Below are 254572 nucleotides of genomic sequence, written 5' to 3'. Positions count from 1 at the left end.
GCTCCCTTCTAACTATTCTTTCAATTTGAGCCCGGTGAATCCTAACATTGTCATCTTGGAATATGGCCATGATGTGTCTTTAAGAAATGAAAACCTACACACTCCATCGAGGTCTGAAAACATGGCATCTTTTTTTTGTTGTTGCCATTTTGATCCCTTGTCATTTTCTGAAAATAAATGCTCTAAATGACAATTTCCTTTTAACTTGAAATGTTGTCACAAGTTTATAGAATAAACCAAACATCTTAATTTTACTAAAACACATACATCTAAATAGCAAATACAGAGAAACTGCTAATTTTGCATGATTTTATTTTAATTTTTTTATTATTATTTTATTATTTCCAGTGCTGTAAATTACAGCACATGAAAATAAATAGCTGCCTTTATATTTTGGGAAGTCGTGTCTAACAAGGGGATTTTCCTATTTGGTGGTCCTTGGCATCAAAAAGTTGGTTCTTTTAACCAAAAACGAATGTAATTTCAGAGACAAGGCAATTTAATAGCATTTAATGAAAGATTATGACAAATTATAAAAGATTTTTAGAGATTTTTTTTCTTTAAAAAAAATGCATGCACCCTGATGTAGGCTACAATATATGACCAACGAAGTAGTAAATTAAAGTAAACACTATCATTTTTGGTTTCATGTTGACTTTATAAACATTTAAACTCGCTGTTTTCAAAGACAGAGACTGCCACCACAGCACAGATCTGGCTCTATTAAATCAGAGAATCAAAGTGGTAAACTGCTTTCATTATAGGCTCTTCCAGGGCTCAGAGACTCTGCCTACACACTGCCTTAACCATCTAAGCAGAGCTGGTTTTCCCCTCCCCTCAGCCCAGCCCTTCTCTGTGTCGAGCAGAGCTCCAGGGCCAGGGCATTTCGCTGGGCTGCTCCAGACCGCAGTTAAGCAGCTCCGTCTGGAGTACGTGACGGCATGCAGAGCCGCCCAAGTCCCTGCTCTCACTTAACAGTTCATCACAGAAATCATAAACACGCTTCATTCAGGGGAGAGAGAGAGCAAAGAAATCAACACACCTAAGTTGCAAAACTTCATTGCAATGACAACAGGGCTAATTGTCCTTTCTACCCTCAGCAGTCTTTTAGCTGGACATTTGCCCCTGAACGCTGCCCGAAACGTAGCTACTATACGCTAGACTAGTTCACTTTGCATTCTTAGTGTCACCAAAAGTGACCGCATTTCTAAAACTGGGGACATTTCCTCCTAGCACTGAAACCTCATTTGTTTTTATCTATGACTATGAATTTAAAAAACGGGGACAATAGTAATATGTAATAGTCACTATACATTTATAATATAAATAGTCACACTCAAATCATACTTATCTGACTGTTATCAGTTTGTTGCAGTAAACGAAGAGGTGCCATATCGATCACAAGTTCAGTATGGTGTACCGCAAGGCTTAGTACGAGGACTGTTGCTTTTCACCCTGTACATGCTACCCTTGGGAGATATCATTAGGAAGCATATGGCATTAGTTTTCATTGATATGCTGATGATACTCAGCTCTATATTTCTTTGCGTCCCGATGAAAACATACCAATTCACAAAATTAACGGAATGCTGTTATAAAAAATTGGACGACTAGTAATTTCCCTTCTACTTAATTCTGAAAAAAACGAGATTCTAATTATTGGACCAAAACCTCTGTACTTAATAACCTAGAATACTGTCAACACTTGATGGATGTTCTGTCAAGTCTTCGTTGTCAGTTAGGAACCTGGGTTTGCTCTTTGATACCAATCTTGCATTTGAAAGCCACCTTTCTAGCATCTGTAAAACCACATTCTTCCATCTTATAAATATATCTAAACTACAACATATGCTCTCAATGACAAATGCTGAGCAGTATGTTCATGCGTTCATGACCTCAAGGCTAGATTATTGTAATGCCCTACTGGCTGGTTGCCCTGTACGCTTAATAAAAAAATTCCAGAGGGTCCAAAACGCAGCAGTTAGAGTTCTTACTAGAACCAGGAAGCATATTAGCCCGGTTCTGTCAACACTGCATTGGCATCCTATTAAACATGGTACACATTTTAAAATCTTGCTAATTACTTATAAAGCAATGGTTCCGATTTTAAAATTATGGCCAGTTGATAATACTTAACGTTACAATTTCAAAATCAACTGCTGCCGCTTTTCCGATATAACGTTAGCACCTAAATCCTGGAACAGTCTTCCTAGCATTGTTCGGGAAGCAAACACACTCTGTCAATTTAAATCTAGACTAAAAACACATCTCTTTAAAACGGAATACACATAACAAATTTTCAATTTCTATTGTTCAAATCAAATAAAATGATTGTTAGCAGGGCTTTCAAGTGTCACGGATTGAGCGTGACAGTCACTCATTTCGGTCTTTTGTCACGCACCCCCGCCACACATTGTATTTCTCACGCGGAAAAAACTATTTATAATACAGGTCCTTCTCAAAAAATTGGCATATTGTGATAAAGTTCATTATTTTCCATAATGTAATGATAAAAATTAAAATTTCATATATTTTAGATTCATTGCACACCAACTGAAATATTTCAGGTCTTTTATTGTTTTAATACTGATGATTTTGGCATACAGCTCATGAAAACCCAAAATTCCTATCTCAAAAAATTAGCATATTTCATCCGACCAATAAAAGAAGTGTTTTTAATACAAAAAAAGTCAACCTTCAAATAATTATGTTCAGTTATGCACTCAATACTTGGTCGGGAATCCTTTTGCAGAAATGACTGCTTCAATGCGGCGTGGCATGGAGACAATCAACTGTGGCACTGCTGAGGTGTTATGGAGGCCCAGGATGCTTCGATAGCGGCCTTAAGCTCATCCAGAGTGTTGGGTCTTGCGTCTCTCAACTTTCTCTTCACAATATCCCATAGATTCTTTATGGGGTTCAGGTCAGGAGAGTTGGCAGGCCAATTGAGCACAGTAATACCATGGTCAGTAAACCATTTACCAGTGGTTTTGTCACTGTGAGCAGGTGCCAGGTCGTGCTGAAAAATGAAATCTTCATCTCCATAAAGCTTTTCAGCAGATGGAAGCATGAAGTGCTCCAAAATCTCCTGATAGCTAGCTGCATTGACCCTGCCCTTGATAAAACACAGTGGACCAACACCAGCAGCTGACATGGCACCCCAGACCATCACTGACTGTGGGTACTTGACACTGGACTTCAGGCATTTTGGCATTTCCTTCTCCCCAGTCTACCTCCAGACTCTGGCACCTTGATTTCCGAATGACATGCAAAATTTGCTTTCATCCGAAAAAAGTACTTTGGACTACTGAGCAACAGTCCAGTGCTGCTTCTCTGTAGCCCAGGTCAGGCGCTTCTGCCACTGTTTCTGGTTCAAAAGTGGCTTGACCTGGGGAATGCGGCACCTGTAGCCCATTTCCTGCACACGCCTGTGCACGGTGGCTCTGGATGTTTCTACTCCAGACTCAGTCCACTGCTTCCGCTGGTCCGCCAAGGTCTGGAATCGGTCCTTCTCCACAATCTTCCTCAGGGTTCGGTCACCTGTTCTCGTTGTGCAGCGTTTTTTGCCACACTTTTTCCTTCCCACAGACTTCCCACTGAGGTGCCTTGATACAGCACTCTGGGAACAGCCTATTTGTTCAGAAATTTCTTTCTGTGTCTTACTCTCTTGCTTGAGGGTGTCAATGATGGTCTTCTGGACAGCAGTCAGGTCGGCAGTCTTACCCATGATTGCGGTTTTGAGTAATGAAACAGGCTGGGAGTTTTTAAAAGACTCAGGAATCTTTTGCAGGTGTTTAGAGTTAATTAGTTGATTCAGATGATTAGGTTAATAGCTCGTTTAGAGACCCTTTTCATGATATGCAAATTTTTTGAGAAGGACCTGTATATTTAATATGCCGCAGAGCCCAAAATGTCTCTGGCCACGCCACTCTCACTATGGAACCGGCAGGAATCGCGTCTCCCCTGGAGTTCTTACTCGAGCCCGCCACTTATCAGCCAATCAAAAAAAGAAAGGGGCTACACAATAGCCAATCAGAAAATAGCACTATTGTATCTGGGTAAGATTTAACGTACGTAACAACCAATGAAAAAAAGCACATCCTGGAATTGTTCACGTGATTCTGCTACAACATCTTCCGAAAGTTTCGTTGAAATTTGTTCACCCACAGAGGAAACCACTGGACCTCCAAACATCACTTTGAGCACAGAGTAACTCATGATCTCCTGTTTTTATGTTACAACAAATTCAAAACTTGTTTGACACAATGACAACTTGACTGCTGTTAGAGAATGTTTCCAAGATAATTAGCACCCCCACACACACACCTCGTCCCCGTCCCCCCGTCGGGGGTGACACTCTTGCCTGTCTTCATAACTTGAGAGCCCTGTTGTTAGGCTGCATTAGATCAGCCGGAACTGGGGACAATTCCCACAACACCTGATGTACTTGTTACATCATAAGAAGAATGGCATCTATGCTAATTGGGCTCTCTGTTTTTCCCAAGTGGTACTCGATGCAGAGCCAAATGGGAGGAGCTGGAGCTCTATCTTCACCTCACTTGATCTAGTGGGCGGGGCCGCGCAGGCGCAGGTTAACTTTCGCGCAGCAGCATCGACTACGGATTTCAAAAGCAACATATTTCAGCGCCAGCTTGATTTTTATTTAACACAAATGAACAAAATAAATAGGTTGATAAATTGACTACTCTGTTAGTCAACAAGAGTTTCATTTGTTATAGATATATCTGTACCGCAAACTGCTATAAAAAGACACAGTTTTAATGACGTACGTACGACTGTCTGCTTACACGGCAGGTCCAAAATGCACATACAATTCATATCAGATTTATTTCCATATATAAATGACGCCTGAAACCTCAAGTATGACTGAGCTATCGCAGTTTACAAGTTTGTTGGTTTGCAAGTCTTGCACCCAGCCGCATCAGAAATTTTCATAAGCTTCTAATGACTTAAAGCTTCTAAACTCTTGCATTGTGTAGGCACCGATACCGTAAACCGGGTAATTGATTATGTCAGGGTGTGTGAAAGGTAATAACCTTAGTGCTTCTGGGTCTTTCATCCATTCTGTAACGTTAACGTGAGCTGCAGTTCGTACGGGTCCATGTTGTTGATACCAAGCAGTTTCTCTAAATAACGCTGGCTGGCGTTATTTTGTCTCTCCTGATAGAGCCCCTTTCCTTCTTTCACTTCCTATTTCTCCATTTATTCAACCTTATAGCAAAAAAAGCAAACGCATATCTGCTCTTTCTCTCTCTGTCGCTATTTCTCTAGGCCTCATTTAGCGAGGTGGAGCTGGAGCTCCAGAAAACGGGGAGCTCGAGCTCTACCTCCTCCCATTTGGCTCTGCATCGAGCATCTCGTTTTTCGCAAGGTTTACTGTAGTCAACCGTATCCGGGCCGCATCCAGATCAGATGAACAACCTGCGTCTAGACAAGACCACAGCGCAGCCCTGAAGTGTGGTACGCAGGCTCCCTCTAGTGATATGTAGAGGAATCAGTACGATCAAACCGGTGTGATCAATCTTGGAATAGACTAAATACATAAATGTATTTATACATAAATGTATTTATTATGTCTATGAGTCTTGGCTGGTCCCTGGAGTTCACCGGCCACTTTCATGTATTTCGGGAGAAGTGGACGAATTCACGTGTTGTAAATCCAACTGATTCAATTCTCTGAACTGCGTCTGCGGCACAAACTAACATGGCGCCGCCCATTGCGCATATAGCTCAACTAATGCGATCGTTATAAAGTGTTTAAACAACAAAACACTTCCACTTGCACATATTTGACAATCGGAATATCAGATCTATCAAGCTATAGATTGCAGACAATGCATATCATGCAGACAATCATGCTATATATTGTCAAATATTGTGAATATTTTGAATAAAAAAGGAAATAAAAGCAGAGTCACCATGGAAACAATAAAGTGATAAGTTCTAAATAACGGTCGCCTTGAAAAACTCACAGGGGTCAGCCAGAATATTTTTAATGTAGGCCTACGTGTAAAAAGTTTAAATATGAATACACATCCTGTGTTAATTTTTCTTTTTTAAATTACAGTACTGTTTTTACTTAAAAGTTAAATAAAACTGTACTGTACTAAAAATATTAAGTACAATACATTTTCACAATATAATCTTTAAGAAGGTGCTTCACTTTTAGGTGCAATACATTTTAATTAAATCATTAAGTTTTTTTTTATTTACCTGTATGTAAGCAGCACAGTAAAGTGTTAATATTCAAACTGTTTTTACAATGTTTAAAGTGGCTGGGAATAATATATATTCTTATTAGAAATAAAACGGCCTCATTTTTGAGCTGTGCATAACTAGCTAAATAGTTAAGCCTGCTACACTACTGTATTTTCACATTGGTCATTATGGTGGTACTTGGAGAGCCACATATTTTCTGAGGGGGTACTGGTGTAAAAAGTTTAAGAACCACTGATGTAAACAAAGCACTCTATTGTGAACGCTTGTCATTTCATGAGAAATTCTGACTGCCAAGAAACTGCTGTTTTTGGTTGGGTGTCGAGTTGGCATTAACACAACAAACTTTTTTTTGGCTCTCAAAGAGATTTACATTATATGCAGCTCCCTCTTTTCCCCAATTTGAGCAATTAGCTAAAAAAAAGAAAAAGAAAAAAGAAACAGCTTCACATTCTTCTATGGTTTTAAAGCGAAAAACTATTATTCAGAGCATGTCATTTAAATGTACAGGAAGGGCAAAGAGATGTGTGTATTATGATTAAATCGACAAGAGGATAATCAGACCGACGGCTCCAGATTTGACTGTTTGGGTTAATGGTGCAGAAAAATATATTTTCTATAATTCCAGGTTCAAATCTTGATTTCACTGTAACACTGCACCATTATACATAATTAGTGTCATAAAATACTACTTCTTTGTTCACACAATGTACTATTTATTTTCTTTAAAAATACAAAGATACTTTTTAACATCAATATTTCATTATTAAAAAAGGACAAACATAAGTGATAGATACATAACTTGGATGTTATTAATATGAAAAGCCTCCAGCACGGAAACCAAGTCTCACCCAGAACTCAGCACTAACATACAGAAATGACCCTAAAATACATACATGGTAGAGAAAACCAGCAAAGCACAAACCTGAGCGTTCAAAGTAAAGGCACCAGAGAGTTTTTCTCTCACATACAACACGAAACATAACTTTGCTTTTAGGTTGCATTGTTGATTAAAGTGCAAACCAGGCACTATTGTGAATGAGACATCTTTTGTCTTTATCAAAGAGGATCACTCGCTAAGGCACCTCCACCGTATATCTATTCATTTCCGAATATACAACTCCTTTGTGCAGCCAATTTAGTGGTTTTCCTCTTTAGAAATCATAAACACCTCACAGTGTAACATTGCCCTTGACAAACCACAGTATAAAAGCTGAATACTTCGGTGTTGATCATTGTTCGAATGACAGAAGCACTGAAATATAAATACAAAAGCACGATTGAATCGTATGCATGATGCTTTCTCTGGCACTATGATGCCATTCCACAAAAATGGAAAACTGTCATTCATGAGGCCGCAGAAATGTTCATGAAATGTCCGTGTTCTTTGATACCAACCACAGCTGAAACCAAAACCACCCAAGACACTGAAAATGTTCTGCATGAATGTGTCTCGGAGAAAACGGAGTTTGTTTTGACACTACAAAGAAGCTCTTAAGCTTAAACTGCCCATGAATCCTGGAGGAAACATCTGTCTCGAGCAGAAAATGTTCTGAGGTGGCGGAACATCTCAGGCGATTGAAACAAAACTCATAAGTGAAGCGTTATGTTTAATAAAACCTCTTATTATGTCCAATCCAGCTCTTCAAAGTCTTAGTGCACGCTGCAAGGCATTCGCCTTCGAAAATGAGTCGGTTGATGCTCTTCCTCTATTATTTTAGTGTCTCTTTCACTTTCACGAAGGCGTAAGGAACATGTTCAAATATTCAGACCACTGACACTCCTTGAGAGGTGGCTGTGAGGGCGGTGATGATGTCCGCCCGCTCGATGCGTGCCAGAGCGGAGCAGAGCAGGCCCAACGTGGACCCTTCCTGTTGGGCCCAATCAGTTAAGAGGGTGTGGATGGGGTCCTGGCCCCGTCCAAAGACGTCCACACGGTCCTGTTCGTAACCGAGCGTGGCGGCCAGCTGCCTCCAGCTCCGACTGCCCCCCTCTGCGAGAAGCCCCTCTACCTCCTCCTGCCTGTGGGGAGGCAGGTTCACATAAAGCCGCGTGTCCTGTTTGCTGTCCCGTTTGCTGCCTGCCGAGAGCATGAGAAAGAGATCAGATAATTACTAATTTGCCATTTAGCAGACACTTTTAGTAAAAGCAACTTAAAGTAGCAACTTACTAAGGCCCTGTTTACACCTGGAATTAAGGTTTTGGTTGATCGGATGACTTACTGACCTAACTCGTAAACTTTATGGGAAGCACGCTAGCCAGACGGGATTTAAAGTTTGTTGGCTGGAGACCCAAGTTTTGTTTGAAGACGAAAATGCACCAAGCACAATGTTCTCTCACCATTCCTGATTTCTAACACGCACTCACAGCGTTCGGTGTGGTCTTGCGGCTGACAGAGCAGAAACGAAAGCTGATGCTCTCCGTGTGTTTTTCAGTTGTCTCCGGGCGCGCTCATATGTAAATTGCGCTAGCTTATTTTGACCACCAGATCAAAAGATCTGAAAACCCCATACATTTACCCAGATATAGCCTCCTCTCGAAGAAATAAGGACAGAAGTGCTTGAAAGTGGACAAAAGAGACGGATTAAAACACCAGGTGAAAACGGGTATGTGTCTCCCTCGTCTGCTTGAGATCAGTTTGACCAAAACACACCTTAATACCAGCTGTAAACAGGGCCTAAGAGTGACAATACATCCAAATACATGCAAAAAAAAACATTCACTATAACCAGTGTAGTCGAATTGACCAACAAATGAATATTTGAAACGATTCTTCGAGTGAATAAAATAAATTATGCAAACAATGTAGCTGGATTCCTGAAATAAATTAGTCTAATGAACCGGTTATTTTTAGAGAGAGAAAAAAAAAAAAACATACCGCACAACCATTATAGTTTGATGATTCCCAAAAAGAAATTAGTCTTTTAAGTTGGTTCTTCTTATAAAGAGATGAATAAATAGAACAAATGACTAAGCAAGTTCTTTTAATGAACAGTTTTTTTTTTTTTATGAATACTAAAAATGACTTATGAGCCAGTTCTTTTAATGAACAGTTTAAATAGACAAATGACTCTTATGAGCTGGTTCCTTTAATCAACAGTTCAAATAAATGAATGAATAGTGCAAATGACTCTGCCCTGTATCTGTGTTTAAGTGGTTCTCTCATACCTTTGCTGGGCTGGCTTTCCTGAAGGCTTTGACAGTCCAGGAACACGCCACTGTCGCTGTGTAATTTCTCTCCTTCCCCGGCATTATTCAACTCGCCAACCCGTGCTTTCACCAGAGCCTGCTTCTGCTGACATGACTTCCAGCTGAACACACCCCCCAAATGACACACTTATTATATACATTAAAAACCAACAATAATAATATTTCATTTAACAGACACATTATGGTATTCTACATCTTACATATCAAAGTAGAATTAATTTGCTAGTAAATCATCTCGTAAAGCATAGTTTTTCTTCTTGAAACCGCTGTATGACCTCACCATTTGTAGGCAACGTAGAGCAGGAGGCCGAGCACCACTGCAGCCAGTACAGACACGTAGACCAGGATGTTGTTGTTGTTGTTGCCCCCTTGATCCTGTGGTGTGAGTCGAGGGGATCCGGACCCTGGTGCTGGGCTGCTCCTGTTCTCGATTTCATCACTCAGAGTCGGCCATCGGGGGAATTCCCGCGGTACATCAGAACCAGATGGCCGGGACAGGATGCTGAGGTCTTTTACTGCAAAAAGAGATTTAACAGAATAAGTCATTTCGAACTGCCTTTATATATACAAAGGAGATATTGAAATACTGGTAACTTTTATATACTACCGTTCAAAAGATACATTTAAAAAAAAAATCCATTTATTCTACAAGGATGCATTAAATTGATAAAAAAAATATAGTAAAGACATTTATAATCTTATAAAATAATTTAATTTAAAATAAAATCTGGAAAAAACTGTTAAGCATATTTAAAAAATATTAAGCATCACAACTGTTTTCAACATTAATGATAAGAAAAGTTTCTTGAGCCGCAAAATCTGCATATTAGAATGATTTCTGAAGGATCATATTACACTGAAGACTGAGTAATGATGCTGAAAATCCAGTCATTATATAAATAAATTACATTTTAAAATATATTAAAGAATAAATATTATTTTAAATCGTAATAATATTTCACTGTTTTTTTTTTTTTGCCTTGATGAGCATAAGAGTCTTTTTTCAAAAACACCTTTCCGACCCCAAACTTTTATATATATAAACTGAATAGATAGAATCTGAAAAATGAAGACATACTCCTCTGGTAGTTGAACTAAATGAGTAGTTGTGCGGTCTTCATAAATCAAGAGAAACTCATTAGACTCACAATAGTTAGACGTCTGAAGCACACTCAAGTACACCCTAGAGCATTCAAACACCTAGATTGCAAAAAAATGCAGATGCTCATTTCAGCCTTCACGTGAAACACACATCTGACACACATCTGCTGTGAGTCTGATTAACACATCATCAGTGTGCACAGGCACAGCTGACAGACTAAATACCAGATCGAAATGTTGAAAAGTGTGGAATGGTCAGGAGGGTTCATGCCTCCCGCCCTCCATCCTGAAATAGATTGTGCAGGCGAGGCCACCCCACACACACTATCACACAGATGCATGCATTGCATTCTTTTATCCTCTCACTCCCTCACACACACACACACCCCACAGGCTGCCTGTGCGGATCAAACACTCGGTGTGGCTGCCCTGACCTCAGCAGGTCAAGTGGTCTAACTGGTCACTCCACCCTGCAGAGAACAGAGGGCAACGTGGGATGCGACCCACTGTATCTGGTTAACCTCCAAACCGATTTAACACACCTCGGGCCAGTCTAACATGCAATCCAATGAGGACATGGCGCTTTTAAATGACAGTTTATATATAAAAAAACAAACACGAAACAATTTAATATTTGATCAAACAAAATCTATGTGATGTGTTTATCTTCTTAATCTGATCATGACTGGATTGTTGCTAAGCTCATTGAAGAATGAGCAGAACGTCTGAAGTCAAAGTGAGAGCTGCATTTTCTCAAAAGCTTCTCTCTGACTGAACACAGGTGTCTGCCACATGTTAACAATCTAACCATACACACACACACACACACACACACATGCATAAATGTTTTTATATATAGCTTGGCACAAACTTTATCCAAGACACACATGCATATCGGGTTACGTTCACACAGTCGGTGTTTGGAATTGACAACCATATTTACTAACAGGTGTGTCAAATCAATGACAAATAAAAGGTCCAAGATACAGGAAAAGGAAACTTCTTTTACAAATCTAGTTTAAAAAGCAGGCCAAGTTCTTAGAAATATACTCATGCTTTATATTCATGTTGGTTTCACATGGTTTTACTTTTAAAAAAACATTTATACCATTTTTGACAAAACAATAAGTACTAGGGATGCACGATATATCGACCACATATCGATATCGGCCGATAAATGGTCTTTTTTGATGTTATCTTTATCGATCCGATAAGAAAATTTGGCCGATATATCAAAGCCGATAGATAATAGATTATTTACTTCAGTTGAGAGATGCCGCTGTTCGCCATGATGGTTCTGAATGATTGGATTCACTTCGAAAAGGAAGATACAGTTCCGTGCAACATGTGCAGCACAAATCTGTCACATAGGCTTCATAACATCATAATAAAAACACGCCTGTAAAAGAATGTTGTGAATTCTTGTTCGCCAGTGTTTCAGCGCGACGAGCGCGCTGTTGTGGAAAGAGCGCATCTATGGAGTTAAGCCTTCATGACAAGCACAGTCGAGTTCTCTTGAGCATTCGCAGCATTCTGTGCCATTGTAAGTTGTAATATGTTTATTTTGTGTATATATATCTGATTAATCTAATATAGGATGCGTTTGGTTGAGTTAATGAACGATGCAGTTGCGCTTCATTGTAGGCTACCGGTGATCATCTTTATAGCCTATTTAGCGTGCGCGCAGCTCAAACAGCAATGCACATTTATAACTATAATTGGGACTGTCATATACATGCCATTATAATGAGAACACTATTGTAATAAAACGTTGTGAATTCTCTGGGTTTAGTTGCCGTTTCAGCGCGTTGTTGTGGGAATAGCGCGTCCAGAACAGGGATTAGCCTACTACAACATTATGACCAGCACAAGTTCGATTAGGCATTCACGTCATTTTTTGCAGATAAGTCGTAATATAAAGTTGATGTAAAATAAATATCTGATTAATCTCACATATTATGCGTTTCGTGGATTTAAACAACCTGCTAGAAAAGTTCTTCAGTTTCCCGGTGCTCGTTCTCTTCAGCATCAGATTAAACAACAATGCAAAACATTAAAAGCTATGATTGGGACTGTCATATAATTATAATTGTATTCACTATTGTAATAAATTTGTAAATTCTTTGGGTTTGCATTCTTCAGCAACCAAAGTTGATTAACCTTCTAGCAAAGCGATTCGGTTTAACGTTCGTTCTCTTCAGCTTCAGCGCGCGCAGCTCACACAGCAATGTCATTTGAAACAGTAATTAAGCTATTAAAGATGTTTAATATCACTGTAATATTAAAAATGTCTATTTTTTTCAACAACATTGTGTTATAATTAATAACTACCATTATTTTGTTCTCGTATTATTTTCATCAATGATATGGTTTGATAAAAATAATTTCCTTATTGTCCGTGCAGAGGCGATTCCATTTTATTGATCCATTTTGTTTCTTTATATGCAGCCCAATGTTATCCAATGACTTGTTTGCATTATTTAGGTATTTTATTTTTTGTTAGGCAATAGATTTTTTGATAACACTTTACAATAAGGTCTCATTTGTTAATGCATTAACTAACAGAGAGCAATAGCCTTTGTTATAGTAGTTAATAAAATGTGTGTGTTCATGTTAGTTCACAGTGCATTGACTAATGTTAACAGGTACAACTTTCTTAAAAATGTCTTATAAAATTGTTGGTTCATGCTAACTAATGCTAACAAAATTAAACCTTATTATAAAGTGTTACCATTTTTTTAATAAAGAAAGTTGCCCATAGGAGTGTAAAATTAATTTTAAAAGTTAAGGAATCTTACACTGGTTCAAACTAGGCTATACTGTATTGCAGGGCTTGACATTAACTTTTTGAGGCACTTGTCCTTCGGACAAGTAAATTTATGTTTCACTTGTCCATGCACAAAAGTCACTTGTCCGGGTAAAGATTTATAATTTTATCTAGGGCTGCACGATTTGGGGAAAATGTCATATTCCTATTATTGAGATCAATATTGCGGTTGTGATATGCGATTGCGATATAATAAACAAATGGTTTCATGAGTCAACTTGTTTGGTTCTAAACCAAATGCACACACAGATTAGTGATAATTCTGAAATTAGCAATAACAACTAAATGATTGATAACACCTATAATGATCAATAAGCCATTGATGTTTGGATAAAAATTAACTGTCTAACAGGTAGGACATATACAGAAATTGAATAAAGTTATCAAACAGTCTGCGCAGCATAAATTATAAATTATATATAGACTACTCCTTATTAAAGCTACACAAGTTCTTTAGTCAAGAGCAGTGAGTAATTTTCTCTGTTCCCTTTGTTCTTTCATTAACTTTACTGACAGAACACTTTATTGGTAGCTGGCCCTTTAAGAGCAGCCGCTGTGGACAGAGACGCGGATCTCACACGCGCCTCATTCTCTCACGAGTCACAACTCTTTATGTCCATCATAAGACTGCTCTTGTGTTATGAAGATACTCGACAAATGACATTTTGGCTTAATTGTGTGTGTTGATGTTCGTTCAAGCGCGAAAGAGAACTGTATTCTGGCGCACGGTCTGTGCATGCGCATCATACTGGTGCGCGTCTTTCTGCGAGTCACATTCAGGACATTCACAGGCCATTCACATTCAGGACATGTCTTCGTTTCAAATCTGTAAAATTAAATCTGTAAAATAGACGTAACGAGTGGCACATAACGTGAAGTAACATGGCATTTTATTTTGTTTGAAATTTAACTTGTCCGGTCGGACAACTAATTTTCTCTTCTACTTGTCCTACAAGCGGACAAGCCTTAATGTCGAGCCCTGTATTGTATATGTTTGATTTATGTTAAAAGTGTTTGAGACAAGGCTTTTAATAGTGAGCCTTTTGTTTATGTATACAGGCTATCAAAGTATATAAAAATTTTAATTTAGATTTATCGGCCAATATATCGGTTATCGGCTTTCAAATGTAAAGAATTATCGGTTATCGGTATCGGCCAAAATGTTCATATCGGTGCATCCCTAATAAGTACTAAGTTGTATTTTCTTTACACCATGAATACATGGGAGGGCACACATGCATCATTATTTAAAAAAAAAATGTAAAAAAAAAAAAAAAATGTTTTAAACTAAACTGTATATTTTACAAATATCATGAATTCTTTATTTATAAATACCATTATGTTATTAGGGCTTTATACCATATTGTAATACATATAGTACATACACGTATATTAATTTGAACTAACCTTGTCATGTTTTAAAAAGGTAAAATAATCTAACATTTTTGCTAATATGATATTGTCTGTAGGGGCCGTCTCTTTGATATATATATATATATATATATATATATATATATATATATATATTTGTTTATGTATATTGATCATATGCCATGACTTTCAGTTTACAGATTTAAAAAAAATATATATTTATAATATTTTAACAAATGTTTTACAGTTTTTTTCCAAAGACATAATAAAATATAAACAGCAAATTACTTAAGGTTATCTTTTCATCCTTTTGTCTTCATTATGATATCAGGACGGTTGAATCACCCTGTTGTATAGGGCTGCACGATTTGGGAAAAAATAGAATTTAATGATCATAACACTCACCCATACAGACGGTGTCAGAATCCGGCTGGCAGGATCTGATCTCTACCTCTTCGTCACTACAGCTCGAACACGGCACGCAGGGTTTCAAGTCGCTCCTCTCCCTTGAGTAAGTCCCTGGTTTACACCGCTCACATACGGTATTTCCCAACGGACCACATTCCCGAGCCACTCCACTTCCATGCCCACACATGCCGCAGGCCGCGCACAGCGAGCTTGTGCTGTTACCATCCCGCCACAGGAAGAAACCTTCACCGCAGTCACACTGGGTATCCTGAGTGGGCGTGCAGCGGGCCAGTTCAGGAATGCCAAAAGGGCAGCGGGTGCACAGTCGACAGGCTGAAAGACTCTCAGAGTCTGAGAACGACACGCCTGGGAGACATTTAAAGTGATTTTTATCAAGAATATGAATGTAAACATTTGCAAAAAACAACAATACTCACATTTAGGCATTTATTCCAAGTTTGTTTTAAAAACACTCACCATCTTTACAAGGCTTACACTTGGTGTCTTCCTGGCCGCAGTTGGTTGCCAAGCCAGAGCCCGCAGCACACATGCTGCAACATTCGCCTGTTTTAGTGAACCGCTCACTGATACAGACCTTGCCAAAAGCCACCTGCAAAACAGAGCACATGTCAAATTCAAATTAGCAAGAATAATTCAATGGGGATTTGTAGCATTATTTTGCTCTCAGTGACATAAAGACAATCCTAGAACACAGAATGACTGTCATTTTTTGGAACACTCAGTCTCTCTACTGAGGAGGTCACCAGAGCAGAACCAAGAAGATATACTGATCTTCAGCCAGACAATTATGTTCAAAGAATGTGTGGAATAAATACAAAACTGTAAAAACAATAAATGGTGATTATAAATATTATAAAGTTCTAAACAATATAAGCCTGGTGGAGTACATATTGATTAAGAGACTGACACTGGCATATGTGAAAGTGACGCTATGTTTTCTAACACACACATTTCCCTGTGATTTTGCATTATAGATATAAGAACAGTAATATTAAGTAATAATAATATTTCACAATATTAAATATTTTTTGATCAAATAAATGCAGCCTTGGTGAGCATAAGAGATTTTGCATTACACAAAATAAAAAAGTCATTTAAATTATACATTTTAACAATACTTCACAATAATACTGATTTTACTGTATTTTTAAACAAATAAATACAGCAATGGTGAGCATTAAGAGACTTAAAAAAAAAAAAAGGATTGGTAAGAGGGGTGCCCTATGAAAATGATACAAAATTCAGTTCCCTAATATGGTGTTTAATTCTCACCAAACATAGTGAGCTGACGGGGAACTAAATATATCCAAAAATTAGGTCTAGGAATTTAAATTGCACAGGGGGTTCCCTTGATAGCCAGAAGTGATTTTAGTGGACTTTAACGGTTATCAACAACAGATCGTTTAGCTAGATAAGACCCTTATTCCTCGCCTGGGATCGTGTAGTAGACCCCTTTAAAGCTGCAATTTGGACCCTCAACCCATTGATAACCGTTAAAGTCCACTATATGAAGAAAAATCCTGGAATAATTTCTTTTTGACTGAAGAAAGAAAAAGACATGAACATCTTGGATGATGTGGGGGGTGAGTAAATTATCGGGAAATTTTTATTCTGAACTTAGTGAACTTATCCTTTAAGGAGTCTGTGTGACTTTCCCACTCCACTTTGGGTATAAAACAGTGACTGAGTGTAACACACCCTTTCAAACAACTATAAAATACCTTATTAAGAATGAGGAGGATGTTTAAAAAGACTCCTCGTTCACGGGAACGGAACATTGTGTATTTGCACCCAGTTCAAACAGAGGCATCAGCAGTGAGGACAGCGGTGCAGCTATAGACCTCAGGGGAGGGTGTGTTGTGTGTGTGAGTGCGCCTGTTCGGGTAAGAGGAAAGACTTTGATGTTTCCCGCAGCTCTGCAGGTGTGATAGAGGAGGTCAGTTCTGCGGCATCTTAAACATGCATATGTTTAGGAAAATTACCCCTCACACACCCCCTCTGCTTCCCAACTGCCCCCTGGGGCTCTGACAAGAGCCAACAGATGCCTAACATGTAAAGCTCCTCCAAAGAAGGAAAGCCAAAACCCACACAGCCTCTCTGATGTCTCGCTCTTCTTCTCTCTGATCTCTGTTGGGACAAGAGAGCGTGTGTAAACCTGTTGAATGAGCGCACAAGCTCATAATCTCATTCAAACACTAATACACATTTGTACACAGCAGCCCACAGGGCAACAACCTTCACTTTGTGAGTAAAAAGAGCACCTTCATTCTGCATTTTAGCCACACTTGCCTATTGTTGAAACACCAGGATCTTTGCACCTTTTAAAAAGCGATTAACCAAATATCCAATACATTGAAAGGGACTGAATTTAAATGTTTAAGACTGTGCCATGTAAAAAATCCCATATTGTTGAACCACGAATTTTAATATTAAGGAAATGCCTCCTCGATGTTCATGGTAGTTAAAGTAATACATTTAAAAAATAAAAAAATTATATATATATATATATATATATATATATATAAAATTCAGCTTTGCCATCACAGGAATAAACGACATTTTAATATATACATTTAATATATATTTAATGTATTTTTAATCAAATAAATGCAGCCTTGGTAAACATAAGAGACTTCTTTTAAAAATATTAAAAACCATATCGATCCCAAACTTTTGAACGGTAGTGTATATTCAAATAAAATAGTTATTTTTAATCGTAATAATATTTCACAATATTATAATATCAAACAAAAAAGTCTTGGCAAGCATAAGAGACTGAATTTTTGAAAAATCTTGCAAACCCAAAACTTTTGAACAGTACTTATACCTGTCCAAAGTTGGGAAAAATTAAACTTTTTAATGTTTTTAAAATATGTCTCTTATGCTCACCAAGGCCGCATTTATATCTTCAAAAAATACAGTAATATATCGCTTTTAAAATATATTCAAAAAGAAAACAGTTATTTTAATTTGTAATAATATTATTGATGTTTTTACTGTATTTTGATTAAACAAATGCAGCCTTGGTGAACATAAGAGACTACTTTCAAAAACATATATATATATATATATATATATATATTTTTTTTTTAAGTTTCCTAAGTAAACTTTGACAGGTACTGTTTGAATTAAAAATAATTGGAAAAAATCTTTTGGGGGAGGGGTCCTATAAATAAGTACCGGTACATTATTTCTTGGAAAGATGGGAATAGAGAGAGATTTCTGAGCAGTACTATTGGAATGTACAGTTTTCCTAATGTGGTGTTTATTACTAACCAAACAAAGTAAGCTGAGGGGAACTTAACATCCTCAATGAAAATATCTCACCATATAATTTGTACCTAAGTCTAGCTAAATAGAATGTACAAAGTGGGGACAAATGATATATGACCTACACCAATAAACATTTGGGCAGAGCAGGAATGTAGTGCTCTGAGGAAGGACGGTGGTGGGCATGAATACAGACACGTCAGTGCTGATTCCACATAATGCAGAGAGATAATGCATATCAATGAAGCGACTTCACACAAAACATCTTTGATCTACTCAAACATTTCGTTCCCTTCACTGAGAGACACTGTCAGTCTGGATGCCACACTTGATAATGTAGGTCAAACATGTCCCACACACTGAATGATGGGGTCTTTCGTAAAGGAATAGTCCACCCAAAAATTAAAATTCAATCATCATTTAATAGTCCTTCCAAACCTGTATGACCTGCGGGTCACAAAAAGAAGATGTTTTAAAGAACTATTTTTGCCCATTCAATGAAAGTCAGTGGGGTCAAAGACAACATCGTACCCCATTAACCTTTAATTGTATGGAGCCACGGAGACATTTTTCAAAACATCTTCTTTACAGAAAAAAAGAAAGTCATACTGGTTTGGAATGACATGAAGGTGAGGTAAATAATACTTTTTTGGGTTAACTAGCCTATGCCTTTAAGTCCAATGCTGTGTATGATATAATAAGCACATCTGTGCTGCCATGAGCGAGTTTGGAAAGAGCAGTCTGAATTATGAGAACATGAAAGGAGCTATGAGCCCCTAAAGGCAACAGGGATTGACCCCTCACTCCTACCGGCCAAACATACAACCACAGACATCCACTGAGACTGAGCTAGAGACTGACCGCTATCTTATCTCCTGCAGCCAACAGTAGCAGAAGATCCGGCCTCGGGCCTGTACAACATCAAGATCATTTACAAAAGTGTCAGTTTGACAAAAAGTTAACAAAGACTTCTCTATCAAAACGAGCGTGGAACAAGAGATAGGGAAGGGAAAAAAAGAGGTTGTGAGTTCAAGAGGAAACCGCAATTCTGGCCACCACTGAAAGAAGTAAAGTGATGTGGCTAAATGGAAAGTCAAATTACTGAGCTGCGATTAATACCCCCTCGCTTTCCACAGACCAAGAGAAAATGATGATAATTACAATGCTCCGGATATCCCGGGCCCCTGCAGTTCTTAAGCTGTGGTTGCCTATCAACCAACTGCTGATATTCCAGTTACTTTCCTGTTCCTGTCTTTGCTTTTGTGCCAGGACATACCCAGGATTTATTATTTAAAAAAATCATGAAAAGAAATATGCTCCACACACTTGCCAAAAAAAATAAAAAAAATAATAACATTCTGCATAATACTATAAAACTGCAACTCTCTGACAGACTAACATGCTAGTTCAGGGAGAACAGGGAGTGTTGGAATCCAGTTGAGTTGTAACACCTTTAGTTTAACCAATTCGAATTTAGCCAAGATTTCTTTCTTAACCTGCTGGTTTCATATAAGAAAGTAAAACTGGATGCCTGACTTGTTGTGAAAATTTTAATGAATGATAAATAAAGTGTCATCTGAATCAATGTCTCTTGTTTAATGTGATATATCACATGAACTGTAACACTTTCCGAAGTATTTCTATATGCTGCACTGACAAAAAGTCAATCAATATGTTTTTAATTGTTGTTAGCTCCTTTTAAAAATAGTTTTTATTCCTATTTGTTAAAGATTCTTTTTTCTAGGTTTAAATGTAAAATTTTACAATGAAACGAGGGTGGGTGTTTAAGTAGTTTGAAGAAGTACCATAAATTTGTTACAACTTAACCGGGTAAAGTTAGAGGTTGTAACAACAGGCACTTTTTGTACTTTAAATTAATTGACACAGTTTAGGAATAAGTTGTGGATTTATAAACTACTTTAATGTGTAGCTTAAAAACATGGGCATACTAAATCAAGTATTAGATAACTTATATGACGCAAAAACATTGAGTTACAGACCTTATAGCAAACAGTGTTACAACCCTACCCGGGCTCCCCTAATTAAAAAAGTATCTGGAAAGACAATAACGTCGGAAAATATGAAAAGTGAAAACTATTTAACGTTACAGCCATGCACCAGAATTTAAATAAAAACGAAACGAACTGTTACGAGTCATAAATAGTGCAGAATAACTCACCTTTACGGCCAAAATAAACAAACAGAGTTGAAGTGCTGCCATCGCTCCCTTCATCATCTTCAGGACTTTCCCTCAGTGTTTGGGAAATAAATAATGCGACTAGTCTCTTGCGCTCAAAACACACTAATGTTCATAACGACAAAGTATAAACATAATAAGACATATAGAGCAGCCGTTGAAAGTATCTGGTATTCTCTTTCATATATGAACAGTCTTTTTTCTTCTTCGAGACTTCCACTGAACAGCGCTGTAACAGTAACTTAAATACGGATAATCCTCGTAGGAAGTTTTAAAAGTTCACAACATCATCTTTCTTCTGTCTCCACAGTCAAATCTGCTTGTTAGTGCCGATCCTTCACTCGACTGCTGTTGTGGTCGAATGCAGCTGTTGACTAAATAGCTTTTTCTGAAGGGGGTGAACATAAAACCCCCATATATGCGCGCGTACAAAGCCTCACACGCACGAGCTCTGTGATTGGACAGACTGGCGCGTGATGGAGAAAAGTTGATAGGTGAAACTCTTCAGCCTGCTATTCTTGTGGGAAAATAATGTCCCATAGTGATCATATATTACACGGTCATATTAGATATAAAAATGTTGCACAGATATTTTGAAATACTGTTTTTGCATTTTTAAAAATGTGTTGATATTTTCTGTTCAAATCTGTGTAGCCTATTGTAATAACTGTATATTTTGAGAGTTTGAAGGTGGTTATCAAGGTGAATTACTGGAGTTCAGATACGGGCACAGATGAAACCCCATTTTGTCCAGTAGATGCTTCAGTTAAGAGATAAGAAGAGACACAACAAACCTTTCAGGTCAGAGGGGGTTTTAAGTAGGGGAGACCGGGTATGGTTGTAACACGGGGAGAGTTGTAACATCAGCATTTCCGCCAATTGGGGATAAGATAGGAGTCATGTGATCATTTCAATGTTTACCTACTGTCTCCCTGACAACGCATGGTGGTTGTCAAGTCTGAAAACTGATTCAATCTGAACTTATCGAGAAAAAACTGATTTTGAGGTAAGAAAGTAATTTTTTTGACCAAGACTATTTTTTGTCTAGTATCTAAAGTATTGCAGATAAATAAGATTGACTTATATTAGATTAAAATGTAGTTTCTTAGGCAAAATGTGATGCAGTTTGCCCCTGCTAATTTCAAACTAGTATGCTAATACAGCTAGCTAAACAGTGACTGACAGGGGTGGGGTGGGTTGTAACACTTCTTGAAAAAGTGTTACAACCATCCCCTATCATACAACTGATTGATTTTAATATTTTTATAGAATGCCTAGGCAGTGGAAAAGAAAGACAAACAGAGGTGTGACTGCCAGTCTTTTAAAAAAAGAGGAAAGAAAAGACAGAGCATCGTTGGTAAGAATAAAGGCAAGAAACAGAAAAAGGAGAGAAAGCCCACCAAGAAAATGTTGAACTTTGAGGATTCTGACATCTCAGATGAGGAAAACTTTTGTGTTGTGTGCATGGAGCCATATGGCAACTCAAAGCCGAAGGAGGTCTGGGGAAAATGCGCCCTATGCAGTCTCTGGGCCCACAAAGCCTGCACTCCTGGGTTACCAGCATTCATTTGTCAGCACTGTGACTCTGATTAAGAACACACACACACACACACACACACACACACACACACACACACACACACACACACACACACAGATAGATATGTTTTTTTTGTTAGAAATTGTAGTTTGTTTATACTGTATACTGTTAAGTATTACTGTTAAGTAAGTTTGTTCAAGTAGACACATTTACATACACACACACGCACACACACACACACACACATGCACACACAAGTTCTGACACACAAAATCAGACAGTCTGTTCCAGTTCCAGATTGAGAAATTGTTCTTTTATGTCAATAAACATGTTTTTGAAGCATATCTTATAGTGTGGCATCCATTTTTGCTTCTTTTGTGTAATTGTTACAACTTACCCCAGCATGTGTTACAACCTACCCCAGTATTGGGGTAGGTTGTAACGAAGGTACTTCATGTATTTGACACCACCTCACAAGGTCTGTGATATTCTTGTAGAGGATTGCATTGGATTGATTTGTAGTGAACACGTGTGGGTACTTTGTATAAAAGTTTGAGAACTCTAGCTACAAAATTCAGTGAGTTATAGTTACTGAAGCAAAAAGTGTTACAACCATACCCGGTCTCCCCTAGGCTAATGTCGTAAAACTCAGTATGGGGTCTCTAAACTTCAGAGAGCAACAAATGGAGACTTCCCTCGCATACAATGATCATAGCGCTTCAAAGAATGACCGAGAAGAAGCGGGGGGAAAGTAGAATTCTTCGCCCGTTTCGCCTTTTTCTTTCGTTCCTGGTAGGTCTTAATGACTGAAGTTAACTGAGGCTATAGGGAACTAATGCCCTGTCAGCTTACAGAGAATATCATTCTTGATTTTTTTTATACTGACAATTTGTTAAAAATAACGTCAGTTTTAAGATTTAGATATTAAACCTCAAATATAAATATTAGGCTACCATGGCAGTTCCATAAAAACTTACTGCAGTTAAAACTGTAGTAGCCAAGGGCTAACTGGAATATTCTATAAATAGGTTAAATCCATTTGATCTTTAATAAACATTATAGACTAATTATCTAACATAATTAACATAGCTTTAGAAGTAGCTAGGGTTAAACATAAAAGGGTGATTTTGTCCAACAAAGTGACAGCTTCACTGAGGCCCCATTTTACAATTACTGGTGTCTTAAATAATGGATTATCCGTTTGTCAGATTATGACAGTAAGTACACAGTACTCGGAGGACCTACCTGCTTCCAGTGAGATTCTGATGTGCATATGATGGGCTGCGTCTCAACCAGCTCCCTAGCTCCCTAGGTTGTGAATCAGTATATTGCGTAATTCGGGCACACTGGTAAGGACCCTGACTCACTCACTACACATTGGGACAGTGAAGGCTCTATTTCCGGCGACGTCCTCAATGTACAACTTCACTACTGGTGTTTATGAACTACAGCCGCACAGAAATCTTGCTGACATTAATTGTTTATTTAAAAGTACATTACTTTGATTATTACATATCCCTATACATTTCAGCCATAAATGTTAGCTACATTATATTCACTATACCTGTCTAGCGATGTATGTCTATGCCGAAATATAACGACGTTATGTGAAGTGTTGGCTCACATGGTTTATATTTCACTCTTCAGAATTTCCAGTAAGAGAACATGCGAGCATTGATGCTCCCTGGTTTTCATGGTGCACTGTGGGACTTTTTAGGGAGCGAAGGTTTCAGTGCACTGGAAGGATTTTGCGATTGAGACAGCTCTTGAAATGGCCGACTGTCTGATCAGTGCCCTGACTACTGAACTAGGGAGCTGATTGAGACGCACACATGGAAACTATCCCATGAGGCCACAGGAGAGAAGTCGTGAATGGCAGTGAAGCAATGCAACTGACTCCGTAAGTCAAGTGTCAATGGCAACATGGGGAATATAGTACGTCCTGATTGCATTCAGACTACACACATTCACACTATACAACATAAGTTTTTAACAGTTGCGAAGTATGTTCCTCATCAAATGTAGTAGCTACTTTTAGTAGCAATATTGGATGCAGCTTCTGAAAAATTAGGAATAAATCAGATTATTGTATTACGAACTGCTGTGATCTCATATTTTAGCGGAAAATATGGTTTGGCTATATTGTAATATGCCTTCAAATGGTTCAATGATTGAGTGACAAAACGTAAACAGTTCAGATGTTCATTTTTGTCCCAAAAAAACAACCCAAAAATTGTCTTTCTTAAAGGGTTAGTTCACCCCAAAATTATTCCGAAATATACTCACCCTCAAGCCAGATGTATATGATTTTCTTCTTTCAGCCAAACACAATCAGAGTTATATTAAAAAATATCCTGGCTCTTCCAAGCTTTATAATGGGAGTGAATGGTACCTTAGATTTTGAAGCACAAAAAAGCTCATCCATCCATGATAAAAGTAATCCATACGGCTCAAGGCTGTTAATAAAGGCCTTCTGAAGCAAAGCGATGCATTTTTGTAAGAAAAATATCCATATTTATAACTTTATAAACTCACTGGCTTCCAGTAACAGTTGTCTGTGAGACGAGACCTCTGACCCTTTAAGAGTGAACTAACCCTTTAAGGCACGTTCACACCAAGGAAAACAACTATAATGGTAACAATAGTGTTTTAATAATGAGAATAGGGAAAGTCCACATCACAGCTAACAGATAAAGGTACAATTACATGTATTCATTTAGCTGACGCTTTTATCCAAAGCGACTTACAATTGCTATATTTAAGAGGTCGCACGCCTCTGGAGCAACTGGGGGTTAAGTGTCTTGCTCAGGGACACATTGGTGTCTCACAGTGGATTCGAACCCAGGTCTCTCACACCAAAGGCATGTGTCTTATCCACTGCGCCATCACCACCCCGCTTTCAGAACGATTTGTTTGGCTTATGAATGATAAAAACATGTGGCGACATAACTGCAGCCCATGCTTAAAATAAAAACGATGTTATGGTCCTCGGTGTGGGCGCTAATATGGTTATTATTATAGTTATCGGGCCAACACCCATGTCAGTAAATCCTGAGTCACTAAGTAGTTTTAAGTCTCTGGATCATGGTCAGCAGACGCTGAGAAGCAGAGAACTGTAAATTACAAGACTATAAACCCTCCAAAGATGCAAAGACTTTGGCAGCCTGTTACCAGAATGTGAATTTACAGATCACAGCAAAGAAATAATAATACTTGAAAGATGGAAGATGATCATGGTTTGACAACACAGAGACAGGATAAGGTGGTGGGGGGACTGGGAGGCTTTGTGGTTGTTTGCAGGTTGTTGTGGTTCAGGAACTACCCAGACAACAAGTGATTGTCAAGACATTTTAACCTACACCCCTTCCCCCACCTCTTGTTTTAGGGGTGGAGGGAAGATGCCTGGTTCTACTAAGAGCAAGGTGTCAAGCCCTCCTCCCATTGTTATCCACCCAGATCAGAGCAGAATTGCCACCATAACCAGGACATCCCATCTCCTCTCTGCCCCGCTGCATGTAGTGACTGGAAGAGGTGCATTCCATCCCTCCATGCCAGAATCCCCCCCTCCCCCGTCGTCCACTCAAACGTACCCCTTGGGGTGTTTATGGGTCAGCCAACAGGATGCTCGGCCCATTGAGAGATCAAAGGATTCCCGGCTCAGATAAATGTGGTGTAACTGTGACCTCTTCAACTCTAATAGGGTTTAACACGTCAGGACAGGAGGACGGAATAAAAAGCTGAGACGTCAGGGAAAAACTGAGACTTGATTTGAAAAAAGAAAAGAAAATAACCTTTTTTTATCTTAAAGGAGTCAAACTTGGGAGGGGGAAAAATCAATGTAAGATCAATTATGATACATATGTTTTTATATTTCCTTTTTATAAAGTAAAAAAATATGCAAATGAAAATAAATCACATTATTTAAACAGATTATTTGGGTTATTAGAGTTAACTAAAACTAAAAGTATAAACAATACTAGAAAAATAAACATTAATTTGAATTGAAATGAAAATAAATTAAAAACAGTAATAATAAAAATAATAATAATTAAAAAGGCAAAAAATACCACAAAATTACTAAAACTAATGGAAATTAAAATGAAAACAGAAAATATAACAATAAAAACGAATTCCTAATACTAAAACAACTCTGATAAGTCACAACTCAAGTGAATTTATTTGGACTAATATATTTAATTAAAAGAAACAATATACATTTACACAAACACATCACTCACTCAAGCAGAAATGGGCATGTGTTCAACAGAAAATGTTTGTTTACATCTCTTTTGAAGCAATAATTTGTTCAAACAGACATGGACCTTAACGTAATTCAATCAGTTTGACAACATCATAGTCTTTACATAAAAAGAATCATGGCGTGATTTAGTTGTAAGCATTTCATAAAAACGGGACTTAAACTCTTATGGCTTCAGTTTCTCATCACAAATCAAATTCGATCATTCAATCTTTAAGACTAAACTCAAACAAGACAGACTCTTAAGGCTCTGTGTGTGTGTAGCTGGGAAATGCAGTGAAAAATAATACCCATTTTATATATACCCAAGAAGTTACACAATCTTACAGTAATTGTTTCCGTGTCAGTGTTTAAACTACAATAGTGATAGTGATATATTGTATTTAAGGATTCATTCACTGATGAAAATAAAAATTCTGTCATCATTTATTCCTTCTGATGAAGTACCAAACCTGTATGACTTTCTTTCTTTTGTCAAACACAAAAAGAGGATTTTGAAGAGTCGCTCTAGTCACTCGTTCATGCAGTTAAAATGAATTCTGACTGAAGCATAAAAAAAGAGCCATATAAAAAAATATATACAGCAGCTTTGAATGTGGAATTTTAAGTCATTATTCAGTACACTCTTCACAATAAAGGCTCCAAAAGGGGATTTTCACAGCAATGCCATAGAGAAATCATTTTTGGTTTCCCAAAGATCCTTTCAGTTGAGAGTTCTTAAAAGAACATTTTTTCTTCTTGCAAAGAACATTTTAAACATCAATGACCTATTTGGAATTGAAAGGTCCATGGATGTTAAAGATTCTTCATAAAAATCTCAATGCTTTTGAGTGTAACATGAACAAATTGTTCTTTTTAGTTTGAACTTTTCAGTGAATGATCCAGTTCACAAAGCCTGAAAGATTCGTTTGTAAATCAAACTCACTCATGTGTTGCAGTCACAGTTAACAGCTCACCACGGGGGAAGATTTTCAGTGATTAACATCTTAAATATTAGTTTTTTTTTTAACACAACGCATATTGTACAACTTAATATATATAGTGTGGAAGTTGTATGGACAACTTTTATGGTGCTTTTGTATCTTATTTGAAGCTTGAAAGACTCAGTCCTCAGTCATTGTCGTTCTAAAAGAGCAATCCGTACATTTTATTCCACTGAAGAAAGAAATTCATGAGTTTAGAACAATACAAATGTGAGTAAATACCAGAAAAAAAAACCCTTTAAACAGTGTGTATAACTGCTGGCCGTTGTGCTCGGTGCTTTCCTTTGTCTCTGCTGACTTTGCTATCAAGCACAGAGCAAAAGATTGAACGCAACCATCCCAGAGAAGCCAGCAAGATGTGTCCGAATACCCATGTGTCTCACAGACACCACTCACACAGCACAGCCATCAAAGTATTCAGTGCGTCAAGAGAAAAAAACAACAACCCCAAAACATCTAGACAAAAAAAATTCCAATGGTAACATAGACAGAATTGTGGCCCCAGCCAACAGACACATTCACAGGGCAATTAAGACTAGCTGGCATATGTTTCACATATTACAAATAGTTTAATAATTACAGTGAAGAACACAGTCGAGGCACTTTGCAAAGTTCAAAAGTGGATACCATTTCTATTAAGATTTAGATTTTGTGTAGGCTACATGAGATTGGAAATGCCATAAAAACCATATCGTAAATATGAAAAGAAACCAAAAGCTTTTCATATCAAGTGCAATTTATCCCTACAGTGGAAGAACAAACAAGTGCATTCATCGACTTTAACATTTAAGAGGATATTTGTGATGGCTGTGCGAATCCCTCAGTGCACTGACAGGAAGGCACAATAACAGAATTAGGAATAACACATTACAGGATGTGAAAGATTTACCCAGTGCAAATTTTTATCAGCAGGACCTAATGAAATAAAGTGATAGTTCACCCCTAAATTAAAACCATGTGATCATTTACTCACTGTCATGTTGTTCCCAACTCTTTTATTGACCATACAATGTTGTTTTGGACCCCATTGACTTTGGAACAAAAGACGATTCTTCAATATATGTAATTAGTTCTTTTTTTTCTGACTCTTTACTTGTCTTCAAAATTTTTGAACTTTTAAGTATGTTAGGCTAACAGTTTTTGTAAGAAGTTGTAGTAAAAAATTATGACACTTCACTGTTTATGTAAAATGCTGGTGTCAAACTTATTTATTAAAACAAGGTTACATAATCCAAAAACAACTAAAATAACTTGTTTCTGTGGCGAACATTTATTAAAATGGGTTCATGTAAATATTCTTTTAAGATCACTTAAATTAAAAGTTGCTTTTTTAAAAGCCTATTAAATGTTAAAATGATAGATTTTAATTATACTCAGTATATATATATATATATATATATACACACACACACACATGTATAAATATATCTCTCTTCGTTTGTGTTCTGCAGGAGAAAGAAAGTCATACATGTTTGGAACGACATGAGGGTGACTCAGATGACAAATTTAAATTTTAGGGTGAACTATCCCTTTAATATATAAAATGTCACAATCAATCATAATTATGAACATTTATATTGTTTACCTGTTTGAAGGCACAGGTGGTACTGGATCAAGTCTCAGACTTAGTAGGGCTCAAAGCGCTTCACATCGTCGGACAAGAGTGAAAGGATCTTGTTCCAATTTAGGCGTCACATAATTATTGCCTTATACAAAGCATCTGCAAGGAACCGTGCAGAGCAATACAAACACCCACACCTACATATAAACAAAGCTAAAATATCTCTGTTGGTGCCCGTCCCATGGAAAAATCTGGATTCATAGATTACATTGCTCAATATAAGAAGGTTTTCAAGTGTCAGATGGAGTACAAGTGTTGCTGTGCTGACCGTGATCAGCAAAGCAGAAGCAAAAATCAGCATAGGAAGATCTACTATACTATTAAATGGCTCAGGTGAATACGGATTGTCACTCAGTGACAGAGACTAAGTCCATCACGCTGAGCTACAGTGCCTCGGTCTCCAGACCAGTCTGTGATTCACAGGACAGAACATACTGCTTTTAAAGTTAAAGTTCATTCTCAGCCGCCAACGCTCAAGAAGTTTGCCGCCTGATTCGCCTGATCAAAAATCTTTGGAATGTTTGTTTGTTAAAAGCAGTATAAATCATTGCATTGTCAAGAAGAATGTTCCCTTTTAATAAAAAAAGTGCATGTTTTGGATGTTCACAACTGTTCCCATTATGCTCTCTTCTTCCCAATCTCTGTTTTGGAACTGCAGGAAACCAGACGAGTGCTGAAGGAACGGTGGAGGCAAAGGTTTTGCCGAGGGCACGAGGAGCTCATTTACCAGGAGGTTCAACAGGGTTGTATTCGGTCTCTCCCGAGGACACCTGGGAGATTCTGCGTGTGGAGCCCCACAGTCGCCGGGAAAACTGTCCTGATCGCACCTGAATTAAGACAAAGGTTTAAATATTCTTGAGAAAAGAATGTGCCGATTCAGTTTCTACATTTGCAGTAAAACATTTTAACAGAACATATTATGAACTAACATGACCTAATAATTAATAATTTTACATTTTAGGTATGTCATTTTGAATAATAGTACACCATAAAAACGAATTGTAATATATATATATATATATGTATATTTATTGTTTTAAAGTTAATATTTTAAAGTTGTTTTGCACTGTTTACACAATTTCTACTATATTTTACTAACCGTTTCACTTAAAATGTACACTACCATTTCGGGTCAATACGATTTTTTGTTGTTGTTGAAGAAATTAGTACTTTTATTTAGCAAGAACGTATTAAATTGATCAAAAATGACAGTAAAGACACTTACAATATTATTTCAAATAAATGCTGTTCTTTTGACCTTTCTATTCAAGAAAGAATGCTGAAAAAATGTATCACTGTTTCCACAAAAATATTAAGTATTAAGTAAATATTAAGCATAAGTGCACAACACATTAAAAAAAATTTGTACCAGTTCCAAACATTTGAATTGTAGTGCAACAGTAAACTGTGACTGTCAACTTTATGTTGAAGTACTAACACTATAACCTCGCAGAATATAGGTGACCGTTTCATTGCTCACTGCTTTAATGAGTAGCATGCATTCTACTTCAAACAGTAAAAACTTCATGGCCTAAAAACCCTTCCACATACAGACTCTTTCAAACTCACTCACCTCTTCTGGTTTTCCTGCTCCCACCACAATGAGTTTGCCATCCTCTAGGCCCACCAGGATATGACTGCTCTCTTTCGTAACAGACACACAGCGCACTGGGACCTTCAGGGCCAAGGGCGCTACAGCCAGATTTAAGCTACACACACACAGAAAGAGAGACTTGGGAATGAGAAATAAACATGGACCCAGCTGCTGAAGATTTAATGTGATGACACAAAGGATTTAGATAAATAAATAAATAAAAATGATCAAACAGATTGTGCCGGGCCGCTGTACGCCTACACTACCGTTAAAAGGTTTGGGCTTAGTAGGATTTTTAATTTTTTTTTAAGTCTCTTATGCTCACACAGGCCTGCAAATAAAAGATCACAAATAAAATCTACTAAGATCTTTAGATCACAAATAAAATAAAACAGTCATATTCTTACAATTAAAAAAAAAAAGTTCTTTAATTTTAATATTTTTCAATTAAAATGTATTCCTGTGATGGCACCGCTGAATTTCCAGCATAATTACTCCAGTGTCACATGATCCTTCAGAAATGATTCTAATATGCTGATTTGCTGCTCAAGAAACATTTCTTGTTGAAAACAGCTTAATATCGTGTGGAAACTGTGTATTTATTTGAAACAAATTGATTTGTAACAATGTAAAAGTCTTTATTGTAATTCCTGGTCAATTGAATGTGTCCTAGCTGAATAAAATTATTAATTTCTATTAAAAAAAACACTGACCCCAAACCTTTGAACGATAGTCTACAATAACCGTTAGAGGTGTGTTTACCTGTACAAGTCTCGAATGTGAAGGTTCCCCTGTTGTGTTCCCACGATGAGGTAGTCAGGCACCAGGTGCAGAGCTGAAATCTTCTCATCCAAGGTCTCAGATGCTAAGAGAGATCCATTTACAGAATACACATGCAGTGCATACTTCTCCTACAGGCAGAAAAGAAGAAGAATAAAAAACAATCAATCAATGTAACAGTTAAAAAACAGGTCCCAAGTCAAGGGTTGAGAAGCACTGCACTAATGGACCTACATATAAAAACAATATATATATTTTATTATTATTTATATATTTTTGAGCATTTTTATAATGTGTTAATTTCCATTCTTATAATAACTATTTTAGGGGCTTTCACACAGGGTAGTTCTAGGAACTTAGTTCTGGGAACTAGCCACGTTCCCAGAGAACTAATGGTTCCCCTAGGAACGTTTTCCTGGTTGCATTCGCACCGCCAGTAGGAAGTGAGTTAAGTCGCGCTTATTGTGACCTTTATTTTTTCGGCGCTGAGAACGCCAGCCAGAGCCACACAGTGCTCGCAACCTCCGTGTTCATTAGTTTACGGTCTGTGTCTAACAGTCCTGTCTAATATGTTATTAGATAGAACTGTTATAAATAGAAAGTAGACAGTATATGAAAAGGTATTAGCGTATGCCGTGTGGTTGATGTCCAGTGTTGCTAGCTGAGCAGAAATACATAATCATGTTTGCTTGGTCCCCTCAAAGTTGCGTTGGATTTTCTCCTCAGCGTAAAGGTTAAGACGCCCATCTATCACTGTTTTCCATGTTCGTAGAGTTAGTTTGTAGAGGAAATATATAGGCTATAATCTGTGTGTTTTTAAAAATGGCGGGTGCTGGTGTTTCGCGTGCGTTTGGCCAATCAGCGTACACTAACGTCACGGATAGTTCCTATGTTTTATGTATTTGAGGAGTGGAGAATTTATATATATATATATATATATGTAGATAGTGTTTCTTGAGTAAAGAGAAAGCTGTACTTATTCAAAGAACCAGTTCTTAATTTACCCTTGCATTGCAAACAAGCAGAGATGGTCCAAACATTCACAATAGAGGTGGGCGGAGTTATGAGATTTGTCTTACAGTTTGAGAAACCAATGGAGTTACAAGCTTTGGTCACAAGCTCTTTTTAATAATTTTCATTGGTTAGATTTGCAACACCCACAGACAGACATAAAGAGTAGTGATTTATGGGAAAAAATAAAAATGACGAAAAATTAAGATACAAGGTTTCCGCCCGACCAACAGCAACGACTTTCTTCTTTTGACAAACAGTGTTAACCAGCACCTTTCCAGCCGTGCGGCCCTCCATAACAGTCTGTGCCACTATGTGCCCCTCCATGCCGACCTCCAAGTGTGCCACAGGGGCAGGAACGCAGCTCTCACACGGTGGTCTCAGGGTCCGCAGGTACTGTCCACGACGCACACTGTGCATGATTACTGTGCCATCCTGAACGAGAGACAAAGACAGGAAACTCATCAACCCTGATGGCAATGCAATAAAGCTGAACTCCTTAAGGGACGTTTTAGAAATGGCTTAATTTAAACTGACCTTTGACCCTGAGATCGCCATATCCAACTCAGTGCTGAGGGCGACACAAGTGACCTCTTGATCATGTCCACAGAGGACCTGCACGGGCCGTGGAGACAGACCGCTAGAGAAACCACCCTACAGGTAATCCAAAAATATAATCACTTACATAATCAGTTATATTATATAATCATGCTGTAGGTCGGACTATTATTATATACACTACCGTTCAAAAGTTTTTGTTTTTGAGTCTATTACACTCAACTAAGGCTGCATTTATTTGATCAAAAATAAAAACAGAAATATTGCGAAATATTATTATAATTTAAAACCCCGGTTTCTATTTTAATATATTTTAAAATGTAATTTATTCCTGTGATGGCAAAGCTGAATTTTAGCAGTCATTACTCTAGTCTTCAGTGTCATCATCTGATACTTTCATAAATCATTCTAATATGCTGATTTGGTATTCAAGAAGCATTTCTTACAATTATCACAGTTGAAAACAGTTGTGGTGCTTAATATTTTTGTGGTAACCATGATACATTATTTTCAGAATTCTTTGATGAACAGAAAGTTTAAAAAACCCCAGCATTTATTTGGAATAGAAATATTTTGTAATAATATTAAATTAAATGTCTTTACTGTCCCTTTTGATCAATTTAATGCATCCTTGCTGTATTATCGTATTTAATACATTAATTAATTTAATAATTAAACAAATCTGACTGACCCCAAACTTCTGAACAGTAATGTTTCACATATCAGTGATAGAAAGTGAAGAAATTCAGCATATCAGTAAATCTCGATAACAGCAACAATAAATATGCTACTAAACATACTTTATTTTAAAAAGTTAAATTAAAATAAATATTAACAAAATTAAAATAAAACAAAGGAATATAGTCTTCAATTGTCAATTAAGCAAATACTGCTTCAAATAATCTTTCAAGTAAATAATTAGTAATAAAAAATAAAAAAACAACAAACACAGATATCATGTAAACCATACTTGAATTTTTTAGGTTACATTATAAATGTCTTTACCGTCACTTTTGATCAATTTAATGTGTCCTTGTTGAATAAAAGTATTAATATATTGACTTTTAAACAATAGTGTATATTTAGTTAAAATGAACCTATGGACATTTTGATGAAGTCAAAAAAAGATATGAAGCAGTACGGACGCCCTTCACATGGGAACACAAGCGTTCAAAAGCAGTGAGACTGAGAAATGGGTATCGAATTGAGTCGGTACATGTTACTACGTGCGTCTGATACTAGAAATACTAGTATAATTTTATTTTTTGTACTAACTTGGCACTAAAGTACAGGTATTTTGTGTTAGCAAACCTGCTGTATGACCTGCCACACCATGCATGTGTTGTCCCGTGAGCCAGAGATGAGGTAGATACCACAGAGATCCAAAGCCAGGCATGTGACCACATCTATATCCCACAGAAATACACATTAATTAGTCATCATGACATGCATTCATAATCAAATGCATTATGTAATCAGCAATTTGCAGCATACATATTATTAATGGTTTAAATCAAGAGGGAGCTGATAGTTATTACTTGTTCAGTTTCAGCAACAAAAGATTCAATGAACAGCTCTGCTGTATCTGACAGCAGCTCATTTCATTTAGGATTTAGCTGAACAACGCCTACAGCTGCGTCTTGGCTCGGTACTATTTGGGTACGTCGATGTCGGACAGACGGCTCTCACCTATGTGACGGCAGATCCTGCCCACCAGCTTGGCCTTGCCTAACATAGTGACCCGTAGGCTGCAGTCCCAGTGCCCCCCGCTGAACAGCAGACGCCCGTCACTGGACACCACCAGCACCTGGGAGCCCATTTCCACCCCTGGGGAGAACGGCCCGCTGAGGAACCGCTGGGTCCTAAAAACAGATCAAACAAAAGGTTAGTACCAACAAACGGGACTAAACTTGTCAGCAGGAACAGTGGGAGAACATTTTGAAATAGATCAATGTTGTGTTTAAGCATCAGATTCGACACATGTTAGCAAACCACTCATAAATAACAAGAAAGGCTTGGCAAAACAAATGAGATTTTACTACAAAGGACTCAATTTGACTAAAGAACATTATAGAGATGAAAGCAGCCAAACCACCAGAGTTTGATGTCAAATAGCTGCTGTTTATATGCTTCTATAAAGCTTTTGATCATTTGTCCAAGGACCAGTTTTGTCACCAAAAAATTACTTTCTGGCTAAACAAAACCTCGTCTTTAAAACTGTATGACATCACTGATCAAAAGCCTCTGCACTTGATTATATAATGTGTTTCTAAGTGAATATTTGTGCTTGTTCAAACTTACTTTGGGTTGCTCACAGAGGGGTCTCTGGTGAAGGTGAAGTAATTGGCTATGTTCTTGTCGTAGGGCAGCCAGCTATGAGTGCCTATCATTCCATTAGCACTCACTGTCACCTTACAAACAGGACAAAAGCCATTCAAAACTCATTCGGATACAGGTGTCTGTTCTGTAACAAACTTACTAATTTCAGGGACCCCCAAACTTGATGAATCATTTGTGAGGGACCACCTTACCAAAATATAAAGGCAGATATACTACTGTTCAGATATTTGGTGTCAGTAAGATTGGAAGAAATTCATACTTTTATTTAGCAAGGTTGCATTAAGTTGATCAAAAGTGACAGTGAAACATTTATAATCTTACAAATAAATAAAATATATTTCTATTAATCAAAGAATTTTCAACACAGATGATAATAGTTAATGTTTCTTGAGCAGCAAATACGCATATTCGAATGATTTCTGAAGGATCATGTGACACTGAAGACTGGAGTAATGATGCTGCAAATTCAGCAGTGCCATCACAGGAATTAATTACATTTTAACATTATATTTAAATAGAAAACAGTTATTCTAAATAGTATTAATATTTCTCAATATTATAGTTTTTTATGGTATTTTTAATCAAATAAATGCTTCTTTCAAAAACATTAAAGAATATTACCAACACCAAATTTTAAACGGTAGTGTATATTTTTGTTTTTGTTTACAGAACACTGATCTATAATAAATAAATACATATGATATATAGAGATAATTGAAAAAGATCCGTGTACACAAAGTGAAAACAATATTAAGAGTGAGATAGACAGATTGTTTCCAAAATTCTCTGGAAAATATGTATTTTGTGTTAAGACATCTGTTAGAGTAATGTTTGTATTGTAACATATCTAATTCATTTCAAATTTATTTGTACAATGCTTTTCCAATAAATATCATTCTAAAGCAGTTTTACCGAGAATTTTGATCCCCTGCGAACAGACAACTCCATAGAAACAACACAAATATAAACTATTCGAACTAAATGCAAATGTTTTTATTTTATTTCATACTGTAAAAAAATTGCTGATCAATATTTAGAAAGTAGATTGAAAAATAGTGCATTATTGTAAAATTATGAAAAAAATCTTGCATATTTAATATTCACTGAGCACTTGATTTTTTTGCACGTAATGATACAAGAAGATTGCTAGTATGACAGCGTGTAATCTTTTTTTGGATATGCAGCAAATGAATTTCAAGTATTAAGTTAACTTTTTTTGAAGGAACATATTTAACAATAGCCACAAAATCTTTTTTTTTCCTTCTCAAATATTCCTCAGACAACAAAAGTGGTTCTCAACATTTTTTAAATCATTGTCCACAATAATATTCAAAAGCTTAAGTTGTTTCTGATTAACTGCATTAGGATTTTTAAAAATATTTTTACTTACAATTTCTACCCCATAAAATATTTTAGAGCTGGCATAACAAGACTATTTATATTCATTATAAATTTATATTAATGTTTGTTTTGTCTCATTTTACATCATTTTTAAGTCATCTTGAGGGCCCTTTGGAAGTTTGCTGAGGCCCCCTAATGGACTAATCTTACCAGTATGTCAGAACCTGGGATGATAATGGAGCGGGTTTGATTTCTGGGCACCATGGCTTGGACTAACGGAAGACCATCACTCACCACCTCCACGAAAACAACATCAAAAACAATCACAACACAAATCACAGTTTCACAAAAGAATCTCCTTAAATCAAACTCAAATTTGCAATTTCAGCACATTATTCAGTTGAAATAAAAAACTGATAAATTTGGACTTACCTCCTTGAAAGATCGGAGTTTACTGAGCTGATCGAAAAGGTTGGGGGGTAGTAAGTCCAGACGGGCCTGCCGCCTGAATGCGTTCTCTGCTGACATACGGGGAGGATGAGGCTCCTGAATAACACAGAGAGGGTTCACTTGTGCAATATTACCCACAATACATTACACAAATGCCTTTAGACCCAAGGTTTTTAATCGCAAACTAAAACTGTTAAAAGCATTTTTGTTAACTGAAATAATGCTGAAGTAAAATACAATATAAATATTAGGGTAACACTTAACAATAAGGTCTCGTCATTTAACGTTAGTTAAAGCATTACCTAACATTAACTAACTATGAGCAATAAACTTGTTACAGTATTTATTAATCTTTGTTAACATTGGGTATTATAAAAATTGCAAAAATTATAAAAATATGTTAAAATTAACATTAAGATTAACACATGCGTTAGAATTATTTTTCATTGTTAGTTCATGTTAACTAATGCAGTTAACTAAAGTTAATAAATGGAACCTTGTTGTAAAGTCTTACCAATTATTGGACGGAAAACTAACTGAAATAAGTTAAAGCACTGAAATTACTAAATGGAAATACATAACTAAAACTGAAATTAAAATGAATTAAATAGTAATATTAAAAAAATCTGAAATTAAAATTACAAAAGTACATTACAAAATTACTAAGAATGAATGAAAACTGAAAATATAAAAAAGGCAATTCAAAATATTTCAAAAAAATTAGTATATAAAAAAATAAGACTGTTCAGACCAGGAAGCTCAAGTATAATTAAGCTTATAATATATATATATATATATATATATATATATATATATATATATCCCACCTTGAGAAGCTGACAGGGCGTTTGGCCAAAGTTGCTGATGATGCCTTCCAGGGCCTTGCGCTCGGTCTCATTAGCTATTGCGTCCAGATCCACTGCACCTGAAAGCCAAAACACACACCGATCAGTCATATTTTCCATGCAGGAACATGTTCAAACTAATAAGAACTCATAAGAGGCCTCTTACCCTCATAAGTGCAATAGTAGAAGACATTAAGAGCCTCCACTGCTTCAGGTCCTCGCTGCTTATACCCAAATATGAGATCTATCCACTCATGCAGGTGAGCAGACACATACTCGCACTCCTTTAAACACACAAATACACAAGGAGAATGTGTGTCAGATGAAGAACAAAAGAGTGTGCATGTTTTAAAAGCATTTTTTTCCAATGAGCCATTCAACCTGCTACATGCAGAAAACAAAAAAGCATAAATATTGTCTGATTCATAAGAAAATGACTCCTATGAGTTGATTCTTTTAATGAATCTATCAAAAAGACCATCAAACTTAATATCAGTTTGAATCAGTCTAACGAATCACTTACTGAGTTTGTCAGAGCAGTTACTGAAATATCTGACTCAATCACTGGATATTCATAAGACAACACATTTAGTTATAGTAAATTATATATATATATATATATATATATATATATATATGTGTGTGTGTGTGTGTGTGTGTGTGTTGCACATAGTGTCAGTGCCACACCAAAGCTTTTCTGTGTTTCCTGATGAAGTCTTCACGTGAAGACGCCCAGGGGGGAAGCAACACATCATTGACCATGTCCTGATTCATTTGCAAGCATCCCAGATCAAAATCTGCACACAAGACGTAATCAAATTTAAAGTCCATTTAACATTTTTCTGTGGCAGTGTGCTTTTCATCATTGACTCACTTACTGTTCAAGTTCTGCAGGAACTCTGGGAAATAGAAGAACTCTGGAATGAGCTCCTTCACATCCGCTGGACTCTCCATTCGCGCCTGCCACGCTGCTGCTACTGAATGAAACTGCCTATCAGCACAATCAAACCTAAACACACACAATAATATAATATGCATATATGAGAGCAGCCCATATATATATGACAATTTACATGATTACTTAAAAACCATCAGGTAAACAACACTGCAACCTAGTGATCATTACAAGGGAGTGCAAACAAACATGATATTTTATTTTCAATATTAATAATATTATAAATATTTATAACATTTACAATTTCATGTTGGTGATCTACATTCCTGTATGGATACATAGTTTTATAGTTTTGGAGTGTCAAACCCTTCAAACTAATCTAAATGATCAATTATATTTAAAGAGGACATATTATGCTTTTTTTAAATAGATTTTCAACTTTCTTTAGCTCTGCAAAGTTACACTCCAAAAGGAGTTACTCTCTATATCAGTAAGCACCTTTTCTGAACTCCCTGAAATGCCACAATTGTCTTGAGTTTTCTTCCGGGAACTTACATGTCACAATATTCCTCATGTAAATGATTCCCTCCTTAGGTATATGCACTCAAAAGGTGCAAGGCCTGGTTTAATTTGCATTAGTATTGTGTTGAAACTCGTTGTTATGGTAAGGGGCGTGACATATCCGAAACACGCTCTACGTGGTTGACCAATTACAACACACTCCAGCCGACCAATCAGAGCATATTGCACTTTTCAGAAGGAGGGGCGTCATAGAGACCAGAACTAAACAGGGGTGCGTTTCCCAAAAGCATCGTTGGCCAACTATGATCGCAATTTCCATTGAACTCTATTGGTAACGACGGAACTTGCGACCATAGTTGGCTTTGAGACATACTAAAAGGAGAAATACATATGTGAAAAATTATTATTATTATTTTTTTTACATTCAAGCATGAATTCCATCAGATCCCAAAAACAAAACAAAGACTTTGTAATAGGGCATAATATGGCCTCTTTAATGATATTATTAAGATTTTAGTTCAATTTGTACCTCAGGTAACAATACTTGGAATGAATAAATGCACACATTTGAGTGCAAATGTCTTCAGCTATACAAAAAAATTATAATTTGAATGTGACCCAAAGCAAAATTAAGCACACCCTTGAGCAGGGGTGTCCAATGCTGCTTGAAGGGCCAACGTCCTGAAGAGTTTAGCTCCAGCCTGCCCCAACACGCCTTCCTGGAAGTCTCTAGTAATCCTGAAGACCTTGATTATTTGGTTCAGGTGTGTGTGAACTAAACTCTGTAGGATGTTGGTCATCCAGGAGCAGGACTGGACTCCTCTGCCCTTAACTTTTAGCATTTACCCAGTAGTATGACTGCACTGGTATGTGAGTGTGTGTGTGAGAGAGAGAGTGTGTGTCTTACTTGCCGCTCTGGAGCTGTATATGTAATGAGGTGAAGGGCTCTGTGCGGATCATGTAGTGCATGACGCCGGCAGCATTAGAGTAGTGTGTGCCATAATGGAACTTATCGATAGTGCCTGTTGGGTCCTCAAAACTCTCATACCTATGCAAACAACAACAACAACAACAACAACAACAAGAACAAGACACTTAGCAAGTCAGCTGAAAGACATTCTACATTACAGTGCTTTACCTTATGAAAGATCAAACTATTATAATTTCCTAATTTAAATCTATTTATAAATCATGTTATAGCTATAGTTATAGCTATCGGCTTGTGGTATTTTTATCCATCCTTCTGGTTTTGTGACACACATTCTTTGATAATAAGAATTCTGCAATAAGGACTGCAAGACTGTCTCACTTCTCCCTGACGTTCTGTGCATGGCGAGAGTTGACAACACCAATGGGTTTGGACAGATCTCTGAAAATCGCTGGGTCTTCCAGATCCAATTCAGCAGATGTGTAGTCACACAACACCCAGGGGAACTGAGAATACACACATGCACATGAAGAAAAGCGATGACTTGTGTAACCAGTATAATATCCAGTAACAACACCAGAATCATGCACATTTAGATTTTTCAGCAAAAGGGATTTTAAATGCATATTTACCACCCATTTAAATGGATTAAATTAAATCTAGGGTTATTAAATGTAAACATTTGTCAACTTTAAAGTTAAATAAACATTTGAAAAACTAAATAAAATATTTAAAAAATTAAAATGCATAAATAAAATTAAGCTTGAGAAGCTGGGTAAGCTCCAACTTACCCATGACACTACATAGGACAAGCGGTTTGGAAACCAAAAAAAAACAAAAATTGAAACGAAAACAACAAAACAAAAGATATAGACACTAAACAAAACAAAAATTTTAACGAAGAGAGAACAACAAAACAAGACATTAAAAAGAAAGTGAATTTTTTTTTAAAGGAAACGAAAACAAAAAAAAACACAAAAATTAACAAAACTAAATGAAAATGGTCCGTGTTCATTTGTTTTTTCGATTTAAAGGGATAGTTCACCCAAAAATGAAAATTCTGTCAGTATTTACTCACCCTCATGTTGTTCCAACCCCGTAAGACCTTTGTTCATCTTCGGAACACGAATTAAGATATTTTTGATGAAATCTGAGAGCTGGCTCACTCCTCCATACTAGTCCATAGGCTTCTTGAGGGATTGAACTTGCCGGCCTCGAAAAGTTATTAAAGATTTCGTTAAAATAGTCCAAGTGACTACAGTGGCTCAATCTTAAGTTTATCAAGCGATGAGAATACTTTTTGTGCCCAAAAACAAACATAAATAACGAATTTATTTCAACTATTCATTTCCTTCTCTTTGGGCCTCTAGTCAGTTAAACTAGTGTAATTGCGTAGAGCTACGTCAACAACAGATAATACCCTGTTAAACTAGTAACCTGACTCGAGGCCCAGAGAGAAGGAAATGAATAGTTGAAATAAAGTCGTTATTTTTGTTTTTTTTGCGCACAAAAAGTGTTCTCGTCGTTTGATAAACTTAAGATTGAGCCACTGTAGTCACTTGGACTATTTTAATGATGTCTTTAATAACTTTTCGAGGCCGGCAAGTTCAATCCCTCAAGAAGCCTATGGACTAGTATGGAGGAGTGATCCAGCTCTCAGATTTCATCAGAAATATCTTAATTCGTGTTCCGAAGATGAACGAAGGTCTTACGGGGTTGGAACAACATGAGGGTGAGTAAATACTGACAGAATTTTCATTTTTGGGTGAACTATCCTTTTAATATTGAAAGTAGAAAAATGATAAAATGGCTCATTTATTAATTTTTCTTTTTTTTTTAAAAATGAAAAGAAGAGAATTCGGCTTGATTTTTTTAATATTTTTATGTTCAGGGATAGAAAATGGATAAATGGCTTGAGTATTCGATTTCCACGTGTGGGCGGGCATGAAACGCCCCTTTCCGCTGACTGGTTCAACTAAAGATCAACCCGTACCGCTTTCGTGCAGAATAACAGTCCTCCGCTGATGCACAAATCGCGCTGGGCAGGGACTAGAAAGGATTTTCTTCTCTACGTGCCAGAGAAATATTAACTGATCATTTAAGAAATATTAATGTAGGCTGTACCTCGCATCTACACCCACATTACCCATCAGCCTACTACTTTGGCACACACACAAAATCTGTGTGGCAAAGCTACATGACTTACTGAACAGTGCGCAGATGCAGTTACATTGTAGCGAAGCGCATCAGTATCGAGTGTAAGTGTAAATATAAAGCAGTCATAAGTGGCATGAAGACCTATTACTATTAACTGTTTAATGCTGCTCAAAGGATTTACACAGTAATTACGATTACATAGTAATCATAGTACATAGTAACATTTTAGACAGCACGCTGAGTTTTGAAAAAGGGATGAAACTAAAAATCTAATTAATGCTATTGCAAAATAAAGCCGCAGAACCTTTGCATGGCTGACTCACTTCAAATCGATTCTTTGAATGAAACGGTTGAGTGAATGATTCAATGTCCCATATACAGCCAATTGGTTCATTCCTGAATGAATCAGCATTTTGAACGAATCGGTTGAATGAATGACTCACTGACTAAATATTGAGACTGTTACGTTCTACCACCTACTGGGGGTCTTACTCTCATAATCTAAGTATTGTTTCATTTTGTCATTAATTTAATATTTCAAAAGGCTATTCAAAATATTATATTTAAAACTTTAATCTCATAATACTATGTAATCGTAATTACTGTGTAAATCCTTTGAGCAGCATTAAACAGTTAATAGTAATAGGTCTTCATGCCACTTCAGAATTCAGATGCAGCTTCTTTGGTTGATACTAATTTAATTTGATTTGTAACAGTTTATTGTCTTATTATTCTAATTGAATTAGTCAATTCAGTTTCAGAATTTTTCATAAAAGATGACAAAAATATATTTAAAAAAGGTAAGAATAATTGCCCTTATAAAGGTAACAAATCATAAGCTATTTGCTATGAAAGCTATAAGCTATGAAAAACAAACAAACAAACAACAACAAGAAAACTAATAGAATAACCAAAATAGATGCGCTGTGATAGTAAATAATAGATGCGCTGTGACATTGTGTCCAGTGGGTCATCCAGCTTTGAAGTAGGCTAATGATGGGTCATGTGGGTGCAGACGCGAAATAATCTACATAATATTTCTGAAATAACAGCTAATATTTCTCTAGTGTAGGTTGTGTTTTCCATGAAGAAAACCCTTTCTAGGCCTTGCCCAGAGCGATTTGTGTCAAAGCATTAGGCCGGTTGTTGGATGAGAGAGTTTATTTGTAATAAACACTTTAATAATCCGTCCAGCAGCGGAGGACTGTTATTCTGCACGGAACTGTGGAAGATCCGAAAGCGGCACGGGTTGATCTTTGGTTGACCAATCAGCGGAAAGGGGAGTTTCATGCCCGCCCACACGTGGAAATCGAGTATTCAAGGCTTTTATCCATTTCTATCCCTGAACATAAAAATTGAGCCGAATTCTCTTTTTTTTGGCTGGTGGGGAACTAAAAACGAATAAATGAGCCGTTTTCTAATTTTTCAACTTTCAATATTAAATCGAAAAAAGAATGAACGGACTGAAAACAACAAAACAAAACAGAAATTTAAACGAAAAACAAAACAAAAATAGAAACTAAACGAAAAAGACAAAATAAAAACAAAACAAATTGAAATGAAACTAAACGAAAAACAAAAAATAAATTGACAAAATGAAAACAAACAAAAACAAATATTTTAAAAAAATGAAAACAACAAAACAAAGGCTAGGCTCTGTAAGGACTCACCACTGGATACTGGGATAAATCATTGTATGTGCGACCAGCAATGGTATTGAGCTGCATCAGATATTCAAAATTGGAGATCTCTCTGTAAATCCATCTCTGCAAAAGGAACAAAAATGAAAATAAACAGTTTGATTTAGGTTTTTTTTTTGTCCTTTAAACAGGTTTTTATTAGCAGATACAATACCTAGGGAATAGGAAATTACAGTCGTGATAAGAATTAATGGCACCCCTGGTAAATATGATCAAAACTGGCAGTAAAAAATAAATCTGCATTGTTTAACCTTTTGAACTTTCATTCAAAAAATTGCCAAAAATCTAACCTTAAGTAAAAGAAGTAAAAGAATTGAAAGTGTGTGTGTGTGTGTGTGGGGGGGGGGGGGGGGGGTGGGGGGGGGGGTGGGGGGTGCTTCCATGTTGGTGCTTCTTCTCTTCAGTTCACTCAACTCACCAGGGGCCTCATTTATAAACGTTGCGTACGCACAAAAGAAGGCGTACGCCGCTCTCTACGCAATAATTGGTATTTATAAAAATCAAACTTGACTGTAAAATGTGCGGTCCTTCACGCAAGTTCTGACCCAGGCGTACGCACAAAAACGGGTGAAATGAGAAATGGCGACACCGTCGGCAGATGGAAGAAACACGTGAAAGTGTGTGAAACTGTTGACCGTTGTGTAAAATAAATGGCAATACTGCCTCTCATAAATAAAACGAAGACTTCACAAAGCAAGTCTAATAATTTACAGCCTACATAACACCCGTTTAATCGATCTGCAACAGAAATGCAAATTAACACATAGGGCCTATTTGCAAAAAGAAAAGTGAAATATGTTCTGCAATAATATTGGCATGTTATACAATTCATCCTCATAAATAAGATGGTAAACAGAACGAAATAATGTACAAAACTGATATTCTCGCTAATGTGTCCGTCTGGCGGAGCAGATTAGATAGTCAGATAGATAGATAGATAGATAGATAGATAGATAGATAGATAGATAGATAGATAGATAGATACCCAGCAAACACAAAAACGTTGCAAAAACGTTTTATTTTGGTCACATTCTTTTTTTATATTTAGGTGTGGTTTCTTAAACGTTTTTAAAACGTTGCACTGCAACATTACCTAATTGCAACCAAAAAACAACGTTGTGAAACGTTGTAAAAACGTTACATGTTTGCTGGGTAGATAGATCGATAGATCGATAGATCGATAGATAGATAGATAGATAGATAGATAGATAGATAGATAGATTATTTGTCCACTGGGGAAAGTTGTTTTAGTAAAAATGTCTTCATCAGCTACGGAATCATGGTATTCATGCATATGCCATCAGTTTGTTTTATTTTAGATAAAATGACGTATGACGTATGTCTCAACCACTCAGAAAGCTGCTAGAAATTACATTTGCGCTGAACTATTTCCCATTTCCTAGTAGATTATAACCGACATCTGTAGCTTGTCAGATGCAATTAAATGGATGGAAATAAAATGGAATAATCACAATCCGTAATGACGCACAATGGCTGATCTTGCGCTCTTAGAAGATGTGGAAAATGGAAGGATTCGGAGTGAACGCATCTTCAGACAGCAAAAGACTTAATGGCAAATGAGGCAAATGTCCGACCATTTCTTTTTTATTTCGGCCACAGTCCGATGTTCTGAGGCTGCCTACAGCATTTACGGCGTCTGCAACCTTTTGCCACTCAAGTGCCTTTTTGGCATTAGTAATGCCCACACTGTGCCCTCCAAACAACATTTTTCTCCTCTTTTCCACTTCGCCACGATAACTTCTACTTCACATTGAGTGAAGTTACGTTTTTTTGATTTCCTCTCAGTGTTCACCATGCTTTCGCAATCGATGAATATTAACTTGTGGGCGTTTCACGGACTATTTATGGGCAACTATGGGCGTGACATGAAGCCGTAAAAGCTGCGCTACATTTAGAATTGGTTGTGATTTATTAAGGGAAAAATGCGTAGGATGTGCGTGCGCACGGTTTTATAAATCCGAATATTTCTGTGCACGTCCTATGTTTCATTCGTACGCCACTTCTGACGCAAATCCTACGCAAAGTTTTATAAATGAGGCCCCAGGTCAGGGAACTGGGACGGTCATGGCAGAAGCTTAATTTTGTGCTCCATAACAAATTTTTGTGTTGAATTTAATGCTTGTTTAGGACCGTTGTCCTGATGGAAGAGGGTTGTTGGATTTTTTTTTTTTAATAGGCATTCTGACCCCAAGACTCAACTAATTTCTGCAATTCTCCATCTGTGATCCTTGAAGAGTCTTTGGCCACTCAAACTTTCATCCTCATCGTCCATTAAGGCAATATAGAAACACGTCCTCTTCCTGGCAGATTCGTAACATCTTTAGATTGGAACTGCTTAATTATTGCCCTGATGGTCAAAATGGGGATTTTCAATTCTTTAGCTATTTTCTTACAGCCACTTCTTTTTTGTGATGCTCAACAATCTTTTGATGCACATCAGAACTATATTCTTTGGTTTAACTCATTGAGATGGATGATTAAGGGAATTTGCCCTTTGTGTTTCATCATTTTTAAACTCCTGTAAAACAAGAAGTCATGGCTGGACAATTTCATGTTCCTAGTCACCCTGGTGTGCTAAAAAAGGTAAACATTAATGGGAATATTAATGGGAATAATACAATTAATTCTGAGCACGACTGTATGGGGAGAGAGGGGGGAATGGGATTGGGACACAATGCAGAACAGTTTCCAATCAGAATCTCCCATATAAGAACCAAGGCTCAATGTGTCTGGAGTTTGTGTCAATCACTATGATTAACACTATGATAATCAGTATGTTTTTAATTCCCCACATAAATGGAAAAAAAAATTCATATAAGACGTACGTGAGTCAGGTTGGAGGCTTTCAGGAGCTCCTGAGGAGAGCGAGAACCAAAGTAGAAGAGATTTGGCGGCCTGAGACCCAGGATCCTGGAGTAGACTTTGTTCCGCACCTGTGGGAAACACCAAACAAACCTCAAATACCACCAATTCTTACTGCCATCTACTATGTGTCCTTTTCCATTGTCTCTCCTACAGTACCACAGTTTGTGTCTAACTCACCCCCTTCCTGAAGTTGATGAAGTAGTGTGCCTGGTCAATGAAGAACAGCTCTAGTGCTGATCTCCGCAGGTTGTATCGCCTCAGGTGGACCTCCCTGAGCTGTGACAACGACCTCTTGAAATCAAACCCAATACCTGGATTGACAGTCAAAAGCATACACATTATAATCATGAATCATATGTTATCCAATTCACTACTGATCAAAAGTTTGAAATAATAAATATCCATTTATGTTTTGGTAAGAAGTCTTTTATGCTCACAAAGACTGGTGAACAATTTTAACTGTTACATAATACTATAACTGTTTTCAAATTAAATATATTTTAAAATGTAATTTATTCTTGTGGTGACAAAGCTGGATTTTTAACATCAATACTCCTCTTTTTGGATATCATTCTAATATGCTGATTTGGTGCTCAAGAAACATGTCTTCTAATTATCAATTCTTCTTATTATCAATATAATATTACAGTTTATGATTAACCGTGATACCCCGAACTTTTGAATGATAGTGTAAGAAAAAGACATTTATAAAGACAGTTCCAAAAGATTCTATTTTAAATAAATGCTGTTCTTTTGAACTTTATATTCATCAAAGAATCCTGAACATTTTTTTATGTTTAATAAAATTTTACATCAAGTTTAACATTGATAATGATAAGATCCATTAATAATAATCAATACACATAAATTATCAATATCAATTGATAATAAGTGAGCACCAAATCATCATATTAGAATGATTTCTGAATGATCATGTGACACTGAAGTAATGAGGCTGAAAATTCAGCTTTGCCATCACAGGAATAAATTACTTTTTAAATAGATTAAAACAGAAAACAACTACTTTAAATTGTAATAATGTTTCACAATATTACTGTTTTTACATTAATTTTGATCAAATAAATGCAGCATAAGAAACTTATCTTACTACATCCGTAATTAAATGAACAATGAACGGTGGCTTATCAACGAGACAAACAAAAAAGGTTGGGCAATATGACGGCATATGCGGTCCGATACAAGCTGCAACTCACCTTCCTCTGTCTCCTCTTTCTCACTGCTGCCGTCGTAGAAGTACAGGTGGTGTGTTGTGACCTCCAGACGACCTGGTACCACGGCAACAATAGTGATGAGCTCACAATCCTCTGAGAGCACCAGCTTTTCTTTCTGGCTCTCCTCCTCGCCCTCCTCCGCCCTGAGGAACCACACACACACTGCTTAACGTACGCTCGGTCACAAAAAACCCAGCTGTTTGCAGGTACCAGGAAGGCTGAATCATTACTTGATTGATTCGTTCAAAGACGCTAATTCGTTTAGGAACAAAACACAACTACGGTGTGTTACATGAAGACATATAACAGTTGATTCTGCGAAAATCAGAAACTAAAATAAGCAGTAGTAATACAGTTGATGTACAAAAATGACTAAAAAAACAACAACTAATAAACATAACAAAAAGCACATAGCAAAATTATAAAAACGTGAACTAAAATATATAAAAATAAAGTATATATTAATAAATACTATAATAATATATAAATACTAAAAAGCACTGGTAAGTGCTGATATTCAGAACAACCAGTTTAGTGATTCTGAAACCTGATTTGATGATTTAATTTGCAGATAAGTACACATAATATGGATGCACTTATTTGTCATGATCCCAGCCTGTGTTTTCCACAGCTCTTGTGTGGACATTTATGTTATTTCCTGTTCTGTGCCATGTTTTGTAATTTTTCTTTTAGATTCGTTCTTTGATCCCAGGAGTGTCTTGTTTGCAAATTACCCCTTGTGTATTTAAAACCCCAGTGTTTCTTGTGTTCCTTGTCGAGTCTTGGCCTACATGGATGTTATGTTTGCTGCACTCATTCTGTTCCCTGGTACTCTGTTCTCCATGTTGGATTTGTTGTGTTTATTCTATTAAACTCACTGCATTTGGATCCAAGTCTCCTTTGTTTTTGAGTTCACCCTATGTAACACTATAACTCGGTGGAAGAAATGTTTATTCTCATTAAAATTATGAATAAACTATATTTTGAAAACTGGGTGTCAACTGTTGCTGCTGACGGAATATTTGATTTTTAAAAATGTATTTTATATATGATATTAATTCTATTACTAAAATATAATTTTTATTCTATTGCTATTGGATTGTATTCACATACCAATTATTCAATACATAAAAATACGTTCCTTAAATATTATAAGAGAATTCCTTGCAAGGTATTCCTTCAACATATTTGTTGGTTCTTGGCATCAACCAGTTTAATTTAGATCTCTTGGTTTAGATAACTTACTTAAAGCAAATGAGTGCTCAGAATTACAGTAGGACACTCACTCTTCAAGGAAGACAAAATCCTCATCTTCTAGTTTGTCATCCTCCATGTCACTAACTTTGGCTTCCTTGGCAACAGCAAGAGGGAGGGGCTCGGTCGAGCTGCGAGGGCTGTCGGCTCCTGCAGAAAAAGAACTCCAACATATAAACATTAACATTGAAATAACAAAGAGTTCAAGTGGAGAGAGATGATTAAAAAAAAAAAAAAAAATTCACAATGGCCATTTACCAACAGTCATTCTGAGATCTATTACTCCCTATTGATTTATTAAGTATAATTTATTAATACTTATTTAGCAGATTACAGGGATACTAACCCATGTTATCTCTCAGTGCACTGGCATCACAGTGAGAATCAAAGTTGTAGTTTGGCACCAGCTTCAAACGCATCTTAGAGTACGTCTCGGCACTCGACAGTTTCCATCTCACCTCTGGCTGAACCCTGAAACACAAACACTTCCACTCAGTCCATCATTGCACATACCACAATATAATACTTAAATATACAGTATCAGTGTATACAATTGTACCTCACTTCAACTCAATTTACGGTGACATGTGAAGGCCAAGTATATATACACTTCCCGACCCAAAAAAAAAAGAAAAGTCTTAAGAGTCTATGATTGGATCATTATTGCAGTGATTATTATGTTTCTAGCATGATATATGTTTGGCTACAGTTCTTCTAACCCTAATTAATGGAGTGTGTAGGTTTTCATTTTTTAAACAACCATTTAGGAAGACACATCATGGGCATATTCCAGGATGACAATGTCAAGGTGCATCAAGGCTCAAATTGTGAAAGAATAGTCTTAAATGAATTGAAAGTCTTTGGGGGTGTGCTGGAGGAGACTTTACAGAGTGCTGGACTCTTGCATAGTCAACACAAGATCTTGACCAAAAATGTGTGCACCTCTTGATGGAAATCACAACATTTATTTTCATCAAGAAGTGCATACATTTTCTATATATTTTGGCAGACTAGATCTGCTACACTGCTGCTGCTGTTGATTACTGCTGTTGCTGCAGAGCAAGTACGTACTTGCGGCCATTAGATAAGATATGCTGCTGATGTAAGCAATAAGGTACGAGAGGCTGTGCTGTCTCGTGAATAAGTCACAGCTGAAGGGCGTTGTTAGGCATGACGCGTAGCAGAGTAAACCCCATCAGCCGTAACTTATTCACAATACAGCACTAGCCCCGAGTACCATATTGCTTTTACAAAACGGTTACCACACAATACAAATATTAAAGCCAAAAAATAGATGTATGAATGCAACTTTCATGAAGTAAAATCACTAAAAGCCTGCCTTCCTTCCACTGGAAAAAATAGTCTCTGACCGTGAACAGCAACAGAAGTTACATTATTTCGTCATTAGATGGCGGCAAAGACTGTCTTTATGAGTGAGTGAGTGAGTCAGTCAGTAGAGAAGAGTTTTAAATCGAAAGGATTTAAACTTGTTGTGAACACGGACAAGCAAGACTGATAAATGACTAGCGTGTCAGGGCACGGGAAACCCCCTAAACTGTTAAAAGGACAAGATATCGACCGATCAGCCTGTGCCATCTATGGTTTCACGTTTCATGACTGAACTGCTGTGTGTGTGTGTATACTAAATATATGCATAAATATCTATAAATGAGAAATAAAATAAGAAAACACTTCAATGCATCATATTCACTAAGCATCAGAAAGGTTTAACGCATGCAGACCTGAGAGCCCATGCTCCTCTCTCACTGCTCAGTAATCTACGCAGTGACTTCCAGTGCCTCCACACCACACCCTGCTGGCCATTAGTCATCTTCTGCACAACGTGGTAGCGGCTGTTCTCTGTGCGCACTCGTTTTAGGTACGGGTCAATGATGAGCTCCTGCAAAGAGAAGAGCACAACCAGTCCATGTTATTAACTCATCTGTCATAAACACTTATGTTTTGGGGGTTTGGGATGTTCAATTCAATTCAATTCAAATTTATTTGTATAGCGCTTTGCACAATACATGTGAAAAGGGATGTGTAATAAATAATCCCAGTATTCCCAAGCAGTAAGCACTCAAGGTTCTCTCCCTGTATGGATCAAACCAGCAATACTCTCTTTACCAGCCTAACATATTCCCTCTGTAATGGAATAACTGGGGTTAGCAGCCAGACACCTGAAACTTGGCTTTGCAGTCAGAACGGTCCTTGTCTCTTCTCTGCGCAGAGCTCATGAGGTCATCAAAGCAGGAATTCCAAAAGTTGGACATCAGGTCGTGACTCTTTCCAAAAGTGTCTAGCTCATACTGCTGCATTGTGGGCCCCACCTACAGGCATACATTATGAAAAACATTACACGTGGTTTAAAGTGGATATTTCCTGCACTAAAATAAATGCATACAATTTATTTAAAATTGCAAAAATAATATAATATAATAAATTAATGCATACAATAAGTTAAAAAACAATAAGATCAAAATACTTGATCATTTAAAATAAATAAAAATTACTAATATAATAAAAATAATAACAATTACTGATGTCTTTTATCAAATTACTGTTGTTGACATTTTGCTTATTTCATTCATACTGAAAATGTTTTGTACTGTATCAACCTTTAAAATACAAAGTTAATGAACATGACGCATTTTAATGCTGAACAATCAAAACACACAAACTTTACACTCTCTCTCTTCACCTCCCCTCACCTAGATATATATATTTGGGAATAGTGTAAAACCTGGTTTACGTCCCGATTTAAGGCATGGTAATATACCGTGTGATTTGTATACACGAAAAGTCCAAACAGGGTAGATTTATAAGCACACAGTCACACTCTAGCCTTCATAAATCTTCTCTAGGTCACTCTGCCGTGATGTCTGTTTCATTTAAACGCATGGTTTGATTTGGATTTGTGAGATGAGGCGAATAAATCAGAATTTTTCAATCTTGTTTTGGCACTGGATGAACAAAAGGGTCTAAATAAAGAGTTCATCACTACAATGGAATCGGATTAACCGTCAAAGTGCCCTCGTGCTAAAACAAACACACGTCCACTGAGTAAGTTATTCATGGTTTTAGGCAGAGGGGTTTGCATCTCTGAAACCAGTCCAACAGCTTTAGGTGAACTTAAATGAATCCAAGGTGATTATATAATATGCAACAGATGTGAATGATGGTATGGGTTATTTCAACGGAAAAAAGCGATTCAATCCTTCAGGACTGAGCTTATCTCATGTTTGACATGGAATGAGTGCCTAGAGACTTATTCTTGTCGTTCAGCATCCAAAAAAGGTAAAACAAAAAAGGTTTGTGGTAACATATGCTGACACGGAGAAGCTGCCAGCGTATCGTAAGGTAAACAGTCTAACTGGGTGTCTGTTAGGCTGTGTGTGTGCGTGTGAGGAGGATGGGGCTGTACTGACGTGGTTCTGGAAGAACTGCTGCCACTCAGCCGTGCTGCAGTAGTTCTGGAGGTCCTGGGTGAAGGAGGGGCTGCCGTTGGTGGCGGGGAGGTTGGGGAGCAGATTCTGAAGGGTGGTGCGTTCCGCATGCTGGTCCAAAAGCGTTCGGACAATGGGCACCAGCGGGCTCAGCAAAACCTCGGCGCCTGGGTCTGAACCAGAGTTTGCTGGCCAAAGTGGTGCAACAAGACGACCCAGCAAAAAACACACCTCCTCCCAGGACAGACATAGCACAGTTTGCAGCAAGCTATGAAGCTTTAAACATGCCATCTCACACACCTAAGAAGACAAAAAATAGCAGATATTACATGTTACTGTCATGATTTTGGTGTTTATTGTCTTTTTTCCTGTCAATATTAGGCTTATATGTTGATATGTGTATTGTGAAAGTATTTTGAATATGATCAGAATGGCATTCTATGTATATTGTACGTATATGGCATATTACGTATTATTCCTGCAACAGAATATAATTTGTTAATGTTATGCTCTGTATACTATTCTATATACTATAATATATTATATGCTATATACATAGGGTGACCATACGTCCTGTTTTTCCTGGACGTGTCCTCTTTTTGGACCTAAAAAAATGCATCAGGCCGGGATTTCTAGATCGCCCAAAATGTCCGGGATTCGGCTTTTGCTTTCTACAGTCCCCATTCATTGAGTGCGTTTTTGCACGCGTTCATTGGTCTGTCAGTCATGTACGTAACGCAAACATTGGTCAAACTGCATCTCAATCATTACCCTCAGCCCCACGGCAACAGCCTTGCTTGTCAACAGTGGCACATGGCTCCTGAACAGTGTAAAAACTGCCCAAATGTAAATTCACAGATGATTTACAGAGAAAATGTCCATGTTTTCATCTCGTCGGGATCCCTGTGAAGCAGAATGCATGACCTGCAAAGCTAGCCCAGATATGGAAAGTATACCAAAGATCATCAGGAGGACTGAAAATACTGAAATAGTGTTTTTTGTATGGCAACTGATTTGTTTTTAATTATTTTAACCAATGGATATGAAAAGAAACTGTGTCATGTAAAAGTGGTTAAAAGCCAAACTATTTTATTATTTGTTTGTTTTAAATTTTTTAAAACGCAGTGCAGCTGCACAGCAAGCACCGAGCAGAGCGTCTAGCTCGCTCATTGGCTGTGCTGCAGCAACTGCACGAACCTATGGCGAGGCGGCTGAGACGCAGGAAACCAATCGGGTCGATTCGCGCACAGGGCGCGTCAGAACCCACCAGAATGGGTGTGGCTTATGCCTATATAAGCAGACCACTTCGCCATAGAATCAGGTTAAATCGACTGACGCAACAGCACCTGAGCCAAGCGTAATAGCATGGCAGTCTACATAATACTCGTTCCCTACTCTCAGGGAACCGAGGTTACATTAGTAACCGAGTACGTTCCCTTTCGAGAACATTCTCTTCGTATTATTTTGCTATACGAAGAGGGAACCCATTTTAAAACGCTGTGCTATTAGCTAACGACTTTGAACCATTAGCTAAGTAGCCCGAGGTCAACAGTAAAGTTTGAAAGTCACAATTCACCCTAGGACCAGATAAAGTTCGGGCCCTTTATTAAGGTATAATGTTGCAAAAGCTCGGGGGCCCTCGGGGCCGAGGCTTTTAGATAGAAAGTACCCGTGCCTGCAGAGCAGGGACCTCTAGGTTATACAATCTCACAAATGTGGACGGTGTGGAGCAGCCTGCCGCCGTACAGACGTCTTCGATTGGTACACCACTGGACCAAGCCCATGAGGAGGCCGTGCCTCTAGTGGCATGAGCTCTAACACCTATGGGGCATTGAAGCCCAATGGAGGTATAGGCTAGAGAGATAGCGTCGACAATCCATCTATCCATACTATCCATGCACAACATCTAAAATTATGTTTTAACTGCACGAATCTCCAAATGATTGTGCACAGCTGTGTCATCCCTTGTTAGTCTTGTTTATCTACTCATGTTTGCCTTTTGTCTTTGTCTATAGGGTTATTTCTGAAATACGGCTTTCACGGTGAGTGGCACTTGATTTTCTATACTTATAGAGTTCCTGTGAGCACAGCAGCTCTTTATATGAGCTCATATGCTGAGCCATTTTCATTTTACAGTTTTAGGGATGCATCTATGCTAATTCATTTATTCTTTGATACAATTATTGATTTCTATGAATATTCACACATGCCTTATGGTCAAAATTAAAGTGCCCCTATTATGCTCTTTTTTGGGATATTACCTTTCATGCAGTGTGTAATATAGCTGCTTTTATTTAGTTTTTATAATTATAGCTGAAACATGTTGTTTCAGAATCCGTGAGAAAAGAGTTCATGCTGCAACATATGTTATACAAAAATTAAAAGTTAAACTTTTTTCACAAACAACCAATTTTCTGAATTAAGGCACATTATACTAAAAGGAAATATTTATAAGCTTAGTGCTGTATAAACAGACAACTTGATAGGATCAAACAGCTGACTGAAAGAAGCCATGAGGCAGGCACATGTTTTCCTGAACTACTCAACAGTAAATCAGTTCCTCAGTCAGTTGATATGATCTAATTTGAGTGTGGGATGGGTTTGAGTGAGTCTGGAGAAGAACGATAAAAAACCCCACACATCTCCATATACGGACATCTGCTCTCCATTGGAATGAACTAAACCTACTTACAAAAAAAAAAAAAGCTCTTTAAAGCCCAAAAGCATTTCTAATAATTCTGAACATGACCATGGAAAATGTGTGTGAGTTTTTAACACTCCACCTGAGGAAGGGAGAATAACAACTGTGCAATTTCAACACCATAGTTTATTTTATTTAGTTTTGGACTATCATAATAATCATTCAGTTCATCCCACATAATCAGCAAATAAAAACACATTGGTAAATGTCAAAGAACAAGAATTTCAAAAAAACAACCCTGGAATCCCTGGTTTATCTAGTAAGACGGGTGTATATGTGTGTACCTGTGGGTTCTGCTGCTGCTGAATGTATCCAGTGATGATACGCAAGCCAATCAGAGACATCTCTTTGAGCTCAGCAGACCCGGCTGACCCGGGGGTCGTGTGCCACGCTTGCAGCCTGTCCAGCAGATTTACCACCCCTTCAAAGATCTGCCACGAATATAGACACACTCTTATAGTCATTTAAAAATTAACACATTGTTTACAGTAAAAAAGCAACACCTGAAGAAAGTTTCCTTAAAATGAATTATTTATATTACATATATGATTAGACAGTACATATGAGATTCTATGTGAGTGGGATAGTGTGCTCATATTGTCTTACTACCCAGATCCAGATCCTTAGAAGTTGTGTGTTATACGCTTAAAAGTTTGGGGTCAAAGATTAAGATTGTGATGAGATTTTTTTTAAATAAGCAATTAATACTTTTATTCAGCACTGATGACGCACTGAATTGATTGAAAATGACAGCAATGTTTTTATTTATGTATTATATTTATTTAATATATTTATATTTCAAGTAAATGCTGTTCTTTTGAACTTTCTATTCATTAAAAAAAAAATCACAGTTTCCATAAAAATATTAAACAGCACAACTATTTTTAACATTGATAATAATAATAAATGTTTCTTGAGCTCCAAATCTGCATATTAGAATGATTTCTGAAGGATCATGTAACACAGAAGAGTGGATTAATGATGCTGAAAATTTAGATTAGCCATCACAGGAATAAATTACATTTTAACATATATAAAAAAGTTACAATAAATTGTAATAATATTTCACAATAATATTGTTTTTACTATATTTAAAAAAAATACCTTTTAAAAAAGCCTTGGTGAGTCTTTCGAAGACTTTCAAAAAAAAATTACTGATCCCAAATGATTAAAAAGCAGTGTTATGTTATGCAGATCTGAATTTTTGCAGTATTGACAAGTCAGAATTATGTAGTTTAGTCTGAACAGCAAAAAAAATACACAAAAAAACAAAAAAAAAACAACACAACTGAAATCTGATGTTTACAAACTCAACCTGTGATTTAAAATCTTAACATCAGATCTTTTTGGTTATGTGGATCAATGATCTTTATGATCTGTTTCCAAATACAATTATTTTTCCTAACAGATTTAAAAGCCAAATTGGATTTGTGTGTAGTGTGAACATCCTCATTCTGAGTATCCTCCAACTTCTTGTTTCAAACTCTTCTGGCTTTGGAATAAGAGTCTGTGAGTTATAAAATCAATTCTCAGAGTAAGAATACATCAATCCAATCCTAACCTTCTCACTCCATAGTGTTTGATTGGCAGTGCCCTCAGCGAATAGGAAGTCCTGGAGCAGTCTGAGGAGGCGAAGCAAAGAAGGCAGATGGTGCAGAGACACACCCTGAGAGTCCCTCAAATCTGACAGAGACGACTCCAGCATCATCTCCAACAGACTACAACACACATAAGACACATGAGGCATCTCTACCACCCCCACCAGCTTATAATGTTTTTTCACAGCCACAAAACATAGACAATACAATTTGTCTTGAACAAGTCATCAGACAGGCACACCCTAAGACTTAAAGTAAAAACAAGCTCTATGCTGATGCAATGCTGAAGCCACACCAAAAAAAGCAACAGCTTAGTAGCGCAAAGAACTTCTGCCCTCCAGAGATCCCCACCCTGATCTGAACCAAAGGAATCCAGAAACCGCTTTAATGTACGGTACCTCCCTTCAGCCTCTGATCTCTACTGAATTTCAAATGCAGTAGCTGTTCTCATAATAGGGCCCATTTGCAACCTAAAGAGGCCATATTATGCCTTGATTTTGGTTTTGAGGTCTGCTAGAACAGGTTTTCATGCTTGAATGTTCAAAAAATTATAAAAAAAGTTTCCAAATATTTTACATTATCGCAGCACCTCTCTTCCCAGTCTGTCAGTAACGTGTCTCTACCCAGTTTAGTTCTTGTGTCTATGAAACCCTTCTTTCAAAAAAAGGAGAAATGTGTTCTGCTTGGCCGGCTAGACCAGTGTGTTGTGATTGGTCAACCGCTTTGAGCGTGTTTCAGAAATGCCAATGAGTTTTAACACACTACTAACGCAACTCAACCTCATCTCCTTTTTTTTGCGTGTACCTTGGATGGGAATAATTATAAAGAGGAATATTGTGACATGTACGTTCCCAAAAGACTACAATCGAGCTCAGAAACAGTGCTTTCTGCTATAGAGAACAACTCCCTTTGGATTTTAAAACAGCAACATTACACACCAAAGAAAGATGAAAATGTAAAAAAAAGCATAATAGGTCCTCTTTAAAACAAGCTTTACAATATATAAAAAAGAAAATCTTCTCAGTTCTCGCGCATGCGTCGTGTGTCGCTTTCGTGAGCTCACTTCAGAGGCCCACACAGAAGAAAATTAATAGTAAAATGAAGTCGTTATTTAGTTTTTTTTGCGTACAAAAAGTATTCTTGTCGCTTGATAAACTTAAGGTTGAGGCACTGTAGTCACTTGGACTATTTTAACGATGTCTTTACTAACTGTTCTGGGCCGGCAGATGCAATTACCTAGCAGCCTATGAAGGAGTGAGCCAGCTCTCAGATTTAATCAAAAATATCTTCATTTGTGTTCCGAAGATGAACGAAAGTCTTATGGGGTTGGAACAAAATGAGGGCGAGTAATTACTGACAGAATTTTCATTGGGTGTAATAACCCTTTAAGTCCTCGGCCTTCTTTTTTTCTGGTAATCTGTTTTACTTAGTGACAGATCATTTCCTCTGTATTGTGATGTACATCTATTTCTGTTTCATCGCAACTTTTAAGTCTTTAGCGCATCTCTCTTCATCAAGCCGCACTACTTGAGGTATAAGATGCAAAATATAAATAGTTAGTGATAGGGTTTGGTTCAAAGTTCATTCAGTTTCAAAAGGTTAAATCTTCAAAGTTCAATCAGTCTGAAAAAAAATAACCCGTCAGTCTTCATTTTAGCTCTCTGGGACAGAGGAATTGTTAAAGATGCAGTCGGCAAGTCAGGCAGATTGAGGGGATTTTTTACAACTCTCATGCCCCTCCCCCACTACCACTGAGCACCCTCCCATCGAGTTTGTGCTTGTCAGTGCGTGTACTTTCTGAGAACGCGCCCATCTCTTCAGCATCGATCAACACCATGGAGTACTCGAACGTAGGCTGCCCTGGCTAATTTACCCATATATAGCAACTGATAGATTTTCTCTCCGCCATCATGCTTCGTACAATCCAAAACACCTGCGAACTTCAGGCGTGTGCATGTGATATTGTAACGTGCGAGAGGCGGGAGGGGGGATCTGTGGCGTGTGCACGAACTGTGATTGACAGTCAGATCTCTCACGGCCCTGCGCTGATTGGACCAGAAGAACCGGGAGCAGTGGATTTTTGCTCAACAAATAACAGGCTCTGGGTGGAGGTAGAAGCGCATTTTTTTTCTAAAACCGGCTGATTTATGTTGTTCTGTCGGAGCATAGTGTCAGTTTCAGTGAATATGATCAAAAAAATCTTGTCGACTGCAGCTTTAATGCAACATTAACATTAACCATTAAAGTTCTACGTTTCTGACCTGCGTTTGATGTCGTCAGGTGGCCGCACCAGTTGGCAGGACGAGCCAAGCTTGGTAAGGACAGAGAACACCTGACCCCTTTCTCTCCATATCACATCCTCAGACCCCTCAGTGCCACTCCAAAGCACAGAGAATACGATGTTTGTCAGCAAATTGCACAACTCCTCCTCTGGAGCCTAATGGGGGACAAAGAGGCACGTTTTTATCTATCAGAGTTATCAAAGTATCACAAAGTTTGACTAGTGTGTTCTGAATGGATATTAGCACATTATTATGTGGTTGCTGGAGGGGTTCTGGGTGGATACAAGATAGTTACCTATTAGCCCTTTGTCAAAAGAGCTGCAAAAAAACAGGTTAAACCAGCCAAGGTTGTTTGCTAGTCTTAGCTTCTTTAAGTTGATCTTGCAGCTTGGCCAATCTTGTCTAGCTAGTGTTTTTTCCAGGATGGTCAAGTGTCCATAATATCCTACTCCCTACACTCTGGTACATCCTTTAATTATTGGGTTTCAATCCAACTATTTTATTCTATTTTTTGCAAATGAACAAGTAACTTGGATTACTTTTATCATGCTTTTTACTTTGCTTTTCATTTGGTCTATAATTACACCCTGCTATATTGTCTGTTATCCTGTTTCAGCGTCTAAATCCCAAATCTACCCGTCAACCTTTATTCACTATTCCCTACATTATTTTACTAATATAGTCCACTGAATGAACAATTCAGACAACTTGTGTGCCGGAAGTGCTGTAGATGGCATATTCATTCAGTGTCAAGCTCACAGTGCATGGGTCTAGAGGCTAGGCGTTGAGTGTACATCTGTTGTACACTTAATTTTGAATAGAGTGCAACTGGGATTGAATGAGTGTACTCAATAATGTCCACTATGGTTTTGGACTCCAGCACAAATGGCTGTCCCCTTAAATAGAGTATGGGGGTGATTCTGGACACCGCCAGGGTGTTCAGCATGTACCTGTGGGTTGGATGTGTTGGAGATGGTGTCAGTAGGTGGTTCAGTGGTATAGCTTGTGTCATCCAGAACGTTGGACAGACTGGAGCTCTTGCGTGGTCTCATGCCTGGGAAGGTCTTAGGGAATGTGTTCTCCAGAGGAGAAGGGGTCTCTGACTGGCTACCCACAGGGGTCTGAGGTCCCTTTTGGAGTTCCAACTCAAAGGGTGAACTGAAAGGTGAGAGAGGCTGATACACACTTTCCTCTTCCTCTAGCAGGCGGGACGATGATGGAATGTCCACGGTGTTGGACAGGGAGGACGAATGACTGCTTTGTTCTCCAGAGTCAAATGGCTTGAAGTGGAGGGAACCGTTCCTGAGTTGTTCGGTTGACGGGGGAGACTGGGAGAGGTCAGAGTAGCCCTCGGACACATCCTGAGTTTCTCCTTCTTCCTCCTCATACTCCTCTTCATGGCGGGCAGTGAGGGAGATGTAGACGTTCTGCCGAGTGTCCTCCATTACGCTGTCCTCGCGATGGAAGACGGGTCTGGAAAGAACAGGGTCCAGCGAGGTGGTGGGGCTGGATAAAGAATTGGATTGGCTGCGAACGCGAGACTCGTACGATTCTTTGACGTAGAGTTTGGTGAGAACATCCTGCCAGCCGGATTGACGAGCAAGCTGCTTCACATACTCTTCATTAGAGTAGATCAAGTGGAAGAGCTACAGGAATGAAAGATGAAGACAGAAATGTTCATTAATTCATATAATAATTAGTCATTTAGATGAGTATGTATGTGTATATTTAGAAATAGGCTTGGTTTTGCAGTTTTAAATATGCACTGTCACTATGCTGTATTTTGCAAGGGAATCTATATTGTCAGATGTAAGGTATCTTCTATTAAAACCTTTGAAATACTTGAGAGAATCGTTTTGTTCGGCGGTGTGAACTTGATAAGATGATTTGCAGAGTGAGTCAAATTTTGAAACAGTAACTATGCTTTTTTTCTTTTTATTGTGATATACAGTATTGTTCTAGCTAATCAAAAGAACCTGTCTTAACCAATTAAGGTAAGGTAACAAAAAAAAAACTGTTAGTAAGCTAGTTAACCACACAGGCTAACTGAAAGCACAATCATATCCCAGTTTGGTTTGTAATGCATGATCATGAATGTACTTATTATTATGTAGCGACTGAGACCAATCAGACACAGTTATTTGTCATGGTTAACAAATAATCTTTAAGGCTCACTCTGGGACCTGTGGCCCCATCCCCTTAGCGCAGGGGTCGGCAACACAAAATGTAGAAAGAGCCATATTGGCCCCCCCCAAAAAAAAAAAATCTGTCTGAAGCCGCAAAAAATGAAAAGCCTTATATAAGCCTTATAATGAAGCCAACACATGCTGTAAGTGTTATATTAGCCCCCTAGTGTCAAAATGATAAGTAGGCTACACATACATAATGAGCATTCATGATTAAATGTTTATCTTCCCTGCAGCGCATCCTGGAGAGAATGACGCACCACGTGACTACTCTGCTGTACGATGGTGCTTTAAGTTTAACTTCCATTATAGTTTTAATGTATTATGTTTCGTTGCATTGATGAAATTAAAGAAATACAATAAAGAAATCAGATTTTTGATGTCATTTTTACTTTAGGATTCGAAAAAACAACAAAATGTGCAACGTGCATGGCCTCCTGTAATTTCAGACCTCCCCATGGAAATAAAATGCAGTCCTCTTCAATCCTCAATAATACAATACGATACTCTTCTCTTTCCCCCCTTATCTGGGCAACAGACAGAGTGCAATAAAACAGCAGCCTTTTGAAACGAACTGAAAAGTATTTGAAACATGCATAAAACATTCATTAAAACTAAAAACATAAAAGCATCCCAGTAATGCCCGCAGACATCCCAAGTTTCCCGGAAGTTCCAGGAGTCTCCCGCATATTGATAGTGGCTCCCTGATGCCCGCAAATTAGTTCAAATCTCCCGGATTCTACAGCTCGCGAGCTCCAAACCTTGTAGCGCACGTACGGCAGAGAGGGAGAGACCTTACGTGTGTGTGCAAATGTGCATGTGTGCCTCATGAAGCGCATGTAATTCTTCGTTGACAGAAATGTTGAAATTAAATATTTATTATACACATTTTTACAAAAAAACACTTCGAAAAACTTTAACAATGTTTGTCATGTTTTTTCTCCAACAGAAATTATATTAAAACAAAAAATATTTTTCCATTTTCATATTTTTGAAAAAGCTCCAGGGAGCCACTAGGGCGGCGCTTAAGAGCCGCATGCGGCTCTGGAGCCGCGGGTTGCCGACCTCTGCCCTAGCGGGTGCAAGAGGGGCCTTTTCTACCCCTTTTCTTAGAATAAATGAATAATCAAAAGAGTTTGTTGGACGAACTGATTAATTGATTGTAATATTAAGTTAGCTACATCAAGTTAAGCTTTAATACTTTCATTTCACTAAAAGAGAAAATAATTTTCCATGATCCTGCTGGGAAAAAAACAAACAAAACAAACAAACAGATTATTAAGCTGATCAAGCTGGTCTCCAAGCCCTGCCAAGTTAATTGTTTTGGCAGCTGATCTTCCAGGCTGACAAGCTAAGACCAAACGGACCAAATAAAGAAGTGGTCAAAACCCCTATAAAACCAGCCTACTAAACCAGCTATGACCAGGGTGAAAAGACCAGCCAACCAGCTGAGAGTGGTTTTAGCTATTTTTTCAGCATTGACTCACCTTACGACAAATTTCTAGTCGAACACTAAGGTCGGCGCGATGGGACAGATACGCCACTGCCAACAGGTCTCTAAAATTAGGAGTGGGATCTGCACAAAACAGACAAGAAACCAGACCAATCAACACCTGAAGCCTGAGTTGAAAACTACTGCCCACCTTTTCTTCAGTTTACCTGTGGCGAGCACCTGCTCATACAGACAGCGCACAGTTGCCATGGTGATGGGGACGTCTCCAAAGGAGCAGACCAGCCCAAGGTAACTGGAGTCCTTAAGTTTGATGCGCAGTTTATTGCGCTCAGGTACACGCTCACTCTTCAGGACTTTATACATGACCTGCAGAAGAGTAGAAGAGATGTGTTAATATCACACTGAAAGAAACTGATCTCATCTTGATGATTTCAATAACTTCGTGCATCTCAAAACATGCCTTACTGCAATGATTTCTGCACCATTTAAAGTTTTTCTCACCCGGAATAATCTCTCACGAGCCTCGTCGCCATAGTTGTGTTTGAGCAGCAGACAGTAGAGCTGTTCCACCCCTCGATCCAGAAGAACCGTCACAGCCTGTTCACGTGGATGAGGGGAACTCCTCAACACAGTGTATAACACATCCAGAATACTGATCAACTACAGAGAGAGAGAGAGAGAGAGAGAGAGAGAGAGAGAGAGAGAGAGAGAGAGAGATTCAGTCACGACTCTGCAAGCTCTAGTCCTACTAGAATATTCCCATAATAATAAATGAAAAAAAAATTAAAGAAAAGAGTTTCTGTTTTAATCTTTATTTTTCACTGTAATAAAATAAGAATTTGTCTTAAAATGTTCATTAATGATATTAAATTGACATTGACAAACCTGAATTTTGTGTCAGTGTTATTTTAGTATAGTTTTTCTCAATATATTTAATTAGATTTTATTTTTTATTTTTAATATTGTAATTTTAATTAAAGTTTTTAATTAAAGTTTAAGTTTTAGTCATTTTGTAATAATATGTAATAATATTTATTTTTAATTTAATAATATTCAATAATATTTTAATAATATTTAATAATATTTTAATATTTAATAATAATTGTTAACATTTTTATTAGTTTTTGTTTTTAAAATAGATATAGTTTTTGTTAAGTTTCAGTTTTTAGTTTGTTTAGTTTTAGTTATTAATTTTAGTACTTTAAGTTTAAATGAAAATGAGAAATATTGCCTTGGCAACTAGCTAAAATAAAATATGTTTTTTTCCATATTTAATTTAATTTAATTTAATTTGGGCAAATATAGTCCCGCCCCAAAAATAGCACCATTGGTTGATCTAATGTGTCAGGCTGATTGAGAAACTCAAATAAACAATGGTCCGACAAAAACAGACACCGTTTACTCTTTTCAGGAAGTCAACCTACCAGTGTCTGACTACTAACAGTCTCTTATGAGTTTCCATGGGAGTGAGTATACTGCTTTTGAAGGCAGCAACAGATCACTACACTTTAAAACAGAGCTAGTGTGGTTCACCTGTTGCTCATCCTGCACTATAGCAGTGTAGGCTAGTACACTATGCAGCTCCTCAGCAGTGGGAGATTTCAGAAGGTCCTTCAGCAGAGAGAAAAGAGAGATCTGCACCGTCCGCCTCTCTTCAGACAGAGGACTGCCGTCCTTCTCCGCACTGTCGACCCAAAAAAGAGTATAAACATCTTACATCAGCATTACATGTTTAATTTTTTCTTGGATCTATCACTTAAATCATAATAGTACAATTTAAATCTGAACGCACCTGTAGTGTGATCGAATCGAGTCCAGGATGTATTGAACACCGTACCTCTTGCGCGTTTTCAGCTTGCCTTCATTGATGACAGTAGTTAGGTACTGCACATGACCTACAAAGCAACATAAATTCAGAGAAAGGGGTTTGGAATGATATAATCAGGTAAATAATAACCAACTTATCCTTTTTAAGTAAACTATTCCTTTAGGACCTGATTGCTGTTGTTGCATTTAGTGCCAAACAGTTAAAAAACAGTGGCTTATGCTACTGTGATGTGTCGTGGTTGTTGATGTTTTTTTTTACCCAGACAGACAGCAAAGTGGCTGCGGCTCCAGATCCTGAAGTCAAAGAGCAGGTACTGGTACAGTTGTGATAGGAGGGCGTTGTTGCCCTCGTTGGACACCTGCTTGAACAGGAACTGACAGGCCATCAGAACGCTCATGTCCATCATACTGCTGGGGACCTGGAAAGATCAGAAAGTGTTTGTAGTTATTATAGCCATCCATCAATTTGTAATCAAATTAACTAAAGCGATTTCTGGGAAATTTAAATCAACACCTAAACAAACAATTTTGTGAATATTTGCTAGATGTGTGTTCAGTGTTGTGTCGTTTCTACATAGTCCTGGCTGTGTAAATGGGGGGAAAAACCATTGTGGATTGGACCGATCCGCAGAGCACAAAAACATTATTGTCGCCAATTATCAATAGTATACGCTCATGATGGGAGAGGAGGGAGAATGAGCAAGGGGGACATTTGTAGAAAGACTGTAGAAAGAGAGATGGCTGAGAGACATTACAAAAGAGGGGAAGGTCAGAGGAATAAAATTGGAAGAAGAAGGGTTACAATCAGGCAAGAGCTTTAGGACCCGAGCTAATATTGGAAAAGCTTTCCAACGCTGAACAGACATTAGAGAGTGGGAAGGCCTGAAAACGAACACAGAAGTTGCATTGTTTCTGCCCGAAAAGAGAGTAACATTGTTTTTTTTGCTGTTTCATGGAACCAATATATGCTGTTGTTTAATCACAGCTGATTCATCCATACTTGCGCCAGCTGTTAGTTGTTGCATGTGTTGCAAAGGATGTTCATTATTTTGAGGGCTGAGCAATGAAGGGAGAGGTGTGCTTGTTTTGGCGTCTATTTCAAATATCAACATTGTTTCTCAGAAATCGCTTGCTGCACCTTTAAATGATATGATGATTTATGACATTATTTGCATATTTCAAAATATGCTGTGAAAAGCATCCAAATATTTAGAAATGTCTAATTTATGATTAAATTAAACATTGTTGCATAGTGCCTCAATTCAATCTTGAGTTATTCTGATGGTAGGAAAACTCTTTTTTACTTAATTTACATATGTATCAGGAGGCTTGCTTGGATGTCTTTGTTTTGCATTATATATATATTTTTTTTTTACTAATAAATATAAATAAAAAGCAAAATTAAATAAAATGAGTTATTTTTCATCCACCAATTTTTATGCACATTTTGGGATATAGCATAAAAAAAGCTGGATGGAAACACCAAGATGCTTATAAATTATAAAAATGTGCATAAAAAAAGGTTTACGCTAAATTGACAAAAAGGTCAACAGTTGATGTGATTGGATAACTGGATTAACCAGTGGACCGATCTCGTTGCACAGCATCTCAAAAGTTGGTTTGATCATTCTAAAATGTCTGAACCAAAGTCTGTCATCAGAATGATTTGGTATAACGGCCTCCCAGAACTGCCTCACATTATTGTGTTCCCAAACACCAGGCATCCGAACGCAAGATAACTTGACAGCATTTATTGCATTTCGCCTGTGCACTCTAAGTCATTTATGATGTAGGAAAAAAAGAGTCTCAGTGGCTTCCTCGATTGCAGCAATTTCCACTTTTATTACAGATATTTTTAACCAATTTCCAATCCCAGGAATTTACAATTTTTTTCTCTTAAACACATGCGATGGAAACGGTGCTTTATTCACAAATGTTTTATGCGATAATCCAATTTTGCGCACAAGAACTTATTCAGAGCTTTGGATGGAAACATAGCTATTGATAATGGTAATACATTTTCCTTAAACACCATATCAGCATATTAGAATGATTTCTTAAGGATCATGTGACACTGAAGACTACAGTAATGATGCTGAAAGTTAAGCACAGCTACCACAGGAATAAATAAGCATTTTAAATATATTAATAAAAAGTAGTTTTTTGTAATAATATTGTAATGATATTTTACAATACTTTACTGTTAACTGTATTTTTGACAAATAAATGCAGCCTTGGTGAGCAGAAAAAACTCTTTTTACAACATTAAAAAACACAAACGTTTTTTTAAAAAACATGAATTGTTTTTTAATATTAATAAAAAATATGATCAAAAATGGTATTTATATAAATTTTTAATTTAATTTAAATAATGTTTGTCCTACATTAATGTATATAATTGACAGCCTGAATATTTATGCCTGAGGATGGCATACTTACGTAACTGTGTGTGTGTGTGTGTGTGTGTGTGTGTGTGTGTGTGTACTTTCACACAACTCTCAAACTCAATAAACTCTCTTCAAAGGACAGACCTGTCAAGTCACAGCACATCAGAGGCAGATAAGATATGACTTTTAATTCTGTGAAACAATATAAGCCATTGCTGAGCCTAATGTTCCGCAGCAGATCAGCATCTGTTTCTATCAACTTCAGCTGCTGTTTAATTACATGCTGTATCATTTTCACTTATCAACTTCTAATCAAACTACCTTATTAATATCATGTGCCTAGTAACTGATCTTTGTAAAGACAACTATGCAGCTTTTCTTTATATTGATTACGTTAAATAACACACAGAAGTTGGATTGTGCTGTCTTGCTACATATGTGAACTCTTGATTTGAATGCATTTATGCCAGACGCTCAAACACTGCTTGTTCATTTCTTGAAAGATTCCTGGCACCGGATAAAACCTTAAAGCATGTGAAACTGTGGTTGTGTGTGTATTGTGCAATATCATGAGATTGTTAGCACAAGTGTTTCCTAGCAGGATGCTACGCCTTGAAGACACTGTTAGACCTCCAGACGCCCTCTCTATTGACCAGCGTGCGTGTGTGCGTACCTTGCCGAGCATGGCTCCGATGATGGGCGGCCCGTGGCACTGGAGCAGACTCTCCTGATTGGCCGGGTGGTTGCGCAGCATGTTCTTAATCATCAGCAAAAACGCTGCCACACTGTTCTTCTCTAAACGGCCCTCTAACACACAAACACCAGCAATTGGTTTTATATCAGTGAAGTGCAACATTGACAAATAACTGCAACAGCAGCATTACATGAGAAATCAACAGCCAAAGGAAATATAAAGTTTAATAACAGAACACGAAAAACACAATCTTGACTTCAGCCTCTTGCGCAGGCATATATACACACTTACGCAAACACTTAAACACAACTACATGAATCACTAACTAACACTAAGCAAAAACAGCATGCTCAGAAAATATCAATGGTGACTCATACTGCAAATACAGAAAATTTACATCATCAATCTGCTAAGCAGCTCAAAGAGCCACATAACAAGCTGTTAATGGTTCATTCTGTAATGCTGCAGACTTCCATTAAGTTAGATTATTTAAGGACCCTTCATATATTTTGAATCAAAAGCTTTTCCCTCAGATTTTTCACTTTAATGGGTCAACATGTTTTACTTCGAAGTCTGTTTGTAATTCTAAATGGTGATTCTCATCTAGGTTCTAAGTCCTGTAATAAAATGTAATTTTTATATGCAAAATGTATTTATCTCTACAATTACTGTAAAACAATGATTTGATTATTTACCAAAAAATACTACCGAGTTCTATATATATATATATATATATATACGCACACACACATGTATGTATGTGTGTATGTATATATAAAGACTTCAGATGCAAAAAACCTCTGAAGTCCGTCTAAAATTTTCTTTTCAATGAGCATTTTTGTTTTTAATTTTACACTTAGTGACAGACAGACAGACAGACAGACAGACAGACAGTCAGACAGATAGATAGTACTGACCAGATGACTTCCCCAGTGGCAGCAGCATGCCGGCTGGACCCCTGGAGGACGTGAGCTCTGGCCCGAGTAGATCTGAAGTCTCCTGACCTACAGTCTCACTCTGATCCAGTAAACACACCTGCTCCAACAGGGGCAAGAGAGCCCCCATCCCACCTACTGAGCTCAGCACATCCTACACATTACACAAGACAATAAAACTTAATTAGCGTTTACTTCTCCTGCAGGGATGTGTGAGCATAAGCTTTGTTCCAGAAGAATGTGTTGAATACACACATTTCCAAACACTGGTACACACAAAAGGCCGTACTGGTGTCAGGAATAGATAAATCATTCTGATCTTAAAAGACAATAAAGCTCAGTGACAGACACATACTTTGACGTCCCAGTTCACCACTCTGTGACCAGTCAACCTGCCATCGTACAGATGATTCGGGGACAGATCCAAGCAGATCTGACTCTTAAAGGCCTACAAGACAAAAGAATGTGGGCAATCCTTCGATATAAGGCCAGTAGATATCATTGTCATAATATGTACAGTGGGGTCACAACTGAAAATCAACTGGAATTCAAAATATTCGATAAACTTGGAAATAAAGTTTTAGGATTTAGATTTTTTTTACACAAAAAACATATACATATACATATATATATATATATCAGTGGTGGGCCGTCAGGGCCAGCAAGGCCTTCTCTGCTGGCCTAAACACTATCAGAATCACTGACTTGCACTTTTATATGTTTTTTTTCCATGAATAAGTATTAAATTATTCCCAATAGTCCATTCTCTTAATTTCATAGCTTTTCTCTTGGTTGGGCTGCTTCCAGTAGTGAATGTTTATGTTAGAGCTTTTATCCAATCATATTTCTGTCATCATGTTTAGCCATGGCCAATGAAATCTGCCTTGAGGCCTTCAGAATCAATAGTGCGGGCGCTGTAGCTTAAAATGAATGGCAATGGAACTGTTGCTTTAACCAATCAGATAATCAGTCAGATTTAATCAGCCAATCAGATTTCGCTTTGACTGCACTGTGGCCATCTAGCAGGCATACAATAACTTCGGCATTTTCTCATGCTTTGATTGGATGGTCAGAGCGCAGTACGCGCCGCGTATTCAAAGCTAGCTAACCGCATCTCTAGCGAACTGCAAAACCTAAAATATATTCCTGTAGATTTAATAGTTTTTCAACCCACAAATGAATGTTTTTTTCCCTCCTCGACCCCCAGCAGGTTCAAACCTACTGGAAATAAATCTGTTATTCAGCCTTATCCAGCTTAACGCAGAGTCACGGCACACTGTTCGATCTGTCCGGGTAATAACAGAACTGACTGACTGTCATGTATGCTAGGTCTGATTTGAAGGCAAAAGTCCCGCTGATCTCATTGATTTCGTTCAAAAATCTGTGAGAGCATGGGACAGCTGTACACGTCGTCATGTGTTGCGAAACTGCATTTTTTTTTTCAAACATTAATACTATTGTAACGTCTGACAAGGGACTATTGTAACCCTTGAAGGACAAGACAGGGGAGGCTCTGCTTCTGAACTTATAACCGGGGCGCAAGAACAACTGAACACCAATGCACAAGCCGAACCCACTCACTCGTTTCTCTCTACCGGCCTTTTCCCAACTCACCGCATAAACCCAATAACTGCTGGTGTAAAATAAAAACAGCAATTCCACAACAATTATAGAGAGTCTATGCGCTGCTACACTATTAAAAGTTATTAATTCAGGTTGGACACTACTGAAGGCCTCGGTGTGAAATGCACGGCCCGCAACTGTATATACATGTGTATGGATCAATGAGAAGATAATTACCTGTGGGGTATAATATAGCACTAGTTTACTGTTGACTTCTGACGGCTCACCATCAGCTTTGAAAAGAGATACGTTATTGGGACCTGAAGAGCAGAATGAGAGAAACAGAGAGAAACATATTTAATGCTTGTTTCTTTGTGGTTGGAGCCGTGAATTAATGTAGGAATGTCTCATTCATACCTGCAGTGAACAAGGCTCGTGCCTGAGCTGGCTGCAGAGCTTCATGGCAGATGAACGCCGTGCCTAAAAGACCACCTAGTGATGTAGGAGAACCCCATGTCGTGTCCTGAAGCCCTGCCGGGATGGTTTGGACGGGACTCAAACCTGGCCTCCCCCCTGCAGGTGCTGCAAAGGATGCTGGGAAGGACTGGGAGCGTGCAAGGGTAGGCGGACCAGTGTGAGCTGCAAATGCCATTTCGGAGGGCGAGTGGGATGGGTTGGTCAAGGTTGGAGAGGTAGTCATAGTGGTAGTAGTCCGGTGTCCAGCTGATCCAATGCAGCAGGAAGTGAAAGGCTGAAACGTTGAAAGTCAAAAAGACCAATAAAACAAAACATATTGATTAAAAACAAAAAACTACTGCAAACAATAAAACTTACTTACCTCATTCAGAGATGGAAAGCGCAAAGGTGCTGTTTTACACTGCTCTCCATCCACATAAACAGTGACCACATTCTGTCCAAAAGGTCGACGGCCAGGAACGTGAACTATGGCGACTGAGTGCTAGAGTGAAGAAAAGAAGGGTAAGAATGAGACTTTGCATATAGACAGTGGAATTGTGCAGATCCAACTTTACAGTACCAGTGTTGTTATTGTTAACTAAAACTATGAAAAATAATTTTCAGTAATTTAAATAAATGTTGCCTTGGCAAATGACTGAAATAAAATAATTTTAAGTTTAAATACTAAAATCACTAAAACTGCTAAAAAGTAACTAAAAAGTCCAATCTCCTATCTACTTAAATTAGGAAAAATTGTTTTTCAACATTATATTTCAATATTATGTCAATTCAGCAATAAAATCTGATATTGCTATCAAAATTTAGCTAAAGCTAATTCTGCAGCAACAATACAAGTGATGGCTCTATTAAATAGGTGACAGACATTTTTTTTTAATACAACTCAAACAGATTTTCTTTCTGCTGCCTTTTTGAGCAATATTTTTATAGTTTAATACAAGTTCTCAGTCTTCTCTTCATATATTGTTAATGTGTGTGTGAGTTATCTGCAATATTACTTACCCAGGAACAGTCATTGAATGGGTGTTCTGGCAAGGAAACGGCCATGTATTCTTTTTTGGTACATACTGCAACCACCAAAACTTCTTCTGTGGTGAAAAAAGCTTCAAAGCCAGTTCCGCTTGCTGTGAAGAAACTACACACAGGACACAATACAGCTGTACAATGTATAAATACACACACACACTAGTATAGAATCTTGTATTTTTATGCTATAGAGTGTACAAATGTACTAGACTCAAAAAACATTTTGTGGGAAATATATTGAATATTCACTGATTACTCGCTATGATTTTGTTTGCAACATATAATTGTAAACAAATTACGGTCATGAGAGTGCTAAGACAGATATTTCAATGTCATCTCTGATTCAAACCTCAGAATTCAAAACTTCAAAATTGTTGTTATAGTTAAATACCTAAGTTGTAACTAATTGATTCAGACAAATGAAAATGATCAAATACTGCAAATGCACGATATACATTTTTACACACACATTGACAAAAGTAATATGTAATGTTGTACATAATAATGTTGTGATGCCTAAACTCACCTGTGACAAAGTTTTTAGTGTTTTTTATTTGTTTAGAAAAAAACTGAATTTATTTTAATATAATTTATTATAATTAGCAATTAAATAAATGTTTAGTATTTGCTTAATTGTATTAGCATAACCATTTTCAACTGATTATAAGAAATGCTTCTTGAGCAGCAAATCAGCATATTAGAATGATTTCTGAAGGATCATGCGACTGAAGACTGGAGTAAGGATACTGCAAATTCTATATATAAATTGTAATAATATTACACAGTTTTTCACATACTTATCTGATCAAAAATACAGTAAAAAACGCAAATATTGTGAAATATTATTACAATTTGAAAAAAGTGTTTGCACACACACACACACACACACACACACACACACACACACACACACACACACACACACACACACACACACACACACACACACACACACACACACACACACACACACACGCACACACGCACACACACACACACACACACACCAAAAAAGACAAAAAAAAGATGTAATTTAAACCTGTAAAGCTGTTTCCTGCGTGCTCCCTTGGCCATGCGAACTGCATTATCCGGGTTTGTCAGGTGGGATTCTGAGTAGTAGTGCTGGGGTGGAGGAAAGTCCGTATTGAGGCACAGCCAGGCATGGAAAGCAAATGCACTCCCTGACCAGCGTTGTATAGCTGGCACCATAATACCCGCCATAGGGGGCATAAGGTCAAAATACTGCAAGGCGCTGCACCCACCCTCCCCACGGGCTGCCATGGCGGAGAGCACCCTTACAACGCGCCCGCAGTACGGGTGAGGGGGTGCACCGGGCTCAGTCCGCAAGAGCTTAAGCAGACTCTTCAGTTCACAGGGCCGTAAAGAAAGAGATCCCAAGTCTTTCAGCAAGCCCAGGAGGGCGTCCGCACACTGCCGGTCAAGCCGCTCCGGGGGTTCGGAAAGCACCTCCTGCAGGGCGACCACTAAGCCCGCCTCCACGGCTACAGTGCGGCAGGACAGAGTTCCTCGACACACAGCCGCCAGCCACTGGGACACCAGCAGCTGCAAAGAGCGAGAGCCCAGATCAGGCAACCACTGTAGAAGCAGGAGCAAAGGCTGTTCGTTACTGATGCCCAACTGCATGGCCTGGGAATACTCTCCTTCAACAGCCTGAGAGAAAGAAGAAGGAAAAAGCAAAAATTATGCAATGATACAAGTTTTTTGATAGCACAGTGACTCTCAGTCATGATTCTTGAATAATCCAAAAACTGCATTTAATGAAGAACTTGTTCGACATTTTATAAGTATGCATGTGTGTAGAATGAATTCAGTGTTATTTTACAGAGTATTATAGTATTTATTTTAAAAATAAACAACATAGTATAGCTTTAACGATTGGTGACCTTCAATATCCATCATGTTCACCACAATTTCCGAATACTAACTAAGACTGTTCTCCTGTGGCCTAGTGGGATAGTAAAGAGTCCACCGGATGCAGACTTCAGAATCTTGGTGGAAACATTAGATTTTCCATCTACTATTTTTTGAATACTTTGTATGCGAACATGCTACTCATTTGACATTGCTTTTCGCATATTATATAGGATGGAAGCAGTTATATTTGAATGTGAAGCATTTTTTGAAATGTGAGTCAAAGCCATCCAAAATGTGCAGTGTTGAGAGTCCTCTAGGACTCGGATTGAGAATCCCAACTATAGAACATTTAACAACAACAGAAGTTGACCAATGTGCTTTACAGGTAAAATATAGGTAAAATAACAAGAAGCCTAAACACTAACACACATCATACATCAAATTACCTTGTAACATCAGAGCAGATCAGGCTTAATTTACCCCCACCCGACACAACTCTAGTGCATGATATTGAAGTTAATTTGACATTCAACCACATAATACTTGTAGCTACCTTAAGCTGACTGTTACAGTTTAGTGTACTGTTATTTTCGTTTGTGTAATTTTTTATATTTTCAAAAAAATATATAAAATAGCCCAAGCATACACACAGGCCTATAGAAATGAGCTTAAAACATATTCATAATGTAAATATTAATTGCGGATTCCAAATGAACAAGGGCTTAGGGTGTTTCATTTGAACATATTGCAAGGGCTCCGCCAGTAGTGGGCAATTGTGCAACGTAAGCAATGACATAACTCGTAATGAATGAGATGGAGGGAAGTTAGTGAGGGAAGGGTATAAAATAACAGCCTTAGTGTCTTCTCACTTACCATGTTCATCAGCTCCTGCAGGAGTCTTTTGGTGGGCTGTCCTTGACTTTTCAACACATCGAATAACTGTGAGTAGCCAATTCGCTCCTTAAATACCTCCTGGGAAGACAAACCATAAAAAAACAGTTACATTACAATTGAACACGCACAGAATAATAATAATAAATAAATTTTATTTATAAAGCACTTGTCATAAATTAATCCCAAAGTGCTACAGAAACCACAATAAAACAATCTAAAACAAATAAAATACATAAGAGGAAAGGAAAAATGAACAAAGTCTAAGAATACAATTTTTTCCCACCCAGTTACCCAAAATAAACCAAAACACAAAAGGTATTATATAAAGTAGAAATGTTTTCCAAGTGGGAATATCATAAAAACAACAACAGAATTTTACTTTAAATTTAAGTTAAATAAAAAAGTCCAGTCCACTGTGTAAATTGCTTTCACAACGCAAGGCCACCAAGATTATTTATTTTTAAACTATGCTGCAAAAACTGAGAAAACAAAAAGTTATAAATCTTCATTGTGCTGCAGTATAATGTTTGTATTGCAAAGGTGGTGTTGTAGAAGAACAGGGCGGCACAACCCAACATTTGACCCAACACCAAAGAGTTTAGCTAATAATAATAATAATAGAGGGCATTTACATAAAGTAGCAGCAGTTTAATTCTGAAAATTAGTCACGAAAAACTACTTTATTTTAAACTTTGAAATTATAAATACACTTCAAGAGAAAAAATTAACAAAAAATAGGACATGGGTGACCTGGTTCTGCACCACAACATCAAATGTGCTGATAAGATTAACCACACCATAAGGGGCAAATTTATCACACGCAAGCACTTTGACCTATCATGCTGATAAGATGAGCGACGTCTCTAAAATGACCTTTCAGAGACTTTAGGAGAAACATACATAAGGAACGAGAGGAGAGGAGGTGTGAGAAATGAGTCGATGGTGACATGTCATACCTTGGCAGAGGGCGAGTTGCTCATAATGGCGGTGAGGACTCGAATGGCGTGTACTGTGATGCAGTCAGAGCCCTTTTCCCAGACCTACACACACACACACGTAAAATACATACTAAAGGTTAAAAATCATTTAGTTCACAATCTTCATATAATCTCCTATGTTTAGTTAGTTTAGTTCGATTAGTTCACCCAAGAATAAATATTCTGTCATTATTTACGCATACTAATGTATTTCCAACCCAAAAGAAACCAAGGCCGTGACATTTGTGAATGTAACACGGAAACAAAAGAGAATTTAAAGCTTCGGTAAATTTTCGATGATTAATGACTTATGTTTTGGTCTGTTATGGCTTTTGAAAACTTTAGAAGAATGGAGTGCATTCTTCATATGAACCATTTTTATTGCAAAGATACTTCAGAATTTCTCCTTTTGTTTCCATGGACAAAAACAACAGAATATGGGTTTGGAATGACATTTAAGTTAGTAAATAATGATATACACTACAGTTCAAAAATGAGTTAGTATGATTATAAAAGAAAAAAAGAAATTAATACTTTTATTCAGCAAGGATGCATTAAATTGATCAAAAATTGCAGACTTTTATATTGTTACATTTCTTTCCAGTTTCCAAAAATATATTAAGCAGCAGCTGTTTTGCACATTGATAATAATAATAATAAATGTTTCTTGAGCTCCAAATCAGCATATTATAATTATTTCTGAAGGATCATGTGACACTGAAGACTGAAGTAATCACAGGAATAAATTACATTTTAAAATAGTTTAAAATAAAAAAATATTTTTATTTTAAATTAATAAATATGTCACACTTTTACTGTTTTAACTGTATTTCCGATCAAATAAATGCAGTCTTGGTGAGCATGACATTTTGTGCGAAATCTTTCTTTTAATTGAAGAGTTTCAGAGAGAAGCACGCAAGGTTGATAAATTCATAAATTCTGAAAACATGGAACAGTAAAGCAGTTTTCTCACTTTAACATTGCAATATTTACCACCACTAAACCACAAATATCCCTCCAAAGACCACCAAATGAAACACACACCAAATGTTACACCCACAGCACCACAGCCAGACTAGACATACTAAAATCTAGAAACACTCTGCAAACTGCAAGACAACATGCAAGGTGACACGGCCTTGCAATAATACATCCAAGAACTTCACACATACACACACACACACACACACTCTCTCTCTCTCTCTCTCTCTCTCTCTCTCTCAAACACACACACACACACACACACACACACACACACACACACACACACACACACACACACACACACACACACACACACACACACACACACACACACACACACACACACACACACACACACACACACACACACACACACACACACAAAACCACCATCAGCAGGATCCTCACCCTCTGTGTACTGACACAGCACTAACCTTTAAACTATGCAAAGGTGAAAAATATGTGAAAAAAACTGTAATGAGTTTAAGTTCAAGGAATACTATTACTAACTGAAATAAACTAAACTAAAACTGAAATAGAAACTAATTGATAAATAAATGACAACAAAAGCACTCAATGTACTAAAATCTAAACTAAAAATGAAAATAATATAAAATATAAATATAAAACGTAGTCCAATAGTATAATAGCATATAAATAATATTAAAATAACAGTTTTATCCTAAAATATTGATGTTTTGCATCAAATACCATTAGAACACGAGTGATTACCATCAATCTCACATCCAAATTCCAAATATCATGGGATGTACTACTATGAATGAGAACCGCATAATGTTGTAATTTCCCACTTTTCTTTTGTTGCATTTAAGTCAATTGTGAACTAACTGACACATGCAAAGACATGTACATGCATACAGGTGTTTTTCTACTGTTTATTCACCTAGACAACATTGCATGTTTGTGGAGTAGGTTACGCAGAATCTAATGTTGCTCAATCAGCAGTTGTCTGTCTGTGTATTTGTGTGTTTGTCTGCGTTTGTGTCAGTCGAGTGAAGGGTGGGTTTCCTGCTGACGAACGCCACACTGATCAGCGGTGAAGGGAAAGTACCTGCTCCACTTCAGCCTCTGTGAGCAAACGTGTAGTGAGGTCACACTGGCCCTCACACTCCACCATAAACCTGTTACTCTGATAGAGCTGCAGGACGGACGCACATTCACACACGCACCGTCACAAACAAACACATGAACAGTGAGTCAGAGATAAAATAAGCAAGCAGAAATTAAACTTACTGATATATAAAGCAAAAAGAACTGAAAAGGTAATAGATGAAAAAGAGAAGCTCTTCGCAATCCTCATTACACAACATAATGCCTAGTTACAACACACTCCCAAACCACCCAGCTTAGCCAAACCAACTGTGATCACATACGAACCAGTGACCCAGCAACCATATTTCATCACCTGACGGAAACAGAGGCTGCACTACAAATAATTTTTATTCGTCACTTTGATGCACTGTCTGTAAAATATTGTAAAGCTTGATGAGTCAATGACAAATCTAGCTTAAATGCATGTGCCAAGTTCCTAGAATTGCAACATTTGTATTAATATTGGTTTGAAAAATGTATACCATTTTCTTATATCCATTTATATAATAGTCAAGAAAAGTATCGATTTTATGACTTAAAATTATAATGGGGTTTAACCATCAAGTAAAAAGTAGAAACATATTTTAAGTGTACACATCTTAATCATTATTGCAAAAACATTTTTATATATAGTTTATGGTAAAAACTTACTATTTACTTTTTGTGCGAATATCATGATTTTGTTTTTTAAAAATATCATTATATTTTAGTGAGTTGTACCACATGACTGTTAAAACCACTTCAGCTGAACTAACCTTGCCTTGTCAAAGTTCAAATTGTCTAATATTTTAAGATACTTATTGACCTTGACACACAGTCATTAGGGTTTGCAGGGATCCACTCTATGATATAATTTCCTCTTTATATTATGTTTGCATAATAATTGCATCACCTGACTTGATTTGACAGACATATTTTTCAAATATTTATTTATTAAAAGAATTAAAAACGTGAGACTTTTAATATTGGGACAGTTTGACATTATTTAGTAACACTTTATTTATTAACCGTTTAATAACCGTGAATTTTAATTCAGAAACGAAAGCATGTTCCAATGTTCTAACTAATGTACGCATAAATTAAACCTTTGTTGTAATTTTGAATAAATTAATAGATTATTATTACTATTATCATTGACTATTGCAGTTTCTATTCTGCTCACAAAATGAGAAAGAACAGCTTCAAATCCCTACTGACATCCTTTAGTGGGAAACTTCTAAAGCAGGGAAAAACATACCTTAGAAATACCTTATGTAAAAATGATAGAAAGCATATAAACCTTTTCTAAAATTTAATAAATGATGAAAACCTTTCAGTTAAAGCAACCACTGGATGGAACTATAGCAAATCTGTGGTTCAGATTAGTTTATTCAAGGACAGGTGTCTGCTAGTTATCTTTCAGAAAAAACACCAGCAGATTGCCACATTTCCATTGTCAGCCATGAGAATGGTTTGAATCCTCAGGGCGGGTACTGTGAAACGCTGCTGCAGATATCTCAGAGGGTTTAAGAAGGTAGCGTTCTGACCTTGCTGTTTTGGATGAGGCGGAGGATGTGCTCAAAACAGTTGTTAGTTAGAAAGATGGCCTGCAACACCGGCCGGTCTGAACACTGCAGGATCTCCGGGATAGCATCTGCAGGGCAAAAACACAAGAACATTCAGTCTTCTTGACCTGTGCCCTCTGGACAGATAAAACTATGCCAGTTCTAGCACTGGGACGTCGGCATTATACATGGAGAAGAGACTAAATGCAACCAAACAGCCTTTTTGTTTGGTTCAACTTCTCTAAATGGTAAATGGACTGCATTTTATATAGCGCTTTCAACAGACCCATGGCCACCAAAGCACTTTTACATATTGCCTCACATTCACCCATTCATTCACTCATTCATACACAGACGGCGGTGTCAGCCATGCAAGGCGCAATCCAGCTCGTCGGGAGCAGCTGGGGTTTGGTGTCTTGCTCATAGACACCTCGACACTTGGTCAGGTGGAACCGGGGATGGAACCACCAACCTTCCGGTTTGTACACAACCTACATGAACCACTGAGCCACTGCCAACCCATTCTCTATTCAAATTGTTTCCAGAGAGCAGTCTATAATTACTCTAAACTTCTCTAAAAGAGAAGGAAGTTCACTACAAACATAATATAAAGGTTTAAACAACATCAAACATATCAGACACGTGATCTGGGTTAAATATTTAGAATCAGAAACACTACAATTTGCCATGTATGATACAGTTTTGTTGAGTTGACATACAATCTCAATGATTTTTTTTCCTGACGATTTTTTTTTCTTTTTTCTGTTGGCATTAGTTTCATCATGACGTAATATCACATTACATGCCGTATACTATATACATATACATACTATACTCCACATAAAACTGTTCTAAAAGGCATTTTACAATTTGTTTCAAAAATGCATGCAGTTTCATGACCATATATTAATTGAACATTTGTGTTTTAAAAATGTATGTTAATTATAATTGAACTAGTGAAGACAGAAAATGTGTTTAAAAAGCAGAAAAGATATTAAAAGGAAATGATGAGAAGCTAGAGGACATAAGATATGCACTTTCCCTCACATTTTATTAATAATAATATACATTTAACCCACAATTTCATCAGAAACCTAGAGGATATAAAGTTCTAGAGGCATCATGAAAGCCACGCTGAATAAACTAAACTAAAAATACAAACAGACCTTGAGAACCTAATAAATGCAAACAAAACAGACAGTGCAAATACAACACAACTCATTAAAAAAGCAAACCACCATATAATGATTTGTTTAATGAAAGGGGTGTGTTCAAATATCTGTAATCCTGGTAGGCCGTACATGAGGGTGAGGTAAAAGATGACAGAAATAATGTTTAGGTGAATTATACCTTTAAAATGATTTGTCATGAAATGGGAGTCTCCCACCATAGAAAAACACTGGATGCTTTAAATGAACACATGAAACACAAAGACTAAGCAGAACTAACCAATTAATGACTGACCTAAGGTTACTGTGTCTTCACTTAAAGAAACTACAAGAAAGAAAAACTAAACAACCTCAAGTTAACATTTGAAACACAAAGACTAGTGTCATAATTTACTCACCCTTGCAAACATGTATGAAGTTCTTTATTCAGTGGAAGGGCTGCTCGATTGTGGAAAAAATCCCGATCATGATTATTTTAGTAATAATAATATTGAAATCAAAGATTTGCACACAATTATTGGTGGGCGATATGATCAAAGTCTTATTTCAGATATCAGATATATAGGTATCAGTGAAATTTCACAATAACAGACATTTCAGCATAAACTAATACTAGGTTAATTAATGTAAAGTTCCTCAAAACAATTATAGAAGACAAGTAAACAGTCAGGAACACAATAAGAACAAAATAATAAATAGTGCTTTAAGTTTTCCACGAAGATCAATGGTATTCAGTTAAGTAATAGCTAATATAAATTGAATATAATCAAATTTAAAATAACTGCACAGTCTGCACTGTACATTAAATAGAGATTAATCCTTAATAAAGCTACTTAAGTTATTCAATCAAGAGCAGTGGGTGATTTTCTCTGTCTTTTGTTGTTTGATTATAATTAACAACACAAACAGCAGCAGGTTTATTAGGCTGCTGTCACTTTAAGAGCTGCATGGAATCAATATATTGATACACATCATATTTTCTTCCAACTGTTTACATTCACTGTTGATGTTAACGACTGAGTTTAGGTGAATACTCGGTAAAATGGCATTTTTTTGTGTGTATTTGACTGTTTAGGCCCACACCTACAGATCAAAGTATACTTTGCTTATCTGACACAGAAAAGTGTCTCTTTTGCAGCTTAATGCACTTTTAATAACACTGTTTAATATCAAGCACGTCTCGCAGTTTAGCAACAGTAAACTGCATTTTACAACACTTGCTTATTTGGCTAATTTGTATGTTAAGTTTTTGGGCTTTTAGGGAGGAGTGAAAGCGCACCCATGTGAAGGAAAGAAAGGTGCACTGGACGGAATGCGGCAGCAGCACGATAATCGATTTATCTTGATTATCTTATTTTCATAATCGTTGGAAGCCAAAATCGAAAATTTTTGGAATCAATTATGATTAATCGCACAGACCTACTCTGAAGAACACAAAAGAAGTAGTCAATGGGGTGCAGATTTTTAGCTTTATCTTCCTTTGTGTTCCACAGAAGAAAATCACACAGGTTTGGAACGACATTAGGGTGAGTATATGATGAAAAATATTTAAAGTTAAAGAGTGATGGTTAATATATTCTCTTACTCAGCATATGTTCAAGAAGGATAATGAGGTTATCCTCCCAGGCCAGGATATCTCCCTGCTGGGTCTCTGGTGGCCGGTTCCAGTTGAGCAGCTGGAAGTAATTGTCCAGTACAGTCCGGATCTCCACCTGCCTATCGCATGGGCTGCTGGAGTGCAGAAGGTGGATCATTGTGGTCAGGCACCGCAGGGACATTCTAAGCAGCCGAGGGTCCCTGGGCTCTTGCGGGGATGAGGCAGGACAGAGGCACCAGGAACGCAGCACAGACATGAGGTCCTTCACGGCCTGGGGGGTGATGGAGAGAAGGCCGTTCCTCTGAAACACACACACACCACACAAATGACAGCACGTATCAGACTCATGTAGTAAGGTATGTGGTCGCAAAATCAGGGGCCCCTATGAAACCCCTCAGAAGATAATTCATGTAAACAGGGCCAAAGAGTCGAATTTACCTTGCACCCACTGATTACGGCTCCCTGTAGGTGCACCAGCCTCACCACGAGGGGCTCTGGGATTAGTTCACTCTCTTGTAGGTAGTCTGTGGGTGTAACCAGTCATTTAGTGACAAGAATCTTAAAGAGGTCATTACATGAGGAACATCTTGGTTACTGATGTAACTATTGTTACATAGACATGTCATGTCAAAAAGACTGACAAATGAGGTCTCACTTGGGAGACCCAATCACCTCTGAGTTTTAGAAATACGGCCAATGTAAATGGCGAGTGGAATTTGCATGCCGAGCCACTCCCCGTGCATATGGATATATGAGATGGCGGCACACATCAACTCATTCAGGTTTATGCTGAGGAGCCGAGACGAGGGCCCCGGCCATTCAGCTGTGATTCAGGGTTGTGGCAGAGGTGATTTCGGCTCCCAAGCGAGACCCATACATACATAACATCAAATGTGACTGACAGAACCCTTTAAAACTGAGCATCTTTTGTGCAATTGTCATTATTTTAATGCATGGCACAAAAACATATTTTGTTGAGGAGAAAGTTAATTAAAAAGTAAAAATTTTGTCATCATTTATGACTTATGATTTATGTCTTTCCAAACCTGTATTCATTTATTTTTTCGCTGGAACACAAAATATATTTTGAAAAATGTCTGTACATTTTGTCCATATGATTAAAGTCAATATTGTTTGACAGAATTTTCATTCTTTAGTAAACTATCCCTTCAAAAAAGAATTTTCATATAATGGGAACCGCCTACCAACAGTGGTTGGCAAAAAAAGAAATAATAAACACCAAAACAAAACGAAAAACAAAGCAAAGAAAAGACAAAAAGCAAAAAAACAAAAACAAACGAAAAGCTAAAAACTAAACAAAACACCAAATTGTGAACCGGGAGTATTTTTTGTTTTAAGTTTTAAGTGAATTGTACCACAGTGCGGACCAAAAAACCTGATATGTCAGTTCATATGGCCAGCCTTCCTCTGGATTTATGACATGCAGAGTAGAAAATCTAACAAACCTCATATAATCAGTTACACCAATACATTATAAACACAATGCTGATAAACCTTTTGGTGAAAAACACCTTTTCAGCACAAGAAGCTAGTTTACCTCACCTCATGACCACAGGCCACTTGGACACACTGTCGCTTGCCTACTAAACCAATATAGGTGTGGAAGTTGCTTCACAGAGCTTCTAATAACTTGGACAAAGCTTGTAACACTGTCAGGATCATGTTATTTGTTTTGGCCATTGCCTGTAGGCTGCAACACAGTCCTCCTTCTCATATGTGTTGATTTGTGCTGATGAGGAGACCGGTTGGAATCTAGCCTCAAATCTAACGTCTTGATCCCATTCCTCTCTCTCTTTCCTGTCTCATCTGTCATGTACATTACACCAACAGTCTTTACAAGACTTAATTACTCAATAGTTCTTTACAAACAGCAAGCCATTTTGTCTCCTTTGAGGCAGGATGTGTGACATCTCCCAGGATGTGATGAAGCGAGTAAATGGGGGTAAAGATTGTGTCAGAAGGCAGGAGTGGGTGACATACCGTGGAAGAGCAAAGGAAGCTCCTCTGGCAGAACAAGAGGGGAGAATTTATACTTGCTTCTCTCCAGCATACTGACCTCCTCCCTGAAAAACACATATCAAAGCTCTTTGTCGGAATACTTGACACATTCTTACTTATTACTCAGCAATAAGCTACAGGAGACTGCAATAAATCATCTTAAACATTAGAAGCATAGAATGTTAAGACTTGTTATTTTTCTTTATTTTCTCAACTTGCTTTTTGTCTAGTTTTAAGCTTAAATCTATCAAAAAGTTATACGTTATTCAATAATAATAATAAATGGCAGTACAATAATGTTATCTTGTAATACTGTGGTATTTTGATATATACATCAAGTTCATTAATCTACTTATACACCATGGAATAGAGATGAATTATGTTTATTTATTTTTTGTTTTAAGCAAAAATAATAATAATAGCAGTACAATTATGTTTTCAGGTTGTAATACCATGGTATTTTATACATTCCATATTCCACGGTACTTTACAGAATGTTATTACCATAATGGCTTTTCCATAAAAATGTGGTAACACTGTAATACTTTACTACAGTACAAGGGACTACACAATTCTTCTGCCAATTACCAAATTATACTGTTTACGGAGGCCAAACCAATGACTGTTTATAGAATTAAATTTATGTTTAGTCACTGTTATACAACAGCTTTTAACATCCAATCCATTTGTAGAGCTGGAACTATGCATTTTATAACACAGACTATTCCATGAACTTCACCTTAGTGGAAGGGTAGAAAAGTGCTGTTTGAAGAGATGCATCGCTGCTGTGAGGAGTTTATGCTTTGTGTAATTCAGACAGTTGAGCATCAGAATGCTTGAGAGCTGAGAGGTGAGGTCTGGGTGTGTTATTAACTGTTACAGCGGAGCTGAAACGGAGCTTGCCGCTCTCAACGGCTCCTACGCATTCCTATTGTGGTTTAATACCCTGCCCAACTCACAGACACACACACACACAGCACACACTCACCCTGCCTGCCGTCTCCTCCACGTCTGATAAGGGTCAAAGAGATTTTCGCACAGCAGCAGGCCGTGTTGTACCACCGACTGTAAAGTGCTCTGATCATCTGGCTGCTTCTTCAGCTGTAACATACATACATACACATGCTTGACTGAGTCTTGTGAATACACAAACCTAGCTTGTTATCACACAAACACTCCTTTGAATAAAGTAGAGGTCTTTCACCCAAAGCTTTCTGATTCAACCTGTTAGTTAGTTAGTTTATAGAAACCTATAAAAGCACGGTAAATACGTGTATAGTAATAACAATAGCTGCGTAATATACAATTAAGTGGACAAAAGTTTCATTGGTATGTTTAGAATAAACAAAAATGCAATACAAATAGCATTACTAATACTAGAGTAACACTAGAAAATCTTGCGGCTTTCTTCTATTGATAAGATAACGGAGAGGTGACAAAAAAAAAGAAGAGTAGGGGAATGGGATTAGGAAATGACGCAAACTAGACTCACATTTCCCGCATGTATCAGCAGTAGTGCAAAGACCACTGTGAAACAGCTTCACAGACTTTTTGACTTCTTACCTGAGACAAACAGAAGTTTAGGAGTTTGATTGTCTCAAACACAAACCCAGGGGTCTTTTCAAAGTCTATATTCTCCATATTCCTGCAGGCAGAGATTTCAAAAGGATTAACATCAGCACTGGTATCACTGTACACTCAAGGAAGATCCACACCAAATTTGCAATTTAGCATAAACCGCTGCCTTGCGTTATCCCTGCTGTTTGATGATAGAAGTTTATTAACAGGGGTTTGAGCCACTGGGACATTGTCACAAAGAGAATGATGGTGTTCACTATGTGCTCCGTGGGAACTGACCTGCAGATGATGATGAAGAACTTGATGAGGAGCAGTGGGTGTGGAGCAGTGCTGTTCTTGTCCTGCCCTGACATGTGGAGGGCGCTGTGCCACAGCTGGGTGCTGAGGAACACCAGTACCTCTTTGGGGAGGAGGGGAACATCGGCGCTCCATTCCTCCAGCCTGCAGACAAAAAAAACGTTTGTTTTGCCTTTTTTGTTTTGTTTTGCTTTTTGTTTGTTTTTGTTTTTCTGTTGCTTTGCTTTTTGTTTTGTTTTGATGAACGATTGATAAATAGAGATCAAATAAGTCAAAGTACTGTTTGTTTTATTTAACTGAAGTCATTCAACATAAGCCTTGGTCATCTTTGTTTCGTCTGCTCTTTTTAAAAAAAAGTAGGCGAATGTCTTAGGCCATTACATCACATTCCATTAACATATTTCCAGACAGCCTCAATTTGTTTTTTTCTTCCAAATTTTTAATTAGTAGCCCTTGCTGAAATACAACACTGGGCTGGAATCGATCTTTCATCTCCAACAGCACAGCTGAATAAACCGTGTGCTAATCTTTAGATCACAGATCTGGTGTGTATAGTTAAGTTTCAAAAGATGGATTTTTTTTAACTCAGCAAATAAGCAATTAAACAAGTATAGACCGCTAAATACCATCATAGTCAGAGTTCCATATGGATCTGACCAGCTACAGATCAACTTCCTGTGCCTGTGACATTTTGATAGGTCAGCATGTAACTGACTCACCGTCGAGGCTCTGTCGACTGCACATCAATGATCTTCTCAAAAGACGCCACAAATGCCTCCAACCACTGCTGCAGGTAAACAACATCTTTCTGAAAGACAGAGAAAGAAAAAGGGAAAGAGTAAGAGTCGGTAAAACATCTTTTAACAGGACAGCCCCATTGTCTGAGGAATGGGTTACGAAGAAACGCACACTTTTGGTAATCCAAACTGAAACGTTCCACTTTTAAAACCACTTCTCCAGTCCATTGTGCTCAGTCCAGTTGATTTTGAACACATACCTTGTGAAAACTTCCATAAGAAATGCATCTAATCAGGATCAGGTGAACCCGAAACCAGCTTTTTTTGGTGTTTCCTTAAGGCCAATATCAACTAGTACAATCAATAGTCTCTCACGCAACCCACCAAATAGTCAAAATTATGTAGTTTTGCACATGTGTAATAAGTCTTTGCACCACAAGGTTTCATGACTGGGTGCTATCTCCAAAATCAGAGCATGCACACCCTTGTGTTAACACAACAGGAAACTACAAAGTATGCAAACTTGTGCAATGTAACAGTGGATACTGTGAATTCTTAATACAATCAATGCAGTGACACCCATGCCTTTGTCAATAGGACAAAAACAAGTAGTGTTTCCTAGTGGCATTTTAGTCAGATGAAGAGCTGTGTTTGCTCAAAACGTCACATTTATAGTATTCTGGTGAGCTATTCTTTAGAGTGTTCTGGATATGTATATATATTTTATTTTTTATCATAGCAACACTGCTGAGTTTTTGTATTTTTTTTAAATCCATTTTTACCTGTATTTCGGATGTTTTTTTTTTTTTTTTTTTTACAAAAATAAGTAGCACTTGCAATGTCTCCCATAAGGCTGTTTGTGCAAATATAAAAGAGCAAATCTGATTAAATATGGTTTGATAAAAAAGATGGAAGTCTTTACACTCTCAATGGGACATCTTTGTACCTTATTTATCCATGAAAGGTTCATAGTAGTACATTAAACATACACATTAAAACTTTAAAGTAGTATGTATGCACCTTTAAAGGGGTAGATGGTACAGCGTTGTCCCGAAGTTGTACTGCCACATCTCATGAATCAATTATAACTAAAACAGGAGGCCTAGTTAAACAAATTGCATGCCCTGTCTTGGCAATTTAATGTGAGTCTTTGTAGAACACTTCTCTAGCATGGCACTAGCAATGGGTTCAATTCCAAGGGAATGCATGAACTGATGACCTTGAATGCAATATAGGCAGAATGCAGTAGAATCGTAACTCTGGCATTAAGTATTTCCAGTCATCATCAATGAATCAAAATAACTGCTGATATAATTCAGCTTTTGATGGAGAGATCATAATAACCTTTACTGTAAAGTTCTGTTGAAAATGAGTCACAAGCAAGAACATGTGTATCAAGACAAACAAACCTTTGCATGTGACTGTCACTTGAAAGCGGCTGGTGGAAAACATTTCAAAGAGCGAAGAGCTATGCTTAGCTTAAATGATGCGGCTTGATCCGCCCACTCATATAGGGGAAGTTGGGCTGTCAGCAGCTTCATAAAAAACTCTCTGAAATGTACACACTCTGATAACAAAATACCAGGGGGCTTCTGGTATACTAAAGCAATGTGCACAACAGCAGAATGCAACTGTAAAATAACATTAAACCTGCTCAAGGTGGAAAAAAATTAACTTTACCAATTGCTGTTCATTTAGGGGCCAGTCCATGTCTCATGGCAGGTGATGTGCGGTGGAGGGGCTCTTGTTACCCCGGTCTCTGCTGAGCCCCCACCAAGTTGGTTCTAAAATGTCCAGAATGTGTCCACTTGTAAGCCTCAGTATCAATCAGAATCCATTGTGACGCCTCAGTTTAGACACGCTGGCTTACTTCTCTGCTGTTTTCTGCTCTCTTGCTGTCTGTACTTCTGTCAAGCAACCAGGAAATGGCAAGTCACTTTAACTGAGCCACATTTCCTGTCTTCTCTCAGCTGAGCTTATCGTCACCATGTTCGCTTCCTTCTTTGCCTCTACCACAGCTTTATTGGAAGAGTGTGTGTCCCCTTGCCATGAACGACAACCGGTAAGCTACAGTGTACCTGATACAACCTTTCACAACATTTTTAATGACAATTCTGTATTCTCTTTTTTATTCTCTTTCATGTTGTTCAAAACCTCTTTCATTAGAAAAACACAGTGAGAAATAATGGATGGGAAATGGAGCTTTTTAAGTAAAAAAAAAAAAAAAGAAAAAAAAAAAAAGATTCAGCATAAAAGTCTCATAATAGTGATGTATACAACTAATGCACCAAAGTTCAAGTCTTCTATAAACATACGACAGTTTTGTGTTACAAACAGGTTTAAATGTACGTTGTTATTCACTGATAATCTTCCTCTCCAGTGAGGTGTTAGTTGCTACGACCAAACTGCTATGAGAGTTGAACTTGAGAAAAATATCATTCTGATTCTTGAGCAAATCATTCATATTTGAGTTACTGAAAGACCTCTGATTCAGACCGAAATTTCATCATCAAATTAATCAAATGACTTCAGAGGATTTGGTATACAGTGTAGAAGTTATAATGTCATTTTGGAGCTACCTGTTCTCATTCACTTTTATTAAAATAATAATAATAAATCACATTTTTTATTTACAGCAACAAATTCATTGTAAATAATCATGCTACCTACCGAAGGTTAATTGACAAAAACGTTCTGACCTTGACAGAGTTGAAAGCCCAGTTGTGCAACAGAGAATTCTCTCATTTCAGGCAAAGTCTCACACAGACTCTGGTTGAGTGCTGTAATAGCATGCATTCATCCCACAAAAGTCAAAAAGATTAAGTGTGGCTTTCAAGTAATAGCTGAAGGGAAACCTGAAGATTGAGCGACGATATATCACTGATTCTATCATTGGTATGAATCAATAGTCAGGTGGAAATGGCATGCCTTGACTTGATCAGATGCATAAACCAACACATTGACAACTGCATGGGAAGGGAACCCTAAAATTAAACTCTTAAAAGCAATGACACGGAACTGCAGTTGAGCTGGTATTGACTCACTCTGCCGATTGATCACTTGATCCTAACTAAGTGCAGAGCTTAACAGGGGGAAATGCCAACCGTCTCTGTGGACCCAGTGCTGCCTACGGTTTATATCATCACCCTTAATGAGTTTTCCATTTTAAGCTTTGGCACAATTGAATCCAGTAAATTAGTTTGTGAAGTTAGTTCTTGACACAGATTTCATTTATTGAGAATACCAGATTTACAAGACCATTTTGGACACTTTTCTGTGAAAAACATATATTTTATTGAGTTATATATATGAATATGAACATATATATATGTGTGTGTGTGTGTGTGTGTGTGTGTGTGTGTGTGTGTGTGTGTGTGTGTGTGTGTGTGTGTGTGTGTGTGTGTGTGTGTGTATGCCCCTTGATTACCATCAGAGGGTACTCTGATGAGACTACATTACTCATAACCCACTGCCCAAACCATCAGCCATGATTGTATTCAGCTGTTGTTTGTTAGTTTCTGCCTATATAAACCTGGTTAATTCAGTCACTCTTCACTAGGTCTTTTTAGTCTGTAAGTACAGCATTTCTGAGCCTTGTTCCCTGGATATCCTCGGTTTTGCCTTAGCCCTGGACATTGTCTTTATTTGGACTGCTCATCTGTGTTTCGACCTTTGCCAGGCCTTTATATGTCTGTGGATTAACCCATTAAACTGCGTTTGGATCCTCAAACCTCGAGTCTCTGAGCATTTAAGATACATATAATATGTGTGTATGCATGTATGATCAATAAGTCATGGCAATGTATGTTTTTCCATTACTTTAACTCAAAATAATTAACCAATTTCAACATAAGTTGTAAAAAATAAAAAAAACGTTCTTCAGTGTTCTTAATATTATTTGCCACTGGCAGAAAAAATATGTGATAATAACTATATTTATGTACAGAGGTTGGGTGGTCTTATAACGACTGTTACTCGACAAGATAATCCATCAGGGTTGCTTCATTTCAACAGAATTAAAATTGCACTTCCTCAAACTAACCATCAAAAATAACAACGAAAGCCAACATGCTAAATCTTTTTAATTGATAATGGGAAATGAAAATGTTTCATGCAGATCTCAGAACTGAAACCATTGTGAAACCATTGTAAATTCATATTCACATCCATATGTGGAAAACACTCTTACTACACAAGGCAACAAACAAAATTTGACAACAAAAATTAGTTACACTACTTTCTAAATAAAACTTTAACTACTTCTGACGTTTCATTAATAAGGTACAAAACTTGAATAAATCAGCAAAGTCAGCATATGGAAACTAAAATTTGGTCGAAATAAATTCTAGATAAAGTGTGATTAATATTTTTGGGACTTAATAGTAAATAAAAACAATTTTCATTTAAAATTTTAAAAATTATGTTTGTAAGTTATAGAACTTGCATTAAAAATATGTGTTTGATAAAATTTCTTACAATAATTCTTACATGTTATAGCCTATGCCAGTGGGAGTTAAATATTAGGAACAAAAAAAAATGTTTATTTGTTTACAGAATGGAAATCATTAAAAATTAACGAAATCGAATGAGATTATTTGTCTTCCAGTCTAGTCCTGGGTGTCATAATTTTAGTCAATGATCCATTTTTTTTCTTACTGGGGTGAAATCATACAGTTTTCGGTAATAAAAACACATTTGATGTTGAAACTTTGACGTTGTGTGATTTTCATTTTTTTTATATAGTCAAGAAAGTCAAAACCACTGAGGTGGAACAGACCAAAATCCCCATTTCAAGGGGGAGACAGAGACATTTGCGTTTAAAATTAAATGCCTTTCATGTGAGATTAATTCAATGTTAAGACAATAATGAGTACCCTATTCATGGAAACTAATTGCTATTCATTTCCCTTTTCCATAAATATGATAATTGTCTTGAGATTATTTAAGGATAGTTAGTTACATTTAGGTCAGTTCTTGGTATATTTGAGTTCAGTGGTATTCTCTGAAGATGGCAAATCACAGATGAGCCATTTTGTTTGAGATTCCTTGCGGCACTCAGCGCCTGCAGCTGCTCAGCGGACACAAAGAGAGTTTTTCACCGGGTTTCTATTAATTATTCTCAATGTCAGTATACACAGGCCCCAGGACACATGTGAAAAAAGACTTTTCACAAGGCAAAACATTAAATATACTTTAACATTCAAACGGTTTCATGATTATTTAAGACAAATTAACTCTATGCACACCTAGACCAACTAAAAAGGCTCAACCAGTCGCTCAACTGTGTGGCTTCCATTCAAACAGCCCATACCGCCACCAACTGCCACAAGCCTCACCCACTATAGCAAGAGGATAATGTTCTTTAAACATAACCCTAAAAGAAGGAAACAATCACTTCCTCTTAATTAGGGGGATCAAAATTAGTGAATAAATAGTAGCTTCAAGACATACCATTGAACAAAGTAGTGTAGCTGAATTACTGTTCCTGGTTAGCCTTCTTCCAGATGATTGAAGCTGTTAAATGAGTCAAAGAGGGTTAAATATAGTTGAACAGTCCCACGGGGAAGTCTCGGAAAGTACTGGAGCTCCTTGACAGCAGCAGCCTGGACTTATCCCTCCACCTGGGGTTTTTTGAAGTCTTTCTCTAAAAAACAGTGTGGATTGCCCTGTAGCATTGAAAATGTTACTGTAACTCTATTGAACTATTTTTTACCAGGCCTGCCAATTTTGGTTTTGTGGAAAAACAAAAATAAGATAAGAGAAAATAAGAAGTCAACTTTTAGCTAAATGTTACATTGTCTCAACATTTAGTTACGATACTATATGCATCAAGGCCAGAATTTAAATGCAACAAATTCACTCAGCTCTCAATTCCCTGCTACATCTCTTTAACCACTTAGAGATCCTGGGTTTAGTTTGGTATAATTGAATAATTGTAGTATCACTTCTAAAACCAGTCATATTAAAAATGTGTCTTCTGCATACAGTATAATAAGTATGTTTAATCAAACGTGTGTGGTGATCAAGTATGTGTTTAAGGTTGTAAATTGTGTCAATTGTTTTTAACACATTGCTAACATGTATTATCACATTGCTATATTTCTAGCATGTTTTAGAATATAGCATGTATTAACATTACTATCATGTTTTAGCCATAGATGTACAGTATATATACACACGTAGATTCCTCATCATTAGCGGCTGTTTCTAAGAGCCACTATACGCAAGTCTGTAAACACTTGAGACGAGAGGAAGTGTTTGTCTTCAACCATAGTTATTCACAAGTATGCATATCTACTATATTCAGTAGCTGTAATAGTCTTTAGCAGATATACTACCGATTTCTTGTCATCATGATTGGCCGATACCGATCCTGATCATTCAAACATTATATAAGTGATATGTAACCTCTCTGTTGACTGTCACTGTTAACCCTTTAACCCCTGAAGGCATTTTTAATGTTTTTTTTAATGATAAGTGGCATACTTACATGTAATGGCTTCTCTACTCTACAACCAATCAATCAATCAATCAATCAATAAAACAAGGCATCATCAAGTACATGGTTCATTTGAGAGAAAACCTTTCAAATTTGAAAGAAAATAGAATTTGATCACGTTTGGAGGTTCTTATGTTACTGCTGAGAAAACCCCAGAAAAGTTATGCAATTTATTGATTTATTTTGTTATTATTCATGCTTGACATGATTAGAATGTATATATGACAGGTCATAAAATCAAGTTTGGGCTTGTTCACAATAATGTCAACTGCTTCTGGGCCAAATTTTGTGTTGATATCTCAAAGCAATTAAAAGTTATGACATTTGGAACCATCATAACCTTTTTATCAAAAGTCCAAAAACCTCTCCAAACAAATGATCAAATGTTTTAGTGAACATAAAAACTACAAGTGTAAATGACACACAGCATAAAACATATTTATAATTAGGGCTGCAACTAACGATTATTTTGATAATCGATTAATCGGACGATTATTTTTTCGATTAATCGATTAATCGGATAGAAATTAAATTAGATTTTTTATTTTATTATAACTAAATAAAACCGTAAATCAGGGTATTTATGTGTAAAAGTGTACTTTAAAAAGTGCAAAAGCCACACATTGAGTTTTACTAATATCAATATTTGCATTGTTTTTAATGATAATTGCTGATGGCAAGTTGACAAACATGATTTTTGTTAAAAAAATGATATCCAACATATTATGTTTTAACACAATTTTTTTTAAAACAAATTTACACAGACATGTTGTTCAGATGTGAATATCTGAACTAAAAACAAACTAAAAACATCTAAAATATATAATTCATTTAATTTTTATTTAAAATTAATTATATATAAGGAATATAAGGATAAAGAATATAATATATATTATATATATAATATATAAAAGAATATAATATAAGGATAAATTGATTAAATAAATATAGAAAGACTGAAAACAATTGTGTGAATGTAGAGCCGCAGTAGATCGCGTTTGAAAAACAATTAAAACTTAGTAGACAAATGCTATAAAAAGAGAACGGAATGGAGGTAACGTTACCCAGCAAGCTAACAGGCTTGAGTAAAGGACAGGAGAAATTATGCATTAGTGCACAAGCATTCGCTGAAAACCACTGAGTACAGTGACTAAAAAACAATATTTTACTGCTGCTGTTATTAACTGCCTTTGTATTTAATGCTTCACTTTGTAAACACCGTTTTAATTTAACCTATTTCTGCGGTAGCGCTATTTTAATCCATCACTTACGTTGCGAGCGAACTGATTGCACAACCTGATGCTCGAGACAAAATACAGACATCCCGGAAGTCCCGGGAGTCTCCCGCATATTGATTGCGGCTCCCTGATGCCCGCGAATTAGTTCAAACTCCCGAAATCTAGAGCGCGCAAGCAAGAGCGCGCATGCGAGACAGAAGAGACTGCTCCAAACCGTGTAGCGCGCGCGCTCGGCAGAGCGCCTGAGGGAGAGAGACCTTGCGTGTGTGTGCGTACCAGTAAACGCTCCCCGTGACGTAAGCAGACCAACTAATCGATAATGACATTCGTTGACAACGATTTTCATAATCGATTATAATCGATTTTATCGATTAGTTGTTGCAGCCCTATTTATAATAACATATAAAAAGTAACAAATAATAAGATCCTGATTGATGAGTGATGATCTTCCAACGCTGTTTTAGCTTTGCGCTTCTATTCTATGGCGGACGCACGGTAAATCAAGACCTTTCAATCGGAGCGATCGATCCAGTGATAGTCCAATCTTTACACATCGTCCCTACCCTACCGACCATACCTGAGATCCAGATTCCATTAGTATAACTTTAAATGACGTTAGAAAACAATGCATCATGATCGCAATGAGTTTGGATCCCGGAAGTCCTAGCTTTAGCAAAGCACCATGCCATGATGTCACTCCGTGAGAATTTTCTCAAGATCTGCGCATCATGTTATGTTGTGTGTGGACTCGTTTAAATCGATACAACCTTCTTTTTTAAATAAAGATGTGCGATTTACTATGGTTTACTAATGTTTCGCAAAGTTACAAAGCAGAACGTGGCACAAAAGCCTCATCTGTATACTATTTACATATGCGTTGGCGCCGACATTTTAAGGTTTTATGGTTTTATATCATTAAAGCTGTAGTCTGTAACTTTTGGCGCCCTAGCGGTTAATAAACAGAACTGTATGAGCTCCTTCTCTCCGTTAATGTCTATGACAAGTCACACAGGTACTGGGCTAATCCGCAGTGGTACGACCCGAACCAGTCTAAAATAGTCTGAATAGACAATTCATTATGTACCCGCTTATTATCTAATTTTTTAAAACAAAAAAAAGTTACGGACTACAGCCTTAAATTGTGAAAGGTTTGTGAGATTGGCCAAATTTTGTGACCACCGATCGAGTCATAAAATGTAATTATCAGCCGATCTGTTGGCTGCACAATGTTGTGGCCTTTTTGATGAAAATAAATTGATTAGTTAGTGTGAGTGATGAACTACATCATGTTGGCCGTTCCAAGATGGCAGACGCATTGACATGTCTGGAGCATATTGCTACCATGTTTCTAGCATGTTTTAACATGCTGCTAGTGCTAGCATGTTCCCAGCGAGTCTTTTGGAACGAGCTAATAATACAATAAAGAACAAATCAGCTTAATAATAAAAAAACACATTTGCACACAAAAATATATTCTAAAATATAATTTTTATTATTTCGATTTTTTGATCATGCTGTAAAGTGTAACAACAATCACCAGGCCGTTGGCCCTCTGCAGGCATTTGTTAATACATAGCCTAATGTACATAAGTTGATTATGTTATATTATGTAGATTACATAATATATTTTAACTGTGTTGTTCAATAAAACCATATGATTACTTGCTTTTAAAACTTTATTTGAACCTATTATAATTATATATTTATTTTTAAAGGCTATTGTTCACATGGGTCTATTTTTATTACCCCAAAAAAGTAAACGATTACTCAATTAATCGTCAAAATAATCAACCGATTATAATACCATACATTAAACTACTATTGGAACAGAACTACAAATCCTGCTCTCCTGTTTCATATTTTCTGGTCACAGGAAAAGCCTATAATTACTGTATGGAGCAAACAAGCCGATACATATAGACTCATAGATTTACATAAAAAAGAATGATTAGATCTCCCAATAAAACACCATACAGCTGAGTAATGAAGAACTTCTAGCAACATAAAAACAATAACATTGACACATCAATGCAAAAGCCTGAAGTCAAGGCTTAGCTAGATCACAGCTTTCTGGTTCATCCAGACAGTCTGCTTGTGTGCACATCCTCTGCCACTTTAAGCAGGTGACGAAGTCAGTGGCTGCATCAATGACTCAAACAAAATATGTGGAAGGTCATAAAACGCATTACAAAATCAGGAAGTAGCTAACCTTTTTTAAGTATCTTTTTGATAAATCTTCTGTTCAAAGTACAGGTTGTGAAATTGGGTTTGGGTTTGACAGCGCAGTCATTCTCATGTCTGCTTAAAACGTTACATACTCAGACGTCAGACCCTGATGGAAATCATTTAGGTGCTATAGTGCATTTTCTAGAAAGATCTTGTTTCTGTTGATAAAAACATTAGTGAGCAAGAGAGGACATTGGCAGTTTTACTCTGCCTCTAAACATGTAAATAATATGAACGTAGCTGTAGAAAGATCCAGTATGCACAACTACAGCACGCGTGCTCTACTTATAAAGTATTTTTTTATTCTTAAAAACTGGGCAGTGAGTGACCTTAGGCCTAAACAAAGTAATAAGTATGCACTTTGTAAACGCTCAAACCATTTCAACTGTTTGGAAGCTTAGTCAAGTGACGATAAAAAAAAATATTTTAAAGGTTTGAAATATTTAAAAAGGTTCTAATATGTACAATGTTGGTACCAATGTACCTTTGATGTATTATGCATTCTTTAGGTACAAAGGTGTACCAAAGGGTACTGCCCCAGAGACAGCTTTTCTGCCTTTTTTGCTGAGATTGTATGAAAAAAAAAACTGCCAATCCAATATATCAGTTAAACTCTTCAAAGTTATTTCATTGAATGGTACTAAGAACTGCACAGCACTCGTTAAAAACAGGTTAGGGTTAGGGATTTGGAACCATAAATGCCAATAAAGAACCTTTATTTTTAAGAGTGAATGTTAAATTAGTTCTCTGGGCATTTTGCTCTGGAAAGGAAAAGCCCTGCTGAATAACTTTAAGTATCTATTAAAGTATCGAACTATCCAGCACAAAGTCTTTTTAGATTTACTTTTAAGAAGTTGCTCTTTGTTGGCTCCACCACACTGGGGAATCTGAGCGCCGTTTCTCATTGCTTGCTGGAATGTGAGGGAATAGATAAAATGAGAGCTGAAAATGCTCTTTAGTGCCTCACATCCACAACGCTGGCATTAACACCAGATTAAGATCAGATAATGGCACCTATACACAAACATTTGTCTTAAACGTGACGTAAATCTCAAAAAACTTGACTTACTGGTACATGACAATGGTACACAATGGCAGTTGAACGAATTGAGGTGGGTGATGTCTTTTCACCGCTGCCTACACAAGGACTCTCAGCCTATTGTGACAATATACTAAAATCTATTCAGATTACCAAGCAGGTAGAACAAGTCTGTAAAAACATAGACACCAGTTAAGTCAGCCTCCTCCTAGAAGGAACATGTGTAAGGAGCAACCAACAAATGAAAAAATGTTGTAATATAATGTAATATGCATATGACTGATGTTAGGGAGTCCAGAAGGTCTGTACTTCATGTTGATGGTAACATAGAATTGGTGAAAGATTATTTGATGTTCTGTCAGTGGTCATCATTTACTCATCCTCATCTCAACCCTGTATTATTTTTTTCTTCTGTGAAAAACAACATGAGATTTTTTTTTTTGACGCTTCTGTTTTTCACACAAAAATGGTGATTTAAACTGTTAATCTCTGATAATCTACTCTTCTGAAATTTCTTTTGCACTTGTTTATACAAGTTTATACTCTGGTTCTTTCCTATTTGTTATTATTTTTAGTTTTTTATAAGCTCCAGAATCTCCTTTTGTTCACACACACACACACACACACACACACACACACACACACACACACACACACACACACACACACACACACACACACACACACAAAGTTAGACATCGGAAGATATAAATGACAATATGTTTGTTATTTTTGTGGGACTGTTTCTTCCATTGTAGAAATTAGAAAACTATTTCTAATCCAGACAACTGGCTCAGGCTTATTTGTACATCATCCTCCATGAAGGTCTTCCACATATCAGTATTCCAACCCTCAAAAATCACATCAAACAAACAGAAGCGTGTTATTTTCCAAAACCTCTTCCTCAATTGGGCTTCAGCTGAACTGAACTGGTGTGATGATGTGTACCATGTGTTTGTCAACTCAAAAACAGGTTGTTTTGGGAGGTTACAAATGGTAGCAACCATGACGGGAAGTGGTTTTTATCACATCAGTGTTGTCCTCTGAACAGCTCACTCAAGAGGAAGTGGTCTGACAGAGAGGCAGCATTGCTCTAACAGCAAAATTAAAAAAGGCTGGCACCATATTACAATACAGCAAGATCATCAGAATGACATGACATTAAACATAGCTGTTCTTCACAGATTGTGTACTGCTACCTCGGATGGTGAAGGAGTATTCAGTTCTAAAGTCAGGCAGCCACATGCATTCGTATTATGAAATCACAGACTCACATGTGATGAAGACTCCTATCATAACAGCCTATAAAAGCTGTTTGATTCTACATGGAGTGGGTCACCTCATGGGGGCAGCCATCTTTAGATCACATGACTCACTCTATCTTGGTAGCCTTTCTGTAATTCTGTACTTCCTCACTAAATGCATTCATGTATGACTGCAAATGGCACATATCTATAGCAGCAAACATTTGATTTCACGTAATGCTACATCCACACCACTAGGTGTCAGTAAGTCCAAAATGAGTGCCTTATTGATCAGAGCAAGAATGAAAATAATACTAAATACACAAGGGGGTAATCCATCAGCCGGAAACTGAAGACTCGCGGGAGCCCGCATTGTAGCAGAACTTCACCTGCTGTCAGCATTCCATTGACTCCCATTCATTTTGGAGTCACTTTGACAGCGAATAAATTTACATCTGAGGCGTCTAAAGACTTCATTTGTCCATTTATTTCTAAAGAAACACGACAATGTATAACTTTGTATCTTACGTTATGGCCCCGTAGAAGCCGGTTTTGTAAAAATAGGCTAACGATTGCGTCATAACCACGCGACTTTCTGTAGCACAATTACCGTATAGACAGGAGGAGAAGCTCGTAAAAAGTAATCTTTTACTGTCTATGAGGCAATCGGGGGGACATGGAGACATAAAGTCAAGGGAGAAGCCCATCGATAGAGAGTCCATAAAAGCAACGGGACAAAATATTTCAACAACGGTTTTGAGGAATTAGGTGATTCAGATTAGTTTGGCACAGCTACTAGAAGATTTACAACTGTCAGACTGTCGTCAAGCTCAGTTTGAGCCTGTGCAGTTGCTCAGACAGGAAGTGCAATAATTGGGCTTCAGTCTTCTCCGGTGAAATCAATGGGGTCGCTGTGTCCATTTCTTTTACTGTCTATGTAAATACATCAGTTACAATAAACAAAAATTACAGTAGATCTTTTATTTCATATTTTGATGTACATCTGAAAGTAATAAATTATTGGGGAAAAAGTAGGATGGGGGCTTGGTTCTACACATCAATTATTGATTGGCTCTTGAGATGTGCGTGTTGTACTCAATAAAGCCAGAAGAAAGCAGGCTTGCTGGGATGGGGTTATCACCAGAAGATCCAGGTATGATATTCTGATAAATAATTACGAGGCCAAAACTTTTTTTGAAACATTTTTTTACATGGATGAATTGTTTTAGAAAAAAAGATTGGGTGAATATTAATTCCATGCCGATTTTAAACTAACAACCAGACTTTGATATAACATGTAATTGCAAATTAAAAAGAAATAAAAAAGCTTAAAGAAGGCGAAAATTGTGTCAGTCCAAATTGACTAGCATCCCATGAGACCTCATTGCATTGGAAGTACAGGATTCTATGGTCAAATGATTTGCATAATAGGTGAGGAGAGGTTTAAATGGTTTTAAAATAGAGTACAGCCTCATGAGCCCAGAGAAAAACAAGTCCATTTTCAACTATCCAGTCTCAGCAGACAGTTGCAAGCAGTGCCATTAAAATGGGTGTTTCAAACAGAGTTTGAATCATGCGGGAGAAACCAACCCATAAACATGAGTGTACAAAAATCACATACACTTCACCTTTTATCATTGTGTAATGGAAAACCACATTTATGTCATTTACTTTACATGTCTGGTATGGGTGGATTTCTGTAAGCTGTATGTGCGCAGTTATTAATAAATGGGAATGGAATGGCAAAGGGTTCCTTTTTTGGATTATACCATGAATGAGATCTAGAGAAACATTCCAAGCTATCTGGACAACTTTGTGCCAATGGCAAGACCAGACTAGAGCACTACTGCATAATTCATACAGCTGCTATTCCATGCAATCTGCTAACTATACAATATTTTAGAGTGCGAGCACCAAATTAAAACAGTGATCTGCTAGTCAACATTTCTCTATGGTGACCCCTTGTGCTTCTTGTATCCTGCACCTGCTGTTTTGGTTACCATGGTAGCCATTCATAACTTCAAATAGTGAGCCATTACAGCTGACTTCAGCTGCTGACCCTAAAAAGTGGTCATGACAGAGTTTCAGATTGAATACATGGATGTCTAACTTTACATTTTGTTTTAACAATATAAAATAATCTCTCTCAAAAATATGCAGAAGTGCAATTTGGTCTTTGTATACACCACCAGAGGGTGTTGTCAACAACCATTCTTATTAGGGCATGTCCATTTCTTATTCATAGCGAAGAGAAGGGTTCTTCCAGAATAGTTCAATGAACCAATTAAAAAATGATTCAGCGATTCTTTATGTCACAGCATAATCAAGTTTCCCCTGATATCTTGGTGTGTATTATTGCATATTCTAAAAATCTCAGAAAAAAAGTCATGGGTGCACATATTTATATAAACATTTTTATGGTAGGACATTATCTGTCGATAATCTATTTTTTGTTGATTAAAGCTGCATTCCGTAACTTTTTTGGGTTAAAAATTATCCAAAATAAATTTAAGAGCAAGTATATAACCAGCCAGTGTTCAAAACTATCTGCTTGCCTTAGCTCGATTCAAAACGGTAAGCTTGTAATAATGTTTTTAAACGCGGGAAATTCGAGCATGTCTTTGCGTCATTATGTCACATCTGTACACATAACAAAGGTGTCTCGGCGAGTAGGCTATATTGCGTGAGGATGTTGGAGGTGGAGATTTATAGCCTTTTTCACAGCACTTCATATAATTAAACGTATCAGTTTGATGGCGGATCCATAAAAGTTTAAATGACTATCACCAGTGACAACTGGAGATTCAACCGTTGTAAAGTGAAAAAGACTTCGGAGTGGCTACAGAAAAAAAAGAGACTGCAACCGGGCCCATGCGAAACAAAGAAAAATATCGGAAGGACATTAAATGTAGTCACTCAATGCTGATGTTGTTAACATTAACAATTTGAGAACAAAGTATAAATTGCACGGTTTGACATGATATGATAAGCTATCGTAAATGATAAAGCTACTCCTTAATCAGCGCGATTTACTGCAGCTTTTTTTCTCTAAAGCCTGGTTCACACGGCAGGATAATTAGGCCGATTTTAGCCCCGATTTACCCCTTCCGACAATCTTAAGGATGCTCCGATTATCGTAAAATAATCTGATCAGATATTCCTGCCGTGTGTGGTGTGTTAAGACTGCTTTCGTCTGCTCGGAAGGACGTCGGGACCGCTCCGATCTCAAATCAGGGATATCCAACATGTTGGATTTTTTTGGCCCGATTTCTCCTCGAGTGTGGTGTCCCCCGGGGACAAACGAGCATGCAGCCTGTGGACTGTGGCGTGTAGCCAATAGGGCTGTCACTTTTTATTCGATATTCGAATATGCATTCGAACATGACGTGAAATATCCGTATTCGAATTGTAAATAAAGTTTTTAAAGTGCCATGTTTAGCCCATTTTTTACAGTCTATGATTAGACCGTTTTTAGTTTTTTATTATTGTTTGCCATCTCACCCAGGAGCGGGCGCTCTAAACATATTGTAGCGTAAGCCCATGACCAAATCAAGCGAATAATAGCCTCCCTGATTTGAAAATGGAAGATAACGCACAGAACGACAGCCCGAGCGGAGAATTCCGACCTCAACTAATCGTCTAACTCATCTAAAAAGTCGAGTCTGGAAATATTTTGGGTTCTACAGCTACACCGTTTACCAGTTCTCTCAACATTGACACACAAATCTGTGTGTGCCAGGGACGTGTGCGCGCACTGAGCGCGTGTTCTCCAACGCGGGGAACATCGCCAATAAAAAGAGAGTCGCACTTGACCCAGATCAAGTTGATAAATTGGTGTTTCTAGCAAACAATATTAAGAAATGAATTGAAATAAGAAATGAGGCTAGGCTATAGGCCTTACTCCTGCTGTTTAAGCCGTCACGTTATTGTTTGGGCCGTGCTGTTCCGATGCAGTTTTTTTCCATGTAGCTTAGTGGCACTTTATATAGATTAAATTGATAACCTGCTGTTTAAAACATTAAGTCAAAAAAAATGTTTTCAGACAGGCCTGAGTCCTGTTTATGACTGTCAGACTGTTAATACATTTGTGATTGAATCTCCGTTACAGTGATTTTTTTTGGGGGGGGGGGTCTCGTAAAAAATCGAATATATTCGAATACATTACTTGATATTCGATAACCGTTCGAATTTGATTTTTCAGAGGAAGCACCAGGAAACAAAATCAAAACAGCCGGCGGCATGGCGCACCAGAAAGTCCGGTGGACGTCGGAGATGATTCGGTTAAAAACAAACTACAAACTATCGCCACTGCATCCTCTTCGTCCGCAATGATTGTTTACTCTGAAGTCACGTTTGATCACGAGGGATTTTGCGAGATTTTCCGTCTGACCTGGGAATGCTCGGGAGTCAAATCGGTTTGTGTGTGATGTGTTGATTTTGCCGTGTGGCTGCGCACCACAGGGCTGGGTATTTAAACAAATTTCACAATTCGATTCGATTCCGATTTACAAGCTTGCAATTCGATTCGATTTCAATTCAATATTGATTATTTTGGATATCAGGTACAATACATAGCAAATTTTCTCAAGGAAAACAAATCTCTTAACCAATGCTGTAAACTATGGGAGTCAGTTACAGTATCATTAAAATTGTTTCATTAGACTACTATAGCCTAATATTGAAGGTAAAGATTTACTGATTTGTATACAAACACTTAAATTACACTTTTATTTATTTTTATAATATTAAAGTTATATGAAAAATAAACATTTCAATGGTGGCTGTCATAAAAACTTGCCCGATTTATTCAAACATGCATTAAATATTGAAGAACATAAAAAATTATAATGAATATGTAATATGGTGCATATATTTAGCTAAATGCTCCTCTTAAGTTAATTTTTCTATCTGACTAACGAGTTCATGTATAGGCTACAAGCTGTTTCACTGACGTCTTTCCATGGTTGAAACACTGATTGAGCGATTCCATGTGACAATAAGGATTTCGATAAGTTGTACTCTATCTTTTAACACACTTTCAGATGCTCATTCTTGTTTATTTCACGCTGTAACTGGTAATATTAAGGCGGAAGAGAAGATCATGTGTACTTGGTGCTGCTGCTTCTCTTGAGCTGAGCTGTGCCAGAGTGATCTCACGCCACAGCGGCAAATCGGTTATGTTTTTGAATTTCGTAAGAAAATGGACATAATTTGAGATCTGAGACTTTGTTTCATATCAATAGTAACAAAGCACAAAGATTTTTGCGTTTATTGGATGGGATGCGAGCTACAATGTTCCATTAATTCATCAACTGAAAACAGGATGACTAATCGATTCTAGGGATTTAAGAATCGATATCGGTTGGTAAAAATGAGAATCGATTGAAATCGAGGAATCTATATTTTTTACCCAGCCCTACCACACACTGTACGACCAAAACTGTTAGACCCGTGATTTTTTATCGCCATGTGTGGGGTCTCTCAGGTTTGGAAAATCGGCCCGACAATTTTAAAATCGTCCCGTGTGAACCAGGCTTTAGTTGGTCAGAATAAAAGTGGATGTTACTTACTTAAAGAAAACTTGTGAACTTGATGACATCAGTGAAAATTCTTATTTTGGTCATACTTCCAAAAAGTAGAATCTGTGATTCCGAATGACAGTATCCACAGCGGCGCGGTGACTGACAGCCGCACATTCTCCTCAAAACATTGGATTCATATGTGCACAACCCACGATAAAGTTGATAATTCTGCAAATAACTGCAATTGCAGATTTCAAACAGAGATGGCGACAAAGAGGAAAAACTACAGACTGCAGCTTTAAGTTTTATTATTATAGTTTGCATAGTAATTTAATTGGCCCCAGTTCAGTTTGTTGCAACCATGATTTAGCTCATAAAAACAGAGTCATAAAACTGCTGATTAAACTGTCAACTCTCAAATCCATAAACATAAAATTCTAGATTCAACAAATCTGTGAACTGTTGACAAGTATACTGCTCGGACCATAGACTGTAAAAAAGATGAAAGTCATAATATCCATGAAATAACAGTTGACATCTTGCACCGGTTACGTCATTTGGCACCAGAGACACAGTAGTGATCCTGAGGTGGAGTCAGTCGTGACTATACACTAGAACATCCTTTTTTGAGCGTTTTGAAGTAATTACTTATTCAAAATAAGTACCTACTCAAGAAAGTAAGCGATTTCGTACGCAGCCTATGGCTTCATTTTTCAGAATGTGGGCAGCAGACTTAATGGCTCAAACCGATTTGTGAACTATTGTTTAGACCGAATTGTTTGCAAACAAATCGTTAGAATCGACTCGGTTACTAACGTAACCTCGGTTCCCTGAGAGGAGGGAACAAGTATTGCGTAAGTAGCTTACGCTATGGGAAAACTCCTTTTCTCGAGAATATTGAAGTCTTTATTACGCATTGCAGCTGCACAGCTGACAGCAATGAACGAAGGAAGCTCGGTCATTGGCTGTGCTGCGGCAACTTGCTCGAACCAATGACGTCAGCGTCAGAGCCCGCCAAGATGGGCGTGGCCAAGAGCTATTTATTGGGCGCCCCGTCATGAGAGTTCTTTAGGTTAAAACGACTGAAGCGAACTAACCAAGCACAAGCACGGCAGCTTACGCAATACTCGTTCCCTCCTCTCAGGGAACCGAGGTTACGTTAGTAACCGAGTCGTTCCCTTTCGAGAGGTCTCTCCTATTGCGTAAGTAGCTTACGCTATGGGAACATCATGCAAAACGCCGTGCGTGCTGAACTTCGCCTTATGATAGCCAGAGGCAGGTGCCTGAGCTGAAAAGCAAAGTTATCATCCAACTAGCCGGCAGAGGCGAGCTTTATATGTGGGAAAAATACTGAGCGGCTTGAAGGCGCTCAGTGTGACACAAGCACATACATAATCTAGATACGAACTCGTAGTTCAACTAGTATCATGCTGATAGTACATTGGAATGCAATGTCGGGACCTGTAGGTTGTAGAACCTGATAAATGTGGACGGTGAGGCCCAGCCTGCCGCCGCACAAATATCCTCGATCGGTATCCCGCTCGACCATGCCCAGGAAGAAGCCACACTCCTGGTGGAGTGTGCTTTGACTCCCCAGGGGCATTGAAGTCCCTTAGCTTCATAAGCCAGCGCTATAGCCTCAACTATCCAGTGAGAGATTCTCTGCTTTGAAACGGCGGAACCTTTCGTACGGCCGCCAAAGCATACACACAGTTGTTCTGTCTGTCTGAATAGGGCAGAACGCTCCAAATACACTCTGAGAGCCCTAACGGGGCAGAGTAGATTAGCGTCGTGTTCGTCTGCTGGAGACGATAGCGCAGTTAGGGAGATAACCTGTGCTCTGAAGGGAGTGGTGAGCACTTTAGGAATATACCCATGTTTCGGTCTAAGGACGACCCTGCAGTCGTTAGGTCCGAATTCTAGGCAGGCAGCGCTTGTCGAAAGCGCATGCAGGTCGCCCACTCTCTTGACCGAGGCGAGTGCCAGCAAGAGCGCAGTCTTGAGCGAGAGCTGTTTAAGGTGCACGGTTCGGAGTGGTTCGAACGGGGGCCCTTTAAGAGCGTCTAGGACAGTAGCTAGGTCCCAGATCGGCAATGAGGGGGGGCGTGAAGGGTTCATCCTCCTAGCGCCCCTTAGGAAACAAATAATTAGGTCGTTTCTTCCCAATGGACGTTCCATTACAGGGTTGTGTGACGCTGTGATGGCCGCCACATATACTTTGAGCGTGGAGGGGGTGCGGCCCGCCTCCAGAAGCCCTTGTAGAAAAGCGAGTACGTTCGTAATCTCGCATGTCTCAGGGTTCAGGCCCTTGGCATTACACCAGTCACTGAACACTTTCCATTTCTGGGCATAAAAGCGTCTCGTGGAGGGCGCCCGCGCCTCAGCGATGGTTTTTAGCGCTCCGCTCGTGAGGTTCCTGGGAACCCGTTGAGGGGCCATGCATGAAGGGCCCACAGATCGGGGCGGGGATGAAATATCATCCCGCTGGCCTGACTGAGGAGGTCTGGCCTCAGTGGAATCGGCCGTGGTGCAGATTGCATTTGCATCAGATCTGGAAACCATGTTTGGTTCTTCCAGAGTGGGGCTATCAGAAGCACTGCGTTTTTCTCCTCTCTGACCCGACTGATGACCTGTGGCAGCATCGCGATCGGGGGAAAGGCATATAAGAGGCGCCTCGGCCAGCTCTGGGTGAGCGCGTCCGTGCTCTTCGTGAAGAAAAGAGAGCAGTGCGCGTTCTCCTTGGAGGCGAAGAGGTCCATCTCCGCTTTGCCAAAGGTTTTCCATAACCATTGAATCGTCAGCGGGTTGAGAGCCCATTCTCCTGGGAGAATCTTGTCTCTGGATAGCATGTCTGCCCCCTGGTTCAGGGCGCCTGGCACATGCGCTGCTCTCAGCGAGCGCAAGTTGTGCTGGGACCATAAAATGAGTCTCCTGGCCATTGAATTCATGGAGCTCGACCTGAGTCCACCCTGGCGATTTATGTACGACACTACCGTCATGTTGTCCGTTCGGACCAGGACGTGTTCGTTTTTTAAGATGTGGAAGCAGGGCTCTGAGAGCCAAAGCGACCGCTTTCATCTCCAGACAGTTTATGTGTAGGCGCTTCTCCGGGTTTGACCAAAAGCCGGAGACAGGCCTGCCCTCGTAAAGGGCCCCCCAACCTATTTTGGAGGCATCTGTCGTTATCATCTTTCTCCTTGTGTTCACACCCAGACTCACGCCTGACTGGTACCAGTCGGCGGCTTTCCAGTGCGTTAGGGCTTTTATACAGCCATGGTTCGCTCTGATTAAAAAGTGGCCCGAACGCCACGCGTGAGTAGGGACGCGGCTCTTGAGCCAGCGTTGGAGAGGGCGCATATGCAACAATCCCAGCTGGAGAACGGCCGATGCTGAGGCCATGAGACCGAGCATCCTCTGAAACCGCTTGACGGGGGCGCGCGCGCCCGCCCTGAATGATGTTGCAAGGCGCCGGATGGTGAGCGCGCGCTCTGATGAGAGACGCGCTGCCATTTGCATCGAGTCTAGAACTATTCCTAGGAAAGAAATCCTCTGGCTGGGAGATAGTATGCTTTTTGCAAAATTGATTCTTAGACCCAGGCATTCTAAATGGCTGATAATCCAAGATCTGTGTGTTATTAACTGACTCTCTGATTGTGCTAGGACCAGCCAATCGTCGAGATAATTCAGTATTCGCACTCCCCTTCGTCTCAAGGGGGAAAGTGCTGCGTCCATACATTTCGTGAATGTACGGGGAGCCAGGGACAGGCCGAACGGAAGTACTGTGTACTGGTAAGACTGTCCCTCGAAAGCGAATCTCAGAAACGGCCTGTGATGAGGCGCTATTGGAATGGTGAAAGTAAGCATCTTTCAGATCCACTGAGAGAAACCAATCTCCTGGGCGTACTTGCGCGAGGATATGCTTGGTTGTTAACATTCTGAACGAGCGAATCATTAGTGCTTTGTTCAGGTGTCTGAGATCTAGGATGGGGCGGAGACCACCATCCTTTTTCGGGACGAGAAAATAGCGGCTGTAAAAACCTGCCTCGCTCATAGAGGGGGGAACAGTTTCCACAGCGCCCTTTTCTATTAGTTTGCGCACCTCGGTGCGTAGAACCTGTGAACACTCCTTTCTCACTTTCTTCTCGACCACAGTGGTAAAACGTGGTGGTCTGCGAGTGAACTGGAGCGAGTATCCGTGCTTTACTATATTCAATACCCATTTCGGCATATCTGGAATGTTTTCCCATGCCGCTGCGTGTACAGATATGGGCTGAATACAGGCTAGGGGCGGGCCGCTGTGACGTAGGGACCCGGCCAGCGAATCGCCTGAGCTCGTAGCTCTCAGAGGCGCGGGCGCGCGCTGAGCAGCTGAGTGAATGGGCGCGTGTGTGCTTACAACAGCGCGCGCTATGTCTGTAAAACTCGCAGCCTGAGCTGGGGTTGTGTTTGACACTGTAAGGACAGTGTTTATAAGTGGGGGTGCATAAACAGTGTTAGGCACACGCGTCACTTTTATAATGTTTCCCGCTTTTACTGGGGATGAATTCATAACTGTGTGAACAGTGCTTGTGTGTAGTGGTGCGTACATGACCGTAGGCACGTGATCTACATTCATGGGGCGCGCAGCCTGAGCTGCGAATGAATTTGGCACTGTTTTGACAGTATCTGGGAATGCACACTTTGTGGACATGTGAACCCTTAGTGACACAGGCAGAAAAATACTCTTTTTGTGTTTTCTGTGCGTCGCCGTAAAAACGGCGTTTGTTTGCAGGTGAGCAAGCTCTGTGACTTGCCCATTGATTGCTGTATGGACATTTCCAGCCGCCTGTAAGGGGACTGGGTAATGTTTGAGCTTTTGCAGAGAGAGTGGTCCGGCTTTTGCGAGACACGCACTCTCTCTTCTCATTCCTGTGGCTAGGACGGCTTTCGAGGCTCAGGGTTCAGCACAATCTTGGGCCGAGGACCCCGTCGCTCAGGAGGCGGCTTGCGGTTGTGGGAGCGCGAGCGGCGTCGAGCGTCAGCATGAGGCGCGGGCTGAGAGGCGGTGGGAGCTGTTCTAGCCCGCTGCGGCTGTGGTGGTCTCTGTCTGCTCTGCGATGAGCTGGAGCGCTTGGGCAGGAAATGGCGCATAGCTTGTGAAGCGTTCTGGGCCTCAGTGAAGCGTTCGGCGAAACCTTTAACCGCCGGTCCAAACAGCCCGCTGGTGGAGATAGGCGCGTCGAGAAACGGCGCCTTATCCGCGTCCTTCATTTCCGTCAGAGTCAGCCACAGATGGCGCTCGAGAACAGTCAAATTAGCCATGGCGCGGCCAATAGACTGGGCGGTGGCCTTCGTGGCTCGCAGAGCTATATCAGTTGCGCTGCGTAGGTCCTTAAAGGCTTCGGGTTCGGGGCCAGACTCGTCCATAGAGCGGAGAAGCTTAGCTTGGAACACTTGAAGTACCGCCATTGAGTGAAGCGCTGATGCAGCTTGGCCGGCGGCGGCGTAGGCGCGACCGGCGAGAGCAGAAGTAGTGCGGCAGGGCTTCGAGGGGTGGGAAGCTTTGGCTTTCCATCCGGTGGTGGAGGGCGGGCAGAGATGATTGGCCACGGCCTCCTCGAGGGGCGGCGTTCCCTCGTAGCCTCTTTCCTTCGCGCCGTCCACAGAGGAGAGCGACGAAGAAAAAGAAGGCTTCAGACGCGCAGAGTGGGGGGCTTTCCATGACTTGGTGAGTTCGTCATGAACCTCCGGGAAGAAGGGAGAAGGCCTTTGCCGAGGGGCCTGCTGGCGCCCCTGCAGAAACCACTCATCCAGTCGGCTTCGGGTTGGTTCTTCGGGAGAAGACCAATCGAGCCCGAGGTCCTCTACGGCCTTCGAGAGGACGCGGATAATCTCCGTATCCATGGTGGAGCCCCCGCTCGTGCTAGCTAGCGTCGACGGGGCGGGGTCGAGAGTGGAGCCCGGCCAGTCGTCCGATGCAGCGTCGATGGACAAGCTGTCATCCATTCCCCCATCGTCCTCGGACGCGCCGAAAGTCACAATGCCCACTGCTCTGCTAGAGGGGAGTGGGTCCGGCTGGGTGAACTGAACCGGCGGTGGGGAAGGCAAGAGCGGCGGTGAAGCAGGCGGAGACTGGCTCGGCGTGACGTCACTGAGCTCCGGTTCAGGAAGCCTCTGTGAGCGGCGCTTTTTCTTAGTGCGCGGCTCAAACAGAGGGGTGGCGGCGATGGGCTCGCTCACGGCGAAAGCGGCGAGGCGAGCCCGCAGTGCGGAGAGACCCAGGTCATCACATTCCGGGCATCCGCCCTTGGTCAAAGCAGCTTCTGCGTGGTCCCGGCCCAGGCAGCGAGCGCAGATGATGTGACGATCCCCGTCCGGGAGAAGGTCTCTGCACGACGCGCAGGAAGGCATTTGAAACAACGCCTCAGAAAATTGCTCTTTTACAAGTGTCGCGGGGCGAACAGATGTAAAGATACTTGCGTGTGTGGCACGCCGGATGGCTCAGTAGGATGGCGTTCGAAGGCGGCTGAAGGTGCCGACGTCCTCGTAGTAATCCCGCTGGTATGCTTTTCGACGGCGGCGAAGGCTTCAATAATCCGGAGGATCCAGCAAAGAAGGTGTTCGCTGAAGGAGATTAAATCTAAAGAACTCTCATGACGGGGCGCCCAATAAATAGCTCTTGGCCACGCCCATCTTGGCGGGCTCTGACGCGCGCGGTCGCGAAGCGTGCTCATTGGTCGCGCATTCAGAGTCGCCCCGTCATTGGTTCGAGCAAGTTGCCGCAGCACAGCCAATGACCGAGCTTCCTTCGTTTATTGCTGTCAGCTGTGCAGCTGCAATGCGTTTTACATAAAGACTTCAATATTCTCGAGAAAAGGAGTTTTCCCATAGCGTAAGCTACTTACGCAATAGGAGAGACCTCTCGAAAGGGAACCGGTTTAACTGATTCACTGAAAAGATTTGACTTGATCTGTTCGCGAATCGGACATATAAATAAATCTAAAACATCCCAGCAATAACATTGAAAATTAATTATTTAAATAATCTATAAACAATAAATAAACAATTCAAGTTTAGTTGAAGTATAGGCTACCAACGGCAATGTATAATTAAAATTAAAACATGAATTACTACACTGCAGTTTTATTACTGCCGTTGATTTTGGTCAAATAAACAAACCACAGAATTCGCAAGTCATGTTGCATATGAACAAGACTATTAGCCTACACGACATTTCAACTAAAAAAGAAAACTTTTTATGCGTTTTTGGCTGATCATTAGGCTACACGACAACAGCATGTTTGGTGCCTGCAACTGCAAACTTTTGAAAACGGGTTTCAAAGTGCAAGTTTTTGAAAACGATACAGCTATTATCACCGTAAAAAACACGAATTTGTATTTTTTTTAAAAAATTAAAAAAGTGACTTCACGCGCATGCGTATTACGTGTTTAACAGAGGCGCGTAATTTTTGTTAACAAAGTGACCTCGCCAACTACTGGCCTGGCATGAATAATACAGCGATTTAAATCGTTTCTGCGGATCCGTGTGAACGCAATAGTATCCAGCTGCAGACCCGCAGCACCACCAGTTTCAGAACCCCAGCGCCAGAACCGGAAGTAAGGGGCGGAGCTTACGTTCTAACACCAGCGCCAGGACCGGAAGTGAGGGGCGGAGCTTACGTTCTAAACCGAGTAACGCCACCTAACGTTTTGGAGCGTAATTTGCTTAGACACGAAACGTCATTATTACACACGAAATGTCATACTTTATACCTATTATAATGATACATTAAGGTATAGTACAATAAGCATTTAAAACATTGATTTTGTGTAATATAATTCTATATAGTTATCCGTTTTATTGTATTATGAGAGTTACTTCCTGATCGTGAAAATAATGCTTGAAACTTATGGTCATTTTATATAAAATATACTTTATTTCACAAGAAAATGTGCAGCATGCATTTTTCTTTATGTAAAATAATGTCAAAAATCTAAAAATAGAGAGAAAATCCGGCATTGTTTTAAAAGAAACCATAAAAATGTACCGTACTTCAAATAATAGCCGAGTCCCAAATAGACGATTGTCTCTTTACACGCCTGGTGTGGCTGCAGGTCTGGTTAAATATAAGTCCGGTCTCAAATAGAGGTCGGGTCTGTTTTTTTGTTTCAGGTTGTATTAAATCTTCTAAAACCCGTCAGATCGTCCGCTTTTTGGCGGAATAGAATGACTGCTGCGCATGACAGGGCGCTTAACGAGCAGAGAGAGAGAGAGCCCCGGCCGCGCGCGCGCACTCTCACGTCTTCAAACAACAGCACTGTCTTGCTCTTTATTTGTCACATACCAGTTATAGTTCATACAACGAGCAGTGACTCACTGTGTAATAAAAACATACCCTAAATATTATTTAAAAGGTGCAACAATTTTTAATATTTTTAAATACTTGCAAAAATAACCATGCTTGTGTCATTGTAAATAATTCCGCCCCTCCCTCACTTCCGGTTCTGGCGCTGGGGTTCTGGCACTGGGGTTCTGAAACTGGTGGTGCTGCGGGTCTGCAGCTGGATATATCTCTGTGAACGGGATCGTTTTTACAACGCTATCGTCTGTCCGTTTTTAGTAGACTACATCGTTGTCAGTAAACGTAACGTTACCTAAGAGACGCGAGGAGAAGGAAGCACGACATTACCTGGCTAACACAGGTAAACACTACAACTGTAAACATCAATCTGATCTGTGATGAACTTTCACCAGTCTTCGTCATTACAACTGTCAATCGCTTTATAACAACATACTAATTAAATATTAAGTGAGCGTCAAATGTTTTCACTGTGTACGTGCACGCGCAACCTTCCCAAAAAATAACCACAGGCGCACTTCCTGAAACTGTTCCAACACAAACGGGAAAGGAATTAACGTTATGGCGAATATGTTTGCCACATAACTATATGCAGGATGCGACACGATATTAAATGACATTGGCAAGTTTGCGACAACATTAAACTCGGAAGGCAACAGGTGTCGAGCGGCTCGCACGTTCGCCTGCTCATGACTCACCTTAGTGTAATATAACATCCACAGCTCGTACAGTCGCTCTTTCGAAGCCATTCTCTCTCGCCTTTCTGTGTATTCCTTTCACTTATGCGTCAATCAAACCATCTGCATATACATCCACAAACGAAGTATCCGTGGATTGACTCAGCGAAGATCCACGGTATTTGGTTTGCTAGAAACAGCATGCTGATGTATAGCTGTCCACTACCTGGTTGCCAACCTCTCCCAAAGTTGCATGTCTTTTAGACCGAGGGTAGGTCAAAATGACAATTCCGAGCTGAGAAACTAGAGAATGTAGAGTGCAACATTTGAGAAATGTCGCCGAATAGGCTCTGGATAAACGTGCATCTGCTAGAGGAATTGTAAGAGAGTTAAACGCACTTGTCAGTGCACGCAGAACCCTGTTCAGACTGCCCTCCTCTCGAGCATTACAGTGGCAGTAGAGAGCAAACCGAGGAATAGCCGGGAGGAGTTCTGCCTGCCTCAAAGCTGCACACAGATGAAGGAAAACCGGTAAGCAATGAAGCATCACAGTGTCGCAGCTTATTGTGAAAGTTAGCAGGGATGGAATGGCACTGCACTGGAGCGCACCTACTTTTCCTGGTGGGATTGGTTTGTGGAAACAAATTTTAAATTAAGAAGTATAAAAGATCCGGATGTGATATCACATTCTGATCTTTTATACTTCTTAATTTAAATTTTGTTTAAATTAATTAAAATTTTGTGTGTTTTATAAAACACATGTCTGGTTTACTATCTTTGTAGGGACTCTCCATGTAATGGTTTTTATACTGTACAAACTGTATACTATATCCCCTTACACTAACCCTACCCTTAAACCATCACAGAAGACTTTCTGCATTTTTACACTTTCAAATAATAATAATTCTGTATGATTTATAAAGTTGGTTCCTCATGGGGACCTTAATGTAGATCCCGACGGTGACACGAGTCCCCATGAGTCTGCCTGCATTCAGGTTGAAGTCCCCACCGGGATAGAAAAACATGAACACACACACACACACACACACACACACACACACACACACACACACACACACACACACACACACACAAACACAAACACAAACACACACACACACACACACACACACACACACACACACACACACACGTGTCCTGGTTTACATGTTTTATAGGGACTTTCCATAATGATTTTTATACTGTACAAACTGTATATTCTATTCCCTGACCCTAAACATACCACACAGGAAACTTATGCATTTTTACATTTTCAAAAAACATCACTTAGTTTAATTCATAAGCTGTTTCTAAGTATGATTTTTAAGGATGGGGACCAAATGTCCAGACAAGGATTTTGGAGATTGCCATCTTTGTGGGCACATTTTTACCTATATAAATTATTGTGTACATACATTTTTTTATCTATCTATCATGTCTATATATATATATAGACTATACAGTCAAACCAAAAATTATTCAGACACCAGATTTTTTTAACAGTGGGTGCAGGACACTATAGTTAATTTATGTAAGTGAAGATTGCAAAAAAGTAAACTGTGACATATTATACCCACAAATTCTTCATACAGTGGACTACCAGTAAAATTTATACAAATTTGGGATCAAAAATTATTCAGACACTTTGACCTGACCATGTTTTGCTTAAGTGTTTTTTCTTTAATTGCTAATGCGACCCTTTTCCACCACAGACTGAACAAAATTAAGGATTGCTTGGTAATTGGTTGACCTATATACATAATTGTTTTTATACAATAAATTGGAAAATAAACAATGTAACTCTAAACTCGATTGTGTATTTCAGATTGTCACGTATCATAACCTCATCATCTGCAGTGAGGTTGGGATTGTGAAGGGATTGTGAAGATATTTCACTGGAGCTTGGTCTTCATTACGTCTATATCGTGTTTAATGTCAATGTTATTTACTAATTGTGGCAAGCAGGACGAGGCAGAGGGCCGTGAGAGAATGGCGCATTTGGCCTGTCATGGCTTATGAAGTATTAATATTCCTTCTTGTTGCTGCCTTTATTGCAAAACAAAGATTTTTTTTTCACAGCCCAATCTTTTAAAAGTAAAATAACACTATTTTACAGTCAAAATCATTTGAGATTTTATTCCATACTATGGCCATTGGATCACTTGAGAACCAATGCAAACTCAATGCAAATAAACTGGTGAGAGCCTGAATGATCTCATTTAGTGTCTTTCCTAAATGTATGTGCAGTGACACCACCATATTTAACATAATTATTGAGTTCTGAAGGCTCTCCTGTGATTGCTGCTGTACTGGAGCGACAATATTCTTTTGATGGTGCTTTGACATAAGAGATACCACAACTTAAACAATACATCCATTCTAAATCAAAGCAAATATTTACCACACTACCACACTGTTAGCCCATTACCCTTAAACAATAAATAAAATATTTAACATTCGACTCATTTTAGTAATCCATCAAATACAAATTACAGTCTAAGGTTCATAATGCACTGTTTGTATTTATCTTATTACTAAGTGCATCTTTGTGACTGTTTGGCCAACATGGTGACTGGGAAGAGGATGGACCTTGAGGTAGCTGTATTGCCATGGCAATGCCCTACATTCCACACCATGTCATGTTCGGTGTGTTTGTTTGCCTGTTTGGAGGACTTGTACACGCCATTTTCTATTTAGAATCTTTTTTTATTTTATGAATAGATCTGTGTGATCATGTAGCCTATTACAATGTGTTGGTCAATCTTTCTTGAAATTACTTTATCTTATTACTTTATATCTTATTTGAACGGACCTAGCATATAGCATACAGCATATTAGTTGTCCATCTTACAAAAGTACTGAATGTTTTGAAGTCTATATGTAGTTTTTCTAGCATTCAAAACTATTAGTTTTATTTTCTGGATTTTTTAAAAACAGCTATTTATCAGTTATCAGCATTAATTATTGGCTTATTAATGTTAGCTAAAATGTTCTGTGCATCTCTACTAACTTCTAATAATTATTTGATCAAATAATGTAAATACAGCCATTTGTTTTATTTATTTATTACTATTTTTAAACATTTAATAAACATCATATTATCATTAGGTTATCACTTTAGTCAATGTATTATAGACTAGTTATTTACATATTATTGACTGATAGTTTACACAAAATCGCTGTTTTCGGTAATCCTCTAGCAGCCTCGCTCGGAAAGACCTTATGATCGATTGCAGATTCATCGATCCTGCTACCCATGCTTTAATTTCACCATGGAGAAGCCTGTGGGGTCTTTACAAGAGCAAGCTTTGAAAAGGAAAGAACGATTAAAAGCTCTACGAGACCGACAGTTTCAAGTGAGTTGCGTTATATAATTCATTTTCTTTAAGACATCGGGTAAATAAAGCGCGTTCACTGGCCAACTTGCTGTAGTTAGCATGTTAGCAAAACAATTAGGCATTTCAGATTGTTTTATGAGAAATTTTGCATCAGTTGCCATCAAAATGATTGAGTAATTTTAATTCTTACTTTTAATGAATTTATTTTCCCCAGTCTATTATCCAAAGAAGTTAGCATTAGTTAATGCTATTAGTTAAATATTAGCATTTCCGACTTTTTTATTTTTATTTTTTAATGTTTGAATGATCATTGAACAAACACTTAAATTAATGGTAGAAAAGCTTGATAAGCAAACATGTTTTAGGATGCAAATCGACCAGCTGTGCTGGTAACTCATAACTGAAATAATCATAATTAACGTTGCATGGAATGAAGATTTGTCTTCTCTATACAATAACACAGGGCTGAATTCGGATTGAGACACTTTTTGCAACTCCTCTCAATGGCAAAAAGTGTCCCAATCACTCTGAATTCACCCTATAACTAGATTCAGTGCTTCCTTAAAATTCATGCCTTAAAAAATTAGGAACAAGCCTGTTATTATCTGTGGTAATCGACATGCCACAAATGTCGTTAGAGTTTAACTAACCTGTTTCCTTAAATGCGCACAGTCATGCTTTTGCTCGGATTCATTGTGCATCGTAGTTTTCATGTGTGTTATTGTCAGTGTTCATCGGAGTTTAATAGTTTTAGATCAACATTTGTATTTTTCCTTTTTGTTCACGTTAACTAGTAGTTGTTTTTTAAACTACAGGGACAGGCAACCGAGGATGGAGAGCCTGTGAGCAAAAGAGCACTGGAGGACTCTGAGACAGAGGACAGACACAGGTAAACACACAGATATAAACTCTGGTGTCACTTCTACCGAAGAATACTGCAAATAACTAAACTAAATTCTCAGTTCCACCATTTAGAAACAAACAGGAGTTAATTGACGACTGCCTGTTGTAAATGGGCAATAAATAATGCTGTACTCTGTTTACATGATCTTAAGAAGGGCTGCGAGGTAAAGGTCTCTTTTGCTCTCAGCTCTATTTTAGGCTCAAGCCAAGGCCTGGAGCTGTCTGCTTTTTTCCGTTGTTTACTTTCAGATTCACAGAACCCTTGTTCTCCCCTCCTCCCTGAGCTCAAGAGGTGTTTGGAATTAACAGTTTGCAAAGGTTCCTAAACACTCATCACCTAATATCTGGACTATGTCAACCTTAGTTCATAGTTCACATGAAAAAAGAAAATTCTGTCCTCATTTACTTGCTGATTTCGAACCTGCATGACTTTCTTCTGTGAAACACAAAAGAAGATATTTTGAAGAATGTTGGTAACCAAACAGTTTTGACTCATGTTGTATGAGACATTTTGTAAAATATCTTCTTTTATGTTCCTTAGAAGAAAATCATACGTTTTGGAACGACATGAGGGCGAGTAAATGATGATATAATCAACCTATATTACTTAATTGATCTACAGTTTTGTGGTTATACAGCTTTTAATTTGTTTGGTGGAGGTTTTGGAAATTGAGCTGATATAGGAAAGTGTTTGGGAGAGAATGTTTTAAGGCGTGTCTCCTTAAACATTCATTATTAAAATAGCGACACAGCTTGGAAACAATGAGGTGTAATTCACCACCCAGCACACTTGTTATTGTGACACTTCCAATGCTGCAATACCTGACAAAGAATCTACATGTCTTAACAAAAACAAAATGACAGTTTGAACTGTCTTTCAGGTTTTTTTTTTTTTTAAATCGGAAAACAAAAATTTAACTGGTTATAGAGGGACATATTTTATGATCTGTTTTTATGGAGACAACTGGAAAAAAGCCAAAATGAATCAAAATTAACTTTTTTAATACTTAAAAAAAAATTTATTCAGCAAGTACACATTAAATTGATCAAAAGAGACAGTAAAGACAAACTATTTCTATTTCAAATATATGCTGTGCTATTGAACTATATATGATTAATAAAATCCTCACTCTTTTTTATCTCAGTTTCCACAAAAATACTAAGCAGCACAACTGTTTGATAATAACAACATTGATAATAATAAGCATAAAATCAGCATAATAGAATGATTTATGAAGGATCATCATGTGACACTGAAGACTGGCATAATGATGCTTAAAAATTCAGCTTTGCCATCAGAGGAATACATTACATTTTAAAATATATATATAAATAGAAAAAAATTATTTTGTATTGTAATAATATTTCACAATTTCTACTGTATTTTTGATCTAATAAATGCTGCTGTAAGTTGGCATAAGATACTTATTTCAGAAACATTAAAAATCTTACTGACCCCAAACCTTTGAATGGTAGTGTAAGTGTTCTTTATCAAGCTTGAAAGTGTTTGCTGCTTATTTATTTCCAGGCTGAATAAGAGGAAACATCCTCTTTTGTTGGGCTTTTTGTTTAAGCTGTCAAAAATCTGAAGTAAGGTGAGTACGATAATGAATATCAGCTCAGGTTTTGAATGGACCTCAACCTTTCACCAGACAGTATTTTGTCAGCTTAAGCAGTAAGACAAATATCAAAATTCCAACTTGACTTTGAATTTTCCCAAGCAAAGCACATCACATTTGTTATTTCTGCACTTTGTAAATTACTTTTGTCAGCAGCCAGGATTTATTGTTCCACTGCTGCCTATTTTAGAGTGAAGGAAGCCCAACGTGGGTCCCCTCGGTTGTTTTGCTGGCTCTGAGAGACGAGAGACCTTCCACCAAACTGTCAAGGCCCTCAATTCAGCTCCGTCCCTTGAGCATTAGTCCCATCTTTCTGTATGTGATTAAATTAGAAAGCAGGATACTGTTTTAGGCAATGCGTCCAAACCCTTGGCCATGAGTTATTCAGGACCTCAGGATGTTCTAAATGCTCACTTAGGGTTGACAAACGGCTGTTGACATTCTGAAAATGTTGGATTGTTTGGCTGTTCTACTGTAGATGAGGAAAGCCAGTGGTCCTGTATTGTTCCAGCAGGTGGTCAGGAAGTCTTTTCAGGAAAGTTGAGGACAGGGAGGCGTTCCCAGTTCTTTGTTTCAGTCGGTTGCTTTGAGTGTTTCTTCCAACGTGCTTCAAAACTCTTGTTTGGGGTCATAATATTTTGTGCTGCTTTCCAGGGCCTTGATGGAGTTTGGCTATGAAATTTGAGTATTATTAAGGTAGCGGTCACAATGCTTTGTGTTGGGTGACGTTGTTTCCATTTCATTACGCTTTATTTTGACAATCCTACACCCTAGACCAGTGGTTCCCAACCTTTTTTTGTCTGAGACCCCCTTTTTCCCAAGAAAATATTTTAGGGCCCCCCTTCACATTTAAAGATATTGTCGCTCTTGTAAGCTTGCAGCAAGGATGACAAAATGTTTTGTTTTTAAACAAACAGTATGTTTATTACTATAACCAGATATGTTTATGCACATATAATAGCGTATAATATTGAAAATACTAACAAAACCATCAGTAGGCCATTTGTAATTTAAAAACGTAAGCCTAGGAGTAGCCTATTAATTGGCCCTATTTGAAATGCAATAACAAAAATATAAGTATTCAAACTGGTGTGTAGGAAAAAAAGAATTAATATAAGCCATTACAAAATGACTGATGTCTGGGACCTCAATATTTGCATGTTATTTGTGAGGCTTTATCAATCAGTGTGCGGATTGGATCATTATGTGTATGACGAGTCACGCAGGCACTGGGTTACACAGCAGCGGCACGACCCGAACCAGTGTAAAATAGTCCCAATATAAACACTTATTATAGGTGTACCATAGTGACTCAGGAAAAGACAAAAACACGGTTTGGAAAATGGATTCACGATGTACTCGCTCATTATATAAATTTAGTAAATTTTGAACACAAAAAAAGTTACGGACTGCTGCTTTAATGCTCACTGTTCAACACTTTTCAAAATATGGTGCAACCCCCCAAAGAGCTCGCTGAGGCCCCCTTGTGGGCCGAGACCCCCCTGTTGGGAACCGATGCCTTAGACTATTGAAAAGGAGTGGTGACAGCTGACATTAACAATCTGTTTGTTCCCAGCCCATTTAATTAGATGGTTTGACTCTACTGAAATTAATTTAGATCAAGCGGTGATGAATGTGGGCCACAATAAGTGTCCACAATAAACAAGAGAAATCATCTTTTAAAACTCTTTTTTAAAAACTTGTAATTTTTTATTCATGTTGTTTTCATATGGTTTTGAGAAACTTTAATACCGATTTCTAAATGTTGGTCGCACCACATGACTTTGATTTGGAGGACAAACATTTTACAAATAAGCAGTGAAACACTTTAAAATATTGTTTTTTTTCTAAGAAATAATATTAAGTTTACGGCAGGTTTTCCCTTCAAGATTTAGATTTTTTTATTTAGGTTCTTTTACATTACCACCCTGACATGTTTGAGGTCCTGTCCCCCCCAAAAATATTTAAATATTTTTTTTAGTTCTATGCTCATTATAGAAGAACAATTTATTGATAGAACAAACAAAATAAACATCACATTGTTGACACTTGACTAAATGCTGGCTCTGATTTAGATAAGATGGTGATGAATGTGGACCTTCTGTAGTAAATGGCTATGATTCCATCCACCTGTTTTTATGTGAATTTTGAGAGATCGCATAAAAAAAACTCTGGATGGAAACTCCAAAATGCGCATCAATTCTTAAAATGCGCATAAAAAAACATACGTTTCGTTTGCTTTGCAAGGCGCAAGCAATTTATGATGTACCAAAAAGAGCCACAGTGGCTTCCCCAATTGTAGAAACTTCAATTTTTTTATTAGTGATATTTTGCTTTAGTTTTCAGGGAAGCGATGATTTTGTTGTCTTGAACACATGGAATGGAAACTGTTTTATGTGATATTTAAATTTAAAATTTGCAACTTTGGATGGTAACATTGCTGATGACAAATAAGAGTGTTCACGATTAAGAGGAAACATCTTTTTAAAAATCTAGTTTAAAAGCACATTGTGCCAGGTTCTTAGAAATGTACTTTTTGTATTAATGTTGGTTTTATGTGCTTTTGAAATTTGTATTCCGTTTTCAAGAAAGGTTTCAGTGTAATGACTAAAAATGTAATGTGAAACCTTTTTAATAATTAATTTAAACTTCTCAAAGTAAACGCATATATTTTTTACAAATATCGTGAATTATTAAAAAAATCATAAGTCGGTGATGAGTGTGGGCCTGCTGTTGCCACTTTGTTGAGAACAAAATTGGCACACATCTCGAGAGACCAACTAGTGAGCAATTTGATGAAAATTAATTCTCTGTCTCCTATAGGACAGTTTGAAACAAACTTTCATCTTCTGTTGATCATGCTGTGAAGAACCCTATGTGCTTCCCTGAAGATCCAGCAGCACATTTTGCTGTAACTTTCAAGGATGTTAATAGACCTGCTGGCTGAGTGATGGCATAATTAGGCTTGTTTCAACCCCTCTCAGCTGCGGTCTCTAGACACGGTCAGGTGCTACATGCTAATTAGCTAGTTCTTTAAAGATGAAGAGAGGCTTTGTGCAATAGCATGGTGAGTGAATGTACTCTCTGGATGCCGCCACAGAATAGACTCAGCACTCGTATAGCACCAGCTGCCCACTGTCCAAACTAAACGTTTATCTGCACTGCCACCTGCTGGTTACTGGGGCTTCCTGTGGTTCCCTTTCTATTATCTTCTTGAATTAATAATAGGTTATAATGGAGGCAGTGACTAAACACTTGTTCATAACTGCGAGTGAATTGCATAGTTTTGCAATTATGTTTGCAGAGAGCTGAAGCTGAGGAATTACACACCAGAGGACGAGGAGCTGAAGGAGAGACAGGTGCCCAAAGCAAAACCTGCATCAGGTGAGAACGCTTCTGGCTTACCTGCACAACAAATATTACTGGCTTTACCTTTAAATTATATTTTCAAATGTTTATACCTGTAAATTATGCTGACCTTTCATGCTGGGTGATAATGTTACATCAGGTAATCAGAGCTGTAAGGTAAAATCAGGAAAAAATTCTGTCATGTACTCACCCTTTAAGTAGTTTCAAACCTGTATGAATTTTTCTTCTGCTGAACAATATTGAAGATATTTTGAAGAATGTCGGTAACCAGGCAGTTTATGGACCCCATTTACTTTCATAGTATTTTTTTTTTCCTACTATAGAAGTCAGTCGGGTCCATCCACTGTTTAGTTACCAACATTCTTCAAAATAGCTTTTGTATTCAACAAAAGAAAGAAATTCATACAGGTTTGAAACAACCTGAGGGTGAGTAAGTGATGACAGAATTTTCATTTTTAAGTGAACTATTCCTTTAATGGTCTTGTTTCATATTCCTGTAGTGGAGGACAAGGTCAAGGAACAACTGGAAGCTGCAAACCCAGAGCCTGTGATTGAGGAAGTGGTAAGTGGATTTTTACCTCAATCCAAAGTCTCAGTTTTCAAACATGATGCCATATGGACAGCATCAGTTTCCTTACACTCAGTTACACTACCGGTCAAAAGTTTGGAATAAATATTTTTTCTCTTGACTTGTGTTCTCAGGATCTGGCCAATCTTGCCCCCAGAAAACCAGACTGGTACAAACCTTCAATTTTTATTTATAAAACACAATCATACATCATATTCACTGTGATTTGATTTTAGTTAAATTTTCATTCATTTAATGCTGTTAATAAAGAAAAAATACTTTTTTGTGTTTTTAATAGGGATCTAAAGAGGGACGTTGCCAAGAAGCTTGAGAAGCTAGAGAGGCGAACACAGAAAGCCATTGCTGAACTTATACGTGAGTATGACACTAACTGAGACAGGATTTCTTAAAGTGCCCCTATTATGCTATCCTTAAGATTCCTAATTTTGTTTAGGAGGCCTCCGACAATAGGTTATTGCAGCATCCAAGTTCAAAAAACAAATTTCTCATAATTCTCTTTGCAGCATCACCTCTTTTTCACGTAGTGTCAGAAATGTCTCTCTCTCTAAAACCCCCCCTTTCCAAGAGCCTGCTCTGCTCTGTTTGGTCAAATGGCCCAGTCTGTTGTGATTGGTGTACAACTTACAATGCGTGTCATATCTGAATTTCAGCTCTGGAGGCTTCCTCAGCACGGATATTTAACTGTGCGCTGCACATTTTATGGAGAACAGCTTGTTTTCTGTTGCTTTTGTAAGACAGTTTACTGCTCCTTAGGAAAATTAACCATGGTTTTGTGTTTCGATTACTGTTTCTATTATCTTAGTTTTCTGACAAATATCACGATTAAATGGTGGATAACACCGTCTCTATAATGTATAAGAATATTACAACAACATACCACTCTGAAACGTCCTGGGAAAGCCTCGCCTGCAAAGTCTGTGCATGAAATCTGTTCTGGACAATCCTCTTGTTTGTTAACATTGTCAGGGTCTGAATCGGCCTCATATTGGTTTGAAATAACCTTAATATTTACACTAGAGAAGAGCTTGCAGTTATGGAGGGGCTGGACATTTCCTGAACGCATATTAAGCTGTGCCAATCACAACACACTGGGCCAGGTAACCAATCACAGCGCTTTTCGTATTTCGGAAGAAGGGGCATTATTGAAATCGGTGTGTTCGGGCCAGACTGAGGAGAGAGGTGCTGTAATAATGTAATTTAAGAAAAACATTATTTTTCACATATCAAGCATGAAAACATATTCTTGTACACCCCGATAACATATTCTAATACACCCCAAAAACAAAATCAAGACTTTGTAAAAGGGCATATTAGGACCCCTTTAAGGCGTGTTCACACAGAGTACGATAACTATAACAATAGTATTAAGTAATATTAAAATTCTGAGATTTTTCACACCAGAGCTATTATGATAGTGACAAAGGAACTATATTGTTGGAATCGCATTCAGAAACAGCTGATGAATGATAAAAAAGAAAACATTGACTTTAAAGAGCTTAAAGATTTAAAGTGGCAAATTACAGAACTGAGGCACTTAAACAGAATGGTGTTGTCCATTGGTGTGGATGCTAATTTAGTTATCATTATTGTTCTAGGTGTGAATGGCTTTTGACTGGTGTAAAAAAAAAAACAATGTAGCACTGAGCATTATCTATCTCTATATCACTTTTATCAGTAATATAGTTGTAAAGCCTTTTTGTAATGAGCTCCGCCAGTGCTTCATGTAAGGCTAATTGCTGTGAGGATTTAAAAAGCCCTGGAGATCTAATGTCTCTTAATGACATTATATATGGATTTCCTGTCTTTATGTGCTCCTCTGGCACACACATTACTACTACACTCTAGTTTTATCTCTCAAACCCACAATAAAAATGAAAGTGTATTATCTCGAAAAAGAAATCTTCTGTAGATCACCAATCAGAGCTAGAGCTCACATGTGTTTTTGAGTCATAGCTTATGTCTGGGCATGTGTGATTTCACAGGGGAACGGCTCAAGGGCAGTGAGGCAGAGCTGGCGGGAGCGGTCGGAGCAGTTGGCATGGAAGAGGGAGACTCCGACTGAATGATGGTCCCACACAACAGATTTTCTAGAACTTTCCGGCCTATTCCCTATTACATAGCAGTGTGTGGTTAAAATGTATTTCTTATGCTGAGCTCAGAATGAGTTTACACACAACCAGATCAGGTGATTATAAGTGAGTGTTTGTGTGAGAGAGAATGATATAGAAAGAAAGAATGAGTTTCATGTGTTTTCATGTGGAGTAAAGAACATCATATCCTTATTTTTTTATTATTTTGTTGTGGTCTATTAGTAAACAATTCTTTCTTTTCTAAATCGACTGTCTTTTTCCTTTCTGGGCTTTATGATAAAACATTATCCAATATCAGTAGGCTTCATTTAAAACTGAACCTGAATCCTGACAAAGAAGGGGTAAATTGACATTTTCATGTTGTTTTTCTCTCCTATCTCATTAATATACATTACATGGGAAGTTCCAAAATCAGACTCATTACAGAGGCGAATACAAAATACCATAATTCAAGAGAATGTCACATCTAAAACTGCAGTACTTTATTACCTTAATATATTTTTTGTTAATAACTTAATTTGGGTACTTGAGCCAATTTCTTAATAAAATACAAAGTCTCAAATATTTGTTTTTCCCCAGAATTCTTCTGCCAATTTTCTCAAACAAAATGATAGACCTACTGTACACTTTTTTGTGGTTAAAAGACAAGTTGTATGAACAGCACAAGTCTTTGACAATAAAGTGCATTCATTATCCTCTCACTGTAACATGGCTAAAATTAAAAGACCGAAGAACTATGACATATCACCTCAAACGTAAACTTATCCTAAACATCCCAGAAAGTTAATACTTCTATATCATTCATTTAAATATATATTATATTGTATGGTTGTATATTTATTACAAATTAATAATGAAAATATACAATATATAATAATGTTTAAGAGGAACATTTTATTCAGTGTGGTTTACTCTGACCGAAACCGAAAAATGAGATGTTCACCACTAAGAAATGCTATTGCACATTTTGTTGTCAAGTGTAGTTACATTCGTTCTTATTTTTAACCGTTCTATATTTTTTTGCTTTCTTATCCAAAGGCTGGCTTCATTTTCTTGCTGTCAAATAACTCAAGAACTATCCGGTTTATGTATCACCCCCTCAGATTGTGGAAAATATGACCTTTTGGTTATTAGCCCGGATCTAAAATGCTAAGCTACCATCTTTGCAGGGAAATAAAGTCAGCAAATGCTGATTTTGTGCAATTCGGCTGAACTCGCATCCTTTGTACCTAATAAAATACAGATCGACTGGTTCTATACACAACATAATCATGGACGTCCACACCAACCGTACACAAAAAAAACATATTTTGGCCATTACTTTCTAAATATACCAAATAATTTTTATGTTTTTGAGTAAATATCAGTATAAACTTCAAGCGATTAAGATACAGTGGTCTTTTGTGTTGTGAATCCTCACCAATTTTTCCTGTGGAGAATTTGAGTGATATTTTGAACTTACGTTGATGGAGAGCTTGTCTTTATACTGGTGGTGGTGGGCGTTGGTGAGACTTTGACATGCAGATCAGCTAATGGAGAAAAGCCATTGCTAAATATGTGGCATCAGAAGTTTCCAGAACTGTAGCCCTTGAGTAGGATTGGAAGCCTCAGCCACAGGCTGAAAAGTGCAAGGCTTATCCATCTACACTTAATGCCATTTCTGGTCCTGTGGTTACTTGTGAGGGTTGATGGTATCCATTAACTTTTGTTTTCATTATGTCCTCCCGTCTCAATTTTTCTTGCAGCAGGGCCCAGCTCCACCTTGCAAACTCGCTGGGCAAACTTTAGCGAGCACAAGGTCTCTCCGACATTGCCCTCAAGAGATGAAACCTAAAGAAGACAAATTATTTTTACACAAGTATTTTAGTTCATTAGATTTATTTAAAAATTGACATTACGGTGTAGGAGGTTGTTTAACTCCGTGATCCATCAAATGGCATTTCCATGGACTACCTATAGACCATTCAAGAACTTTGAGGGATATTTTACAAAACATAGAACAAGCTGGTTAAAATTGCTTTAGTACATATAATTGTTTAATTACAAGGTTTTGTTTAGAATATGAGTGCTGCCAGGATAACTAATTGCTAGATTAACTACAATTAAAAAGGTTCATGGTAAGGTGGGAGTTTTGAGGCATTTAGTAACATGAAAAATAAGCTATCCATGTACCCAACTGTATATCCTTGTTATTCAGTATTCAGTACTCACTACTTTTGGATGGACAGAAACTCTTATCACAAAGTCTACGCATTGTCTGCTTCTGATATTGTTAAACTCTACATTCCTTTAGCGGTGGTTTGTTGTGTGAGTGCTACCTCCCTGAAATTAGTTTTTGCATGGCAAAATGTCTGAACCTCATTGGCATCATATGAAAAAGAATGAACTGTTGTTAGATATATATTTCGGACAGCTACCTTGGCCCTGTCCCTTTCCTGTCTAATTTGGTGTCACAGTATAGACCAGACTTTGTCCTGATAGTGAAAAAATTTGTTTTTTCACTCTCCTCTTAACCCTGGGTTATTATCGCTTTTTTAACCCTGGGCTAACCCAGGGTTTCACATTTGTCATTTTGTAAGGGGCTTAGCACAGCTAAGCTAATAGAGTTAACTTGTGAGTCTTGGTAAATCCTTTTACCTGAACAACCATGGCGGTTTTGTTGCCCTTTCCTAGTGAGTCCTGCAGCAGGTAGGTGAGTCGTGAGTTCCTGAAGGGTATATGAGTCTGGTGGGCCTTAAGAGCTTGGATCACATCTCCTAGAGCGAGCAGTGAGCGGTTGATATTCTGGGCTTCCTTAAGTCTTTCCCCCTCTGCTCCAGACTTCCACACCCTTTCAGAACCAGCCAGATCCACAAGATTCAGCTTCCCTGCAAAGGAGAGGTCAGGGATTTGGATACAGGGGACTGTTTGAGTGGAACTCAAGACATTTGAGAACTCACAACTCCAATGTATATAGACACAACAACCAATATAAAGTTCCAGAGTTGTTGGGACTGACCGCTGGTTTTGGTTCCGCTGGCGAGGTCTGTGCCCAGCACAGTCACAGTGAGCAAGGCATGTGATCGAGAGCTATGCTCATTCATCTGCGTTCCAAATGTAATCCTGTTCTTTCGAGCTATGGCCAAAATCTACAAAAAAAAAACAACAGATTATAAGAAGTTTTTTTGTATAGTCAGCATTATCTTGACAGATGACACCCTGGGACTCACTTTTTTGATATGCTGGAAGCTTTTGACCTCATTGACCCTGAGTCCTGGCACATGGAGCTGTCCTGTACCATCAGGGTTGATCTTGATGTCAAGCTTCTCTCCATCCTTACTGAGTAGATCTCTGTTGTTAACAACCAAAATAAAATTAACAATTAAATTGTATTAAATCAGGGTTTGTCAAACTCGGTCCTGGAGGGCCACTGTCCTGCAGAGTTTAGCTCCAAACCTGATCAAACACACCTGAGCAAGCTAATCAAGGTCTTCAGGCTCACTACAAACTCACAGGTAAGTGTGTTTGATCAGGGTTGGAGCTAAACTCTGCAGGACAGCGGCCCTCCAGGACCGAGTTTGAGAAACCCTGTATTAAAGGGTTAGTTCACCCAAAAATGAAAACTGTCATTATTTACTCAACCCTCCTGTCATTCTTAGACTTTCGTTCAACTTCAAACAACCTCCCTCCCCCCCCCCCCCCCCCCCCCCTTCAAACAACCACCCCGCACTGCACTGAACGATGTAAACTTTCTGAATTTGAACGATGTAAACTTTCTGCTTTGTATTACTTGCACTTCTTGTGTTTATTGCATCTTTAGGATGAATCACTTGTTGTATTCCTTATTTGTAAGTCGCTTTGGATAAAAGTGTCTGTTAAATGAATGTAAATTTAAGTGCAGTTGAGCTTCCGTTTACCATATTTAAATGTGTTCTATGCATGTGAGTTGATCAATGTTTATATGTAAAATTAAATTTTTAATCTGTACATATAATATAAAACACGACAGAAATCTCACAGGTTTCGAATTTGTGTAGATTAATGAAGGTCTTGAGGATTTAGAAGTTTACGACATAAGGGTGAGTAACTGATGATAGAATTAAAATTTTTGGGCGATCTAACACTTCAATATTCCTCATAAACATCAATTGAACGACAGGTTGTTGCATTGATTTGAATGGGCAACAATTTATTTTAAGTTCAAAAGAGTTGTAGATGGAGACCACCAAATAATTTTTCATGATAAAGAGGTAAAATACAATACCTCAGGACCTCGTTGTAAATTTCCACTGAACTGACACTGACGGCATACGTCCACATGTCTTTTCTTTCCTCAATCTCATTGAACAGGTGCTTAAGGGCTCGTTGGTTGATACCAGGGTTCTCAACAGTACCCTGAGCAGACACGGATGGTTAATGAGACCTGACAGTCTTATTGAATAATTAATGGAAACAGATTATCATGGTCAAAAGTATGAAATCGGAACCATATGTTATGACAGGTATATAGTTACAGATCCCTATATATTACCTCCATAGTATAGGTCTTGCCAGATCCTGTCTGGCCATAAGCAAAGATGCAAACATGATACCCATCTATACAGGATGTGATGAGCGGCTCAATTTCCTGGAACACCTGAAAGATAAAGAATGGTATAAAAATACATTTCAAAAACTACTAAAAAATGCTTTCTTGATCAATTAAAGGGATAGTTTACAGATAAATAAAAGTTATGTCATCATTTACTCAAACTCAAGTTGTTCCAAACCTGTATGAGTTTTTTTTAAGAATATGTATCCAAACAGCTGATGGACTTCCATAGTTTGGGGAAAAAAATACTATGGAAGTCAATAGGGTCCATCAATTGTTTGGTTACCGGCATTCTTCAAAATATCTTCTTTTGTGTTTAGCAGAAGAAAACCATTGATACAGGTTTGAAAAAACTTGAGGGTGAGTAAATTATGACAGAATTTTCATTTTAGGGTGAACTATCCCTTTAAGCCATTTAAGCAACCTATACTGTAGGCATGCGCTATGTATGATACCATAACAGTTATTGGCTGGTTTTAGAGATTTATTGTTACACTTTAGTGTTGGATATCTACTTGTGTGCATGCTTTACCCGAATTTCATCTAATGCTCACTTAATCTTAGCAAATAACTTAATTACACTTCAGTGTAATCTTTATCTAATCTCAAAATGAATACAGAATACATTTTTAATAATGTTGTGATGCTTAAATTCACTTGTAGCATGGAAGAAAGATGGATTTTAGTGTTTAATTTATTTTATTTATTTAGACAAAATAGAATATAATTTTAATATCAGCCATGAAAATAATGACAAACTTAGCGATTGCAACCAGACATTAAATATCAGTGTATTTTTACTATATAGGCTACCGATGTTTATAGGCCTATAAGTCTTTTAGAATTTCATGTGAAATTACCTCATCTTGAGTGGCCTGAGGGTGAAATACTTTGTCAAGCTCAAAGTTTTTGGCCTTTCCCTTGCTTAAAACTGTGAGTGCAGATTCATTATTGGGGTCTGTTGTCACAACTACCGCTTGGCCTTCCTCATGTTGATCTTCCTTCAGTACTGGCTTTACACGGCACAGAACACGAATATTACCTGGTGGGAGAAAAAAAACACAAAAAAACTTTACATATATTTCGCTATGGACAGAAATGGTAAAAATGGTCATTAGTGCCAACCTTTAAGCTCAACCAGCTGCTCATGGTACTTCCTGCGGAGCGCTACCTCCCTTTTGTATTTTTCCAAAAGGTCTTTGTTGGCCTCTGACATCTCATTTATAGCTGCCATTATCTAGGGAATAATGTTGTAATATTAGAAAACTATTTAGAAATTAAAGCAACAAATAAAATGTGACAATAACAAACTCTTTGATCTTAGAAGTTGTACATTTAGTACAGGTTTATGCAGCAGTAGATATTTGCTTACCTGTTTCTTGGCTTCTTTGATAGCTGTTCCATAGAAGTCAGAAAAGTTGCGGACCTGACTGCGCAGGCTGGCATAATCGGTCTTCATGGAGCGTAACGTGGGAGGGAGAGCACTCAGACGCTTCTGGAGGGCTGGATATTACATATAAACATGCAGTGAGCCATACACATTTCCACACATTTAACAATGTCAACAATAGGGGTGCTCATGAGCACACCTAAATCATATGTCTTGTGGAGGGAAGACTATAGACCAGGGACGTCAACATCGGTCCTAGTGTGCTGCTGTCCTGCAGAATTTTAGCTGGAACCCTGATAAAAAACCTTTCCTGTCTGTGGCTTTAGCAGAGATGGGCTTATTATTGGGGGATAAGAGCGTCCGTGGCTCTACCATTGGAAAAAGCATAGTGGTTAATCACGTGTGCCTTGATAACCAATCACATTACAGCCTTGACATCATTGAAAATCGTTCAGAGTTGTACGGCAGTCAATCACTGTTTGCGGATACCATAGAAATGAATGAGAAGTGCCATAAACTGAACCCTACCTGTTACACAATTGTCTGTGACTTCTCTTATGAGAATTTTATTTTGGTGGAAACTTTAAAAATAGATCAATCGAAAACAAATGTGCTAACATGCTAAAGATTAGCTGATGGGCTGTCGATCATTACATGATAAGCTATTTCCTCACAAAAGTGGTTATATTCAGCGTAGTGAAGCCTCTCCTCCATCGACAAACATAAAACAAATGGCCTCATTCATTCATTCATTTTATTTTATTGTCCACAATGTGGAAATTTGCCTTTGGTCTCATAAGAACAACAATCAAACCAACAACAACAAAAACAACAAGAACAACAGGACTAACACACAGACATCTTCGGGGCAAAATGCAGCACAGCAAATAGCAAGAACGTTACAATAAATCAACGGGGCGTGTTATTCAGCGTCCGAATTGCATTAGGAATAAAATAATTTTTAAAAATGTTACGATTTGCCCTAGGTACTTTGTAACGTCTGGCAGAGGGAAGGAGTTCAAACTCCCCATTGAGTGGATGAGAGGGATCGTTTGCTATTCCAAAAGCTTCTTTCCTGAGAGCTTCCTCGTACATGGAACTTAATTGTTTCTGACTTGTCCCTATGATTTTTGAGGCGAGGTTTATTATTCTCTGCAACTTGTTTCTCCCTTTTACGTTTAAATTACCATACCACATCCCCATTTTAAAGGTTAGAATACTCTCTATCAGATTCTTATAGACTATTTCCATAATGTGCTTGCTCACTCTGAAGGAGTTGAGCTTGCGCAGTAGATGGAGACGTTGGTTACAGGTTTTAAAAATATAATCTGTATTTTCACCGAAATTTAGATTAGAATCAATATATCTACCGAGGTATTTGAACTTTTCTACTACCTCTACTATTTGTCCCCTAATTATAAGGGGCTGCACAGTGTCCTTTTCATGAAAGACAAGTTCCTTTGTCTTTGCTACATTTATCTCTAAGGAACTTTCATCGCACCATTTCTGGAGTGATGACACATGTGCTCTATATACTTCCTCTCCAACTATGTCCCCCCTCTTTAATAAAGCAACCAGGGCCATATCATCTGCATACTTAAACAAACGAAAATTTTCCCGATCTAATTGGAATTCGTTTGTATAAATGGAAAAGAGTCATGGGGAAAGAATAGTCCCTTGAGGTAATAATACTTGGCAGGCTGAGTATTTTTAACCAGAACCTGTTGAGGGCGATCAGAGAGGAAATCTCTTACAAGGTAGATAATACCACCATTTACTCCTATATCGATAAGTCTCTGCAGCAGGGTGTGGAGCTGCATGCTGTTAAAGGCAGATGTAAAATCAATAAACAGGGCCCTAGCTAGGTGGGAGGGGGCTTGAAGGTGCTTTGCCATGGTGTGAAACATAGTAACAGTTGCATCATCGGTTCCCCTCATACTTTTGTAAGCAAACTGGAGATGATCTAAACTATTGGAAACTGATGCTGTAATATGTTTGCTTCTAGCTCTCTCAAAACAACCCTTTTCCTAAGAAAATGTGGGAGTTCCCAGCTCTTGTATCCTTCCCTGCGTACCGCACCATTATCTGGCATTACGCTTTTTCGGCTAAGATTGCAGGCTTGCCTTCAAATGGATTTGGCAGAAATAATCCTTAAGACATTGATTTGCTTGTTCAGGTGTGTTTGATTAGGGTTGGAGGAGCTAAACTCTGCAGGACAGCCACACTCCAGGACCGACGTTGCCCGTCCCTGCTATAGACAATACCAAGTGTGCCAGGAAGATTATAGGGATTAGAAAACATGAAATCACCAAAACAATTTTTAAAGAACAGGTATGAACCATCTTTTAGGATTTGTAGTACTATACTATGTGTTCTGACATAAGATCTTTAGCTTCAAGTTATACAGTATGTACAGTAAACTCACTCATGAACTGGTTCTGCAGGCTCTGGAGATGCTCCTCAGAGCAGTTGGCTGCCGCTTTTACAGCTGCCTCTTTCTTTTCCTCAAGATGTCCAATCTCCTTCAGCAGCTCCTCCCTCAGGGTCCCAATCTCCCTCTCATATGCAGCAATCTGTGGAGCCATTGCTTTTTTAGAAGAGCTGAGGTTTTCTAGTTGTGTTCTGACATAAGATCTTTAGCTTCAAGTTATACAGTATGTACAATCATAAAAAACAAATGGATAAAGCTTAGAAACCTTGTGTTGCAAATTGCAGCTGACTTCATCTGAATGTCTGATGTTCTCCTCCAATTGTCTGCATCGTTCGCTCTGGTTGCTTAGCTTCCCAGAAAGCTGTGCATTCTGTTGTCTGGCTTCAGATAGTTGACGCAGAGTTGAAGGCGACTCCACCTCAACGGTTTGGGTAACATACTAGAAGACAGGAAAAAAATATGAATTATTACTAGTGATTCTCATTCTAAAGAGTATGTCATTGGACAAAATACTATACCCCAGAGTACAAGACAAATCATCAATATTTATGGTCCGTTTTCTCGTAATACACAAAATACTTACCTATATGTCTTTCGTGTATGTGTGTGTGTGTATCTGATAAAAATCAATTTGATCAAGTTTGTTGTGGCTTTTTTTAGGTTTTAAGTTCATATTCTTGCATTTTTCTTACTTTAACCACAGGCTCCTTGTTGCGTTCTTTGTCTAGTTCAAGCTGCAAATCTCTCACACTCTCCTCTCGCCTCCTGAGCTCTTCTGCCTTCCTCCATTCGCTCTGCTCTTTCTGGTGCTCCAGAGTTGACAGCTGCTCTGCCCGCTGCTGCAGTGAACTTTCCAGCTGCAGAACACGACTGCGCAAGTTCTCATTTTCCTATAGGATACAATAGTATACTAATAATTCATATAATTCATACAATCGGTGCATATACACATAATGACGTCCAAGCTATGACCATATACAACCGCACCACACAGGCTGGATTTTGTATTTTATTTAAAATAGAAAGTAATGATAGAAAAAAATTATACTTTTGTAGAATCACTTTGTTATTTCACTCTTTACACTGTAAAGAAAGCTACATATTTTCTAGTTATGGGATCTTTTGAAAATGTGGATTACTTGAAACTACATAAAACCCATGTTACCAACAAAATTCCCCCAAATGTTGTCCCTCCAAGTCAAACACAGTCGTCTGAACATTGTATTAAAAATGTTATGGGAGTTCCCAGCATGCATTGCACCATTGTTTTGCTGTTTGATGAATTTGGCTGTCTTGTCATTATTGTTAGTTATGTGTGACATTCTGATGTTAAGAGCTCGTATTTTTACATTTATTGATTGTCACCGTTCTTAAGGATTTGTGTGTCAAGTGTTGAGTTCTATGTACATTCTCAACAACAAGCGCCCTATAGAACTATATGTGGTTACCATAATTACTGCTTTAAAATTTGTTGGACAGTAAATCTTGTTTATGTATTGAATGCATGTTAAAGAACATGCACTCAAAAAAATAAATATGAACGTATGTTGAAAATATCTGAATGCATGTTGAATTGAATTTTTCAAGTTTTTTTCAAAAGATCCATTTTTACAGTGTATAATGAAGGCTATTTTCATTTTTTTTTGCTTTTTTGTGGTTTCAGTTGTTTCAAAATTTAAATGTAGAAAATTTGCTTGCAGATTTTACAAATATGTACGTGCATAACAATAATATAATAATATGAATATAATGAATAATAATATAATAATATAATGAAATCATGGTTAGTGAATGAGAGCATATGTCTATGGGCCACAGAGGTGAGTCGTACTGAAAATGTCACAAGGGAGGAAGTAAAGACAACAGTCAGGAGTGTCATATGAGTTTTGTTGTCATCAGTTACTGTACCCAATGCATTAAAATACATTCTCACCTTGATGAGCACAGAGCTGGACTGGGATGGGATGACCGACAGCTGCTGCAGAAGACCCTGCGTCACTGTGAGGCTGTGTTTCAAACTCTCATTCTCTGCTGATAAGCAAAGCACTCGTTTTTCAGAGTCTGTTACTCCCTGGTGAAAGAAAAAAACACAGAAAAAAGTCACAGCTGACCTGGAAAAAAAGTGTCTGATGGAACAACCTAGATAAGCTCTTGGTCACGAATCATTTTGAGGCTGTCTGGTCTGGTTTTAATGAACTCAGTTTCAAATGGAGAGCACTGGAACAGATTCTTCCAAAAGCTTACTGATGTAACTCTGAGTTTGGACAGCTCCTCTTCTCTTTCCTCAATACAGCTCTTCAGCTCATCAATCTACAGGGAAAAAAATCAATTGTGTCAGCTTAGCAAGTCTGGAAAGAAAAATGAGTTAAGAGGATGGATGAAACTGAACAAACTGATGGAGAGGTAGCTGAATGGATGAAATATGCAGACTTATATATTACTGTCTGGATAAAGGTAAAAAAGAGATGCTTTCATGATGATTGGTGAGGTAGAGAGAGGAATAAGAGATGTGCTATTAAATACCCTGAATGTGAAAGCATCACTGATTGCATGAATACATGTTGTGGGTTGAATGATAGTATGAATGTATCACCATATACGTGATACATATATGTAATGTATCCATATTACATCACCATATGGAAAGAAGCGTAAATGGATGGAGAAGCATAGGTTACTGTAAAGCTATGTCTTAGTTGGTGCTTATCTTGGCGAAAGCCGAGTACAAATCAGCATGAAGTTTTAACATCTACTCTCGTGTAATGGAAATCTTTATAGAATGAGTGACTGGATGAGTAATGCTCATCACCTGCTGTTGGAAGGCCTGCACTTTTGTGTGGCGATCTCGTTCTCTCTGCTCAAGCTGTGAATGAAGCGATCGCAGCTCTCCTCTCAGTTGACTCCTCTCTCCCTGCAGCCCGCATAGAGATTGAACCAACTTATGCAGCCCAACCGGAGATGATGTAGGTAGCATGTACTCACCTACACACAAACACACACATGGCATGACTGTTTAGAATGGAATTTCAAAAGAAGCTAGTTCATCTGGCATAAGGAGTGGCTTACCAATATACAATCCTACCATTCGGATTGTTCCTAGCTCTGTGACTTTTACATAATGTCTGGATGCGGCCCTCTCCACCGTGAGACAGTTGAGAGTACACATCCTGAACTAGCCTCAATGATTGGTTGCCCTTAGCCCAATCGAAGAAAAAACTATGCACGCACAGATCTTAGCTCCTCAGCCACTTGGAAAGTCTTGGACTCGGCCCAAATGCGGGCCTGGATTCTACTGGAGCGCGCTCTGAAAATTCAGAGGCTAGCGGCATCTTTCAGAATCGGGGATATCCTTCCCCTGAAAATGTTTCAGAAGCTACTGGGCCTCATGGCAGCAGCCGCCTCAGTAGTTCCATTGGGTCTGTTACATATTCGGCCACTAGGCTACAACACTGAAGGCCCACGTCCCATCTCAAGTGTGGCACAAAGGCCACCTCATTCTCAGGGTGAACCATGGTTTTACCAAATCACTGGTCCCCAGGAAATTGCCCCATCTGTATCAGTTGGGGGTAGAGCTGGGTTCAGTATCCAGAAGGAAAGTAGTGTCCTGGATGGAACCGATGGCGAATTGGCACATCAACTGCCTGGGAATGATGGCAGTACTTCTGGCCTTCAATGAGTTCCAGTAAGAATTCAAGGGGCACCATGTCATGGTCCGATCAGACAGCATGTCAGTGGTAGCCTAAATAAATTACCAAGGGGGTCTCAGGTCTCATCTGCTAAACAAGTTGGAATGCCGCCTCCTTCTTTGGCCCTGGTACAATCTTTGCTCAGTGAGAGCAGTTCACGTAACAGGCTCCATAAACACAGGAGCAGATATGCTGTCCCGGAATGGACCATAGGCGGGGAAGAGGGGAATCCTCCCCCAGTTGGTTTACATGATCTCTACAGCATTTTCAGAAGTGCAGAAATGCACAATTGGACCTCTTTGCATAAAAAGAGAACTCCCACTGCCCGATGTTCCTCTCAAAGGAAAAATTATGCAGTATAGGATTGATTTTAAGATTTTATTATTGGTTTTTAAAGCTCTTTACAACATGTCTCCAATTTATATCACTAACCTTTTAGGATTTTACACATTGACTAGGACACTGAGATTGACGGATCAAATGTTTTTGGTACTCCCTTGTTCTAAGAAGTCATTAAAGGGTGATCGAGCTTTCACAGTAGTTGCTCCTAAATCTTCCACATATTCAGCAGGCATGTCTTTTTAACTTAGCTTTTGGAGGAAGGGGATCTTGAGTAATTGTCTCTGTGTCTGTATAGGCACAATAAATGTAATTAGCTGTGTTTCCATCCAAAGTTGCAAATTAAAATTTCGGCTCAAAGTTCAAGATTTTAATAAAAATTCAAACATTTCTCAACTAATTATTTTGCTATTCACATTAATTTTATAGCTGTATCGTATGTTTTGTCAGGTGTTAAAATGGTCATGTGGTACAAGCAGGAGCTCGCAGAAAATTCCCAGCTTACAAGCTGTAGGCTAATAGACCTTTTACGCACTTCCGCATTTTTCGACCGGAAATACGTAAATGAAGTGTATTAGAATTTCCTGTTATCGTAGCAGCAGATACGAGCACTACGAAGATGTGAAGGCTCTTTAAATCACAGTAATTACAACATGGCGTGCAGTGAACACACCTTTACATCCTGGTTTTGTCCCTTACGCTCATATGATCTTGCACTTTGGTTCTTCGACTCATGTGTCATGTATTGATTGGTTCCTTAGTGGATTTGTTTGTGGATTTGCCTCCTAGTGGATTTGTTACAATAGTGCTGTTCTAATTTCTATTTCTTATAAGAAATGTAAGGAACATAACTGAAAACTCTTTTAAGCAGACTCTGAGCCGCACAACTTTCCTCGGATTTAGCTTAAGACTTAAGACCCGAGTTTTGAACTCAAAGACTTGTGCAACATGCGTGGCAGCCTAACCGCTCTGCAACATTTCATTTAGATTCCCGCCATTTATTATTGATATGCCGAGTCAGAGTTGCTGTATTTTCCTTTACTGTACACTAAATTACTGAGGCAGGTGGCGTCAGATATGAGCTTCCAGTCTCGGGTGGAGCAAGTCTATTGGTGGGAAGGATGAATGGAGACACACAGGGACGCCACCGCAAACGTGATGTGGAACAAACATGATGGAGGAACAGGCTTGAACAAAAAGTGCAAATATTACACAACTTTCTGTAATTCCAGACAACATTTCATGGTGGGGTTAATGTAGGCACAATATGGGTATGAGCTATGGGCTAATTCAGATATGGGCAGACATGGAACACATGTAACTTAAGCCCATTTCATGCCTAAATTGGCTCCACTAAGAAATGTTGGCTGGGATATTTGATTCTGAATGATTTTGTGGTCAATATTTCTGTGCAATGAGCCCTGAACAGTATAATTGACCAATACTCCTTAAAACCGATTTCCTTATTGTGTTTTTTTCATCGTTCTCCTCCTCACATAATATAAAACTCAAATCATGAGAGCATGGTCAACTCATTTTATGCTTTCGTTATTTAAAGCTGAATTTCCTCTCGGCTGTACACTGCATTTATATAGTATCTTACAGCAGTGCACGTGAAGTTCAGCTGTGCTAGTTTGTAAGTGCACTTGCATTTGTAAGAGAAGCAGCTCTCACAATGTTTTATTCATCTCTGTGAGCCACAGAGAAACATGCCAAGTGCTGTAGATGTACCAGCCGGACAAATGGGTATTTTTACTACATGCTAATAATAAAAGACATAGACGTCTCATGAGTAACAATGTATTCCCATGTATTCCCATGTCAATTAGCCATCTGATTAATATGATTCATACTGTATCTGTATTTCATGTGGCTAATGGATTAATTGAAAATGTCTGCAGACATGTGGGTGTCATGATTGTGTTCAACACAAAATTGTGTTGTTTTTGTTCGTTTGTTCTGCGTTTAGTCATTCTTTTCCTATCAGTTTCACCATAGACGAACTACTGGACATTAGGAAACACACACCAGGAACCTTTTCTACAGTTTTTGATTATTCGGACATTTTGCTGGACATTCTCGTCTGAGGGCCAGCGGTGTTGTTCAAACGCGCGTTCAGACGCAAACGCGGGAAAGCGTGCCGGCGCGCTGGTTAACGCGCACTCCCCAGTATTCATCATGCGAATCTCCGATCCCTTCCTAACAAAACGGATGAACTTCTTCTCCTCACCCACACTAACAAGGATTTTTTAAACTCTGCTGCTTTGTGCTTCACTGAAACCTGGCTGAGTGAAGCCATACCGGACAACGCAATAGATCTGCCGGGCTTCCAGCTGTTCCGAGCGGATCGCATCGCGGAGCTAATGGGGAAAACGAGAGGTGGTGGATTGTGTTTCTACATTAACGAAAGTTGGTGTTCAGATGTGACAACACTGAAGAAGATGTGCTCTCCTAATTTAGAGGCACATTTCATAAACGGTAAACCCTTTTACTCGCCTCGGGAATTTTCCTCTTTCATTCTCGTGAATGTTTACATCCCTCCAGACGCGTGCGCGAGCGCGGCGCTACAACAGCTGGCTGAACAAATAGCTGAAACAGAACAAAGGGACCCAGACTCTCTTTTAGACATTCTTGGGGATTTTAACAAAGCAAATCTTTCCCGTGAACTACCAAAATACAGACAGCGCGTTACATGTCCCACCAGAGACAGTAATATACTGGACCACTGTTACACCACAATAAGAAATGCGTATCACTCGGCCCCAGGGGCAGCTTTGGGGCTCTCTGATCACTGTTTGGTTCATCTCATACCGACCTACAGGCAGAAACTGAAATCAGCTAAACCTGTAATAAGGACTGTAAAAAGATGGACTAATGAAGCAGAGCAGAATCTACAGACATGCTTTGATTGCACTGATTGGACTGTTTTTGAAGCTGCTACCAACGATCTGGATGAGCTCACAGATACTGTAACATCATATATAAGTTTCTGTGAGGATACATGCATTCCTACCAGGACATTCTTATCATTCACTAATGATAAACCATGGTTTACTGGGAAACTCAAACACCTTCGTCATGCCAAAGAGGATGCTTACAGAAGTGGGGATAAAATCTTGTATAACCAGGCCAGAAACAGATTGACAAAGGAGATCAGAGTTGGTAAAAGGAACTACTGTGATAAACTGAAAAAACAGTTTTCATCCAACGACCCATCATCAGTCTGGAATGGCCTGAGGAACATCACCAACTACAAGTCACCATCCCCTCGATCTGTGGACAATCAACACCTGGCTGACGATTTAAATTCATTTTACTGCCGGTTTGAAAAGCCCTCATTCACACCACACACCCTGTATGATCTGCACTTCACACATTCACCATCACCTCCTGCACTCCCACTCCTCCCCCCCCCCCCCCCCCGCCATTCAACCTGAGCTTCAGGTCTGTGTGGAGGACGTGAGCAGAGTTTCAAAAAACAGAAGACTAGGAAAGCTTCAGGCCCAGACGGCATCTCATCTGCTTGTTTAAAAGCCTGCGCTGACCAACTGGCCCCGGTCTTCACGCAGATCTTCAACAGATCATTGGAGCAGTGTGAAGTTCCCTGCTGCTTCAAACGCTCCACTATCATTCCTGTCCACAAAAACCCAAAATCACTAGACTTAATGACTAGAGACCTGTCGCTCTCACGTCTGTGGTCATGAAGTCGTTTGAAAGACTGGTGCTGGCCCACCTGTAGGACATCACCGGACCCCTGCTGGATCCCTTTCAGTTTGCTTACAGAGCAAACAGGTCTGTGGATGATGCAGTCAACATGGGACTGCATTATATCCTGCAACATCTCGACAGACCAGGGACTTATGCAAGGATCCTCTTTGTGGACTTCAGTTCGGCCTTCAATACCATCATGCCTGGTCTTCTCACAGCCAAACTGACCCAGCTCTCCATGCCATCCTCGATCTGTCAGTGGATCACCAGCTTCCTGACGGACCGGCAGCAGCGAGTGAGACTGGGGAAACACACATCCAAGACACTCACAATCAGCACTGGCGCCCCCCAAGGGTGCGTTCTCTCCCCACTGCTCTTATCCCTGTACACTAATGACTGCACTTCTAAAGACCCCACTGTCAAGCTCCTGAAATTTGCAGACGACATCACTGTCATCGGTCTCATCCAAAACGGTGACGAGTCTGCTTACAGACTGGAGGTTGAACATCTGGCTGTCTGGTGCAGTAATAACAACCTTGAGCTGAACACGCTCAAAACAGTGGAGATGATCGTGGACTTCAGGAGGAACAGCCCAGCACTCCCCCCACTCACCATCATGAACAGCACTGTGGAAGCAGTGGAGTCATTCAGGTTCCTGGGGACTATCATCTCTCAGGACCTGAAGTGGGACAATCACATTGACTCCACTGTGAAAAAGGCCCAGCAGAGACTGTACTTCCTTCGCCAGCTGAGGAAGTTCAACTTGCCACAGGAGCTGCTGATTCAGTTCTACTCAGCCGTCATTGAGTCTGTTTTATGCACTTCCATCACTGTCTGGTTTGGTTCAGCTACAAAATCAAACATTAGGAGACTACAAAGGACAGTTCGGACTGCGGAGAGGATTATTGGTGCCCCCCTGCCATCCGTCCAGGACCTGTACTCTTCCAGAGTGAGGAAGAGAGCAGGTAAAATCAACACAGACTCCACTCACCCTGGACACCACCTGTTTGAACTGTTACCGTCAAGACGGCAACTCAGATCACTGGCCACTAGAACATCTCGGCACAGGAACAGTTTCTTCCCACAGGCCATCTCCCTTCTGAACAGTTAACATATCTCCCAAGGCATATGCCTGTAAGTGCAATACTCCCACTGTTTAGTGCAATATCTTAAAAATTCAGGTGATATTTATATTTATTCATACTATACAAAATACTGTAAATATGTTCATTATCTGTAAATGTTTATTCTGACAAAACCCAACTGTGACCATACATTTTTATAGTATTTTCATATTTTTTATAATTTTATTTGTAGAATTTGTATTACTGTTTGTATTACTATTACTTGTTGTATCTGTATTTGTATATGTGCACTGGAAGCCTCAGTACCAAGGAAAATTCCTTGTGTGTGCAAGCACACTCGGCAATAAAGGTCTTTCTGATTCTGATTCTTATTCTGATGACGAAGGGGTCAAGGTTTGAATGGTTAGCATATCCCAGATAGCTGCTATAACATTTGATGTAAATATATTTTTTGTGCAACAACATTTAAAATCATTTTAGATATATTTCATTAGTAGAAATTTTAACAATGCTGGGGTTTTTTTTTGGGAGGGATGTTTACATTTTCTCAAAATTATGTGTGAATTAGGGATGAAAAGGAATGAATAGCTTTCGCCAGGTAGTATAGACCTCCTTTTTTCAAACACCTTTGGGCTTAATATAGCTCAATATATTCTAGTGTACTGATCATTAAGAGTCATGTGCAAGTACACCACAAAGCTGAGTACATGACATTGAATTAAAAGCGCTTTATAAATTAAGGTGACTTTACTTGACTTGACATGAATGAAATGCATGTTTCCTGAATGAGAATTGTTGCCAGTGTTATGGTGGAACCACTTTATTTTGAGACATATATAAAGTGTTTTATTGGTCTGAGGTGAGATTAACTGTTTGGCCAAGATTCATCTTGGTAATGCAGACTGCATGAAGAGTTTTAAAAATGTGGCTTCAGTATTGACCGATGTTTGTTAGCAATAATACAAAAAACCCTGTAATGTAACTGAAAGAAATTTTTTTCATAACTTTGAAAACCTTGCCGGACATTAGCTAAAGTTCGGAGAAAGTTTCCTATTAGCTGGGTAAAGCTATATAATGTAAAAATAATTTGAATGTGTACCACAGTTTGTAAAAAAAAAGTTATTTTTATATATATATAAAAAAAATGGGTTGACAGACATGTATACAATGTAAGTCTAAATATTCAGAAACATTCTTTTAACGCAGACCAAAGGGGGGTTTGCGTCTTTCAGACAGACCAAACAGCAAAGACAGAAATAGATTCACCTCCTGATATTGCAGAGTTAGACCAGTTCCTAGGTATATAATTTGTTGATTTTGGAACAACATTCCTGTCTGAAAATTTGGTAACCATATCCCTGCCCCGAAACCTAATCCTACCCATATATTACCCCTAAAATCAGAGGGAAATGATAAGTGAATAGCAGTGATATGAAGTACCTAACCCTTGTTGTAAGCCAAAACTTGACATAAACTGTAAACTTTCCCCTAAAATCTGATTGGTTGAATGGAGTGTTGTTCCAGGATCAACAAAAATGTTGATCCAGGAACATGCTGTACTTGATGAAATCAGGTTATGCATAAGGCAAAATGTAGCCTACAAAAAATCAATGAATGTCAAGGTACAGTACATAAAGAGAGGCATCTAATATTAAACACATATTTATCCACAGCTAAAGTCTTCACACTGAGATTCTGTGATTTATTTAGGTTCAAAAGGTCTCACCCTCATTTTCGGGTGATGGGCTCTGCTGCTGAGCAATCACTTCCTCCAGGTTGTTAATCACACTGTTCTTGTCTCTGAGGCGCTGGCGGTAGGACGTACGCAGGGCCTTCATCTTCCGCCGATGCTGGGCACGGTGTCTGCGTAGCTGCAGACGGTACTGATCAGCCTGCTGCTGCAGCTGTTGCAGGTGGGAATATTGCTCCAGGAAGCTCAGGAGGTGGGACATCACAGACAGCAATGGAGACTCTGTCACCTGGAAAATACACATTTCATATTTACTCAACTATTAAAAAATAAATGTGCACTTATAAAAATGCTTTAACATGTTCAATTACATTTCTACACGCTCTTTCAGAAAATGTGACTGGTGCTTCCAGGAAAAAGTTATGTTAAGGTGTTGTGGAGGTAAAACAAAAGCTGAAATAAAATTAATGTAAACTCTAAAGACATATTAAAAAAAACTAAAACTATTATAAAATGACAAAGCACAAAAATACTAAACCTTTAACTAAAATGAAAACAGAAAATAAAAACGAATTCAAATTATCAATAAAAACTATGATAGGAACCCAATTATACTAAAATGTTATATTTATTATATTATATTATGCTATGCTTTAAGGACACAAATAAGGACAGCAAATATTGAATTTTTCACTAATGAAAATGAGGCTGTACAGTACAGTATGTTCAATAGGATGTACTATAATTTAAGTAGCTACAGACTTTACATTTATCCATTACAGCCTCATTTTAATTAATGAAAAATTAAATATAGCATCTACCCTGGCTAAGGTCTAATGAGGTCCTTAAGTTTGACAAGGGGCCAGGCATCAATTTAAGTTTTTTTTTTCTGACATTCTACATTCTAATCAACCACTTATGTCAAGTTCTGTCAGGACCAATCCTCAAAGATGATTGACAATTAGCATACAGTTTGGATCGGCGGTATGGTTCTGTTCTGGGCGAGCAGGGAGATCAGCAATAACCCCCGTTAGTGTAAACAGAATAGAACCAACTTAAATGTATTTCATTGTGGCGAGCAGGACAAGGCCGAGGGACGTGAGAGAACGGCGCGAGGCCGGTGGCGTGAGTGTTAATGAATGACACCTCTGAGACGCACCGGTCTCACATCTCTCACGGAGGAGCGGAAGAATAAAAGGAGCGACGACTGTGAAGATAGGGTGCTTCTCAATATCCCTCCTCGTCTCGTCGCTCCACTGTCCTCCATCCTATGACCCGGAAACCAATCAGGCACAGCCATCTTGAAGGACATCTCAATTCTCTAATTGCACCGCGAGGAGTCGAGGATCGAGGAGTGAGGAGGCTTTCAGAGGAGTCATGAGCGAGGATACACAGGTGTATCCTATGCGGAAGTGTTTTATTGACTAAACGTGACGCACGTATACATTCTCCTCCCCTTTCACATCGGTTATTGTCTCATCGGTCACAATAATTTGAATTTATACGTTACCCTTGCTTTTTATATAAACTACACATCTCACATATTTCAACAGGGTATCTTGCTTTATTATTATTCATTATGCATTTCTTAAATAAACAAACTTCAACAAAATAAGGGCAGATCCTTTGAGCGCTGCTGATGACGCTAAAGTGACGCTCGTGTGATCAAGTATTGCAATGTATAAAAAAAACTTTCATTTGATTCCTCCGTCCTCACTTTCTTTCCTTGCGTCCTTCCCTCACAACCTACAGGGGGAGGAGCTGAGGCGCTAGGAAAGGAAGCGAGGAAAGGAAACGAGGACGCACAAATAAGAAATGAGAAGCACCCATAGAGAGAGGAAGAGGCCTAATTTTATGTTTTATTTCTGTTCTGTGTAGCCAGCACTTGCTGCAGTTACTTTTGTGTTTGTATATGTTTTATTTTGGTAGCCAGCAGTCGTCCGCGAGGGGCTGCTGGCGGTTCCTTTTGTTTATTTCTTTTATTTAAATATTAAAAGTAGGTTGAACGTTCGCCGGTTCCCGCCTCCTTCTTCCCTGAATCTTGAACCCCGTTACAATCATTAATGTCACTATTTTAATATACACCATAATTCTAGAAATTAATCTGATTCTAGAGGAATCAGAATGCCAAATCCTGACTGGATGAGAGGAGCCGCCGGGGATGGAGGAGGGTGATTAGCTCCTGTGAAACGCAATAGCTGCTGATAATACTGAAGGAGCTTATATAGGATGCTGTGATAGGCGTCATATTATAAATTGACGTGGATCAGCTGATGTAGGTATAGGCTTAGGGGTAGGGATATGGTTATGATTACATTTTCAGACAGGAATGTTTTTCTAGGATCAACAAAATATGTTGACATATTATTCTAACTCAGCATAATCAGGACATGCCATACTGTAGTGTAGAGCTAAGGGTCTGCTGAAATACTGACTCCACCAAATCACCACCACTATGAAACATGGTTTGTGATTGTAGTTAGAAGGTCTTCACCTTTTCGCTAGGTTCTGTTGGAGAATTAGTGGCTCTTCTCTTTTCTGCCTCTTGCTTGAAAGACAGGAAAGCTGTTAATGGTGTTTTGGCAGGTAATCCATGACCTTCATCAAACTCATCATCTTCATCACTGAGAGATGCCCCATCACTATCACTGCTGCTGCCTAAAATTTAATAGGCGATTATGGTTGAATGCTGATTATGTGGAGCAGCACTTCATTGTATTTAGAACATCACACAACAAAACAATCTTACTTGAATCACTCAGTCTTGCACACCCTCTTTTGCCCAACCTGGGGGTGTGGCTTCTCTTTCCCTTTCTCTTTGTTTCCATGGAAACATGGCCAGGCTCCTGTCAGTTACAGAGGGAGACAAATGTGATTATTGGAAGGTGTTAAAGCCACCACTGAGGACATAAGATACGTGACTGTGAGTGTGCATGCGTGCATAATCGAATTGAATGAAATTACCTCTAGTTTCTATATTGATTTTAATATTATATATTCAATATATTATATTATAATAAATCATTCTATTTTTCTTGTTTGCATATATGGTACAGAGAACAATAAAGAATGCATATATTAGCATGTCTATCGACGTGTGTCCACTGCGACCACACATACCTCTGGGGATTCTCCATACGCCCCCTCGAGTGCTGCCTCCTCCTCCTTTTTAAAGACGGTGTAGAAGATGTACACCAGCAAAGAATAAAAGGCATACATGTTTCCTGATGTGCGGATGTTACAACGACAGTGGCTGGAAATAAATGCTTTTGCTTCACAGCATCTCTCTGCTCTTCCCACACTGCAATACAATCAGACAAGTGTTACTAAACCGCAGCTCCAGTAGCAAATCCACCACAACAAATCCTGTCTGGATGCGGATGGCATTCCCATGTTGTCAAGCTCCTTAGAATGATGCTATTCCCATTGTTTTGCAGTGTCTTACCATCTGCTGAGGTTGATCCTCTACAACTGCAGTTACTGCATTCCCATTCTTCCGCTCTACATGGTGATTCTGCAGGACTGCTTGTGTTTCGGGGTTTCACCAGTGTTTCAGGGCTTTGGATGGCAACACTAGCTCTTGACTCCGCACATCTGTCCAACCGGCTATTCCTGGCTTCCTTTTCCCCCTCCTTTTTCCCCTCTCTCATTATCCATTCCTCTCCTCCCCCCTCCTCAGCAGTGTTTGAGAACGCTCATCGCAGATGTGTAGTGCACTGCAGTGGTGGGGTGAAGCTGATGGAGATTGGTGAGAGGAAGAACAGAAGTCAGATGCTCAACAAAGCGCTCTGATGTTGCTATATTCAAAGTGACAACTATATATGGATTCTATGATAACGAATCATGCAGAACCATAGGTTTGTTCATTCTATAGCTTCACCACAGCAAGATTTAAGAAGTTTACTGCCTTCTTGAGCGGTGGGACCTTGCGGGTGCTGCTGGATTTTAATCTATTGCGGCATAGTGTTACCAATGGTTTGCTTGGTGACTGTGGTCCCAACTGCCTTGAAATCATTAACAAGCTCCTCCAGTGTAGTCCTGGGCTGATCCCTCACCTTTCTCATTATCATCCGAGCGCGAGACTGGGGGCGATTGATGGTTATTTTGTATGTCTTCCATTTCTGAATAATGGCACCAACAGTTGTCTCTTTCTCACCAAGATTCTTGCTGATGGTCTAGTAGCCCATTCAGGCCTTGTGCGGGTCTACAATCTGGTCCCTGACGTTTGACAGCTCTTTGGTCTTGCACATGATGGTGGAGAGGTTGGAATGGAATATACAGATTCTGTGGACAGGTGTCCACTGACATCAGGAGTACTTTCTTAAAGTGACAGGACTAATCTGTGTTCCACATGGGCACATAACCAATCTGTGGGAGGCAGAATTCTTGCTGGTTGGTAGGGGATCAAATACTAATCATTTTACAACCTTTATATAATGTGTTTTTGTGGATGTTTTGGTTGATATTCTATATCCGTTAAAATAAACCCACCATAAAAATTATAGACCCTTAATTTTCATTTTGAACTTACAAAATCAGCAGGGATCAAATGATTATTCCCCCACTGTATAACCCTTATATTGAAATGGTAGAAGCAATATGTCTTTAGATTTTTTTCTAAGAATCACTCATTAAATCTAGTCAGCGTTACATGTCTGTTCCTTTAACAGTACGATGCAGGTGTGAACCAGTCACCTCCACAAAAAAAGTTGCACTTGACAATCAAAGACAGGGACCAGTTGCTATTTATGAGCATATTCATACATTTTGTACAGTTTTAAATATACATTATATATATATATATATATATATATATATATATACATTGTTTCTTTTTTGTGCTTCATTGTTTGAATTTACATGTCCTCAGTACAAGTAATACTATGTAAATTTAAACCAGTGTTGCTAGATCTTGCTATGAGTTACCAATGAAGCTGCTTTTTTTTTAAATTGCCTTTTACTATAAACCTGTATAAACACACATTAAATAAAGTTGTTGCATTTTTAACATTCAGAAAACATCTTTGCAATAATTATATCATTCTACAAAAAAGTTTTGAACATACAAAAAAACATCTAAATCAATGAGTACATTTACCACACATTTACCAAAGTTTCTTACAATAAGTGGACATGGCAACACTGATTTAAACAGAGTCCCATTCTTTCTTTACAAAGGACTTGTTGATGATGCTAAATTTATTCATCGCTCAGGGATTTTAGAAGCCTTCAATGTCACTGTAATTTAATACGTTATAAGCAAACTCTATTATACGAATAAATGTAAACAAACTCCATTTTCTGTAATATAATACACTATAATGTTAGCTTATAAGACAGAAGGCTTTTACATGCAACAGTAAAACACAGTACATATTGTTGTTTTGTTGTTTTATTTGGATCCCCATTAGCTCCCACCATGGTGGTCGCTAGTCTTCCTGGGGTCCACAGAAATCATTACAAATTACAAAAATACAAAAATTAAATTAATCAATACATCAATATTACTCATCAATTCCACTCTGTATACAATAGTTTTCTTCATAAAATTACACATTGGGCTGGGAGTAATCATTATTCTGTTGCTGACTGAGCGTGTCACATGCTCATGACCATATCCACAAAACAATATTTTTTCTTTTATAAAGTTATATGCTTCATTAGCCATGACCTTGTGCATAAGCAACAAAAGGTTATATTTTACTTTTGCCTCTACTGTTAACTAGGGCTGTCACTTTTGAGAAAAATCAAATTCGAACGGTTATCGAATATCAAGTAATGTATTCGAATATATTCGAATTTCTACGAGACACCCCCCCAAAAAAAAACACCGTAACGGAGATTCAATCACAAATTTATTAACAGTCTGACAGTCATAAACAGGACTCAGGCCTGTCTGAAAACATTTTTTTTTTTACTTAATGTTTTAAACAGCAGGTTATCAATTTAATCTATATAAAGAGCCACTAAGCTACATGGAAAAAAACTGCATCGGAACAGCACGGCACAAACAATAACGTGACGGCTTAAACAGCAGGAGTAAGGCCTATAGCCTAGCCTCATTTCTTATTTCAATTCATTTCTTAATATTGTTTGCTAGAAACACCAATTTATCAACTTGATCTGGGTCAAGTGCGGCTCTCTTTTTATTGGCGATGTTCCCCGCGGTGGAGAACACGCACTCAGTGCGCGCACACGTGCCTGGCACACACAGATTTGCGCGTCAATGTTGAGAAAAGTGGTATACGGTGTAGCTGTAGAACCCAAAATATTTCCAGACTCGACTTTTTAGATGAGTTAGACGATTAGTTGAGGTCGTAATTCTCCGCTCGGGCTGTCGTTCTGTGCGTTATCTTCCACTTTCAAAACAGGGAGGCTATTATTCGCTTGATTTGGTCATGGGCTTACGCTACAATATGTTTAGAGCGCCCGCTCCTGGATGAGATGGCAAACAATAATAAAAAACAAAAAACGGTCTAATCATAGACTGTAAAAAATGCGCTAAACATGGCACTTTAAAAACCGGATAGTTTATTTATAGTTCGAATACGGATATTTCACGTCATGTTCGAATGCATATTCGAATATCGAATAAAAATTGACAGCCCTACTGTTAACCAAGATAATCTAATATGCATCTCACGCACACTAGCGCGAAAAGAACAGTGCAGAACTACTCTGGCTGCTCTATTCTGTGCATACCTGCTAGTAACCTGAGAGTAAGCTAAGTACCATTTTGTGGTTCTCCATTAACTTTGGAAAACATTACTTGCTCCCTAAGTCAGTCCCAGCCTTTCAAATCAAGCAGGTATTTAATAAGGGCCTTCCTGGTGGTCCAGCATCCTAATGCCATGATGACTTTAAAGATCCAGCTGAGGATTCCTTCTGTAGACAACATGAGGGAACCCAAAGATCTAGATCTGTTCCTTGGGGAAACTAATAAAGGGAGACTGAGGGCAACACTCCCTACCGCCCCTGCTGCATTTTCAGCAAACGCACACACTGTCAGCGAACAGGAAAGGGTGGAAAAGGCCAAGCAGCGTGACATAATGACCATCCCATCTGGCGATAGCCAATCAGAGAGCATTACGAAAAAAGTGGAGCCAAGCAGTAGGATACGGGCTGTGATGTGGTCGTCACTAAGCCACAGGAAGTCAAAAGTACAAAGCACAGGTCCGAGTGATTCACCAGCCCATTCTAGATCGTTCTGGAGTGACATGATAATTTGGTTACTGGGAGAAAATAATGAAAGGACAGAGGAGCAGCCAATCAGGAGGAAGCCCAATGATGAAGCTCTGTGATCCTGCAAACAGGGAAAGAAAAGTTGTAACTGTGCAACCACATGCATCTTACTGATAGTATGCATATAATCACTGGATTCAAGACACTGAATGGACATTTACCTTGAATAGCTGATAAGCAGCATGTAGTGATGAGACAGACAAAATCATTAATGTCATAACTGTGGTAAACTCTTTTATAAAGTCCATCAGTGCCCTTTGAACACATAAATCACACATGCATGAAATTAGTGCACTTTTAAGTGTACACAACAAATATGTTAAGTATAAAATACAAAGAATGAAATATAGCATAAGCAAAGTTGCCAGACATACAAACATTAGGCAATGCAACAACCTTACTGGTAAAACACAACTATAATGAAAACGAAAAAATGCTATATGTATATCAATATAAGTTACTAACTAACACATTTACTAAAGACTGGAATCTACTGTATTGTAGCAAATATGACTGTCACGCCATACCTGAGCAGTAAGTGAAACATTTCATTGTTCAGCGTGTAATTACAACAGAAACCAGGCAAATTGCAAAACGTCAAGCTCGCTGTTTATCATCAACAACCCGAGGAGCCGAGTACAGGAAGTGTGTGCAGTACTGCGCTTAGCGGGTAGTGTGTGTTCTTCCCTCTAGTGGACGAGAGAGGAACAGCACCAATGTTGAGATCACTACAAATCCGGGTTACAGCCAAGCGGCTTCTCTCTATTAGAACCAACACGGAAGTGAATTAAACTGCAATTCATCAACTGGCTGCTTGAGGCGAGGCTGGCAGCAAAAAAGTGGTCAAATCTGTATCTCCCCAAAGCTAAAATGCCCAACTTTACAGAAAAAAAATATGTTTACAGCCTGGTGTTTAAAGTGGCTTTGGTCTCTAATTTTGCCCTTCATGACAACTGTGAGGGGGGTGAATTTTTTATTATAACTCATTCGTTTAAATTATATTAAGCCTTAATATGCTGCATAATCAAGGGGGCGTGGCCACTTGAGTGACAGGTGGATTGTCACTGCTGTCACTACTCACTAGCCGTTTGTCTGCTAGCCATCACGTCACCTTAGCTGATTCCAGCTGCTGAACTCGCCATCTCTGCCGTGTTTGTACTTTTTTCGGGATTTTTTCATACAATTTAATACATGTCTTATACCTTCGCCCACACCGTTGGATTCCGTCGTTGTCGAGTATCGAGAGAACAATCAGTTGTTTTCCTCTGTGAACATGCACTCATGGATGTCTGACAATTTCGTTGCTTTTTGGAGTTCAGATTTAAAAACGTCTATAAATATAGGCTACACTCGTTCTGCGGTAACGTTAGGCCTACCGTTGCTCTTACGGAACAGATAGACTATAATATGCTTATTTAACTTTTTAGTGTTCAATAAAAAGTTCCGTCAGATGAAATCATGCAGTTGTTAGTGCTTTCTTTCCGTCCCTTAAATGAGCGCGGATTTCTAGTGCATTTACTTGAACTTCTTAGGTAATATCTATCAGAATTTAAAATGGACTGAATAAAGCTCTCTACGAACCTGACGTGCGGGGCCGCGCTGACTGACATGTATGAGCATGAATCAGTCACACACGCTCAGAGCAAATATTGTAAGTTACTGTATGAGAATAATGCATCAAAATACACATAGTCTCACAGTTAGTTATGTTTTTTAACTATAATAGTATTTCAAAGGGCAAAAACATGTACTTTAACTATTGACTTTAGGCCTACTTCTTCAAGTCAGCTGTCACTTTAGCGCTAGGCTAGTAGGCAAGGCCAGTTTGGCAAGGCAAGTTCATTTATATAACACATTTCATACACGGTGGTAATTCAAAGTGTTTTACATAGAAGAAATTAAAACAATCAAAAGAAATCAGAGTAATTAAAACAGTTTAAAAAAAGAAAAAAAAAAAGAAAATACAGTAGCCTACAAACAGTCAGACGAACAGTGGTACAGTGCTCATTCAGTAAATGCAGAGCTAAACAGATGTGTTTTGAGTTTGGATTTGAATGTGACTACAGTAGGAGCACAGCTGGTCTCTTCTGAAAGCTGGTTCCAGCTACGGCTGGCATAGTAGCTAAAGGCGGCCTTGCCATGCTTAGTGTGAATCCATGGTATTTCAAGCTGATGTGATCCTAATGATCTGAGTGATCTGTTGGGTTTATATTCAATGAGCATGTCTGCAATGTATTGAGGTCCTAGGCCATTTAGTGATTTATATACCAGTAATAATACTTTAAAATCAATCCTATATGTAACTGGCAGCCAGTGTAAAGACCTGAGGACTGGTGTGATATGTTCATATTTTCTGGTTCTCCTCAGAATCCTCGCTGCAGCGTTCTGTATGAGCAGCAACTGTCTTATGGTCTTTTTGGGAAGACCCTTGAGGAATCTTGACTGGAAACAAAGCATCTAATTCTTACAATATTTTTCAGGTGATAGTATGCTGATTTAGTTATTGCTTTGACATGACTACTGAAACTAAGGTCTGACTCTAGAGACAAACCCAGATTCCTGACTTGATTTTTAGTTTTTTGACCCCTAGAGTGAAGATATGCATTCACCTTGAGAACTTCATCTTTGTTTCCGAATGCAATGACTTCAGTTTTGTCTTTGTTTAACTGAAGAAAGTTTTGGCATATCCAACAGTTTACTTCATCAATGCATTGGAACAGGGAGTCAATGGGGCTGTAATCGTTAGGTGATAGGGATAAGTAGAGCTGTGTGTCGTCTGTGTAGGATTGAAAATAATCCAAGACATTTGAAATGAACATTTGCTTTGAAAGACATTTGTTTTTACTGTTATCCACCCCCTCTTTCCCCAATGACCATTTGGAGTTGAGGGCCTGATAGTGATCAAGGCCTGTAGGCCTAGATGTGTGCACTTTGGGGGTCCATGACTTGTCACACCTTTAGAACAATGGGGGGAGTTGTAATTATCTGATTGGTCAGTTTGAATGTCTCACATTTGGTTTTTAGTCACATGGTCAGGGAACGGATAAAAGAAGATTGGAACTGTTGCTCTGTCTCTTTTAATGCTCTGCCCTTTTATGCTCTGGGTCTCTTTCTTGAGGCTCTCTCTCTCCCTTTCTTTACCTCCTCTTTTCTCTCTCTCTCTCTCTCTCTCTCTCTCTCTCTCTCTCTCTCTCTCTCTCTCTCTCTTTCTCTCTCTCTCTCTCTCTCTTTCTCTCAGGTAACATTTTACATAAATGCTGGGTACAATTAATGATATAAGTATTATCATCTCATACATCTATTTTGTAACTATTTTAAGTGTAACCATATTTTGTCATTAAACCTTTTCAATTACAAATAATGTGCTAATTAGTTTTGATTTGGTATTGACTTTGAAGTGCTACCTATTGCAATACAATTACAATATTGTCACTCTATATAGCAACGCTCTCCCACATATTAAGCTATTGTAACTGCGCTTATTTCCGTCGTTGGTATAAGTGGCAGTGGGTGGAATAGACAAGAAATGTACAGTTTTCTACCATCTTGCTGACAACGTTTCTTTAGTCATTCGGCAGTCTTGCAAACTGAACCCCTGCAGGAAATCCACCCTTACAGATGGTGCCGAAACCCGGGACTGACTTTGTAAGCCTGTTTATTGGTCCAATGAGGGTTTCCAATAATACAGGTGAAGGTCTTTGCGTGTTACTGTCTTTTCTCGTGGCAAAGTATTTTTGGTTAAATGCAATACATTTTCTCATATGTATTTACTCGTTACTTCATCTGACTCCATAAATGAAAGGTTTTAATAATATCTGTGCCTCACTAAAAGTGAGCGAATGTTTGACTATTCCGTTTAACTCTTCAATGAAAACAATGTCAGAGTCAGTTAAAATAATCAAATGTAACAATTTATTATGTCAGGTAAATGTATCATGCCAATTTCATAATCAATTCAAAGATAATCGATACAAAACATCAAATGCTCTGGAATAGAGAGAAGATGCAAACCCGACTTTAAGAAATACATGAGGCTGAGAGGTCTTCCTCTCAGCCTCACGGACCGATCTGAAGTACAGAAAAGGCCCTGAGCTCTCGCTGCGTTTCATTATATACCCAGACCTCATTTCAAATCTAAACATCATTCACAGTGGAAATTTACCTGCTAGTAACCATTTGCTAACAGTGAGACATTTGCATTCAGAGGTAGCACCTCTGGGTGTAGGGAGACCCTTTGTCTAGAGGCCAACACCTCCTTGTGTGCTAGTTATCCATAAAATCTCAAAAACCTTATTACCCTTTGTTTTACTTATTTGGAAATAGGACATTTGTACCAGTCGCACTGTGACATTTTAAATAATACTAAACATGAAAATACTCTGTGATAATCATTCACATTAAAACTACATTTTCTTGGGTGCATTCAGGTGGGGGTGAGGGGAGATGCAGATGAAGTTGGTTCGGAGGTGAGACTTTCGTCTCAATGGTGCATGAAGGCCAGTTCAAATGGTAATCTCCAGAGAGGTCCTTTTGTCCTCTCAGTGTCTGGTCACCCCCGAAACAGACTGTCTGGAATTTCCTAATTTATCAATTCTTACATCTGCATAGCTGTGATAAGCGATTTGGTTCTTTCTCATTATTTGGCTCATTGGGAGCATGTACAGGTTGAATAGGAGTGGCGCAAGAATTGAGCCTTGAGGGACTCCGCATGTCATGGATGTCCATTCAGACTTATGGTCTCCTATACTCGCATAATAACCTCTCCCTCCTAAGTATGACCTGAAACATTTTAGGACTATCCCAGAAAGCCCGACCCAGTTTTCCAGCCTGTCAAGAATGATGTTGTGATCAACAGTGTCAAATGCAGCACTGAGGTCGAGTAGTACCAGCACTGATAATTTGCCTGTGTCAGTATTTAGTAGCATTTAGCATTTGCTCCTTAGCCTGAGCAAACTTGATCACGTTGAGCTAGGCGACCGTAGTTTCAGCATACAGGCACCTCAACTCCACCCACGTCCCGCCTCTTTGCCCATTTTCATTAATCCAAGAGTGACGCGCGGTGACATACGCTTCCAAGATGGCGACGGTCGACTCCGCCCACTTTATGCTTCAAAAACGCTCTTCAGAAACCTACGGGTGACGTCATGGACACTACGTCCATATTTTTTTACAGTCTATGGTTACAGCACTGTATTCCGACAATTTATCTTATGGAATGCATAAGATCATGGACGATGGAAAAAAAAATTGTGTTTTGGTGCGATGCTGTGTCTAGATATTTGTGCAACACAAAAATGCTGAGTGTACCTTTAAGAATTCAATATAGGCTAATAATCATGTAATTTCCCCAGTTAAACTGGAACATCTTAAGTTATTAATACTTGAGACTCATCACCATGTTTACAGTCAATCATAAAAATGACAAAAGTATATACACTCCAATTGTAATGTAGCATAGTCAACAATGGACTACCTTGTTAAATACCAAAAATTGTGTGACAAAATACATAGGATGTATATAAAAATACAGTTTATAAAGTAAATGTTAAAATATTTAATAACATCAATTATTTAAATATGTTATTATTTAAACAACTTAAAACTACATGAAAATTAGCCATCCCTTTAAATGTTTAACTTCAGCTTTATTAGAATTTGTTATATTCATAGCAACCAGAATTTGATTTATTCTGACACATAAGTTTCTAGTTTCCCAGCAAGTTGTTGCTCAAATGCAGCCAAATAAGCCCTACATCACATTACTCTGTTTATGACAGGACAAATGTACACAGTAAGCTATAGAGTGCTGCAGAGATGATGCATTTTTGTAGGCCATCCCTGAAGTTAGCATCACCCTGGTTCCCTCGACATTTTTACAATGACTTTTGGATAATAAGCTCTGTGACCAACAAAAGTTTATGATACTTACACGTTTTTTCATCAAGATAATCTTTACAAATGAACACATCTTTTATGAATTTTGAAGCCTAAATGTATTCGCCAAAAGCTTTAGAATATAAACAAACTACACCATGGCCACAAGACTTCAATGTCACCATCACTAAGCTTCCAACAACTCTTTGTTTAAAATCTATAAGTTGGAACATTTGAGTTAGAAAAGTTTAATAAAGATCACAAGTATAGAAGGCTGTAAAAAGCTAACTAGTGACAGACGATTATTCCTGTTTGGCATGATGGTGTTTAATATCTCTGACAACCTCTGTAGTCCCACTTGCTCACTTGTTTTACAAGTCACGTAAAAGCAAAAAAAAAAGAAAAAAAAAATTCACGAGTTGGGTATACTGATGTGTTTTATTATGTTGAATAAACCAGGAAAATATATCGAGCTTGTGCTAACCTATTAAAAAAAAACGTGACATCGGGATGATTACCCTTGTGGGGTTTTAGAACTCATTCCTGCGACACACTATTCATAATCAGTTACTGTTCTCTTGGGTGTGCTATAATTGTGTATGGTTTGACTTTAAGAACCACACTGGCGACGCCTCGCAGGTCAGGCAGAGGCTCTTCTTTACTGGCAGGCAAGAACTGAAAGTCTCGCAGCAGATAAGCCGTGAAGAGAAACATCTCCATTTTAGCTACTGCCTCTCCCAGACACAGTCGAGCTCCCCCTCCAAAAGGAATCAGGGCACGAAGGGACCCATCACCACCTTCCAAAAAGCGTTCTAAAATAAATCATATTCACTGTCACGGTTATTGAGCACTGCATTGTGTGTGTAAACATGCAAATTAGAGAGGTCTGACAACTTGTGTGGTTTTGTACCTGGTTTGAAGCTGTATGGATCATTCCAAACGTCTGGATCATGGTGGGCACCATACAGATTAGGAATGATTATTGTATTCTTGGGGATGAAATGGCCTGCAATACTAGACAGAGGATTGTATGAATTTCTTTCAAGAATCTGATTGAACATTAAAAGGGCTATATGATTATTATATATATATATATATATATATATATATATATACAGTATATATATACAGTATATATATAATAATTCATAAACCATTATTAATAGCGACACTATTGGCAGTTAAGTGAACTGCAGCCAGCGACTTATCACTCATGCTTATCACTCATGGGTGGATGCTCGCACTCATGCACCCATAACATACAATAGACTGAATGTGATTCAAGGGCCCAATATACTCATGGAGAAGTTCTTTTTCATTCTTTGCTTAGAAGTATAAAAACGTTGGAAATAAATTTGCTGCGATGCTTTTACCAAAAATCTCACCAACGCCCAAGCTGCTGAGAGCAACTCTGTCAGCAGTGAGAAAACAGCAGTTAAGAAAGCATCTGATTGATGTGGATATGTTTGCACCAGCTCTGCAGTTCACCGGCATCATGTCAGAAGATGAGGTAATTGCAATTACACTGTTCTGATAGTTTGATTACAAACTATTTTAAAATATAGATTATATAAATCAGAATATTTGAGAACATAGCTAGAATTAATCCCGCATCTTTGCATGACAAAGAATTTATATTGTTTTTATTTTACTTTATACTAAATTTTACTAAGTAATTACTTCATGTAATTTTTTATGAATGGATGGCAATGGAGATGAGGCTTCACTAAACCGAATAAACTGCTTTTGTTACCCTTATCATTTTAAGGGTAACACTAAAACAACTTTTTTTAGTTAATGATCTGTAAGAATGGAGCTTCATAAATGCTGTTCATTGATTCGAGTACACTTTTTGACATTTGGGTTTAAAGGGTAACTAAACCCCTGGTCAGAGCCTGACTCCCCCCACTGGCAATATTTGAAAAATGCTGGAAAAGTGGGCAGAGCCCAGCGGAGGGGGGGAGTGCACCCAAGACGCATCTCTCTGTAGGCAAGGGCGTGGTTAGCTGGTACCCTCTGACGTCAGAGGGTACCATTACCTCCAATAGGGATCTCCCAGTCACGTGACCCCTAGCCATTTTGACGGAATACATCCTTCAGCTACAGCTACATCCTTCAGCCACTTTTGAACCAGAAACAGCGGCAGAAGCGCCTGACCTGGGCTACAGAGAAGCAGCACTGGACTGTTGCTCAGTGGTCCAAAGTACTTTTTTTGGATGAAAGCAAATTTTGCATGTCATTCGGAAATCAAGGTGCCAGAGTCTGGAGGAAGACTGGGGAGAAGGAAATGCCAAAATGCCTGAAGTCCAGTGCTGCTTCTCTGTAGCCCAGGTCAGGCGCTTCTGCCGCTGTTTCTGGTTCAAAAGTGGCTTGACCTGGGGAATGCGGCACCTGTAGCCCATTTCCTGCACACGCCTGTGCACGGTGGCTCTGGATGTTTCTACTCTTGTAAGATGTGTCTTACCCTCTTGCTTGAGGGTGTCAATGATGGCCTTCTGGACAGCAATCAGGTCGGCAGTCTTACCCAGGATTGCGGTTTTGAGTAATGAAACAGGCTGGGAGTTTTTAAAAGCCTCAGGAATCTTTTGCAGGTGTTTAGAGTTAATTAGTTGATTCAGATGATTAGGTTAATAGCTCGTTTAGAGACCCTTTTCATGATATGCTAATTTTTTGAGATAGGAATTTTGGGTTTTCATGAGCTGTATGCAAAAATCATCAGTATTAAAACAATAAAAGACCTGAAATATTTCAGTTGGGGTGCAATGAATCTAAAATATATGAAAGTTTAATTTTTATCATTACATTATGGAAAATAATGAACTTTATCACAATATGCTAATTTTTTGAGAAGCACCTGTATATATATATCGTAAAATTGGGAGCCTGATGTGTCCGGCTAAGACAAAACCTTATATTATGCTGAATGATAGTGCACACAAACATTGCAGATTTCTATGGCAACAGTGGATTTATAATATTTGATTCCGAACTCCAAGAAATCATTCATTAGCCTTCGAGGGGACAACTTACCGGTTCCAAAATGAAGACTGCAAAGCTGTGTTGAGTTGGATTGTGTTGAGTTGGAAGCCAAACAGTAAAACTGCCATCAGCGTTTTGCCGGTTTATTGCCACCAACCACTTGTTTCTCCGTTTTGTTTCTTTTGGGTTACCGTATAAAGATATTCCTTTTGAATGATCACGTATCTGATCGCATCCAACTGCACAGCATCGCTCGGGCATGATAGAAATATTTAGCGACGAGCTGTATTATCACCGGCGGTATAGCATTTTCTATTCCGTCAAGATGGCTGCTCCAAATGGCGTGACGTCCCTATAGGAAAATTCAACTGCTGTAACCACCGTTCAACCTAAAGAGGGGAGCACTCAGATATTTTTACACCATATATTGTAGAATTAAAACACTTTATACCCAAATGTCAAAAAATGTACTCGAATCAATGAACAGCATTTATGAAGCTTCATTCTTACATATCATTAACTAAAACAAGTTGTTTTAGTGTTTAGTTACCCTTTAAAGTGTTTTAATTCTACAATATATGGTGTAAAAACGTCTGAGTGCTGCCCTCTTCAGGTTGAATGGTGGCTACTACAGCTGAATTTGCCTACTGGAAGTTGTGGTACCCTCTGACGTCAGAGGGTACCAGCTAACCACGCCCTTGCCTACAGAGAGATGCGTCTCAGGTGCACGCCGCCCCTCCGCTGGGCTCTCCCCACTTTTCCAGCATTTTTCAAATATTGCCAGTGGGTGGAGTCAGGCTCTGACCAGGGGTTTAGTTACCCTTTAAGTAATCGATAGCCTGTTCACTAATCTTTAACATGTTTTATGCTAAACAATACTTTTGTTGGAATGATATTTAGATTTTACTATGATAAAAAGGTTATTTCATTGACCTTATTCCTCCGCCCCATGACACTTTGCGCAAATTATGGGTGTAACTTCCGTTAAGCTGTAGACAATCAGTGAAAAGACTCGCTCTATGAATGCAATACATTAAAAAAAGTGTCACTATGAGATAACTTTATTCTATGCACCCTTCAACCATCAAACTTTAAAAGGAAATTTTAAAGTGTAAAAGCATCAACAAGGTACTTTCAACAGACCATGAATAACCCCAAAAGCACGATTCTTTCCACAGCAATAACGGATGGGTTAAATATCACTGTAGTAATATATGTATTATGTAACATATGTTGCCTTAATCAAAAATGTTCATTAACTTCAGCATTACGTGATACTATTTCATACTATTTCGTCATTTTGACAGATTATAAATTGTATTTACATGTGAAAACAAACCTGGAAAGAGAAGAGCTGCGTGGCCCGAGGCTCATAGTAGAACTAAAGTGCAGTGCTGGCACCTCTAAGTTATAAAATCTCACAAATGTGGACGGCGAAGACCAGCCAGCCTCCACACAAATGTCTTCGATGGGTATATAACTGGACCAAGCCCATGAAGAAGCCATGCCCCTTGTGGAATGAGCTCTGACGCCTATGGGACATTGCCGGCCCATTGAAGCGTAAGCTAGAAAGATAGTGTCCACTATCCATCTTTATAATCTCTACGGCCACCGGGACTCAGGGTTTTAGCTAGCTCTGAACGGGACGCATATGCAGCAGGCCCAGGTGGAGTACTGACGATGCTGAGTCCATAAGGCCCAGTGGCCTCTGAAACGTTCTTTGAACGAAGCCTCTAGTCGATTACAGTCCCCAGGAAGGTTACTCGCTGGCTGGGGAGCAGCATGCTCTTGGACACATTGATCTTGAGCCCGAGACATTCTAGATGGCCAAGGAGCCAGGACCTGTGGGTTATTAGTTCGGCCTCCGACTGAACTAGAATGAGCCAGTCGTCGAGGTAATTCAAAATGCACATTCCCTGCTGTCTCAGGGGGGAAAGAGCTGCGTCTATGCACTTTGTGAACGTACGAGGAGCCAGGAACAACCCGAATGGCAGGACCGTGTATTGACAAGCCTGCCCCTTGAAGATGAATCTTAAGAATGGCCTGTGATGGGGGGCTATTTGAATGTGAAAGTAAGCATCTTTCAGATCCACTGAGAAAAAACAATCCACTGGGCGAACCTGCGCAAGGATTTGTTTAGTTGTTAGCATTCTGAATGGCCGTCTCATGAGTGCCTCGTTTTATTATGTTTAGTACCCATTTTGACGCATCAGGGATGGCTCCCCAGGCCTTTGGCCGAGTGGTTTGGGGCTGAATGGCATTTGGGGACAGGCCGCCATATAATCACCCTTATTTTGGGGGGGGGGGGGGGGGGGGAAATGCTCTTTTTGTGCTTTATTTGGATCACTGTTAAAACAGCATTTGTGTGCTTGGGTTTGTGAACTGTGTAGGGTATGTACCAATCAGACACACACTAATTATTCATTATATACAAAGGTTTATGAAACTCCAAAACTAACAGCCCAAATGAACGAACACAAGGGCAGAAACAGTGTCATGTTACAGGGCTGACAAGGAGATTTTATGACCTTAGAGGAATGTGGCCACATGCACAAGAGAGAGATACAATGGGAACACCGAAACCCTCTTTAAAACAGACTTTGCTGCATTAATCATAGACTAACTTATCTATTAGGTATATATTATGGTATGTATCCTGGTATACAACCAACTAACGATCAATGTAACCTCACCCTGTATCATGCCTCCTACCTAACTAATCCTCATTTATTGACTCACACTTTGATGTACATCACCTTCTTCTAGAATGCAGTGTGGATGTGTTATAGTTATCTGAGCATTAATGAAGGTATAACCACGCTATGGACAAAAGACTCAACTAAGAGCCACTTTCCCTCTCAGACATGTCACCTTTCTGATTGGTCGAGTTCAACCCTTAGGGGAGGATCTTTTCCAGGCTTTATTAGAGACACTCCACATGTGACCTCCCTCTCTTAGTTCTTTCATCCAGCCGCAACACTGTTCTGGTGATACTAGGGAACCCCCTCCCCCTCCACGGGGGCTCCAGGGCCCAGCAGGCCTCGATCCAACCAGATATGGGCTTAGGCAGGAGAGAGAAGACTCTCTCACAAAGAACCAAGGACAATCTCAGGAGTTTTGGAACAAAGACTCCAACCAACAACGACTCCAATCACCCACTCTTCCGACTTCCTCACTTCTCCTGGGTGCTCGGCGTGGCCTCAACAGGGCCCCAGGCCCTGATCAAACTAGCCATGCGTTCCTGGAGAAAGAGAACTCTCAACCAACTTCCACTTGACACTGCCGGAACCATCAACGACTTAAATTTTCAGCAACTTCAAGAATTGTTCCCACTACAAATGCAAGTATTCAATTCAATGAAATGTGAAAATGAAATTCTGATGGTTCTTCTCATAGTCCCTTTTTCCGGTTTCCAATTTAATCCTATCACTAACCTATTTCTGTATGTGTGTTTAGTTTATTTATGTGTATGATTTAGTTAATAAAACGTATGCACTTTATGTATTTGGTTCTGTTTTGTTTGCAATACAAAGTCACTTTTACGATCGCGGTTTTTGCTACTTGCTCAAAGTGCTGTACATGCTAAGAAATAATTCTTCTTCTGTGGCCATGGAAGATACCCTTTTCTTAGAATAAATCAATAATCAAAAGGGTTCGTTGGACGAACTGATTACTTGATTCTAATATTAATTCAGCCACATCAAGTTAATCCAATTGACTGACCCAAATATTCATAATTAATAATAACAAGTTATTATTGATTATTAATATTTCATATAGCTAGGTTCCTTACAACTGTTACGGCCCTATTGGCTACACTTTGAACATCTCCAGCCGCCTGAACTGAAGAGGGGGCTGGGAGAAGCGCACAAGCTTTCTTCGGGGTTGGTCCGGCCGTGGCAGGACTTAAGGGATAGTTCGGCCAAAAATTATATTTAACCCATGCATTACTCACCCTCAAGCCGTTCGAGATGCATATATCAATCTTGTTTCAGACGAACACATTTTCAGTTATTTTAGAAAATGTCTTAGACCCTTCAGTGGATATAATGTGAAGCAATGGGGTCCACCTCCTTCAAGTCCCAAATTGTGCATACATCCTTCAAAAAAGTAATCCTACGGCTCCAGGGGGATAAACGAAGGCCTTCTGAGGGTAATCCGTGCGGTTTTGTCGTAAAATTATACATATTTAAAACTTTATAAATGAAAATATCTGACTTCCGGCAACGATCGACGCGCGTTCACGGGTGATGGAAGTCGGCGTACGAGGTATGACGTAGCGTAGGAAAACGACAAAACGACAAAACGACAAAACCGCACGGATTACCCTCAGAAGGTCTTCGTTTATCCCCCTGGAGCCGGATGGATTACTTTTGTCAAGGATGTATGCACATTTTGGGACTTGAAGGAGGTGGACCCCATTGCTTCACATTATATCCACTGAAGGGTCTAAGACATTTCCTAAAATAACTGAAAATGTGTTCGTCTGAAACAAGATTGACATATGCATCTCGAACGGCTTGAGGGTGAGTAATGCATGGGTTAAATATCATTTTTTGGCCGAACTATCCCTTTAGCACCCTCCTTTTCCCTCCTGTCTTTTGACTAGCAAGGTTTCCGAAGCTCAGGGTCTTGGCAGACTGTGCGCTTGGAAGTGCTTGGCAGACTGTAAGAGCCGGTGAGTTTCAGCCACGGGGCGGGGCTGAGACGCTGGTGGCACTGCTTTAGCTGGCTGTTGGTCAACACTTTCTTGGGGCGACCCGATGTTGAGCTTGATCTCTTTGGCAGGAAGTGCCGCATAGCCTTCAATGACTTCTGAGCCTCTGTGAAGCGCTTGGAGAATCCCTTTACCACAGGGCCGAAGAGACCAGCGCTCAAGATCTGCAAGTCCATGAAGGCTGCCTTGTCCGCATCTTTGATATCTGTCAAGTTGAGCCAAAGATGACGCTCTAGCACGACTAAGCTGGCCATGCTTCTTCCAATTACCTTGGCAGTGGTCTTTGTAGCACACAGGGCTAGATCGGTGGTGCTGTGCAGGTCCCTGAAGTCTGCGGGGTCCGGTCCAGACTCGTCCATGGAGCGGAGGAGTTTGGCTTGGAACACCTGGAGGACTGCCATGGTGTGCAAGGCAGAAGCAGCTTGACTGGCGGAGGTATAGGCCCGGCCGGCAAGAGCTGAGGTGGTCCTAGAGGGCTTTGAAGGGTGAAACGTCTTGGCTCTCCATCCAATGGAGGTGGGCGGGCAAAGGTGCATGGCCACCGCGTCCTCCAGAGGGGGCAGTTTCTCGTACCCTCTCTCTTCAGCGCTGTCGAGTGAGTTTAGCATGGCTGAAGTTGATGAGCGCAGGCTTGCAGAGTATTGGGCACGCCATGACTTAGTTAGCTCATCGTGCACCTCTGGGAAAAACGGGGCTGGACGCTGTCCAGGGGCCTGCTGGCTCCCCGGCAGAAACCATTCATCAAGGCGGCTTCTGGTGGGCTCCTCGGGGGAAGACCACTCGAGGCAGAGGTCCGCAACGCTTTGGCGTGGACGTGGAGGAGTTCGACGTCCAAACTAGTCCTGGCGCTGTTGCCGCTTGACTGAGACGGGGGGCGGGATCTGTGACAGAGCCCGGCCATTCCTCGCTTTCTGACGCAGCCAACGACAGGCTGTCGTCGTGTTCCTCTTCCGACCCGCCGAACCAGACGAGGCGGGCCGCTTCGAGGGAGGGGCGCTGGTCCGTCTTTGTGAACAGGATGGGCGAGGTATCTCTCTCTGGAGAGAGAGCGAGGCATGCGGGGACAGGGGCCGGCATGGGCTCGCTCAGCTCTATCCGCTCAGGCATCCTCTGACCCTGCTGTTTCTTCCTCCGCAGCTCGAGGAGTGAAGGAAACGGGAGAGTGCGAGGGGCTGTGTCGCTCTCTGACGTAAGGAGAGCTAGCCGCGAGTGCAGAGAGGCGAGTGGCATGCTCTCACAGTGAGAACAGCCGCCTCGTTTGAGTGCCGCTTCTGCGTGTCAGTTAATGTTGTCGTTTTTCATACTTTTACAGTGGATTGCAAAGGGAAAAAAGAAAATAATAATGAGGAAAAATAAGCAGCGACTAAAAATAACTCTTGCCATAGATATTCTTGTTATAACATGTCACGTTAAAATACCAAGTGTAACGTTATTCTCATGATGTCTGAAAATAAATCATGAAGGAAAATTGACAGCTCATCCAGTCAAACTGACGAATAAGCTTTATTTGTAGGGCAACCTTATGATTTGAAATGATTCATTTCAGCCTTTTTGAATGGAAGTTCCCCAAACCGCATGTGCCACGCATAATTCAGAACGAATTCAGATAAGCTCATCAGGAATAAGGTGGATAAGGGAAGGCAGAGTAGGGAATATTGCGGCAGGCAAGACTCATTTACTGCATTACCATAGTATTTTAACAGTAATATTGAGTGATATTGTATATTGTCTAAAGAAAGTAAAAAATACAGATGTTTTCTTTCTTTTGCTTTCAGGTTTTACCAGTTATAATAAGACTTGAATTGTAATGATTATTATTACTGCATGTCTGCATATGATATGACACTGATATTATGCGCTTTAATGAATAAAGACAAAATTATTAATTTAATTTTAAATATTGTGTTGTATTGCTTAAGGCGAGACACTACAGGTGAATAGGGTATTTTTTTTTAACTAGCATATATCACCATGAAACTTTGCCAGTTGATTACCTACATTAAGATGAGAAAAAAATGTATTACAATTTTTCTGTAATTTAATGTTTAAATATGCAGATGAGGCATTGTCTAATTAAATATGCGCTATTTTGCATATATTTTAAAAAACGAAATCTGAGTATTGGACAAAGCCAGGTTAAAAATTATTTTTTCATTGTGTTCACATTAGATGGGGAAAAAATTACAGAGGGATTTATGGATATCTACTTTTGTTATCCTGTAAATCAGAATATACTGTCAATAGCCTTAAAAAAATGATTTTCGACATGTTTTTTGGAATAAAATGTTATATAAATCAGGCTAGGAATAATATATTTACAAATCCCTCTGTAAATGTCTTCATAATATAACTAGGTACAAGACTGGAAAGTTTGGTGTATATAGGTGCTAATGAACTGGAGTTCCCTTTCGTTGTCACTCCGAGTTACGTGGGATGACGACGAATGGGGTTTCGCTTAGAAAGCCTATCAACTTCGAGTATTACAAAACGAGCCAATGGCAAGGAAATGCCATGGGTCTGCGGAATTTGCATGGCGTAAGTCCGCCCCACCTCGTGGGTATAAAAGGAGGAAGCCGGCAGCAAGCAGATATGTTTTCGCTTCGGAGCCAAGTGTATTCTTCTCTCCACAAGCCATCTCTGAATTGTCAGCTTTACAAACGAGTACCTTGAGTGTTGGTGTGACGGCGATCTACGGCGAGAGCGTGCTTCCTGCTGATCTGTTGCAGTGGTCTGCCAGTCGGTGCGTTTCTCCCCGGGTGCTTCAACACTTGAGTTTTCTCTCACTAAAAGAGCTTACACGTGGCACGTCTTTTTAAAGATGTCTCGCCCGTGTACTTCTGGTTGCGGCAGATTGGTATCGGACTCTGATGGGCACGAGCGTTGCATAGTATGTTTGGGCATTGATCATGCTAGAGCAGCGCTCGTGGATGACTCATGTTCTCTCTGTGGGAACATGACCATCGCGTCATTACGGTCGAGACTCCGTGAACTCGCAAGAGTGAGAGTCCCCTCATCCACCCCCCGTCCTGCGGCTGGTGGCCAGGGTGACCTGAGGGTTACGGTCTGGAACAAGGCGCCGACTATGTGTCCGCGACCCCAGCCCCCCGCTTCAATGACGGTGCCCACTAGTGAACTGCTGATTCCCGCGGGTCTACCCTCTGGTGGCCCGCGTGTTTCAGTTGAAGCTACAGAGGAAGATGCCATGTCTGTTGAAGCATCACTAGGCGGGTTTGACTCTTCTGGAAGTGAGGGCTCGTCACAGCTGCCACCTTCCGGTGTGAATACGGCTGTGCTCGAGTCTGATCCGGAGATGACGGCCATGCTTTCCCGGGCAGCCGCGAGCATCGGACTTGAGTGGAGGCCTCCACCCTGTCCTGAGCGCTCGCGGCTGGACGATTGGTTTTTGGGTAAGGCCGCCGACCCTCGTCCTCGGCAAACCCCAATACCTTTCTTCCCGGATGTGCATGGTGAGATCTCGAAGTCCTGGAAGACCCCCCTGTCTTCTCGGGACCGCTCGCTGGTCTCATCCGCCTTTCCTCCCCTCGATGAGGCAGCTGCCCGTGGGTACACTGGGCTTCCCCCGGTTGAACGCTCTGTTGCCATGCAACTATGTCCTCAGAGTGCTTCTTCTCGGGGCGAGCCTAAGCACCCATCCAAAGCCTGTAGATTTTCGTCGACCCTGGTGGCGAAGTCTTACAGAGCGGCGGGACAGGCGGCTGCTTCACTGCATGCTATGGCCACTCTGCAGGTCTACCAGGCCCAGATGCTCAGAGACATGCACGAGGGTAGGACAAACCCAGGGCTCTTTGATGAGCTGCGCGCCGCGACCGACCTTGCTCTCCGGGCGACGAAGGTTACCGAGCGCTCCCTGGGTTTGGTGATGTCCACAGCTGTGGTCCAGGAGCGACATCTGTGGCTGAACCTGGCTGACATGCGGGACGCTGAGCGGACCCGTCTGCTTAACGCCCCCTTGTCCCAGGCCGGCCTCTTCGGCGGTGCAGTTGAAGACTTTGCCCAACAGTTTTCAACTGCCCAGAAACAGACCGAGACCATCAGACACATTCTGCCCCGCCGGCCCGCTGCTGCCTCCACCTTGCCGGCCGGGCAGACGCCTCGACCTGTTTCCCGCCGAGGGCGCCCTCCTGCGGCTCCCGCCCCTCCCGCCCGGACCACGCAGCAGCCTCCACCCAGGGCCGGTCGCGGAGGAAGCCGTAAGAAGGCGCCACAGCCCTCTCCTGCCCCGCCCCCCGCTAAACGCCGGGCCAAGCGGCGCTCCTGAGACGGGCTGCTCAGGGATGATGGTTGTTTCTCAGGAGGTGGTAGCAGGACCACTCCTTCCCCCGGTGGAGGGCCGGGGGAGAATCTTTTGTTCTCCACTCCCCGCTGCTCACCCACGGGTGGGCAGCACCCTAATGTGGTTAAAGTCAGAAACAATCCCCTCTTCCCTGAGCTCACAGAGTTCTCGGGCGACACAGAGCGCCGCCCACAAGCCGTGCTCTCCTCGCCCCCCTCTGTCCCAGAGGCGGTTGACACGGCGTGCCGTCCACGGACCGCTTCGCCCCTGTCCCCCTCTGTCGCCAGACCCCTGGCAGAGCAGGCCCCCGCGGGACGACCAGCCTGGTCCTCCCCTGGCCCCCTCTGCCAGGGCGCGGTTGCTAACTGTGCCCCCTCTCCGGGCCGCTATGCCGTCCACATCTGGGCCAGTTACTCCGCTTCGCTGCCCCTCCGGGGGGACGCCTGTGGCTCGCATGATCCCGTTGGTTCAGTTCCTGGGAGCCTGGCTAGAGCTTCCCCGTCTGTCCCACTGGATCGCGCGTACCGTCAGGCTCGGCTATGCGATTCAGTTCGCACGGTCTCCTCCCCGCTTCAGGGGAGTCCGCTCCACTTTGGTCGGTGGCAATGCCCCTATCATGAGAGCAGCGATTGCCACCCTGCTGGCGAAGGGTGCAATCGAGACTGTCCCTCCAGCCGAGATGAGGTCCGGCTTCTACAGCCCCTACTTCATTGTCCCCAAGAAAACCGGTGGGTTACGGCCAATCCTGGACTTGCGCGTGCTGAACCGCTCCCTTCACAGGATGCCGTTCAAGATACTCACCGCCAAACGCGTTTTCGAATGCATACGGCCCCAGGATTGGTTTGCAGCGATCGACCTGAAGGACGCCTACTTTCATGTCTCCATTCTTCCTCGACACAGACCGTTCCTCCGGTTTGCTTTCGAGGGGCAGGCAGTACGCGGTTCTCCCTTTCGGGCTAGCCCTGTCTCCTCGCATCTTCACGAAGGTCGTCGAGGCGGCCCTTGTTCCCCTTCGAGAACAAGGGGTTCGCATCCTGAGTTATATCGACGACTGGCTGATCCTAGCTCACTCTCGAGATCAGGTTTGCGAACACAGGGACCTAGTGCTTCGGCACCTAGCCCGTCTGGGCCTTCGGGTCAACTGGGAGAAGAGCAAACTTTGCCCCGTGCAGAGGATCTCTTTTCTCGGTATGGACATCGACTCGGTCGCCATGTCCGCGCAGCTTACGAGCGAGCGCGCGCAGTCACTGCTGACTTGCCCTAGACAATTCGAGGGCAAGAGTGCGGTTCCACTGAAACTTTTTCAGAGGCTCCTGGGGCATATGGCATCTGCAGCCGCGGTCACGCCGCTCGGATTGCTTCATATGAGACCGCTTCAGCTTTGGCTTCGCGACCGAGTCCCGAGGTGGGCATGGCAACACGGCACGTTCCGAGTACCAGTTACTCCGACCTGCCGTCAGTTCTTCACCCCGTGGGCGAGCCTCGGTTTTCTCAGGGCCGGTGTCCCCCTGGCACGAGCTTCCCGGCATGTTGTTGTCTCAACAGATGCCTCCACCACGGGCTGGGGCGCCATGTGCAATGGACATGCTGCTGCGGGCTCCTGGACAGGACCCCAGCGGCTGTGGCATGTCAATTGCCTCGAGTTGTTGGCAGTACGCCTTGCCCTGCACCGCTTCCGGGCGTTGCTCAGGGGTCAACACGTACTAGTCCGTTCAGACAATACCGCCACTGTAGCGTACATCAACCATCAAGGTGGTCTACGCTCCCGCCGTATGTCACAACTCGCTCGCCACCTCCTCCTATGGAGTCAGAAGCATCTGAGGTCGCTTCGAGCCATCTTCATTCCCGGAGCGCTGAACTGTGCAGCCGACGAGCTCTCACGGCTTCAGCCCCTCCCTGGAGAATGGCGACTCCATCCCCAGTCGGTTCAGCTGATTTGGGACCAGTTCGGGGACGCGCAGATAGATCTGTTTGCCTCTCACGACTCGACCCATTGCGCCCAGTTCTATTCCCTGACCGAGGGCACGCTCGGCACGGATGCTCTGGCGCACAGCTGGCCGCAGGGCCGCAAGTATGCGTTTCCCCCAGTGAGCCTTCTTGCGCACACTTTGCGCAAGGTCAGGGAGGACGAGGAGCAGGTCATTCTGGTTGCCCCTTACTGGCCCAACCGGACCTGGTTCCCCGAACTAGTACTCCTCGCGACAGCACCTCCCTGGCCGATCCCTCTGAGGAAGAACCTTCTTTCTCAGGGACGGGGCACCCTATGGCACCCTCGTCCCGATCTTTGGAACCTCCACGTGTGGCTCCTGGATGGGACGAGGCAGGTTTGAGTACCCTACCACCAGCGGTGGTGGCTACCATCACTTCCGCTAGAGCGTCGTCCACGAGACACGTCTATGCGTTGAAGTGGAACCTCTTCGTCAACTGGTGCTCTTCTCACCGAGAAGACCCCCGGAGATGCTCGATCAGTGTTGTGCTTTCCTTCCTTCAACAGGGGCTGGAGCGAAGGCTGTCTCCCTCCACCCTGAAGGTCTATGTTGCCGCCATTGCCGCACATCATGACCTCATCGAAGGTAAGTCGGTGGGGAAGCACGACCTGGTCATCAGGTTCCTGAGAGGAGCGAGGAGACTAAATCCTCCTCGTCCTCCTCTCGTTCCCTCTTGGGACCTCTCAGTGGTTCTAACTGCCCTGAAGAGTGCTCCCTTTGAGCCCCTGCAATCAGTCGAGCTTAAGTTCCTGTCTATGAAGACAGCGCTCCTGGTTGCACTGGCCTCCATCAAGAGGGTTGGGGACCTGCACGCATTCTCCGTTGACGAAGCGTGCCTGGAATTTGGGCCGGCTTCCTCTCACGTGATCCTGAGACCCCGGCCTGGATACGTGCCCAAGGTTCCTACCACTCCCTTTCGGGACCAGGTGGTGAACCTGCAAGCGCTGCCCTTGGAGGAGGCAGACCCAGCCTTGGCACTGCTCTGTCCAGTACGCGCTCTCCGCGCCTATGTAGACAGAACGCAGTGTTTCAGGGCCTCAGACCAGCTCTTTGTCTGTTATGGTGGGAAGCTGAAGGGAAAGGCTCTCTCCAAGCAAAGGTTGTCTCACTGGATAGTGGACACCATTGCTTTGGCTTACCAGCAGCAAGGTCGACCATGCCCCCTTGGTGTGACTGCCCACTCCACCCGGAGTGTGGCGTCCTCTTGGGCTCTAGCGCATGGCGCCTCGCTAACAGACATCTGCAGAGCTGCAGGCTGGGCGACACCTAACACATTCGCCAGATTCTATAATCTCCGAGTGGAGCCTGTGTCCTCTCGTGTACTCGCTTCAACCAGCTAGTACCGGACCCGCTCAGGTGTCTTCGCTTGCTCGCCATTCCACTCCACGGACTGGATACGTGCGATATTTTCCTCAGGTGAGCTTCTCCGAAAGCCCTGAGCTCCTCCAGCACTCCTGACGTCGGCGCCAGTGTCTATTGCCTGCGCGTCGGCTAGGTGCCTCCCGTGTGCATGGTCCCTCCTCTGAGCGACCCCCACATGTGTATTTCCACTGTAAGCCTCTCTGAGCGTGTGTCTTTCCCTTGGCAAGCCACCTTGCCACCCCTGGGGTTGAAATATTCCACCTGCGGCTGGACACCCCAGTGTTTTCCATATGCTTCCTTCGGGTCATATGTGTATTCTCTAAGTCCCCCCCCTCCGGGCTGGCATTAATTGCATACTTCCCCTAAGCTTGGGATATGCTTCCCAGTGTACCTTGGTATTCCTGTGATAAAATGAGTCCTTTGTCCAGGCTGACAGGGATCTCGATTTACGCAGGGCACTGGAAGACAGCTGAGAAGGTGGCGTGATTAGACTGGTAACCCCATTCGTCGTCATCCGACGTAACTCGGAGTGACAACGAAAGGGAACGTCTACGGTTACGTATGTAACCCTCGTTCCCTGAGTAGGGAACGGAGACGTTACGTCTGCCTGCCACTTTCCGCTGTACCGCGGGGATCGCCTGAGCTCAGTCTTGGCTCCTCAGTGTAGAAACATATCTGCTTGCTGCCGGCTTCCTCCTTTTATACCCACGAGGTGGGGCGGAGTTATGCCATGCAAATTCCGCAGACCCATGGCATTTCCTTGCCATTGGCTCGTTTTGTAATATTCGAAGTTGATAGGCTTTCTAAGCGAAACCCCATTCGTCGTCATCCGACGTAACGTCTCCGTTCCCTACTCAGGGAACGAGGGTTACATACGTAACCGTAGACGATTTCAGACTTGGAGTATGAGAGAACAGTCATTTTGAGAAAACGGGCTTTAAAGATTTAGCATCAGCCAATGAGATTGCGCATTTAGAGTAAAATCCCCCCTTTTATTTTCACGATTGGTTGGTGATAAAAAGGAAATGACCATATTTGGATCCGACAGCATTGTTCAGGAGAGAGAGAACTTTCTAACGGTGTGTGTGATGACAGGGTGCAGATCACGATCGCGGAGCAGCGGGATGATTTATAACGACAACTTTTGACGAATTTATGAGAAATCTACAGACGCAAACAGACAAAGTGTAGTAAAATAAAGACCTAAATGTGTATTTTGGACTTTTTTTCACCACAAGTCTGAAAGAAGACATGTTATTGAAGACAAATATCCCAAAATCTCAAAATTGACCAGTGAAAAAAACGTCTCGGGTTACGTATGTAACCCTTGTTCCCTGAGAAAGGGAACGAGACACTGCGTCGGTGACGACACTAGGGGAACGCCCTTCAGCGTAGCACGTCTGAATTTATGAATGAAACCGAATCCAATCCTATTGGCGTTGCGTGATGACGTAGCGTGTGACGGCATAAGCGGATGTGTTCAAAAGCACGCCGGCACACAGAAAATGTCAGCTTTTGCTATGAAGCAAGTGCTCCAAGCAGGGTGAGGTGTGGCGAACCGACGCAGTGTCTCGTTCCCTTTCTCAGGGAACAAGGGTTACATACGTAACCCGAGACGTTCCCTTTTGAGGGAACTCGAACTGCGTCGGTGACGACACTAGGGGAACGAGATACCCACTGTGCCACAACGAACCCCGCTCATCCTAGTGTGAAGCTGTCTTCAGGCACAACTTAGGAAAAAAGCACTCGTGCACCGGGTGTAGAGGGAAGGTCCAGACTGTAAAACCTCATGAATGTGTGCGGAGTGGCCCAGCCAGCCGCCTCACATATGTCATGTATGGAAACCCCTGAAAGGAGGGCTCTAGAGGACGCCATGCCTCTGGTGGAGTGAGCCCTCACGGCCATAGGTGAAGGCAAATTGCGCACCTGATAGGCCAGGGAAATAGTCTGAACGATCCAGTTGCTGATGGTCTGCTTAGAGGCGGGAAGCCCCTTCTTGGGAGACCCAAAACACACCAGCAACTGGTCCGACTTCCGGCATGAGGAGGACCTCTGGATGTAATACTGAAGTGCTCTGACAGGGCAGAGCAGATGAAGTCTCTCCTCATCCGCCGTCACATGAGGCGGAGGATGAAATGCCTGCAGAACCAAAGGCCGTGCCACATTAGATGGCACCTTGGGCAAATAGCCAGGCCTGGGGTGAAGGATGGCCTTAATGTTGCCGGGAGCAAACTCCAAGCACTCATTGGAAATAGAGAGCGCCTGGAGATCTCCTACCCTCCTCAGAGAAGTAATAGCCAACAAAAAGACCACCTTAAATGAAAGGTTCTTGGCCTCAGCCGACTCCAATGGTTCGAAAGGGGCCTCGGCCAGCCCTTCGAGCACCACTGCCAGGTCCCAAGAGGGAACCCTGGTGCGAGTCGCAGGTCTCATCCTCCAGGCTCCACGGAGGAAACGTACGACCAGGTGATGCCTCCCCAGAGGACCATCACTCAGAGGAGCGTGGAAAGCCGCAATGGCAGCCACATAAACCTTGAGTGTGGACGGGGTAAGCCCGGCAGAAAAGCGGTCTTGGAGAAACTCCAGTACAGAAGCCACTGGGCAGTTAACTGGGTCCAAATCACGCTCTCTGAACCAAATGGAAAATACATTCCACTTAAGGCTGTATAACTTCCTTGTGGAGGGAGCTCTGGAAGTGAGTATAGTTTCAACCACCTCTGCTGACAGGCCGGCTTCTAGGTACTGTGCCCCCTCAGGGGCCAGACCCACAGTTTCCACAGCTCGGGCCGAGGGTGGAGAACTGAGCCCCCCGCCTGAGACAACAGGTCCCTCCTCAGAGGGATCTGCCATGGCGGGCCTGCCAGAAGCAAGATGATGTCCGAGAACCATACTCGGGCCGGCCAAAACGGGGCTACTAATAGTAGGCTGACTCCGTCCTGACGGACCCTCTCCAGAACTGCTGGGAGCAGAGCGATTGGGGGAAAGGCGTACAGACGCAGCCTCGGCCACGTCTGCACAATGGCATCCAACCCCAGCGGGGCTGGATGTGCGAGGGAGAACCACAGTGGACAGTGTGTCGTCTCTCGAGACGCAAATAGGTCCACTTCCACTGGGCCAAACCTCTCGCATATTAACTCCACCACCTCGGGGTGGAGTCTCCAATCCCCGGGCCTCAGCCCCTGCCTCGACAGCATGTCTGCTCCCTGGTTCTGGTCCCCCGGGACATACATCGCCCTGAGAGACGACAGTCTCCGCTGGGACCACAGGAGGATCTGATGCGCCAGTCTGCACAGAGGGCGCGACCTCAGACCCCCCTGATGATTTAAGTAAGATACCACCGACATATTGTCGGATCTTACTAGGACATGGCGACCATGGAGGTCTGGCAAAAAGCTCCTCAGAGCCCGGAACACCGCCAACATTTCTAGGCAATTTATGTGCCAAGAGGAATGTTGGTCCTGCCAGAGACCTCTCGTAAAACGGCCGTCCATGACCGCGCCCCAGCCCGTGAGGGAGGCGTCTGTCGAAATAGATATCCGGTGACACAACGCTCCCAGCCTGGTACCCTGGGACAAGAACCAAGGCTTCTTCCAAATTGATAGGGAACGAAGGCCTCTGCGCGTAACCCTTATCAAGCGGAATGGATTTCCCCTCGAGGAAAACCCCTTGGCTCTTAACCACCACTGCAGGGCTCTCATGTGCAGCAGGCCAGAAGGTATCACGCTGGACGCTGCTGCCATTAGACCCAACACTCTCTGAAAGTGTTTGACAGTGACCGCCTGGCCTAGCTTTATCCTGGACACTGAGGTCAGGATAGACTCGATCCGAGCAGGAGACAATTGTGCCTGCATCGTGACTGAGTCCCACACCACTCCCAGGAACGTGGTCTCTGGGCTGGTGTCAACACGCTCTTCTTCGTGTTGAGTCTCAACCCCAGGCTCTGGATGTGGGCGAGGACGACATCTCGATGCCGAATCGCCAACTCTCTCGACTGTGCCAGTATTAACCAGTCGTCGATGTAATTGAGAACCCTGATGCCCTCGAGCCTCAGGGGTGCTAGAGCTGCATCCATACACTTGGTAAAGGTGCGAGGGGAGAGTGCTAGGCCAAACGGAAGAACCCGATATTGGTAAGCTTCGCCCCCGAAAGCAAACCTTAGGAACCTCCTGTGAGATGGAAGGATGGAGATGTGGAAGTAGGCGTCTTTTAGATCTATCGTGACAAACCAATCCTCGGATTGGATTTGACTCACGATAATGGGAATAGTGAGCATTTTGAACCTGAATCTCCTTAGAGACCGATTCAGATGCCTCAGATCTAAAATTGGACGCAACCCTCCATCCTAGTGGGGGAACACGCTCTATGGCCCCTTTTTCTAGCAGCGAGTTGACTTCCTGTCCCAACACCAGACCCTGCTCTGGGCGCACCAACGTCCAGACCACCCCGTTGAATTTTGGTGGGCGGACCTGGAACTGTAGTCTGTACCCAATTTCCACAGTGCGCAGGACCCATGGAGAAATATTCGTGAGGTTTTGCCATGCCTCTGCGAAATTCACCAAGGGAACCAGCCCCTCGGGGCTGGTGTCCAGTGTTTTGTGTAAGCCCTTGGCGGCACCCTGAAGCGGAAGACCGGCAGGGGAAAACCGACAACGACCCACAGTGTGCGAGCGCGAACGCTGTCTGATTGCAAGCCTTTGGGGCAGAGAAGACAGCGTGTGCTCGCTGGAAGCTGGCGCGTCCCGATGCGTCAGAGACGGCGGGATACTGACGCCAGCTTCCTGAGGGCCCGACGAGAGAGGGGACCTCGGTCGCTCTCTCTCGGGGGGGGGGGGGGGGGCGGCCCTTAGAAGTCCCACAGGAGTTAGGACCTCTTTCCCTTCACCTTCCTGGACTGGATGACGGTCCTCAGATCCGTCCTTCCAGAAGGCTGTGGGTGAGAGCGCTGCCTAGGGTCCCAAGCTGCTTGAGGGGGACCTCTAGAAGCGACACTCCCTCTTTGGCCTTGGCGATAGGAGCTGGATGACGGCTGTGGCTGTTTTGACCCTCTAGCAGCCGACTTCCTAGACCTCGACCGGCGAGGGAGATATTGCCTAAACGCTTCACTCTGCTTCTTAGTGTCCTGAAATCTGTCGACGACAGCATTAACCGCCTCGCCGAACAGACCAGAGGTACAAATGGGTGCATCAAGAAGAAAAGCCCTGTCCTTCTCCTTGATGCCAGAGAGATTAAGCCACAGATGCCTCTCCGTGGTCACCAGAGCTGACATGGAGCGGCCGATGGCGCGGGCCGTCTCCTTGGTAACCCGGAGAGAGAAGTCTGTGGCCTTACGAAGCTCGGCAATATCCTCCATAGTAGGACCCTCGCCCTGGTCCATGTCTTTTAAGAGGTCGGCCTGGTACGCCTGCAGAATGGCCATCGTGTGCAGGCTCGCACCAGCCCGACCTGCCGCCATATAGGCCCTGCCCACCAACGCAGATGTAGTGCAACATGGCTTGGAGGGCAGCGCCGGTGTCTTAAGGGACGATGCAAGATCGGGTGAAAGGTAACTTGCTAGAGCTTCCTCAACCCGAGGCATCGTCCCATAACCGTTCTCTCTAACCCCCATAATGTCACTATAGTTCAACATCGGGCGGTTAGACAGGCGCGCTGAAAAGGGCCTGTTCCAGGATTTACACAACTCGTTGTGTAAATCCGGGAAGAACGGTAGAGACCGGCGTGGAGGATGTGCGCGGTGCTGCAGGAAGCGCTCGTCGAGTTTACTTCTGACTCGCTCTTCCTGCCTCTCCTGTGGCCAACTAATATGCAGTTTAGTCACAGCCCGTGTCACCACCTCCAAAAGCTCATTATAACTGGGCGCAGTTTGTGTGTGTGTGTGTGCTTCATGCAGATCCCCCTCCACGACGCTGAGCACATCTAATTCCTCAGAATCAGACAGCTGCAGCACTGGGTCTGCATCCCGAATGGGAGAAGCCGCGGAGCGGGCTCCCAAACGGGGGATAGGGGAATCTGAGCTTTCAGATGAGGATTGGGAAAGTGCCTCGGCAGTCCCGATCCCCTCTGAAAGCTCCCTTTGCGAACCCCACGATCTAAGCCGCCGCACCGCCTCGGCAGATGCGGGACCTGAACCGCGGGGAGCGCGCATCTGGCCATCCTCAGAAAATAAAGCCAGACGGGAACGCAGCACTCTCATAGAAAGAGAATCACAGTGGCCACAAGCAGCCCCCTCGAGAGCTGCTTGGGCGTGCTGCATTCCTAAACAAGCCACACACATCTCGTGTGTGTCCCCAGCCGTGATAAAGCGAGGGCACGGGAACACACAATTTTTAAACTGCTCACTCATTCTCACAATAAATCAGAACTGAGACAAACAACACCAAATAGGACAAACTGATTTCACCACAACACAGAGCGCTTGCTGAATAGCAAAAAGCTGACATTTTCTGTGTGCCGGCGTGCTTTTGTACACATCCGCTTATGCCGTCACACGCTACGTCATCACGCAACGCCAATAGGATTGGATTCGGTTTCATTCATAAATTCAGACGTGCTACGCTGAAGGGCGTTCCCCTAGTGTCGTCACAGACGCAGTTCGAGTTCCCTCGAAAGGGAACCCAATGTTTTTGCCTGCCGTGTCTTGCCTTAATTCAAATAAAACATGAATCTGTCACAAATCAGAACGACACAAACAGGTAAAGTCAACAAGAGGTTTATTTAAATGCACTCGGGGACAGATACGGCAGGTGAGTAGTAGGTTTGAAGTCAGATGATTATATGGATTGTAGCGTTATGGTTGATAAAGTATCTGATGCAGGGTGTAGAAGATGTGGTCGAAGGCTGATGGAGGACTTGCTGAAGACGGACCGGACTGGAGAGGAAGGCGGGATCGAGGTAGCAGAGTTTCTTGGTGAGAGTCAGGTCGTCGTGTGGAATGATGAGACCAGACAACTGTGAATTTGAACTGATGTGGCTTTTAAGCTGTGGGTGAAGTGAATGCGGATTGCAGACAGGTGGTGATGACAGGTGCGGATGATTAGAATTCAGGTGAGGCTGAACGAGTGGGTGGAGTGAAGAAGTCTGGCGCTTAAACTGGTGTATCCGTGACAGTACCCCCCAACGGCCAGCTCCTGATGGCGGAATGGTCCGACAACGGGGACGACCATGACCTCTTGGCGCTGGACGATTGGGATGTTCAGAGTGGAACTCCTGTAGGAGAGTGGGGTCCAGAATATAGAATATATCAGATATCCACTCGGTGAACCCAGCACCTTTCTTCAGGACCGAATCCCTCCCAATCAACAAAGTTTTCCAGGTGGCCGCCCCGTCGTCGGGAGTCTAGGATGTCGTGGACCCGGTAGATGTTTTCGTCCTCGGGGTCCACAGGAGGAGGAGGTACGTCCTCAGCACCAGACACTGGGGAAGAAGGAGTGAGAGGATAAGTGTACGGTTTGAGTAGGGACACGTGAAATGAAGGTGAGATACGGTAGTGAGCAGGGAATGACAACCGGTAGGTGACCTCGTTGATCTGCCTCTGTATGGCGAACGTACCGATGTACCTGGGACTCAGCTTACGACAGGGCTGTCGGAGACGGATGTCCCTGGTGGAGAGCCAGACCATTTGTCCCGGTTGGTATAGAGGCGTAGCAGATCGTCTTGCGTCGGCCTGGCTCTTGTGTCTCCGAACAGCCCTTTGCAGATGGACATGTGCTGAGTCCCAGACCCTCTCGCTCACCTGGAACCAGTGGTGGACTGCTGGAACATCGGAAGGCTCTCCTGACCAGGGAAACAGGGGCGGCTGAAAGCTGAGTATGCACTGGAAGGGCGTGAGTCCTGTGGTGGATTGCTGGAGAGAGTTTTGTGCATACTCGGCCCAGGGAAGGTAACGCTCCAGCAGTCCTGATGATCGTGGCAATATGACCGCAGGTATCTCCAAATCTCCTGTATTTTCCGCTCAGTCTGGCCGTTGGACTGTGGATGGTAACCAGAGGTTAAAGTGACTGAAACCCCCAAGAGGTTGAAGAAGGCCTTCCAGACACGGGAAATGAACTGAGGTCCACAGTCAGACACAATGTCTTCAGGTATGCCGAAGTGACGGAATATTTGATTGAAGAGTGTTTCAGCGGTTTCGAAGGCAGTGGGTAGACCAGGTAGAGGGATGAGTAGAGGGCCTGGCCAGGAAGATGGCGCCGGTGTATGTGGCATGCCGTCTGACGTGTCTGCTTCTCTGTGCTATATGTGTGTTTTTATCTGTATCAAACTGCTACTCGCTTCTGGTTTATGATCGCCAGTTACTTCTGGATATTCGAGACTCTTTTGTGGCCACATTTAACCCAGAGTCAAAAAGCTCTGTGGCTGGATCACAATCCTGCTCTCCAAACTCTACCTGGGATATTCCAGAATATCTGCACAGTTGGCCTAATGGGGTTCCCCGCAGAAAGCGCCGCAGGAGACGCGGAAAGCTCGGAGGGGTTGCTGTCAAACTGAAACTGACGCTACTCGCCGACCGGTCGTCCAGCTTCGTCTCCATGACGACGTGGAATCTAGGCGTTGGCCGATGTGCTGGTTGGCGTTTGATCGATCCACCCGTTCGCTGGCTTCGGAACATTCTCCCGGATTCTACTTCGACGATCCCCTGCTACCCTCCTGTCCGTGTTCATCGTGGTGGAGCTACTCTAGATAATCTTCATTTTTTGAATAGAGTCCTCTCTCCCGCGATCTCTGACTCGGTATCACCTTCCAGGATGGCTCTGATTAATGCTCGGTCGCTAGTCAATAAGACGTTCATTTTAAATGACTTTTTCACTACCCACGCACTGGATTTTATGTGCATCACAGAAACTTGGATGAAGGTTGGTGATTTAAGTCCTTTTGCTGAGTTGATTCCGGAAGGCTGCACATTCTTTAACTCTCCCCGCTCTTCTAGACGCGGAGGTGGTCTAGCGGTAATTTTAAAAAAACGCTTTAGTAGCTACTGTCACTCTGTCCCGTCTACATTCTACAGTAGCTTTGAAGTACAGCTGTTGCGACTGGAATTTGACGATCCTATTTTGTTAGCGCTGGTGTATCGCTCCCCTCACTTAGTGAAAGATTTTAAAAGTGAATTTACTGCTTTTAAGGGCGAATGTGTAACTAATTACAGCAATATTCTTTTATTAGGGGATTTTAATATTCATGTGTGCTGTCAGTCAAAGCCTCTAACAATGGAGTTTTTAAATCTCATTGACTCATTTAACATGGTTCAGTGGGTGAAAGATCCCACACATATTCATGGACATACTCTGGACCTGGTACTCTCTCATGGCGTTTGCATTACTGATGTTCAGGTTTTTAACACTCTGATCTCTGATCACATGCCTGTACTGTTTTCTATGTCCCTTCCTCCTACAAGATCGCAAATTTCATCTATTGCACAATGGACTCCTTTTCTCCCTGTTTCCAAGAGGAATTCACTAACTCTTTTAATGAGGTGTGTCTGTCTCTGTCCCTGGAGTCACCCTTACCCGACTTGGATGCTGAAGAACATCTTAGTCTGTTTAATACTGTATGCTCTGAGGTTTTAAATACCACTGCTCCTTTAAAAGCTAAGAAGTCAAAACCTAAGACTGAACCATGGCTCAATGATACCATCCACTCTCTGAGACGAACGTGTAGAAGAGCAGAACGTAAATGGAAAAGTGATAAGCTACAAATCTCTTATGAAATATTGAAAAACTCCCTCAGTGCTTTTCAGAAAGCTATGAGATTTGCTAAGTCAAAGTATTTTTCTAATTTAATTTTAAAAAATCATCATATTTCAAAAGCCTTATTTTCTGTGTTAAAGTCTGCTCTCAATCCTCCTATAGTTGTGATTTCAAATCCTTCAGTTTCATTATGTGAAGGTTTCTCAAGGTTTTTCTGTGAGAAGATCACCCCTCTAAGATCTCAGTTGCAATCATCTGCTAATGTCTCTCCTGAACTGAGTTGTTCTTCACCCATATGGAGTGTGTTTGACCCTGTTTCTCTTCTATCTCTCAGAGAAATTGTTGATCATTTGAAACCTTCCTTCTGCTCTCTTGATGTTCCCCCTTCGCGTATCTTGAAACAAACTTTTGATTCGGTTGGAACATGTTTGGTGTCTCTTATGAATAAATTCTTGAGCACAGGGACTATCCCTGATACACTAAAACAAGCTACAGTTACACCTTTGCTCAAGAAACCTTCAATTGATGTTAGGGATTTTAATGATTTTCGACCTATTTCTACCCTTCCTTTTATTACAAAAGCATTGGAGAAAACGGTTCTCAATCAACTCCAATCTCATCTTAGCGCAAATCAAATTCTTGAAACTTTCCAGTCTGGTTTTAAGCCTCTGCACAGCACAGAGTCTGCTCTTTTAAGGGTTTCTAATGATATACTGTTAGCAACCGATGCTGGCGACTCTGTGATCCTAATACTGTTAGACTTAACCTCTGCCTTTGATACAGTTGATCATAAAACTCTATTATCCCGACTAGAATGCTCTGTGGGCATCCAGGGAACTGTCCTCAGCTGGTTTAGATCTTATCTAACAAATAGAAGTTTCTCTGTTAAACTGGGTAATTTTTCTTCCTCGCCAGCTCAACTCTCCTGTGGAGTGCCACAGGGGTCTGTTCTCGCACCCATTCTTTTTTCCATATATTTACTTCCTCTGGGCTCCATTTTCAGAAAGCATGGCGTATCATTTCACTGCTATGCAGATGATACACAAATTCATTTCCCTCTGAAACGCAACAAAGATACTGCTCTAAAATATCTTTTTGCATGCATAGAGGAAGTAAAAATGTGGTTTTCTCAAAACTTCTTATTTATGAATGAATCCAAGACCGAGGTTATAGTCTTTGGCCCCCATGACAACTATAATAGCAGCAACATTGATCTGGACTATGTTGATCCAAAGTCATCTTGCATTAAGAACCTAGGTGTTCTCTGGGATCAAAACCTGAAATTTGAAAAACAAATCAATGCGGTGATTAGTTCTTGCTTTTTTCAGTTACGTCTTCTCTCTAAAATTAAATCCTCCCTTTCTGAGAAAACACTAGAGATTGCAATCCATGCGCTCATTACATCGCGGTTGGACTATTGCAACTCTCTCTACTTTGGCGTACCCAAACAGTCTATTGCGCGTCTCCAATTAGTACAGAATGCTGCTGCAAAGTTCCTCAAAAGAAAACGCAAATTTGATCATGTTTCACCTATCTTAAAATCTCTGCATTGGCTACCTGTGCATTTTAGAATCGAGTTTAAAATTCTTTTATTTGTCTTTAAATCCGTAAATAATCTGGCACCGAGCTATTTGTCTGAGCTACTCTGTCCACACAACCCCACACGAAACCTGAGGTCTGGTGATCAGAGACTTCTGTCTGTCCCCAGATCTCGGTTAAAGAATAGAGGGGACAGAGCCTTTGCTGTTGCTGGCCCTAGGCTGTGGAACAGTCTTCCGGTTTACATCAGAGCTGCTCAATCTGTAACTGTTTTTAAATCCTCTCTTAAAACCTATTTTTTTTCTTTAGCTTTTAATTCATTGTGAGCTTCTGTCATGAATGTGTGGTTTGTCTTTGTTATTTATCTTGTGTATTGTTCAGCACTTTGGTCAGCCCTGTTTGCTGTTTTTAAATGTGCTATATAAATAAATACAAACTTGAAACTTGAAACTTGATGAGTTTACAGGCTTTAGAGAATCGATCAATTACAACCAGGATGCATGTATGGGAATCTGAAGAAGGTAAGTCGGTTATGAAGTCCACGCCGAGAAGACACCAAGGCCTTGTGGGCACTGGAAGTGGTACTAGCTTTCCCTCTGGTAGGCGACGAGGAACCTTGGCCATGGCACAGACTGAGCAGCCCCTCACGTACTGGGAGACATCCTGGGTCATATCGGGCCACCAGTAGCGTTGTTGGATGAGCGAGAGGGTTTGTTGGCTGCCTGGGTGTCCAGAGCCCGGAGATGTATGGACTGAGTCCATGAGGGATAGACGCAGACGAGTGGGAACGTAGGTCCGTCCCTCAGGACCTCCCGGCGGAGCAGGTTCTGATCGTGTGGCATTGGCGATGTGGTCATCTAGGCTCCACTGTATGGGACTGACAACCAAGGCTGGAGGGAGTATGGGTTCCAGGTTGGAGGTGATGGTATCTGGTTGGTATAGACGGGAAAGAGAGTCGGCCTTGATGTTCTTGTCTCCTGGGCGGTAGATAACCTTGAAATTGAATTGGGTGAAGAATAGTGACCAGCGGGCTTGACGGGTGTTGAGTCTCTTTGCATCTCTGAGGTATTCTAGATTGCGGTGATCGGTGATGACGTCGAATGGATGTTTTGCTCCATCCAGCCAGTGTCTACACTCCTCCAGGGTGAGTTTAATAGCCAGCAGTTCTCGGTTGCCGATGTCATAGTTCTGCTCCGCCAGGAACAGCTTTTTGGAGAAGAAGGCACATGGATGGAGTCGGAGTGGTGTACCCCGGTGGTGGAGGCGTCCACCTCGACGAGAAACGGAAGATCAGGATTGGGATGGACTAGGGTAGGAACGGAACTGAAGGAGGCTTTGAGCTTCTCGAAGGCAAGGGTGGCCCAGGACAGAGACTTGGCCCCTTTCTTTAGAAGTGAAGTGATAGGTGCACTGATTTGACTGAATCCTTTGATGAAACGGCGATAAAAGTTTGCGAAGCCCAGGAAACGTTGTAACTCTTTAGTATTGGTGGGTTGTGGCCAGTTGGAGACAGCTTCCAGCTTCCTCTGGTCCATTGTGAAGCCGTGTGGAGTGATCACATAACCAAGGAAGTGGATGGTTTCCTGATGAAACTCACACTTCTCTAACTTCAGATAGAGTTGATGATCTCGTAGACGCTGGAGAACAGATTGGATAGATTGGACTTGGTGCTCGGATAGGTTGGCTGAGTTTATGAGAATATCATCAATGTAGATGATGACGAATTGATGTAGGTAGTCTCGGAATCTCTTGTTCATGAACCCTTGGAAGATCGTGGGAGCGTTGGACAGTCTGAAGGGTATAACCCTATATTCATAGTGGCCTGCTGGGGTAATGAACGCCGTCTTCCATTCATCACCCTTTCTGATTCAAATTAAATTGTAGGCACTGCGAAGGTCAAGTTTTGTGAAGACGCGAGCACCACAGAGTTGTTCCAAAGTTGCTGGGACTAGAGGAAGGGGATAACGGAATTTGACATTGGAGTTGTTGAGAGTCCGGTAGTCAATACAGGGGTGCAAGCCTCCCTCCTTCTTGCCAACGAAGAAGAAGCTGGAAGCGGCAGGGGACGTGGATGGCCGGATGTAATCCTGATGGAGTGCCTCCTCGATGTACTCCTCCATGGCCTTCTGCTCCGGGATGGACAGTGGGTAAATTTTACCACGCGGGAGCACCACCACAGGCAGCAGGTCGATCGCACAGTCCCATGGCCGATGAGGTGGAAGCTTGGTAGCCAGCTGCTTGTCGAAGACATCCTGGAACGCCCGGTAAGGGACTGGTACCTCAGGGAGTTTGTCGGTAGGCGGACTTTCGACAGAAGTGGATCCAATGGAGATATCAGGAACCGAAGTGGATGATGAACGAGGAACCTTCTTGACGGAGTGCAGGAAGCGATTGAAGCAATCATCTCCCCATTGCAATATCTCACCTGAGGACCAGTGGATGTTGGGAGAGTGGAGTTCCAGCCACGGGCATCCCAGGATGATCTCTGAGGTAGAGCCCTCCAGCACCAGAAACGTAATGTCCTCCTCATGAAGACAGCCGATCTTCATGGAAACGATGGGACTGCTATCACCGATCCGCCCACGACCGAGCGGTTTCCCCAGGATGGATTGCTCACGGAGAGTCTGAGGAATGGTTTTTTTACAGGTCTGAAGTCTTTTCAGAGTCGATAGGGAAATGAATTTGCCCGCGGAACCAGAATCAATTAGCGCTTGCGCTGGAAGAGATCGTTGTTGATAAGTGAGGATAACTGGAGTATTTTTCATTGGTGAAATGGGACAATGGAGACGGACTGTACTCAACGCTGGTCGTTCTGTCACAAATCAGAACGACACAAACAGGTAAAGTCAACAAGAGGTTTATTTTTAAGCTGTGGGTGAAGTGAATGCGGATTGCAGACAGGTGGTGATGACAGGAGCGAGTGATTAGAATTCGGGTGAGGCTGAACGAGTGGGCGGAGTGAAGAAGTCTGGCGTTAGGCACACAGAAGTGTTGTGTCAACTACTGTGTGCCTAATGATGATGATATAACGCTTTTAAATGCATGATGATAAAAAATTCATATAATTTTAATGAATTAAATATGTATTAAATTACAATTAGGTTTTTAGTGTAATCTTAAATGCAGTTTTTTTACGACCTGCAGTGTCTAGCACTTTGCTGTTTTCTGCAGTTAAGCACATTTCACAAACAATGCAGTCCTACTGTAACTTTACTAGCGATATAACACCAAATATAGAACATTTATTCACAAGACCAATCCGCTAATAATCCACATGAAACTGATTAACTTAAGCTGTAACTGACTGTCATAAAAACTGCGTGCACTGATGTCACTGCTATTACACGATAGGCTGAGTTGCCTCATGTGATCCAAGTTAGCCGTTATGCTTTCTCCAATGGTAAGAGATACAGACCCTCTCATCTCCCTAATATAAGACCATCTCTGGTGTTGCTTCACTGCCATTCACAAATCCTCCTGTGGCCTCATGGGATACTAAAGTGTCCATTGTATGCACACTTCAGAATCTCCCCGGGAAGTAGTATGTCATCCAGGTACATTTTGCCTACTCTTTTTTGACTACTGTGAATTCAGACATAATTCTTTTGTCACATACTAGTTTTCGCTATTGTATACCTAGCAATGAAGTATGCGATTTTGGATGCAGCCTAATTGTGAGTAATCACAGGACTGATCTCACTTGATGCTCACCTGCTGTTTCGTATGGCTCTGTGAGGCACAGCTAGGGGAGCTGCAGGTCGTAGTCTCAACATCTCATTGATCAGTGCACACAGATATGGCAGTTTGTGACGGTCGCTGTACTGAGGGTACCGCACATCCAGCACACCACACAGCTCCTCGTACACTTTATTCTGAACCTGGACGGCGAGAGAATGAAAATACTTTGTGCTGAATGTTTGTTTATAGACCTGTAGATCAGGGGTTTCCAATCCTGCTCCTGGATGACCACTTCAGAGTTTAGTTGCAACCCAAGTTAAATACACCTGAACCTAGATAATCAAGGTCTTCAGGATAACTGGAAACGTCCAGGCAGGTATGTTAGGGCAAGTTGGAGCTAAACTCTGTAGGCCATTGACCCTCCAGGACCACGATTGCTTGTAGATAGAAGACATTTAAATAGGGTTCAGAAAACAATAGGTACCTCAGGCCTATGTAACAGGAAGGCCACAGTCCAATTGAGCAAGGCAGCAGTAGTTTCTGTCCCTCCAATTAGCAGATCCACTATAGTCATGTGCACATGAGTGTTTGTCAGAGTCTATATAGGAGACAACAATATTTTGGTTAACAATATTGGATTCATTATAGTAAAAAAATTTTTGCCCCCATGCCAAACTCCTGATTGTGCAAATTTCAATTGAAATGACTGGATTTTGTCTGCAAAATTTAAAAATGTGACCGCACCTCTAGATGTCTGTTTGTTTGTTATTCTTTTCAACATTTTATAAGAACAAAAGAAGCTAACAACTCAGTTTGTCTTTTATAGATTAAATAATTATACATTAAACAAATATTTCCCCCCCAGGACATTCAAACATGATGCTATGCCTGTTTGTCATTCAATAGCAAAATATACCATTTATTTTTCAGTATTTTGAGGTCTCCAGTTTGGGAAACTTTGGTCCAGGAATCTCCAAACAAAACATGTTCCATTGCTCACCATTTGATTGACTGCTCCTTGTGGTGGTTCAAGGCACTGCAGAAGTGAAGAAGTCAGTGTGCCACCTTCTTTATGGTCACTTCTCTGCACATGTCACTCGATTAGTACTTGGCACGTTTTAGTTAACTATGTTTGCTCATTTTATTAATCATTTGAGGATTCATTCTTACCTTAAACTCCTCTATGTGTTTCCCTATCAATTCATCACGTCTGGCTACCTCCTTCATGAGACAAGAGAATGGGGGGTTGGGTAATTTCTATGAGGAAAAAAAAGGGTGCAAATGAAATGAATTTAGGGTCAAAACATTTCTAAAATCCAGCAACTTGGGGTTTAAAATCAAATGTGTTACCCTGAGCAGAGGGAAGGAGTCCAGTGCTGAGATCCAGGGTGAACCCCAAAGAGACACAATCTTATTCAGACAGTCCTGCAGCTTCTGCAGCTCTTCTGAACTCTTATCATACTGTCACAATGAGAGGCAGCAGGAGGTTTCAGTGTGAGTGAGACCATGAAGTGAGACTTGTGGGTAATAACTTTTAAACATCATTTACAGTTTTGCCAAAGGTTAGGGTTGTGATGACATTACTCGTGGCCACAGTAAAATCTTCAGATAAATCCACTGCTTTTCCTTTGTAGTCCCGCAACACCTGTTTGAAAATCACAAAATGTTTTCATTTAAGGGATTAATCTGTGTAAGTGTGGTATTTATAATTATTTTAAACGTAAAACAAATCTAACATTCTAAAATGTTACAAATTCAACATTTTCCAATGTTTTTATCTTAGACACCCCCTCCCCCATTCCCCCTCCTTTTTTTGTCTAAAGCATAACAATGTTATTTGATGGTTAAGTAAATGTGTGTGGTCCTGGTGAAACATGACATTTTATGGTCCATACATAATTATTATTATTTTTTTTTAATGTGAAAATGCAGAAAGTTTTCTGTGAGGGTTGTGTTTAGGGTTAGAGCTAGGGGACATAATATACAGTTTGTTCAGTATAAAAATCATTATGTTTATAGAAAGTCCCCATAAAACATACAGTAGTAATCAAACATGTGTGTCAGAGGGTGCTTCTCGTTTCCTGAATTCTGCATTCTCATTTTCTTGCTCCTTTGTTCTTGACCCGTGACCTGGAAACTGATCAAAATCTGTCATGATGAAGTATGTATCAGTATGTAACTGCGTTTAACTCCACTTTTAGACACACTCGCAACTTTCCTAAGCACTTCCCTTTTGGGTGAATTTTCGCCACCATGTTGAAGTGCATTCAACTTCATCAGGTGGGTGAGCGAAGTGTATTTGGACAGACCCTCCTCCACCCCTCGATTTTGACAGAGGGAGTGAGTATTCAATATGTACAATTCAAGCAGATCCATAGACCACAATGCAACACGATTGTGACGTCACATCAGATTGTGCTTTTACCCCCCACCCCACACAGCTCTAGTACATGGTATTGGAGTTATTTTGACATTGAACCGCATGATGCTTGTAGCTACTTTAAGCTGACTGTTATAGTTTATTGTATTGTTATCATTTTCATTTGTGCAATTTTTGTAATTTTCTACAAAAGCCCAAGCATACATAGAAAAACGTAATTAATAAACCAGGGATTCAAGTGATCAAGGGCTTAGTGGGGTCCATTTAAACATATTATAAGGGTTCCACCAGCAGTGGGCACTCATACAAGGTAAGCAATGACGTACAAAAGAGTGAATGAGGCGGAGGGAAGTTAGTGAGGGAAGGGCATATAAAATTAGACTGGAACGCAGCCTGTGTGTATCCGCCTTATACCTCACAGAGATGGTGTGATTGCTTTTCTATGACAGAGTGCAGGGAATCAGCCGTGCAGCGCTGCAGAGCACTATGTGCCACACGCCTATGTGCCTTCCATTCCTCACTGAAATCACCCAAAGAAATGGTTCGCCCTCCACCTGACACTATATCAGCTAAGAGTGAGGTACAAGAACAAACACATAGGGCCTATGAGATATGATATATAGGCAGTCTTTTTGAAAAGATAATCAATTGACTGCTGGTCTTGTTGAACAAAGTAAGTTACCTGTGTATGAATGAGGCCTCCCAGCAAAGTCAGACCATTTTTTAATCAGAGCCTCACGGATGATCTCACTACTGTTTAATATCACCATGGCTGCAAAAAACAATAAAAGGCATAAAAAGAGATTGTTAATGACATAAGGGAGACTAACAGTAGTTGCAACATTTTTTTTTTTACTCCTCTGAATATTTCTTGAGCTATGTTGTTTTTACTACAGAGAATTTACTTTTGTAGCCTTAAAATGTAATATATCCCATATTCCTAACATATTGGGAGAAATGAATGAAATACTGTTATGTAAACATAAACAAAGATAAATAACTATGAATATGTAAACCTTTCCCCTAAGAAACAAAATACATACCCATTGCTCTGTTGTTTATGTTTTTCTTTCTTTTTTTATTGAAAATATAAATATTTAAATGTCTAAAATGATTCAACATTGATGAATGACCAAAGTTTGTGTAATTCTAAATTTGATTAGTTGTGGTTCATAGTTCATGAGTTTTACTCATGATGGAGATCAAATAAAAAGATTAATTACTTGTGCTGCCACAGTTGAGCCGATAGATATTTCCATAGCGTTGTGCCAGTGCAGTCAAGTGGATGGGCAGATGATCTTGAGCGAGATCCAACATATTGCCCAGCAGAGGGAGAGAGAATGGACCAGGTAGAGCAGGAGAAAGAGGAAGGAAGCGCTTAGAGAGGGAATGCAGGAGTTTGGGCACAGCAGCTAGGTCAATGGAAAGACAAGTACATATCAAAATGGAGCAGAGCTGTCGAATTTCACAATCTCATTTAGGGGTGTTATAATCTATATACCGGTAGACATGATTAACCGGAAAAAATTGTCAACCAGAGATTTTGGACTATCGTCTCTATCGTGGTTACGCTCACTTGAAGTTTCTGTGCTACACAGTCACTGAAGCTTGTCGTTTGCAAGCGTTTTTAAGTATTGCGGGTTAAAAACTAGTGATGAAGTAAGCAGCGAAAGACATATCAATATATGTGCGTGATGTCAGGGAGACTGTTTCTCATCACTGTGTGAGAGACGCGCACACATGAAGCCGCTGCTCATAAAGCGCATGAGAACTGAACTGAGTGCTTTTTGCCAACTAAATACACATACTTTTGTGTCAAAGTGACCCTGTCTTTGCAAGTAAACAGTCATTTATGTCTTCAGTGAACGTAAACAGTTGAGAAAGAAAACAAATGAGTATATTGGATCCGTGCAGTCAGTCTTAAAGCGACAGCATCCAAATGTACCTGCTGTTGTCATTAATGTAATCAAACAACAGAAAAGAGAAAATCTCTCACTACTCTTGACTGAATCACTTTTGTAACTTTAATAAGTATAAATGTATTATTTCATTTACACAGTGAAGACTATGCAGTGTTTTTTATACATTTGAGTACGTAATACAAATTCAATTTATGTAGTAGACCTATTTCTTATTTCTAGTGCTTGAAGTTTTTCTGGTAGTTCTATTTCTTTTGTTTATTTGTTTGTTTTCCTATATGCTTGTAATTAGTTTCTTTGTACATTCTTTATCACTGTTTACTTGTCTTGAGTAAGCTTGAGAGTTTTTATTTGTATTTTTTTTACTTGTGATATTGAAAATGTTGACAAGAATTATCAAAATGTCAATGGTATCATAAAAATCCTATGAAATCATAAAAACATTATTTTAAACAAAAACGGTATCGTGAAATAAAATTACTCATATCGTGATATAAGATTTTGGTCATATCGCCCATAATCTCCTTTTTCACTTTTCTGGTATTCAGGTTATCAATGGAAAATTCTTAAATCTACGCCTCCACAGCTCTAATTTGAATTAAACCTCCTACCTTCTGGTTTGTTGCTTGCTTTGGCATCTCTGTCACTTTGCCTGTCAGTCTGTCTACAGAGTTGGACCACAAGCATCCACAATATGAATAGTAACAACAACACACTCACTGCTGAGATACACATGCTGTTGATTCTTTATTGAGTCTAAAAACTTTCTGAAAGCTTTTCTTTTACTCTCCCCCTTTTATTATATTCTTCCTCCAACCCTGCTCCAATCCACATGATTGAGTGTTGTTTCTCAAAGTATCCTCTCATCAAGGACAGATAAATATTATTTTGACCTTTATCTCAATGTTACTCTCAAAGCAAGAAAAATGAACCTCTAACATTACGATTTGATGAATGATATTACATGATATCTATTGGTATAAGTGCCTATTGGCTTTATGACCAACAAAGTTTATATTTAGTAAAAATAAAAAAAAACGAAAGGAAGTACATATAAATAGTGGACTCTAAAACTAAGTGCAACTGTGCATGCTATTGTATATATCCTTTACTGCCGAGCTCCATGCTGATATATTGCCGCAAGGCGTTGGAAGGAAAGGCCCCATTCATTGCAAATAAAGCAGTGATTCAGCAGAAGCTCAGGAATATAGTGAAATACAGTTACCACCCTTAAAAACCAATCAAAGAAGTATAGTGTCAGGTAGGGCGGAATCTAGTCTATAGCCAAACCACAATCTAAGCCTTCAGTCCACACAGGAATTACTGTTAAACCAGTCTGCTTCAACTGGCAGTTTACCAGAACTGAACAAAGACATTTGGAAAAGGATTTGCCTGTAAAGAAAAGTTATGCTGTAATAATTCACTAATGGGTCAATGTGCATTAATGCATAGAATCATTATACATATATGAACATAAGCCTTCTACTTGACACATGCAAATACTGCCATACAGTTATTTGGCTTTGATTCTGCATTACTATATGTATTTTTTTATATTATATTATATTATATTATATTATATTATATGCAGATTTAGTAAGTATACTAAAAAATAATAAATACTATGTAAAGAAATATTAAGAAGTATATACAAAAACTCGTTAGCACTTTGTTTTATTGATTTTGTCTACATATGTTGAACATAAAAAGTAAATAAAAAGTAAAACAAATTCATAGAGAGGAATTCAAAACCAGTCATGTGAAAAGATAAAAACAAAAATAGTACCAATAGAGCAAGACAGTGCAGTTATTCCAGTAGCGGAAATATTAATATCAACGATGGACCACCATTAACACAAGTACATCAACACATGCATACTGTAAGTCTACATAACATTTTGAAAAACTTTATATTAACTTACAAAAGTTGTTTTTGATTGGCTGGAGGTTGTGATATGTTCTTTGCAAAGCTGCCATCAGATTTCTTTACAGTTTTTGTTTTGTGTGTATGTTGGTAAATATACAATACTGAAGTAGCAGTGTTTGTACAGTGCATTTGCACTATGTGCACTCTTCACTCTGCAGTCTTAACCCTGGGTTGTTGGGATCGTTTGACTGAAATAGGAGGGTCGAAGCTTCATCTCAGTAAATGGGAGGGACACATCTTTGCCCTTCCAGTCTATCCACACCACACCCTAAGAGAAAAGAAGAAAAGACTCAGAAATCTGCTCTAATGAGAGACAATTTGAGACTCAAGCCCAATTGGTATCCCTGTAATGGCTATAGTTTGATGCTCTTAACATTGTACTTAAAACCTTAGATTAATGAATACAGAAATGCTATTTGCTGATGTACTACCTTGTTGTCTGAGTAGGAGGCATAGAGACCATTAAGGTTTGCCTTGTAACAATTTTTATACCACCAGCCTCCCATGTAGGCCTTAGCACAATGGATACTCAGGGTGTTTGGGTCTTTGTCTTTCGTGGAGAACGGACGGCCGTTGTGATATTTCATGGAATCACCTGGAAAAAGAACGAATATAGCTATCATATACAGAATATAGTCTTACAAAAACAGCTTTTTTTTTTTTTTTTTTTTTTTTTTTTTACAAAGCATGATCTTTTCTCTTACCAGCAGTACCAGAGTATCCAGATACCTCGATTGCATAATGTTTGGCCTCTGAGTTAACGTTGAAGTTGGCATAATGAGCAAAGGCTGTGTCATTTCCTGAACGGAGGTCAATTCGCAAGCTCATTGGAGCAAGACTGGTGAGAGTGTAAAGGATGTAATTTCCTATGGAGAGTTGGGGCAAAATGTAAATAATATTTACAAAAAAAATACAAGTGCTAATGAAATAAATCCAACAACAACAAAATTTATATTCTAAATTTGATATCCTAAACTGATTTTCTTTCGGTGGAAACCTTGTGTATCGTTTAAATTGAAAATAATTTTTTGTTTCTGAAAAAATAATACAATTACTGTGGAAAATCTCACCCAGCCAGAATTCCCCACTCAGGAGACCAAAGCCTTTGCTGTAATCTCTCCAGCTCCTGAAGAAATCAGTAAATCCATCCATTCTCCTCTGGAATACCTGCATTTGCAAAACAACAAAGTCTTATTCAAGTAAAAAACAAAACAAACAAAAAAAACATAATACTGTTAAATATCGCTTAATTCCATAAAATGGTGATAAGGAACTGTATAGTTCAGCTAAAACTACAAAAGATCCAAACAATAAAAAATCATGGCATAACGCAAGATGAGGAGAATAAAGTAATGTAACATGATTCTACATTCAGAAAAGGGTGGGACTTAAAATCCTTGGATTCAATTCAAAAATAGTTTTATGTTAGCTTTGAGGAAATACTGTATATCATGGTAGTGACAGTCTATGCACTTTTTAAAGGGATAGTCCATACAAAAGTGAAAATTGTCATTATTTACTCATGTCATTCCAAACCTGTATGCATTTTTCACTTCTGCTTAACACGAAAAGAGATATTTTTTTTGTAATCAAACAACATTGGAGCCCATAAACCTCTAAGAATATTTTCTTTTGTTTCACAGATGAAAGAAAGTCATACAGTTTTGGAATGTGAGTAAATGATGACAGAATGTACATTTTTTGAGCTATCCCTTTAATTTAGTGGATAACAAAAAAAAAATGGAAACTAAATTCCATGGACGAAATCCATTCAGGATGCATTTTGTGTACAAAATATTTATACAATAAATATGTTACACATTTTATTCATAAAAGGGGCTGTCTGGATCATAATGAAATTGTGAAGTGCGTTCACCCTTATTGTCACGGCTGGATAGTGGAAAGGATCGAGGACTCAAGTGCAGGAAGAGGATTTAATAAAGTAAATAAAAATACAAAAACTAACAAACAAAAACAGACAAAGAATACATCAGGTCCAAGAGGAAACACGAGGAACATAACAACAAACCATCACAGGACTACAAACACAGGGAGACTAAATATGGGAACAAACAAGGAAGGTAACGAGAAAAACAGGTGAGACAAATTAACCAATAATCAGATAACAAGGAAGGAGGATTCAAGACAGAGACAGGAACACAGAACACCACATGTGCTACATATGACAGGACAGACTTGTGACATTACCCTCTCCTTAAGGAGCGGCTACCAGACGCTCCAAGACGTAACATACAAAACAAGAGTCCAGGCGGGAGGTGGCATGGTGAAGGATCAGGGGGAGGGATGGGGGGCCAGGTCCATGGAAGGGAACAGAAACAGGGGATGATGGTTTAACCGGCGGCCAGGGCGAAGCAGACGACCCCTCGGGCGGTCAGGGCAGAGACGACCCTTCGGGCGGCCCGGGCGGTGAAGACTCTTCGGGCGGCCAGGGCGGGGACGATCCCTCGGGCGGCCAGGGCGGTGAAGACCCCTCGGGCGGCCAGGGCGGAGACGACCCCTCGGGCGGCCAGGGCGGAGACGACCCCTCGGGTGGCCAGGGTGGAGATGACCCCTCGGGCGGCCAGGGCGGAGATGACCCCTCAGGTGGTCAGGGCGGAGACGACCCCTCGGGCAGCCAGGGAGGAGACGACCCCTCGGGCGGACAGGGCGGAGACGACCCCTCGGGCGGACAGGGCGGAGACGACCCCTCGGGTGGCCATGGCGGAGGCTCAGGAACAGCAGACACTGGCTCCGGCTCAGGAACAGCAGACACTGGCTCCGGCTCAGGAACAGCAGACACTGGCTCTGGCTCAGGAACAGCAGACACTGGCTCCGGCTCAGGAACAGCAGACACGGGCTCCGGCTCAGGAACAGCAATGTCACAAGTCTGTCCTGTCATATGTAGCACATGTGGTGTTCCGTGTTCCTGTCTCTGTCTTAACTCCTCCTTCCTTGTTATCTGATTATTGGTTAATTTGTCTCACCTGTTTTTCTCGTTACCTTCCTTGTTTGCTCCCCTATTTAGTCTCCCTGTGTTTGTAGTCCTGTGCTGGTTCGTTCTGTCACGGCTGGATAGTGGACAGGATCGAGGACTCAAGTGCAGGAAGAGGATTATATAAAGTAATTACTTTTGTATTTAAAGTTTTAAAGTACATTTTTAATCTTTATGTTTTAATAATATTTGTATGCGTCTAAAGAAGTACACATGCAAAGTACTTAATTATAATTTTAACTGTAGTATGTTATTCAATACTACTTTTATTACAGTACCTATTTTAAATGCACTAAACTGTAACATAATATATTTAAAATGTATTTAAATGACATACAAGTTTCAATAGAAGTAGACTTAGTTTACAATAAATGCTTGAGTACAGCGTACATTCCACAGTACACTTTAACAGTATTTATAAGACAACAGAAGTAATTATGAAATTACATGTAGAGATAAAAAAGGTACTCTTAACTCAACTAATTGCATCTAATATAAATTTAAACTATAATTAATTTTCAATTAATTGCAATTATCATGCAATTAAGTGTAAAAACATTATGTTCAGTTCACATGTTTCTTTTAAAGTATATTGTAGAGAGGTCAGTGTTCAGGGAATTATTATTATTACTTATTACTTACCTATTACTTATTACTCCATAATAAGTACTCATTTGAAAAAGTGTGATAAAGTGTACTTTTTCAAAGGGTATAACAGCATATAATTTCCCATAATTGTTTTGTCCATGAAATCAGGCAAGTCACGGTTGGCCCTACAGAGGTTCAAGGCTGTGATTTAAATCAAATCTATTGGCTGTTTTAAAAAGAATCTAAATATTAAATATGCCACACTCCAACAACAGTTTCATGGTGAAAGCTGTAAGTGTATTAGAGGTCTCAATCCAGGCTTTTGTTTCTTACTGTCCAGCCTCCTCCTTCAGTCTCCATGTCACAGTAGACCCAGACTGGCTCTCCATCCTTCCCTTCAAGGTAGATCTCAGCCTCTCCTGACTCCTTCATCCCGTTGATCTGTACCTCTGAGCATTCTTTGGGGTATGGGTGTGGGAGCATAGCTACAAATGAAGAAGAAAGAAAATTAAATCTCTTAAAGATAGAACGCAACGAGGGGTGAAAGTTAAGAAACAGATTATTACGCACCGGTGGTAAACTCAGCGGAGACAAAACTGATGTACTGTCCATCTCTTTCTCCCTCTATTTTCACAGTATAGTTTGAGGAGGCTGCCAGCCCAGTCAGCTCATAGTGTGTCACAGATGGATTTAAAATGAGCTCCTGTTCATAAGCAAGGGTCAAAAAAATTGTAGAAAGGCTGCTAAATATGACTGAGAGGTGCCATTAAGTGACTGATATATTCACCTGGACTTCCTCGTTCAGCTGGTATGTGAGCCTATAACTTTTGAAAGCCACATGGGGAGCCCTCCATGAAATCACAGCTGAGTGAAAAGTCACTGCAGGAGTCACTACCTGAAGCTTCACTCCTGGAAATCATACAGGCATGGAAAAAGAGGATAAAACCTAGATATTGCAGATCCTATAGAGGATAATTAGTTACTATGGTGGACAGGAGGACTTTCAGTGATAAATAATCACAGCGCCAATTTACATTTATTTGTATAGTGCTTTTAACAATACATATTGTTTAAACACAGCTTTGGAGAAAATGCATGCTGTTGAAGGGGGTGGATTGGAATCCACTGCTGCTTCAATGTATATGATTAATTATAATTAAGGTATTAATCAATATTTTTCCTTCTAAATATCAAATGAGTTGAATGACTTCTCTGGAGATTTTACTGTTATAAAAGTGTGATATATTTAATGTTATATACCAGTGTGATTACTGTAATGTTCTATTCATGTATTCTTTAATGTCTGTATTTGATATCTGAGTAACAGTGCTTGCTTATTCAGCCCGGATTCCAGAAATAAAATAGGGAGTTGTTTTGTGTTTGAGAAAGGTCTTCAACAAGTTAAAACGTATAGGGATCTATAGTTTAAGAGACCATTTCTCAGTTAAAGCCTATATTTTCCATTTAGACTAAAGTTTAGCTATCCTTGAGAGAAAGAACGCATTATCTTGATGTTTTGATAGAGCACTCTCCTGTTTATAGTTAGAGCCTGCCCAAATCCAACCTTGGAAAAGCTATTTGTCTGTGTGTGTGTGTGTGTGTGTGTGTTAGTCTTTTTAGTTACAGGTTAAGGAACCACTGGCATTATTGGAGATTGACTGAGTTGTTGTTCTGGACATGCTAGCGCCCAGCAACCCAAATCTGCGACCTGGAAGGTCATGACGTGCCTAACTTCAGGGTCCGAGTGTCAGCTGCATAATCCATGGAGATATGCTTCAGTCTACCTGTATATGTGTGGAAAATTACTGTATTTATCTATTTCTTAGCCAATGAGAATCATTCAACCTGTAAGCAATGTAGCTTAGACCTTGGAAATGGTATAACTGCTGTGATCTTTGTAACTGTAAGAGGGGCGGCCTAAGAACTCCTGTGTGAGTATTGAAGCTGACTTCTGCTGTTGACACTGCAAACTATCTTCAGTAAAACTTTTCTTTAATTTATTATAATTCTGACTCTAGGTCTTCATTCTTCATATCTGGTTCTGGGTCTTTGACTGTAAATCCCCTTACACTGTGACTGTATAATGAGTAAAACTAAGGATCTCAGGCGAATTTACAGATTTTTACAATTTAGGGACTGTTATTTTTTTTTATTTAAGGGGCTACCGGAGGAGTTTTGAGATCTATAGTCAAAATAGACTTGACCCTCTTTTCGCCAGCAAAACATTTTTCTATGACCCTCCAAAATGATTGTGAAAAAAGGCATGATCCTCCCCGATAATTAGGGGCCAAGCACCGAAGGTGCGGAGGACCTATTGTAATTGTTCCGGTTCTTCTTCTTATTCTTCTTCCGACTGGGTGTCTATGGCAGCCCATAGAACCATTTGCGGGAAAGTTGTAACGGTTTAACATTCTGATAGAGGACAGTCCCAACTTTAAATACACTAATTTTGGTGTCTCTAACTCATTCCCTCTAGTGCCACCACATGTCTAAAATTTCACTTTTATTATGCTAATAACTTTTGAACCGTAAGGCCTATCAACAAAATTCTTTTTCCTCTGATTCCTGAGCTCATGACATTTCGATTGCACCCTATAACGTAATTTTCTGTCATAAAAACATGGCCGCCATTTTGAATTGTTCAAAAAACCTACTTTTTCTAACTCGTCCTAGATGTTTTGTCCGATTTTCACCAAAATCACCAGATCCACCAGATTATCTTCAGGCAGTGGGGACCAAACGTAACGTTGATTTGTCAAACCGTTTTTGATAAACACACAAACAAATTGTATGTTGTGCTTGCAAAAACAGACGTAAGGCTGTATCTCCGCAACGCTTTATTGTATTAAGACCAAACTTGGTACATGTCATCACAAGCATGACCTGAGGGAGGCAACATGCTGCGTTTTGGCTCAGCGCCACATACTGGTCCGGAGATACATAAAATGGCTATTTCTGCTTATAACTTCTGAACGGTTTGTCCAAAAATCATAAAAGTTGTCTCGTTAGATTCAGGGCGTCATGCCGAGTCGACTGATATCCAATTTTCCCACATCGGCCATTTTGGCTGTCGGCCCTTTTGAATGATGTGCTAAAATGCTATATTTTCTGAACGCATGAACAAAATGTTACGAAACTTGGTATGGGTCATCAGTACAATGCCCTGAAGGAACCTGAGAATTTTCGAAACACCGCCACCTAGTCTTAAAATTTATTTTTCAAATGCTTATAACTCTGGGTGTGGTTCACTTATTTTCACAGAAGTCATCTCGTTAGGTTTCTGAATCCTTGCCAAGTCCAATGATACCACCCATGCTAGGTTTCGCCTTACAATCTGTGTAGCGTTGAGATTTAATTTTCTAATATCTTCGAAACCGCTAGTCCGATCGAGACGAAACCACCGTCAGAAGTTTGAAAACATAGGTCGCTGGTTTAGAATTATTGCCCAAATGTCAAAATATTGATAGTAAGGGGTAATAAAATCCAATCAAAGTCAAGTGTCTGTCATTTTTTACGTGATTTTTCATATAAATGTCTATAACTCCAAAACGTCTTGGGTTACGACTGTAACCCTTGTTCCCTGAGAAAGGGAACGAAAACTGCATCGAATGACACTTTGGGGAACGCCCCTCAGCGTAGCGCCTCTGAAGCATGAATGAAACTACGCCAATCCTGATTGGTGTTGCGTCATGACGTAACGTGTGAAGGCACAAGCGGAAGCTACAAAGGGATGCCGGCACACAACAGAGTTAGCTTCTGTGATGAAGCAAGCGTTCCCAGGCAGGGGAAGGCGTGGCGAAGGGACGCAGTTCTCGTTCCCTTTCTCAGGGAACAAGGGTTACAGTCGTAACCAGAGACGTTCCCTTTCGAGGGAACTCGAACTGCGTCGAATGACACTTTGGGGGAAGGAGTACCCACTATGCCACAACGAGCCCTGCCTGTCCTAGTGTGAAGCTGATCACAGGCACACTTAGGACGAGAGCACAAGAGTGCCAGGTGGATGGAATGTCCAGACTATAAAACCTAATAAAGGTATGAGGGGTGGCCCATCCTGCTGCATCGCAGACTTCCTGGATCGGGGCGCCCGAGAGGAGGGCTCTAGAGGACGCCATGCCTCTGGTTGTATGAGCCCTCACGGCCAAAGGTGAAGGCAAATTGCGCACCTGGTAGGCCATAGAAATAGCTTGGACAATCCAGTTGCTGATGGTCTGCTTGGAAGCGGCAAGCCCTTTCTTGGGTGACCCGACAGGCCTCATCCTCCAAGCCCCACGGAGGAAACGTACGACCATCTGCTGTCTCCCCAGAAGCCCATCACCCAGAGGAGCGTGGAAAGCCGAAATGGCAGCCACGTACACCTTGAGTGTGGACGGGGTAAGACCAGCCGAGAAGCGATCCTGGAGGAACTCCAGCACTGAAGAAACTGGGCAGTTAACTGGGTCCACTTCACGCTCTCTACACCAATTGGTTAAAACATTCCACTTTAAACCATACAATTTCCTCGTGGAGGGAGCTTTAGAGCTAAGTATAGTCTCCACTACTCCTGCTGACAGGCCGGCCTCTCGGTACTGTGCCCCCTCAGGGGCATCTCCCACGGGGGGCCGTCCAGGAGCAATATTATGTCGGAGAACCATACTCTGGCCAGCCACAACGGGGCTACCAGCAGTAGACTGATCCCGTGCGACGGACCCTCTCCAGAACTCCCGGGAGCAAAGCGATCGCGGGAAATGCATACAGACGCAGCCTCGGCCACGTCTGCACCAGCGGGGCTGGATGTGTGAGAGTGAACCACAGTGGACAGTGGGTTGTCTCTCGAGATGCAAATAGATCCAATTCCAATGGACCAAACCTCTGACATATTGACCCCACCACCTCGGGGTGGAGTCTCCATTCCCCGGGCCTCAGCCCCTGTCTCGACAGGATGTCTGCCCCAAGATTCTGATTTCCCGGGATGTATGTTGCTCTGAGAGACAACAGTTTCCCCTGGGACCACAGGAGGATCTGATGCGCCAGTCTGAATAGAGGGCGAGACCTCAGACCCCCTGATGGTTTATATAGGCCATTACCGACATATTGTCTGACCTCACAAGGACACGATGGCCCTTGAGGTCCGGCAGGAAGCTCCTCAGAGCTCGGGACACCGCCAACATTTCCAGGCAATTTATGTGCCAGGAAGAATGATGGTCCTGCCATAGGCCTGTGATAAAGCGGCCGTCCATGACCGCGCACCAGCCCGTGAGGGAGGTATCTGTCGAAACGAAACGATGATGTATCCCTGCAGGGTTTAGTGAGCAGCACCAGGGTTTTCAGGGATGATGCAGATTGCGGAGATAAATACGTTGCAAGTGGTTGTTCAACCGAAGGTATCATCCCATAACCGTTCTCTCGTGCCTCCAAGATGTTACTATAATTTAAAATAGGGGGATTGGACACACAAGAAGAATGTGGCTTGTTCCACGATTTACACAACTCATTGTGTAAATCGGGAAAGAACGGCAAACACCGGTGGCGAGGTTGTTCCCTTTTAACTTTTAACCTGCGCTTCCTGCCTCTCATGTGGCCAACTAAGATTTAAACGGGCCACTGCACGAGAAACAACCTCTACCAGCTCCTCATATGCGGGGACATGGGGTGGCGAGTCATCCCCAAAATCCCCATCCTCGATGCTGAGCACAGACAGCTCGAGCATCGAGTTCTCCCCTCGTGCGGAAGAACATCGGAACTGGCATGGGAATCCTGATAGCGTGCCTCGGCAGTCTCAGGATCCCCTGTCAGATACATTTGCGAGCCCCATGAAGAGGGGCTCGCGAGCCTGACCATCCTCATCAAAAATGGCCAGGCAGGAGCGCAGCACACGGATTGATAGTGACTCACAATCCTCGCAAGCAGCACACGGATTGATAGTGACTCACAATCCTCGCAATCCCCTCGAGAGCTGCCTGCGCGTGCTGCACTCCCAAACAATGCACGCACAAACGGTGTGTGTTCCCACCTGTGATATAACGAGGGCAGGGATGCATCTGAAACTTGTGCTCGCCATCTTATATATATATATATATATATATATATATATATATATATATATATATATACATTAGTTATGCAACTAATGCAACTAAGTGATTTTGTAACTTGACAAACAACACCAAATAAGACGGACAAAGACATAGAGCACTTGCTGAAGAACAGAAAGGTAACTTGTTTGCCGGCGTCCCTTTGTAGCTTCCGCTTGTGTCTCGTCACACGTTACGTCATGATGCAACACCAATTAGGATTGGCTTAGTTTCATTTAGAGATGCGCGGTTGGCGGTTATAGCCACAGACTCCGCGGATAAACCGCGGATCGGGCGGATGACGTGACGAAAAAAAATATTTTAATTAAATTCGGGCGGGTGGCGGATGGTTTCTAGTCTCACGGCTGTCATCAGCAGCGCCTTGTATCGCCCAATCAGCGGATGGCGGTCGGGTGCGGTTTTGAAAATTGGTCAAAAACGTTGGTGCGGATGGATGGCGGACGGATGATGAGTTTTGTGATGAAATAATAGCCCATCCGGACTGTCCAAAAGGACAAAACCGACTGTTAGAAAACCGTTATGGATTTATTAGGCCTACCCCAGGCAATTCCAAATGTGCTGAGTTCAAGTTTGACTGAAACAATTCAATTCAAGATTTTATTTTAGAAAAATACAATATAATTATTTTTAAAAATACATATTTAAAAGAAAATCTAATAGAATATGTAGCATTAGCCATTATGGAAATACAGGCATCTCACAACTCTTTATTATTTACAATCCATAAAAATAGGCCATGTGTTATACGAATATATATAATACGAGAATATATTTACAGTTTTCCCGTGTATTTTTCCTGAGGCATTGTATTGTGTTGTGTTTTAGGGTTAAGGGAAAATTCCGTAAAATTACTGAATAAAGTCTTAAATGACCATTACATTTTCCATCTTTAGCCCCCTTTTTCCACAATGGTCCCCTAAAAATAACGCCAGAAATTCTGATTCTGATTCTACAGAAAATTAATAATTTTGTGTTACAAAAAAAAGTCATATAATCGTTATATTATACGGTCGGACCTTGGAGTCGAACCCCTGTCACTAAGAGCAAAACGACACTGCTTTCCGTGCACGCAGAACAATGCCCTACTGAAGGTAGTAAGTTTGCTGGGTAATCTAATGTATTTCATGAATGTAAACAGAGGCTAAAATCATACTATATACCCACATATGATAAAGAAAAAAGGGGGATAGCCTACATGCGCCCAATGAAGAAATAAAAATATGACACGATAACAGTCCAAACACTAGGCCAAACAACGTTAGAAAAACAGAACCCTTTAAGACGGATCGCCATTCAGATCGACAATCTACTACATATGTCTTTCCATCTACTTCATTAGATGGGCTGAACTTTGAAGAAAAGGGTGAGGCTGATTAAAATATTATACAAAACGTCGCTTTTTACGCTGTCTTTGTCAGACAGAAACGCCTCAGATGACTGCGCACTATGGATGGCCTGTGGTGTCAGAAACAGCGTTTTGAGAATGAAACGCTTTTGGTTAGTGGTGAAATTTGACTCTTTTGGCGTTCCATAGTAGAGTTACACTCACAGGACACTGCACTTATTCGCAATCACAAAAGTTCATTATTTGCTCGTACTTTAAAGCTTTGCTGGGTAAACATCTCATTGGCATTCTGTTCTGACATGATCAGAAGCGGAGCCAGAGGGGGGTCCAGGGTGGCACTGGACACCCCTGACATGCGATTGGCCACCCCGGGTGCCACCCCAAAATTGTATTTGCTACTGGCAGTTGCTGATGCTGATTTAAAAAAAAAAAAAACCTTCGCCGGCAGCGCGCACGTATTTTTCAAACAGACGAGCAGAGGACGAGAGATGGTTGCAAGTCAAGATACTTCAACTTCACAGAAGAAACATCATATTTGAAGTAAGTTTTTAAGTTTTAGCATCAGGGTTGTTTGCTCCGAATACATTAATACAGGCATATACAGTAGGCTACCATGCCGTGTGTTCGTTACAGTATAAACGCAGGCAAAGAAGAGAAGAGCAGAAACAAGCGATATCATAATGCAATCACTATACACTGTGAGGCTAAGATCTAAAGTTACTGTGTTTTGATCATCATTCTGAATCTGATCTAGATGTAATCTTTGATAAAAATGCGATTTTCTCAGCTTTTTGCTCATGTTGCTTTTTATGAAACTTACCAACATTCAAGTGTTGATAAAAAAGGATGCATAAAGCTATAATAAAACAGTTTTTTTGTAAAGCACAGGGTCTGTTCTTTCTTTTGACATGTTCAGATATTGTGAAAATCACCAAAAACGGTGGCTAATGGTGGCTGATTTTTATTTTTAATTTTTATGCTGGCGAGAGAGTTAAGATAAAAATGTTGGTAATTGGATGATGATTAGAATATGAATATTATTGGAATCATATTTTCAATTTGTCATATTTTTAACAGGGTCAATTAAACATGAAAAGAAAGGGAGGGATTACAGAGTTCTTTTTAAAGAAGCACAAACAGACAGATCAGGTGCAAACAGACCCCAGCCCTTGCATCACCACTGGAACCGAGAGCAGCTCCCTACCTGAGGCTAGTCAGAGTCAGTGTGGTCAGACTTCAGGACCAGCAACAGGTCAGAGCATCTAGACACAGGCAGTCAATCACACATCGAATTCAGGAATTTAAGTTGAGATGATTTTGTCAGATTAAAAGTATAGTTCACCCAAAAATGAAAAAAAAAAAAAAAGATATTTTAAAGCATGTTGGTAACCAAATAATTTTATAAATAAAATAACCAAGGAATGTTGACTTCCATTGTTTTTTTTTCTTTCTACAATGGAACAGATGAGGACCTTTAAAATGTTGGTTCATGGGTGTTCTTGTTGTTGATGACGGTGGCATTTATATTGTACCCTTTCAGGGAACTCGAGCTGCGTGAAACGCTGTGGGAACGCCCCTGCGTGAGTGCGTCATGAAGCACGTATGAAATCAGTCCAATGGCGAGACGGAACGTCATAGGCGGGTGACGTCATCGACCAGGAAACTATATCCCCAAAACACCCCAAAACACAAGCGCATCAGCTTCTGAGTCTTCAGCAAGCGCTCTGTGTATGAAAAAGTCTGTGTCCCAAGTGTTTTTGTCTGTCCTTAGAAATTGCTAGGCAGGAGTTTTTCACATATATATATATATATATATATATATATATATATATATATATATTAGAAATATATAATTTTTTTTTTCTTCAACGTGGGCAGGGATGAACACACTTTCTGAACTGCTGTTCGCTCGCCAAGAAATATATTGTCTCTTTTAGAGTTTTATATATATATATAAATTAGAATACTGAATACTTTTATATATATATATATATATATATATATATATATATATATATATATATATATATAAAAACACTCTAAAAGAGACAATATATTTCTTGGCGAGCGAAGGCTCCAGCGAAGGCTTCAATCGTGGGGATCGCAAATGGATCTATCAGCGGGGTTTGAGACGGGCTCTGCCTTTTCTCAGCCCTTACCTGGTAGATCCAGTGCCTCTGATCCGGGTTTGGAAGCACGCACTGCGGTTTCTTCCGCCCGGGCTGAGGCACCTTCATTTCAATTACCCAGTTCTGAGGAGCTGGATGTTGTCAGTATTGAGCCAAGAGCTTATGGAGGTTCTCACTCGAGCTGTGTCAAAATTAAGCATTGAGTGGCCAATGGCTAGGCAGGAGTCTGTTACTGAATCTAAATTAGATGAGAGATTTCTCCCTCAACCTCCACGCCGGTGCTTGCCGTTCTTTCATGATCTCCATACTGAGGTTTCGAGTTCATGGAAGAAGCCGTTTTTTTATAGAATATTTAGCCCTCTAACATCCTCATATTCTAATATAGCGGGGGCAAAATATTATGGTTATGGCGCGATGCCTCGGGTAGAAGAGATGCTTGCGAGCTCTCTCTCTTCCGAGGCTGCTTCATCATTTAAAGCACCGACATTACCCTCCAAGCCTTTAAGAAATACCTCAGCTTTGGTGGGTAAAGCGTATTCGGCGGCAGGTCAGGCTGCGTCATGTCTGTATACTATGTCGATTTTGCAGGCATACCAGGCTGATCTGCTAAGGGACGTGAGCAAGAGTGAGGAGGTCAGTTCTGACGTAGTTCGAGAACTGCGTCAGGCTGCTGATTTATTTCTGCGTGCCACCAAGGAATTGGCCAAATTAATGGGTCGATCTATGGCAGCCTTGGTGGCCCTAGAGAGGCATTTATGGCTTAATTTTCGTCTATGAAAGAGAAAGAAAAAGCTTTTCTTTTAGATGCTCCTCTCTCCCCTGCGGGGTTATTCGGTGACTCAGTTAATTCTGTCATTGATAAATTTCAGGAAGAAAAGAAACAGGCAGTTTCTTCCATTAAAAGTTCACGTCCCCGGGGCTGTTGGGCGGGAGCAGCCCCGGCCGTCTACGAGCTCTTCGCATAGGCAGCACAAGCAGAGTGTCGCGTCTCACGCTCGCCCTGCTAGACAGTGGGACCAGACGCGGCACCCTCAGCCAAAGCCTGCGGGCGGTAGAACTGATCTGAGGACAGTTCGATTGTCTAAGAAGGCTTCGGCCAAGAAAAAGTCCTGACTTCATAAAATTTAGGACACTGAGGGTGGTCCCCACCGAGGGAGAAAGGTGTTCACCTCTTTTTACGGGGCCCGTTCTGCCAACCCCGCCTCTTTGCCGGGGCGTAGACGGTCCCAGCGAGCGCTTTCCCGAGGGACGCTCGCTCCCTCTGAGGAGGGTCTCAGGGCAGTCAAACCAGTTGTTCCCTGCCGGTGCGCCGTTACAAGGCACTGTGTTTGCTGCTCAAGTTATACCAGAGGCCAGTCTCGAGAGACTGGTACCCTTAGTAGTATTTCTGGCAGAGTGGAAAAGCCTTCCAAAAATATCTCAATGGGTCTTGCAGACAGTAGAAAAAGGTTATACAATCTTATTCAGGTGTCTTCCACCAAAATTCAGAGGGGTTCTGCCCACAGTGGTGGGCCCCGAGCAGGCTCTGGTAATGGAACAAGAGGTGAAAACGCTCCTTCAAAAGGAGGCTATAGAACGGGTTCCTCCTCCCAGTTTGGAGCTAGGCTATTATAGCCGATATTTCATCGTTCCTAAGAAGGATGGGGGGTTGCGTCCAACTTTAGATCTGCTCCCATTAAATCGCTCGGTAGGGAAGCTCAAATTCAGGATGCTCACTATCAAGCAGATCGTGTCACAAATCGGGTCCGAGGACTGGTTTGTCACGATAGATCTAAAGGACGCATACTTCCACATTTCCATCCTTCCACAACACAGGAAGTTCCTGAGGTTCGCTTTCGGGGGCGAAGCGTGCCATTATCAGGTTCTTCCGTTCGGCCTAGCACTGTCTCCCCGATCTTTCACGAAATGCATGGATGCAGCTCTGGCTCCGCTGCGACTCCAGGGCATCCGCATTTTAAACTATATCGTCGATTGGTTGATTCTAGCTCAATCGGAGCATCAGGCGATTCGGCATCGAGATGTCGTGTTCGCCCATATCAAAAGTTGGGGTTGAGGCTCAACGCCAAGAAGAGTGTGCTTTCTCCGTTGCAGAGGACCACTTTTCTGGGTGTGGTTTGGGTTTCGAAGACAATGCAGGCACATCTGTCTCCTGCTCGTTTGGCTTCATTTCTCTTAGCCATCAAACAGGCAAAGCTAGGCCAGTCACTTACTGCAAAAGAATATCAGAGAATTCTGGGTCTAATGGCAGCAGCGTCCAACGTTATACCTTGCGGCCCGCTGTACATGATACCGCTGCAGTTATGGCTCAGGGCCAAGGGGTTCTCCCCGAGGGGAAGCCTGCTCCGCATGATCAGGGTCACGCGACGGTGTCTTCGCGCCCTGGCTATTTGGAAAGAACCTTGGTTCCTGTCCCATGGGCCCGTGCTGGGAGCTCCCTGTCGTCGCGTAACGCTAACGACGGATGCCTCCCTCACGGGCTGGGGGGGGGGGGGCGATCATGAGTGGTCGCCCGGTCTGTGGCAGGACCATCATCTCTCGTGGCACATAAATTGTCTAGAAATGTTGGCAGTGTTTCAGGCTCTGAAACACTTCCTCCCAGACCTGAGAGGTCATCATGTTCTTGTCCGGTCAGACAACACATCGGTGGTCTCCTACATAAATCACCAGGGAGGTCTGCGTTCGCGGCCGTTATACAAGCCGGCTCACCAGATCCTTCTATGGTCCCAGGGGAAGCTTCTTTCTTTGAGGGCGATTTATATCCCAGGGTATCTAAATCAGGGGGTAGACATCCTGTCGAGGCAGGGGCCGAGGCCCGGGGAATGGAGACTCCATCCCGAGGTGATGGAGCTCCTATGGAAAGATTTCGGTCGTGCCGAGGAAGACCTGTTTTGCATCCAGGCAGACATCACACTGTCTACTGTGGTTCTCTCTAAGCCTTCCAGCCCCTCTGGGGTTGGACGCTATGGTACAGGCGTGGCCGAGGTCACGCCTTTACGCATTTCCCCCTATTGCTCTGCCCCCAGGAGTTCTGGACGTTGGTTTGCGGACCTAATTTCTCTCCTCGACGGCTCTCCTCCAATCTTCCTCTGAAAATTGATCCTTCACCCCCGCCCAGAACTACGGAGGTTGTGGGCTTGGCCTCTGAGGGGGCCCAGCTCATAGAATCTTGTCTCTCGACTGAGGTCGTGGAGACCATCCTCCACTCCAGAGCTCCGGCCACTAGGAAATTATATGCCTTGAGATGGAAGATGTTCACCTCTTGGTGTGGGGAACACCAGTTGGACCCAGTTAACTGCCCGGTGGGTGCAGTGCTGGAATTCCTTCAGGAGCGTTTCTCCACAGGGTTATCCCACTCCACACTGAAGGTGTACGTGCCGGCCTTATCTGCTTACCACGTCCCTTTAAGTGGAGCATCTCTCGGGAGACACCCACTTATAACTCGTTTCCTTTGTGGCACTTTGAGGCTGGTGGCGGCCTTATCTTCTTACCACGTCCCTTTAAGTGGAGCATCTCTCGGGAGACACCCACTTATAACTCGTTTCCTTCGTGGCACTTTGAGGCTGAGGGCAGCAGTTCGCACGAGGGTGCCGACCTGGGACCTTGCGGTTGTTCTAGAAGGTCTCTCTCTAGCACCGTTCGAGCCCATTGAAGAAGTTTCTGAGAAATTCATTACTCTAAAAACTATCTTTCTTCTTGCTCTCTCTTCATTAAAGAGAATAGGAAATATTCAAGCTCTATCAGTCTCTCCCTCGTGCTTGGAATTTTCAGCCGGCATGGTTAAGGCTTTCCTCATCCCTAGACCGGGGTATGTTCCCAAGGTTCCAACTAATGTTGTCAGGCCTATTGTACTGTAGGCTTTCTGTCCTCCTCCTTTTTTGATGTCGGACCAAGAGAAACTAAATCTGCTCTGCCCAGTTAGGGCTCTAGATGCTTACGTTCACAGAACTGCCTTGTGGAGAAAATGTGAACAATTGTTTGTTTGTTTTGGACCCCCTAGGAAGGGCCGTCCTGCATCTAAGCAGAGGTTGAGCAAGTGGGTGGTCGAGGCCATCTCACTTGCCTACGAGTCTGACGGTCAGCCTTCTCCTTTGGCTGTCCGGGCTCATTCAACCAGGAGTATGGCTGCCTCTAAGGCTATTTGTCAGGAGTATCAATTCAGGACGTTTGCGATGCGGCAGGCTGGTCCTCACCGCACACATTCGTAAAGTTTTACCATCTTGACTTCAGCTCCACTCCAGGGGCGCAGGTGCTTTCGTCCGAATGTGCGCCTTGACTACACACGACGGACACTTGCTCGTATGGCGACGTTGGTATTAGCGTTCCCATAGCGTTTCACGCAGCTTGAGTTCCCTGAAAGGGAACGTCTCTGGTTACATATATGTAACCTTAGTTCCCTGAAGGGAACGAGACACTGCGTGTCTTTGCCATACTCCCAGCATGCCCGTGAGCACTTGCTTCAGTCTTATCAGAAGCTGATGCGCTTGTGTTTTGGGGTGCTTATATAGTTTCCTGGTCGATGACGTCACCCGCCTATGACGTTCCGTCTCGCCATTGGACTGATTTCATACGTGCTTCATGACGCACTCACACAGGGGCGTTCCCACAGCGTTTCACGCAGCGCTCGTTCCCTTCAGGGAACTAAGGTAACATACGTAACCAGAGACGTTATTATACACTAATGGTTCTTGTGTTATAAATAGATGCATCAAGGGAGGACACAGATACCTCTGGTTCTGAGCAAGACAGTGAACCAGAGCTGCCAGGAGATGTCATGGAGCCCCTCCCAACTGCATCTAGCACCAGATTTGCTGTTCCAAAAGGACCCAGTGGTAAGCCAGACCTTTATTTTAAACTACACAGTTTAGTTAGCAGCTGTTAGTATCTAATCTTGTGGATCCCTTAATTATACATTTCCATAGAGATTTGGCACATTATTTAACATTATATTATTATAATATTATTTATTTGGCATTTTAGACATCTCTAGATCCAGAGAAGAGGGTCCAGTACAGCCATGTTTGAAAACATTTCCCAGAACTTAGCGTGGTACTAGAAAAAGGGCTTTGAACAGCTCCTGGTATAAGGACAAATCATGGGTTGAATATTCTGTGAATCAAGATTCAGCTTATTGTTTTGCCTGTAGGCATTTTTCTCTGCCCAATACACCTGAATCTGCCTACACTTCACAGTCAGGATTTTGTAAATTTTCCAAGTACATGTCTGCTTGATGCCTGCTATATCTAATTTAAAAAAAGTTTGTAAATGTGATTTATTTTTGTAAATAAACATAGCAGTTAAAACAGACACATGCTACTGTATCTTATCTCCTTGGTGCTTCAGCTTTGTTTTCTGCAAATATTTTGGATGTTCAACACTTATAGTTACAAACAGAGTGACCCAATTCCTTCCACTGTGTGTGTGTGTGTGTGTGTGTGTGTGTGTGTGTGTGTGTGTGTGTGTGTGTGTGTGTACCCCCGAAAATAGCAGTGGCCACCCCCTGGCCACCCCATGTATAAAACTCTAGTTCCGCCACTGGACATGATGCACTTTTTCTGAGCGCGCACGCACTTTCAAACAGCGCAAAACTGGACTTATCTTTTGCATCTGATTTTTGTTGGGTCAGACCCATCTGCTAGCGATGGGGGGCCGAGGCTGAGAGAGCTACATGGAAAAATATGCGCCAAACAAGCCACTTTGAAATGTTGCTGTTTTCATGAATACAAAAGTTTGGTGACCCTCCCCCTAGACTAAAAAAAAGTTGGATGACCCTCCCCTCAACAAAAAATAAAAAGACATGACCCTCCCCTATTTTCCTCCGGTGGTCCATTCCATGAATACCGAACGGTCCCTTATCAGAATTTATCTGATACTGGACTTTTAATTGAGCTTTTTTTTATTATTTTTTTATTTTAACGTTTAGATGCATTAAAGTTCCCTTGTGAAAAGGTGTTTACTTAATGTTATTGAATGTGCATTTGTAGTGTACTTCAAATATCAAAAGTATACTTTTAAAAAGCAGTACATGCAGATAATACAGTAATGAGATGAAAGACCACTTAAGTGTACTTAAAGAGAGCACACTTTCAAGACTATGTTTCTTAACACACTTAAGAATTGCACTTTGTGATAATGTAAATTAAAAAGTTTGACTTAATTTTCAGTTCATTACTTGATTTTTCCATACCAACTGTGACTGTATAATGAGTAAAACTAAGGATATCATTCGAAATTGTGCATGCTATTTTTACATTTAAATAAATGAACTATAGATGACAGCAAAGGTAATCTTTAAAAGCACTAATACTTTAATAACACTGTTAAATATAATATTTAGAAAATATCAAAATACATATCCAATTTTTATACTGTACATTATATCATTGTGATGCCTAAATTTTCATTGTAGCATTTAAAACAATGTATTTTAATGTTTAAATAGTTTAAAATGTATTTAGTGATTATCGGTCATAACATGAAAATCTTTTTTTTAAATTTCTTTTATGTTACTTATATTTCTTTTGTGCCGTGTGGTTTGCTTGAGGGTGAGTTAACATAATTGTGAAAGTTTACGCACCACTTCCTGTTGTAAAGGTTGTGGAGACTGGGCTACTCTGGAGCCGGTTGACTTGACTTGTGATTTTCACCATGTACAAAGAAGATCTATGGAGTCCTCTGAGCTGATGCTCCACAGTACTGCCAGATAATGTCACTGTAATAGTCACATTTGGAGCTAGAAAGCAAAACAACTTGAGTAAGTCATGATGGTTTAGAGGAGAAACAGCTATTTCATAGGTTTGATTGCACTTACATTTTGTAGTTCCATAACTGAGGACATAGCTGTCCACTTTATTTTGGGACGGTTTCCATACTAGCAGAGCTTTAGTGTCTGTGATGTTCACCACCTTTAGTTCAGTAGGAGAGTCTGGAACTGGGATTTAGAGAAATGTGAAAGTCATCAATGACTGCAAAATCAAGTAGAGATGAGAAGATTGTTCTTGAATCGATACTTTTATCAAGAGAATTAATCCTGATATTAGAAACTTGATCCTTTAAACTTTTTACAATTTATTTAGCATGAAAATGTATGTGTATCATAAGCTTTAGTGGAAAAAAATGTGTTAGTAATAGTTGTGTAGGAACTATTCACACTTCTGCCTATCAAATGACAAGCATGATACATTTTTCATATTTAGTATTTATGGTGCATAAGTTGGGCGGCTTTAACTTTAGACTACCTAATTGCATTAAAGTGCCTGAAGGTTAAAGAATAGTGGGAATAAAGTATCTAACAGTTAGGGTTAGAAATAGGTGTTTGAGTGGGATTTAGGGATAGGGACAAGTAATTCCCTGTATGGTAGCATACATTTATGATTTTAATAAATATAATTATTTACACAGAATATGTTGTTATTATGCATATTGTTTTATAATGTACTACACTATACTGAGGTGCAAATAGTATCTGCCAATATTTGCATTAAGTATAAATAGCATTGAACTACTAATTACAATTACTGCAAAGAAAATATTGCTATATGCTTTTTCTTGCTATTTACAGTAGGTTTAAATAGCAGCTATTGCTATTTGCATTAAGTGCAAAAAAAAAACCTCCCTTAATTTGTTCTCTACCTAGACTATTTGATTTTAAATCACTAAAATCCAGTGTGTTGGTTTTTGGTATTGGATAAAAAATAATAATAATACTGTAAGTGGTATCGTTTAACAATAACTTCCATCCTTCGGATGAGATGTTAAGCTGAGGTCCTGACTCTCTGTGGTCATTAAAAATCCCATGGCACTCGTAAAGAGTAGGAGTTTAACCCCGGTGTCCTGGCCACATTCCCTCCATTGGCCCTTGCCAATCATGGCCTCCTAATAATCCCCATCGACTGAATTGGCTCTATCACTCTCTCTCCTCTCCACCTATAGCTGGTTTGTTGTGAGTGCACTGGCACCGTTGTACTGTGGTTGCCGTCACATCATCAAAGTGGATGCTGCACACTGGTGATGGTTGAGGAGAGACCCCAATATGATTGTAAAGCGCTTTGGGTGTACAGTAGTACATATGAAAAGCGCTATATAAATGCCTCATGCATTCATTCATTCATTCATAACTTCAAGTAAAAAAACAAAACAAAAAAACAAGTAAGCCTTGTGTTCACCTGTAGTGACAGAGGCTGTGATTGGCTCGCTCTTGAGTGTCTCCAGGACTGAGCTCACAGTAATATCATAAGTACAGCCAGTAGAGAGCTTAGACAGGAGAACATGGGACAGTTGAGAGTCAACAGACATGGTGCCACTATCGCCTGCAGCATAAAAGGGTAAAATATTGTAAAATCACATCTCAGACTCAGTTTATTGTGGCATATCAGCAATGGTGCACAAACTTAATCGTTGAAGCAGAAAAGTAGGATAACTCAAAAGCATTTTCAGTACCAGTCACAATGTTGGTGTACGTGACTTTAAATTCTGCTACTCTGCTTTTAGGTTTTCTCCAGGAGACTGAAACAGAAGTATCTGTTATATTGCTGAACATCAGGTCAGTGGGTGGCTCAGGGCCTGGAAAAAAAGATGGTAAGGGGGTGAAATGTCATATAGAAGTTGAACAACGCAGTCAAAAACAAACAAACAGTCAGCGGCAATAGCCTTGCGGACAGCACCGGCATATGGCGCTGTTGCCCTTCGGGCGACCGAGTTCGAATCCTAGCTCAAGGACCCCCCCCCCCCCCAAAACAAATTAAATAATGAAAGTTGTCGCAGTTAAACTATTGCATAAACTGAAGGTAATGACATTAAAAATTTCAGCACAAATGTATATGCCATATTACCCAAGTAATCAATTGTTGAATTCACTCTTAAAATAACTGCATGGTGAACTTCATCATTCACCAATACAGTACACATCATTAATTTTAGCACTGGAAATGACAGCCAATGAAAGTCTAAGGCTGTTTTGTGCTCCTGATGTCACTGAACTTATGCCTGGTATTTATGAATAAAATATAACAAATGGGTCATGCCAATATCAATATTTAAAATGCACAAGGTACTGTATCCCACGTATTCATGGAAGTGCTACTAGCACACCGCAGAAGGGTAAATGCTCTTCACTGGTGTTTATTGCAGTGAACCAAAAAAGAAGGAAATATGGGAAACCTACCAGTTGATAATGTAAGACGATGAATTTTGGATCGTAGACCAAGACCAGAGCCAAACAAGGAAACAGAGTACCACATTTGAGGTTGAAGGCCTTTGAAATGATATGACCGTGCTGTACCAGCGATAACTTGTGAGAACTTTTTCACAGTCCTTCCTTCAAGTTTGTTACCATGGACTTTAGTTGAAGTTCTGTTTGAACCGGGCCTTTGGAAATCTGTTACATTTTCAGCTGCTGCTCCATTCTGAATTTTCTCTAAATCTTCATTTCCTGTTCTGATTTCCCTTCTTGTTACAGTGAAGTTCTTGAATGTGTCTTTAGGAGTTTCCCAAGACAAAATGAACCCAGTAGAAGTGATATTATGAACCTCCACTGATCCAATGACTGATAATCTGCTGATAGTTCTGTTAAAATGCTTCATATGAGTTTTGGATTCAATACTTGTCCCATTTACATGCTTATTAGGATTCCTCTCTGCTTGGAGAATTGTTGTTACATTGCCATGGAATAGCTTCTTGTCTTTTTTAGTAAATGTAACATTAGACTTACTTTCCAGCCCTTGATTACCTGCAGTTCTCGTAGTAACCTTTGTCCTGGATGTAGTTACATTAGATGATCCTTTGGTGCCTTTAACCAAGTTCTCTAGAACTTTGGAGGTTTCATCAACCTTCTTCACAGATCGTTGAGTCACATTCTGATAGACAGGTTCATCTTTAAGATTATTTTTCTTGTCCGTTTGGGATTTCTTGTCTAAAGCCAGATTTATGACTGTTGTTTTGACCTTTGTTGCTTGCTCATGACGTCTTCTACCTTCATGCTTTAGTAGAACTTGGCCAGTAGTCTTAATAATTATGTCACTTTTTGTGGTATTGGACTGGACTTTATCTGTGGACAATGTTGGCTTAGCTGTGGTGTCTTTCCATAGGTCCTTTGTATCTATCTTTTTCACAAATATGGTCTTGTCTGGCTTGGTCTTCACATATTTTGTGTCTGGCTTGACAGTGGACATCTTCATAGTCACAGTTTCAACAGTTACTGGGATCTTTTTGTCAACACCTAGGAAAAGCAAAAGTCATTCAGAGTGAGACTAGATACATAATAAATATCTTAAATATCTCATCCCAAAATGAAAATTCTATAATCATATTTCACCCTCATGTGGTATGATTTTTTTTCTTTTGTGAAACACAAAATGAAATTAGGAATCGTGTTTGTGCTCCACATAATGAAAATGGATTTAGAGCTCTAACATTATAAAAAAACACCATTTAAAATGATAAAAGTAGTTCTGTCATGACAAGTGTTTGGCATGGTAATGTGAATGACAATGTTGATATATTTGGTCTTGGCCAGGGCTGTGGGAAAATGTTTGAAAATGGGGGCATTACAGCACTCTCTGACATATGCAAAAAATAAATAAATAAACGTATTAAACCATTTTTAAAATGCTCCTGGTTGCTATTAACCTAAAAAGTTTATACATGAAGTTTTGAGCAAAACTAAATAATTATTAATTATTAAAATAACGCAAAGCATCATTGTCAACTGACGTCACCTACTGTAGCTTAGCTAGTGTAGACGCTGTGCGCTGTCAGCCTGTGGACCGTTTTAATTATGCGCAGGGCCAGCGAGTCCATATAGGTGAACTAGGCAATTGCCTAGAGCGGCACTTTTGTAAGGGCGGCAAAATGTGTGCCAACAGGGAACACAATAGGCTATGCATAGCTAATCAGGAGAGCTAAGTTATTGTTAGAATACAGCTGGATTTTCTAGATTAGCACACTGGCAATATCAATATCGATGCACGCACACGCACGCGCGCGCGCACACCCGCCCCCCTAACTCCCAGCCACCCAGCAAGCTCATTGGCTACTGACACAACAGGAACCAATCAGCTGTGCCCCATAGAGAATGATGTGATTGGAAGCAGGTTGACTTAAGGATCTATTAGAATGCACCATCAAGAGTTTCATGACAGAACTGTATTTCATCTTACATACAGATGTCCATCTTTTTCTCGCATTAATACAGGGTGTCCACCAAAGCGTTTTTAAGACAGCTGGAAACAAAAGATGCTCTGCTGAAAACGCCTTGAGAGCGTTTTGGCAGAGCAGCGGCTTTGCTTGCTTTGATACAGAATATCAGCGGAAGTGTAACTACCTGCAGTGTCTCATTTGAGAGAAAGTTTGCTTCTGTATTGTTTCTAAATAAAAAAATGTAAGTATTTGCTCTGGTACTTGTTTTAAATGACTTTGTTCCGTTATTATGCTTATTGTTGTCATCTGTTGATGTTGTACAAGCAGAATGTGACAGTTGGTCGGTGTGGTTTTTCCTGCTCCTGCTTCACTGTGATTGGATGTCTAGGTAAAAAGTGACAGTGATGAGCCAGTTTTACCCAAAGTTGAACATTCTTCAAATCTAGGCAACCAAAAAAAAAATGCTATTGGCATTTAAAAAAGAAATGTGGCGGTCCCATTGAAACCAATTGGAAAAATATGCTAGCTGTGGGGAAAAAAACACTTTGGTGGACACGCGCCCCAAGACTTCAAAATTATGAGTATCAAGCGTAGCGTCAGTTCTGGCAGGTCACGTTAGTCAAGCTCGCATCAGCTGACTCTCAGATGATCCACGACTACCTATAGGAATACGACGCCTATCACTGTATACATATAAGCTCCTTCAGTATTATCAGCAGCTATCGCGTTTCTCAGGAGCTAATTACCCTCCTCCATCCCCGGCTCCTCCTCTCACCCAGTCAGGATTTGGATTTCCCCTTGAATCAGAATAAATTCTAAAATTATGTTGTACTTTAAAATCTTGAATTAATGATATCTGCATACATTCATGTTGGTTCTGTTCTGTTTACCCTAAGGGGGTTATTGCTGCTCTCCCTGCTCTTATCCATGCTAGGCTACATGGATGCGCAGTTTTCGCCCAGAACGGAACCATACCGCCAATCCAAACTGTATGCTAATTGTCAATCATATTTGACGATAGTGGTCCTGACAGAAATAATGTATAGGTCAAATGGACTAATTTATGATACTTTTCTGCTACTTTTTTGTAATTTTTGGAGTTTGAAAGCCCCTGGTTGGTGGCTGTAATAATCGCACAACGTATAGTAATATCTACAAGAACAGTTAATCATAATACTTGGGAAACAAAGGAAATATAGCAACAAAAGTCAAATGAGACCAAACCCAAAAGAAAACTAAGGACTTAAATGCACAGGGTAAGATAATTAACTGGAACAGAAACAGGTGCGTAACTAATCAGAAACCATAGAAACAAACAAGCAAAGGGAACAAAGGCAAATAAAAACAGAACATATCCAAACTAAAACACAATCAAACTAAACATATCTGTGACACTGCTCACCATTCATTTTCATTGTATGGAAAGAAGCGTAAACAGTCTGCTAAATGTTTCCTTTAATGTTCTATGGATTAAAGAAAGACATACAGGACTGGAATAACATGAGTGTGAGTAATTTCATTTTTATAGTGAACTATTCCATTAAACATTGAAGTTTAAAATGTGGTTGACTCTTATATACTTACCCTTACTGCAGTCTAGGCCTGTATAACCAGTCTGACACATGCACTTTCCCTTCACACACTTCCCTTTTTTGTTGCAGTTAGAGGGGCATGTTTTTCCACTGCAGTAAGGGCCACTAAAGCCCTGGAAACATACACACTTTCCTCCTTCACACTTGCCCTGGCCACTACAGTTTTTAGGGCACTGCTCTCCAGAGCACTGGACACCTGAAGATAGATGGTACAGTGTGTGACTTTAAACCAGTTCATCCAGTTTCAACTAATAACAATTACTCTACACATTTATTTCTGCCAGAGCCATTAAAGTACCATAGTAATGGTTAACAATTTTTCTTTTTAGGATTTTTGTTAGTACAATTTTACTTACACATTTTTTTAATCACTGACATCTCTTTCTCTAGAAACTCAACTCTGTCCTTCAGTGCGGTCATCTGCGTCTCACATCCTCCTGTGCAGGCTCCTTGTACCAGGTTGATGTGATGAGTCATAACCAGAGGAGATCCTGGATTCAAACTTAGCTCTGTTTCTCGTACTTTGGTAATGTTCCCTGCATTTATGTGAGAGCCCTGTTTAACGCAACCCTCAGTGATGACTACTTGAACTGGTGAACTCTCCGCAGGTTTGTCTTTCGTAGGATTCTGGACACCATCCACTAAAGGTGTGGCAGTGAATGCATCAGTCTGACTGACCTTGCTAATTTTTGAAGAAGTATATTGAGTTTTTTGTTTTGTTTTGGTGTTTAATGATGTAGTTATTGGCTTTGATGAATTAACATTGATAGTTTGGGACATTGACTGAGTCTGATTGATTTTTGAGGAAGTCGAATTAGTCTGATTTTGTAATAATGTAGTTAGCTTGGGAACATTATGATTAATAGTTTGGGTCTTAGACTTTAAAGTGGAATTTTTCTTTTTGTTAAGTGTGCCTTGAGGAGAAGGGCCAGGTTTCTGGACATCTACTGCATATTTTGGTGTGGATGAAAGAGTTTCATTGTTGCTACTAGGTTTTGAGGAAGCAGAAAGAGTTTGGTTTTTCATTTTGGTGAATACTGGCTTTGAAGGATTAACATGGATAGTGTGGCTTACTGACTTGGTAGTAGTATTTTTCTTCTCGCCAAATGTAGCTGGAAGAGAAGACACAGGTTTCTGAACAACATCTACAGCAGGCATCGAATAGGATGGAAGAGTCTGATCAATGCTACTGTTTTTTGCAGAAGTAGATTTAATTTGTTTTTTCATTTTGGTCTTTAGTAATGTAGTTACTGGTTTCTGAGCATTAAGATTAATAGTGTTGATGATTGACTTAGTAGTGACATTTTTCTTCTCACTAATTGGGTTTTGTACACTTTGCACAGGTTTCTGGATGGTGACCACATCAAGCTTGGAAGAGGATGAGAGAGTTTGATTAACTCTACTAGTTGTTGAGGAAGTAGATTTAGTTTGGTCTTTCATTTTGGTCTTTAATAATGTAGTCACTGGTTTCTGAACATTAAGTTTTATAGTGTTGGTTGTTGACTTTACACTTTGCACAGGTTTCTGGATGGTGTCCACATCAGGGTTTTTAAAGGATGGGAGAGTCTGATTCACTTTACTAGACGTTGAGGATATTTTGGTGTTTAATAGCGTAGTCACAACTTTAATAGTTTGGGCCGTTGACTTCACAGTAGAATTTTTCTTCTCACTGAGTGGATCCTGAAGAGAAGGTACATGTTTCTGTGCAATGTATTGAGGCTGACCGACGTTGCTGTTTTTTGAGGAAGTAGATTGAGTCTGGTTTTTCGTTTTGGTGTTTAATACTATAGTCACCGTCTTTGACACATTAATCTTAATAGTTTGATCTGTTGACTTCAAAGTGGAATTTTTCTTCTCGCTAAGTAAGCTTTCATCCACAACAATCTTTGTACTGGATGGAGGAGTCTGATTGATGCTGCTCGTAAATGAGGAAGTAGGATGAGTCTGGTTTTTCGTTTTAGTCTTCAATGCTGTAGTCATTAGCTTTGGAACATTAAAACCACTGGTGTTGGCTTTTGACTTCGCAGTATCATTTTTTTTCTCATTAAGTTTCCCTGGGAGAGCAGGCCCAGATTTCTGGACACTGTCAACAGCAGGTTTTGTAGTGGATGGAAGAGTCTGACTGATGCTGCTAGTTTTTGAGGAAGCAGATTGAGTTTGGTTTTTCATTTTGGAGTTTGATAATGTGGTTACTGTTTTCTGAACATTAAGATTAATAGTGTTCACTCTTGATTTAGTAGAAGAATTTTTCTTCTCGCTAAGTGTGCCTTGAAGAGAAGGCACAGGTTTCTGGAGACCATCCAAAAAAGGCTTCGGGGTGGACATAAGAGTCTGATTGGCGCTGCTACTTTTTGAAGAAGCAGCATGAGCTTTGGTGGTTGATGTAGTTACTAGCTTTGTAACATTACGGCTAATAGAGTGGCCCATAAATTTGGTAGTGTCATTTTTTTTATCATTATGTGTGCCTTGAAGAGAAGACACAGGACTTAGGACGAGGAGAAACACTATTGAGATTAACATTTTATGCTGAAATAAGTTGGCATTGACTTTTATACAAATTAGGACTAATAATATAAAACCTAAATCAAAATTCCAAAGTTTTTATATATATTTTTCTCAACTATCTTACAAGTACTTGGGATATGACAGATCTTTTCCCTGAAAAAGAGAAAAGTTTTCCTTTAGTTTGCCTTTGCATGACGTGTCATGTTTAGTCACACATTCATTCATTTACTGCTCAAACTTTTGTAAATATAAAATACATGTCTTTCAAATATATTTTAGGCTTAGATGAGCTGAACTGGGCTGGCTGAGCTCAAGACTGCATTTTTGGAAAAAGCCCCCAAAACCCTATCAGCATAGGGACTGTACCGCAGCAACAGAGCCACACTGTCTTCTTCTCACAGGGACTGTATGTCTTTGACTAAACTCGTACATAATGTTAGCCAACTGAAAACTGACATTTTAAAAAATTATATTCCAATCTTATTTAAGTGCTCACCACAGAGGCATCCCAAAACAATCTGCAATAATTGGAGATTAAGTTATGATAAAACTTACATAAAGGCTTCTGTTCAGACTGGCCTTTAATACATTTTTTGAAATCGAAAACTGATAAAACCTTTGAGTTAAATAATATATATATTTTAAAAATAATGATTATTGTTATTAATAATAATAAATAAACACTACCATTCAAAGGGTTGGTAAGTAAGTTTTTTAAAAATATTTTTGAAAGTAGTGTCTTAAGCTCACCAAGGCTGCAATTCTTTGATCAAAAATACGGTAAAAACAGAAATATTGTGAAATATTATTACAATTTAAAATAACTGTTGTCTATTTTAATTTTGTTTTTTAATGTATTTTTTTTTTCTGTGATGGCAAAGCTGAATTTACAGCATCATTACTTCAGAATTCAGTGTGACATGATCCTTCAGAAATCATTCTATTCTGATTTGCTGCTCAAGAAACATTTCTTATGGTTATCATCAATGTTTGATACATTTTGGGAAACTGTGATACATTTTTCTTTGATGAATAGGAAGTTCAAAAGAACTGGATTTATTTGAAATACAATTCTTTTTAGAACATTGTACATGTTTTTACTGTCACTTTTGGTCGATATTTTGCTTCCTTGCTGAATAAAAGTAAAAAAATCTTGCTGAACGCAAACTTTTGAACGGTAGTGTACAAATATTGCATAATTTATATTTTTATTATTCAATTCTTATCGAATCATCTGCAGTTTTATGTAATCTTAAACTGACCATTATTTTTGCAATACAAAACATTTAGCCCACTTATAATAACAATAATTCTTACTGCCATTAATTAATTATGGCAATGGATACAATGATTATAGTAATAATATTATTTTAGTACAATAATGTGTAAAATGTCTTACCAGTGTTTTAAGCTGCTTCTGTCCTGATCTGTGTTGTATTAGGCTCCTTCCATCAGCTTTGAGAACCTCCTGTGACTGACTGAGAATAAGAGACAGTGAACAGAAGCTCCACTAGCCAAGAGGACCTGGGTCAATCAAATCTCTTCATACTTAAAGTTTTTTCCATACTCCACCTCTTTGCCAATTTACATTGAGCATATTCCCTGCTCCTGAACGTTTTTGTGAGTTTTTGCAAAACTATCTCTCTTGACATAAAATTATTTTAACCAGACTTACTGAGTTCTAAGCAGTTCCTTTCCTGTGTTACTTCTGTTGATCTGTTATTGTTCTACATGATGTGAATGCTGTCCTCCATAATTGTCTGTTTTAACAATATAATTATGTCAAACATTCATGCATAATATATATATATATATATATATATATATATATATATATATATATATATATATATATATATATATATATATATATATATATATATATATATATAATTATTGTTTCAACCTGTATTAAAAGGACAGTTCACCCAAAAATTCTGCTATTATCTTCAAGGTTGTAATAATTGTACAAATCAAACTATAATTTGATCACTGTTATAAACACAAATGTACCATTCCATTTCATTTTCATTTGATCAAAATGTATCTGCATTTTCTTTCAATCATCCATCCATCAATTAGCATGGTTTCGATCTGAAACATTCTAGCAATGGTATAATATGCACTAACAACTTCACAGTAACATTCTAGCAACCATCCAGAAACCCTAGTAACTGCATAGCAACACCCTTACAAACACCCAAAGTACCCTAGCAACCACATAGTAACACCCTATCAGCCACCTAGAATACCCTCGAAACTGCATGGCTTCACCCCAGCATCCACCTTGAGTACCCAAGCAACACCCAACAACCCAGAGTACTCTAGCAACTGCATAGAAACACCGTAGAAACCTACCTGAGCCCCCTGCAACCGCATAGTAACGCCCTAGCAACCACCCTGATACTCTAGCAATCACATAGCAAAACCCTAGCAAGCACTCTGAGTACCCTACCAACCACATTGCAACACCCTAACAACTAGCATGAGTACCCTAGCAATTGTATACAAACACCCTAGAAACCACTGCTAGTACCCTAGCAACTGCCCTGAGTAACTAAGCAAAAGCATAGCAACACCCTAGCAACAACCCAGAATTCATATCATTACCTATTATATACCTATTTTAACTATTTCACACATTTACAATTATTTCAAACTTTTCACTAATATAATTTTTTTTTCACAAACTTTACTCTAGTTTTTTTAAACTACATATAAACTTCTTTTAACACTTTCCATCTTTCAAGATCTGGCATGTATCTTTCCTTTCTAGCACCTGATGAAAGTTTCAGTGTGAAGGTCCTCTACTGGAATACAGAGAGTGTCTGTCATGTCAGCTGTTGGGACATGATGGGTGGCCTCTGCGTACTAGCGCCCCCTCTTGTGTGATATTTATATCATGACAAAGCAGGCCCACATCAGTGGAACCACGGTTCGGTTGCTGACCTGACCTTACCCTCCTAGTCAAAGCAGTGCCAAGCATTGAGCTGTGTGCACACCTAACAAAACAACGATGTACTGACAAGCACTTCTGGGAATTTATGAGTCAAAAATTACATTAGACGTTATGCCCCCGGTTTCACAGACAAGGATTAAGCTAGTCCTAGACTAAAATGTTTGATCTGTTTTAACTGAAAGCAACATGCAGTGACATATTTTAAAATATCTGTACCATCGTTTTGTCTCAAGATGCACACCAGTAATGTTTTTGTCTAATGCATGTTTATAAAATGTACTTAAATGTCGTAATTGAACTAAGGCAAGCCACGAAATCTCACAATTATGGCAGAGAAAGAGCAGTCAAAAAGGTATTTTATTACCTGTGATTCTGACATGATGTCCCTCAATCGCACTGCGCTCCTCTCCGCTCTGCACTGGTAAACGCGTCCACCAGCTAAGGCCGGTGACACACTGGCTGCGTGGCGTGAGAGCGACGTTTCTGTTGCGTGTCAGCTGCTTGTCGGCTGCGCCGCATTTTCTGTGTATTTGCACACCAGAAACGTGTGTGACTGGCACAGATCACCCTTGTTCGACATATGGGAGAGAGTTGTGGAAGCCCTATACTAGAGGGCTGCATTGGGATTGAGTCCTGCCGGGTCCCGCGGGACCCAACGCAAATCTCGCGGGAGCGGGCGGTTTGAACTTTGCTGCGAGCGGGAATGAGCAGCTAAAAAAAAACTGTGGGATCGGGAAGTAACCTAGCGAGTCGACATGATGGAGAGATGTCAATAAAGGAACCTCAAACAGGTATTTACAGCACAAAACCTAAGCAAGGCTGACATTTGGACTACTATTTATATTCCTGATCAGTGAGTCAGAATACATGCAAGCCAGGGAAACGAAAACAACCCCATGAATCTATTTAATAATATACAAATACGTGTTTTTCCTGCGGGAGGGGAGAAGACACAAAATCAATGCATCTCTATTATTGTGCGGGAATAAATTCTCAAAGTTCTGCGGGTGCGGGCGGGAGTGGACATACATATTGCAGGAGCGGGCGGGAGTGTAACACATATGTTGCTGGAGCGGGCGGTAATGGTCAGAAAAAAATTCGACTGGAGCGGGATGAAGAAAACAGTCCCGCGCAGGACTCTACCCTATACTTCATGTTAAGCATAAATATAAAGCCTACTGATAAAGACACTGTCAGCAGTATTGAAAGCAAAATAGACTACAGAATATTTCGTTCTGTATTGACAGGTGCAATATTTGAAAATTGATAATTATTTATTTATTTGTTTTTAAATTATATTTATATCTGAATTTATGTCAAAACCTAGACTGTCAACCATCAACATGTAATTTATTAATATGTATTTGTGTACAAAATAAAATAAACATCTTTTCCTATTCTATTTTGCCTGGAAACGCTTCCAACACGCTTGCGTGTCGCGTGAAAAATAGGCGTCGGTTCTATTTCTAGCATGCACGTGTCACGGGGTGACAAGCGATTTGATAGAACTTTTCTTTTTGGGATATGTTCCCCTGGGGGACAATGACAGCTGAACACCAGAACGGTTCCGGTTCCCTATGAGAAGATCATGGCGGCGGGTGAGGTTTGATGAGAAAACTCGCGTCAGGTGGCGGCGCGTGGGATTATGATCCGCGATTGGGACACGTATTAGGAGAGAGCGTTATAAAAGCCATTCTGAATGAGAGAACAGCGCGGTGGTGGATTCGGAGGAATACAGGCAGTGGGGCAGAGAATGTGAAGACTCCTATAAATTCAAGTGGGTGAAGAGCTATATATTCTTTGAATAAATAATGAGGATTGTGGAAAACGCGCTGTGAGTTTGGCTGGGCTTCGACTGCTCCTCGGATTGACTTCTGATTATTACCGTGGCAACCTTGGACAGTTAAGTACCACCTTTGTAATTCTAAAGAAAAGATAAAGATTTACAATTTCTACTGTGGAGGCTGAGTCATGTGTCTGAAAGCTTGGAATTAACCAAAATGTCTTTCTGATTTCTTCGATGCCAGTGAACAACAGTGTTAAACTGACTCGTGTGCAGCCCCTGCTTATTCGATCCATTGGGGTGGAAATGTCAGCTGGACGGTGAGGGGAATACCTTGGGTGCACCGTGAGTATGTTCAATTTTGCAGTCCAATTGTGGAAGTGAGCACAAGTGAGTTCTTGTAGTGTTCTGGTGAATTTGTGTGAGTGTGGATTTGTGTTTTTTTGCTTTCCACTCCAAATCACAGCTGACTTCTTTCTTCCATGCCGGGGCCGCTGAGCTATGTTGTTTAAATGACTCCATGTCTATCGAAGAGGTGTTATACAGAGAGGTTTTCCAGTCCCTTCTGCTTTCTGGGGCAAAGTAACGGAGTCGACAGAAAGTCCTGAGGAGGGCAACACCGTCTAGACCACACTGTTGAGATCGACCAATTTCGACTGTGTTGTATACTGATAAGTAACATCTGATTCCCCATCAGAAGACTAATATTGAAGCTCTGTTGTCTGAGCGGCCATCTGCCCAGAGTCCGGTATCCACTGAAGAGGAGTCGTTATACGTTACCCGCCACCTACCTGGCCCTTGCTGCTCCACTGGGAAGCTCTGCCGTTTGAGAACCCACCTGGTCCACGCTGTTCCGTTGTGAAGCTCTGTTGTCTGAGCGGCCATCTCCCCAAGTTCGGTATCCACTGAAGAGGAGTCGTTATACGTTACCCACCACCTACCTGGCCCTTGCTGCTCCACTGTGAAGCTCTGCCGTTTGAGAACCCACATGGTCCACGCTGTTCCGTTGTGAAGCTCTGTTGTCTGAGCGGCCTTCTGCCCAGAGTCCAGTATCCCCTGAAGAGGAGTCGTTATATGTTACCCGCCACCTACTTGGCCCTTGCTGTTCTGTTGTGAAGCTCTGTTGTTTGAGTGGCATCTGCCCAGAGTCCAGTATCCCCTGAAGAGGAGTCCTTATACGTTACCCGCCACCTACTTGGCCCTTGCTGCTCCACTGTGAAGCTCTGCCGTTTGAGAACCAACCTGGTCCATGCTGTTCCGTTGTGAAGCTCTGTTGTCTGAGCGGCCATCTGCCCAGAGTCCAGTATCCACTGAAGAGGAGTCGTTATACATTACCCGCCACCTACCTGGCCCTTGCTGGTCCACTGTGAAGCTCTGCGGTTTGAGAACCCACCTGGTCCACGCTGTTCCGTTGTGAAGCTCTGTTGTCGGAGCGGCCATCTGCCCAGCGTCCAGTATCCCCTGAAGAGGAGTCGTTATACGTTACCCGCCACCTACCTAGTCCTTGCTGCTCCACTGTGAAGCTCTGTTGTCTGAGCGGCCATCTGCCTAGAGCTTAGTATTCGCTGAAGAGGAATCATTATACGTTACCTGGTCCTCCCCTCACTTGAAGCCTAGAGAAGATACGCCGATTGACTCTTAATATTCTTGTTCTTAACTTAAAGCAAACACTTCTATTCTTTTAACTTCGTTGTCCTGCCTTTTCACTGGTTTGCTCCTCGAGGTGACATATCTATTAGGGGTGGCGGTGAGTCGGCCACTCCGGCCTGTGACATACACCTTTTCCGCCTGAGACACGCGTGTCACGCAGGCAGTCTGCAAGCTCTAACCTGTTAACATGGGAGCCGAAATAAAAACGGACACGCCACACAGCTGAGACGCTCACGCCACGCAGCCAGTGTGTCACAGGCCTAAGCGGTTGGCTTTACGCGTTCTAGTGTTTTGGGAGTGTGGCTTTGGAATGAGCTCATAAGGAAGGGGGTGGGAGTTTCTCTGTTGGATACTTTCAAAATCCAGCAGTTTTCTGCTAGTTTTTCAGACTTACCTACCCTGCCTTTAAGTCTGTAATTCATTAGATATACAAAACTGTTACCAGAGAAAATATATTTATGACATATAATAAATAATATCATGAAAGTTATAATAGATAATAAAGTATAAACATGCAGTCAAAAAATGGTTAAATAAATATATAATTGTTTTTGATTTCAATTTTCCTGAAGGAATTTAAAGTTTATTCTGAGTAAATGTAAATCCTCAGTACTCATCTTGCTGAATCTGTCTGCTGCTTTTGACAAAGTTAACCACCAGATCCTCCTGTCAATCTTCAAGATGAAGGGTATCTCTGGAACCGCACTCCAATGGTTCAAGTCTTACCTATCAGGTAGGTCTTCAGAGTCTCGTGGAGGGGTGAGGTGTCTAAGGCTGCGTTTACACTTGGCATTAAAATGCAATCACCGTGATCCGATCAAGCAGATCGGATCAAAAGCCAATCATGACATGATGTGTTTACACCTGTCCACATCAAATGGCTTCTGTATCTGGATAACAGATCGGATCTCGCATTCCCGCAGAAAAAAAAGAAAAGAAAAAAAAGGAGGTGCAAAGTCGACCTGAGGTGTTTTTTTTTTTTTTAAGTCGGGGGACATTTTACAAATCTCGCAAAATGACGAGGATGAAGAGGCTGCAAGTACTAATAATGTGGATAGATGGTACAGAGAAACGTATGGGTCTGAGAACGTTGCCAGCTGTGGTGGGAAAAATGTGCATTCTTTACTGAAAATTAATGGTTCTGCAACTTTCGGGTGCGAACTGCTAAGGCAAATATTTCAGTACATTTGCAATGTATTTCGCACTCGACTATCACAAAACCACACACTCTGTTCCGCAGAGAGGAAGAGGAATAATGACAGTGGGCAGGGTTTTGTGTGACGTCCACCTCTGAATGCAGACACGATGGCTGGCTTGCGTTTACATTACACTGAGATCCGATCACAATGCGTCCTCGACTACCTCCAAATCTGGATATGCTGATCGGATAATATTCCGATCAGAAGCATGTTTACACTTGTCTTTTCAATGTGTATGAGGACAACATCCGAATAAAGGTCGCATGTTAATGCCAAGTTTACACTTTTACATTTACATGTAGCTTAAGTTGCAACATCCTAGCTACTGGGGAGCCTCAGGGCTCAGTGCTGCGGCCACTTATCTCAATCTACATGCCATTAATATGATCTGTCATTTAGAAACATGGATTTTCTTATCACTGCTAACCTGATGACACACAACTCTACCTCTCATTCCAACCAGATGATCCGACGGTAGCTGCTCACATGTGCCTGCCTGACAGATATTTCTTGCTGGATGATGAACCATCACCTTCAACTAAACCTTGCAAAGACAGAGCTGCTTGTGGTCTCAACCAACCCAACACTTCATCACAACTTCTCCACTCAGCTAGGCTCGTCAACCATAACTCCATTCAGGACAACCAGGAACCTTGGAGTTGGGATTGATGATCAGTTGTACTTCACTGAAGTCCCCTATACCTAAACAGTGAGCTGTCTAGATCATGGAACTAGCCATATTCGTCCCGTCTTTTCAGCTCCCAAGTCCATGTATATTCTGATAAAAGGGGGTTGAAAGAATATGGCTTTGGGACGATGCCCAGGGCTGAACAGATTCAAGCCAGCTATCTGTCCCCTGGTTCAGTGTCGTCCCTGAAGGCCCTAGTGCTGCCCACTAAGCCACTTAAATCAACAATTAATTTAGTGGATAAAGCATTTACGGCAGCAGGTCAGGCTGGAGCATGCCTTTGTACTATTACTATGATTCAGGCATATCAGGCTGACCTGCTGGGGGTTTCGGACAAGAGCGAGGGAGTTGGGCCCGATGAAGTTTGAGAACAGCGTCGGGCCACAGATCTGTCTCTCAGGGCCACCAAGGAGACCGCCAGAGCAATTGGGCAGTCTATGGCAGCCCTGGTGGTTACTGAGTGGCATCTTTGGCTTAACTTAGCAGAACTGAAAGATAAAGACAGAGTTTTTTTTGTTAGATGACCCCGCTAACGCCTTCTGGCCTCTTCAGTGAGTCTGTAAATACGGTCGTCGAGAGGTTCCAGGAGGCCAAAAAGCAAGTGGAGACATTTAAGAAGTACCTCCCTTGTCATGTCCGACCCCCTGGGGATGACGGGCATAAATAGCCTCAGCCGTTCAGCTCCTCATATAGAGCACTGCAAAAGGAGAGTGTCGCATCCCGTGCTCCCCCTCAGAAATCATGGGGGCAGAGCCGACATTCTCAGCCGAAGCCTTCGAAGCAGAAGCCGGATCTGAGGACCGTTCTTCAAGCTAAGAAGGTTTCGGCTCAAAAGAGGTCCTGACGCCACTGGTGTCAAACCTCTGAAGGCAGTCCCAAGCAGGGTGGAGCAGTGTACACCTCAGTACACGGTGCCCGTTCCACCTCGGTGCCCTCAGCGGGCCGTTCTGGAAACCCCACCTCCCTTGGTGCCTCGGGATGCAGCGGTCTCCAGCGAGGTCATGACTCAGTGTCAACTCCACACTGCGTCAAACTCGCACCCTCTGAGGGGGTTTCAAAAACAGTCAGATCAGTTGGTTCCTGCCAGTATGATTCAGCCCACCGAAGCTGCTGTCCCAGTTATACCAGAGGCCAGTCTCAAGAGGCTGGTACCCTTAGTAGATTATCTGACAGAATGGAAGAATCTGCCAAACAGATCTCAGTGGGTCCTGCAGACAGTAGAGAGGGGATACAGAATCCAGTTCGGTTCTCGTCCACCACACTACAACGGGGTGTTGCTCATGTTAGTTCATCCGAGCAGGCTCTGGCAATGGAGCAAGAGGTGAAAGCTCTGTTAGTGAAGGAGGCTATAGAGCAGGTGTACTCACCCGACAGTTAATCAGGTTTTTACAGCCGATATTTCATTGTTCCAAAAAAGGATGGGGGGTTGCGTCCTATACTAGATCTTCGTCATTTGAATTGTACAGTCAAGATAATCAAGTTTAAGTTTGCTGACACTCAAACAGATCGTGACTCAAATCAGGTCCGAGGACTGGTTTGTCACGATAGATCTAAAGGACTCATACTTCTATGTCTCCATCCTCCCTCAACACAGGAAGTTCCTGAGGTTTTTTTTCAGGGGCAAAGAATACCAATATCGGGTACTTCCATTCGGTCTAGCTCTATAACCCTGCACGTTCACGAAGTGCTTAGATGCAGCTCTGGCCCGTTCAACCTCAGTTTCAGTTTCAGTCTGATTGCTCTAATTGAATTTTCCGTGGTTTATGTGACTTTATCACACCACGTAAACGTCAGACGTTGTTATAGGAAACATGCTGAAAGTCACTGCAGATACAAGGCTGTTTTGTTGCAAAGTCCAAAATAAAAAAATGACAATATAAAGGAGACCTGTTTTGAGGCCCGTGGAGATGACAGCACAAATAAAGCCGAGCCTTCATTTCTGCCAGTGCCTCAGAAGATGCAGTCTATCGTGGCAGCTACACATTTTCATGCTGTAAATAAGACAACATAACTTTTATTTATATAGCGCCTTTCCAACACCTAAGGTGGCTTTACAAAGATAGGTTACGGAACAAAACCAAATAAACATCAACATCGAAGCACATACAACACACATACCAAGGGCAGAAAGTAATATACAGAAGTTGCTTACAAAGTTAAGTTAAAGAGGGATACAAACAAAGAGGGATTCAAACAAATAACATATCCATAAAGTACAATTTACAGACTGTGAGCAGAAGAGTAATATTCAGAGAAAAAAAAGGTTTTTGAAGGAGAGAAGTGTGGATGCTTGACGGATGTATTGAGGACAGAGAATTCCACAACCTGGGAGCCACAGCATTAAAAGACCTGGCTCCCATAGTCACCAGACTAAACTTAGGGGTGACTAGCAATCCCGCACTAGAAGAGCGTAAGGAACGAACAGGAGCACAAGGCTGTAGTAAGTCAGATAGGTAAGTAGGACCAAGGTTACGGAGAGCTTTGTAAGTGAGAATTAGTACCTTGTAGTTTATAAGCAAGGAAACATCTCTATTGCAAACACCACATCAATGCCATAGAAACAATACAGATATTCCGGAAAACAAAAGAGCACCACAGGACACACAAATATGTTCTTAACAGTTGTGATACACAATGTGGATATTTAATAATGTTAGATCAGATTCCCAATCGGATATACAAATAATCGGATTTGGACTGACAGTGTGAACAATGCCTAAAGCCGGGTGCAAATCCTAAAAGATTCCTCTGATCCTTGGCTAAAATCTGAAGTCTTTGATTGTTAGTTCGAAATGTTTAACGACAGCCGGATAATGACCGTTGCGAAATTCGAAATTCTGGCAGTGTCAGAAGATTTGACTCACAGTCCAACAGTGTGACTTCTCCTCCGACGACCGTCAAATTGTCTTCGTTTTTCAAGCCAAACCATGACCAAAATTAACATTAGAGATTTCTTTGTGGCCACCATTTCAATCCCGCGTGTAATGCAGCTCACTGTCACTAAAAGTGTGATTGATTGATGATGTAAAGTTTTCTTTGTGTCCGTTTTAACGCGTCTTGACTGTCGTACAGTCTGACAATAATGACAACTGAGATCTTACAGTGTGACATCGCTAACAGAGATGATCATTTTCGTACAGTCTGACAAGTAACAATCGTAAAGGACTATTATAAATTGCATAGTGTGCACCCGGCTTAAGTAGTCTACTATAGGGGTGCTAAATCCTGTTCCTGGAGATCTACCTACCTTCAGAGTTCAGATCCAACCCTGATGCAACATACTCTCAGTATCAGGGTTAGAGCTGAATTTTGCAGGAGGGTAGATCTCCAGGAACAGGATTGGGCACCTCTGATCCACTAGCTTGAACCAGATGATGACCATCTTAGACCAGCTAGCTGCCTAGTATATTCTACAAACCTGCTTGACCACCTTCACCTGCTGTTAGTCGGCTGTCTGAGAAGTGACATCCTGTAATCTGGAGAGTGTCAGTGTTGGTTGACATATGTCAGGGTAGTGTGAATAGCTTTGCATGACCAGCTTGTAGCTGGTTTGTTGCTGGTCTAAAATGGTTGACCAGCTTGCACAGCTGGAAACCAGCTACCATATTCCAAAAAAACATCTAACACTTTATTTTGGATTTCCAGCAGGAATGTAAGAATCAGATTTTGTTGACTGTTAGAAGTTGATTTTAATTGTTTAATATGTTATGGGCTGCACCAACACGAAGGCTGGCAAGCCAAGATCATGCTGGAAACAGCCAAAAATTCAAGATATGCATAACAAGTAAATGAAGGTGATGTTAAGAGATGCAGAGGCATTTACCTAAATACAGGATTTTACCTTTTTCCAAATGAAAATGTGCATTTCTGAGACTGCATATTTGTTCAGCCTTTACTGATTCAAACATAACGAGAAATTTAATGGTGACAGCACAAACAAGGCAAGCATTGACCTGAGCCCGATTGAAGTGATGGCAAATCCCCCCGTGTTGCTTATGTTGGACCGACTCTCAGAGATTAGAATAATATGAGAGCATAAAGCCGGGGTCTGTTCCTCTCCCCCTCTACTCTTAGGACTCTTGCCTCTTTATGTCCTCCCTCCTCCAAAATATTCAAAGAAGCTTTACTACAATAATAAACAGGGGTTTAAACTGTGAAGCACAAATAAACACAACACATTACACAGACATATGTCTTCCACTGGAGACTAGACTTCTATCGAAATTCTTTAGTTTTTTTTTTTTGACTGATTGAGATATTACTATAAAACAATTTGTGTGAAGTTTGAATCCCATTTAAGTCTGTGACTGAATCTTTCATTTAGATCCTCATTAACACCACAGGCTTTAAGGATTACATCATACCTAAATGTTTATCAATTAAAATATAATTGACTACAATATATCTTCTTTTAGAGTGTATCTTTAAATAAGGCATGAATTGATAAATCAAATTTTCCTTGATATTTTGACATATAAGAGCTCATATTAATATAAAAATATCCTGGTTTCAGAACTCGAAACTTCCTCATTAGTCCAAAAACAACTTTTATTGAAACCAAGCTCAAAAAATGTATAGTTTCAAATTGTAACATTATGTCATAGTGCAATGAAAAAACACCTCTGCAGAAGAAGATCAAGGCCTACTTCAACACCATTGCCTAGAACCGCCCTCCAATTTGTGCATGTCATGTAGAGAACACTGTTTATAAGCTTTTAGGATTGCATCACACCTAAATGTTTATCAATTAAAATATAATTTACTACAATATATATTTTTAGAGTGTATCTTTAAATAGGACATGAATTGAGAAATCAAAATTTCCTTGACGTTTTGACATATAAGAATTCATTGTAATTTAAAAATATCAACTGATCAATTATCAATTTGATGATTGGATTCAAAGCATCTCTGCTTTTTAAGGCAGACTGGGCGAAACAACCTGTGGTTCAGTAGGTTTTTTTTAGCTGTGACGCAATTCTCTTTCAGTCTCCGCCTTCACCCGAGTGTGTGCGTACTGCACCCCGTTGTACACGTACACTGCCCAGCCCGCCGCTTGCCCGCAGATGTTACAGAGTTTACTTTGAGCACAGAAGCCCCTCTCACACTTTTAACTGCAAAGTTAAATGAGTCTCAAAAAAATAAATACACATATGCTGGGAAGCTGAATTACCTCACTATAACAAACCAAGTCTCAATGACTGGACTGACATACAACTCAGTGAGAAGATGTGGAAGAAGCTTCAAAAGTATACCTACAGTCATGTGTGTTGATTTATCAGTGTGGTCAGTGGTCTTCTGCTGAGCAGTCTCATGGAATGTCACAGGAGAATGTATAATCAATGGTACTGTATATGGAATATTTTTGAAGCCATCTGCCTAAATTATTTCATCTTATTTTAAAAAAATTATTGTTTAATAGTGGAATTCATTGTGAAAAACATCTAGTTTAGCAATGTAACCATTACGTTATGTCGGACTGACGTCATGGGGTTTAGCCTGGGAGCCCAATCACCTTCAAGTGGCAACTAAACGAGACAACAGATATTGGCCAGTGAGATTTGTGTGCCAAGTCACACCTACCTGTACATATGGTTATATATACCCGTATGTGTCCGGTGTCCAGTGTGGAGTTGAGGGAACGCTGGCGCGCTTGGCTGGCGCGCTTGGCTGCCGCTCCTTTCTCCAAATTGTTTTTCAGGGTTGCCAACTCTCACACATCTGGCGTGACACTCATGCATTTAGCCTCAATCTCACGGTCTCATGCTCAACAATGAAATCTCACACTAAATTAGACATTCTTCTGTGCTGTATTTTTTTTCACTCATGTGCACTAATTTCCGAATTACTATAAGCAAGTTCAGTTCTCTTAACTACTGATTGGACCACTGCATTTTCTCACACAGAGAAAAATCACGGACAAAGAGGACACTGACACCGACAGACTAGACAGAGAAGGTTACTTTTGATATGGGACAAATTCTCAACTGTCAGATTCTGTTAATATTTCCAACGTTTGGTGCTTTTAAATTTGACAGATCGCTGTAGCGGGTCTGTTACGAGCTCTATGACCTAGGGTCAAAAAGAGGCAACATTGAGGTTGTGACAAAACTGTGTGTGATTTAGAGTGGCAAGAGACTCTCTCAGCCAACAGCAGATCAGCAGTGAAGCGAGCCTAAGGATATGAGAGAGAGATAGAGAAAAGAGAAACATCCATGCACAACCACAGGGACGTAACACTCCCACCCTTAAGAACAAACCTGTTTGTGAAAATAAAACTCATGCAATACTTTTACACTCTCGAAAGAGCGTCAGCCAAACCATTATCAACACCCTTTTTGTGTTTGATCTCCAAATTGTAATTTTGGAGTACTAGAGCCCAGCACATCAAACGCTGATTTTGATTATACATCCGAGATAAAAACACAAGAGGGTTATGGTCTGTAAAGACTATGACAGGAAGACTACTAGAACCAAGGTAAACTTCAAAGTGTTGTAGGGCAAGCAAGAGAGCGAGTGCTTCTTTTTTCAATGGTAGAGTAATTAAGCTGATGCTTATTAAACTTACGAGAATAATAACTAACAGGATGATCTATACAATTTTTATCTTCCTGAAGAAGAACAGCTCCAGCACCAACGGCACTTGTATAGACCTCAAGCTTAAAAGTGTGTACAGTCCGGTGAAACAAGAACAGGTGCATTACATAAAAGTGTCTTTACACAATCAAAAGCATACTGACACTCAACAGACCATTTAAAAAGTTTAGACGGGCTGAGTAACCCAGTGAGAGGATTAACAACCGTCGAGAAATTTTTGCAGAAACTGCGATAGTATCCAGCCATACCCAAGAATCTTCGTAGCTCTCGTCTGGTGGTAGGGACTGGAAATTCCGCAATAGCTGTGACTTTAGCCTCTACCGGTCGTACCTGGCCTTGTCCAACTTCTTTACCGAGAGAAGTGACAGTCGCTCGGCCAAACTCACATTTTGCCAAGTTTAGGGTTAGGTTAGCTTACGAAGGCGTTCAAACACTGTTCTCAACAAACACAAATGTTCCTTCCAATTCACAGAGTATAAAACCAGATCATCGAGATATGCATTGCAATTCGGTACATCAGCCAAGACGAGATTTACAAGACGCTGAAAAGTTGCTGGAGCGTTTCTGAGTCCGAAAGCCATCGCTGTATACTGAAGGAACCCGTTTGGGGTTACAAATGCTGAAATTTCTGACGCTTGTGGAGTAAGTGGTACTTGCCAGTACCCTTTCAGCATATCCAGCTTAGTAACAAAACGAGCAGACCCAATATTATCAATACAGTCTTCCATTCGCGGTAACGGATTACTGTCTGGCACCGTTACGGCGTTCACCTTACGGAAATCAGTCCAGAATCTAAACGTGCCATCAGGTTTAGGAACGAGAAGACACAGAGAACTCCAGGGACTACAACTAGGCTTAGCTAAATCATTCTCCAGCAGATAACTTACTTCTTGACGCATAATAGATTTCTTGACTGCATTTATGCGATAAGCATGTTGCTTAATAGGACGAGCACCGTTTACAACAATATCATGCTGTAAGACATTTGTTTGTTTAGGAACATCACTAAACAGACAGTTAAAATCAGATATTACTTTAACAATGTCAGTTTCCTGGTCCATAGTTAAATGATTAAGATACGAGTGAAGATCTTTTAAAATCTCTGAGTTGGCTAACCTTGCTCACTGCTGAGAAGCATTGCGAAGCACGACACCGTCCTCCTCACCCCCTGAGATACCAGAAGATGGTATCAGTTCCACGGCTATTGCAACAGACGAGACAGCGGCCCTGCAGTCTCCTCTGAAGCTTTCACCTCAGGCATCTCCCTGTCATGGTAAGCTTTTATCATGTTTATGTGACAAACTCGGGTTTGACGTTTTCTGTCAGGTGTGTAAAGCATATAATCAGTTTCACTCATTTTCTGTTTCACCACATAAGGACCAAAGAAACGGGCAGACAAAGATGATCCAGGAACAGGTAAAAGCACCAACACTTTATCACCAGACGAAAACGAACGCGCAGTTGCTCGCTGATCGAACTTGCGCTTCATGCCTTTCTGAGCATTTTCTAAAGATTCTTTAGCTAGTGACCAAGCAGTATGCAAACGATCTCGAAATGTACTCACATAATCCAGTACATTAGCGGTCGGACTCGAATCAGTATTCAAAATATGTTCTTTAAGAACTTTCAAAGGTCCTCTCATCTGATGTCCGAATACGAGTTTGGCTGGGCTAAAACCAAGAGATTCTTGTACAGTCTCTCTTACTGCGAATAAAACCAAAGGAACGCCCTCATCCCAGTCTCTAGCAGTCTCCATACAATATTTCTTAAGCATCAACTTAAGTGTCTGGTGAAAGCGTTCAAGTGCGCCCTGGCTTTGTGGATGGTACGCACTTGAAACTCGGTGAGGAATTGCCAAAGACTCCAGTACTTGTTTAAAAAGTCTTGATAAAAAATTAGTGCCCTGATCACTTTGTATTATTTTCGGCAGTCCAAAAGTAGAAAATAACTTCACCAACGCTTTGATGATAACTGGCGCGGTGATTTTTCTTAACGGAATTGCTTCCGGAAATCTAGAAGCCATGCACATTATGGTGAACAAAAACTGGTTACCAGATTTAGTTTTAGGCAATGGCCCAACACAGTCTATGAGCACATGCTCGAACGGCTCCCCAATAGCTGGCATGGGAGACAGTGGAGCAGGTCAAATCACCGGATTTGGCTTCCCAACAGTTTGACGGGTATGACAGGTAAGGCAGTACTGAACAACGCATTTTTTTAACCCTGGCCAAAAGAAGTGTCGCAATATCCTATTGTACGTCTTTGTAATTCCTAGATGACCAGCAAGCTGATGATCATGTGCTAAACATAAAACATGCTGACGATAAGGAGAAGGAACAGCAATTTGATATAAAAAATTCCAATCTGAATCGGTAGTGTTAGAACACCACTTTCTCATCAACATATCATTTTCAACAAAATAAGCAACTTTCTTGTCTTTAGCCAAATCAAGAGGGACGACAGAATTAAAAGCAGTGATGAGAGACTTATCCTCTTTCTGTGCAGCAATAATTTTCTCTCGTGACACGGATAATTTTAAGGTATCCGCGTCAGACACATTTCCTCTGATGTTTCTGACTGTGACTTGTTTTGCCTTATTGACGTAACAGTATGCAGTGATTCATCACCAGCAATGAGAGGAAGAAAAAAGGAGTCAGATAGATCCACCATATTACCCACTTTACGCGACTGAGCGCGTGTAACAGCGCATGCGGGGAAAACCTCAGGGTAAGTATTAGACAAATCTTCTGACTAACTGAAAACGTCTGATTTGTCAACAACCTCTAACACAGGCAATATTTTTCCTCCAGGTCATTTCCAAGAATAAAATCAACGCCTTGAACAGGAAGAGAAGGACGTACCGCCACTCTCACGAATCCCGTACATAATTCACTCTGCAAAAGTAGACGATGCAATGGTACATTTATGCAACTCATTTCAATGCCTGTATTATTACACTTGAGCCACAAAAGGTCTCTTCAGAGAATGGCAACCTATCTGCCACAATAAATGATTGCATTGCACCTGTGTCTCGAAGCATCCTTATTTCTTTCTGATCCCCACAATAACCATTTAAGGAAATTAACCCTTTCAGGATAAAAGGTTGGTAACTTTCGTCAATTTTCTCCTCAGTAGGTATAATAACAGTCGGTTTAACAGCTTTCACAAACCCTACACTTTTAGGCTGCTGTTTGCGTTTTAAAGTCACACAGTCTGCGATCACATGTCCTTGTTTGTGACAATAAAAACATTCGCGATCCTCTCTAGTACGAGGTGGGCTGTGTTTGGAGCGTAAAGTTTGGTTTTGCAGAGGAACAGGTTGTGACCTCTCTGGACGTGGAAGTGCAAAAACATTTTTGTGGGTTAAAGCAAACTCATCTGCTACCACGGCTGCATGGGATAACAAAGTTACTTTCTGTTCGTTAAGGTAAACCACAACACGATCGGGCAAGCACCCCTTAAACTCTTCAAGCAGTACGAGCTCTCGTAACTCGTTAAAGTCACTCACTTTACTGGCTGTGCATCACTTGTCAAATAAAATTCCTTTGTCCCTTGCAAACTCCACAAATGTCTGGGTAGAATTTTTTTTATGTCCTCTAAATTTCTGCCTATATGCCTCTGGAACTAATTCATAAGCACGAAGAATAGTAGACTTCATAGACTCATACTTTAAACTCTCCTCTAATGATAAAGTAGAGCAAACCTCCTGCGCTTTACCGATCAACTTGCACTGTAATAATAAAGACCAGACGTCTTTAGGCCAAGTAATAGCAATGCGTTTGAATGCATTGAAATAAGAATCTACTTCTGATTCTCTAAACTGAGGTACTAATGCAATGTGCTTACTTATGTCAAATGCTACCTGGGATGAGTCAGACCGTGGGGTGGCATTAGAGACTGGACTTGGATTAGACAGTGCAGCAGAAACGGCAGTAAGTTTCATCGCGTCCAGATCGAGCTGTCGCAGCTTCACCTGAGTCTCAGCCTCAATTTCGAGCCTGCGTACCTCCAAACGCAGATTTAGCTCCGCCTGACGTGCTTGGGCTTTCTCCTGTGCCTCATATTGCAGACGGGCCAAGCGGACTCTCAGTCGCGCGCCGTCTCTGGAATCAACAGAACTTGGAGAGAATGGATCAAACGGTGGCAAACTGGCCTTAGCATCGGCCATTACCTCTGCCTCGGCATCAGGTCTACCGCTCTGCTTATCCTCATCCACAAGGCTGAGATTTGCCACTGCAACGTCACCCACACCGACATTTCCGCTAGCCTCATCATCACCCACGGTATTTGACATAGGAAGAACATTACACTCTCTTAACCGCTGTATCAGCTTACTCTTTATGTCACACTTAAGAGTCTGTCTACTCACAACAATCTGATAGTGGTCAGCTATCAGCACTCAATCTTGTTTCTTGCACGAACTAATCTGCTCTAAAGACGGGCTGGCAATAAACTTTTGCAAGCTAAACATTTCCATAATGCACAACGAGCAAACGAGCACAACAATACCACTCCACATAAGTACGCCGCCAAAGTAACGTAACGTCAGTTGCCACTAGCACACACATAAATTATCACAACTATACATTTATTTAGGATCGTTATTATCCCGGATGAGCCCCCATTAAATGTTACGAGCTCTATGACCTAGGGTCAAAAAGAGGCAACATTGAGGTTGTGACAAAACTGTGTGTGATTAAGAGTGGCAAGAGACAACACGAAACAAAGTACTACGAAAGAAAGATAATTTATTTTAACAGAAGTGAAATAATTATACGACAAAATGTTCAATAATAATAATAGTAGTGAATATAAACACAGGAAAAATAAACAAAATATTTACATATCAAAAGATGTCAGATAACAAGATAATCCAGGAGGAAATGGGACGCAACTAGTGAAGCCAAAGAAATAAAAAGAACAAAACAAAACCCAGTCTAACTTGCGGTCAAACCTCTAATCTAACTAATAAACAAAAGAAAAGAAAAGACATACATCTTCAGCGTCAAACTAAATTACTCTGACTAACAAACAAAACATACAAAGGGTGGCATTCACTTGCTTACCTGGTGTCTCTATACATCGAGTTTCCTAGGTGTTGTTTTATGTAAGTCACGTGACATTTTTACCTGTCCACATTACTCTTTGTAACCTCAAACCACGCCATCAAAAAGGGTAGAAAACAGTACTCTTTGTATGCTCAAACCACGCCATAAAAGGGCAGAAAGAAAACAACAAGATAAAGGTAACAAAAAAAAACATAAGGAGCGTACAAGGCAGCAAAAAACAGAGCGACAAGAAAACAAGCTGCTCTCTCGTTCCTTTCAGCGTCCTTTTAAAATGCTGGCGGGAAACTGGATTGGCTGCAGGGGAGGTGACGCCACGCCATTGATGAAAACGGACAGCTCTCTCAGCCAACAGCAGATCAGCAGTGGAGCGAGCCTAAGAATATGAGAGAGAGATAGAGAAAAGAGAAACATCCATGCACAACCACAGGGACGTAACACTCCCACCCTTAAAAACAAACCTGTTTGTGAAAATAAAACTCATGCAATACTTTTACACTCTCGAAAGAGCGTCAGCCAAAACATTATCAACACCCTTTTTGTGTTTGATCTCCAAATTGTAATTGCACAACCACAGGGATGTAACAGCGTCAGTTCAAGCGGCACGTGATACAGTAGCCTACAACCCCCCCTTCAAAAAATATCATAGCAAAATTAAGATCTTTTGCGCACTCAAGTTTGTTATTTCAAATGTAGGAAGCTCATAATTCACACTTTGCAGTCATGTGACTACCATGGATACCTGGCAGGCAACAAACGCTGACAAAATGGCTACAAACAGTGGCCAGCCAGGGGAATTGCAGCCTTGCAAATTTCCAATACTACAATCAATTATATAGTGAGGCTATTTTGTTTCCATAGCACATTAACAAAACGTTTAATGACACTAATAACACTAAAACAATACTGTGGCGGGGGAGGCGTGGTTCAGCGAGGTCTGCGACGAGAGAGAGAGTGGAGAGACGAGCGGCGGTAAGTAGGTCAAGTGCAAAATGACTGACACCTGTGTCTCGTTGCAGTAATTGGCGTGGGGAGACCGTATAAAGCAGACTGGAACCAGCGATCGAGGAGAGAGGAGGGCTGAGGTCTCGTGGGAAATGGGAAGAGGTCTTTACGACGAACCTGATCGAGTATCCTGAAAACTGTGAATGAGATTTCTGTTCGACGTGCGCATGTGGCGCCAGAGCTTTGAGTTATTAAATAAAATACCCACGAGTCTCAGCCAGCTGACCCCGGTCTCCTTCCTTCACACTCACACAACAAGGGACTTTATTACACTGGTGCCGAAACCCGGGAAGGAAGGAGGACGCCGCCGCCAGGATGCAAACTCCGTCAGCAACATCGGGGACGCCATTTGCGGACATAATTACATCGCTCGCGGGACTGCATCAAGAGAACCACCAAGCCCTGCTGGACTTGCGGGCGGATCAGGAAGGTCGGTTCCAAGCCCTGATGCAAGCCCAGCAGGCGGACCGCGAGCTGTTCCGGAGCTTGCTGGACCGGGAGGTTCGGATGGAGCGGGCTTCCCCCAGCTCCAACCCAGCCGCTCACATGTCTCTGACGAAGATGGGAACCTCCGATGATCCCGAGGCCTTCTTGGACCTGTTCGAGAAAACGGCCGAGGCATGTGAGTGGCCAGTAACCAGCTGGCCGGTTCGGCTCATTCCGCTGCTGTCGGGGGAAGCCCAGAAGGCCGCTCAACAACTGCCCGTCCAGAACCTCCTGGTATACGTCGATTTAAAAAGAGCCATTCTCCAAAGGGTCGGCCTCAACCCCGAGCAACATCGTCAACGCTTCCGTTCGCTGGAACTGACGGAAGCAGGCCGACCCTTTGTCTTGGCGCAGCAGCTCCGGGACTCGTGCCGCAAATGGCTCCTGGCCGGAGGAAGCGACGCCGAGGCCATCATCGACCAGGTGGTGCTGGAACAGTTCATCTCCAGGTTGCCGAAGAGGACTGCCCAGTGGGTCCAGTGCCACCGGCCGGCGTCGCTGGATCTGGCCATCCAACTGGCGGAGGATCAACTGGCGGCATGCTCCGGGGTCAGCGAACCCCTGCCATCTGTCTCTCTCTCTCCCCCTGTCTCTCACTCTCTCCATTCCCCTAAACCCGTTCCATTCCCCAGGACCCGCTCCAATGGACCTCCGAGGCCACCTCCCCGCTGGAAGGCTGGAGCCGAGGGCCCAGCCGGGTCGCGAGGATTCGTCAGGGGAGGGGGGCCGGGACACCCTGAAGGGCTCGACGCGGTTCCTGCCCTCTCCCCACGCCAATTCCTTGACCCGCTTCCTGCCACTAGAGCGGCGGGGAAGCCTGGGCCGGCCTGTTGGCGTTGCGGGGATCCGGGCCATTTCGTGGACCGCTGCCCGGTCATGGAGGTTGGGACACTGGTCCGGATCCCGGACGTTCCACAGGCCGCCCCCGATCAAGCCGGGTTATACCAAATACCTGTGAGTATTAAGGGGGGTACCTATCAGGCCTTGGTGGATTCAGGTTGTAACCAGACCTCCATCCATCAAAGCCTGATACAGTCCGGGGCATTGGATACGGGCCGCATGGTTAAGGTGAGGTGTGTGCACGGGGATATAGTGGAGTACCCCTTAAAGGCCATCACTATTAAATTCAGGGGACAAAATCATTGTGTGGAGGTTGCAGTTAGCCCGCACCTCCGGCATCCGTTAATTTTGGGAACGAATTGGCCAGCTTTTAAACAATTATTGGGATGGTTAACAACGGATGCCTCTGGGGAAAAGAAAAGGCGGGGAAGGGGGGCGAGCGCTCAGGTCGGGGAGGCTGTTCCTGGACCCAGCGGAACTGTTTCAGAGGAACCGAGCGGCTTGGCGAGGTTAAACCTCTCCAGTCGCGATGACTTTCCCCTGGAACAGTCCCACGATGAGACGCTCAAACATGCGTTTGAACAGGTCCGTTCCATCGATGGGCAGATCCTCCAACCTGACCGCGCTCTCTCCTATCCTTATTTTGCCGTTATTAAAGACAGGTTGTATCGGGTGACCCAAGACACTCAGACAAAAGAAGATATAACCCAATTGTTAGTACCACGGGGCCGTCGGGAAATGCTTTTCCAGACGGCACATTGTAATCCGATGGCGGGGCATCTTGGGATGACAGCAACATTAAGTCGTTTAATGACCCGATTCTTCTGGCCGGGCATTCACGAGAACGTACGCAGGTGGTGCGCGTCGTGTCGGGAATGTCAGTTGGTAAATCCACCGGCCGCCCCAAAAGCGCCATTGCGCCCTCTACCTCTTGTGCAGGTCCCCTTCGAGAGAATTGGTATGGACCTCATCGGGCCATTAGAACGATCGGCACGGGGACATCGCTTTGCGTTAGTTATAGTAGACTACGCAACGCGATATCCCGAAGCAGTGGCGCTGCGCACTATATCAGCTAAGAGTGTGGCAGACGCCCTGTTTCGTTTAATCTCCCTCGTGGGAATCCCGAAAGAGATTCTCACGGATCAAGGCACCGCGTTTATGTCACGCACGTTAAGCGAATTATATGAATTATTGGGCATTAAATCGGTGCGTACCAGCGTCTATCACCCACAAACGGACGGACTGGTCGAACGATTTAATCGCACGTTGAAAACAATGATTCGTAAATTCGTACAAGAAGACGCGAAAAATTGGGACAGGTGGCTAGAACCCCTCTTATTCGCCGTGCGAGAGGTCCCGCAAGCCTCCACGGGGTTTTCCCCCTTCGAGCTTCTTTTTGGACGTCAGCCCCGTGGGGTGTTAGACGTCCTAAAGGAAACTTGGGAGGACGGACGCTCAGATAGCAAAAATGAAATTCAGTATGTCATGGACCTGAGAGCAAAACTCCATACACTGGGGCGGCTCTCTATGGAGAATTTGCTTCAGGCTCAGGACAGACAAAGCCGGCTGTATAACAGGGGAACTAAGCTTCGAGAGTTCGCACCGGGAGATAAAGTGCTCATTTTACTACCAACCTCCAGCTCTAAATTGTTAGCGAAGTGGCAAGGACCCTTTGAGGTCACACAGCGGATAGGGGATCTCAATTATGAGGTTGTACGGACAGACAGGGGTGATTCACGGCAAATTTACCACCTCAACCTCCTTAAAAAAATGGAGTGAGGAGGAGTCAGTGTTGCTTGCGATGGCAGTGAGTGGAGAGGAGGATCTCGGGCCAGAAGCGATCATAAAAGGGAAATCTCTCGCCCTGGCCCCGGGGGGAGATCACCTCTCGCCCTCGCAGCTCGCTGACATCACAAGGTTACAAAAAGAATTTGCAGATGTGTTTTCACCCCTGCCTGGTCGTACTAATCTGATCCAGCACCATATTGAGACCGAGCCGGGAGTGGTGGTTCGCGGCCGGCCATATAGATTGCCTGAACACAAGAAAAAAGTGGTTCAGACGGAATTAGAGGCAATGCTGGAGATGGGAGTAATTGAGGAGTCCCACAGTGACTGGGCAAGCCCGATAGTTTTAGTTCCTAAAACGGACGGCTCGGTACGGTTTTGTGTGGACTATCGCAGGGTGAATGCAGTGTCGAAATTCGACGCTTATCCAATGCCGCGGATTGACGAGCTGCTTGATCGGTTAGGCACGGCTCGTTTTTATTCGACGCTGGACTTAACGAAAGGATATTGGCAGATCCCCTTGTCTCCCATGTCTAAAGAAAAAACAGCCTTCACCACGCCGTTCGGGTTACACCAATTTGTGACACTTCCTTTCGGGTTGTTCGGGGCCCCGGCCACGTTTCAGCGGCTCATGGACAGAATTCTGCGACCTCATGCTCCATATGCCGCTGCGTACTTGGATGATATCATCATCTACAGTAATGACTGGCAGCGGCATGTGGAGCATTTGAGGGCCGTCCTCGGGGCGCTGAGACGGGCGGGGTTAACGGCCAACCCGAAGAAGTGTGCAGTTGGGCGGGTGGAGGTAAGGTATCTGGGCTTCCACTTGGGTCATGGGCAGGTGCGTCCCCAAATTGACAAGACAGCAGCAATTGCAACCTGTCCTAGACCTAAGACCAAAAAGGAGGTGAGGCAGTTCCTGGGGCTGGCGGGATATTACAGAAGGTTTATTCCTGACTATTCGGACCTCACCAGCCCGCTGACTGACCTCACTAAAAAGGAAGTACCAGATACGGTCCAGTGGACGGAGCAGTGCCAACAGGCTTTTACCCAGGTTAAGGCTGCTCTGTGTGGTGGCCCGCTCCTGCACTCTCCTAATTTCTCTCTCCCTTTTCTGTTGCAGACTGACGCGTCGGACAGGGGGCTGGGCGCTGTCCTGTCCCAGGAGGTGGAGGGGGAGGACCGCCCGGTGCTGTACATTAGTCGTAAGCTTTCGAAGAGAGAGACTAAGTACAGCACCATAGAGAAGGAGTGTTTGGCCATCAGATGGGCGGTCCTCACCCTGCGCTATTACCTCCTGGGGCGGGAGTTCACCCTCTGTTCGGACCACGCGCCCCTGCAGTGGCTCCACCGCATGAAGGACACCAACGCGCGGATCACCCGTTGGTATCTAGCTTTACAGCCTTTTAAGTTCAAGGTGATCCACAGGCCGGGGGTGCAGATGGCTGTGGCTGATTTCCTCTCTAGGAATGGGGGGGGGGCTGCAGGCCGGATGGCTCCCCGGCCTGAGTCGGGCGGTGGGGGTATGTGGCGGGGGAGGCGTGGTTCAGCGAGGTCTGCGACGAGAGAGAGAGTGGAGAGACGAGCGGCGGTAAGTAGGTCAAGTGCAAAATGACTGACACCTGTGTCTCGTTGCAGTAATTGGCGTGGGGAGACCGTATAAAGCAGACTGGAACCAGCGATCGAGGAGAGAGGAGGGCTGAGGTCTCGTGGGAAATGGGAAGAGGTCTTTACGACGAACCTGATCGAGTATCCTGAAAACTGTGAATGAGATTTCTGTTCGACGTGCGCATGTGGCGCCAGAGCTTTGAGTTATTAAATAAAATACCCACGAGTCTCAGCCAGCTGACCCCGGTCTCCTTCCTTCACACTCACACAACAAGGGACTTTATTACAAATACAATTACTAAATATTAATAATATCACTAAAATGATAACAGTCTTTAGTTCACGAAAAGCACAACTCTGCCATCTGTGAAAATCAAAAGCAGCTTCAAAAACTTGTTTAAAAAGAAATATTCTTCTAATTTTTTACTGTCATTAATGTAGGTCGACAAGAGAAATATTAAGCCAGTAATTTAAAATAGTCGCTATACCGTTATATCCATCATAGTCTCTAAGAGAATGCGGCGTTAATGCAGAGACAGATGCTGAAAGCTCCGTTTCTACTTTCACTTTCAGGGAATGAGCGAGTTTACATGCACGTTCTTAACCCGATTACGCTGAATAATAGTGCATCCAATCGCACAACAACTATCTGGCATGTCGTTTACACCTCAAAACAGCAACTTTTATATACAGTATTAAAACTGGCGACATCCTGGCAAGATCCTTGATTACTTTACTGGGTTTTGTTGCTAGAGAACGACGTTCTTGCCCGCCAGCCAGTACTTGCGATGCGCTCGTTTTTTCCAAGCGCAGCAAGATGAAAAAATCCATTAACGTTAAGCCTGGTTCACACGGGACAATTTTAAAATTGTAGCCGATTTTCCAAACCTGAGAGACCCCACACAGGGCGGTAAAAAATCACGGGTCTAACAGTTTTGGTCGTACAGTGAGTGGGGCGCAGCCACACGGAAAAATCAACACATCACACACGAACCGATTTGACTCCCGAGCATTCCCAGGTCAGACAGAAAATCTCGCAAAATCCCTCGAGATCAAACGTGACTTCACAGTAAACAATCATGGCGGAGAAAGAGGATGCAGTGGCGTTTGTAGCTTGTTTTTAACCGAATCCATCTCCGACGTCCACCGGACTTTCTGGTGCGCCATGCCGCCGGCTGTTTTGATTTTGTTTCCTGGTGCTTCCTCTGCGCCTCGTCACCTCGCTTTCTGATTGGCTTCACGCCACAGTCCACAGGCTGCATGCTCGTTTGTCCCCAGGGGACACCACATACGAGGAGAAATCGGGCCAAAAAAATCAAACATGTTGGATATCCCCGATTTGAGATCGGAGCGGTCCCGGTGTCCTTCCGAGCAGACGAGAGCAGTCTTAACACACCACACACGGCAGGAATATCTGATCAGATTATTTTACGATAATCAGAGCATCCTTAAGATTGTCGGAAGGGGTAAATCGGGGCTAAAATCGGCCTAATTATCCTGCCGTATGAACCAGGCTTTAGCTACTAAAACTTCTTTGTCATTGAGAGCGCAGTGCATGGTTGCATAGCAACGACAGACGCCACGGGAAAATCGGACCGAATTTTACTATTAATAATAAAAGATAAGCTAATGTGCATTGTAAACGTCAGTAATTTATCTTTTTTGACTCATTCTTTTTATAAAAATGATTTAAAGGTTGAAATATGCGAGGTTTCTTTTTTAAAATCTTTTTTGCCGAAACTTATTTGAACTTGTAGTCTACATGTTAGTAGATAACGTCACAAGACACTCCTTTAAATTCTGGCCATCATTTTAATGTTGTTATTTTAATGTTTATGTAAACAAAAAAAGTGCATATTAATGCTAACTATATTTGTTATTTGCTGGTTTTCGACATAAAACTTGGTGAATTGATTTTATTGTTAGTACTTTTTGAACAGGATTCTGTGATAGCCGTAATCATTTTTTGTCACTGTAATCATGAAATGAAATTTTCATGCCATTTCATCTCTAGTTAAGATGCACTATAAAATCAACTATAATTAAGTGTTTTTACAGAATAATATGCAAAGTACAATACCTTAAAAAAAACAACAACTCTGATTCTGTTCTTTTCTCTGACATTTAGAGGATAGCAGAGTAAACAATATGAATTAAAGTTATTTAATGTAAGAAAGATAAGTATGCTTTTGTTAATTTATCAACCTATACTTGTGGAAAAGTGGAATATTCTTTGTTAACTTCTCAGCTTAAGTTAGTAATTATTATTTAACCTTTACATTATTTGTTGATCCATGGTATTAATAAAAACTACACAATAGTAAGAGCTGAACGGTTGCTTTTATTCATCCAATTTCCACCATCATGGAAAAAGTGGGCCCAGACACGTCGCCAGCCCTCAGTCTTAAGGGGGGCATGTGAAATGCATGGGGGGGGGCACAATTATTATTAGCCTACAGCCTATATTTATAATAATCAACTCTAGTCGCGCAGCACGTATAAACATATAACCAACCGCAATATGACCAAGTCGCCTATAGCCTACACCACATTACATAGAAGCAATGTTATGAATATCTATAAAACACTTGACTATACAACATATTAGATGTAACACCAGAAGTATCTCTCAAACATTGCATTTTAAAGCAGTCAACAGAGAGATATGCATTGCCATGAGACATACACACGCTTGCACATACACTCGCACAGAGACTTTGAATCTACCGGTACTTTGAGTGGAGGCAGCGCTGTCCTCTCTCTAGTCCCTCCTGTCAGTACAGCGGGAGGCGGCGTTTCTCTGAGCAGATCCTCCTCATCGAAGTATTCTTCCACTCGGAAGGAACTGAAGCGAGTATGCCGGGGAAACCTCGTTTTGAAACAGCTTTCAAAAATGCGCGGTAACTGTTGAGCGGCTTAGTTGTACGTCACGTACGTAGCCTAACGTTATTTTTAGTAAGGCCGCGATAGGCTGTTGTAGTGTAGATTCCCATCAATCAAATAAAATCACACCATTGTTTCTTTATATTTTTAACGTTCTAATGATAAAGAATGCAACACAAAATTAGCACCTATGATAATATTAAAATTAAATTATCTGTGCCTCAAGTGGGGGGGCACAAGCATTTTTTGGGGCGGGCCCGGCCCCCTATGGCCCGCCCATAGCGACGGGTCTGAGTGGGCCGGTCTTAGGCCTGAAACTCCCGGGCTGAAAAGTGGCCCCACTCCGGCCCTGGATCTTGTGATTACAAATAGCTCATTTATATCACAGTTACCATCTGTTAATATTGGATTATCTGATCATTCAGCTGTCTTTTTTAATCTGGTATTGCACAATTCTTGTGTGCCTTCCATCCGAACGGTAACTTTTTGGAAGTGGAAGTCTATTGATCAGACAGTATTTTCGAATTCTGTTGTTTCCACTTTCAGTGATCTCCACTTCACATCATTGGAGGAGAAAGTCTCACAGCTGAATAACACACTTACTGTTAATCTAGACACTTTTGCTCCCCTGAGGTCATGCAAGGTTACTTTTGCTCGAACTGCTCCATGGTATAATGACAATCTGCGCACTAAGAAGGCTGCCTTTTGGAAAATGGAGCGAAAATGGTGTCCCACTGGCTTGAATGTTCATTATCTAGCCTGGAAGGATCTTCTAAGCGACTACGGAGCATTAATTGAGATTGAAAGATCTTTGTATTTCTCTCAGACTATTGAAAACAATCGAAAAACCCAAGACATTTATATAAAACTATAAACAGACTCCTTCAAGTTAAAGCTGCTACTACCATGCCTGTTTCTCAGCCGCTGTGCAACTCTTTTCTACATTTCTTCAATTCAAAAAGTGATAGTGTTCGTAAACAAATCTGTCTTATCTGTTTCTACTCTTTCATTCCATTGTCCACCTGGGTTCACTGGTACTTTTCTAACTACCTTTCCTCTTCTTGTCACAGTGTCTGGTTATTCCCTGGGTTAAACACTAGAGGTCCTCAGTTTTCACGGTGTCTATGCATTCTCACTACACTTACCATGATCCTGTCTGTCACTGATTGTTCATTGCTTTACAGTTGTTTCTCGACACCTTGTTTGCACTTGTGTATATATACCCTGTCTGTTTCAGTGTTTGTCACGGAGTCCTTGTATATTGTCCCCACACTTCCGTGATAATTTCGAGCCTCTTTCCAGTGTTTGTCTTTTATGTTTTTGGATTGCCTTTTTGGAATTTGACCTTTGCTTGGACTGGTTGTGAGTACGGATTACCCTTTTAAATAAACTGCTTTTGGATCTCTATTCCCCGTGTGTGCGTGTCGTGACAGAAGGACTCCGTCATGCAGAGATCCAGCGGTATGGTGTCTCCTAAGTCTCCAGCCACTGAGAGGGGGAAGAAACAGCAGAGGGGGAATTCTCAACCTAAAGAGATTCCTCCTCGCATGAACATCTTTGAGTGTTTTGCACTGTGGGCCCGATTGACTGAGGAAGCTGATCTGAAGGAAGCTTCCACACCCCCTTCAGATCATCCCAGAGAGTCATTCGAGGGAACCCGGCTGGCAAAATATTCTGGGAACCGCGGAGGTCATAGGAGAGGAGGTACTAGAGGGGAGTCCAGGTATTGTGTGTGTGAACATCTGTGTTTGTACTGCGGGAGGACGAGTCACTTTATCCACTCGTGCCCGGTAAAAGATCAAGCCCGGTAGTAACAAAGAGGCTACTATCGGGTGGGATCTCCGCCAAGAAGACCTCATCACCATCATCATCATCTACTCTCCTCCCGATAAGACTAAGGTGGGCAACCCACACGCATGACACTAAGGCTTTACTGGATTCGGGGGCAGTAGGTAATTTTATGGACTCTGGACTGGCACAACGTCTTCACATTCCTGTTTCCATTCTCACGCACAAGATCGCCGTCAATGCTTTAAATGGACAACAACTTCCCAACATTTCACATGCCACTGAACCTATCACTCTCACTACATCTGGCAATCACACTGAAACAATAACATTCCTACTCATGGACTCTCCACTTACACCTATTGTACTTGGTCACCCATGGCTTACACAACACAATCCCAGGGTCGATTGGGGTCACAATTCTGTATCTATGTGGAGTAATATGTGTCATGCTTCATGTCTAGTGTCTGCGTGTTCGTCTGTACCAGTCTCTGTGTTCCAGGAGGAGGCGGTGAATTTGTCTAACGTGCCCGAGGAGTACCAGGACCTGAGGGAAGTTTTCAGTAAGTCTCGCGCTGCTTCTCTTCCTCCGCATCGTTCCCTATGACTGTGCCATAGACTTAGTGCCGGGTGAGTCTCCGCCTAAGGGCAAATTATATTCACTTTCCATTCCAGAGAGGGAGGCTATGGAGAAATATATTTCTGATTCTCTAGCATCCAGGTTCATTCGTCCTTCCTCATCTCCTGCGGGGGCGGGATTCTTTTTTGTGGGGAAAAAGTATGGATCTCTGTGACCGTGTATTGATTACCGGGGGTTGACCAACATGCCGGTAAAGAATACTTATCCTTTGCCGTTGATGTCTTCAGCCTTCGAGCGGTTACAGGGAGCATCCTTCTTCACTAAACTGGATTTATGTAACGCTTATCATTTGGTTCGCAAAAGGAAGGGCGATGAATGGAAGACCGCGTTCAATACCCCTAGGGGGCACTTTGAATACTTGGTCATGCCGTTCGGGCTGTTCAACTCCCCGGCGGTCTTCCAGGCACTCGTCAATGACGTGTTGAGAGATATGGTCGACCAATTCATATATGTTTACCTGGATGACATATTGATTTTTTCATCTTCTCTCCAGGAACACATTCAGCACGTCAGACGAGTGCTTAAGAGGTTGTTAGAGAATGGTCTATGGTCATCGTCTCATCTGAGGGAATGCGTATGGATCCTGACAAGGTTAAGGCTGTGATTGATTGGCCAAGTCCAGATTCCCGTAAGGCCCTACAGAGGTTCCTGGGGTTCGCCAATTTTTATCAGCGTTTTGTTCGCAACTTCAGCCAACTAGCCGCACCTCTGACTACCTTGACCTCCCCCAGAACGACGTTTAGGTGGTCCGATACAGCCGAGGCTGTATTCGCTAAACTTAAGAGCCGCTTTGTTTTCGGCACCCATCCTCGTTGCCCCTGATCCATCACGTCAGTTCGTGGTGGAGGTCGACGCGTCAGAGGTGGGGGTAGGAGCAATTCTTTCCCAACGTTCTTCCACAGACGACAAGATGCACCCTTGCGTGTTTTTGTCCCATCGTTTATCACCTGCCGAGCGTAACTATGACATTGGCAACAGAGAGTTGTTGGCAGTCAAGTTAGCGCTGGAGGAATGGCGTCACTGGTTAGAAGGGTCAGGGGTACCTTTTATCGTATGGACCGATCACAAGAATCTAGAGTATATTAGAACCGCCAAAAGACTCAACTCTAGACAGGCTCGATGGGCACTTTTTTTCGGACGTTTTGACTTTTCTCTTTCGTACCGCCCGGGCTCCAAAAAC

The 254572-nt window shown here is 40.8% G+C and overlaps 6 protein-coding genes and 2 long non-coding RNA genes across 12 annotated transcripts; 2 read left to right on the top strand and 6 right to left on the bottom strand.

Moving 5' to 3' along the window:
- Positions 1 to 6932: 6932 nt before the first annotated feature.
- nradd (neurotrophin receptor associated death domain) lies at positions 6933 to 21110 on the bottom strand. The gene is made up of 6 exons (XM_077209586.1): positions 20625 to 21110; positions 15632 to 15764; positions 15152 to 15520; positions 9728 to 9962; positions 9406 to 9548; positions 6933 to 8317 (listed from the first exon to the last, which is right to left on the bottom strand). Exons 1-6 carry the CDS (start codon positions 20679 to 20681, stop codon positions 8004 to 8006), a joined length of 1251 nt encoding a protein of 416 aa, XP_077065701.1. The 5' UTR covers positions 20682 to 21110; the 3' UTR covers positions 6933 to 8003.
- Positions 21111 to 28860: 7750 nt separating this feature from the next.
- On the bottom strand, positions 28861 to 114136 carry nbeal2 (neurobeachin-like 2). 4 transcript variants are annotated; one of them, XM_077209378.1, is made up of 55 exons: positions 113699 to 114136; positions 86876 to 86964; positions 86139 to 86300; positions 85845 to 85926; positions 85270 to 85382; positions 84264 to 84346; positions 82701 to 82786; positions 82251 to 82563; positions 79479 to 79585; positions 77912 to 77998; positions 75835 to 75918; positions 74858 to 74956; positions 73149 to 73780; positions 72086 to 72218; positions 71448 to 71567; positions 71027 to 71360; positions 70847 to 70929; positions 69402 to 69494; positions 69029 to 69200; positions 68091 to 68224; positions 65290 to 65449; positions 64996 to 65098; positions 64737 to 64887; positions 63705 to 63863; positions 63410 to 63569; positions 63238 to 63326; positions 60515 to 61210; positions 59544 to 59719; positions 57246 to 57402; positions 55969 to 56115; positions 52966 to 53283; positions 51718 to 51867; positions 51280 to 51437; positions 49884 to 50008; positions 49570 to 49687; positions 48266 to 48426; positions 47229 to 47362; positions 47012 to 47119; positions 44136 to 44231; positions 40690 to 40814; positions 40288 to 40428; positions 38842 to 38972; positions 38651 to 38760; positions 38130 to 38247; positions 37946 to 38043; positions 37101 to 37214; positions 36879 to 36965; positions 35289 to 35398; positions 34677 to 34849; positions 34299 to 34393; positions 32967 to 33083; positions 32703 to 32864; positions 31401 to 31549; positions 30618 to 30753; positions 28861 to 29871 (listed from the first exon to the last, which is right to left on the bottom strand). In XM_077209378.1, the coding sequence occupies exons 1-55, from the start codon at positions 113747 to 113749 to the stop codon at positions 29764 to 29766; spliced, it is 8397 nt and encodes a 2798-aa protein (XP_077065493.1). In that variant the 5' UTR covers positions 113750 to 114136; the 3' UTR covers positions 28861 to 29763. The 4 variants fall into 4 exon arrangements, with proteins under 4 accessions (XP_077065493.1, XP_077065502.1, XP_077065511.1 ...); XM_077209387.1 differs by lacking the exon at positions 113699 to 114136 and adding an exon at positions 88574 to 88736; XM_077209396.1 differs by lacking the exon at positions 77912 to 77998.
- A 2741-nt stretch (positions 114137 to 116877) lies between these two features.
- On the top strand, positions 116878 to 126289 carry ccdc12 (coiled-coil domain containing 12). Its single transcript, XM_077209666.1, has 7 exons — positions 116878 to 117033; positions 117831 to 117904; positions 122842 to 122921; positions 123407 to 123468; positions 123609 to 123643; positions 123773 to 123849; positions 125478 to 126289. Exons 1-7 carry the CDS (start codon positions 116950 to 116952, stop codon positions 125555 to 125557), a joined length of 492 nt encoding a protein of 163 aa, XP_077065781.1. The 5' UTR covers positions 116878 to 116949; the 3' UTR covers positions 125558 to 126289.
- A 173-nt stretch (positions 126290 to 126462) lies between these two features.
- On the bottom strand, positions 126463 to 148094 carry LOC143718505 (kinesin-like protein KIFC3). The gene is made up of 20 exons (XM_077209551.1): positions 147930 to 148094; positions 147605 to 147785; positions 147234 to 147330; positions 146979 to 147142; positions 144521 to 144773; positions 136786 to 136958; positions 136221 to 136286; positions 135910 to 136047; positions 134669 to 134866; positions 134242 to 134415; positions 133971 to 134118; positions 131528 to 131658; positions 131281 to 131392; positions 131016 to 131197; positions 130096 to 130200; positions 129829 to 129959; positions 128795 to 128915; positions 128584 to 128713; positions 128223 to 128452; positions 126463 to 127415 (listed from the first exon to the last, which is right to left on the bottom strand). The coding sequence occupies exons 2-20, from the start codon at positions 147701 to 147703 to the stop codon at positions 127284 to 127286; spliced, it is 2784 nt and encodes a 927-aa protein (XP_077065666.1). The 5' UTR covers positions 147704 to 147785; positions 147930 to 148094; the 3' UTR covers positions 126463 to 127283.
- A 1769-nt stretch (positions 148095 to 149863) lies between these two features.
- LOC143713712 (uncharacterized) lies at positions 149864 to 152426 on the bottom strand. Its single transcript, XR_013195268.1, has 3 exons — positions 152254 to 152426; positions 151888 to 151981; positions 149864 to 151787 (listed from the first exon to the last, which is right to left on the bottom strand). It is a non-coding gene; the product is annotated as an uncharacterized LOC143713712 (long non-coding RNA).
- A 5741-nt stretch (positions 152427 to 158167) lies between these two features.
- Positions 158168 to 193525, bottom strand: cyp21a2 (cytochrome P450, family 21, subfamily A, polypeptide 2). The gene is made up of 12 exons (XM_077209227.1): positions 192745 to 193525; positions 191438 to 191626; positions 190897 to 190986; positions 190629 to 190783; positions 189384 to 189479; positions 189185 to 189295; positions 189005 to 189091; positions 188835 to 188918; positions 188319 to 188432; positions 187868 to 188034; positions 158511 to 158614; positions 158168 to 158412 (listed from the first exon to the last, which is right to left on the bottom strand). Exons 1-12 carry the CDS (start codon positions 192866 to 192868, stop codon positions 158168 to 158170), a joined length of 1566 nt encoding a protein of 521 aa, XP_077065342.1. The 5' UTR covers positions 192869 to 193525.
- A 266-nt stretch (positions 193526 to 193791) lies between these two features.
- tnxba (tenascin XBa) lies at positions 193792 to 234929 on the bottom strand. 2 transcript variants are annotated; one of them, XM_077209226.1, is made up of 16 exons: positions 234648 to 234929; positions 223815 to 223893; positions 220267 to 222568; positions 219903 to 220106; positions 216346 to 217398; positions 215622 to 215744; positions 215348 to 215491; positions 213994 to 214113; positions 213760 to 213915; positions 198428 to 198549; positions 198211 to 198343; positions 197974 to 198125; positions 195131 to 195227; positions 194765 to 194926; positions 194492 to 194655; positions 193792 to 194328 (listed from the first exon to the last, which is right to left on the bottom strand). In XM_077209226.1, exons 3-16 carry the CDS (start codon positions 222428 to 222430, stop codon positions 194221 to 194223), a joined length of 4902 nt encoding a protein of 1633 aa, XP_077065341.1. In that variant the 5' UTR covers positions 222431 to 222568; positions 223815 to 223893; positions 234648 to 234929; the 3' UTR covers positions 193792 to 194220. The 2 variants fall into 2 exon arrangements, with proteins under 2 accessions (XP_077065341.1, XP_077065340.1); XM_077209225.1 differs by lacking the exon at positions 234648 to 234929 and having other exon boundaries at positions 223815 to 224170.
- Positions 234930 to 238459: 3530 nt separating this feature from the next.
- LOC143718175 (uncharacterized) lies at positions 238460 to 240265 on the top strand. Its single transcript, XR_013196290.1, has 4 exons — positions 238460 to 238564; positions 238669 to 238707; positions 239901 to 240018; positions 240102 to 240265. It is a non-coding gene; the product is annotated as an uncharacterized LOC143718175 (long non-coding RNA).
- Positions 240266 to 254572: the final 14307 nt, after the last annotated feature.

The sequence above is a fragment of the Siphateles boraxobius genome, unplaced genomic scaffold (assembly GCF_051911475.1).
Source record: "Siphateles boraxobius isolate OS27281-9 unplaced genomic scaffold, OSU_SipBor_1 12, whole genome shotgun sequence".
Lineage (NCBI taxonomy): Eukaryota > Metazoa > Chordata > Actinopteri > Cypriniformes > Leuciscidae > Siphateles > Siphateles boraxobius.
This window is presented reverse-complemented; position numbering and strand designations above follow the sequence as displayed.

What these genes read in the sequence shown, in the direction of transcription:
- nradd (XM_077209586.1), bottom strand. Translation starts at nt 20,681, where the DNA reads ATGATGAAGGGAGCGATGGCAGCACTTCAACTCTGTTTGTTTATTTTG. An exon ending in GTGTAAGCCTTGTAAAGATG is followed by an intron (nt 15,521 to 15,631) that starts GTGAGTGTTTTT and finishes AATGTCTCCCAG; the next exon opens with GCGTGTCGTTCTCAGACTCT. An exon ending in CTCTACGTTGCCTACAAATG is followed by an intron (nt 9,549 to 9,727) that starts GTGAGGTCATAC and finishes GGGTGTGTTCAG; the next exon opens with CTGGAAGTCATGTCAGCAGA.
- nbeal2 (XM_077209378.1), bottom strand. Translation starts at nt 113,749, where the DNA reads ATGGCTTCGAAAGAGCGACTGTACGAGCTGTGGATGTTATATTACACT. An exon ending in CCAACACATCCAACCCACAG is followed by an intron (nt 59,720 to 60,514) that starts GTACATGCTGAA and finishes GTCCCCCATTAG; the next exon opens with GCTCCAGAGGAGGAGTTGTG. An exon ending in ATACAGCTCCAGAGCGGCAA is followed by an intron (nt 38,973 to 40,287) that starts GTAAGACACACA and finishes GTGTGTGTTTAG; the next exon opens with GTTTGATTGTGCTGATAGGC.
- ccdc12 (XM_077209666.1), top strand. Translation starts at nt 116,950, where the DNA reads ATGGAGAAGCCTGTGGGGTCTTTACAAGAGCAAGCTTTGAAAAGGAAA. An exon ending in TACGAGACCGACAGTTTCAA is followed by an intron (nt 117,034 to 117,830) that starts GTGAGTTGCGTT and finishes TTTAAACTACAG; the next exon opens with GGACAGGCAACCGAGGATGG. An exon ending in GAGACAGAGGACAGACACAG is followed by an intron (nt 117,905 to 122,841) that starts GTAAACACACAG and finishes TTATGTTTGCAG; the next exon opens with AGAGCTGAAGCTGAGGAATT.
- LOC143718505 (XM_077209551.1), bottom strand. Translation starts at nt 147,703, where the DNA reads ATGTATGCCTTTTATTCTTTGCTGGTGTACATCTTCTACACCGTCTTT. An exon ending in CCTGCAGAACCAGTTCATGA is followed by an intron (nt 131,659 to 133,970) that starts GTGAGTTTACTG and finishes TGTAATATCCAG; the next exon opens with CCCTCCAGAAGCGTCTGAGT. An exon ending in CAGCGGAACCAAAACCAGCG is followed by an intron (nt 128,453 to 128,583) that starts GTCAGTCCCAAC and finishes TCTCCTTTGCAG; the next exon opens with GGAAGCTGAATCTTGTGGAT.
- cyp21a2 (XM_077209227.1), bottom strand. Translation starts at nt 192,868, where the DNA reads ATGTGTATCTCAGCAGTGAGTGTGTTGTTGTTACTATTCATATTGTGG. An exon ending in AGCAAGCAACAAACCAGAAG is followed by an intron (nt 191,627 to 192,744) that starts GTAGGAGGTTTA and finishes CCATTGACCTAG; the next exon opens with CTGCTGTGCCCAAACTCCTG. An exon ending in AAGGAGCAGTCAATCAAATG is followed by an intron (nt 188,433 to 188,834) that starts GTGAGCAATGGA and finishes TCTCCTATATAG; the next exon opens with ACTCTGACAAACACTCATGT.
- tnxba (XM_077209226.1), bottom strand. Translation starts at nt 222,430, where the DNA reads ATGTTAATCTCAATAGTGTTTCTCCTCGTCCTAAGTCCTGTGTCTTCT. An exon ending in TCGTCTTACATTATCAACTG is followed by an intron (nt 215,745 to 216,345) that starts GTAGGTTTCCCA and finishes CTTTTTTTCCAG; the next exon opens with GCCCTGAGCCACCCACTGAC. An exon ending in CACAGCCTCTGTCACTACAG is followed by an intron (nt 214,114 to 215,347) that starts GTGAACACAAGG and finishes TCTAAATCCCAG; the next exon opens with TTCCAGACTCTCCTACTGAA.